This window comes from Pristiophorus japonicus, unplaced genomic scaffold (assembly GCF_044704955.1).
Source record: "Pristiophorus japonicus isolate sPriJap1 unplaced genomic scaffold, sPriJap1.hap1 HAP1_SCAFFOLD_575, whole genome shotgun sequence".
NCBI lineage: Eukaryota > Metazoa > Chordata > Chondrichthyes > Pristiophoridae > Pristiophorus > Pristiophorus japonicus.
In genome coordinates this window covers 1-252,500 of record NW_027254483.1, presented here as the reverse complement: position 1 = coordinate 252,500, position 252,500 = coordinate 1, and the positions used below count along the sequence as shown (strand labels likewise).

The following is a 252,500-nucleotide window of genomic DNA, read 5'->3' as shown; positions in this document are numbered from 1 at the left end:
TCGGCGAGGGCGAGAAAGGCAAGGTGGGGAAGCCGGACATCGTGCAGATTGACCTGACTAGTGAGGACGAGGCGGGCGAGCGGACCCCAGGCCAGGAGGAGGCGGTGGTTGGGCCTGGGCCCGTCCCTGCCCCCGAGATCAAGGTCCCTGAGGCCGGGGTCCCTGTGGTACTCACATCTTCCTCTTCCTCCTCCTCCTCGCTCAAGCAGCCAGGGCCACCCGCTGCACCCGGGGCACCCCGGGAGCTGGGCCCCGGCCTTGAGCAGGACACCGACGGGCCACTGGCCGAGGCCTTCAGCCGTTTCCCCTACCCAAGCCCGGCCGAGCTGGCCCACTGTGGCCTGTCGGCCGGGCTACCAGCCGAGCGGGTCAGGGTCTGGTTCATGGTGCAGAGGCTGCGGCACGGCATCAGCTGGACCCCCGAGGAGGTGCGGGAGGCCCGGGACAAGCTGTGGCGCAAGCCGGGCACGCTGAGGCTGCCCGTCCCACCGCCGCTGGCCCTGTTTGCCGACAATCCCCGCCGCCCGATCGTCCTCGTCCCCACGCCCGTCCGGGCTGAACCCCAGTCCTTATCCGGGGCCTACGGGGACCTGGCCAGCCGAGGAAGCGCCGGCGTCAATGGGGAGCAAGTCCCGGGGCCCGAAGGAGGGTGCCTGCTCCCTGGCAGTCCCAAGAAGGCCCGCACTTCGCCGGACGGCGCTGACTCTCCCGAGGCTTGGAGCTGCCTCCCCGGCGCCCCGCCGCTGCCCGGCGAGAGACGCTGGCGCAAGACCAAGGACCAGCTGGCTGCCCTGAAGAGCAGCTTTGCCCGCGACCGCTACCCGGACGAGGCGGAGACCAGGAGGCTGCAGGCCCGCACCGGCCTGGGCAAGTCGGAGATCAAGAGGTGGTTCAGCGACAGCCGCTACCAGCTGCGCAACTTGCCCGCCTCCTACTTCCAGCTGCGCCTGGGCGGGAGCCTGGCCTGGCAGCACAACAGCGGGCTGCAGCCCCAGCCAGAGGCCGAGCCTGCCCGGGAGGGAGGCCAGGAGACAGCCAGAGAAGCGCTTCCCCCCGAGGCCATGCCGGCGGCCCAGGGCGATTCGAACCAAAGAAAAGCCGAGGAGGAGGAGGAGGAGGAGGAGGAGGAGGAAGAGGCCGCAAGCCTGCCTCGGAGTTCGGTCGCCATGGAGACGGCGGCGGCTCACTGCTCCGTCGGCGTGGAGATGGCGGCCCACCGCACCCAGGCCCCCAGCCAAGCCCCGGCCCCCTCGCCGGGCCGCCCCAGGAAGACCAAAGAGCAGCTGGCCATCCTGAAGACTTTCTTCCTGCGCTCGCAGTGGCCAAGCGGCGACGACTACACCCGGCTGGTGGAGCGGACGGGGCTGGCCCGGGCCGACATCATCCAGTGGTTCGGCGACACGCGCTACGCCCTGAAGAACGGGCAGCTCAAGTGGGTGCATCGCAGCCCCACAGCCTTTGTGGCCGGTGCTGGGCCCCGGGCGGTGGCAGCAGACTGTGGGCCCCTGGAGGAGTACCTGAGCCAGCGGGGCCGCCTGAGGCAGGAAGACCTGTACCAGCTATGCGTGGAGACGCGGATGAGCGCCCAACAGGTGGCCGAGTGGTTCCGACGGAGAGCCCGGCCACTGGACCTGGAGCTGGAGGCCGTGGTGAGCGAGGAGGGCGGCTCGGAGGAGGATGGGCCGGAGGAGGAGAGCGGTGGGCCGAGTGAGGTGAAGCTGGAGCACGGGGGCCACATCGTCAGAGTGATGCTTTAACCTCTGCGGGGGGTGGGGGGGTGGGTCAACGCTACCTGGTCTAGGGGGTTCAACTCTACCTGGTCAGGGGGGGGTCAACTCTACCTGGTCTGGGGGGGGGTCAACTCTACCTGGTCTGGGGGGGGGGTCAACTCTACCTGGTCTGGGGGGGGGGTCAACTCTACCTGGTCTGGGGGGGGGGTCAACTCTACCTGGTCTGGGGGGGTCAACTCTACCTGGTCTAGGGGGTTCAACTCTACCTGGTCGGGGGGGGGGTCAACTCTACCTGGTCTGGGGGGGGGGTCAACTCGACCTGGTCTTGGGGGGTGTCAACTCTACCTGGTCTGGGGGGGGTCAACTCTACCTGGCCTGGGGGGGGTCAACTCTACCTGGTCTGGGAGGGGTCAACTCTACCTGGTCTGGGGGGGGGTCAACTCTACCTGGTCTGGGGGGGGTGTCAACTCTACCTGGTCTTGGGGGGTCAACTCTACCTGGTCTGGGGGGGGGTCAACTCTACCTGGTCTGGGGGGGGGTCAACTCTACCTGGTCTGGGGGGGGGGGTCAACTCTACCTGGTCTGGGGGGGGGGTCAACTCTACCTGGTCTGGGGGGGGGGGTCAACTCTACCTGGTCTGGGGGGGTCAACTCTACCTGGTCTAGGGGGTTCAACTCTACCTGGTCGGGGGGGGGGTCAACTCTACCTGGTCTGGGGGGGGGGTCAACTCGACCTGGTCTTGGGGGGTGTCAACTCTACCTGGTCTGGGGGGGGGTCAACTCTACCTGGCCTGGGGGGGGTCAACTCTACCTGGTCTGGGAGGGGTCAACTCTACCTGGTCTGGGGGGGGGTCAACTCTACCTGGTCTGGGGGGGGTGTCAACTCTACCTGGTCTTGGGGGGTCAACTCTACCTGGTCTGGGGGGGTGTCAACTCTACCTGGTCTGGGAGGGGTGTCAACTCTACCTTTCTTGGGGGGGTGTCAACTCTACCTGGTCTGGGGGGGGTCAACTCTACCTGGTCTTGGGGGGTCAACTCTACCTGGTCTGGGGAGGGTGTCAACTCTACCTGGTCTGGGGGGGGGTGTCAACTCTACCTGGTCTGGGGGGGTTGTCAACTCTACCTGGTCTTGGGGGGTCAACTCTACCTGGTCTGGGGGGGGTGTCAACTCTACCTGGTCTGGGGGGGGGTGTCAACTCTACCTGGTCTGGGGGGGGGTGTCAACTCTACCTGGTCTGGGGGGGTTGTCAACTCTACCTGGTCTTGGGGGGTCAACTCTACCTGGTCTGGGGCGGGTGTCAACTCTACCTGGTCTTGGGGGGTCAACTCTACCTGGTCTGGGAGGGGGTCAGCTCTACCTGGTCTGGGGGGGGTCAACTCTACCTGGTCTGGGAGGGGGTCAGCTCTACCTGGTCTGGGGAGGGGGTCAACTCTACCTGGTCTGGGAGGGGGTCAGCTCTACCTGGTCTGGGGGGGGGTCAACTCTACCTGGTCTGGGAGGGGGTCAACTCTACCTGGTCTGGGGGGGGTCAACTCTACCTGGTCTGGGAGGGGGTCAACTCTACCTGGTCTGGGGGGCGTCAACTCTACCTGGTCTGGGAGGGGGTCAACTCTACCTGGTCTGGGGGGGGGGTCAACTCTACCTGGTCTGGGAGGGGGTCAACTCTACCTGGTCTGGGGGGGGTCAACTCTACCTGGTCTGGGAGGAGGATCAACTCTACCTGGTCTGGGGGGGGTCAACTCTACCTGGTCTGGGGGGGACCAACTCTACCTGGTCTGGGGGGGACCAACTCTACCTGGTCTGGGGGGGGGTGTCAACTCTACCTGGTCTGGGGGGGTCAACTCTACCTGGTCTGGGGGGGGTGTCAACTCTACCTGGTCTGGGGGGGACCAACTCTACCTGGTCTGGGGTGGGTCAACTCTACCTGGTCTGGGGGGGACCAACTCTACCTGGTCTGGGGGGGACCAACTCTACCTGGTCTGGGGGGGGTGTCAACTCTACCTGGTCTGGGGGGGTCAACTCTACCTGGTCTGGGGGGGGTGTCAACTCTACCTGGTCTGGGGGGGGGTCAACTCTACCTGGTCTGGGGGGGTCAACTCTACCTGGTCTGGGGGGGGTGTCAACTCTACCTGGTCTGGGGGAGGGTCAACTCTACCTGGTCTGGGGGAGGGTCAACTCTACCTGGTCTGGGGGAGGGTCAACTCTACCTGGTCTGGGGGGGGTGTCAACTCTACCTGGTCTGGGGGAGGGTCAACTCTACCTGGTCTGGGGGGGGGTCAACTCTACCTGGTCTGGGGGAGGGTCAACTCTACCTGGTCTGGGGGGGGGTCAACTCTACCTGGTCAGGAAGCCTTCCATCCCCCTTCACCCCAACCTCCCCCGGGGTGTTGTCACCTCCCCCCTTCGCCTACCCCCCCCCCCCATTGCTCTCCATCACTGTTTTTGAGTGGTGTCCCCCTCACTGTGTGTGTGTTGCCCCCTCCCCTCCCTCGCCAGTGTGAGGCGCTGTTCTAGGGGGTAACCTCTTCCCGCCATGCGGAATGGGAATCTCTCCTCCAGTCCAGTGCCTTCGGGTGTGGGGGGCTGGGGGGGTGGCGATTCTGTGGCCAGAGCTTTGTAGCATTTCCCCCTCCCTCTCACCGCCTAGGTGTGGAATTGAGCCCCACATCGAGCCGGAAGAGTCCAGATTCCATCCTCCTCCTCCGCTCTTGTGCTGATTGAGCTGATCCTGTTGCGGGGGGCTGGGGGTGGGGGGTAGCTACAACTGGTACTGAGCCCCAACTAGAGCAGAAGGAGCCATCTTCCCCTCCCCCCACCCAGTCTCCTCCTGGCCGAGGGGGTGCAGACAGTGTGGGGGGGGAGGGGCGCGTATCAGTTGACCTCCGCAGCCCAGTGGAACCCACACCCCAGCAAAGAGTTCAGCATCTTCAGGAGGGGAGGGGGAGAGTGGCTAGCGCCAGTGGAATCCGTAGCCCATTGAGGGGGTCAGCACCTTCAAGGGGGTGGGGGATTGTTTAAGAAGGGGGGGAGGGAAATAAGCTACCCCAGGTCTATCTGCGTGGAAATGGGGACCGGTGTTGGTGGCCTGGTTTTATGGGCCACAAAGCTCACCCCCAACGACGACCTTACCTCGACCAGGCAAAGTAATCGCAGCCCCCCCCCCCCCCCCACCCCCCATCCACTCCTCGACTCGGCGACTGACTGAACACTGGGGAAACGAATCATCTGTATGGATTATGAAGCGGACCAATTGTCTCCTGACCACCGAGACGTCAACCAGCCTCCGACCACCGCTCAGTCGCCGAAGTGATTGGTCGTCGAACTGATCTGCTTTCTAACCCCCCCCCCACCCCCCCCTCCCTGGTCCACCTTGTTTTTGTTGGAAGTATTTGTTAAGTTAAATCGTTGAACCGGATGTGTCTCTGAGCCATTTAGCGTCGGGTTTATCGAAGTGATTATTTGGACTGATGAAAAGTGTTGTGATTTCCCAAAAAAAACTTTTATAAATCAACCCGCCTCGTGTTTTGCCTCCTTTTCTTTTTCTCGGAAAGTTCCTCGAACTCTGACCAGCTTGTCACCGGTTCCTTTTAAACAAAAAAAGCACGAGTACATCACCCGTGGCATTGGACATAGTGGACAAGATAGGCTAAGTGATTGGGCAAGATAGGCTAAGTGATTAGGCAAGATAGGCTAAGTGAGTGGGCAAGATAGGCTAAGTGATTGGGCAAGATAGGCTAAGTGAGTGGGCAAGATAGGCTAAGTGAGTGGGCAAGATAGGCTAAGTGATTGGGCAAGATAGGCTAAGTGAGTGGGCAAGATAGGCTAAGTGATTGGATAAGATAGGCTAACTGAGTGGGCAAGATAGGCGAAGTGATTGGGCAAGATAGGCTAAGTGATTGGGCAAGATAGGCTAAGTGATTGGATAAGATAGGCTAACTGAGTGGGCAAGATAGGCGAAGTGATTGGGCAAGATAGGCTAAGTGAGTGGGCAAGATAGGCTAAGTGATTGGGCAAGATAGGCTAAGTGATTGGATAAGATAGGCTAACTGAGTGGGCAAGATAGGCTAAGTGATTGGGAAAGATAGGCTAAGTGATTGGGCAAGATAGGCTAATTGAGTGGGCAAGATAGGCTAACCGATTGGGCAAGATAGGCTAAGTGACTGGGCAAGATAGGCTAACTGAGTGGACAAGATAGGCTAACTGAGTGGGCAAGATAGGCTAAGTGAGTGGGCAAGATAGGCTAAGTGAGTGGGCAAGATAGGCTAAGTTGATAGGCTAAGTGATTGGGCAAAAATTTGGCAGATGGAATATAATGTGGGAAAATGTGAGGTTATCCACTTTGGTAGGAAATTTTTTTTTTAATTATTATTTAAATGGAGAGAGTCTATAGAATGCTCTGGTACAGTGGGATTTGTGGGGTTCCCTGTACATGAAACACAAAAAGTTAGTATGCAGGTACAGCAAGTAATCTGGAAGGCAAATGGAATGTTGGCCCTTATTGCAAGGGTGATAGAGTTTAAAAGTAGGGAAGTCCTGCTACAACTGTACTTCTTAGGTGGTCCCTCGAATCAAAAATGACCCGCTTCACAGTTGATGAGTTCACAGGTGTTTCAACGAAGGACCTAATATTCCAGGTCCCGAACTACATGTTGAAGGGTGGAAGATGCCTGTGAGTGGATTGTTTTAACGTGGGGTGGCCGTTACACACCAGCCACCACACGGGCTTGACCGAGCTAGGTCTTGGTCCAGTGGCAAGGGTTAACCAGGACAACTGTGGGCTTGTGGGCTGGCCCGTGCTACTCCTGGGCCCGTGCTACTCCTGGGCCCCGAACTGACGTCTCTCCTGGGCCCCGATCATGTCACACCTTTGCCTCGACCTCGCCGCTCCTGCTGTACCTGCCCAGGCTCCAATCACCGACCTGGGTTATGGTGACATCCAATCCGGTCGCCCTCCTGCACCAGCTCGCACAGCTCCCTGGAGTGGTACGCACCTTTTATGGCCCCGACCTGCCGCTAGTGTTCTCTCGCAGGTCAGGTCGCCACACTGCTCCCAGGCCGCTGCACCTTTGAAGGCCCTGACCTGCCGCTGATGGTCAACTGTAGAGGGTGTTGGTGAGACGACGCCTGGAGTACTGCGTGAAGTTTTGGTCTCCTTATTTAAGGAGGATATACTTGCGTTGGAGGCAGTTCACAGAGAAGGTTCAGAAGATCCTGAGATGAAAGCGTTGTCTTATGAAGAAAGGTTGAGCAGATTGGGCCAAGGCTCATTGGAGTTTAGAAGAATGAGAGGTGGTCTTATTGAAATGTATAAGATTCCGAGAGGGAATCTAGAACTAGGAGCATAGTTTCAGAATAAGGGATCGCCCATTTAAGACAGAGATGAGGAGAAATTTCTTCTCAGAGGGTTGTAAATCTGTGGAATTCTCTGCCCCAGAGAGCTGTGGAGGCTGGGTCATTGAATATATTTAAGGCGGAGATAGACAGATTTTTGAGCGATAAGGGAGTAAAGGGTTATGGGGAACGGGCGGGGAAGTGGATCTGAGTCCATGATCGGATCAGCCGTGATCTTATTAAATGGTGGAGCAGGCTCGGGGAGGCCGAATGGCCGACTCCTGCTCCTATTTCTGATGTTTCTTCCTGTTGACGCACTTTTTTGGTGTAAAGGGGGCTTTACAACAATTTCCATTTATGCAATGCTCTGAACGTTGTAAAGGCACTTCACAGGAGCGTTATACAAAATTTAACACTGAGCCAAATAGTAATACTCAGACAGGTGACCAACAGCTTGGTCAAAGAGAGGGGTTTTCAGGAGCGATGTAATGGAGGAGGTTTAGGAAGGAAATTCCAGATAGGGCCCAGGCAGCGGAAAAGCACGGCCACCAATGTTGGAGCAATGAAAATCGAGGATGCGCAAAAGGCTAGAATTGGAGGACGCAAAGAGCTTTAACCCACACCGTCCCGTCAAACACTCCCAGGGCAGGTACAGCACACGTTAGATTCAGGGTAAAGCTCCCTCTACACTGTCCCATCAAACACTCCCAGGGCAGGTACAGGGGGTTAGATACAGAGTAAAGCTCCCTCTACACTGTCCCATCAAACACTCCCAGAGCAGGTACAGCACGGGGTTAGATACAGAGTAAAGCTCCCTCTACACTGTCCGATCAAACACTTCCAGGGCAGGTACAGGGGGTTAGATACAGAGTAAAGCTCCCTCGACACTGTCCCATCAAACACTCCCAGGGCAGGTACAGGGGGTTAGATACAGAGTAAAGCTCCCTCTACACTGTCCCATCAAACACTCCCAGGGCAGGTACAGCACGGGGTTAGATACAGAGTAAAGCTCCCTCTACACTGTCCCATCAAACACTCCCAGGGCAGGTACAGCACGGGGTTAGATACAGAGTAAAGCTCCCTCTACACTGTCCCATCAAACACTCCCAGGGCAGGTACAGCACGGGTTAGATACAGAGTAAAGCTCCCTCTACACTGTCCCGTCAAACACTCTCAGGGCAGGTACGGCACGGGTTAGATACAGAGTAAAGCTCCCTCTACACTGTCCCATCAAACAGTCCCAGGGCAGGTACAGCACGGGGTTAGATTCAGAGTAAAGCTCCCTCTACACTGTCCCATCAAACACTCCCAGAGCAGGTACAGCACGGGGTTAGATACAGAGTAAAGCTCCCTCTACACTGTCCCATCAAACACTCCCAGGACAGGTACAGCACGGGTTAGATACAGAGTAAAGCTCCCTCTACACTGTCCCATCAAACGCTCCCAGGGCAGGTACAGCACGGGGTTAGATACAGAGTAAAGCTCCCTCTACACTGTCCCATCAAACACTCCCAGGGCAGGTACAGCACACGTTAGATTCAGGGTAAAGCTCCCTCTACACTGTCCCGTCAAACACTCCCAGGGCAGGTACAGCACGGGGTTAGATACAGAGTAAAGCTCCCTCTACACTGTCCCGTCAAACAATCTCAGGGCAGGTACAGGGGGTTAGATACAGAGTAAAGCTCCCTCTACACTGTCCCATCAAACACTCCCAGGGCAGGTACAGCATGGGTTAGATACAGAGTAAAGCTCGCTCTACACTGTCCCGTCAAACACTCTCAGGGCAGGTACAGCACGGGTTAGATACAGAGTAAAGCTCCCTCTACACTGTCCCATCAAACACTCCCAGGGCAGGTACAGCACGGGGTTAGATACAGAGTAAAGCTCCCTCTACACTGTCCCATCAAACACTCCCAGGGCAGGTACAGCATGGGGTTAGATACAGAGTAAAGCTCCCTCGACACTGTCCCATCAAACACTCCCAGGGCAGGTACAGGGCGTTGGATACAGAGTAAAGCTCCCTCTACACTGTCCCATTAAACATTCCCAGGGCAGGTACAGCACATGTTAGATTCAGGGTAAAGCTCCCTCTACACTGTCCCGTCAAACACTCCCAGGGCAGGTACAGCACACGTTAGATTCAGGGTAAAGCTCCCTCTACACTGTCCCGTCAAACACTCCCAGGGCAGGTACAGCACGGGGTTAGATACAGAGTAAAGCTCCTTCTACACTGTCCCATCAAACACTCCCAGGGCAGGTACAGCACACGTTAGATTCAGGGTAAAGCTCCCTCTACACTGTCCCGTCAAACACTCCCAGGGCAGGTACAGCATGGGGTTAGATACAGAGTAAAGCTCCCTCGACACTGTCCCATCAAACACTCCCAGGGCAGGTACAGGGGGTTAGATACAGAGTAAAGCTCCCTCTACACTGTCCCATCAAACACTCCCAGGGCAGGTACAGCATGGGTTAGATACAGAGTAAAGCTCCCTCTACACTGTCCCGCCAAACACTGTCAGGGCAGGTACAGCACGGGTTAGATACAGAGTAAAGCTCCCTCTACAGTCCCATCAAACACTCCCAGGGCAGGTACAGCACGGGGTTAGATACAGAGTAAAGCTCCCTCTACACTGTCCCATCAAACACTCCCAGGGCAGGTACAGCACGGGGTTAGATACAGAGTAAAGCTCCCTCTACACTGTCCCATCAAACACTCCCAGGGCAGGTACAGCACGGGTTAGATACAGAGTAAAGCTCCCTCTACACTGTCCCATCAAACACTCCCAGGGCAGGTACAGCACGGGTTTAGATACAGAGTAAAGCTCCCTCTACACTGTCCCGTCAAACACTCCCAGGGCACGTACAGCATGGGTTAGATACAGAGTAAAGCTCCCTTTACACTGTCCCATCAAACACTCCCAGGGCAGGTACAGCACAGGGTTAGATAGAGTAAAGCTCCCTCTACACTGTCCCATCACACACTCCCAGGGCAGGTACAGCATGGGGTTAGATACAGAGTAAAGCTCCCTCGACACTGTCCCATCAAACACTCCCAGGGCAGGTACAGCACACGTTAGATTCAGGGTAAAGCTCCCTCTAAACTGTCCCATCAAACACTCCCAGGGCAGGTACAGCACGGGGTTAGATACAGAGTAAAGCTCCCTCTACACTGTCCTGTCAAACACTCTCAGGGCAGGTACAGCACGGGTTAGATACAGAGTAAAGCTCCCTCTACACTGTCCCATCAAACACTCCCAGGGCAGATACAGCATGTGTTAGATACAGAGTAAAGCTCCCTCTACACTGTCCCATCAAACACTCCCAGGGAAGGTACAGGGGGTTAGATACAGAGTAAAGCTCCCTCTACACTGTCCCATCACACACTCCCAGGGCAGGTAAAGGGGGTTAGATACAGAGTAAAGCTCCCTCTACACTGTCCCATCAAACATTCCCAGGGCAGGTACAGCACGGGGTTAGATTCAGAGTAAAGCTCCCTCTACACTGTCCCGTCAAACACTCTCAGGGCAGGTACAGCACGGGGTTAGATACAGAGTAAAGCTCCCTCTACACTGTCCCATCAAACACTCCCAGGGGAGGTACAGCATGTGTTAGATACAGAGTAAAGCTCCCTCTACACTGTCCCATCAAACACTCCCAGGGCAGGTACAGCATTTGTTAGATACAGAGTAAAGCTCCCTCTACACTGTCCCATCAAACACTCCCAGGAAAGTTGCTGCCTGGTTTAGATACAGAGTAAACAGGATTGGCAATTAACTATTGCAGGACATGTCATTTAGGGTGGAAAGGGAGGGGAGCTAGAGTCGCTGTACTAGTTAAAAATAACATAATGGCAGTCGAACAAGATGATATAACTAGCAGTAAGATAGATCCAGAACCTATAGGCATTGTGTTAAAAGATAAGGGGGGTCAAAATTAAGTTCCTCACGCCACCCGTTACCGCCGGAGAAGGCGACTAAGCGGCGGCAAAGGCCTACCGTTGACGGTAAGCAGCGTCCATACCTCCAGAGAAATTCAGTTGATTGTTTGATGGAGGCACCAAGCGAATCTCGGGCGGGATCACCCAGGAAGCAAAGTCAGTTTTTTTTCTTTCTTTATTTCTGCATTTTTTTCAGGAGTTGTCAGAGTGGGGAAGTGTGTGTGTGGGTCGGAGAAGTTCTCGTTTCTTTTCTTTCCAGTTTCTTCAGCCTCCCGTTGTGAAATTGAGTGGGCCTCCTGAGCTCCCGCCCCGCTGGCGCCCAAGGATGAGTGCTCAACACCGCTTGTTAGTGCTGCTCTCTCGTCTTTGGGCGGACAAACTGAATTTGGCAGTTTGAGCCTGCACCTAACGCCTGGCGGTAAAATCAGCACGCGGGCGATGGCACCGCCTCAAAAATGGCAGTGCCGAACTTCGACCCCAAGGGTCCCAGAATCCTAATAGGGAAGTATTATAGACCACCAAATAGTGAATGGGAATTGGAGGAAGAAATATGTGCGCAAATTTACGAGGTGAGTAGCAGTCATAGAATAATAACCAAGGGAGATTTCAACTGCCCCTAAATAAACTGACAGCAAGGAACACGAAAGGAGAAAAAGGAATCACGGTTTTACCGTGTATACACGACTCCTTTCGCATAAAATTTACAACAAGAAAGGGAGGTTATGCTTGAACGATGTAAAACACTGGTTAGGCCACAGCTGGAGAACTGCGTGCAGTTTTGGTCACCGCATTACATAAGAACATAAGAATTAGGAACAGGAGTAGGCCATCTAGCCCCTCGAGCCTGCTCCGCCATTCAACAAGATCATGGCTGATCTGGCCGTGGACTCAGCTCCACTTACCCGCCCGCTCCCCGTAACCCTTAATTCCCTTGTTGGTTAAAAATCTATCTATCTGTGACTTGAATACATTCAATGAGCCAGCCTCAACTGCTTCCTTGGGCAGAGAATTCCACAGTTTCACAACCCTCTGGGAGAAGAAATTCCTTCTCAACTCGGTTTTAAATTGGCTCCCCCGTATTTTGAGGCTGTGCCCCCTAGTTCTAGTCTCCCCGACCCGTGGAAACAACCTCTCTGCCTCTATCTTGTCTAACCCTTCCATTATTTTAAATGTTTCTATAATATCACCCCTCATCCTTCTGAACTCCAACAAGTAAAGACCCAGTCTACTCAATCTATCATCATAAGGTAACCCCTCATCTCCGGAATCAGCCCAGTGAATCATCTCTGTACCCCCTCCAAAGCTAGTATATCCTTCCTTAAGTAAGGTGACCAAAACTGCACGCAGTACTCCAGGTGCGGCCTCACCAATACCCTGTACAGTTGCAGCAGGACCTCCCTGCTTTTGTACTCCATCCCTCTCGCAATGAAGGCCAACATTCCATTCGCCTTCCCGATTACCTGCTGCACCTGCAAACTAACTTTTTGGGATTCATGCACAAGGACCCCCAGGTCCCTCTGCACTGCAGCATGTTGTAATTTCTCCCCATTCAAATAATATTCCCTTTTACTGTTTTTTTTCCCAAGGTGGATGACCTCACATTTTCCGACATTGTATTCCATCTGCCAAACCTTAGCCCATTCGTTTAACCGATCTAAATCTCTTTGCAGCCTCTCTATGTCCTCTACACAACCCGCTTTCCCACTAATCTTTGTGTCATCTGCAAATTTTGTTACACTACACTCCGTCCCCTCTTCCAAGTCATCTATGTATATTGTAAACAGTTGTGGTCCCAGCACCGATCCCTGTGGCACACCACTAACCACCGATTTCCAACCCGAAAAGGACCCATTTATCCCAACTCTCTGCTTTCTGTTAGCCAGCCAATTCTCGATCCATGCTAATACATTTCCTCTGACTCTGCGTACCTTTATCTTCTGCAGTAACCTTTTGTGTGGCACCTTATCGAATGCCTTTTGGAAATCTAAATACACCACATCCATCGGTACACCTCTATCTACCATGCTCGTTATATCCTCAAAGAATTCCAGTAAATTAGTTAAACATGATTTCCCCTTCATGAATCCATGTTGCGTCTGCTTGATTGCACTATTCCTATCTAGATGTCCTGCTATTTCTTCCTTAATGATAGCTTCAAGCATTTTCCCCACTACAGATGTTAAACTAACTGGCCTATAGTTACCTGCCTTTTGTCTGCCCCCTTTTTTAAACAGGCGTTACATTAGCTGCTTTCCAATCCGATGGTACCTCCCCAGAGTCCAGAGAATTTTGGTAGATTCTAACGAATGCATCTGCTATAACTTCCGCCATCTCTTTTAATACCCTGGGATGCATTTCATCAGGACTATGGGGACTTGTCTACCTTGAGTCCCATTAGCCTGTCCAGCACTACCCCCCTAGTGGTAGTGATTGTCTCAAGGTCCTCCCTTCCCACATTCCTGTGACCAGCAATTTTTGGCATGGCTTTTGTGTCTTCCACTGTGAAGACCGAAGCAAAATAATTGTTTACGGTCTCAGCCATTTCCACATTTCCCATTATTAAATCCTCCTTCTCATCTTCTAAGGGACCAACATTTACTTTAGTCACTCTTTTCCGTTTTATATATCTGTAAAAGCTTTCACTATCTGTTTTTATGTTTTGCGCAAGTTTGCTTTTGTAATCCATCTTTCCTTTCTTTATTGCTTTCTTAGTCATTCTTTGCTGTCGTTTAAAATTTTCCCATTCTTCTAGTTTCCCACTAACCTTGGCCACCTTATACGCATTGGTTTTTAATTTGATACTCTCCTTTATTTCCTTGGTTATCCACGGCTGGTTATCCCTTCTCTTACTGCCCTTCTTTTTCACTGGAATATATTTTTGTTGAGCACTATGAAAGAGCTCCTTAAAAGTCCTCCACTGTTCCTCAATTGTGCCACCGTTTAGACTGTGTTCCCAGTCTACTTTAGCTAACTCTGCCCTCATCCCACTGTAGTCCCCTTTGTTTAAGCATAGTACGTTCGTTTGAGACACTACTTCCTCATCCTCAATCTGTATTACAAATTCAACCATACTGTGATCACTTATTCCGAGAGGATCTTTTACTAGGAGATCATTTATTATTCCTGTCTCATTTCACAGGACCAGATCTAAGATAGCTTGCTCCCTTGTAGGTTCTGTAACATGCTGTTCTAAGAAACAATCCCGTATGCATTCTATGAATTCCTCCTCCAGGCTACCCCGTGCGATTTGATTTGACCAATCGATATGTAGGTTAAAATCCCCCATGATTACTGCCGTTCCTTTTTCACATGCCTCTATTATTCCCTTGATTATTGTCCGCCCCACCGTGAAGTTATTATTTGGGGGCCTATAAACTACGCCCACCAGTGACTTTTCCCCCTTACTATCTCTAATCTCCACCCACAATGATTCAACATTTTGTTCATTAGAGCCAATATCATCTCTCACAACTGCCCTGATATCATCCTTTATTAACAGAGCTACCCCACCTCCTTTCCCTTCTTATCTATCCTTCCGAATTGTCAGATACCCCTGTATGTTTAATTCCCAGTCTTGGCCACCCTGCAACCATGTTTCTGTAATGGCCACCAAATTATACCCATTTGTAATGATTTGTGCCATCAACTCATTTACTTTATTTCGAATGCTGCGTGCGTTTAGGTAGAGTGTTTTAATACTAGTTTTTAAACCATGATTTTTAGTTTTGACCTCTCCTGCAGCCCCTTTATATTTATACATATTGTCCCTTCCTATCACCTTGTGGTTTACACTTACCCCAGTGCTACTCTGCTCTGTTGCATCCTGCCTTTTGCATTCTTTCTTGGGGTCCTGTTCATCTGCACTCTCACCCACTCTAACTAGCTCAGAGCCCTCTCCTGGGTTCCGAATACTCCTCGCATTGAGGCACCGAGCTTTCAGGCTTGCCTTTTTATTACACTTTGACTCTTTAGAATTTTGCTGTACATTGGTCCTTTTTGTTTTTTGCCTTGGGTTTCTCTGCCCTCCACTTTTACTCATCTCCTTTCTGTCTTTTGCTTCTGTCTCTATTTTGTTTCCCTCTGACTCCCTGCATTGGTTCCCATCCCCCTGCCATATTAGTTTAACTCCTCCCCAACAGGAAAGATGTGATTGCACTAGAGAGGGTACAGAGGAGATTTATGAGGATGTTGCGGGGACGGGAGAATTTTAGCGATGAGGAAAGATTGGATCGGTTTAGGTTGTTTTCTTTGGAACAGAGGAGGCTGAGGGGAGACCTCATTGAGGTGTATAAAATTGTGAGGGGCCTGGATAGAGTGGATAGGAAGGACCTATTTCCCTTAGCAGAGGGGTCAACAACCAGGGGGCATAGATTTAAAGTAATTGGGGGGAGGTTCAGAGGGGATTTGAGGGGAAATTTCTTCACCCAGAGGGTGGTGGGGGTCTGGAACTCACCGCCTGAAAGGGTGGTAGAGGCAGAAACCCTCACCACATTTAAAAAGTACTTGGATGTGCACCTGAAATGCCGTAATCTACAAGGCTACGGACCCAGAGCAGGAAAGTGGGATTAGGCTGGGCAGCTTCTGAGTCGGCCTGCGAAGAATCACTGCTGGATCTTGTAATGGGCAATGAACCAGAACAGATAGGAGAAGCAAGAGTGGGAGAGCATCTTAGTGATTACAACATAGCAAGGATCAAGATTAGGACTGAGAGTGATGTAAGTAGGACAAAGACTAAGGTAATAGATTGGAAAAGAGAGGAAATGTGGGTGGAACTAAAGAAGGTAAACGGGGAGAAAAACAGTGGGAAATCTTTCAATGGGTAATCGATAGAGTTCAAGAGAAATGTATTCCACTAAAAGCCAAAAACAAGCAATTTAATTATCGGGCACCGTAGATGAGTAAAGAACTAACGGCGAAATTGAATCTAAAGAAAAAGTCATATAAGAACTACTTAGATAGTAAAGGAGAGGACAGAAGGGAATACAAACTTAGGAGAGAGGTTAAAAACCATAAAGGAACATAAGTACATAAGAATTAGGAGCAGGAGTCGGCCATTCGGCCCCTCGAGCCCGCTCCACAATTCAATAAGATCACGGCTGATCTTCGATCTCAACTCCACTTTCCTGCACTGTCCCCATATCCCTCGATTCCCTTAATATCCAAAAATCTATCGATCTTGGCCTTGAATATACTCAAAGACTGAGCCTCCACAGCCCTCTGGGGCAGAGAATTCCAAAGATTCACCACCCTCTGAGTGAAGAAGTTTCTCCTCATCTCAGTCCTAAATGGCCGACCCCTTATTCTGAGATTGTGACCCCTGGTTCTAGACTCCCCAGCCCCGGGGGGGAAACACCCTCCCTGCATCTACCCTGTCAAGCCCTGTCCGAATGTTGTATGTTTCAATGAGATCACCTCTCATTCTTCTAAACTCCAGAGAATATCGGCCCAGTCTACTCAATCTCTCCTCATAGGACAATCCCCCCCATCCCAGGAATCAGTCTGGTGAACCTTCACCGCACTCCCTCTATGGCAAGTATATCCTTCCTTAGGTAAGGAGACCCAAACTGTGCACAATACTCCAGGTGTGGTCTCACCAGGGCCCGATATAATCGCAGTAAGACGTCTTTACTCTTAGACTCAATCCTCCTGTAATAAAGGCCAAAATACCATTTGCTTTCTTAATCACTTGTTGTACCTGCATGTTAACGTTCAGTGATTGGTGTACAAGGACACCCAGGTCCCTCTGAACACCAACATTTCCCAATCTCTCACCGTTTAAAAATACTCTGTTTTTCTATTTTTCCTACCAAAGTGGATAACTTCACATCTCTCCACATTAAGGCAGAGAAATTATGAAATCAAATTATCAAGCAATTTATAAAGAAGTAATAGTATTCTATTGAAACAAATAATTAAGAAAAGGAAAATTAAAGTAGGATAGGGCCACTAAAGGATGAGCAAGATAAACTCACAGGTAATGACAGAGAAATGGCAGAAGTTTTGAATAACTTCTTTTCTTCAGTTTTTACTGAAGAAGATAACAAAATAGACACTTCACTGGAGGGTGAGCTTAAAAGGAATATTAATACAGTTGGGATCGAAAGGGAGAATATAATTGATAAACGAGCAAGACTAAAAGAGAATAAAACCCCAGGTCCGGATGGTATGTGTAGTGTATAGAAACATAGAAAATAGGTGCAGGAGCAGGCCATTCGGCCCTTCGAGCCTGCACCACCATTCAATGAGTTCATGGCTGAACATGCAACTTCAGTACCCCATTCCTGCTTTCTCGCCATACCCCTTGATCCCCCTAGTAGTAAGGACTTCATCTAACTCCTTTTTGAATATATTTAGTGAATTGGCCTCAATAACTTTCTGTGGTAGAGAATTCCACAGGTTCAGGAAGAAGTTTCTCCTCATCTCGGTCCTAAATGGCTTACCCCTTATCCTTAGACTGTGACCCCTGGTTCTGGACTTCCCCAACATTGGGAACATTCTTCCCGCATCTAACCTGTCTAAACCCGTCAGAATTTTAAACGTTTCTATGAGATCCCCTCTCATTCTTCTGAACTCCAGTGAATACAAGCCCAGTTGATCCAGTCTTTCTTGATATGTCAGTCCCGCCATCCCGGGAATCAGTCTGGTGAATCTTCGCTGCACTCCCTCAATCGCAAGAATGTCCTTCCTCAAGTTAGGAGACCAAAACTGTACACAATATTCCAGGTGTGGCCTCACCAAGGCCCTGTACAACTGTAGCAACACCTCCCTGCCCCTGTACTCAAATCCCCTCGCTATGAAGGCCAACATGCCATTTGCTTTCTTAACCGCCTGCTGTTCCTGCATGCCAACCTTCAATGACTGATGTACCATGACATGGAGAGTCAGACTGAACACTGTGAGCTCAAAGTAAAGTGTGACCTTCGTCTTTTATTGCAGGTCTCCAGAGTGCCTCTCCAACCTGTGAGGCCTCCCTAAATACCTGTGCTCCCAAGTGATTATGGGATCCCTTGGGACTCCAGGGGATGAGCCCTCTGGTGGCAGTAAGAGTAAATACAAGTCCACATATATAACACTCCCCCCCCCCCCCCCCCACCATGTCAATAGTGTAACTATTTACAGTGTGAGTCAATCTGGGACCCTTCTTGCCCTGGTTGATCGTCTCAGTGTGAAAGCTGGTGTGGTTGAATTATTTGTTGGGCACTCGCTGGGCTGCTGTGCAGCTGGCCTTCGCTGGGCTGCCTGGTGTGTTGGGCCCTGCAGAGCTGCTGTGGATGATGGGTTCTGTTTCATGGTCAACCGTGGTGCTGGTTGCCACTGGTGTGTATGTTGGGGGATCAAAGAAGGTAGGGTCCAAGGTGGGTTGCTCAGGGTAGTCCGTGAATCTGAGTTTGATTTGGTCCAAGTGTTTCCGGTGAATGAGTCCATTTGAACGTTTGACCCGAAACACCCTGCTCCCCTCTTTGGCCATGACAGTGCCGGGAAGCCACTTGGGACCTTGTCTGTAATTTAAAACAAATACAGGATCATTGATTTCAATCTCGCGTGACACATTTGCGCTATCATGGTATGTACTTTGTTGAAGCCGCCTGCTCTCTACTTGTTCATGTAAATAATGGTGAACTAACGAGAGCCTTGTCTTAAGTGCTCTTTTCATGAGCAGTTCAGCAGGTGGGATCCCAGTGAGTGAGTGGGGTCTCATGCGGTAGCTAAGCAGGACTCAGGATAGGTGAGTCTGCAGTGAGCCTTCAGTTACCCTCTTCAACCTTGCTTGATGGTTTGCACTGTTCTCTCTGCCTCACCATTGGACGCTGGTTTAAACGGGGCAGATGTGACATGTTTGATCCCGTTACAGTTCATGAATTCTTTGAACTCAGCACTGGTAAAACATGGCCCGTTGTCGCTCACCAGGACATCGGGTAAGCCATGAGTGGCAAACATGGCCCGCAGGCTTTCAGTAGTGGCAGCGGACGTGCTAGCCGACATTATCTCACATTCAATCCACTTGGAGTACGCATCTACAACCACAAGGAACATTTTACTCAAGAATGGGCCTGCATAGTCGACGTGTACCCTAGACCACAGTTTGGAGGGCCAAGACCATAAATTTAGTGGCACCTCCCTGGGTACATTGCTTAACTGCGAGCATGTATTACATCTGTGAACGCAGGACTCTAAGTCCGCATCGATACCGGGCCACCACACGTGGGATCTGGCTATCGCTTTCATCATTACGATGCCTGGGTGGGTACTGTGGAAGTCATTGATGAAGGTGTCTCTGCCCTTCTTGGGGACCACGACTCGATTGCCCTACAGAAGGCAGTCTGCCTGGATAGACATTTCATCTTTGCACCACTGGAACGGCTTTATCTCTTTCTGCATTTCCTCTGAGACACTGGACCAGCTCCCGTGAAGCACACAGCTTTTAACAAGAGATAATAAGGGGTCCTGGCTTGTCCAGGTTTTGATCTGCCGGGCAGTGATGGGTGATTGCTCACTCTCAAATGCTTCCATAACCATGGCTAGATCTGCGGGCTGTGACATTTCCACCCCCGTGGTGGGCAATGGCAGCCTACTGAGAGCATCGGCGCAGTTTTCTGTGCCTGGCCTGTGGCAGATGGCGTAGTTGTGAGCGCCCATCTCTGGATGTGGGCCGATGCGTTGGTATTTATCTATTTACTCTCAGAAAACAGGGATATAAGTGGCTTATGGTCAGTTTCCAATTCGAATTTTAGCCCAAACAGGTATTGATGCATTTTCTTTACCACAGACACACGCTAACGCTTCTTTCTCAATCATGCTGTAGGCTCTCTCGGCCTTAGACAGACTCCTGGATGCATAAGCAACCGGTTGCAGTTTCCCGAAATCATTAGCTTATTGCAATACGCACCCGACGCCATATGACGATGCATCACATGCTAGTATCAAACGCTTACATAGATCATACAACACAAGCAATTTGTTTGAGCATAACAATTTTCTCGCTTTTACAAAGGCATTTTCTTGGCTTTTGCCCCAAACCCATTCGCCTCCTTTTCGTAGTAAGACATGCAGTGGTTCTAACAGTGTGCTGAGACCCGGTAAGAAGTTACCAAAGTAGTTCAAGAGTCCCAGAAACGACCACAGCTCCATCACGTTCTGTGGCCTCAGTGCGTTCTCGATTGCCTCCGTCTTCGCGTTGGTGGCCTGATGCCGTCCGCCGCAATCCTCCTTCCCAAGAACTTCAGGCACCAGGAAAACGCACTTCAAGCATTTTAACCTGAGCCTCACGCGGTTGAGTCGACTTAGAACCTCCTCCAGGTTCTGCAGGTGCTCGACTGTGTTCCGACCTGTGACCAAGGTGTCGTCCTGGAAGACCACGGTGTGCGGGACCAACTTCAGTAAACTTTCCATGTTTCTCTGGAATATCGCCGGTGTTGATCGGATTCCAAACGGGCATCGGTTATAAACAAAAAGACCTTTGTGCGTGTTGATGCAGGTGAGGGCCTTCGATGATTCCTCCAGTTTCTGCATCATGTAGGCTGAAGTCAGATCCAGCTTCGTGAACGTCTTTCCTCCCGCCAGCATTGCAAAGAGGTCATCGGCCTTTGGTAGTGGGTATTGGTCCTACTTTGTAATCGCCACAGATTCTGACGGTGCCATCTCCCTTGAGGACTGGGACAATAGGACTGGCCCACTCGCTGAACTCGATCGGGGAAATGATGCCCTCTCTTTGCAGCGGTCTAGCTCGATCTCTACCCTTTCTCTCATCATGTACGGTACTCCTCTTGCCTTGTTATGGATGGGTCGTGCCCCCGGGATTAGGTGGATCTGCATTTTTGCTCCTTGGAATTTCCTGATGCCTGGTTCGAACAGCGAAGGAAATTTGTTTAAGACCTGGGCACACGAAGTGTCATCAGCGGGTGATAGCGCTCGGACGTCGTCCCAGTTCCAGCGTATCTTTCCCAGCCAGCTCCTGCCAAGCAGCGTGGGACTATCGCCCGGTACCACCCAGAGTGGTGGTTTGTGCACTGCTCCATCGTAGGAGACCTTTACGGTTGCACTGCCGATTACAGGAGTCAGTTCTTTTGTGTAAGTTCTTAGTTTTGTGCGAACTGGAGTTAAGACTGGCCTTGAGGCCTTGTTGCACCACAACCTTTCGAAAGTCTTTTTGCCCATGATGGACTGGCTCGCGCCCGTGTCCAGCTCCATTGACACCGGGAGTCCATTTAGTTCAACATTCAGCATTATCGGGGGACAATTCGTGGTGAATGTGTGCACCCCATGTACCTCTGCCTCCTCGATCTGAGGCTCTGGTTCATCTTGATCCTCTATGGATCTGTCCTCCTCTGCAACATGGTGGTTTTCAGGTTTAACAGGCTTTGCAGCTCGCCTGCACACTCGTTGGAGGTGTCCCATTGTTCCACAGCCCTTGCAAACGTACTCTTTGAATCGGCATGAATGGAAACGATGATCACCCCCGCAGCGCCAACAAGGTGTTAATGGCCTTGTATTCATCACCCTTGATGGTAGACTTTGAGGCATCTGCGGACATGCAGCTGCAGGCATGTGTTATCTGCCCTGTACGTTACAATTCGAAAACAACATCACTTTGTTCACAATACTTGTAGTAGCACTTGTGTGTTGAGAGATTTGCTTCGTATTGTCACTGATGGCAATGAGTGCCTGGGCTATTGCTATGGCCTTACTCAAGGTTGGGGTTTCTACAGTCAAAAGTTTGCGAAGTATGGTTTCGTGACCAATGCCAAGTATGAAAAAGTCTCTTAGCATGTGCTCCAAATGTCCTTCAAATTCGCAATGTCCTGCAAAGCGTCTTAGCTCGGCGACATAACTCACCACTTCCTGGCCTTCAGACCTTTTGTAGGTGTAGAACTGGTACCTCGCCATCAGAACGCTTTCCTTCGGGTTCAAATGCTCTCGGACCAGCGTGCACAAATCATCGTGCGATTTCTCCGTGGGTTTCGCTGGAGTGAGCAAATTCTTTATGAGGCCATACGTTGGTGCCCCACAGATGGTGAGGAGGATCACCCTTCGATTGGCAGCGCTCTCTTCCCCATCTAGCTCGTTGGCCACGAAGTATTGGTCGAGTCGCTCCACAAAGGTTTTCCAATCAGCTCCCTCCAGAATTTCTCCAGGATGCCCACTGTTCTCTGCATCTTTGGGTTCGCTATCTGTGTCTCATCGCCAGTTGTAGTGTATGAAGAAAGAGTCAGACTGAACACTGTGAGCTCAAAGTAAAGTATGATCTTAGTCTTTTATAGCAGGTCTCCAGAGTGCCTCTCCAACCTGTGAAGCCTTCTTAAATACCTGTGCTCCCAAGGGATTATGGGATCCCTTGGGACTCCAGGGAATGAGCCCTCTGGTGGCTGTACAGAGTAAATACAAGTCCACATATATAACAGTATGCGCATACTCAAGGAGACTAGCAGAGGCACTAGTTTAGCTTTAAAAAAAGTTCCACAGAAGATAAGAACATAAGAACATAAGAATTAGGAACAGGAGTAGGCCATCTAGCCCCTCGAGCCTGCTCCGCCATTCAACAAGATCATGGCTGATCTGGCCTTGGACTCAGCTCCACTTACCCGCCCTCTCCCCGTAACCCTTAATTCCCTTATTGGTTAAAAATCTATCTATCTGTGACTTGAATACATTCAATGAGCTAGCCTCAACTGCTTCCTTGGGCAGAGAATTCCACAGATTCACAACCCTCTGGGAGAAGAAATTATTTGTGCCAGGGGACTGGTGGACAGCCAATGTTGTTTCTGTATACAAAATGGGAGACAGAACAAAGCCTGGGAACCACAGCCCAGTCAGCTTTGTGTCAGTGATAGGAAAAATACTGGAATCCATAGTAAATCTGGAATCTATACTAAAAGTGATAGAAGAGCATCTCGGGACAGAAAGTATAATAAAATAGTCAGCAACAACTCTGAAATGCTAAGTTATGCTTAAATAATCTTGATGTGATATTTTGAAGCGCTAACAGTAGACACAAATAATGCAGTAGGTGTCATATACTTGCGTTTTCAAAAGGCCTTTGATAAAGTACCACACGGTAGAGTCAGGGGACCAATTGCTGAATGGATAACAAATTGGCTAAAAAAAATAGAGAGCAAAGTAGTGGTGAAGGGTAGTTATTCAGATTGGAGGTAGAAAGCGGTGGTCCACAAGGATCGGTGCTGCTATTCATAATTTGCATAAATCATTTGTACTTTTGAATATGTAACTCAGTCTCAAAATCTGCAGATAATGCCAAACTGAGGGTTTGGCTAACACTGAGGAAGTATGCAATATATTACAAGTAGACATTAAAAAAAACTTGAAGATTGGGCAGTTAAATGGCAAATAAACTTTAATATCTGTAAACATGAGGTAATGCACTTTGGTAGCAAATATAGAAACATCAGCTATACCTTAAAAATATGAAACTCATTGGTATAGAAGAACAAAGGAATCTAGGGATACAGGTGAACAAATCATTAAAAAGTATTGCAGGTCAGCAAACCAATGAAAAATGCTAACAAAGCACAGTGATTTATCTCTAGGGGTATATTGGGTGAGAGCGGGGCAGTGGGATTAGTTTGGGATTGATACAGGGCTATGGGGAGAGAGCGTTACAGTGGGATTGGTTTGGGATTGATACAGGGCTATGGGGAGAGAGCGTTACAGTGGGATTGGTTTGGGATTGATACAGGGCTATGGGGAGAGAGCGTTACAGTGGGATTGGTTTGGGATTGATACAGGGCTATGGGGAGAGAACGTTACAGTGGGATTAGTTTGGGATTGATACAGGGCTATGGGGAGAGAACGTTACAGTGGGATTGGTTTGGGATTGATACAGGGCTATGGGGAGAGAGCGTTACAGTGGGATTGGTTTGGGATTGATACAGGGCTATGGGGAGAGAGCGGGGCAGTGGGATTGGTTTGGGATTGATGCAGTGCTATGGAGCAAGCGGGGCAGTAGGATTGGTTTGGGATTGATGCAGTGCTATGGAGAGAGCGAGTAGTGAGGTTAGTATGTGGGTCTTTGATCGGACTGTGTTCTGTATCAATCCCAAACCAATCCCACTGCCCCGCTCTCTCCCCATAGCCCTGTATCAATCCTAAACTAATCCCACTGCCCCGCTCTCTCCCCATAGCCCTGTATCAATCCTAAACTAATCCCACTGCCCTGCTCTCTCCCTGTAGCCCTGTATCAATCCAAAACTAATCCCACTGCCCCACTCTTTCCCCATAGTCCTGTATCATTCCCCAAACTAATCTCACTGCCCCGCGCTCTCCCCATAGCCCTGTATCAAACCCCAAACTAATCCCACTGCCCCGCTTTCTCCCCATAGCCCTCTTTCAAACCCCAAACTAATCTCACTGCCCCGCCCTCTCTCCATAGCCCTGTAACAATCCCAAAACTAATCCCACTGCCCCGCTCTCTCCCCATAGTCCTGTATCAATCCCAAACTAATCCCACTTCCCCACTCTCTCTCCATAGCCCTGTATCAATCCCAAACTAATCCCACTGCCCCGCTCTCTCCCCATAGCACTGCATCAATCCCAAACTAATCCCACTGCCCCGCTCTCTCCCCATACCCTTGTATCAATCCCCAAACTAATCCCACTGCCCCGCTCTCTCCCCATACCCGTGTATCAATCCCCAAACTAATCCCACTGCCCCGCTCTCTCCCCATAGCCCAGTATCAATCCCAAACTAATCCCACTGCCCCGCTCTCTCCCCATAGCCCTGTATCAATCCCCAAACTAATCCCATTGCCCCGCTCTCTCCCCGTAGCCCTGTAATGTGGTAACACCCCTTGTACCTTTCCTGTTGTACTGTAATATGGTAATACGCCTGTACGCTCTTGGATTGTAATATCCTAACGCTCCTCTAATAATAACCCCTTCCACGGCCATGTATAACCGTGCTCAGTTTGTTGCCCCAGACTCGGTTTGAAATGTACAAATTCCCAGCGTGCTCTGCTGTGGCCACTCCCAAGCTATTTTGCAATGAAGCAGTCGTTTTTCCTCATCCCTCCCGCTACCATGATTTAAAACCACTGACCGCTGGGGTGGGGGGGGGGGCGGTGGGGAGGATGAAACAGGGTGCTGGCTGAGCCAGAACAGCAGCAACCTAGATGGCCACTCAGCCCATCCAACTAAGAACATGTAAACGACCGAACTTCAAACTAATCAAACTTCTTAATTAGGTTCTAACTTGTGCCCCAAGTACTAACGGAACAAAGAAAGAGAGAAAGAAAGAGAGAGAGAGAGCACAAGAAACGAGCTCACAGGGTTGCGGGTAATATTTTAGCATGGATAGAGGATTGGCTAACTAACAGAAAACAGAGAGTCGGGATAAATGGGTCATTTTCCGGTTAGCAAACAGTAACTAGTGGGGTGCCACAGGGATCGGTGCTGGGTCCCCAACTATTTACAATCTATATTAAGATGAAGGGACCGAGTGTAATGTAGCCAAGTTTGCTGATGATACAAAGATGGGTGGGAAAGCAAATTGTGAGGAGGACACAAAAATCTGCAAAGGGACATAGACAGGCTAAGTGAGTGGGCAAAGATTTGGCAGATGGAGTATAATGTGGGAAAATGTGAGGTTATCCACTTGGGCATAAAAAATAGAAAAGCAAATTATAATTTTAATGGAGAGAAATTGCAAAGTGCTGCAGTACAGAGAGACCTGGGGGTCCTTGTGCATGAAACACAAAAAGTTAGTCTGCAGGTACAGCAAATAATCAGGAAGGCTGATGGAATGTTGGCCTTTATTGCAAGGGGGAATAGAGTATAAAAGCAGAGAAGTCCTGCTACAACTGTACAGGGTATTGGTGAGGCCACACCTGGAGTACTGCGTACAGTTTTGGTCTCTGTATTTAAGGAAGGATATACTTGCATTGGAGGCCGTTCAGAGAAAGTTCACTCGGTTGAATCTGGAGATGAGGGGGTTGACTTATGAGGATAGGTTGAGTAGGTTGGGCCTATACTCATTGGAATTCAGAAGAATGAGAGGTGATCTTATTGAAACTTATAAGAAAATGAGGGGGCTCGACAAGGTGGCTGCAGAGAGGATATTTCCACTCATAGGGGAAACTAAAACTAGGGGACATAGTCTCAGAATAAGTGGTCGCCCATTTAAAACTGAGATGAGGAGAAATTTCTTCTCTCAGAGGGTTGTAAATCTGTGGAATTCTCTGCCCCAGAGAACTGTGGAGACTGGATCACTGAATATATTTAAGACGGAGATAGACAGATTTTTGAGCGATAAGGGAATGAAGGGTTATGGGGAGCGGGCGGGGAAGTGGAGCTGAGCCCAAGATCAGATCAGCCATGATCTTATTGAATGGCGGAGCAGGCTCGAGGGGCCGAATGGCCTACTCTTATTACTTATGTTATTGTGAGAGATAGAGGACCGCCTCTCCTGTCCGCTGTCATCTGCACCTGTGCCAGTTGTCGTTGTGCGGCGTTCGTTTTGTGGCTGAAGCCTCTCGGGTTCCCTTGGGTTGGGGGGGGTCATCCTTCCCAGTGGCGGCTGAGTCTCACTCCGGGCGTGCCACCACTCCCCCACCCCGCTCCTATTCCATCGCGTTTCTAGAGGCTGGGCTGCAACAGAAAATGGCATTTCCCGGTTATTTTCTCGCTGCTCCGAGTCTCCCCCCTCAGCTGCGTCTCTGAGTCAGGAGGTTGTGGGTTCAAGTCCCACTCCAGGGACTTGAGCACATAAATCCAGGCTGACACTCCCAGTGCAGTGCTGAGGGAGTGCTGCACTGTTGGAGGTGCTGTCTTTCGGATGAGACGTTAAACCGAGGCCCCGTCTGCTCTCTCAGGTGGAAGTAAAAGATCCCACGGCTACGATTTAGAAGAAGAGCAGGGGGAGTTATCCCCGGTGTCCTGGGGCCAATATTTATCCCTCAATCAACATAACAAAAAACAGATTATCTGGTCATTATCACATTGCTGTGTGTGGGAGCTTGCTGTGCGCAAATTGGCTGCCATGTATCCTACATTACAACAGTGACTGCACTCCAAAAGTACTTCATTGGTTGTAAAGCGCTTTGAGACATACAGTGATCGTGAAAGATGCTATATAAATGCAAGTCTTTCTTTCTGTTCAATTACTGGCACCAGCCGCCTACTGGAGTATGTATTCTATGCATAGGAAATAGGAGCAGTAGTCGGCCATTCTGCCCCTCCAGCCTGCTCATGGCTGATCTAATCTTGGCTTCAACTCCACTTCCCTGCCCGTTCCCCATAACCCTTCACTGCTGTATCTTGCAAAAATCTGTCTATCTCCGCCTTAAATATATTCACTGAAGAAGCCTCCACAGCTCTCTGGGGCATAGAATTCAAAAGATTTACGACCCTTAGGAAAGAAATTCCTCCTCATCTCAGTTCTAAATGCACAACCCCTTATTCTTAAACTAAGCCCCCTATTTCTAGGTTCCCCCACGAGGTGAAATATCCACTCTGCATCTATCCTGTCGAGCCCCCTCAGGGTCTTATATATTTCAATAAGATCCTTTCTCATTCTTCTGAACTCCAATGAGTAGAGGCCCAACCTACTCAACCTTTCTTCATAAGTCAACCCCCTCATCTTCGGAATCAACCGAGTGAACCTTCTCTGAACAGCCTCCAATGCAAGTATATCCTTCCTTAAATAAGGAGACCAAAACTGTTATGCTTATAATAAAGGATGAAACTGAGTGCTGTGTGTAATGAGCAAGTGTGACCTTAGCTCCTTTATTGCGACTCCAGAGTGCAGGTACCTCGTGGGTGGCCTGCTTATATACAGTGCTCCCAATGGATGCTGGGATCCCTTGGGACTCCGACAGGTCGGCCCTCTGGTGGTGGTGTGATACAGGTTGCCAAGGGGTGAAATGCATAACAAAAACTGTATGCAGTACACTAGGTGTGGTGTCTCGAAAGCCCAGGACTTCTCTGCTTTTATACTCCATCCCCCTTGCAATAAAGGCTAATATCCATTTACCTTCCTGATCACTTGCTGTACCTGCATACTATCCTTTTGTGTTACATGCACAAGGACCCCCAGGTCCCTCTGTACTGCAGCACTTTGCAATCTTTCTCCATTTAAATAATAATGTGCTTTTTCATTTTTCCTGACAAAGTGAATAACCTCACATTTTCCCACATTATACTCCATCAGCCAAATTTAGGCCCACTTACTTAGCCTGTCTGTATCCCTTTGCAGATTCTTTGTGTCTTCTTCAGAACTTGCTTTCCCACCTTTCTTTGTATAACCAGCAAACTTGGCTACATTACACTCGGTCCTTTCATCCAAGTCATTAATATAGTCTGTAAATAGTTGAGGACCAGCACCGATCCCTGTGGCACTCCACTAGTCACTGTTTGCCAACCGGAAAATTACCCATTTATCCCGACTCTCTGTTTTCTGTTAGTTAGCCAATCCTCTATCCATGCTAATATATTACCTCCAACCACATGAGCTTTTATCTTGTGCAGTAACCTTTTATGTGGAACCTTATCGAATGCCTTCTGGAAATCCAAATACACCACATCCACTGGTTCCTCATTCAAGTGACACATTCTTCTACTCACTATCCAAGCCAGTCCGTATCGGTGGGGCAGCGACATCACAGCCGGCCCTCATCCTGATCCACAATCACACATGTACACACACACACCTCCCAGCAGGATAGTGCTCGGGAGTGGGAACTCGGACTGTTTTCAACCTTGGTGTCATATTTCACCCTGAAATGAGCTTTTGGCCACATATCCACAGTATAACTAAGACCGCCTATTTCCACCTCCATAACATCGCCCGTCTCCACCCCTGCCTCAGCTCATCTGCTGCTGAAACCCTCATCCAATCCTTTGTTACCTCTAGACTTGTCTACTCCAACGCACTCCAGGCTGGCCTCCCACATTCTACCCGATGTAAACTAGAGGTGATCCAAAACTCGGCTGCCCCGTGTCCTAACACACACCAAGTCCCGCTCACCCATCACCCCCTGTGCTCACTGCCCCGTGTCCTAACTCGCACCCAGTCCCGCTCACCCATCACCCCCTGTGCTCGCTGCCCCGTGTCCTAACACACACCAAGTCCCGCTCACCCATCACCCCCTGTGCTCGCTGCCCCGTGTCCTAACTCACACCGAGTCCCGCTCACCCATCACCCCCTGTGCTCACTGCCCCGTGTCCTAACTCGCACCAAGTCCCACTCACCCATCACCCACTGTGCTCACTGCCCCGTGTCCTAACTGGCACCAAGTCCCATTCACCCGTCACCCCCTGTGCTCGCTGACCCATGTCCTAACTACACCAAGTCCCGCTCACCCATCACCCCCTGTGCTCACTGCCCCATGTCCTAACTCACACCAAGTCCCGCTCACCCATCACCCCCTGTGCTCACTGCCCCGTGTCCTAACTCGCACTGAGTCCCGCTCACCCATCACCCCCTGTGCTCGCTGCCCTGTGTCCTAACTCGCACCGAGTCCCGCTCACCCATCACCCCCTGTGCTCACTGCCCCGTGTCCTAACTCACACCCAGTCCCGCTCACCCATCACCCACTGTGCTCGTTGCCCCGTGTCCTAACTCGCACCGAGTCCCGCTCACCCATCACCCCCTGTGCACGCTGACCCATGTCCTAAATCGCACCAAGTCCCGCTCACTCATCACCCCCTGTGCACGCTGACCCATGTCCTAAATCGCACCAAGTCCCGCTCACCCATCACCCCCTGCGCTCGCTGCCCCGTGTCCTAACTCGCACCGAGTCCCACTCACCCATCAACCCCTATGCTCGCTGTCCTGTGTCCTAACTCGCACCGAGTCCCGCTCACCCATCACCTCCTGTGCTCGCTGCCCCGTGTCCTAGCTCGCACCGAGTCCCACTCACCCACCAACCCCTGTGCTCATTGCCCCGTGTCCTAACTCGCACCGAGTCCTGCTCACCCATCACCCCTGTGCTTGCTGACCCGTTCCTAACTCGCACCGAGTCCCGCTCACCCATCACCCCCTGTGCTCACTGACCCGTGTCCTAACTCGCACCGAGTCCCGCTCACCCATCACCCCTGTGCTCGCTGACCCGTTCCTAACTCGCACCGAGTCCCGCTCACCCATCACCCCCTGTGCTCGCTGCCCCGTGTCCTAACTTGCACCAAGTCCCGCTTACCCATCACCCCCTGTGCTCGCTGACCTACATTGCTCCCGGTTAAGCAACGCCTTGATTTCAAAATTCTCATCCTTGTTTTCAAATCCCTCGCCCCTCCCTATCTCTGTAATCTCCTCCAGCCCCACAACCCCCCGAGATGTCTGCGCTCCTCTAATTCTGCCCTCCTGAGCATCCCTGATTATAATCGCTCAACCATTGGTGGCCGTGCCTTCAGCTGCCTGGGCCCCAAGCTCTGGAATTCCCTCCCTAAACCTCTCCGCCTCTCTTTCTTCCTTCAAGACGCTCCTTAAAACTGACCTCTTTGACCAAGCTTTTGGTCATCTGCCCTAATTTCTTCTTATGCGGCTCGGGGTCAAATTTTTAGCACCCTGGGATGTTTCACTAAGTTAAAGGTGCTATATAAATACAAGTTATTGACTTTTACCTTCTGTCTAATCCAGGGAATGCTGAGTACCCAATTGTAGCCCCCCTTACCGGCTGGGATCGGTTAACTCTGCACAGATCCCGGGGGGTGGGGGGGTGAAACCTGTTGTGTGTGGGGCTCAGTGCTACACAAGGGTGGGGCATTATCACAACTGCTGATTTTCACAGGACTATATAGGAGACAGGTGAGGAGTGAAGTGGGACACTCTACCACCAGTAAGGAGTTCAACTGGCTCTGTGATTAAAAACCAACACGTTGAAGAAGCACTTACACGGTAGGCAGTCGGAAGATGCCCGTTCGAGGCGTGGCATTCAACTGCAGAGAGAAGAAAGGGTCGTCTGGTTAGTACACGAGTATCAAAATACGGGAGTTTAGAATCACAGAAATTTCAGCACGGAGGGAGGCCATCTCGGCCCATCGTGTCCGCGCCGGTCGACCAAGAGCTATCCAGCCTAATCCCACTTTCCCGCTCTGGGTCCGTAGCCCTGTAGGTTACAGCACTTCAGGTGCACATCCAGGTACTTTTTAAATGTGGTGAGGGTTTTTGCCTCTACCACCCTTTCAGGCCGTGAGTTCCGCCCCAGACCCCCACCGCCCTCTGGGTGAAGACATTTCCCATTAAATCCCCTCTAACCCCTATAAATCTATGCCCCCTGGTTGTTGACCCGTCTGCTAAGGGAAATATATACGTCCTATCTACTCTATCTCGGCCCCTCAGAATTTTATACACCTCAATAAGGTCTCTCCTCAGCCTCCTCTGTTCCAAAGAAAACAAACCCAGCCTATCCAATCTTTCCCCATCGCTAAAATTCTCCAGTCCAGGCAACATCCTCGTAAATCTCTGTACCCTCTCTCGTGCAATCACATCTTTCCTGTAATGTGACGACCAGAACTGCATGCAGTACTCCAGCTGTGGTCTAACTAGTGTTTTAACTAGTGTAGAGTTAACTAGTGTAGAGCTAACTAGTGTAGAGCTCTCCCATGTTCTGGGGTCAATATTTGTGTCTTAAGCAATACCATTAAAACAGATGAGCTAGTCATTACCACATTTCTGGGATCTTGCTGTGTGCAAATTGGCGGCCACGTTTCCTATATTACAGCAGTGGTGTCACCCGTGGCTCAGTGGGTCGTAGTCCTAGGGCCAATGTTTGCTGCCTAAACCAACATCCTTAACACAGATGATCTCATCATGTATCTCATTGCTGTTTGTGGGAGCTTGCTGCGTGTAAACTGGCAGTCTCACATTTACCACATTACAACAATGAGTACATTTCAAAAATACATTGGCTGTAAAGTGCTTTGGGACATCCTAGAGTGGCGCAGGGCGCAATATAAATGCAGCTTGTTACTACACTGGAACAAATCTTCTGGAATTTTTTGAGGATGTTTCCAGTAGAGTGGACAAGGGAGAACCAGTTGATGTGGTATATTTGGACTTTCAGAAGGCTTTCGACAAGGTCCCACACAAGAGAGTAATGTGCAAAGTTAAAGCACATGGGATTGGGGTTAGTGTGCTGACGTGGATTGAGAACTGGTTGTCAGACAGGAAGCAAAGAGTAGGAGTAAATGGGTACTTTTCAGAATGGCAGGCAGTGACTAGTGGGGTACCGCAAGGTTCTGTGCTGGGGCCCCAGCTGTTTACATTGTACATTAATGATTTAGACGAGGGGATTAAATGTAATATCTCCAAATTTGCGGATGACACTAAGTTGGGTGGCAGTGTGAGCTGCGAGGAGGATGCTATGAGGCTGCAGAGTGACTTGGATAGGTTAGGTGAGTGGGAAAATGCATGGCAGATGACGTATAATGTGGATAAATGTGAGGTTATCCACTTTGGTGATAAAAACAGAGAGACAGACTATTATCTGAATGGTGACAGATTAGGAAAAGGGGAGGTGCAACGAGACCTGGGTGTCATGGTACATCAGTCATTGAAGGTTGGCATGCAGGTACAGCAGGCGGTTAAGAAAGCAAATGGCATGTTGGCCTTCATAGTGAGGGGATTTGAGTACAGGGGCAGGGAGGTGTTGCTACAGTTGTACAGGGCCTTGGTGAGGCCACACCTGGAGTATTGTGTACAGTTTTGGTCTCCTAACTTGAGGAAGGACATTCTTGCTATTGAGGGAGTGCAGCGAAGGTTCACCAGACTGATTCCCGGGATGGTGGGACTGACATATCAAGAAAGACTGGATCAACTGGGCTTGTATTCACTGGAGTTCAGAAGAATGAGAGGGGATCTCATAGAAACGTTGAAAATTCTGACGGGGGTAGACAGGTTAGATGCAGGAAGAATGTTCCCAATGTTGGGGAAGTCCAGAACCAGGGGTCACAGTCTAAGGATAAGGGGTAAGCCATTTAGGACCGAGATGAGGAGAAACTTCTTTACCCAGAGAGTGGTGAACCTGTGGAATTCTCTACCAAAGGAAGTTGTTGAGGCCAATTCACTAAATATATTCAAAAAGGAGTTAGATGTAGTCCTTACTATAAGGGGGATCAAGGGGTATGGTGAGAAAGCAGAAATGGGGTACTGAAGTTGCATGTTCAGCCATGAACTCATTGAATGGCGGTGCAGGCTCGAAGGGCTGAATGGCCTACTCCTGCACCTATTTTCTATGTTTCTATGTCAGCCTTGACAACCCACTAAAAGCTGGAGGGGGCACTGAGGCCAGTTTTGTGTAAAAACATTACAACTGGCACAGAAACTCACAACACTGCACAAGAACATAGGAAACAGAAGCCTGCTCCACTATTCAATAAGATCATGGCTGATCTGATCTTGGCCTCAACTCCACTTCCCTGCCTGCTCCCCATAACCCTTTACTCCCCTGTACTTCACAAATCTGTCTATCTCCACCTTAAATATATTCAATGACCCAGCCTCCACAGCTCTCTGGGGCAGAGAATTCCACAGATTTACAACCCTCTGAGAGAAGAAATTCCTCCTCATCTCAGTTTTAAATGGGCCACCCCTTATTCTGAAACAGGGCCACCCCTTATTCTGAAATAATGCCCCTAGTTCTAGATTCCTTCACGAGGGGAAACATCCTCTCTGCATCTACCCTGTCCAGCCCCCTCAGAATCTTGTAAATTTCAATAAGATCACCTCTCATTCTTCTAAACTCCAATGAGTATAGGCCCAACCTGCTCATAAATCAACCCCTTCATCTCCGGAATCAACCTAGTGAACCTTCTCGGAACTGCCTCCAATGCAAGTATATCCTTCTTTAAATAAGGAAACCAAAACTGTATACAGTACTCCAGGTGTGGCCTCACCAATACCCTGTACAGTTGTAGCAGGACTTCTCTGCTTTTATACTCCATCCCCTTTGCAATAAAGGCAACATTCCATTTGCCAACACTCTGGGGATCGGCTGAACATGGGGGAATAAACCACCCAACTGCCACTGTTTAATCCCACTCTCCCCACGCCCCCAACCAATCCAACCTCACTCTCCCCCTCACTCCCCACCCAGTCTAATCCCACTCTCGCTCACACTCCCCACCCAGTCTAATCCCACTCTCCCCCTCACTCACTCCCCACCCAGTCTAATCCCACTCTCCCCCTCACTCACTCCCCATCCAGTCTAATCCCACTCTCCCCCTCACTCACTCCCCACCCAGTCTAATCCCACTCTCGCCCTCACTCACTCCCCACCCAGTCTAATCCCACTCTCCGCCTCATTCATTCCCCACCCAGTCTAATCCCACTCTCTCCCTCACTCACTTCCCACCCAGTCTAATCCCACTCTCCCCCTCACTCACTCCCCACCCAGTCTAATCCCACTCTCGCCCTCACTCACTCCCCACCCAGTCTAATCCCACTCTCCGCCTCATTCATTCCCCACCCAGTCTAATCCCACTCTCTCCCTCACTCACTTCCCACCCAGTCTAATCCCACTCTCCCCCTCACTCACTCCCCACCCAGTCTAATCCCACTCTCCCCCTCACTCCCCACCTAGTCTAATCCCACTCTCCCCCTCCCTCACTCCCCACCCAGTCTAATCCCACTCTCCCCCTCACTCACTCCCCACCCAGTCTAATCCCACTCTCCCCCTCACTCACTCCCCACCCAGTCTAATCCCACTCTCCCACTCACTCACTCCCCACCCAGTCGAATCCCACTCTCCCCCTCACTCACTCCCCACCCAGTCTAATCCCACTCTCCCCCTCACTCCCCACCTAGTCTAATCCCACTCTCCCCCTCACTCACTCCCCACCCAGTCTAATCCCACTCTCCCACTCACTCCCCACCCAGTCTAATCCCACTCTCCCCCTCACTCACTCCCCACCCAGTCTAATCCCACTCTCCCCCTCACTCACTCCCCACCCAGTCTAATCCCACTCTCCCCCTCACTCACTCCCCACCCAGTCTAATCCCACTCTCCCCCTCACTCACTCCCCACCCAGTCTAATTCCACTCTCCCCCTCACTCCCCATCCAGTCTAATCCCACTCTCTCACTCACTCACTCCCCACCCAGTCTAATCCCACTCTCCCCCTCACTCACTCCCCACCCAGTCTAATCCCACTCTCCCCCTCACTCACTCCCTCCCCCAGTCTAATCCCACTCTCTCACTCACTCCCCACCCAGTCTAATCCCACTCTCCCCCTCACTCACTCCCCACCCAGTCTAATCCCACTCTCTCACTCACTCCCCACCCAGTCTAATCCCACTCTCCCCCTCACTCACTCCCCACCCAGTCTAATCCCACTCTCCCCCTCCCTAACTCCCCACCCAGTCTAATCCCACTCACCCCCTCACTCACTCCCCACCCAGTCTAATCCCACTCTCCCCCTCACTCACTCCCCACCCAGTCTAATCCCACTCTCCCCCTCACTCACTCCCCACCCAGTCTAATCCCACTCTCCCCCTCACTCACTCCCCACCCAGTCTAATCCCACTCTCCCCCTCCCTCACTCCCCACCCAGTCTAATCCCACTCTCTACCTCACTCCCCACCCAGTCTAATCCCACTCTCCCCCTCACTCACTCCCCACCCAGTCTAATCCCACTCTCTACCTCACTCCCCACCCAGTCTAATCCCACTCTCTCACTCCCCACCCAGTCTAATCCCACTCTCCCCCTCACTCTCCTCCCAGTCTAATCCCACTCTCCCCCTCACTCACTCCCCATCCAGTCTAATCCCACTCTCCCCCTCACTCCCCACCCAGTCTAATCCCACTCTCCCCCTCACTCACTTCCCAACCAATCTAATCCCACTCTCCCCCTCACTCACTCCCCACACAGTCTATTCCCAATCTCCCACTCACTCACTCCCCTCCCAGTCTAATCCCACTCTCCCCCTCACTCATTTCCCACACAGTCTATTCCCAATCTCCCACTCACTCACTCCCCACCCAGTCTAATCCCACTCTCCCCCTCACTCACTCCCCATCCAGTCTAATCCCACTCTCCCCCTCACTCCCCAACCAGTCTAATGCCACTCTCCCCCTCACTCACTCCCCACCCAGTCTAATCCCACTCTCCCCCTCACTCACTTCCCAACCAATCTAATCCCACTCTCCCCCTCACTCACTCCCCACACAGTGTATTCCCAATCTCCCACTCACTCACTCCCCTCCCAGTCTAATCCCACTCTCCCCCTCACTCATTTCCCACACAGTCTATTCCCAATCTCCCCCTCACTCACTCCCCACCCAGTCTAATCCCACTCTCCCCCTCACTCACTCCCCACCCAGTCTAATCCCACTCTCCCCCTCACTCCCCACCCAGTCTAATCCCACTCTCCCTCACTCACTCCCCACTCAGTCTAATCCCACTCTCCCCTCACTCACTCCCCACCCAGTCTAATGCCACTCTCCCCCTCACTCACTCCCCACCCAGTCTAATCCCACTCTCCCCTTCACTCCCCACCCAGTCTAATCCCACTCTCCCCCTCACTCCCCATCCAGTCTAATCCCACTCTCCCCCTCACTCCCCAACCAGTCTAATCCCACTCTCCCCTTCACTCCCCACCCAGTCTAATCCCACTCTCCCTCACTCACTCCCCACCCAGTCTAATCCCACTCTCCCCCTCACTCACTCCCCACCCAGTCTAATCCCACTCTCCCCTTCACTCCCCACCCAGTCTAATCCCACCCTGCTCAATCCCCTGTACCATTTAAGATTCCTCTTTTCCAACAAGTTCCTAATTTGCTGTGCAAAGGATGTTTGGACTCTGCTTCAGCCAGTTTGTTCCAGATTCGAGCCCCCCTCTGTGTGTAGGAATGTCTTTGCTAACCTCCTCTCTGGCTCGTTGCGTGTTGGGTGTCGATTTCTGTGTCAGGCTCATTACCCTACTGATGGCGGTGGTGGAAACAATCTGTCAGCATTTACCACCCCCCTGTCGTTAAACCTTCGGAATCAGTTAAATCTATGTCAGGGTTGCCCCATAAACCTTCCAAACTCCAAAACAAAGGACGGCTGGGGAGGGAGGGGAGTGCAGAGAGAAGGAGGATGGAAGCCAGTCGGGTTTGATGTCTGTAAAACAATACAGGAGGAGGAGACTTCCCCCCAAGTTCCATAGAGCTGGATTTTTGGCTTTGATGATTTCGGGGCGGTAATGGTGGCGAGGCAGGAACAGTTTGTGCCTCAGTCAGTAACATTGGGCAGCTGGGCCCTGAGTGTGGGGCGGAGCGCTAACAGAGGCGTTGTACATCTCTCTTGGGCGCTAGCATGGGAAAATCCCGAGCTAAAGAGCCGGGTCAGGATCCTGGGGAGAATCCCATCCCCCCCAAAAAAACATTCCCAAAACATAGCCCATGCCACCACAACATAAATCGCAAAAAAACAATGTTTTAAATCACACTGACCTTTGAAGTCCATTACTTACCTCTCTGCAGTCGGAATAGTCGATATCGTTGGACCGCCTGATTTCCCAGGCGCTCACTGCGGGGCGCGCTGTGTGGCGCACGGGTTGGGCGGGACTCCACACTTACGCCGGTGTCGCAACCAGGGGCGTTGCAGATTGGGCGCAGCTCTTCCGGGCGGTGCAGCTCCGCGCCGCGGCTAAACCGGACCCCGAGGACGGCCGCGGGGCGCTGGAGGCTGACCGCCCGCCCAGAACACCTCACCCCCGCCATTGCCGCCCCCGCCCTGGGGCAAAAAATGGAGCGCGGAAGACACGAAAATCCGTAAATCTTTACTCGGAGAGTGGTGAGGATGTGGAACTTGCTACCACAGGGATTGGTTGAGGCAAATTGCATAGATGCATTTAAAGGGAAGCTAGTTAAACACATGAGGGAGAAAGGAATGGATGGTTATGCTGATAGGGTGAGATGAGGTACAGCCTGGGAGGAAGGCACGTATAAAGCAGAAACACTGAGACTGACCAGTTGGGTTGAATGGCCTGTTTCTGTGCTGTTGCTTCTATATCATTCTACGTAAGGTAATTTACCTGGAGAAAGTAGAGGGGAAAAGGACTACAAGCTGCCCAGCTGTGGCTCAGTGGGCAGCACTCTCGCCTCTGAGTCAGAAGGTTGTGGGTTCAAGTCCCACTCCAGGGACTTGAGCACATAAATCTCGGTTAACACTCCCAGTGCAGAGCTGAGCGAGTGCTGCACTGTCAGAGATGCCATCTTTTGGATGAGACGTTAAACCGAGGCCCCGTCTGCTCTCTCGGGTGGCCGTAAACGATCTCGTGGCAATATTTCGAAGAAGAGCAGGGGGAGTTATCCCCGGTGTCTTGACCAATATTTATCCCTCAATCAACGTAACAAAAACAGATTATCGGGTCATTATCACATTGCTGTGTGTGGGAGCTTGCTGTGCGCCAACCCCGTTCCCCACATTACAACAGTGACTACACTCCAAAATGTACTTCATTGGCTGTAAAGCGCTTTGAGACGTCCAGTGGTCGTGAAAGGCGCGATATAAATCCGAGTCTTTCTTTTTTTTTCTTTCCAAGATGACGCTCGGCAGATTTTGGAGGTGCTCCAAGGTGCTCAGAACTTGCTCAATAATGGATCCAGATGTCTTGGCTGAGCACCATGCAAGAATTCCTTCCTCTTGACGCAGCCATTCTGACTGGGAGCTTGGAAGCCAGTTGAGCATCTGGCACAGTGGGCAAAGGAATCTGTGCATGTGTGCCCCTCCCAGTTGTTGAGCGCAGTGTGCCGGCTGGGTCAAACTCAACTCCTCCTAGTACCTCCTAACCCCCACTCTGTGGCTCCTTTTTGAGACCGTTTTCAGCCATGGGTCTCTCACTCTCATCTCTGACTCACAAGTTTGTGGGTTCGAGTCCCCGCTCCAGACACTTGAGCCCCCATAATCCAGGGCCGACACTCCCCGGGTGCCAGTACCGAGGGAGTGCTGCCCTGTCAGAGATGTCGTCTTTCGGATGAGCTGTTGAACCGAGGGCCCCGACTGCCCACGGCCAATATTGGAAGAAGTGCAGGGGGAGTTCTCCGCTGTGTCCTGGGCCCAATATTTATCCTTCAAGCAACACCTAAAAACAGATGGTCCATGATCTCATTCCTGTTTGTGGGACTATGCTGTGCAGGAATTGGCTGCTGCATTTCCTACGTTACAACAGTGACTACAAAAAGTACTTTGTTGGCTGTGAAGCACTTTGGGGCATCCTGAGGTCATGTATGGCGCTGTGTATTTCTTTTTATCCTGCCTCGATGTCAGGGGGCTCAAATCCAGGCACATGACTTGCGCTTGTGGCCTAGGCTGATGCCCCCAGTGCAGCACCGAATGGGGGAGGGAGCGCAGGGAGGGGGGGCGTCCTTCAGAGGAGGCGTTAAACCAGGTAGCAGGCTAGGTCACTCTGCTGCTCGTCCAATAATAAAAACATAAGAAATAGGAGCAGGAGTAGGCCCCTCGAGCCTGCTCCGCCATTCACTAAGATCAGGGCTCATCATCGACCTCAACTCCACTTTCCCGCCCGATCCCTTGATTCCCCTAGGGTCCAAAACTCTCTCCATCTCGGCCTTGAATATACTCAATGACCCAGCATCCACAGCCTTCTGGGGCAGAGAATTCCAAAGATTCACCACCCTCTGAGTGAAGAAATTCCTCCTCATCTCTGTCTTAAATGGCCGACTTATCCTGAGACTGTGCCCCCTGGTTCTAGACACTCCCGGCAGTGGAAAACAACCTCTCAGCATTTACCCTGTCAATCCCCTTCAGAATCTTGTATGTTTCAATAAGATCACCTCTCATTCTTCTAAACTCCAGAGAGTATCGGCCCATTCTACACAATCTCTCCTCATAGGACAGTCCCTCTCGTCCCAGGAATCAGTCTGGTGAACCTCGTTCACCGCCTCCAAGGCAAGTATATCCTTCCTTAAATAAAGAGACTAAAACTGTGCGCAGTACTCCAGGTGTGGTCTCACCAATGCCGGGAGGGATCTTTAGCTTCTGATAGAACAGACTGAAGAAGAGTGCGGTTTTGGATTATCGTCGTGGCCAAAAGGTGGCAGCACCTTTAGCACTGGGGTGTCAGCCCGAATCAAAGGCTTGAGGTGGGATTGAACCCATAACCTTCTGACTCGGGGGGCGAGAGCGCTACCGACCGAGCAGAGCTGACTAGGGCGGAGTTAATAAAACCGTGGAAGTTTTAGGTAAGAGGGCAAAGCAGCGAGCGACTGGGCGGAGTGACCCCTGATCCTTCAGGAGATGGCTGCTATCCCCAGGGTGGCACGTGTGTGTGGGCTGTTATATACGTGGACTTGTATTTACTCTGTACAGCCACCAGAGGGCTCATCCCCTGGAGTCCCAAGGGATCCCATAATCCCTTGGGAGCACAGGTATTTAAGGAGGCCTCACAGGCTGGAGAGGCACTCTGGAGGTCTGCAGTACAAGACTAAGGTCAGACTTCACTTTGAGCTCACAGTGTTCAGTCTGACTCTTTCTCCATACGTAACATGGGCGAGGAATGATTGGGGGACAGAGAGAGGGATGGTCACACTGATGTCCATACCAGCTGGGGGCTTGGGCCAAGACTGACCAATCAATTCTGACCCAAGTAAGGAATCTGAAACCCGGAAAAGGGGTTAGAGAAGAGGCTCTCCCTGCTTGATAAACTGAAGAAAGAAAGATGTTGCATTTATACAGTGCCTTTCACCACCACAGAGCATGCCAAAGCGCTTGACAGCCAATTCGGTACTTTTCTTTTGAAGTCAGTCTTGTAATGTAGAAACGCGACAGCCAATATAAGTACAGCACGATCCCACAAATAGCAATGTGCTACATATCCAGATCAGCTGTTTTTGTTTAGTGATATTGGTTGAGACATTAATATTGGCCTCGGGACCCCACTGCTCTTCTGGATCTTTTACACCCACCCGAGGGGGGCCAGGAAGGGGCCTGGGTTTAACGTCTCAGCCGCAGGACGGCACCTCCGACAGTGCAGCACTCCCTCAGTGCTGACACCGGGAATGTCGCTCCTGGATTATGGGACGTGAGTCTCAACCTCCCGACTCAGGCGAGAGACACACTGAGGCTTGGCCGCCAACTAGGCGCTTCATCGGAGCAAGATCAGATAAAAATGGACACTGAGAGAAAGGTAGAGATATTAGAAAGAGGTGTGTTTTAAAGCAGAAAGAGCTGGAGAGCTGAGGCGTAGATGGCTGAAGTCTTGGCTGCTGATAGTGGTGGATGCGGGCACTCAGAGCAACGGCAAGTCCTGGGAGGCTGCAGGGCTGGAGGAGGTTATCTGTATGACATATTGGGGTAGAAATTGCCCTCGCTGGAAACGGGGCACAGCGACCGTTTTTGAAGTGTTCTAGCCGCTGCAATGCATGCGGCGGCCTATCCTGCAAAATTCAGCTCCTCGGGGGGGGGGGGGGGTTTTCTAGCGGGGCGGAAGTGGATCATCATGGGGGCAGAAGTGGGAGCGGAGCGCAGTGGCCGTCACTAGCGGGGCGAAAGCGGGGACGGGACGCAGTGCCCGCAGCTGTCCGCCGCCAGAGCCGCGCTGATGACGTCATCACGCCGGTGCATCACGTCTCTCCCCTTCAGTTAAAGGGGAGGGCCGCTGCGAACTCTCCATTCAGTTTAGTTAGGCCCATTGGGCAACCGGCGAGCGTTTCGGCCGAACCCGGGCGCATAATTGTCGGGCTGACCCTGCAGTCGGCTGACAAAAACAATGGAACATGGCAGCCGCGGCAGTGCGCCCTCCCCTTTAAGGGTGGCCATGCTGCATTTCATACAGAGCGCGTCCACAGCAAAAGCTGACGATGCCAGCGCTGCAAACACTGGGAAACCCGCTGTGCACTGGCGGTGCCTGCCTCATCTTCCTACCAAATCCCAGAAAGCCGCTCCATTCTCGCGTGTCCTCATCATCGGTTTAACTCTGTGATTCTGCTTTACCTGAATTGGGCGACGAGGTTCGCTGTTCACTGAGGGAGCCTGACCGCTGAAGTTCGGTTCTGGAAAAATCAAAACACGCTCATTTTATGGGCCATCTCTTCGCTGTGGAAAACCCCAAACTTTGACCAGTGGATACCAAAGCCTGGTCCCACACTCAAACTCTCTGATACTGAGGAATGGCGATCAGGAAAGTGCACGTTCCCCGTCCGAAGAGACAGGTTGCCAGGGGGTGGGAGAGGAGGGGGATGGAGAAGAGAAACAGCAGTGCGGGGGAGAGGTGCAGACTGTGTTGGGGGGAGGCAGCGGTAGTGGGTGACGTCTTGTATTCAACCAGCATTGTAACCCAGGTATAAACTGACCTAAGTTGTACACCGTGAGAACACTGACCACTAGATGGTGAACTTGTGGGAGACATTCCTCCCTTTGGTTCCGGTGTCCGGTCACCTGTGGTGGAGTGAACTCTATATCGTGTTCTTCCTCTGCTTCTTCTATGGGGTTGCTGAACCTCCTTTTTGTTTGATCCTCATGTTTGCGGCAGATTTGTCCATTGGTAAGTTTAACTACCAGAATCCTATTTCCCTCTTTGGCAGCCACAGTGTCTGCGAGCCATTTGGGCCCTGCAGCGTAGTTGAGGACAAAAACAGGATCATTTACATCAATACATCACGCCCTCACATTCCTGTCATGGTAGTCATATTGTGACTGGCGCCTGCTCTCGACAATTTCTTTCATGGTGGGGTGTATAAGGGATAACAGGGTTTTGAGCGTCCTTTTCATTAGCAGCTCTGCGGGTGGAACCCCATTACTGGCCGCATTGGGGGGAGAGAGATTGGGGGAAGGAGATTGGGGGGAGAGATTGGGGAGGAGATTGAGAGAGATTGGTGAGAGAGAGATTGGGGACTGAGAGATTGGGGGGAGAGAGATTGGGGGAAAGAGATTGGTGGTTAGAGAGATTGGGGGAGATGGATTGGGGTGACAGAGATTTGAGAGAGATATTGGGGGGAGAGAGATTGGGGGGGAGGGATTGGGGGGAGAGAGATTGGGTGAAAGAGACTGGGGGGGAGAGATTGGGGGGAGAGAGATTGGGGAGAGAGATTGGGGCAGAGAGATTGGGGGAGAGAGATTCGGGGAGAGAGATTGGGGGAGAGAGATTGGGGAGAGAGATTGGGGGAGAGAGATTCGGGGAGAGAGATTTGGGGGAGAGAGATTGGGAGGAGAGAGATTTGGGGAGAGAGATTGCGGGGGGGAGAAATTGGGGGAGAGAGAGATTGGGAGGGAGAGAGATTGGGGGAGAGAGAGATTGGGAGAGAGAGAGATTGGGGGTACAGAGATTGTGGGGAGAGAGATTGCTGGGAGAGAGATTGTGGGGGGGGAGAGATTGGGGGAGAGAGATTGGGGGGAGAGAGATTGGGGGGAGAGAGATTGGGAGAGAGAGATTGGGGGAAAGAGAGATTGGGGGAGAGAGCTTGGGGAGAGAGATTGGGGGGAGAGAGATTGGGGGAGAGAGCTTGGTTGAGAGAGATTGGGGGAGAGAGATTGGGGGAAGAGATTGGGCGGGAGAGATTGGGGAGAGAGATTGGGGAGAGAGATTGGGGGAGAGAGCTTGGGGAGAGAGAGATTGGGGGGAGAGAGATTGGGAGGAGGGATTGGGGGAGAGAGATTGGGGGAGAGAGATTGGGGGAGCGAGCTTGGGGGGATAGATTGGGGGGAGAGAGCTTGGGGAGAGAGATTGGGGGGAGAGATTGGTGGGAGAGATTGGGGGAGAGAGATTTGGGGGATAGAGCTTGTGGGGAGAGATTGGTGGGAGAGATTGGGGGAGAGAGATTGTGGGGAGAGTGCTTGAGGGGAGAGATTGGGGGGAGAGATTGGGGGGAGAGAGCTTGGGGAGAGAGATTGGGGAGAGAGAGATTGGGGGAAGAGAGCTTGGGGAGAGAGATTGGGGGGAGAGATTGGGAGGAGAGAGATTGGGGGAGAGAGATTGGGGGGAGAGATATTGGGGGGAAGAGATTGGGAGGAGGATTGTGGGGGGGAGAGAGATTGGGGGGAGAGAGATTGGGGGAGAGAGATTGAGGAGAGAGAGCTTGGGGAGAGAGATTGGGGGGAGAGAGATTGGCGGGAGAGAGATTGGGGGAGAGAGATTGGGGGGAGAGAGATTGGGGGGAGAGATTGGAGGGAGAGAGCTTGGGGAGAGAGATTGGGGGGGAGAGATTGGGCTGAGAGAGATTGGGGGGGAGAGATGAGGGGGAGAGAGATTGGGGGGAGAGATGAGGGGGAGAGAGATTGAGGGGAGAGAGATTGGGGGGAGAGAGCTTGGGGAGAGAGATTGGGGAGAGAGAGATTGGGGGAAGAGAGCTTGGGGAGAGAGATTGGGGGGAGAGATTGGGAGGAGAGAGATTGGGGGAGAGAGAGATTGGGGGGAGAGATATTGGGGGGAAGAGATTGGGAGGAGAGATTGTGGGGGGGAGAGAGATTGGGGGGAGAGAGATTGGGGGAGAGAGATTGAGGGGAGAGAGCTTGGGGAGAGAGATTGGGGGGAGAGAGATTGGCGGGAGAGAGATTGGGGGAGAGAGATTGGGGGGAGAGAGATTGGGGGGAGAGATTGGAGGGAGAGAGCTTGGGGAGAGAGATTGGGGGGGAGAGATTGGGCTGAGAGAGATTGGGGGGAGAGATGAGGGGGAGAGAGATTGGGGGGAGAGATGAGGGGGAGAGAGATTGAGGGGAGAGAGATTGGGTGGAGAGAGCTTGGGGAGAGAGATTGGGGGAGAGAGATTGGGGGGAGAGAGATTGGGGGGAGAGATTGGGGGGAGAGATTGGGGAGAAGAGAGATTGGGGGGAGAGATTGGGGGGGGAGAGAGATTGGGGGGAGAGAGATTGGGGGAGTGATTGGGGGGAGAGATTGGGGGGAGAGATTGGGGGAGTGATTGACGGGGGAGAGATTAGTGGGAGAGAGATTGGGGGAGAGATTGAGGGGAGAGATTGAGGTGGGAGAGATTGGGGGGAGAGAGATTGGGGGGGAGATTGGGGGGGAGAGATTGAGGGAGGAGAGATTGGGGGAGAGATTGGGGGGAGAGATTGTGGGGAGAGAGATTGGGGGGAGATTGGGGGGAGAGATTGAGGGGGGAGAGTTGGGGGGAGAGATTGAGGGGAGAGATTGAGGAGGAGAGATTGGGGGGAGAGAGATTGGGGGGAGTGATTGAGGGGGGAGAGATTGGGGGGAGAGATTGAGGGGGGAGAGATTGAGGGGAGAGATTGGGGGAGAGATTGGGGGGGAGAGATTGGGGGGAGAGTGATTGGGGGGAGAGATTGGGGGGAAGAGAGATTGGGGGGAGAGAGATTGGGGGAGAGAGATTGAGGGGAGAGAGCTTGGGGAGAGAGATTGGGGGGAGAGAGATTGGGGGGAGAGAGCTTGGGGAGAGAGAAATTGGGGGGAGAGAGATTGGGGGGATAGATGAGGGGGAGAGAGATTGAGTGGAGAGAGATTGGGGGGAGAGAGCTTGGGGAGAGAGATTGGGGGAGAGAGATTGGGGGCAGAGAGATTGGGGGGAGAGATTGGGGGGAGAGATTGGGGAGAAGAGAGATTGGGGGGAGAGATTGGGGGGAGAGAGATTGAGGGGAGAGAGATTGGGGGGAGAGATTTTGGGGAGAGATTGGGGAAGAGAGATTGAGGGGAGAGAGATGGTGGGGAAGAGAGATTGGGGAGGAGAGAGATTGGGGGGGAGAGAGATTGGGGGGGAGAGAGATTGGCGGGAGAGATTGGGGGAAGAGAGATTGGGGGGAGAGATTGGGGGAAGAGAGATTGGGGGAGAGATTGGGGGGGAAGAGAGATTGGGGAGGAGAGAGATTGTGGGGGAGAGAGATTGGGGGGAGAGAGATCGGGGGAGAGATTGCGGGGAGAGATTGAGGGGGGAGAGATTGGGGGGAGAGATTGTGGGGAGAGATTGGGGGGAGAGAGATTGGGGGGAGAGATTGGCGGGAGAGATTGGGGGAGAGAGATTGAGGGGAGAGAGATTGGGAGAGAGATTGGGGGGAGAGATTGGCGGGAGAGATTGGGGGAGAGAGATTGAGGGGAGAGAGATTGGGGGAGAGATTTTGGGGAGAGATTGGGGGAGAGAGATTGAGGGGAGAGAGATGGGGGGAATAGAGATTGGGGAGGAGAGATATTGTGGGGGAGAGAGATTGGGGGGGAGAGAGATTGGAGGGAGAGAGGTTGGGGAGGAGAGAGATTGGGGGGGAGAGAGATTGCGGGGAGAGAGATTGGGGGGAGAGAGATTGGGGGGAGTGATTGGGGGGAGAGATTGAGGGGGGAGAGATTGGGGGGAGAGATTGGGGGAGAGATTGAGGGGGGAGAAATTGGGGGGAGAGAGATTGGGGGAGAGATTGGGGGGAGAGATTGAGGGGGGAGAGATTGGGGGGAGAGAGATTGGGGGGAGAGATTAGGGGGAGAGATTGGGGAAGAGAGATTGGGGGGAGAGATTGGGGGGAGAGATTGAGGGGGGAGAGATTGGGCAGAGAGATTGGGAGGAGAGATTGGGGGGAGAGAGATTGGGGGAGAGATTGGGGGAGAGATTGAGGGGAGAGAGATTGGGGGGAGAGATTGAGGGGAGAGATTGAGGGGGAGAGATTGGGGGGAGAGCGATTGGGGGGAGAGATTGGGGGGAGAGATTGAGGGGGGAGAGATTGGGGGAGAGATTGGGGGGAGAGATTGAGGGGGGAGAGATTGAGGGGAGAGATTGAGGGGGGAGAGATTGGGGGGAGAGATTGGGGGGAGAGATTGAGGGGGGAGAGATTGAGGGGAGAGATTGGGGGAGAGATTGGGGGGAGAGATTGGGGGGAGAGAGATTGGGGGGAGAGATTGGTGGGGAGAGATTGGGGGGAGAGATTGGGGGAAGAGAGATTGGGGGAGAGATTGGGGGGAGAGATTGAGGGGGGAGAGAGACAGAGATTGGTGCGGCGGAGAAACAGAGATTGTGGGGAGAGAGAGAGAGATTGGGGGTGCGGGAAAGACAGAGATTGCGGCGGGGGAGTGCGGGGGGGGGGGGCAAAGAGACAGAGATTGGGAAGGAGGAGATGGAGCATGTGGTGTCCACTGGTACGCTCGTGGCCTTCTGCAAGAGATGGGCACCAGAGGGACTAGAGTGCATCATGGCCCCTGGCAACCAAATTTTAATTTGATTGGTTAAGTTCACTCAAGTTTTATTTGTTAATTTGTGTGTTCTAATGGCCCTTTAATATTCAAAATAGTTGTAGAGCTGTTGAGTTGGGAGTGGCTTAGCCAGTCACATGATGTTCACAAGACTCAATAAAACCCCAGCCAGTTGGGTTTGGGGGGGGATCCATGATGGGGCAGGTGGTTGTGAGCCTGGTAAATGAACTGGTAATGTGTAGTGTGATTGTTTAACCTTTTTCTAATAAACCAACTCGTTCTTGATAGCAACGTGTTGCTATGAATTCTTAAGCAAAGAACCCATGAAGCAAATACATTAAAAAGAGAGACAGAGATGGAGGAGAGGAAGAGAGACAGAGATTGGCGGGAAGAGCAACAAAGATTGGGGGTGCGTAAGGATGTGGTGTGATGGGGGTGATAGATGCGGTCAAAAACTTTCGAGGGTGCATGTAAAACCACTGACTGATGTGAGAGAAATCGGTGGCCAAGATGGCGGTGCGAGCACGGTCAGTGTTGGTGCTTGCATGCCGCCCTGCGAAAGTTCCATCCTTGTGACACAGGCGGTGGGGGTGTGGTGTGCTCTGATTGTTCAGATGCCATGGAGAGAGAGAGACAGACAGATAGACAGAGAGAGAGAGAGAGTGCGGGTGGCAGGGTCTGGAGCTGAGCTTGGTTGGGACCGGGCGATCTTTACACCCACCCCCAACTTGTTGTCCGAGAGGGGACAGGCGCCGGAGCTGAAGTTTGCCTTACCGCCGAGATTCAGGGGGCTGTTGTAAGCCACCAGTGGGACGTGACTGGTGCTCCGGGAGGGGAGCCCGGCATCTCCGAGGCTGTACCCTTGTGAGGAGTCCCGCCCTCCGCTCAGTGAGAGGCTGATTAGGGTCGGGGTTCTCGACATCGATCTAAGGAAAGAAAGAAAGACTTGCATTTATATAGCACCTTTCATGACCACCGGACGTCTCAAGGCGCTTTACAGCCAATGAAGTTCTTTTGGAGTGTAGTCACTATTGTAATGTGGGAAACGGCAATTTGCGCACAGCAAGCTCCCACAAACAGCAATGTGATAATGACCAGATAATCTGTTTTTTTGTTATGTTGATCGAGGGATAAATATTGGCCCCAGGACACCGGGGATAACTCCCCCTGCTCTTCTTCCAAATAGTCCACCTGAGAGAGCAGACGGGGCCTCGTTTTAACGTCTCATCCGAAAAACGGCCCCTCCGACAGTGCGACGCTCCCTCGGCACTGCACTGGAGTGTCAGCCGAGATTTATGTGCTCAAGTTCCTCAAGGATGACACAAACATTGTTAAGTTGAGAATAACTCCACGAGACTGTGTTGTAAGCTCAAACCATTGTGACCTTTGTCTCTTTAATATAACTCCAAAGTGAGGCAGCAGCATGGTGGACTGCCTTTTATACCTGCTTGTTCCAGGTTACACAGGTGACCCATAGGTCTCCCACAGGTGTGCCCCCTAGTGGCAAGTCTGACACATAGGTTAGGTTCACATACATCACATCACTCCCCCCCAAAGTCTTAAGTACAACTTATTTACAGGTTGAGGCGATCTGGCGCTCTGCGTTCCTGGGTTGATCGCCTGAGTTGAAGTCCTGGAATGGGTGAGTCGGTTGGATCAATGCTGCACTGCAGCGAGGCTGGTCTGATCGGACTGTCGGGATTGGTGGGTTCATCCTCGTGGTTGACAGCGAGGTCGATTGCTGGTTGGGTGTGTGTTGATGGATCACAGATGGTGAGGTCTTCTTCAAACTGTTCTTGGTTGTCCGTGAATCGCAGTTTGGTCTGATCCAAGTGCTTTCTGCACGTTTACCCATTCAACAATTTCACAACAAACACTCTATTCCCCGCCTTGTGCCAGCAATCCACTTGGGACCGTGACCGCAATTTAGAACAAACACAGGATTATTAACCTCAATGTCACGCGATACAGCCGCGCGATCGTGGTACATGTTATGCCGGTGCTGCCGGGTCTCTATGTGATCATTGAGATCGGAATGGACTAAGGAGAGTCTGTTTTGAGTGCTCTCTTCATTAACAATTCTGCCGGGGGAACCCCGGTGAGCGAGTGGGGGCGCGTCCGGTAGCTGAGCAGGATCCGAGATAACCGGGTCTGCAAGGAGCCGTCCATTACGCGTTTCAAGCTCTGCTTGATGGTTTGGACTGCCCATTCCGCTTGGCCGTTGGATGCGGGCTTAAATGGGGCTGACCTGACATGCTTGATGCCATTGCGGGTCATGAACTCATGGAATTCCGGGCTGGTGAAACACGGTCCATTGTCACCGACAAGGACATCAGGCAACCCATGGGTGGAAAACATGGCCCTGAGGCTTTAAATGGCGGCAATGGACGTACATGATGACATTATTATACATTCAATCCATTTAGAGTAAGCGTCCACTGCTACTAGAAACATCTTTCCTAGAAGAGGGCCAGCAAAATCTACGTGGACCCTGGACCACGGTTTGGAGGGCCATGACCACAGGCTCAGTGGGGCCTCCCTGGGTGCGTTGCTCAACTGTGAGCAAGTGTTGCATTGGTGTAGGCATGACTCCAATTCCGAGTCAATGCCGGGCCACCAAACATGCGACCTGGCGATAGCCTTCATCATGACTATGCCTGGGTGGGGACTGTATAGGTTGCGAATAAACGTTTCCCTGCCTTTTTTTTGGCAAAACCATGTGATTCCCCCATAGGAGACAATCCGAATGGATGGACAATTGATCCTTACATTGGTGGAACGGTTTAATTTCATCTTACATTTCCCCGGGAACCGCCAACCAGCTCCCATTGAGCATGCAGTTTTTTAGGGTCTTGGCTGGTCCAGGACCTGATCTGACGAGCCGTGACGGGTGACCCCTCGCTCTCAAAAACATCCATTACCAGTAGCAAGTCTGTGGGTTGCGCCATTTCCACCCCGGTGGTGGGCAATGGCAGCCGACTCAGGGTGTCAGCGCAGTTCTCAGTGCCTGGTCTGTGGTGGATTACATAGTCATATGGAGACAATGTTAGTGCCCATCTTTGGATGCGGGATGAAGCATTGGAGGTGATACCTTTGTTTTCTGAGAGCAGTGAAGTAAGCAGTTTGTGGTCAGTTTCGAGCTCGAACCGGAGACCAAATAGATATTGGTGCATTTTCTTAACCACATATACACATGCCAACGCTTCTTTCTCAACCATACTGTAGGTTGTTTCAGCCTTGGATAAACTTCTGGACACATATGCAACTGGTTGCAGTTTGCCTGACACATTGCTTGCTGTAACACACAACCGACAAAGCATCACAAGCTAGTACTAAATGTTTACATGGGTCATACAATACAAGTGACTTGTTAGAGCATAGCAGATTTCTGGCCTTATTAAAGGCTGTCTCTTGAGATTTACCCCAAACCCAGTCGTCACCCTTGCGTAGCAATAAATGCAAGGGTTCCAGCAGTGTGCTCAACCCCGGTAGAAAGTTACCAAAATAGTTGAGGAGTCCCAGGAATGAACGCAGCTCCGTCACGTTCTGTGGTCTGGGTGCATTCTTGATGGCCTCCGGCTTGGAGTCCGTGGGTCTGATACTGTCTGCCGCGATCTTCCTCCCCAGAAATTTGACCTCTGGCACCAGGAAAACACACTTGGAGCGTTTCAGTCTGAGTCCCACTCTGTCCAGCCGCTTTAGAACCTCTTCCAGGTTGTGCAAGTGTTCGGTGGTGTTGTGACCAGTGATCAAGATGTCGTCTTGGAACACCACGGTGCATGGAACCAATTTCAGCAACTTTCCATGTTCCTCTGGAAAATGGCCGCAGCCGAGCGAATCCCAAAGGGGCATCTGTGGTACACGAACAGTCCTTCATGCATGTAGATGCACGTCAATTTCTTTGACGGTTCCCCAGCTCCTGTGTCATGTAAGCAGAGGTTAGGTCTAGCTTGGTGAACAACTTTCCCCCTGCTAGCGTTGCGAGTAAGTCCTCCACTTTGGGTAGCGGGTACTGGTCCTATAGCGAGACTCGGTTGATCGTTACCTTGTAGTCCCCGCAGATTCTGACCGTCCCATCGCTCTTTAGCACCGGCACGACTGGACTGGCCCACTCGTTGAACTCGACTGGCGATATGATTCCCTCTCGTTGAAGTCTGTCCAGCTCAATCTCGACTTTCTCTCGCATCATATATGGGACTGCTCGGGCCTTGTGATGAACGGGCCGTGCCCCAGGATCTTGGCGCCAGTGAAGTTGCCGATGCCTGGCTCGAATAACGCCGGGAATTTGTTTAGCACATGGGCGCACGGGGCGTCATCCACCAAAGTCAGTGCTTTGATGTCGTCCCAGTTCCATCGGATCGTTCCGAGCCAGCTTCTGCCGAATAGCGTTGGGTCATCGCCTGGTACAATCCATAGTGGTAAATCATGCATCAGGCTAATGGATCTCAAGGTAGACAAGTCCCCTGGTCCTGATGAAATGCATCCCAGGGTATTAAAAGAGATGGCGGAAGTTATAGCAGATGCATTCGTTATAATCTACCAAAATTCTCTGGACTCTGGGGAGGTATCAGCGGATTGGAAAGCAACTAATGTAACGCCTCTGTTTAAAAAAGGGGGCAGACAAAAGGCAGGTAACTATAGGCCGGTTAGTTTAACATCTGTAGTGGGGAAAATGCTTGAAGCTATCATGAAGGAAGAAATAGCGGGACATCTAGATAGGAATAGTGCAATCAAGCAGACGCAGCATGGATTCATGAAGGGGAAATCATGTTTAACTAATTTACTGGAATTCTTTGAGGATATAACGAGCATGGTGGATAGAGGTGTACTGATGGATGTGGTGTATTTAGATTTCCAAAAGGCATTCGATAAGGTGCCACACAAAAGGTTACTGCAGAAGATAAGAGAAATTAGCATGGATAGAGAATTGGCTGGCAAACAGAAAGTAGAGAGTCGGGATAAATGGGTCCTTTTCGGGTTGGAAATCGGTGGTTAGTGGTGTGCCACAGGGATCGGTGCTGGGACCACAACTGTTTACAATATACATAGATGACCTGGAAGAGGGGACAGAATGTAGTGTAACAAAATTTGCAGATGACACAAGGATTAGTGAGAAAATGGGTTGTGTAGAGGACACAGAGAGGCTGCAAAGAGATTTAGATAGGTTAAGCGAATGGGCTAAGGTTTGGCAGATAGAATACAATGTCGGAAAATGTGAGGTCATCCACCTTGGGAAAAAAAACAGTAAAAGGGAATATTATTTGAATGGGGAGAAATTACAACATGCTGCGGTGCAGAGGGACCTGGGGGTCCTTGTGCATGAATCCCAAAAAGTTAGTTTGCAGGTGCAGCAGGTAATCAGGAAGGCGAATGGAATGTTGGCCTTCATTGCGAGAGGGATGGAGTACAAAAGCAGGGAGGTTCTGCTGCAACTGTACAGGATATTGGTGAGGCTGCACCTGGAGTACTGCGTGCAGTTTTGGTCACCTTACTTAAGGAAGGATATGCTAGTTTTGGAGGGGGTACAGAGACGATTCACTAGGCTGATTCCGGAGATGAGAGGGTTACCTTATGATGATAGATTGAGTAGACTGGGTCTTTACTCGTTGGAGTTCAGAAGGATGAGGGGTGATCTTATAGAAACATTTAAAATAATGAAAGGGATAGACAAGATAGAGGCAGAGAGGTTGTTTCCACGGGTCGGGGAGACTAGAACTAGGGGGCACAGCCTCAAAATATGAGGGAGCCAATTTAAAACCGAGTTGAGAAGGAATTTCTTCTCCCAGAGGATTGTGAATCTGTGGAATTCTCTGCCCAAGGAAGCAGTTGAGGCTGGCTCATTGAATGTATTCAAATCGCAGATAGATAGATTTTTAACCAATAAGGGAATTGAGGGTTATGGAGAGCGGGCGGGTAACTGGAGCTGAGTCCACGGCCAGATCAGCCATGATCTTGTTGAGTGGCGGAGCAGGCTTGAGGGGCTAGATGGCCTACTCCTGTTCCTAATTCTTATGTTCTTATGTATTCCGTCGTACGATACTTTCACTGCCACACTGCCGATAACAGGTATGAGTTCTTTGGTGTAAGTGTATAGCGTTGTGTGAATCGGGCTCAGTTTTGTCCTCTGTGCCTTGTTGCCCCACAGTTTCTCAAAAGCCTTCTTGCTCATGATTGATTGACTCGCCCCCACGTCCAATTCCATGGAGACTGGAATGCCGTTAAGTTTAACTTTTAACATTATCGGAGGGCTTTTGGTGGTGAAGGTGTGTACCCCATACACTTCCTCTTCAAGCTCAGGTTGAGTTGCCTCTCCTGGTCATTCAGTGTGATCCACGCTGGATCGGTCGTCCTCTGCTGACTCTGTCACGTGCTGAGTCAGAGGCCGTTTGCATATTTGCTGGAGGTGCCCCATTATTCCACAGCCCTTGCACACAGTGCTTGAATCGACATTGATGGGCTCTATGACTGCCCCCCACATGGTGTTAATGGATTCGCATTAGCACTCCACAGCGGCCTCTGAGTCACCCTAGGCCTGGCCTCTGCGGTCGTGTGGGCCCTACCATGTACAGTTCTGCCTGCTGAAGGCATTATTTTATGCACAGTACTTGCCAGTGAGCTACAATGCTGTGAAGATATCTGTTTCATGTTGTCGCTCGTGGATATGAAGGCCTGGGCTATCGTGATGGCCGTGCTCAGATCTAAGGATTCGGCAGACAGCAGTTTGCGAAGAATGGCCTCGTGGCCGATTCCAAGCACGAAAAAGTCCCGCAACATTTTGTTGTGTATCTGTAAAGCATGCACTCCCATGTTCTGCCACCAGGGAGCGCATCCCCTGAAGTCCCAAGGGATCCCAGCATCCCTTAGGAGCACTGTATATAAGCCGGACCCAAAGGCCTGTTCCTCACTCTGGAGTGTCTTATTAAAGACTGAGGTCACTGTTACTTTAACCTCTCTGTGTGCAGCCTCATCTGTGTTAGGAACACAATAACTGGCGACGAGTATACGAATCCAACGCAAACTGTGGGCATCCTGGAGGAGTTCTCGGAGGATGAGGACTGGGAAGCCTATGTCGAATGGCTAGACCAGTATTTTGTAGCCAATGAGCTGGACGGAGAAGGAAGTGCTGCAAAAAGGAGAGCGGTCCTCCTCACAGTCTGCGGGGCACCGACCTACAGCCTCATGAAGAATCTTCTGGCTCCGGTGAAACCCACAAATAAATCGTATGAGAAGCTGTGTACACTGGTTCGGGAGCATCTTAACCCAAGGGAGAGCGTGCTGATGGCGAGGTATCGGTTCTACACGTGCCAGCGATCTGAAGATCAGGAAGTGGCGAGCTATGTCGCCAAGCTAAGGCGACTTGCAGGACAATATGAGTTTGATGGCTACCTGGAGCAAATGCTCAGAGACCTTTTTGTACTGGGCATTGGCCACGAGACCATCCTATGAAAACGTTTGACTGTAGAGACACCGATCCTCAGTAAGGCCATTGCAATAGCACAAGCGTTTATGGCCACCAGTGATAACACCAAACAAATCTCTCAGCACACAAGTGCTAGCAATGTTCATAAATTAACTGGAATTGTGTTTGCGAGCAGAAATGTACAGGGCAGAAACCACGAGTCTGCAACTGCCAGCAGGCCTCAGGTGACCCAGATGACTCAGAGTCCCCAACAAAGGATGAATGCAAGGCAATTCACACCTTGTTGGCGTTGTGGAGGCTTCCATTCAGCCTATTCATGCCGCTTCAAAGGGTATGGCGGGAGATGATGAGGGGAAAGATGTTTTGGAGGGGAGCTCCTGAGGGAGCTGTCACCCCGGTGGCCATCTTTTCTGGCCCCGAGAATCAGGAACAGAGAATACCAAAACCTCTTAGTTATCCCATGCCTCAAAGTGTAAAAACAGTAAGCACACAATGATCAAAACTGCGATGAATGCAAGGCAATTCACACCTTGTTGGCGTTGTGGAGGGTTCCATTCTGCCTATTCATGCCGCTTCAAAGGGTATGTTTGCAAGAGCTGTGGAACAATGGGGCACCTCCAACGAGCTTGCAAACGAGCTGCAAGCTCTGCAAAACCTGCTAACCACCACATGGCAGAGGAAGAGCAGTCCATGGTGGATCAAAGCAATTTCTAGCCTCAGAGAGAGGAGGCAGATGCTGAAGTACATGGGGTGCACACATTTTCGACGAAATGTCCACCTATAATGCTAAACGTAAAATTGAATGGTTTACCCGTAGCCATGGAACTGGACACTGGCGCTAGCCAATCCATCATGAGCAAAAAGATGTTTGAGAGACTGTGGTGCAACAAGGCATTCAGACCAGCCCTGAGCCCCATCCACACGAAACTGAGAACGTACAACAAAGAGCTTATCACTGTCCTGGGCAGCGCCAGGGTCAAGGTCACCTACGAGGGCACGGTGTACGAACTGCCACTCTGGATTGTCCCGGGCGATGACCCCACACTGCTTGGAAGGAGCTGTCTGGGCAAAATCCGCTGGAACCGGGATGACATCCGAGCGCTATCACATGTCAATGAGGCCTCATGTACCCAGGTTCTTAACAAATTTCCTTCCCTTTTTGAGCCAGGCATTGGAAACTCTTCCGGGGCGAAGATGCGGATCCACTTGGTCCCAGAGGCACGACCCATTCACCACAAGGCACGAGCGGTACCTCACATGATGAGGGAGAGAGTGGAAATCGAGCTGGACAGGCTGCAATGCGAGGGCATCATCTCCCCAGTGGAATTCAGCGAGTGGGCCAGCCCATTGTTCCAGTACTCAAAAGTGATGGCACGGTTAGGATTTGCCGCGATTATAAAGTAACTATTAATCGTTTCTCGCTACAGGACCAATACCCGCTACCTCAGGCAGACGATCTATTTGCGACACTGGCAAGAGGCAAGACATTCACCAAGCTCAATCTGACTTCGGCCTACATGACGCAGGAGCTGGAGGAGTCTTCGAAGGGCCTCACCTGCATCAACACGCACAAGGGACTGTTCATCTACAACAGATGTCCGTTTGAAATTCGGTCAGCTGCAGCGATCTTCCAGAGAAACATGGAGAGCCTACTCAAGTCGGTACCACACACTTCAGGACGACATATTGGTTATGGGTCGGGACACCGCCGAGCACCTACAAAACCTGAAGGAGGTCCTCCAGCGACTGGATCGCGTAGGGCTGCGGCTGAAGAGGTCGAAATGTGTCTTCATGGCAACAGAAGTGGAGTTTTTGGGGAGAAAGATCGCGGCGGATGGCATTCGGCCCACAGACGCCAAGACAGAGTCTATCAGGAACGCGCCCAGGGCACAGAACGTCACGGAGCTGCGGCCGTTCCTGGGACTCCTCAACTATTTTGGTAACTTCCTACCGGGGTTAAGCACCCTCTTAGAGCCCCTACATGTGTTATTGCACAAAAGTGACAACTAGGTATGGGAAAAAAAACAAGTAATTGCTTTTGAGAAAGCCAGAAACATGTTATGCTCCAACAAGCTGCTTGTATTGTATAACCCGTGTAAAAGACTTGTGTTAGCATGTGACGCATCGTCGTACAGAGTCGGGTGTGTATTACAACAAGCTAACGTTGCGGGGAAGTTGCAACCTGTCGCCTATGGTTCCAGGAGCTTGTCTAAGGCCGAGAGGGCCTACAGCATGATTGAGACAGAGGCATTAGCGTGTGTGTTCGGGGTAAAGAAAAGCATCAGTACCTGTTTGGCCTCAAATTTGAGCTGGAAACCGATCACAAGCCCCTCACATCCCTGTTCGCTGAAAACAAGGGGATAAATACTAATGCCTCAGCCCGCATACAAAGGTGGGCACTCGCGTATAACTATGCCATCCGCCACAGACCAGGCACCGAGAACTGTGCAGATGCTCTCAGTCGGCTACCATTACCCACCACGGGGGTGGAAATGGCACAGCCTTCAAACTTGTTGATGGTGGCGCAGCCCGCAGACTTGTTGATGGTCATGGAAGCGTTTGGAAATGATAAATCACCTGTCACGGCCCGCCAGATTAGGACTTGGACCAGCCAAGATCCTCTGCTGTCCCTAGTAAAAAACTGTGTACTGCATGGGAGCTGAGTCAGCATCCCCGTTGAAATACAAGAGCCAATCAAGCCGTTCCAGCAGTGAAAGGACGAGCTGTCCATTCAGGCAGACTGCGTGTTGTGGGTAACCGCGTAGTGCTACCAAAAAAGGGCAAGGAGACATTCATCTTGGATCTCCACAGCACACACCTGGGTATAGTAATGATGAAAGCGATAGCCAGATCCCACGTGTGGTGGCCCGGTATCGACTCTGACTTAGAGTCCTGTGTACGGCAATGCAGCATATGTGCTCAGTTGAGCAACGCGCCCAGAGAGGCACAACGAAGTTTGTGGTCCTGGCCCTCCAGACCATGGTCGAGGATCCATGTCGACTATGTGGGCCCGTTTCTCGGTAAAATGTTCCTGGTGGTGGTGGATGCTTTTTCAAAATAGATTGAATGTGAAATAATATTGGGAAGCACCGCCATCGCCACCATTGAAAGCCTGAGAGCCATGTTTGCCACCCATGGCCTGCCTGACATACTGGTCAGTGACAACGGGCCATGTTTCACCAGTGACGAATTTAAAGAATTCATGACTCGCAATGGGATCAAACATGTCACCTCGGCCCAGTTTAAACCAGCCTCCAATGGGCAGGCAGAGCGAACAGTACAAACCATCAAACAGAGCCTTAAACGAGTCACAGAAGGCTCACTCCAAACCCGCCTGTCCCGAGTACTGCTCAGCTACCGCACGAGACCCCACTTGCTTACAGGGGTGCCCCCGGCTGAGCTACTCATGAAAAGGACACTTAAAACCAGACTCTCGCTGATCCACCCCAACCTGCATGATCAGGTAGAGAGCAGGCGGCAGCAACTTAAACGATGGTCGCGCCAATGTGTCACGGGAAATTGATCTGAATGACCCTGTGTATGTGCTTAACTATGGACATGGTCCCAAGTGGATCGCGGGCACAGTGATAGCTAAAGAAGGGAGTAGGGTGTTTGTAGTCAAACTAGACAATGGACAAATTTGCAGAATTTGCCTGGACCAAACGAGGCTGCAGTTCACAGACTGCCGCGAACAACCCATAGCAGACACGACCTTTTTCAAGCCCACAACACACACCCAAAGGATCAACGACACCACCCCGGACCAGGAAATCAAACCCACCATGCCCAACAGCCCAGCAAGGCCAGGCTCACCTAGCAGCCCTGCAGGGCCAACAACACGCCAGCCCAGCGAGGGCACAGCCAACACACCAGAACAGACATTTGTACCGAGGCGGTCCACCAGGGAAAGAAAGGCTCCCGACCGCCTCACCTTGTAAATAGTTTTCACTTTGACTTTGCGGGGGGAGCGATGTTGTGTATCTGTAAAGCATGCACTCCCATGTTCCGCCACCAGGGAGCTCATTCCCTGAAGTCCCAAGAGATCCCAGCATCCCTTGGGAGCACTGTATATAAGCCGGCCCCTCAGGCCTGTTCCTCACTCTGGAGTGTCTTGTTAAAGACTGAGGTCACTGTTACTTTAACCTCCCTGTGTGTAGTCTCATCTGTGTTAGGAACACAATACATTTCCCCTAAAGATCCTGCAAATTCGCACTGTCCCGCGAGGCGTCTTAGGTCGGCTACAAAGCTTGCCACGTTCTGGCCCTCGGCGCGATGGTGCGTGTAAAAGCGATACCTGGCCATTAAGATGTTCTCCTTCGGCTGGAGGTGTTCCCAGGCCAGCGCACACTGCTCTGTTTAAGTCTTGTCTGTTGGTTTGTCTGGTGCCAGCAGATTTTTGCGGAGGCCATATATCGAAGACCCACATACGGTGAGGAGAATCGCCCTGCACTTGATCGCCGTCTCAGCCGTGTCCAGCTTGTTTGCCACGAAGTACTGGTCAAGACGCTCAACGAAGGCTTCCCAATCATCACCCTTAACAAATCTCTCAAGAATACCAACAGCACCAATTTCCGCGTGAAAGTTCGTGATCTGTAACTCGTCGCCAGTTGTTATGTTCAGAATAACTCCACGAGACTGTGTTGTAAGCTCAAACCATTGTGACCTTGGTCTCTTTAATATAACTCCAAAGTGAGGCAGCAGCATGGTGGACTGCCCTTTATACCTGCTTGCTCCAGGGTACACAGGTGATCCATAGGTCTCCCACAGGTGTGCCCCCTAGTGGCAAGTCTTACACATAGGTGAGGTTCACATACATAACAAACATCATCATATTTTTCCATCACAGACCTTGAAAGCAGTTTCCCAGCCGCACCTTCTCTCCCTCTCACTGGGGCTGGTCCCCAGAGAGTTAAAGGTCAGTGTCTGAGCTACTCCCCCCCACCCCAGTCCCCCTTCGGAGAGGGGAGTCCTTCATCCCCCTGCTGTTTAGTGCCGGATTGGACCTCAAGTCCCAGGGGGTTAAGCTGAGGGCCCCATCTGCACTCTCGAGGGGACGCTGACAATCCCGCGGTCACTGTTGGGAGAAGAGCGGGCGAGTTCTCCCCGGTGTCCACCCGCAAACCAACACCAACAACAACAACACAACTTGTGTTTATATGGTACTTTTAATGCAGTGAAACGTTTCATGGCGCGTGACAGGAGTATTATGAGATAAAGATTTGACACCGAGCCACATAAGGAGTAATTAGCACATCAAGGAGGTATGTTTTAAGGATGAAAGAGAGGTAGAGAGGTGGAGAGGTTTAGGGAGGGAGTTCCAGAGCTTGGGGCCCAGGCAACAGAAGGCACGGCCACCGATGGTGGAGCGATTATAATCAGGGATGCTCAGGAGGGCAGAATTAGAGGAGCGCAGACATCTCGGGGGGTTGTGGGGCTGGAGGAGATTACAGAGATAGGGAGGGGTGAGGGCCATGGAGGGATTTTTAAACAAGGATGAGAATTTTGAAATCGCGACGTTGCTTAACCGGAAGTCAATGTAGGTCAGCGAGCACAGGGGCTGATGGGTGAGCGGGACTTGGTGCGAGTTAGGACATGGGCAGCCGAGTTTTGGATCACCTCTAGTTTCCCTAGGGTAGAATGTGGGAGGCCAGCCAGGAGTGCGTTGGAATAGTTAAGTCTAGCGGTAACAAAGACATGGATGAGGGCTTCAGCAGCGGATGAGCTGAGGCAGGGGGCGGAGACGGGCGATGTTACGGAGGTGGAAATAGGCGGTTTTAGTTATACTGCGGCTATGTGGTCAAAAGCTCATTTCAAGATCAAATATGATGCCAAGGTTGCGAACAGTCTGGTTCAGCCTCAGACAGGAGTTGTGGCGAGGGATGGAGTCAGTGGTTAGGGAACGGAATTTGTGGCGGGGACTGAAAACAATGGCTTCGGTCTTCCCAATATTCAATTGGAGGAAATTTCTGCTCATCCAGAGCTGGATGTCGGACAAGAAGTCTGACAATTTAGAGACCGTGGAGGGGTCGAGAGAAGTGGGGGGGGGAGTGAGGTAGAGCTGGGTGTCTCAGCGTACATGTGGAAACTGACGGCGTGTTTTCAGATGATGTCGCCAAGGGGTAACATGTAGATGAGAAATAAGAGGACAGACAGACAAAGAGAGCCAGACAGACAGAGAGAGCGACAGAGAGAAAGATCTGAGTCTGCGGTCCTTACCTGTATGAGAAGCTGTCTCCAGACCCTGCAGAAGGTGAGCCTAGAAATCAAACAGACAAATTAACTGTCACAAATATAAATACAGACACCACCACAGCTCCATGTGTATTCCACGTCCCCACCACACCCAGTCTGGTACTGAGCCCCAAACACAGCATAAAGGGCCCAGTTAGTACTGAGAACTGATCCCAGCTGGGGGATAAAATTGGTCTCAGTGCCCAAATAGTTAGAAAGGGAAAAACCAGCAGCAGTTCCCACTCCCGATCACTCATCATCATCATAGGCAGTCCCTCAGAATCGAGGAAGACTTGCTTCCACTCTTAACATGAGGTCTTAGGTGACTGAACAGTCCAATATGAGAACCACAGTCCCTGTCACAGGTGGGACAGACAGTGGTTGAGGGAAGGGGAGGGTGGGACTGGTTTGCCGCACGCTCCTTCCGCTGCCTGCGCTTGCTTTCTGCACGCTCTCGGCGACGAGACTCGAGGTGCTCAGCGCCCTCCCGGATGCACTTCCACCTCTTAGGGCGGTCTGGTCTTTGGTCAGGGATTCCCAGGTGTTGGTGGGGATGTTGCACTTTATCAAGGAGGGTTTGAGGGTGTCCTTGTAACGTTTCCTCTGCCCACCGTTGGCTCATTTGGCGTGTAGGAGATCCAAGTAGAGCGCTTGCTTTGGAAGTCTCGTGTCTGGCTTGCGAACAATGTGGCCTGCCCAGCAAAGCTGATCAAGTGATTCCCGATCACAATTCAGTGGCCCACTGCTAGAAAGCGTGTGCACACATGTTAGACAACGAGTGAAAGACAGAGTGGACTCGGTGTGATGGCCCCTGAGAACCAGTTACCCTGCTGACGCTATTCGGGCCTGAGTGTGGAGAACGTCAGTTGGTTACGATGCTGGGGGAGCACCCTGTGAATGTGGCACTTGGGCGTACTGATGACATGGTCCTCAGACAGAGGAGGAAGGGGAGGACAGACGGTGATGAGAGAGAGGGGGAGGGGGAGAGAGGGTGATCAGAGAGAGGGAGAGGGGGAGAGAGGGTGATCAGAGAGAGGGGGAGGGGGAGAGAGGGTGATCAGAGAGAGGGAGAGGGGGAGAGACGGTGATCAGAGAGAGGGGGGAGGGGAGAGAGGATGATCAGAGAGAGGGGGAGGGGGAGAGAGGATGATCAGAGAGAGGGGAGGGGGAGAGAGGGTGATCAGAGAGGGGGAGGGGGAGAGAGGGTGATCAGAGAGAGGGGGAGGGGGAGAGAGGGTGATCAGAGAGAGGGGGAGGGGGGAGAGACGGTGATCAGAGAGAGGGGGGAGGGGGAGAGAGGATGATCAGAGAGAGGGGAGGGGGAGAGAGGGTGATCAGAGAGGGGAGGGGGAGAGAGGGTGATCAGAGAGAGGGGGAGGGGGAGAGAGGGTGGATCAGAGAGAGGGGGAGGGGGAGAGACGGTGATCAGAGAGAGGAGAGGGGGAGAGAGGGTGATCAGAGAGAGAGGGGAGGGGGAGAGAGGGTGATCAGAGAGAGGGGGTAGGGGGAGAGAGGGTGAACAGAGAGAGGGGGGAGGAGAAACAGTGATCAGAGAGAGGGGGAGGAGGAGAGAAGGTAATCAGAGAGAGAGGGGAGGAGGAGAGAGGTGATCAGAGAGAGGGGGAGGGTGAGAGAGGGTGATCAGAGAGAGGGGGAGGGGGAGAGACGGTGATCAGAGAGAGGGGGTGGGGAGGAGAAACAGTGATCAGAGAGAGGGGGAGGAGGAGAGAAGGTGATCAGAGAGAGAGGGGGAGGAGGAGAGAGGGTGGGGAGAGAGGGTGATCAGAGAGAGGGGGAGGGGGAGAGAGGGTGATCAGAGAGAGGGGGAGCGGGGAGAGGGTGATCAGAGGAGGGGGGGAGGAGGAGAGACAGTGATCAGAGAGAGGGGGAGGGGAGAGAGGGGGAGGGGAGAGAAGGTGATCAGAGAGAGAGGGGGAGGGGGGGAGAGAGGGTGATCAGAGAGAGGGGGAGGGAGAGAAGGTGATCAGAGAGAGGGGAGGGGGAGAGAGGGTGATCAGAGAGAGGGGAGGGGAGAGAGGGTGATCAGAGAAGGGGGGAGGAGGAGAGAAGGTGATCAGAGAGAGAGGAGGGGAGGGGAGAGAGGGGATCAGAGTGGGGGGGAGGAGGAGAGACAGTGATCAGAGAGAGAGGGGGAGGGGAGAGAGGGTGATCAGAGAGAGGGGGAGGGGGAGAGACAGTGATCAGAGAGAGGGGAGGGGTAGAGACGGTGATCAGAGCGAGGGGGAGGGGGAGAGAGGGTGATCAGAGAGAGGGGGAGAGGAGAGAAGGTGATCAGAGAGAGGGGGAGGGGAGAGAGGGTGATCAGAGAGAGGGGGAGGGGGAGAGACAGTGATCAGAGAGAGGGGAGGGGTAGAGACGGTGATCAGAGCGAGGGGGAGGGGGAGAGAGGGTGATCAGAGAGAGGGGGAGGGGAGAGAGGGTGATCAGAGAGAGGGGGAGGGGGAGAGACGGTGATCAGAGAGAGGGGGAGGGGGAGACAGGTGATCAGAGAGAGGGGGAGGGGGAGAGAGGGTGAGCAGAGAGGGGGGAGGGGGAGAGACAGTGATCAGAGAGAGGGGAGGGGGAGAGACAGTGATCAGAGAGAGGGGAGGGGTAGAGACGGTGATCAGAGCGAGGGGGAGGGGGAGAGAGGGTGATCAGAGAGAGGGGGAGGGGGAGAGAGGGTGATCAGAGAGAGGGGGAGGGGGAGAGAAGGTGTTCAGAGAGAGGGGGAGGGGGAGAGAGGGTGATCAGAGAGAGGGGAGGGGGAGAGAGGGTGATCAGAGAGAGGGGGAGGGGGAGAGAGGGTGATCAGAGAGAGAGAGGGGGAGAGGGTGATCAGAGAGAGGGGGAGGGGAGAGAAGGTGTTCAGAGAGAGGGGAAGGGAGAGAGGGTGATCAGAGAGAGGGGGAGGGGAGAGAGCGTGATCAGAGAGAGGGGGAGGGGGAGAGAGGGTGATCAGAGAGAGGGGGAGGGGAGAGAGGGTGATCAGAGAGGGGGGGAGGAGAAACAGTGATTAGAGAGAGGGGAGGAGGAGAGAAGCTGATCAGAGAGAGGGGGAGGGGAGAGAGGGTGATCAGAGAGAGGGGAGGGGAGAGAGGGTGATCAGAGAGAGGGAAAGGGGGAGAGAGGGTGATCAGAGAGAGGGTGATCAGAGAGAGGGGGAGGGGAGAGAGGGTGATCGGAGAGAGGGGGAGGGGGCGAGAGGGTGATCAGAGAGAGGGGGAGGGGAGAGAGGGTGATCAGAGAGGGGGGGAGGAGAAACGGTGATTAAAAAAGAGGGGGAGGAGGAAGAGAGGGGGAGGGAGAGAGGGTGATCAGAGAGAGGGGGAGGGGGAGAGAGGGTGATCAGAGAGAGGGGGAGGGGGAAGAGAGGGTGATCAGAGAGAGGGGGAGGGGGAGAGAGGGGGAGGGGAGAGAGGGTGATCAGAGAGAGGGGGAGGGGGAGAGAGGGTGATCAGAGAGAGGGGGAGGGGGAGAGAGGGTGATCAGAGAGAGGGGGAGGGGGAGAGAGGGTGATCAGAGAGAGGGGGAGGGGGAGAGAGGGTGATCAGAGAGAGGGGGAGGGGGAGAGACCGTGATCGGAGAGAGTGGGAGGGGAGAGAGGGTGATCAGAGAGAGGGGGAGGGGGAGAGAGGGTGATCAGAGAGAGGGGGAGGGGAGAGACGGTGATCGGAGAGAAGGGGAGGAGGAGAGAGGTGATCAGAGAGAGGGGGAGGGGGGGAGAGGGTGATCAGAGAGAGGGGGAGGGGGAGAGAGGGTGATCAGAGAGAGGGGGAGGGGGAGAGAGGGTGATCAGAGAGAGGGGGAAGGGGAGAGAGGGTGATCAGAGAGAGGGGGAGGGGGAGAGAGGGTGATCAGAGAGAGGGGGAAGGGAGAGAGGGTGATCAGAGAGGGGGAGGGGGAGAGAGGGTGATCAGAGAGAGGGGGAGGGGAGAGAGGGTGATCAGAAGAGAGTGGGAGGGGGAGAGAGGGTGATCAGAGAGAGGGGGAGGGGGAGAGAGGGTGATCAGAGAGAGGGGGAGGGGGAGAGAGGTGATCAGAGAGAGGGGGAGGGGGAGAGACGGTGATCGGAGGAGAAGGGAGGAGGAGAGAGGGTGATCAGAGAGAGGGGGGAGGGGGGGAGAGGGTGATCAGAGAGAGGGGGAGGGGGAGAGAGGGTGATCAGAGAGAGGGGGAGGGGAGAGAGGGTGATCAGAGAGGGGGAGGAGAAACAGTGATTAGAGAGAGGGGGAGGAGGAGAGAAGGTGATCAGAGAGAGGGGGAGGGGGGAGAGAGGGTGTTCAAGAGAGGGGGAGGGGAGAGAGGGTGATCAGAGAGAGGGGGAGGGGGAGAGAGGGTGATCAGAGAGAGGGGGGAGTGGGAGAGAGGGTGATCAGAGAGAGGGGGAGGGGGAGAGAGGGTGATCAGAGAGAGGGGAGGGGGCGAGAGGGTGATTAGAGAGAGGGGGAGGAGAGAGAAGGTGATCAGAGAGAGGGGAGAGGGGGAGAGAGGGTGATCAGGGTGATCAGAGAGAGAGGGAGGGGGAGAGAGAGTGATCAGAGAGAGGGGAAGGGGAGAGAGAGTGATCAGAGAGAGGGAAGGGAGAGAGGGTGATCAGAGAGAGGGGAAGGGGAGAGAGGGTGATCAGAGAAGAGGGGGAGGGGGAGAGAGGGTGATCAGAGAGAGGGGGAGGGAGAGAGGGTGATCAGAGAGAGGGGGAGGGGGAGTGAGGGTGATCAGAGAGAGGGGGAGGGGGAGAGAGGGTGATCAGAGAGAGTGGGAGGGGGAGAGAGAGTGATCAGAGAGGGGAAGGGGAAGAGGGTGATCAGAGAGAGGGGGAGGGGGAGTGAGGGTGATCAGAGAGAGGGGAGGGGAGAGAGGGTGATCAGAGAGAGTGGGAGGGGGAGAGAGGGTGATCAGAGAGAGGGGAGGGGAGAGAGGGTGAAGAGAGAGGGGGAGGGGGAGAGAGGGGATCAGAGAGAGGGGGAGGGAGAGAGGGTGATCAGAGAGAGTGGGAGGGGGAGAGAGGGTGATCAGAGAGAGGGGGAGGGGGGGAGAGGGTGATCAGAGAGAGGGGGAGGGGGAGAGAGGGTGATCAGAGAGAGGGGAGGGGGAGAGAGGGTGATCAGAGAGAGGGGAGGGGAGAGAGGGTGATTAGAGAGAGGGGGAGGAGGAGAGAAGGTGATCAGAGAGAGGGGGAGGGGGAGAGAGGGTGATCAGAGAGAGGGGGGAAGGGGGAGAGAGGGTGAGCAGAGAGAGGGGGGAAGGGGAGAGAGGGTGATCAGAGAGAGGGGGGAAGGGAGAGAGGGTGATCAGGGGGAGGGGGAGGGGGAGAGAGGGTGATCAGAGAGAGGGGGGAAGGGGAGAGAGGGTGAACAGAGAGAGGGAGAGGGAGAGAGAGGGTGATCAGGGGGAGGGGGAGGGGGAGAGAGGGTGATCAGGAGAGAGGGGGGAAGGGGAGAGAGGGTGAACAGAGAGAGGGGGGGAAGGGGAGAGAGGGTGATCAGGGGGAGGGGAGGGGAGAGAGGGTGATCAGAGAGAGGGGGAGGGGGGGAGAGGGTGAACAGAGAGAGGGGGAGGGGGAGAGAGGGGATCAGAGAGAGGGGGTGGGGGAGAGACGGTGATCAGAGAGAGGGGGAGGGGGAGAGAGGGTGATCAGAGGAGGGGGGAAGGGGAGAGGGTGATCAGGGGGAGGGGGAGGGGGAGAGAGGGTGACAGAGAGAGAGGGGGAGGGGGAGGCACTGAAGACCACAGATGGGGGGGGGGGGAGGGGGGAGAGATGGTCCTCAGAGAGTGGGGGGGGAGGCTGAGCTGAGCTAAAACCCGAACCACTGCACCGTGTAGTTACTCAGGTGAATCACAATTCACCTCCACCCCGCTCGGTATAAAGAACATAAGAATTAGGAGCAGGAGTCGGCCATTCGGCCCCTCGAGCCCGCTCCACCATTCAGTGAGATCACGGCTGATCTTCTACCTCAACCCCACTTTCCTGCACTACCTCCATATTCCTTAATTCCCTTAATATCCAAAAATCTACCTGTAGGTTATGTTGGCACCTTTGGTAATGATTCCACGAGGCAGGGTATGGTACTTAAACTGTGTAGAGTGTAGTCCTTTATTTGCAGCTCCTCGAGTGAGCACCAAGCTGTGAGCTTCCTTTTATACTGGGTTAGCTGCAGTGTGCAGGTAACCCTTAGGTCTCCAGCAGCAGCGCCCTCTGGTGTACAGGTAAGGTGTTTACAGGGTGACGGTACAGTCAGTGTTACAGACACCATACAACAATACAAGCATGCATACATAACACTATCGATCTCTGTCTTGAATATACTCACGACTGAGCCTCCCCAGCCCTCTCGGGTAGAGAATTCCAAAGATTCACCTCCATCCCCCCGGAGGATGAGCTGCAGTCTGTCGCCGTGCCCCCTACCCCCGGGGACTGACCTCCCAGCACTCACCCATGGTGGCGTCTCTTGGCGTGCTCCTACCCGAGGTTACGGAGCTCCCTCTGGGTGTCTGTGAACGAGAGAGCAGTCACAGTACAGGCATGGATGTGCTATTCAGCCACTCCTCCGAGCAGCACTTCATCGACTTCTTGTGTTTAATAACTTTATTGAAAAAGAATCGCACCCTGTCCGGACTCGGCTGATCTGGCCCGACATTTGGGATTCCATGGACACTGGTTTCCCCACCCAAGGACATCGCCCGAGTGCTCGTCTGTATGTGTGAGCCCCAGGAAATGTGCACTGAGGCCATCAGGGTGTCAGCCGTGGCTCAGTGAGCAGCACTCTCGCCTCTGAGTCAGAAGGTTGTGGGTTTAAGTCCCACTCCAGGGACTCGAGCACATAAATCTAGGTTGACACCCCCAGTGCAGTGCTGAGGGAGTGATGGCTTTCGGATGAGACGTTAAACCGAGGCCCCGTCTGGTCTCTCAGGTGGACGTAAAAGATCCCACGGCCACTATTTCGAAGAAGAGCAGGGGAGTTATGTCCTGGGGCCAATATTTATCCCTCAATCAAAAAAACAGATTATCTGGTCATTATCACACTGCTGTTTGTGGGAGCTTGCTGTGCGCTCATTGGCCGCTACGTTTCCCACATTACAACAGTGACTACTTCCCAAAAGTACTTCATTGGCTGCAAAGCGCCTTGAGACGTCCGGTGGTCGTGAAAGGCGCTATATAAATGCAAGTCTTTCTTTTCTTTATCAGGGGAAGGCCGCATAGCCACTGAGAGGCAGTAAGGGGGCTTCAATTGGTACTAGGCCCCCAGAGCGGTGGAAGAGCCCAGGTTCCACCTATGGTCAGTGATGTGTTAGCTGATGGCAGCTGGTGAAGGGGGCCGGGTAGGGGCTTTAGTGCTCCCCATGGCCCTTGGGAAGAGCACCAGCCAGAATTGCTGCTCCTGATCACCAGCCTGTCCTCACCGCACAGCACTGCGCCCAGTCATCAAGATTCACGGCGCGGCCCTCGACAACGTGGACCATTTCCCATATCTCGGGAGCCTCTTATCAACAAAAGCAGACATTGATGCCTCCAGTGCGGCAGTGCAGCCTTCGGCCGCCTGAGAAAAAGAGTGTTTGAAGACCAGGCCCTCAAATCTACCACCAAGCTCATGGTCTACAGGGCTGTAGTAATACCCGCCCTCCTGTATGGGTCTGAGGCATAGACCATGTACAGAAGGCACCTCAAATCACTGGAGACATATCACCAACGATGTCTCTGCAAGATCCTGCAAATCCCCTGGGAGGATAGACGCACCAACATCAGTGTCCTCGACCAGGCCCAACATCCCCAGCATCGAAGCACTGACCACACTCGACCAGCTTCGCTGCGCAGGCCACATAGTCCGCATGGCAGATACGAGACTCCCAGAGCAATTGCTCTTTGCGGAGCTCCTTTATGGCAAACGAGCCAAAGGTGGGCAGCAGAAACGTTACAGGGAAGCCCTCAAAGCCTCCCTGATAAAGTGCAACATCCCCACTGACACCTGGGACTTCCTGGCCGAAGACCGCCCTAGGTGGAGAAAGTGCATCCGGAGGGCGTTGAGCTCTTCGAATCTGAACGCCGCGAGCGTGAAGAGGTCAAGCGCAGGCAGCGGAAGGAGCGTGCAGCAAAACCAGTTCCACCCACCTCTTCCTTCGACGAATGTCTGTCCCACCTGTGACAGGGTCTGTGGCTCTCATATTGGACTGTTCAGCTATCAAAGAACTCACTTCAGGAGTGGAAGCAAGTCTTCCTCGATTCTGAGGCACCGCCTATGATGAGTGACTCTTACTGGAAAGTGAGTGTGTGTGTGTGTGTAAGAAGGGACAACAGACTTGGCTGTAAAACCCTGCTCACACTCACTGGGCTGGATTTTGGGCTTTGATGATTTCAGGGCGGCAATGGTGGCGGGGCGGTAAAGTTTGCGCCCGGGAGCAGTTTGTGCCTCAGTGAGTAACATCGGGCAGCTGGGCCCTGAGTCAGGGGGCGCAGCGCTAAGGGAGGCGTTGTACACCCCTCTCGGGCCGTTAGGATGGGAAACTCCCGAGCTAAACAGCCGGGCCGGGAGCGCTCCGAGAGACGCCTGGGGAGAAAAAAAAATCCGAAATAACCCCACACAAAAACATTCTCAAAACATTGCCCATGCCACCACAACATAAACCACAAAAAAAATAATAGAGAAAACAATCACACTGACCTTAGGAGTCCATTACCTACCTCTCTGCAGTCGGTATCGTTGGACTGCCTGATTTCCCAGGTGGTCACTGCAGAGTACACGGGTCAAAACTCGCACCGGTGTTGCAACCAGGACGTTGCACACCGGCGCAGCTCTTCTGGGTGGTGCTGTTCCGCGCTGTTGCAAAGCGGGCCCCGAAAACCCCCGTGGTGCGCTGGAGGCTGACCAACTGCCCGCCCGGAAGACCCCAATGTGGCCATTGCCGCCGCTTTGTGGCGAAAAACAGAACGCAGATGTGCCGAAAACCGCCCCAGTGTCTCAGCTCACACACGGACAGAAGGACACCGAGGCAAGGTATGGGAGGGTGGCCAGTGCCAACGTAATTGTACACCTCTCTTGGGCACTAGCATGGGAAAATCCCGAGCTAAAGAGCCGACCCGGGAACGCTCTGAGAGACGCCTGGGGAGAAAAAAACCCCACACAAAAACATTCCCAAAACATTGCCCACGCCACCACAACACAAATTGGTGACATCCTCAGGACCCAGGTCACTGTTTGGAGCATGGGCAGGAGCATCGCCGGGGCCCTGGTAAAGCAGAGGAACGGGAAGGTCGTGGCGGAGGTGCAGTGAATGATCGAAGCGGCAGAGGGTTGCGGGACCGTGGCTGAGATTTGGTGGGTGATCGTGGCAGAGGTTCAGTGAATGTTTGGTGCGGAGGGAAATTGTGGCGGAGGTTCGGCGAGTGTTTTGTGACGGAGGAGCGGTGAGAGATTGTGGCGGAGGTGCGGCGAATATTTGTGGCGGAGGAGCGCGAGAGTTCGTGGCGGGGGTGCGGCAAATGCGGGTTCGGGGGCCCAGAAGAGCCGAGGGCCCAGGGACAGCACGGGCCCAGCCCACACTGCGATATGTGGGCGCACACTTGGTCCGTGCAGCAGAGCAGGTCTCCAGTTGTCCTGGTTAACCCTTGCCACTGGATAAAGGCCTAGCTCTGTCGAGCCCCGTGTGGTGGCTGGTGTGCAACGGTCACCCCATGTTAAACAAATCCACCCACAGGCATCGTCCACCCTTTTAACTGGAGTTCTGGACTGGAATATCCTTCATTGAAACATCTGTGAACTCATGTGGAAGCAAGTCATCCTGGTTCAAGGGGCCGCCTATGAATTGTACCCCTGTGAGGAGATAACATACTTCAAGAGAGAGAAGGGCGGGGGAAGAATTATTCCAGGTCGTTCAAATCCACTCCCGCCCCGGAGCCTCGATTAAACAGCCTCTGTCTGAACAACATGGGCTGACTTTCAAATTTCTGCCATTTCCTTATTCCCCGTAATAATTTCTCCTGCCTCAGCTTCGAAGGGACCAACATTTACTTTTGCTACTCTGTGCTCTTACAATCGTTTTTTATATTTCTTGCCAGTTTTCTCTCAGTCTATTTTTTCCTTTTTTTGTCAATGTTTTGGTCATCCTTCACTGGTTTCTGAAACTCCCAATCCTCAGGTCTACTACTATTCTTCGCAATATTATAAGCTTCCTCTTTCAATCTAATGGAACTGAGGTGAGAGCAGTCACACTATACGGAGACACCGGAGGTGAGAGCAACAACATATATTTATATAGTACCTTTAATGTGTTGAAACGTCCCAAAGCGCTCCACAGGAGTATTATGAGATAAAAAATTTGACACCGAGCCGCATAAGTGGAAATTAGTGCAGGTGAGCAAAAGCTTGGTCAGAGAGGTCGGTTTTAAGGAGCATCTTAAAGGAGGAGTGAGAGGTAGAGAGGCGGAGAGGTTTAGGGAGGGAGTTCCAGAGCTTGGGGCCCAGGCAACAGAAGGCACGGCCACCGATGGTGGAGCGATTATAATCAGGGATGGTCAGGAGGGCAGAATTAGAGGAGCCCAGACATCTCGGGGGGTTGTGGGGCTAGAGGAGATTACAGAGATAGGGAGGGGCGAGGGCCATGGAGGGATTTGTAAACAAGGATGGGAATTTTCAAAATGAGGCGTTGCTTAACCGGAAGCCATTTTAGGGCAGTGAGCACAGGGGGTGATGGGTGAGCGGGACTCGGTGTGAGTTAGGACACGGGGCAGCGAGCACAGGGGGTGATGGGTGAGTGGGACTTGGTGTGAGTTCGGACACGGGGCAGCGAGCACAGGGGGTGATGGGTGAGTGGGACTTGGTGCGAGTTCAGACACGGGGCAGCGAGCACAGGGGGTGATGGGTGAACGGGACTTGGTGCGAGTTAGGACACGGGCAGCCGAGTTTTGGATCACCTCTAGTTTATGTGGGATAGAATGTGGGAGGCCAGCCAGGAGCCAGCAGTCACACTATACTGAGACAGTAGAATGAAGATCCTTACCAGAAAACCACCTGATCGTGAAACACTGCTCCCAGTAATGTGTCCCACTGACTCAGGCCTGTTGTTTGAAGGAAAGTGGAGGGAGGAAAACAGCAATCAGCTCATGACCTGTCAGAAACACCTAAAACGTCCGAACCCCTTCAACATCCCATTGGCTAATCACCCGAAACCTCTTCAACATCCCATTGGATAATCACCCGAAACCCCCTTAAACATCCCATTGGATAATCACCCGAAACCCCCTCAAACATCCCATTGGATAATCATCCGAAACCCTTTCAACATCCCATTGGATAATCACCCGAAACCCTTTCAACATCCCATTGGATAATCACCCGAAACCCCTTCAACATCCCATTGGATAATCACCCGAAACCCCTTCAACATCCCATTGGATAATCACCCGAAACCCCTTCAAACATCCCATTGGATAATCACCCGAAACCCCCTCAACATCCCATTGGATAATCACCCGAAACCGCTTCAACATCCCATTGGATAATCGTCCGAAACCCTTTCAACATCCCATTGGATAATCGGCCCAAACCCCCTCAAACATCCCATTGGATAATCACCATAAACCCCTTCAACATCCCATTGGATAATCGGCCCAAACCCCCTCAAACATCCCATTGGATAATCACCCGAAACCGCTTCAACATCCCATTGGATAATCGGCCCAAACCCCCTCAAACATCCCATTGGATAATCACCATAAACCCCTTCAACATCCCATTGGATAATTGGCCGAAACCCCCTCAAACATCCCATTGGATAATCACCCGAAACCCCTCAAACATCCCATTGGATAATCGCCCGAAACCCCTCAAACATCCTTTTGGATAATCGTCCGAAACCCTTTCAACATCCCATTGGATAATCGTCCGAAACCCTTTCAACATCCCATTGGATAATCGGCCGAAACACCCTCAAACATCCCATTGGATAATCACCCGAAACCCTTTCAACATCCCATTGGATAATCACCCGAAACCCCTTCAACATCCCATTGGATAATCGGCCGAAACCCCCTCAACATCCCATTGGATAATCACCCGATACCCCTTAAACATCCCATTGGATAATCACCCGAGACCTCTTAAACATCCCATTGGATAATCGGCCGAAACCTCTTCAACATCCCATTGGATAATCCCCGATACCCCTTAAACATCCCATTGGATAATCACCCGAAACCCTCTCAACATCCCATTGGATAATCACCCGAAACCCCTTCAACATCCCATTGGATAATCACCCGAAACCCCCTCAACATCCCATTGGATAATCACCCGATACCCCCTCAACATCCCATTGGATAATCGCCGAAACCCTTTCAACATCCCATTGGATAATCACCCGAAACCCCCTCAACATCCCATTGGAGAATCACCCGAAACCCCCTCAACATCCCATTGGATAATCGTCCGAAACCCTTTCAACATCCCATTGGATAATCGGCCCAAACCCCCTCAAATATCCCATTGGATAATCGCCCGAAATCCCTCAAACATCCCATTGGATAATCGTCCGAAACCCTTTCAACATCCAATTGGATAATAGTCCGAAACCCTTTCAACATCCCATTGGATAATCGGCCGAAAGCCCCTCAAACATCCCATTGGATAATCACCCGAAACCCTTTCAACATCCCATTGGATAATCACCCGAAACCCCTTCAAAATCCCATTGGATAATCGGCCGAAACCCCCTCAACATCCCATTGGATAATCACCCGATACCCCTTAAACATCCCATTGGATAATCACCCGATACCCCTTCAACCTCCCATTGGATAATCCCCGATACCCCTTCAACATCCCATTGGATAATCGTCCGAAAACCCCTCAAACATCCCATTGGATAATCGCCCGAAACCCCTTCAAACATCCCATTGGATATCGTCCGAAAACCCCTCAAACATCCCATTGGATAATCACCCGAAACCCCTTAAACATGCCATTGGATAATCACCCGAAACCCCCACACACATCCCATTGGATAATCACCCGAAACCCTTTCAACATCCCATTGGATAATCACCCGATACCCCTTCAACATCCCATTGGATAATCGTCCGAAAACCCCTCAAACATCCCATTGGATAATCACCCGAAACCCCCTCAAACATCCCATTGGATAATCATCCGAAACCCTTTCAACATCCCATTGGATAATCACCCAAAACCCTTTCAACATCCCATTGGATAATCACCCGAAACACCCTCAACATCCCATTGGATAATCACCCGAAACCCCTTCAACATCCCATTGGATAATCACCCGAAACCCCTTCAAACATCCCATTGGATAATCGTCCGATACCTCTTCAACATCCCATTGGATAATCACCCGATACCCCTTCAACATCCCATTGGATAATCACCCGAAACCCTTTCAACATCCCATTGGATAATCACCCGAAACCCCCTCAACATCCCATTGGATAATCGTCCGATACCCCTTCAACATCCCATTGGATAATCACCCGAAACCCTTTCAACATCCCATTGGATAATCACCCGAAACCCCCTCAACATCCCATTGGATAATCACCCGAAACCCCTCAAACATCCCATTGGATAATCGCCGGAAACCCCTCAAACATCCCATTGGATAATCGCCCGAAACCCCCTTAACATCCCATTGGATATCGCCCGAAACCCCCTCAACATCCCATTGGATATCGCCCGAACCCCCTCAGCATCCCATTGGATAATCGTCCGAAACCCCCTTAACATCCCATTGGATAATCGTCCGAAACCCCCTTAACATCCCATTGGATATCGCCCGAAACCCCCTCAACATCCCATTGGATATCGCCCGAAACCTCTTAAACATCCCATTGGATAATCATCCGAAACCCTTTCAACATCCCATTGGATAATCACCCGAAACCCTTTCAACATCCCATTGGATAATCACCCGAAACCCCCTCAACATCCCATTGGATAATCACCCGAAACCCCTCAAACATCCCATTGGATAATCGCCGGAAACCCCTCAAACATCCCATTGGATAATCGCCCGAAACCCCCTTAACATCCCATTGGATATCGCCCGAAACCCCCTCAACATCCCATTGGATATCGCCCGAACCCCCTCAGCATCCCATTGGATAATCGTCCGAAACCCCCTTAACATCCCATTGGATAATCGTCCGAAACCCCCTTAACATCCCATTGGATATCGCCCAAAACCCCCTCAACATCCCATTGGATATCGCCCGAAACCTCTTAAACATCCCATTGGATAATCGCTCGAAACCCCTTCAAACATCCCATTGGATATCGTCCGAAAACCCCTCAAACATCCCATTGGATAATCACCCGAAACTCCTTAAACATGCCATTGGATAATCACCCGAAACCCCCACAAACATCCCATTGGATAATCGCCCGAAACCCTTTCAACATCCCATTGGATAATCACCCGATACCCCTTCAACATCCCATTGGATAATCGTCCGAAAACCCCTCAAACATCCCATTTGAAAATCACCCGAAACCCCCTCAAACAACCCATTGGATAATCATCCGAAACCCTTTCAACATCCCATTGGATAATCACCCGAAACCCTTTCAACATCCCATTGGATAATCACCCGATACCCCTTCAACATCCCATTGGATAATCACCCGAAACCCCTTCAACATCCCATTGGATAATCGGCCGAAACCCTTTCAACATCCCATTGGATAATCGTCCGAAACCCCCTCAACATCCCATTGGATAATCGCCCGAAACCCCCTCAACATCCCATTGGATAATCACCCGATACCCCTTAAACATCCCATTGGATAATCACCCGAAACCCCCTCAAACATTCCATTGGATAATCACCCGAAACCCCTTCAACATCCCATTGGATAATCATCCGAAACCCCTCAAACATCCCATTGGATAATCACCGGAAACCCCTTCAACATCCCATTGGATAATCACCCGAACCCCCTCAAACATCCCATTGGATAATCGGCCCAAACCCCCTCAAACATCTCATTGGATAATCACCCGATACCCCTTAAACATCCCATTGGATAATCGCCCGAAACCCCTTCAACATCCCATTGGATAATCACCCGATACCCCTCAAACATCCCATTGGATAATCACCCGAACCCCCTCAAACATCCCATTGGATAATTGGCCCAAACCCCCTCAAACATCCCATTGGATAATCACCCGAACCCCCTCAAACATCCCATTGGAAATCGGCCCAAACCCCCTTAAACATCCCATTGGATAATCGCCCGAACCCCCCTTAAACATCCCATTGGATAATCGCCCGAAACCCCCTTAAACATCCCATTGGATAATCGCCCGAAACCCCCTTAAACATCCCATTGGATAATCGCCCGAAACTCCCTCAAACATCCCATTGGATAATCACCCGAAACCCCCTTCAAACATCCTATTGGATAATCACCCGAAACCCCCTCAAACATCCCATTGGATAATCACCCGAACCCCCTCAAACATCCCATTGGATAATCGGCCCAAACCCCCTTAAACATCCCATTGGATAATCGCCCGAAACCCCCTTAAACATCCCATTGGATAATCACCCGAAACCCCTTCAACATCCCATTGGATAATCGGCCGAAACCCCCTTTAACATCCCATTGGATAATCGCCCGAAATCCCCTCAACATCCCATTGGATAATCACCCGATACCCCTTCAACATACCATTGGATAATCGCCTGAAGCCCCCTTAAACATCCCATTGGATAATCACCCGAAACCCCTTCAACATCCCATTGGATAATCACCCGAAACCCCCTCAAACAGCCCATTGGATAATCGTCCGAAACCCCCTTAACATCCCATTGGATATCGCCCGAAACCCCCTCAACATCCCATTGGATATCGCCCGAACCCCCTCAGCATCCCATTGGATAATCGTCCGAAACCCCCTTAACATCCCATTGGATAATCGTCCGAAACCCCCTTAACATCCCATTGGATATCGCCCGAAACCCCCTCAACATCCCATTGGATATCGCCCGAAACCTCTTAAACATCCCATTGGATAATCGCCCGAAACCCCTTCAAACATCCCATTGGATATCGTCCGAAAACCCCTCAAACATCCCATTGGATAATCACCCGAAACTCCTTAAACATGCCATTGGATAATCACCCGAAACCCCCACAAACATCCCATTGGATAATCGCCCGAAACCCTTTCAACATCCCATTGGATAATCACCCGATACCCCTTCAACATCCCATTGGATAATCGTTCGAAAACCCCTCAAACATCCCATTTGAAAATCACCCGAAACCCCCTCAAACAACCCATTGGATAATCATCCGAAACCCTTTCAACATCCCATTGGATAATCACCCGAAACCCTTTCAACATCCCATTGGATAATCACCCGAAACACCCTCAACATCCCATTGGATAATCACCCGAAACCCCTTCAACATCCCATTGGATAATCACCCGAAACCCCTTCAAACATCCCATTGGATAATCGTCCGATACCCCTTCAACATCCCATTGGATAATCACCCGATACCCCTTCAACATCCCATTGGATAATCGTCCGAAACCCTTTCAACATCCCATTGGATAATCACCCGATACCCCTTAAGCATCCCATTGGATAATCACCCGATACCCCTTAAACATCCCATTGGATAATCACCCGAAACCCCTTCAACATCCCATTGGATAATCGGCCGAAACCCTTTCAACATCCCATTGGATAATCGTCCGAAACCCCCTCAACATCCCATTGGATAATCGCCCGAAACCCCCTCAACATCCCATTGGATAATCACCCGATACCCCTTAAACATCCCATTGGATAATCACCCGAAACCCGCTCAAACATTCCATTGGATAATCACCCGAAACCCCTTCAACATCCCATTGGATAATCATCCGAAACCCCTCAAACATCCCATTGGATAATCACCGGAAACCCCTTCAACATCCCATTGGATAATCACCCGAACCCCCTCAAACATCCCATTGGATAATCATCCGAAACCCCTTCAACATCCCATTGGATAATCACCCGAACCCCCTCAAACATCCCATTGGATAATCGGCCCAAACCCCCTCAAACATCCCATTGGATAATCGGCCCAAACCCCCTCAAACATCTCATTGGATAATCACCCGATACCCCTTAAACATCCCATTGGATAATCGCCCGAAACCCCTTCAACATCCCATTGGATAATCACCCGATACCCCTCAAACATCCCATTGGATAATCACCCGAACCCCCTCAAACATCCCATTGGATAATTGGCCCAAACCCCCTCAAACATCCCATTGGATAATCACCCGAACCCCCTCAAACATCCCATTGGAAATCGGCCCAAACCCCCTTAAACATCCCATTGGATAATCGCCCGAACCCCCCTTAAACATCCCATTGGATAATCGCCCGAAACCCCCTTAAACATCCCATTGGATAATCGCCCGAAACCCCCTTAAACATCCCATTGGATAATCGCCCGAAACTCCCTCAAACATCCCATTGGATAATCACCCGAAACCCCCTTCAAACATCCTATTGGATAATCACCCGAAACCCCCTCAAACATCCCATTGGATAATCACCCGAACTCCCTCAAACATCCCATTGGATAATCGGCCCAAACCCCCTTAAACATCCCATTGGATAATCGCCCGAAACCCCCTTAAACATCCCATTGGATAATCACCCGAAACCCCTTCAACATCCCATTGGATAATCGGCCGAAACCCCCTTTAACATCCCATTGGATAATCGCGCGAAATCCCCTCAACATCCCATTGGATAATCACCCGATACCCCTTCAACATACCATTGGATAATCGCCTGAAGCCCCCTTAAACATCCCATTGGATAATCACCCGAAACCCCTTCAACATCCCATTGGATAATCACCCGAAACCCCCTCAAACAGCCCATTGGATAATCGTCCGAAACCCCCTTAACATCCCATTGGATATTGCCCGAAACCCCCTCAACATCCCATTGGATATCGCCCGAAACCCCCTCAAACATCCCATTGGATAATCGGCCCAAACCCCTTCAACATCCCATTGGATAATCGGCCCAAACCCCCTCAAAAATCCCATTGGATAATCGCCCGAAACCCCCTTAACATCCCATTGGATATCGCCCGAAACCCCCTCAACATCCCATTGGATATCGCCCGAACCCCCTCAGCATCCCATTGGATAATCGTCCGAAACCCCCTTAACATCCCATTGGATAATCACCCGAAACCCCCTCAGCATCCCATTGGATAATCGTCCGAAACCCCCTTAACATCCCATTGGATGTCGCCCGAAACCCCCTCAACATCCCATTGGATATCGCCCGAAACCTCTTAAACATCCCATTGGATAATCGCCCGAAACCCCTTCAAACATCCCATTGGATATCGTCCGAAAACCCCTCAAACATCCCATTGGATAATCACCCGAAACCCCTTAAACATGCCATTGGATAATCACCCGAAACCCCCACACACATCCCATTGGATAATCACCCGAAACCCTTTCAACATCCCATTGGATAATCACTCGATACCCCTTCAACATCCCATTGGATAATCGTCCGAAAACCCCTCAAACATCCCATTGGATAATCACCCGAAACCCCCTCAAACATCCCATTGGATAATCATCCGAAACCCTTTCAACATCCCATTGGATAATCACCCGAAACCCTTTCAACATCCCATTGGATAATCACCCGAAACACCCTCAACATCCCATTGGATAATCACCCGAAACCCCTTCAACATCCCATTGGATAATCACCCGAAACCCCTTCAAACATCCCATTGGATAATCGTCCGATACCCCTTCAACATCCCATTGGATAATCACCCGATACCCCTTCAACATTCCATTGGATAATCACCCGAAACCCTTTCAACATCCCATTGGATAATCACCCGAAACCCCCTCAACATCCCATTGGATAATCGTCCGATACCCCTTCAACATCCCATTGGATAATCACCCGAAACCCTTTCAACATCCCATTGGATAATCACCCGAAACCCCCTCAACATCCCATTGGATAATCACCCGAAACCCCTTCAACATCCCATTGGATAATCACCCGAAACACCTTCAACATCCCATTGGATAATCGTCCGAAACCCTTTCAACATCCCATTGGATAATCGGCCCAAACTCCCTCAAACATCCCATTGGATAATCACCCGAAACCCCTTCAACATCCCATTGGATAATCGGCCCAAACCCCCTCAAACATCCCATTGGATAATCACCCGAAACCCCTTCAACATCGCATTGGATAATCGGCCGAAATCCCTCAAACATCCCATTGGATAATCACCCGAAACCCCTCAAACATCCCATTGGATAATCGCCCGAAACCCCTCAAATATCCCATTGGATAATCGTCCAAAACCCTTTCAACATCCTATTGGATAATCGTCCGAAACCCTTTCAACATCCCATTGGATAATCGGCCGAAACCCCCTCAAACATCCCATTGGATAATCACCCGAAACCCTTTCAACATCCCATTGGATAATCACCCGAAACCCCTTCAACATCCCATTGGATAATCGGCCGAAACCCCCTCAACATCCCATTGGATAATCACCCGATACCCCTTAAACATCCCATTGGATAATCACCCGATACTCCTTCAACATCCCATTGGATAATCACCCGAAACCCCCTCAACATCCCATTGGATAATCACCCGATACCCCTTAAACATCCCATTGGATAATCACCCGATACCCCTTAAACATGCCATTGTATAATCGTCCGAAACCCCTTCAACATCCCATTGGATAATCGGCCGAAATCTCTTCAACATCCCATTGGATAATCACCCGATACCCCTTAAACATCCCATTGGATAATCACCCGAAACCCCCTCAACATCCCATTGGATAATCACCCGAAACCCCTTCAACATCCCATTGGATAATCACCCGATACCCCCTCAACATCCCATTGGATAATCGTCCGAAACCCTTTCAACATCCCATTGGATAATCACCCGAAACCCCCTCAACATCCCATTGGATAATCACCCGAAACCCCCTCAACATCCCATTGGATAATCACCCGAAACCCCTTTAACATCCCATTGGATAATCGTCCGAAACCCTTTCAACATCCCATTGGATAATCAGCCCAAACCCCCTCAAACATCCCATTGGATAATCACCCGAAACCCCTTCAACATCCCATTGGATAATCGGCCCAAACCCCCTCAAACATCCCATTGGATAATCACCCGAAACCCCTTCAACATCCCATTGGATAATCGGCCGAAACCCCCTCAAACATCCCATTGGATAATCACCCGAAACCCCTCAAACATCCCATTGGATAATCGCCCGAAACCCCTCAAACATCCCATTGGATAATCGTCCGAAACCCTTTCAACATCCCATTGGATAATCGTCCGAAACCCTTTCAACATCCCATTGGATAATCGGCCGAAACCCCCTTAACATCCCATTGGATAATCACCCGATACCCCTTAAACATCCCATTGGACAATCACCCGATACCCCTTCAACATCCCATTGGATAATCGCCGATACCCCTTAAACATCCCATTGGATAGTCACCCGATACCCCTTAAATATCCCATTGGATAATCACCCGAAACCCTTTCAACATCCCATTGGATAATCACCCGAAACCCCCTCAACATCCCATTGGATAATCACCCGAAACCCCTTCAACATCCCATTGGATAATCACCCGATACCCCTCAAAAATCCCATTGGATAATCGCCCGAAACCCCCTTAACATCCCATTGGATATCGCCCGAAACCCCCTCAACATCCCATTGGATATCGCCCGAACCCCCTCAGCATCCCATTGGATAATCGTCCGAAACCCCCTTAACATCCCATTGGATAATCACCCGAAACCCCCTCAGCATCCCATTGGATAATCGTCCGAAACCCCCTTAACATCCCATTGGATGTCGCCCGAAACCCCCTCAACATCCCATTGGATATCGCCCGAAACCTCTTAAACATCCCATTGGATAATCGCCCGAAACCCCTTCAAACATCCCATTGGATATCGTCCGAAAACCCCTCAAACATCCCATTGGATAATCACCCGAAACCCTTTAAACATGCCATTGGATAATCACCCGAAACCCCCACACACATCCCATTGGATAATCACCCGAAACCCTTTCAACATCCCATTGGATAATCACCCGATACCCCTTCAACATCCCATTGGATAATCGTCCGAAAACCCCTCAAACATCCCATTGGATAATCACCCGAAACCCCCTCAAACATCCCATTGGATAATCATCTGAAACCCTTTCAACATCCCATTGGATAATCACCCGAAACCCTTTCAACATCCCATTGGATAATCACCCGAAACACCCTCAACATCCCATTGGATAATCACCCGAAACCCCTTCAACATCCCATTGGATAATCACCCGAAACCCCTTCAAACATCCCATTGGATAATCGTCCGATACCCCTTCAACATCCCATTGGATAATCACCCGATACCCCTTCAACATCCCATTGGATAATCACCCGAAACCCTTTCAACATCCCATTGGATAATCACCCGAAACCCCCTCAACATCCCATTGGATAATCGTCCGATACCCCTTCAACATCCCATTGGATAATCACCCGAAACCCTTTCAACATCCCATTGGATAATCACCCGAAACCCCCTCAACATCCCATTGGATAATCACCCGAAACACCTTCAACATCCCATTGGATAATCGTCCGAAACCCTTTCAACATCCCATTGGATAATCGGCCCAAACTCCCTCAAACATCCCATTGGATAATCACCCGAAACCCCTTCAACATCCCATTGGATAATCGGCCTAAACCCCCTCAAACATCCCATTGGATGATCACCCGAAACCCCTTCAACATCGCATTGGATAATCGGCCGAAATCCCTCAAACATCCCATTGGATAATCACCCGAAACCCCTCAAACATCCCATTGGATAGTCGCCCGAAACCCCTCAAACATCCCATTGGATAATCGTCCAAAACCCTTTCAACATCCTATTGGATAATCGTCCGAAACCCTTTCAACATCCCATTGGATAATCGGCCGAAACCACCTCAAACATCCCATTGGATAATCACCCGAAACCCTTTCAACATCCCATTGGATAATCACCCGAAACCCCTTCAACATCCCATTGGATAATCGGCCGAAACCCCCTCAACATCCCATTGGATAATCACCCGATACCCCTTAAACATCCCATTGGATAATCACCCGATACCCCTTCAACATCCCATTGGATAATCGCCCGATACCCCTTAAACATCCCATTGGATAATCACCCGATACCCCTTAAACATCCCATTGGATAATCACCCGATACCCCTTAAACATGCCATTGTATAATCGTCCGAAACCCCTTCAACATCCCATTGGATAATCACCCGAAACCGCTTAAACATCCCATTGGATAATCGCCTGAAACCCCCTCAAGCATCCCATTGGATAATCGCCTGAAACCGCCTCAACATCCCATTGGATAATCGCCTGAAACCCCTTCAACATCCCATTTGATAATCGCCCGAAACCCCCTCAACATCCCATTGGATATCGCCCGAAACCTCCTCAAACATCCCATTGGATATCGCCCGAAACCCCTTCAAACATCCCATTGGATAATCGCCCGAAACCTCTTCAAACATCCCAATGGATATCGCCCGAAACCTCCTCAAACATCCCATTGGATATTGCCCAAAACCCCTTCAAACATCCCATTGGATAATCGCCCGAAACTTCCTCAAACATCCCATTGGATATCGCCCGAAACCCGTTCAAACATCCCATTGGATATCGCCCGAAACCTCCTCAAACATCCCATTGGATATCACCCGAAACCTCCTCAAACATCCCATTGTATATCGCCCGAAACCCCTTCAAACATCCCATTGGATAATCGCCCAAAACCCCTTCAACATCCCATTGGATATCGCCCAAAACACCCTCAACATTCCATTGGATAATCGCCTGAACACCCTCAACATCCCATTGGATAATCGCCCGAAACCCCTCAAACATCCCATTGGATAATCGTCCGAAACCCCTTAAACATCCCATTGGATAATCACCCGATACCCCTTAAACATCCCATTGGATAATCGTCCGAAACCCCTCAAACATCCCATTGGATAATCGTCCGAAACCCTTTCAACATCCCATTGGCTAATCACCCGATACCCCTTAAACATCCCATTGGATAATCACCCGATACCCCTTAAACATCCCATTGGATAATCACCCGAAACCCCTTCAACATCCCATTGGATAATCACCCGAACCCCCTCAAACATCCCATTGGATAATCACCCGAAACCCCTTCAACATCCCATTGGATAATCGGCCGAAACCCCCTCAACATCCCATTGGATAATCACCCGATACCCCTAAAACATCCCATTGGATAATCACCCGATACCCCTTCAACATCCCATTGGATAATCGCCCGATACCCCTTAAACATCCCATTGGATAATCACCCGATACCCCTTAAACATCCCATTGGATAATCACCAGAAACCCCTTCAACATCCCATTTGATAATCACCCGAAACCCCTTCAACATCCCATTGGATAATCACCCGAAACCCCTTCAACATCCCATTGGATAATCGTCCGAAACCCTTTCAACATCCCATTGGATAATCGCCCGAAACCCTCTCAACATCCCATTGGATAATCACCCGATACCCCCTCAACATCCCATTGGATAATCGTCCGAAACCCTTTCAACATCCCATTGGATAATCACCCGAAACCCCCTCAACATCCCATTGGATAATCACCCGAAACCACCTCAACATCCCATTGGATAATCACCCGAAACCCCTTCAACATCCCATTGGATAATCGTCCGAAACCCTTTCAACATCCCATTGGATAATCGGCCCAAACCCCCTCAAACATCCCATTGGATAATCACCCGAAACCCCTTCAACATCCCATTGTATAATCGGCCCAAACCCCCTCAAACATCCCATTGGATAATCACCCGAAACCCCTTCAACATCCCATTGGATAATCGGCCGAAACCCCCTCAAACATCCCATTGGATAATCACCCGAAACCCCTCAAACATCCCATTGGATAATCGCCCGCAACCCCTCAAACATCCCATTGGATAATCGTCCGAAACCCTTTCAACATCCCATTGGATAATCGTCCGAAACCCCTTCAACATCCCATTGGATAATCGGCCGAAACTCCTTAAACATCCCATTGGATAATCACCCGAACCCCCTCAAACATCCCATTGGATAATCGGCCCAAACCCCCTCAAACATCCCATTGGATAATCACCCGAACCCCCTCAAACATCCCATTGGATAATCGGCCCAAACCCCCTTAAACATCCCATTGGATAATCGCCCGAAACCCCCTTAAACATCCCATTGGATAATCGCCCGAAACCCCCTTAAACATCCCATTGGATAATCGCCCGAAACCCCCTTAAACATCCCATTGGATAATCACCCAAAACCCATTCAACATCCCATTGGATAATCACCTGAAACCCCTCAAACATCCCATTGGATAATCACCCGATACCCCTTCAACATCCCATTGAATAATCACCCGAAACCCCCTTCAACATCCCATTGGATAATCGCCCGAAACCCCCTTAAACATCCCATTGGATAATCACCCGAAACCCCTTCAACATCCCATTGGATAATCGGCCCAAACCCCCTCAAACATCCCATTGGATAATCGCCCGATACCCCTTCAACATCCCATTGGATAATCGCCCGAAACCTCCTTAAACATCCCATTGGATAATCGCCCGAATCCCCCTCAACATCCCATTGGATAATCGCCCGATACCCCTTAAACATCCCATTGGATAATCGCCCGATACCCCTTAAATATCCCATTGGATAATCGCCCGAAACCCTTTCAACATCCCATTGGATAATCGCCCGAAACCCCCTCAAACATCCCATTGGATAATCACCTGAAACCCCTTAAACATCCCATTGGATAATCGTCCGAAACCCCCTCAACATCCCATTGGATAATCACCCGAAACCCCTTAAACATCCCATTGGATAATCACCTGAAACCCCTCAAACATCCCATTGGATAATCACCCGAAACCCCTTAAACATCCCATTGGATAATCGGCCGAAACCCCCTCAAACATTCCATTGGATAATCGGCCCAAACCCCCTCAAACATCCCATTGGATAATCATCCGAAAACCCCTTAAACATCCCATTGGATAATCGTCCGAAACCCCTTCAACATCCCATTGGATAATCGGCCGAAACCTCTTCAACATCCCATTGGAGAATCACCCGATACCCCTTAAACATCCCATTGGATAATCGTCCGAAACCCCTTAAACATCCCATTGGATAATCACCCGATACCCCTTAAACATCCCATTGGATAATCGTCCGAAACCCCTTCAACATCCCATTGGATAATCGTCCGAAACCCTTTCAACATCCCATTGGATAATCACCCGATACCCCTTAAACATCCCATTGGATAATCACCCGATACCCCTTAAACATCCCATTGGATAATCACCCGAAACCCCTTCAACATCCCATTGGATAATCGGCCGAAACCCCCTTAAACATCCCATTGGATAATCACCCGATACCCCTTAAACATCCCATTGGATAATCGCCCGAAACCCCTTCAACATCCCATTGGATAATCACCCGATACCCCTCAAACATCCCATTGGATAATCACCCGAACCCCCTCAAACATCCCATTGGATAATCGGCCCAAACCCCCTCAAACATCCCATTGGATAATCACCCGAACCCCCTCAAACATCCCATTGGATAATCGGCCCAAACCCCCTTAAACATCCCATTGGATAATCGCCCGAAACCCCCTTAAACATCCCATTGGATAATCGCCCGAAACCCCCTTAAACATCCCATTGGATAATCGCCCGAAACCCCCTTAAACATCCCATTGGATAATCACCCGAAACCCCCTCAAACATCCTATTGGATATCGCCCAAAACCCTCTTAAACATCCCATTGGATAATCGCCCGAAACCCCCTCAAACATCCTATTGGATAATTGCCCGAAACCCCCTTAAACATCCCATTGGATAATCGCCCCAAACCCCCTCAAACATCCCATTGGATAATCGCCCGAAACCCCCTTAAACATCCCATTGGATAATCACCCGAAACCCATTCAACATCCCATTGGATAATCACCTGAAACCCCTCAAACATCCCATTGGATAATCACCCGATACCCCTTCAACATCCCATTGGATAATCACCCGAAACCCCCTTCAACATCCCATTGGATAATCGCCCGAAACCCCCTTAAACATCCCATTGGATAATCACCCGAAACCCCTTCAACATCCCATTGGATAATCGGCCAATACCACTTCAACATCCCATTGGATAATCGCCCGAAACCCCTTCAACATCCCATTGGATAATCGGCCCAAACCCCCTCAAACATCCCATTGGATAATCGTCCGATACCCCTTCAACATCCCATTGGATAATCGTCCGAAACCTCCTTAAACGTCCCATTGGATAATCGCCCGAATCCCCCTCAACATCCCATTGGATAATCGCCCGATACCCCTTAAACATCCCATTGGATAATCGCCCGATACCCCTTAAACATCCCATTGGATAATCGCCCGAAACCCTTTCAACATCCCATTGGATAATCGCCCGAAACCCCCTCAAACATCCCATTGGATAATCACCTGAAACCCCTTAAACATCCCATTGGATAATCACCCGAAACCCCTCAAACATCCCATTGGATAATCACCCGAAACCCCTTAAACATCCCATTGGATAATCGGCCCAAACCCCCTCAACATCCCATTGGATAATCATCCGAAAACCCCTCAAACATCCCATTGGATAATCGTCCGAAAACCCCTCAAACATCCCATTGGATAATCACCCGAAACCCCTTAAACATCCCATTGGATAATCGCCCGAAACCCCCTCAAACATCCCATTGGATAATCGTCCGAAACCCCCTTAACATCCCATTGGATATCGCCCGAAACCCCCTCAACATCCCATTGTATATCGCCCGAAACCCCCTCAAACATCCCATTGGATAATCGGCCCAAACCCCTTCAACATCCCATTGGATAATGGGCCCAAACCCCCTCAAACATCCCATTGGATAATCGCCCGAAACCCCCTTAACATCCCATTGGATAATCATCCGAAAACCCCTTAAACATCCCATTGGATAATCGTCCGAAACCCCTTCAACATCCCATTGGATAATCGGCCGAAACCTCTTCAACATCCCATTGGAGAATCACCCGATACCCCTTAAACATCCCATTGGATAATCGTCCGAAACCCCCTTAACATCCCATTGGATATCGCCCGAAACCCCCTCAACATCCCATTGGATATCGCCCGAAACCCCCTCAAACATCCCATTGGATAATCACCCGAAACCCCTTAAACATCCCATTGGATAATCGGCCGAAACCCCCTCAAACATTCCATTGGATAATCGGCCCAAACCCCCTCAAACATCCCATTGGATAATCATCCGAAAACCCCTTAAACATCCCATTGGATAATCGTCCGAAACCCCTTTAACATCCCATTGGTTAATCGGCCGAAACCTCTTCAACATCCCATTGGAGAATCACCCGATACCCCTTAAACATCCTATTGGATAATCGTCCGAAACCCCTTAAACATCCCATTGGATAATCACCCGATACCCCTTAAACATCCCATTGGATAATCGTCCGAAACCCCTTCAACATCCCATTGGATAATCGTCCGAAACCCTTTCAACATCCCATTGGATAATCACCCGATACCCCTTAAACATCCCATTGGATAATCACCCGATACCCCTTAAACATCCCATTGGATAATCACCCGAAACCCCTTCAACATCCCATTGGATAATCGCCTGAAACCCTCTCAACATCCCATTGGATAATCACCCGATACCCCTTAAACATCCCATTGGATAATCACCCGAAACCCCCTCAAACATCCCATTGGATAATCACCCGAAACCCCTCCAACATCCCATTGGATAATCACCCGAACCCCCTCAAACATCCCATTGGATAATCGGCCCAAACCCCCTCAAACATCCCATTGGATAATCGGCCCAAACCCCCTCAAACATCCCATTGGATAATCACCCGATACCCCTTAAACATCCCATTGGATAATCGCCCGAAACCCCTTCAACATCCCATTGGATAATCACCCGATACCCCTCAAACATCCCATTGGATAATCACCCGAACCCCCTCAAACATCCCATTGGATAATCGGCCCAAACCCCCTCAAACATCCCATTGGATAATCACCCGAACCCCCTCAAACATCCCATTGGATAATCGGCCCAAACCCCCTTAAACATCCCATTGGATAATCGCCCGAAACCCCCTTAAACATCCCATTGGATAATCGCCCGAAACCCCCTTAAACATCCCATTGGATAATCGCCCGAAACCCCCTTAAACATCCCATTGGATAATCGCCCGAAACCCCCTTAAACATCCCATTGGATAATCACCCGAAACCCCCTCAAACATCCTATTGGATATCGCCCAAAACCCTCTTAAACATCCCATTGGATAATCGCCCGAAACCCCCTCAAACATCCTATTGGATAATTGCCCGAAACCCCCTTAAATATCCCATTGGATAATCGCCCCAAACCCCCTCAAACATCCCATTGGATAATCGCCCGAAACCCCCTTAAACATCCCATTGGATAATCACCCGAAACCCATTCAACATCCCATTGGATAATCACCTGAAACCCCTCAAACATCCCATTGGATAATCACCCGATACCCCCTCAAACATCCCATTGGATAATCACCCGAAACCCCCTTCAACATCCCATTGGATAATCGCCCGAAACCCCCTTAAACATCCCATTGGATAATCGGCCAATACCACTTCAACATCCCATTGGATAATCGCCCGAAACCCCTTCAACATCCCATTGGATAATCACCCGAAACCCATTCAACATCCCATTGGATAATCACCTGAAACCCCTCAAACATCCCATTGGATAATCACCCGATACCCCTTCAACATCCCATTGGATAATCACCCGAAACCCCCTTCAACATCCCATTGGATAATCACCCGAAACCCCTTCAACATCCCATTGGATAATCGGCCAATACCACTTCAACATCCCATTGGATAATCGCCCGAAACCCCTTCAACATCCCATTGGATAATCGGCCCAAACCCCCTCAAACATCCCATTGGATAATCGTCCGATACCCCTTCAACATCCCATTGGATAATCGTCCGAAACCTCCTTAAACATCCCATTGGATAATCGCCCGAATCCCCTTAAACATCCCATTGGATAATCACCCGAAACCCCCTTCAACATCCCATTGGATAATCGCCTGAAACCCCTTCAACATCCCATTTGATAATCGCCCGAAACCTCCTCAACATCCCATTGGATAATCACCCGAAACCCCTTCAAACATCCCATTGGATAATCGCCCGAAACCTCCTCAAACATCCCAATGGATATCGCCCGAAACCTCCTCAAACATCCCATTGGATATTGCCCAAAACCCCTTCAAACATCCCATTGGATAATCGCCCGAAACCTCCTCAAACATCCCATTGGATATCGCCCGAAACCCCTTCAAACATCCCATTGGATATCGCCCGAAATCTCCTCAAACATCCCATTGGATATCACCCGAAACCTCCTCAAACATCCCATTGTATATCGCCCGAAACCCCTTCAAACATCCCATTGGATAATCGCCCAAAACCCCTTCAACATCCCATTGGATATCGCCCGAAACCCCCTCAACATTCCATTGGATAATCGCCCGAACACCCTCAACATCCCATTGGATAATCGCACGAAACCTCTTAAACATCCCATTGCATAATCGCCCAATACCCCTTCAACATCCCATTGGATAATCACCCAATACCCCTTCAACATCCCATTGGATAATCACCCAATACCCCTTCAACATCCCATTGGATAATCACCAAATACGCCTTCAACATCCCATTGGATAATCGCACGAAACCCGTTCAACATCCCATTGGATATCACCCGAAACCCCTTCAACATCCCATTGGATATCACCCGAAACCCCTTCAACATCCCATTGGATAATCACCCGAAACCGCTTAAACATCCCATTGGATAATCGCCGAAACCCCTTCAACATCCCATTGGATAATCACCCGAAACCGCTTAAACATCCCATTGGATAATCGCCTGAAACCCCCTCAAACATCCCATTGGATAATCGCCTGAAACCCCTTCAACATCCCATTTGATAATCGCCCGAAACCCCCTCAACATCCCATTGGATATCGCCCGAAACCCCTTCAAACATCCCATTGGATAATCGCCCGAAACCTCCTCAAACATCCCAATGGATATCGCCCGAAACCTCCTCAAACATCCCATTGGATATTGCCCAAAACCCCTTCAAACATCCCATTGGATAATCGCCCGAAACCTCCTCAAACATCCCATTGGATATCGCCCGAAACCCCTTCAAACATCCCATTGGATATCGCCCGAAATCTCCTCAAACATCCCATTGGATATCACCCGAAACCTCCTCAAACATCCCATTGTATATCGCCCGAAACCCCTTCAAACATCCCATTGGATAATCGCCCAAAACCCCTTCAACATCCCATTGGATATCGCCCGAAACCCCCTCAACATTCCATTGGATAATCGCCCGAACACCCTCAACATCCCATTGGATATCACCCGAAACCCCTTCAACATCCCATTGGATATCGCCCGAAACCCCCTCAACATCCCATTGGATAATCGCCCGAACATCCTCAACATCCCATTGGATAATCGCCCGAAACCCCCTCAACATCCCATTGGATAATTGCCCGAACACCCTCAACATCCCATTGGATATCACCCGAAACCCCTTCAACATGCCATTGGATATCGCTCGAACCCTCTTCAAACTTGGGAGTGGGGTTGGGAGTGTGGGCTAATGGAGCCTGGGGCCTTCCTGCTTTGCATGGGGTTCAATGGCTTACTGGATAAACATCTCTGCCCTGGGGTGAGCCTCCCCACCCCCACACGTTTCAGTGCGATTCTGAGGGAGCGATGCATTGTTGGAACTACCGTCCTACAGTTGAGACATTCGACCTAGACTAACATTAAACGTCTGCTCTCTCGGGTGGATGCAAAAGATCCCATGGCCACTATTACAAAGAAGAGCAGTGAGGTTCTCTCCGGTGTCCTGGGGCCAAGATTTATCCCTGAATCAACATCACTAGAGAAACAGATTATCTGGTCATGATCACATTGCTGTTTCTGGGTAATTTGTTGAATGTACTACAATGTATCCCGTATTGGACCGAATTGTACTTGAACTGAAAAACAAGGAAATGTATCGAACGGAACTGCCGTCAGCACCCAAATGTAGTGTATGGGATTGCTGACCGCAGCTAAATGTACTGAACTGCTTTTGAATGTACTGTACAAATTTTTATATGAATAAAGTATATTTTGAAATTAAAAAATAACATTGCTGTTTCTGGGAGTTTGCTGTGCACAAATTTGCTGCTGCGTTTCCTATATTACATCAGTGACTGCACTGCAAAAGTATTTAATTAGCTGTAAAGCACTTTGAGACATCCTGAGTTCATGAAACGCAAGTCTTTCCTTCTTTCAGCTTTGCATTACTGTCAGGGGAGGGAAGTTGCGTTCACTGTCCCTGCGCATTTTAATAGCTCGGGTGGTGAGACACTAGATGATGTGGCACAGTGTGACATCCTTTCACATTCTCTATATGGGTGAGAAGACGGGATTCCATTCACACACTAACTGGCTCGTTAGGTTGCTGGGTGTGGGGGAGAACAATAACCATCAGGTCAGCCCACGATCACATTCCTGAGATTCTCACTCCCACACTCTCCCTCGGTCACACGTCACAGCTGACCCTCACATCTGCCTTCAATCCTGCCTGCAGCACATCGATCCCTGGATCAACCAATGTAACTGAAACAGGTGACCTGGTCATTTATCACATTACTGTTTGTGGGATCGTTTGTTGCCTAAAAGACTTGGATTTATAATAGCGCTTTTCACGACCATCGGACAACTCGCTTTACAGCCACTTTTTCAGTGTAGTCACTGTTGTAATGTAGGAAACGCGGCAGCCAATTTATGCACAAGCAAGCTCCCACAAACAGCAATGTGATAATGACCAAATAATCTGTATTTTTGTGATGTTGATTGAGGGATAAATGTTGGCCTTAGGACACCGGGATAACTCCCCTGCTCTTCTTCGAAATAGTGCCATGGGATCTTTTATGTCCATTTGTGAGAGCAGACGGGGGTCTTGGCTTAACGTCTCATCCGACAGTGCGGCACCACCAAGAATCTAGCACTCTCTCAGCACTGCACTGCAGTGTTTACTACATCATCATCATCATAGGCAGTCCCTCGGAGTCGAGGAAGACTTGCTCCCACTCTAAAAGTGAGTTCTCAGGTGACTGAACAGTCCAATACGGGAATTACAGTCTCTGTCACAGGTGGGACAGACAGTGGTTGAGGGAAAGGGTGGGTGGGACTGGTTTGCCGCACGCTCCTTCCTTGGTTTCTCCATGCTCTCGGCGACGGGACTCGAGGTGCTCAATGTCCTCCCGGATGTTCTTCCTCCACTTAGGGCGGTCTTGGGCCAGGTGCCGGTGGGGATGTTGCACTTTATCAGGGAGGCTTTGAGGGTGTCCTTGAAGCATTTCCTCTGCCCACATGGGGCTCGCGTGCCGTGTAGGAGTTCCGATTAGAGCGCTTGCTTTGGGAGTCTCGTGTCGGGCCATGCGGACAATGTGGCCCGCCCAACGGAGCTGGTCGAGTGTGGTCAGTGCTTCGATGCTGGGGATGTTGGCCTGATCGAGGACGCTAACGTTGGTGCATCTGTCCTCCCGGGGGATTTGCAGGATCTTGCGGAGACATCGTTGGTGGTACTTCTCCAGCTCTTTGAAGTGTCTACTGTACATGGTCCACATCTCTGAGCCATACAGGAGGGCGGGTATCACTACAGCCCTGTAGACCATGAGCTTGGTGCCAGATTCGAGAGCCTGGTCTTCAAACCTTCAGGCAACCGAAGGCTGTGCTGGCACACTGGAGGCGGTGTTGGACCTCGTCGTTTAGAACTATAGAACCAATGGAAACCTATTCAACCTTTGTCACCTCCAGGCTAGATCCAAGGTCGTCCCATCCTCTGTCATCGAACTGCAGTATGCGGACAAAGCTTGTGTCTGCACATATTCAAAGGCCGACCTCCAAGCCATCATTAACATCTTCACCAAGGCGTACGAAAGCATGAGCCTTACACTAAACATCCGTAAGACAAAGGTCCTCCATCAACCTGATCCCACCACACAGCACTGCCCCTCGGTCATCAAAATCCATGGCGCAGCCTTGGACAACGTGGACCATTTTCCATACCTCGGGAGCCTACTATCATCAGTGTTTACTACATTACAACAGTGACTACACTGTCTGCAGGGCAGTAGTCATACCCGCCCTCCTACATGGCTCAGAAATGTGGACTATATACAGAAGACACCTCAAAGCACTGGAGAAGTACCACCAGCGACGCCTCCGCAAGATCCTGCAAATCCACTGGGAGGACAGACGCACCAACATCAGTGTTCTCGCTCAGGCCAACATCCCCAGCATCGAAGCATTGACCACGCTCGATCAGCTCCGTTGGGCAGGCCACATTGTCCGCATGCCCGACACAAGACTCCCAAAGCAAGCGCTCTTCTCGGAGCTTCGTCACGGCAAGTGAGCCCCAGGTGGGCAGAGGAAGCGCTTCAAGGACACCTTCAAAGCCTCCCTGATAAAATGCAACATCCCCACCGACACCTGGGAGTCCCTGGCCAAAGACCGCCCTAAGTGGAGGAAGTGCATCCGGGAGGGCGCTGAGCACCTCGAGTCTTGTTGCCGAGAGCGTGCAGAAAGCAAGCGCAGGCAGCAGAAGGAGCGTGCGGCAAACCAGTCCCACCCTCCCCTTCCCTCAACCACTATCTGTCCCACTTATGACAGGGACTGTAATTCCCACATTGGACTCTTCAGCTACCAGACAACTCACTTTTAGAGTGGAAGCAAGTCATCCTCGACTATGAGGGACTGCCTATGACGATGATGGCACTTCAGAAACGTTCTTCATTGGCTGATGTACTCAGGCTGTTCGAGCACATACCTGCTTGACCCGATGCTTTGAGGAGTCTGTTTCGGTGTGACTGTTGGGCAAAAAGACAAGACAAGATTTGCCGTTATCGACAGACTGTTTAGACTGACAAACCGAGCAAACCATTCCCCTCCCAATTACAACTTGTATTTATATTTATATAGCACCTTTAACGTAGTGTAACGTCCCAAGGTGCTTCACAGCAGTGTTATAAGACAAAACAAATAAATTTGACACCAAGCCACAGAAGAAGAAATTAGAGCAGGTGACCAAAAGCTTGGTCAAAGAGGTCGGTTTTAAGGAGCGGCTTGAAGGAGGAGAGAGAGGTAGAGAGGCGGAGAGGTTTAGGGAGGGAGTTCCAGAGCTTGGGGCCCAGGCAACAGAAGGCACGGCCACCGATGGTGGGGCGATTATAATCAGGGATGGTCAAGAGGGCAGAATTAGAGGAGTGCAGACATCTCGGGGGGTTGTGGTGCTGGAGGAGATTACAGAGATAGGGAGGGGGCGGGGGCCATGGAGGGATCTGTAAATTCCCAACACAAAACAAAAGGGCAGCAAGTGTGTTCGGCCACTTCCGGCAGCCATAGAACAAACCTAGGCCACGATCCCACCCCACCTCTCGGCACTGGACTCGATGAAAGGACTTGATCAACCCGGGGTCCATCCTGTTTGAATTAATCCAAGAGCGACGTGTCTGCCTGCGGGACGTCAGAACCGATCCACCGCTCTGTGGCTAGACTCGGCCGGGCGACACCTGAACCGAGCAGCTCTGCACTTGTCCCCAGGGCCCTGCTAATGACTGACGAGCAGCCTGTCTCCCTAAGGGGACCCAGAGGGGCCAGACCAAGCCAGGGGTGGGGGACTATACACTCAGCTCCCGTGGATCCTACAAGCCATCGCCCCAGGGTGGCCCGGCTGGACAAGTCTGTTACACAGGAACAGGAGGCCATTCAACTCCTTAACGCAGGACTCTGTGCTCTACGGGCTGTTCCCAGGGACACACCCCGAGACAGACATCACCTGCTGCTGGAGGGCCATCGACTCGGTGAAAGACGCTCTTTGGTCTTGCCGAAACTTGCTGGTCTTCCAGAGCAAGGAGATGTCCACGTCTGCGTGTTGCAGACTGCCGCAATCCAAGATCCAGGAGTACGTGCTGAGGGACGCAGTCGCCGCAAAGGCACGGTGGGGAAGGGCCACAGTTTAAAGCCCTTCTGCCCCGGTAAACCCAGGGGCTGGAATCAGTACAAACCCCCCTCGGGCCGTACTTGTAACTTCTTTTTTGTGTACATGGAGCACCATGATCTGTAAACACCTATGTCGTGCCATGTACAATGCAAGGTCTGTTTCGTAATGCACGTTGAAAAGAAAAATGTAAATGTACCGCGACTCATTCCGTGTACTGTATAGTGACACATGTAATGTCATTTGTTGAATGTACCACAATGTATCCCGTATTGGACCGAATTGTACTGAACTGAAAAGCAAGGAATTGTATCGAACGGAACTGCCGTCAGCACCCAAATGTAGTGTATGGGATTGCTGACCGCAGCTAAATGTACTGAACTGCTTTTGAATGTACTGTACAAATTTTTATATGAATAAAGTATATTTTGAAATTTAAAAAAACAGGAGGCCATTCAGCCCCTCGGGCCTGTTACACAGGAACAGGAGGAGGCCATTCAGCCCCTCGAGCATGTTACATAGGAGTAAATGAGTTGACGGCACAAATCATTACAAATGGGTATGATTTGGTGGCCATTACAGAAACGTGGTTGCAGGGTGGCCAAGACTGGGAATTAAACATACAGGGGTATCTGACAATTCGGAAGGATAGACAAGAAGGGAAAGGAGGTGGGGTAGCTCTGTTAATAAAGGATGATATCAGGGCAGTTGTGAGAGACGATATTGGCTCGAATGAACAAAATGTTGAATCATTGTGGGTGGAGATTAGAGATAGTAAGGGGAAAAAGTCACTGGTGGGCGTAGTTTATAGGCTCCCAAATAATAACTTCACGGTGGGGCGGACAATAATCAAGGGAATAATGGAGGCATGTGAAAAAGGAACGGCAGTAATCATGGGGGATTTTAACCTACATATCGATTGGTCAAATCAAATCGCACGGAGTAGCCTTGAGGAGGAATTCATAGAATGCATACGGGATTGTTTCTTAGAACAGTATGTTACAGAACCTACAAGGGAGCAAGCTATCTTAGATCTGGTCCTGTGTAATGAGACAGGAATAATAAACGATCTCCGAGTAAAAGATCCTCTCGGAATGAGTGATCACAGTATGGTTGAATTTGTAATACAGATTGAGGGTGAGGAAGTAGTGTCTCAAACGAGCATACTATGCTTAAACAAAGGGGACTACAGTGGGATGAGAGCAGAGTTGGCTAAAGTAGACTGGGAACACAGACTAAATGGTGGCACAATTGAGGAACAGTGGAGGACTTTTAAGGAGCTCTTTCATAGTGCTCAACAAAAATATATTCCAGTGAAAAAGAAGGGCGGTAAGAGAAGGGATAACCAGCCGTGGATAACCAAGGAAATAGAGGAGAGTATCAAATTAAAAACCAATGCGTATAAGGTGGCCAAGGTTAGTGGGAAACTAGAAGATTGGGAAAATTTTAAACGACAGCAAAGAATAACTAAGAAAGCAATAAAGAAAGGAAAGATAGATTACGAAAGTAAACTTGCGCAAAACATAAAAACAGATAGTAAAAGCTTTGACCGATATATAAAACGGAAAAGAGTGACTAAAGTAAATGTTGGTCCCTTAGAAGATGAGAAGGGGGATTTAATAATGGGAAATGTGGAAATGGCTGAGATCTTAAACAATTATTTTGCTTCGGTCTTCACAGTGGAAGACACAAAAACCATGCCAAAAATTGCTGGTCACGGGAATGTGGGAAGGGAGGACCTTGAGACAATCACTATCACTAGGGGGGTAGTGCTGGACAGACTAATGGATCTCAAGGTAGACAAGTCCCCATAGTTCTGATGAAATGCATCCCAGGGTATTAAAAGAGATGGCGGAAGTTATAGCAGATGCATTCGTTATAATCTACCAAAATTCTCTGGACTCTGGGGAGGTACCAGCGGATTGGAAAGCAGCTAATGTAACGCCTGTTTAAAAACTATAGGCCAGTTAGTTTAACATCTGTAGTGGGGAAAATGCTTGAAACTATCATTAAAGAAGAAATAGCGGGACATCTAGATAGGAATAATGCAATCAAGCAGACGCAACATGGATTCATGAAGGAGAAATCATGTTTAACTAATTTACTGGAATTCTTTTGAGGATATAACGAGCATGGTGGATAGAGGTGTACCGATGGATGTGGTGTATTTAGATTTCCAAAAGGCATTCGATGCCACACAAAAGGTTACTGCAGAAGATAAAGGTACGCGGAGTCAGAGGAAATGTATGAGCATGGATAGAGAATTGGCTAACGAACAGAAAGCAGAGTCGGGATAAATGGGTCCTTTTCGGGTTGGAAATCGGTGGTTAGTGGTGTGCCACAGGGATCGGTGCTGGGACCACAACTGTTTACAATATACATAGATGACCTGGAAGAGGGGACAGAGTGTAGTGTAACAAAATTTGCAGATGACACAAAGATTAGTGGGAAAGCGGGTTGTGTAGACGACACAGAGAGGCTACAAAGAGATTTAGATAGGTTAAGCGAATGGGCTAAGGTTTGGTAGATGGAATACAATGTTGGAAAATGTGAGGTCATCCACCTTGGAAAAAAAACAGTAAAAGGGAATATTATTTGAATGGGGAGAAATTACAACATGCTGCGGTGCAGAGGGACCTGGGGGTCCTTGTGCATGAATCCCAAAAAGTTAGTTTGCAGGTGCAGCAGGTAATCAGGAAGGCGACTGGAATGTTGGCCTTCATTGCGAGAGGGATGGAGTACAAAAGCAGGGAGGTCCTGCTGCAACTGTACAGGGTATTGGTGAGGCCGCACCTGGAGTACTGCGTGCAGTTTTGGTCACCTTACTTAAGGAAGGATATACTAGCTTTGGAGGGGGTACAGAGACAATTCACTCGGCTGATTCCGGAGATGAGGGGTTTACCTTATGATGATAGATTGAGTAGACTGGGTCTTTACTCGTTGGAGTTCAGAAGGATGAGGGGTGACCTTATAGAAACATTTAAAATAATGAAAGGGATAGACAAGATAGAGGCAGAGAGGTTGTTTCCACTGGTCGGGGAGACTAGAACTAGAGGGCACAGCCTCAAAATACGGGGGAGCCAATTTAAAACCGAGTTGAGAAGGAATTTCTTCTCCCAGAGGGTTGTGAATCTGTGGAATTCTCTGCCCAAGGAAGCAGTTGAGGCTAGCTCATTGAATGTATTCAAATCACAGATAGATAGATTTTTAACCAATAAAGGAATTAAGGGTTACGGGGAGCGGGCGGGCAAGTGGAGCTGAGTTCACGGCCAGATCAGCCATGATCTAGTTGAGTGGAAGTAGGCTCGAGGGGCTAGATGGCCTACTCCTGTTCCTAATTCTTATGTTCTTATGAACAGGAGGAGGCCATTCAGCCCCTCGAGCCTGTTACATAGGAACAGGAGGAGGCCATTCAGCCCCTCGGGCCTGTTACATAGGAACAGGAGGAGGCCATTCAGCCCCTCGAGCCTGTTACACAGGAACAGGAGGAGGCCATTCAGCCCCTTGGGCCTGTTGCACAGGAACAGGAGGAGGCCCATTCAGCCCCTCGGGTCTGTTACACAGGAACAGGAGGAGGCCATTCAGCCCCTCGGACCTGTTACATAGGAACAGGAGGAGGCCATTCAGCCTCTCGAGCCTGTTACACAGGAACAGGAGGAGGCCATTCAGCCCCTCGGGCCTGTTACATATGAACAGGAGGAGGCCATTCAGCCCCTCGAGCCTGTTACATAGGAACCGGAGGAGGCCATTCAGCCCCTCGGGCCTGTTGCACAGGAACAGGAGGAGGCCCATTCAGCCCCTCGGGTCTGTTACACAGGAACAGGAGGAGGCCATTCAGCCCCTCGGGCCTGTTACATAGGAACAGGAGGAGGCCATTCAGCCCCTCGAGCCTGTTACACAGGAACAGGAGGAAGCCATTCAGCCCCTCGGGCCTGTTACACAGGAACAGGAGGAGGCCGTTCAGCCCCTCGGGCCTGTTACACTGGAACAGGAGGAGGCCATTCAGTACCGATCGGGCCTGTTACACAGGAACCGGAGGCCAGTCAGCTCCTCGGGCCTGTTACATAAGAACAGGAGGAGGCCGTTCAGCCCCTCGAGCCTGTTACATCGGAACAGCGCTCTGTGCTGGGGAAAGATAGATGGTTTTCGGCAGGTTAAATGCGCACTCGGTGGGTCCAGTGGCTCTCCCAGTCTATATCTACACTCTCTCTGCATCGAAGGCAAGCGGGATGAGTCTCCACCAGAATTTGTGGGCATCAGGCAAGCAGGAACCACATCTGCGTGGGTTTTCGCGGTGGGTTTGGAGATTCACCATCACGGACCTGCATCTCTGTCTCACACGTCCGGGCGACCAGCATCTGGAAATGGACCACAGCACGATGACTCCGACCAGAGATAGGTTGCAGGCCCAGTTCACTTACCTCTGCTCGAAGGAGAAGTAATGGCAATCGGTCGAGGGGTACTGGCCCTGCGGAGGGAAAAGAAATTGAAAACAGTGATGTGCAACGTATGCTGGGCTAACGCACAAACTGAGGATCGGGCGTGCACAAGTACACTGTCTGGCCTGTTACATAGGAACAGGAGGAGGCCATTCAGCCCCTCGGGCCTGTTACACAGGAACAGCAGGAGGCCATTCAGCCCCTCGAGCCTGTTACACAGGAACAGGAGGAGGCCATTCAGCCCCTCGAGCCTGTTACACAGGAACAGGAGGAGGACATTCAGCCCCTCGAGCCTGTTACACAGGAACAGGAGGAGGACATTCAGCCCCTCGAACCTGTTACATAGGAACAGGAGGAGGCCATTCAGCCCCTCGAGCCTGTTACATAGGAACAGGAGGAGGCCATTCAGCCCCTCGAGCCTGTTACATAGGAACAGGAGGAGGCCATTCAGCCCCTTGGGCCTGCTACACAGGAACAGGAGGAGGCCATTCAGACCCTCGAGCCTGTTACATAGGAACAGGAGGAGGCCATTCAGCCCCTTGGGCCTGCTACACAGGAACAGGAGGAGGCCATTCAGCCCCTCGGGCCTGTTACACAGGAACAGGAGGAGGCCATTCAGCCCCTCGAGCCTGTTACATAGGAACAGGAGGAGGCCATTCAGCCCCTCGAGCCTGTTCGTCCATTCAATCAGATCAAGGCTGATTTTCCATGTCCCTTGATACTTTTACCAAACAAAAATCTATCTCAGCCTTGAAACCTTCAACTGACCCCCAGCCTCAACAGCTTTATTTGGCGGGGGGGGGGGGGTGCGGGGGGAAGAGTTCCAGATTTCCACGATCCTTTGTGTGAAGAAGTGCTTCCTGACATCACCCCTGAACGGCCTAGCTCTGATTTTAAGATTAAGCCCCCTTGTTCTGGACTCCACCTCCAGAAGTTTCTCTCTATCTAACCTATTGAATCCTTTAATAATCATAAACATCTCAATTAGATCACCCCTGTATCATCCATATTCGGCAGAATACAAGCTTCGTCTGTGCAATCGCAAGGGGAGGAGGGAGGGCGGGTTAGGATGATAAGATAAAAAAATGAAACAGCGATTTGATACTGTGGTTCAGTGGATCTCCCTCAATTCTCTGAGTCAGAAGGTGATGTGTTCGAGCCCCACTCCAGAGACTTGAGCCCATAACCCAGGGCCGACACACCCGTTGCCAGTACTGAGCGAATGCTGCACTGTTGGAGGTGCTGTCTGTCAGATGAGATGTTAAACAGAGGCCCATCGGGCGAAAGTTAAAGGTCCCATGACCACTATTGGAAGAATAGCAGGGGAGTTCTCCCCTGGTGTCCTGGGCCAATATTTATCCCTCAACGAGATTATCTGGTCATTATCACGTTGCTGCATTTGGGACCTTGCTGTGTGCAAATTGACTGCCGCGCTTCCTACATTACAACAGTGACTACATTTCAGAAGTAAAGTGCTTTGGGATATCCTGAGTAGTGAAATGTGCTGTATAAATACAAGTCTTTCTTCATGAATCTGCCAGTTTACCTGTGAGCATGGGACTAAATTGGAGGGCGTTTTCAAAGAGCCAGCATTGGCACAACAGGCCAAATGGCCTCCTTATTTGCTGTATGATCCTTCCCTACAATGAGTGGTTATGGGGCAGCCGCATAAAAGTTTCAGAAGTGAAGTCTTCGAGCTGCATTTTTAGGCTTTTCTGTTTCCGGGGCAAAAACGGAGGCGGGGCGGGAAAGTTACCGGCCGGGAATAGTTTGTGCTTTCTTCTTAGACAGCCCCTCGGAGTGCGCTTTGGTAAGGAAGTTTTGGCACCTGGGCCCTGCGCCAGGGACTGTAGCGCTAAGGCAGGCGTTGTACACTTCGCGCGGTGCAAGGATGGGAAAGTTGCGAACTTAACTGCTGGGCTGTGTGCGCTCCGAGAGAGGCCTGGAGGGTGGGGGAAACTTTAGAAAAAACCCACAGAAACATTCCCAAACATAGCCCACGTCACCACAAGATAGCCTGATCCCTGGTTGGTTCCACTACGTACTGTTCAAGGAAACTATCCCAGATATACTCTATGAACCCTTCCTCAAGGCTACCCTGGCCAATTTGCTTTATCCAATCAATATGAAGGTTAAAATCGCCCAGGATTATTACCGTTCCTTTTTTACAAGACGCCATTATTTCTCGATTTATGCTCCGTGTAGCTAGTTAGAGGGGCGGGCCTATAGACTGCGCCCACTAGTGACTTTTTCCCCTTATTATTCCTTATCTGCACCCAAACTGATTCAACATCTTGATCTTCTGAGCCAATATCTTTTCTCACTAACGCACTGGCCTCATCCTTTATTAGCAGAGTTACCCCACCTCCTTTTCCTTTCTCTCTGTCCTCTCGAACGATCAAATACCCCTGAATATTTAGTTCCCAGCCTTGGCCAGCTTGCAACCACATCTCTGCAATGGCTATCAGATCATACCCATTTGTATCTATTTGTGCCGTTATTTTGTTGCGAATGCTGCGTGCATTCAGGTAAAGAGCTTTTAAATTTGTTTTTATACCATCTTTTCTGCTTTGACCCCACTTTCTGATACACTTTAGTGTTTATATATTCTGTCCCTTCCTGTCACGCTCTGGTTTTCATAACCCCAGTGCTACCCTGTTCTATTGCCTCTCCTCATTTTTTGACTTTTTAAATTGCAGCTCGCCTGAACCCTCCTCCCCCACTAATTAGTTTAAATTTGGGGGGGCGGGCCGAGTGTCCGCCGTGGTCAGTCATCACGTCTCTCCCCTTCACATGGCAGTCGGCCAATGGCAGCGGCAGTAGGTCTTGTCCTTTAATTGGAGCCGCACCTCCATTTTATAAGGACAGTGGCCTCACTGCACCAGCAGAAAAAAGCAGCTTTTGACACCGCGTGGCGGTGGGGGGAGATTCTTTCGGCAGAATTTCGCCTTCGGGTGGGAACATTGGCGGTGCGCGCTCCGATGGCGCACTTAGGACAGATTGGCAGCAGCGGGTAGGGGGCCACCACAGGAGCTGAATTTTCAAAATGACGGCTATTACACGAAATGTCGGCGGCCATTGCACTCTGCAGCATGGTCGCCAGCAGGTAACAGGCCTTAAGGGAAGGGGCAATTTAGGCCCCCTTGTTCTGGACTCCCCCGCCAGAGGAAATCGTTTCTCTCTAGCCACCCTTATCGAATTTCTTATTCATTTTAAACACCTCAATTAATTCACCCCTTAATCTTCTTAACTCAAAAAAGGAATACAAGCCTAGTCTATGCAACTTGTTCTCATAATTTAACTCATTTAACCTCGGTATCACCCCCTGCATCCCCCCTCCCCCCCCACCCCCAGGCCAATATATCCTCCCTGAGGTGCGGTGCCCAGCTAGCTGATCCCAGTCAGGGGTGGACAGAGGATGGGAGAGGTAACATTTGGCCTCAGTGTACCCCTGGATTAGGGCAAGGCGACTAATCAGCCAGGGATGTACAGTTTGGGTCTCCTTACCTAAGGAAGGATATACTTGCCATAGAGGGAGTGCAGCGAAGGTTCACCAGACTGATTCCTGGGATGGGGGGATTGTCCTATGAGGAGAGATTGAGTAGACTGGGCCGATATTTTCTAGAGTTTAGAAGAATGAGGAGTGATCTCATTGAAACATACAACGTTCTTACAGGGCTTGACAGGGTAGATGCAGGGAGGGTGTTTCCCCCGGGCTGGGGAGTCTAGAACCAGGGGTCACACAGTCTCAGGATAAGGGGTCGGCCATTTAGGACTGAGATGAGGAGAAACGTCTTCACTCAGAGGGTGCCCCAGAGGGCTGTGGAGGCTCAGTGAGTATATTCAAAGCCGAGATCAATAGATTTTTGGATATTAAGGGAATCAAGGGATATGGGGACAGTGCAGGAAAGTGGAGTTGAGGTCGAAGATCAGCCGTGATCTTATTGAATGGTGGAGCAGGCTCGAGGGGCCGAATGGCCGACTCCTGCTCCTATTTCTTATGTTCTTATTATCACTGTCTGGTGACTCTTGCTGGAAACTGCGGTGGGTGCTGACCGGGATCAGGCAAGGAGGGTGTCACCACCCAAATGTCAGGTTGGCTCAGTAGGCTGCTCTCTCCGCTTTGGGTCAGAGGGTCGTGGGCTCAGGCCCACTCCAGTACGTGAGCAACCACCGTCCAAAAAAAAAAGAATCAGTGGTCGTTCCGCTCATTTCTTGCCTGTGGGATCTCGCTGTGTGCGGAATGGCATAACAACGGTGACAGCGCTGCAAAGTGATGAATTGGCTGTGAAGTGAGCTTGGGTGATGATCAGGAGCAGCGACACGGTCTGATATGTCAGTGTCTAACCCACTCCCCCATCGCATAGAGAAGGTGAAAGGTCAGTGCCTGATCCACCCAACCCCCCCATCAAAAAAAGGGGAGAGGGTGAAAGGTCAGTGTCTGTCCCACTAGGGTTGCCAACTCTGGTTTATGTATTGCTGGAGATTTGGTCATGTGACATTTAACCACAAGGCATTCAATCACATGACACCGCTTGGCATTTGATCACGTGATAGTTGCCTACTGATTGCAAACGTTGTTGCAGTTACCTTACTTGAGCGACTTAGTGTCACCATGCCCCAAATAAAAGATTTGACTTTTTGTTTTGTAGTGAGCTGAATAACATAACTTATAAATCAAAGAAGGAACACAAAAGAATCGACAGATTTAAGAATAAGTAATGTTTGTACTGTACTGGAATGTCCGCTGTGGCACAGTGGGCAGCACTCTCGACTCGGAGTCAGAAGGTTGTGGGTTCAAGTTCCACTCCAGAAAATTGAGCACAAAAATCTAGTCTGACACTCCAGTGCAGTGCTGAGGGAGTGCTGCACTGTCGGAGGTGCCGTTTTTCCGCTGAGATGTTAAACTGAGGTCCCGTCTGTTCCGTCAGGTGGATATAAAAGATCCCGTGGCACTATTTCGAAGAAGAGCAGGAGAGTTATCCCCGGTGCCCTGAAGCCAATGTTTATCCCTCAATCGACATAACAAAAAAACAGATTATCTGGGGCATTATCACATTGCTGTTTCTGGGAGCTTGCTTCAGCTGCCGCGTTTCCCATATTACAACAGTGACCACACTCCAAAAGTACTTCATTGGCTGTAAAGCGCTTTGAGACGTCCGATGGTCGTGAAAGGTGCTATATAAATGCGAGTCTTTCTTTTTCTCTTTAAGAAAAAATGATTTGATGTTTCTACAGTATTGACCGCAATGAGAAACACCAAGTAAACACCACTGATTCAACAAAAACTCCACTGATATAAGCAACTTCGAACAAAAGATTTTGTACAATTTTCTGACTTTTTATAACGCACAGCACTCTATAAAAATAACAAAACCAAAACCAAACCGAAGTGAATTTGCCGACTCCCACACCCTACCACCCGACAGCTAGAGGGAGGTGAGGCTCCACCCTTGGGGAGAAGCACCAAAGCTGCCCAACTCGCGAATAAAATACATTGGGGGAGAAATTCACTCGTGCCTCTGTTGCGGCGTTGATATCACAGGCAGAGCGGTTCTTTGAGTGCCTTGAAAAGGTTTGCGGCTCCCGCCCAGAAATTCGTCAGAAGCGGTCAAGGAGCTGACAGAGGTGATAAATCGTCCGTTGCACACCAGAGCTGGGGGGGACCATAACATCAGTTTGGTCGGTACATTTTGTGGGCCCATTGCAAATGAGCGGAACTCCGAATCAGATCCTGCTCCGTCCTCAGTGTAACCGTTGCACTGACTGTGGCCTCCGAGGGAAGTGCTTCCTCATCCCTTTAAGTAGCCGCCAGTTAACGACGCCTGCACCCACTATTTATCCAGACGTTGTTATTGGTGGGCGCTCAATGAGGCGCACACACCGAATTTACCGGCCGGAGTGATCGCCAGCAGCCAGGTGCCAGTGGGTTGCGCCCCCGGCGAGCCTCGAATGAATTTTCCGTCGGGGCGCTAAAAGCTTGCGCCCGGTCGCTAAGCTCTAACTCTTGCATTAACGGCCCTCTGCTTCATTTGGCAGATAGAGTACAAAGTGGGAAAGTGTGAGGTTATCCACTTTGGCAGAAAAAAGTAAAAAAGCAAATTATTATTTAAATGGGGAAAAATTACAAAATGCCGCAGTACAGCGGGACCTGGGGGAATGAAACACAAAAAGTTAGTATGCAGGTACAGCAAGTGATCAGGAAGGCCAATGGAATGTTGGCCTTTATTGCCAGGGGGGATGGAGTATAAAAGCAGAGAAGTCCTGCTACAACTGTACAGGGTATTGGTGAGGCCCCACCTGGAGTACTGCGTACAGATTTGGTCTCCGTATTTACGAAAGGATAGACTTGCATTGGAAGCTGTTCAGAGAAGGTTCACTCGGTTGATTCCGGAGATGATGGAGTTGACTTATCAAGATAGGTTGAGTAGGTTGGGCCTCTACTCATTGGAGTGCAGAAGAATGAGAGGTGATCTTAGAGACATCTAAGATAATTGTAGTGCATGTAGCACACGAAACACTGACTCCACACGGTCTGTTGTTGATCTAACTGCTGTGACCTTGGTCCTTTATTCACTAGCTTCAGAGTGCCCACAGGTGTGCTGGGGGGACTTTATATACTGCCTCGAACAGGTACTTTCAGGTCTCCCAACGCAGCGCCCTCTGTGGTGCACCATTGTACTTGTCATACATTTGAGGTACTGGCACAACACACAACAATAATGAAGCGGCTCGACAGGGTAGGTGCAGAGAGGATGTTTCCCCTCGTGGGGGATTCTAGAATTAGGGGCCATAGTTTAAGAATAAGGGGCCGCCCATTTAAAACGGAGATGAGGAGGAATTTCTTCTCTCAGAGGGTTGTAAATCTGTGGAATTCTCTGCCCCAGAGAGCTGTGGGGGCTGGGTCATTGAATATATTTAAGGTGGAGATAGACAGATGTTTGAGCAATAAGGGAGTGAAGGGTTATGGGGAGCGGGCGGGGAAGTGGAGCTGAGCCCATGATCGGATCAGCCATGGTCTTATAAATGGTGGAGCAGGATCGAGGGGCCGTATGGCCCACTCCTGCTCCTATTTCTTACGTTCAGTCATGTATCTTACATTATTATATACAACTGTATCCTAACATGCTACACATGACTGTAATAAGATATGACCTGTAACTACCAGCATACCTTACCACTAGGGGTGCACTTGCAGGAGACAGGTATATAAGGACAGGTCTCAGACAAGTGCAGCATTTCAGAGCTGCGAAATAAAGGTGCAGGTCCAGAGTGACCTTGACTTCCATACATGCCTCGTGTGAATCTGTACTGAGGGGACAGGACTTTGCAAGTTCTTATGCCGCTGAGGCTGCAGACAAATGAAAATCCAACGCATTATACAACTGCACACATCAGAGGCCGATTTGAACTCTCCCTGCCTCCCCCAGTGTGCTTTTCTCTCTGCCTCCCTCCCCCAGTTTGTGTTTCACCACCCCCCTTCCCTCCCCCAGTGTGCGTTTCTCTCTCCCTCCCTCCCCCAGTTTGTGTTTCACCACCCCCCCGTCCCTCCCCCAGTGTGCGTTCCTCTCTCCCTCACTCCCCCAGTTTGTGTTTCTCTCCCTATCCCCCCCCCACGAGTTTGTGTTTCTCTCTCTATCCCTCCCCCAGTTTGTGTTTCTCTCTCTCTCTCTATCCCTCCCCCAGTTTGTGTTTCTTTCTCGATCCCTCCCCCAGTTTGTGTTTCTCCCTCTATCCCTCCCCCACTTTGTGTTTCTCTCTCTCTCTATCCCTCCCCCAGTTTGTGTTTTTCTCTCTATCCCTCCCCCAGTTTGTGTTTCTCTATCTCTCTATCCCTCCCCCAGTTTGTGTTTCTCTCTCTATCCCTCCCCCAGTTTGTGTTTCTCTCTCTATCCCTCCCCCAGTTTGTGTTTCTCTCTCTATCCCTCCCCAGTTTGTGTTTCTCTCTCTATCCCTCCCCCAGTTTGTGTTTCTCTCTCTATTCCTGACCCCCAGTTTGTGTTTCTCTCTCTATCCCTTCCCCAGTTTGAGTTTCTCTCTCTCTATCCCTCCCCCAGTTTGTGTTTCTCTCTATCCCTCCCCCAGTTTGTGTTTCTCTCTCTCTATCCCTCCCCCAGTTTGTGTTTCACTCTCTATCCCTGACCCCCAGTTTGTGTTTCTCTCTATCCCTCCCCCAGTTTGTGTTTCTCTCTCTCTATCCCTCCCCGAGTTTGTGTTTCTCTCTCTATCCCTCCCCCAGTTTGTGTTTCTCTCTCTATCCCTCCCCCAGTTTGTGTTTCTCTCTCTCTATCCCTGACCCCCAGTTTGTGTTTCTCTCTCTATCCCTCCCCCAGTTTGTGTTTCTCTCTCTATCCCTCCCCAAGTTTGTGTTTCTCTCTCTATCCCTTCCCCAGTTTGTGTTTCTCTCTCTCTATCACTCCCCCAGTTTGTGTTTCACTCTCTCTCTATCCCTCCCCAAGTTTGTGTTTCTCTCTCTATCCCTTCCCCAGTTTGTGTTTCTCTCTCTCTATCACTCCCCCAGTTTGTGTTTCACTCTCTCTCTATCCCTGACCCCCAGTTTGTGTTTCCCTCTCTATCCCTCCCCCCAGTTTGTGTTTCTCTCTCTATCCCTGACCCCCAGTTTGTGTTTATCTCTCTATCCCTCCCCCAGTCTGTGTTTCTCTCTCTCTATCCCTCCCCCAGTTTGTGTTTCTCTCTGTGTCTATCCCTGACCCCCAGTTTGTGTTTCTCTCTCTCTATCCCTCCCCCAGTTTGTGTTTCTCTCTCTCTATCCCTCCCCCCAGTGTGTTTCTCACTCTCTCTATCCCTCCCCCAGTTTGTGTTTCTCTCTGTGTCTATCCCTGACCCCCAGTTTGTGTTTCTCTCTCTCTATCCCTCCCCCAGTTTGTGTTTCTGTCTCTCTCTATCCCTGACCCCCAGTTTGTGTTTCTCTCTCTATCCCTCCCCCAGTTTGTGTTTCTCTCTCTCTCTATGCCCCCCCCCAGTTTGTATCTCTCTCTCTCTATCCCTCCCCCAGTCTGTGTTTCTCTCTATCCCTCCCCCAGTTTGTGTTTCTCTCTCTATCCCTCCCCCAGTTTGTGTTTCTCACTCTCTCTATCCCTCCCCACAGATTGAGTTTCTCTCTCTATCCCTCCCCCCAGTTTGTGTTTCACTCTCTCTATCCCTCCTCCAGTTTATGTATCTCTCTCTCTCTATCCCTCCCCAGTTTGTGTTTCTCTATCTCTCTATCCCTCCCCCAGTTTGTGTTTTTCTCTCTATCCCTCCCCCAGTTTGTGTTTCTCTCTCTATCCCTGACCCCCAGTTTGTGTTTCTCTCTCTATCCCTCCCCCAGTTTGTGTTTCTCTCTCTCTATCCCTCCCCCAGTTTGTCTCTCTCTCTCTCTCTATCCCTCCACAGTTTGTGTTTCTCTATCTCTCTATCCCTCCCCCAGTTTGTGTATCTCTCTCTATCCCTCCCCCAGTTTGTGTTTCTCTCTCTATCCCTCCCCCAGTTTGTGGTTCTCTCTCTATCCCTCCCCCAGTTTGTGTTTCTCTCTCTATCCCTCCCGCAGTTTGTGTTTCTCTCTCTATATCCCTCCCCCAGTTTGTTTCTCTCTCTGTCCCTTCCCAGTTTGTGTTTCTCTCTCTCTATCCGTCTCCCAGTTTGTGTTTCTCTCTCTATCCCTCCCCCAGTTTGTGTTTCTCTCTCTATCCCTGACCCCCAGTTTGTGTTTCTCTCTCTATCCCTCCCCCAGTTTGTGTTTCTCTCTCTCTATCCCTCCCCCAGTTTGTGTTTCTCTCTATCCCTCCCCCAGTTTGTGTTTCTCTCTCTCTATCCCTCCCACAGTTTGTGTTTCTCTCTCTATCCCTGACCCCCAGTTTGTGTTTCTCTCTATCCCTCACCCAGTTTGTGTTTCTCTCTCTCTATCCCTCCCCGAGTTTGTGTTTCTCTCTCTATCCCTGACCCCCAGTTTGTGTTTCTCTCTCTATCGCTCCCCCAGTTTGAGTTTCTCTCTCTCTATCCATCCCCCAGATTGTGTTTCTCTCTATCCCTCCCCCAGTTTGTGTTTCTCTCTCTCTGTCCCACCCCCAGTTTATGTTCCTCTCTCTATCCCTGACCCCCAGTTTGTGTTTCTCCCTATCCCTCCCCCAGTTTGTGTTTCTCTCTCTCTATCCCTCCCCGAGTTTGTGTTTCTCTCTCTATCCCTCCCCCAGTTTGTGTTTCTCTCTCTATCCCTCCACCAGTTTGTGTTTCTCTCTCTCTATCCCTCCCCCAGTTTGTGTTTCACTCTCTCTCTATCCCTCCCCCAGTTTGTGTTTCTCTCTCTATCCCTGACCCCCAGTTTGTGTTTCTCTCTCTATCCCTCCCCCCAGTTTGTGTTTCTCTCTCCATCCCTGACCCCCAGTATGTGTTTATCTCTCTATCCCTCCCCCAGTCTGTGTTTCTCTCTCTCTATCCCACCCCCAGTTTGTGTTTCTCTCTGTCTCTATCCCTGACCCCCAGTTTGTGTTTCTCTCTCTCTATCCCTCCCCCAGTTTCTGTTTCTCTCTCTCTATCCCTCCCCACAGTGTGTTTCTCACTCTCGATATCCCTCCCCCAGTTTGTGTTTCTCTCTCTCTCTATCCCTGACCCCCAGTTTGTGTTTCTCTCTCTATCCCTCCCCCAGTTTGTGTTTCACTCTCTCTCTATCCCTCCCCCAGTTTGTGTTTCTCTCTCAATCCCTGACCCCCAGTTTGCGTTTCTCTCTCTATCCCTCCCCCCAGTTTGTGTTTCTCTTTCTCTCTATCCCTCCCCCAGTCTGTGTTTCTCTCTCTCTATCCCTCCCCCAGTTTGTGTTTCTCTCTCTCTCTATCCCTCCCCCAGTTTGTTTCTCTCTCTCTCTCTCCCCAAGTGTGTGTTTCTCTCTCTATCCCTCCCCCCAGTTTGTGTTTCTCTCTCTATCTCTGACCCCCAATTTGTGTTTCTCTCTCTATCCTTCCACCCAGTTTGTGTCTCTCTCTATCCCTGACCCCCAGTTTCTGTTTCTCTCTCTATCCCTCCCCCAGTGTGTTTCTCTCTCTATCCCTGACCTCCAGTTTGTGTTTCTTTCTCTATCCCTCCCCCAGTGTGTTTCTCTCTCTATCCCTGACCTCCAGTTTGTGTTTCTCTCTCTATCCCTCCCCCAGTGTGTGTTTCCCTCTCTAACTCTCCCCCAGTTTGTTTCTCTCTCTATCTCTCCCCAAGTGTGTGTTTCTCTCTCTATCCCTCCCCCCAGTTTGTGTTTCTCTCTCTATCTCTGACCCCCAATTTGTGTTTCTCTCTCTATCCCTCCCCCTAGTTTGTGTTTCTCTCTCTATCCCTGACCCCGTTTGTTTTTCTCTCTCTATCCCTGACCCCGTTTGTGTTTCTCTCTCTCTATCCCTCCCGCAGTTTGTGTTTCTCTCTCTATCCCTCCCCTAGTTTGTGTTTCTCTCTCTCTTTCCCTGACCCCGAGTTTGTGTTTATCTCTCTCTATCCATCCCCCAGTTTGTGTTTCTCTCTCTCTATCCCTCCCCCAGTTTGTGTTTCTCTCTCTATCCCTCCCCCAGTTTGTGTTTCTCTCTCTATCCCTCCCCACAGTTTGTTTCTCTCTCTCTATCCCTCCCCCAGTTTGTGTTTCTCTCCCTCCTCCAGTTTGTGTTTCTCTCTCTATCCCTCCCCAGTTTGTGTTTCTCTCTCTATTCCTCCCCCAGTTTGTGTTTCTCTCTCTCTATCCCTCTCCCAGTTTATGTTTCTCTCTCTCTCTATCCCTCCCCGGTTTGTGTTTCTCTCTATCCCTCCCCCAGTTTGTGTTTCTCTCTCTCTAACCCTGACCCCCCGTTTGTGTTTCTCTCTATCCCTCCCCCACTTTGTTTCTCTCTATCCATCCCCCAGTTTGTGTTTTTCTCTCTATCCCTCCGTAGTTTATGTTTCTCTCTCTCTCTATCCCTCCCCCCAGTTTGTTTCTCTCTCTATCCCTCCCCCAGTTTGTGTTTCTCTCTATCCCTCCCCCAGTTTGAGTTTCTCTCTCTCTATCCCTCCCCCAGTTTGTGTTTCTCTCTCTATCCCTCCCCCAGTTTGTGTTTCTCTCTCTATCCCTCCCCCAGTGTGTGTTTCACTCTCTATCCCTCCCCCAGTTTGTGTTTCTCTCTCTATCACTCCGCAGTTTGTGTTTCTCTCTCTATCCCTCCCCCGTTTGTGTTTCTCTCTCTATCTCTGACCCCCAGTTTCTGTTTCTCTCTCAATCCCTCCCCCTAGTTTGTTTCTCTCTCTATCCCTGACCCCCAGTTTGTGTTTCTCTCTCTCTATCCCTCCCCCAGTGTGTGTTTCTCCCTCTATCCCTCCCCAGTTTGTGTTTCTCTCTCTATCCCTGACCCCCAGTTTGTGTTTCTCTCTCTCTATCCCTCCCGCAGTTTTTGTTTCTCTCTCTATCCCTCCCCTAGTTTATGTTTTTCTCTCTTTCCCTGACCCCCAGTTTGTGTTTATCTCTCTCTATCCATCCCCCAGTTTGTTTCTCTCTCTCTATCCCTCCCCCAGTTTGTGTTTCTCTCTCTATCCCTCCCCCAGTTTGTGTTTCTCTCTCTATCCCTGACCCCCAGTTTGTGTTTCTCTCTCTCTATCCCTCCCCCAGTTTATGTTTGTCTCTATCCCTCCCCCAGTTTGTGTTTCTCTCTCTCTATCCCTCCCCCAGTTTGTGTTTCTCTCTCTATCCCTCCCCCAGTTTGTGTTTCTCTCTATCCCTCCCCCAGTTTGTGTTTCTCTCTCTCTATCCCTCCCCCAGTTTGTGTTTCTCTCTCTATCCCTCCCCCAGTTTGTGTTTCTCTCTCTCTATCCCTGATCCCGTTTGTGTTTCTCTCTCTGTCCCTCCCCCCAGTTTGTTTCTTTCTCTCTATCCCTCCCCCAGTTTGTGTTTCTCTCCCTCCCCCAGTGTGTGTTTCTCTCTATTCCTCCCCCCAGTTTGTGTTTCACTCTCTCTATCCCTCCCCCAGTTTGTGTTTCTCTCTCTATCCCTCCCACCAGTTTGTTTCTCTCCCTCCCCCAGTTTGTGTTTCTCTCTCTGTCCCTCCCCCCAGTTTGTGTTTCACTCTCTATCCCTCCCCCAGTTTGTGTTTCTCTCTCTATCCCTCCCCGTTTGTGTTTCTCTCTCTATCCCTCCCCCAGTTTGTGTTTCTCTCTCTATCCCTCCCCAGTTTGTGTTTCTCTCTCTCTATCCCTGACCCCGTTTGTGTTTCTTTCTCTATCCCTCCCCCAGTTTGTGTTTCTCCCTCTATCCATCCCAGTTTGTGTTTTTCTCTCTATCTCTCCGTAGTTTATGTTTCTCTCTCTTTCTATCCCTCCCCCGTTTGTTTCTCTCTCTATCCCTCCCCCAGTTTGTGTTTCTCTCTCTATCCCTCCCCCAGTTTGTGTTTCTCTCTCTATCCCACCCCCAGTTTGTGTTTCTCTCTCTATATCCCTCCCCCAGTTTGTTTCTCTCTCTGTCCCTTCCCAGTTTGTGTTTCTCTCTCTCTATCCGTCTCCCAGTTTGTGTTTCTCTCTCTATCCCTCCCCCAGTTTGTGTTTCTCTCTCTATCCCTGACCCCCAGTTTGTGTTTCTCTCTCTATCCCTCCCCCAGTTTGTGTTTCTTTCTCTCTATCCCTCCCCCAGTTTGTGTTTCTCTCTATCCCTCCCCCAGTTTGTGTTTCTCTCTCTCTATCCCTCCCACAGTTTGTGTTTCTCTCTCTATCCCTGACCCCCAGTGTGTGTTTCTCTCTATCCCTCACCCAGTTTGTGTTTCTCTCTCTCTATCCCTCCCCGTGTTTGTGTTTCTCTCTCTATCCCTGACCCCCAGTTTGTGTTTCTCTCTCTATCGCTCCCCCAGTTTGAGTTTCTCTCTCTCTATCCCTCCCCCAGATTGTGTTTCTCTCTATCCCTCCCCCAGTTTGTGTTTCTCTCTCTCTGTCCCACCCCCAGTTTATGTTTCTCTCTCTATCCCTGACCCCCAGTTTGTGTTTCTCCCGATCCCTCCCCCAGTTTGTGTCTCTCTCTCCATCCCTCCCCGAGTTTGTGTTTCTCTCTCTATCCCTCCCCAGTTTGTGTTTCTCTCTCTATCCCTCCCCCAGTTTGTGTTTCTCTCTCTCTATCCCTGACCCCCAGTTTGTGTTTCTCTCTCTATCCCTCCCCCAGTTTGTGTTTCTCTCTCTATCCCTCCACCAGTTTGTGTTTCTCTCTCTCTATCCCTCCCCCAGTTTGTGTTTCACTCTCTCTCTATCCCTCCCCCAGTTTGTATTTCTCTCTCTATCCCTGACCCCCAGTTTGTGTTTCTCTCTCTATCCCTCCCCCCAGTTTGTGTTTCTCTCTCCATCCCTGACCCCCAGTATGTGTTTATCTCTCTATCCCTCCCCCAGTCTGTGTTTCTCTCTCTCTATCCCACCCCCAGTTTGTGTTTCTCTCTGTCTCTATCCCTGACCCCCAGTTTCTGTTTCTCTCTCTCTATCCCTCCCCACAGTGTGTTTCTCACTCTCGATATCCCTCCCCCAGTTTGTGTTTCTCTCTCTCTCTTTCCCTGACCCCCAGTTTGTGTTTCTCTCTCTATCCCTCCCCCAGTTTGTGTTTCACTCTCTCTCTATCCCTCCCCCAGTTTGTGTTTCTCTCTCTATCCCTGACCCCCAGTTTGCGTTTCTCTCTCTATCCCTCCCCCCAGTTTGTGTTTCTCTTTCTCTCTATCCCTCCCCCAGTCTGTTTTTCTCTCTCTCTATCCCTCCCCCAGTTTGTGTTTCTCTCTCTCTCTATCCCTCCCCCAGTTTGTTTCTCTCTCTATCTCTCCCCAAGTGTGTGTTTCTCTCTCTATCCCTCCCCCCAGTTTGTGTTTCTCTCTCTATCTCTGACCCCCAATTTGTGTTTCTCTCTCTATCCATCCCCCCAGTTTGTGTTTCTCTCTCTATCCCTGACCCCCAGTTTCTGTTTCTCTCTCTATCCCTCCCCCAGTGTGTTTCTCTCTCTATCCCTGACCTCCAGTTTGTGTTTCTCTCTCCATCCCTCCCCCAGTGTGTGTTTCCCTCTCTATCTCTCCCCCAGTTTGTTTCTCTCTCCATCTCTCCCCAAGTGTGCGTTTCTCTCTCTATCCCTCCCCCCAGTTTGTGTTTCTCTCTCTATCTCTGACCCCCAATTTGTGTTTCTCTCTCTATCCCTCCCCCCAGTTTGTGTTTCTCTCTCTATCCCTGACCCCCAGTTTCTGTTTCTCTCTCTATCCCTCCCCCAGTGTGTTTCTCTCTCTATCCCTGACCTCCAGTTTGTGTTTCTCTCTCTATCCCTCCCCTAGTGTGTGTTTCCCTCTCTATCTCTCCCCCAGTTTGTTTCTCTCTCTATCTCTCCCCAAGTGTGTGTTTCTCTCTCTATCCCTCCCCCCAGTTTGTGTTTCTCTCTCTATCTCTGACCCCCAATTTGTGTTTCTCTCTCTATCCCTCCCCCTAGTTTGTGTTTCTCTCTCTATCCCTGACCCCGTTTGTTTTTCTCTCTCTATCCCTGACCCCGTTTGTGTTTCTCTCTCTCTATCCCTCCCGCAGTTTGTGTTTCTCTCTCCATCCCTCCCCTAGTTTGTGTTTCTCTCTCTCTTTCCCTGACCCCCAGTTTGTGTTTATCTCTCTCTATCCATCCCCCAGTTTGTGTTTCTCTCTCTCTATCCCTCCCCCAGTTTGTGTTTCTCTCTCTATCCCTCCCCCAGTTTGTGTTTCTCTCTCTATCCCTCCCCACAGTTTGTTTCTCTCTCTCTATCCCTCCCCCAGTTTGTGTTTCTCTTCCTCCTCCAGTTTGTGTTTCTCTCTCTATCCCTCCCCAGTTTGTGTTTCTCTCTCTATCCCTCCCCCAGTTTGTGTTTCTCTCTCTCTATCCCTCTCCCAGTTTGTGTTTCTCTCTCTCTCTATCCCTCCCCGGTTTGTGTTTCTCTCTATCCCTCCCCCAGTTTGTGTTTCTCTCTCTCTAACCCTGACCCCCCCCCCGTTTGTGTTTCTCTCTATCCCTCCCCCACTTTGTTTCTCTCTATCCATCCCCCAGTTTGTGTTTTTCTCTCTATCCCTCCGTAGTTTATGTTTCTCTCTCTCTCTATCCCTCCCCCCAGTTTGTTTCTCTCTCTATCCCTCCCCCAGTTTGTGTTTCTCTCTATCCCTCCCCCAGTTTGAGTTTCTCTCTCTCTATCCCTCCCCCAGTTTGTGTTTCTCTCTCTATCCCTCCCCCAGTTTGTGTTTCTCTCTCTATCCCTCCCCCAGTTTGTTTCTCTCTCTCTATCCCTCCCCCAGTGTGTGTTTCTCTCTCTATCCCTCCCCCAGTTTGTGTCTCTCTCTCTATCCCTGACCCCGTTGGTGTTTCTCTCTCTATCCCTCCCCCAGTGTGTTTCTCTCTCTATCCCTGACCCCCAGTTTGTGTTTCTCTCTCTCTATCCCTCCCCCAGTGTGTGTTTCCCTCTCTATCTCTCCCCCAGTTTGTGTTTCTCTCTCTATCTCTCCCCCAGTTTGTGTTTCTCTCTCTATCTCTCCCCCAGTGTGTTTCGCTCTCTATCCCTCCCCCAGTTTGTGTTTCTCTCTCTATCCCTCCCCCAGTGTGTGTTTCACTCTCTATCCCTCCCCCAGTTTGTGTTTCTCTCTCTATCACTCCGCAGTTTGTGTTTCTCTCTCTATCCCTCCCCCGTTTGTGTTTCTCTCTCTATCTCTGACCCCCAGTTTCTGTTTCTCTCTCAATCCCTCCCCCTAGTTTGTTTCTCTCTCTATCCCTGACCCCCAGTTTGTGTTTCTCTCTCTCTATCCCTCCCCCAGTGTGTGTTTCTCTCTCTATCCCTCCCCCAGTTTGTGTTTCTCTCTCTATCCCTGACCCCCAGTTTGTGTTTCTCTCTCTCTATCCCTCCCGCAGTTTTTGTTTCTCTCTCTATCCCTCCCCTAGTTTATGTTTTTCTCTCTTTCCCTGACCCCCAGTTTGTGTTTATCTCTCTCTATCCATCCCCCAGTTTGTTTCTCTCTCTCTATCCCTCCCCCAGTTTGTGTTTCTCTCTCTATCCCTCCCCCAGTTTGTGTTTCTCTCTCTATCCCTGACCCCCAGTTTGTGTTTCTCTCTCTCTATCCCTCCCCCAGTTTATGTTTGTCTCTCTCTATCCCTGACCCCCAGTTTGTGTTTCCTTCTCTATCCCTCCCCCAGTTTGTGTTTCTCTTTCTCTATCCATCCCCCAGTTTGTGTTTCTCTCTATCCCTCCCCCAGTTTGTGTTTCTCTCTCTCTATCCCTCCCCCAGTTTGTGTTTCTCTCTCTATCCCTCCCCCAGTTTGTGTTTCTCTCTCTCTATCCCTGATCCCGTTTGTGTTTCTCTCTCTGTCCCTCCCCCCAGTTTGTTTCTTTCTCTCTATCCCTCCCCCAGTTTGTGTTTCTCTCCCTCCCCCAGTGTGTGTTTCTCTCTATTCCTCCCCCCAGTTTGTGTTTCACTCTCTCTATCCCTCCCCCAGTTTGTGTTTCTCTCTCTATCCCTCCCACCAGTTTGTTTCTCTCCCTCCTCCAGTTTGTGTTTCTCTCTCTGTCCCTCCCCCCAGTTTGTGTTTCACTCTCTATCCCTCCCCCAGTTTGTGTTTCTCTCTCTATCCCTCCCCGTTTGTGTTTCTCTCTCTATCCCTCCCCAGTTTGTGTTTCTCTCTCTATCCCTGACCCCGTTTGTGTTTCTTTCTCTATCCCTCCCCCAGTTTGTGTTTCTCCCTCTATCCATCCCAGTTTGTGTTTTTCTCTCTATCCCTCCGTAGTTTATGTTTCTCTCTCTTTCTATCCCTCCCCCGTTTGTTTCTCTCTCTATCCCTCCCCCAGTTTGTGTTTCTCTCTATCCCTCCCCCAGTGTGTGTTTCCCTCTCTATCTCTCCCCCAGTATGTGTTTCTCTCTCTATCCCTCCCCCCAGTTTGTGTTTCTCTCTCTATCCCTCCCCCAGTTTGTGTTTCTCTCTCTCTATCCCTCCCCCAGTGTGTTTCTCTCTCTATCCCTCCCCCAGTTTGTGTCTCTCTCTCTATCCCTGACCCCCAGTTTCTGTTTCTCTCTCTATCCCTCCCCCAGTGTGTTTCTCTCTCTATCCCTGACCCCCAGTTTGTGTTTCTCTCTCTATCCCTCCCCCAGTGTGTGTTTCCCTCTCTATCTCTCCCCCAGTTTGTTTCTCTCTCTATCTCTCCCCCAGTGTGTGTTTCTCTCTCTATCCCTGCCCTCAGTTTGTGTTTCTCTCTCTATCTCTGACCCCCAATTTGTGTTTCTCTCTCTATCCCTCCCCCTAGTTTGTGTTTCTCTCTATCCCTGACCCCGTTTGTTTTTCTCTCTCTATCCCTGACCCCGTTTGTGTTTCTCTCTCTCTATCCCTCCCGCAGTTTGTGTTTCTCTCTCTATCCCTGACCCCGTTTGTTTTTCTCTCTCTATCCCTGACCCCGTTTGTGTTTCTCTCTCTCTATCCCTCCCGCAGTTTGTTTTTCTCTCTCTATCCCTGACCCCGTTTGTGTTTCTCTCTCTCTATCCCTCCCGCAGTTTGTGTTTCTCTCTCTATCCCTCCCCTAGTTTGTTTCTCTCTCTCTTTCCCTGACCCCGTTTGTGTTTATCTCTCTCTATCCATCCCCCAGTTTGTGTTTCTCTCTCTCTATCCCTCCCCGTTTGTTTCTCTCTCTATCCCTCGCCACAGTTTGTTTATCTCTCTCTATCCATCCCCCAGTTTGTGTTTCTCTCTCTCTATCCCTCCCCCAGTTTGTGTTTCTCTCCCTCCTCCAGTTTGTGTTTCTCTCTCTATCCCTCCCCAGTTTGTGTTTCTCTCTCTATCCCTCCCCCAGTTTGTGTTTCTCTCTCTCTATCCCTCTCCCAGTTTGTGTTTCTCTCTCTCTCTATCCCTACCCAGTTTGTGTTTCTCTCTCTCTAACCCTGACCCCCAGTTTGTGTTTCTCTCTCTCTATCCCTCCCGCAGTTTGTGTTTCTCTCTCTATCCCTCCCCCAGTGTGTGTTTCACTCTCTATCCCTCCCCCAGTTTGTGTTTCTCTCTCTATCCCTCCCCCGTTTGTGTTTCTCTCTCTATCTCTGACCCCCAGTTTCTGTTTCTCTCTCAATCCCTCCCCCTAGTTTGTTTCTCTCTCTATCCCTCCCCCAGTTTGTTTCTCTCTCTCTAACCCTGACCCCCAGTTTGTGTTTCTCTCTCTATCCCTCCCCCAGTTTGTGTTTTTCTCTCTCTATCCCTCCCGCAGTTTTTGTTTCTCTCTCTATCCCTCCCCTAGTTTATGTTTTTCTCTCTTTCCCTGACCCCCAGTTTGTGTTTATCTCTCTCTATCCATCCCCCAGTTTGTGTTTATCTCTCTCTATCCATCCCCCAGTTTGTTTCTCTCTCTCTATCCCTCCCCCAGTTTGTGTTTCTCTCTCGATCCCTCCCCCAGTTTGTGTTTCTCTCTCTATCCCTGACCCCCAGTTTGTGTTTCTCTCTCTCTATCCCTCCCCCAGTTTGTGTTTCTCTCTCTATCCCTCCCCCAGTTTGTGTTTCTCTCTCTCTATCCCTGATCCCGTTTGTGTTTCTCTCTCTGTCCCTCCCCCCAGTTTGTTTCTTTCTCTCTATCCCTCCCCCAGTTTGTGTTTCTCTCCCTCCCCCAGTGTGTGTTTCTCTCTATTCCTCCCCCCAGTTTGTGTTTCACTCTCTCTATCCCTCCCCCAGTTTGTGTTTCTCTCTCTATCCCTCCCACCAGTTTGTTTCTCTCCCTCCTCCAGTTTGTGTTTCTCTCTCTGTCCCTCCCCCCAGTTTGTGTTTCACTCTCTATCCCTCCCCCAGTTTGTGTTTCTCTCTCTATCCCTCCCCGTTTGTGTTTCTCTCTCTATCCCTCCCCAGTTTGTGTTTCTCTCTCTATCCCTCCCCAGTTTGTGTTTCTCTCTCTCTATCCCTGACCCCGTTTGTGTTTCTTTCTCTATCCCTCCCCCAGTTTGTGTTTCTCCCTCTATCCATCCCAGTTTGTGTTTTTCTCTCTATCCCTCCGTAGTTTATGTTTCTCTCTCTTTCTATCCCTCCCCCGTTTGTTTCTCTCTCTCTATCCCTCCCCCCAGTGTGTTTCTCTCTCTATCCCTCCCCCCAGTTTGTGTTTCTCTCTCTATCCCTCCCCCAGTTTGTGTTTCTCTCTCTCTATCCCTCCCCCAGTGTGTTTCTCTCTCTATCCCTCCCCCAGTTTGTGTCTCTCTCTCTATTCCTGACCCCCAGTTTCTGTTTCTCTCTCTATCCCTCCCCCCAGTTTATGTTTCTCTCTCTCTATCCCTGACCCCCAGTTTCTGTTTCTCTCTCTATCCCTCCCCCAGTGTGTTTCTCTCTCTATCCCTGACCCCCAGTTTGTGTTTCTCTCTCTATCCCTCCCCCAGTGTGTGTTTCCCTCTCTATCTCTCCCCCAGTTTGTTTCTCTCTCTATCTCTCCCCCAGTGTGTGTTTCTCTCTCTATCCCTGCCCTCAGTTTGTGTTTCTCTCTCTATCTCTGACCCCCAATTTGTGTTTCTCTCTCTATCCCTCCCCCTAGTTTGTGTTTCTCTCTATCCCTGACCCCGTTTGTTTTTCTCTCTCTATCCCTGACCCCGTTTGTGTTTCTCTCTCTCTATCCCTCCCGCAGTTTGTGTTTCTCTCTCTATCCCTCCCCTAGTTTGTTTCTCTCTCTCTTTCCCTGACCCCGTTTGTGTTTATCTCTCTCTATCCCTCCCCCAGTGTGTGTTTCCCTCTCTATCTCTCCCCCAGTTTGTTTCTCTCTCTATCTCTCCCCCAGTTTGTTTCTCTCTCTCTATCCCTCCCCCAGTTTGTGTTTCTCTCCCTCCTCCAGTTTGTGTTTCTCTCTCTATCCCTCCCCAGTTTGTGTTTCTCTCTCTATCCCTCCCCCAGTTTGTGTTTCTCTCTCTCTATCCCTCTCCCAGTTTGTGTTTCTCTCTCTCTCTATCCCTACCCAGTTTGTGTTTCTCTCTCTCTAACCCTGACCCCCAGTTTGTGTTTCTCTCTCTCTATCCCTCCCGCAGATTGTGTTTCTCTCTCTATCCCTCCCCCAGTGTGTGTTTCACTCTCTATCCCTCCCCCAGTTTGTGTTTCTCTCTCTATCACTCCGCAGTTTGTGTTTCTTTCTCTATCCCTCCCCCGTTTGTGTTTCTCTCTCTATCCCTGACCCCCAGTTTGTGTTTTTCTCTCTCTATCCCTCCCGCAGTTTTTGTTTCTCTCTCCATCCCTCCCCTAGTTTATGTTTTTCTCTCTTTCCCTGACCCCCAGTTTGTGTTTCTCTCTCTCTATCCCTCCCCCAGTTTGTGTTTCTCTCTCTATCCCTGACCCCCAGTTTGTGTTTCTCTCTCTATCCCTCCCCCAGTGTGTGTTTCCCTCTCTATCTCTCCCCCAGTTTGTTTCTCACTCTATCTCTCCCCCAGTGTGTGTTTCTCTCTCTATCCCTGCCCCCAGTTTGTGTTTCTCTCTCTATCTCTGACCCCCAATTTGTGTTTCTCTCTCTATCCCTGCCCCCAGTTTGTGTTTCTCTCTCTATCTCTGACCCCCAATTTGTGTTTCTCTCTCTATCCCTCCCCCTAGTTTGTGTTTCTCTCTATCCCTGACCCCGTTTGTTTTTCTCTCTCTATCCCTGACCCCGTTTGTGTTTCTCTCTCTCTATCCCTCCCGCAGTTTGTGTTTCTCTCTCTATCCCTCCCCTAGTTTGTTTATCTCTCTCTTTCCCTGACCCCGTTTGTGTTTATCTCTCTCTATCCATCCCCCAGTTTGTTTCTCTCTCTATCCCTCGCCACAGTTTGTGTTTCCCTCTCTATCCCTCCCCCAGTTTGTGTTTCTCTCTCTATCCCTCCTCCAGTTTGTGTTTCTCTCTCTATCCCTCCCCAGTTTGTGTTTCTCTCTCTATCCCTCCCCCAGTTTGTGTTTCTCTCTCTCTATCCCTCTCCCAGTTTGTGTTTCTCTCTCTCTCTATCCCTACCCAGTTTGTGTTTCTCTCTCTCTATCCCTGACCCCCAGTTTGTGTTTCTCTCTCTATCCCTCCTCCAGTTTGTGTTTCTCTCTCTATCCCTCCCCAGTTTGTGTTTCTCTCTCTATCCCTCCCCCAGTTTGTGTTTCTCTCTCTCTATCCCTCTCCCAGTTTGTGTTTCTCTCTCTCTATCCCTACCCAGTTTGTGTTTCTCTCTCTCTAACCCTGACCCCCAGTTTGTGTTTCTCTCTCTCTATCCCTCCCGCAGTTTGTGTTTCTCTCTCTATCCCTCCCCCAGTGTGTGTTTCACTCTCTATCCCTCCCCCAGTTTGTGTTTCTCTCTCTATCACTCCGCAGTTTGTGTTTCTCTCTCTATCCCTCCCCCGTTTGTGTTTCTCTCTCTATCTCTGACCCCCAGTTTCTGTTTCTCTCTCAATCCCTCCCCCTAGTTTGTTTCTCTCTCTATCCCTGACCCCCAGTTTGTGTTTCTCTCTCTCTATCCCTCCCCCAGTGTGTGTTTCTCTCTCTATCCCTCCCCCAGTTTGTGTTTCTCTCTCTATCCCTGACCCCCAGTTTGTGTTTCTCTCTCTATCCCTGACCCCCAGTTTGTGTTTCTCTCTCTCTATCCCTCCCGCAGTTTTTGTTTCTCTCTCTATCCCTCCCCTAGTTTATGTTTTTCTCTCTTTCCCTGACCCCCAGTTTGTGTTTATCTCTCTCTATCCATCCCCCAGTTTGTTTCTCTCTCTCTATCCCTCCCCCAGTTTGTGTTTCTCTCTCTATCCCTGACCCCCAGTTTGTGTTTCTCTCTCTCTATCCCTCCCCCAGTTTATGTTTGTCTCTCTCTATCCCTGACCCCCAGTTTGTGTTTCCTTCTCTATCCCTCCCCCAGTTTGTGTTTCTCTTTCTCTATCCATTCCCCAGTTTGTGTTTCTCTCTATCCCTCCCCCAGTTTGTGTTTCTCTCTCTCTATCCCTCCCCCAGTTTGTGTTTCTCTCTCTATCCCTCCCCCAGTTTGTGTTTCTCTCTCTCTATCCCTGATCCCGTTTGTGTTTCTCTCTCTGTCCCTCCCCCCAGTTTGTTTCTTTCTCTCTATCCCTCCCCCAGTTTGTGTTTCTCTCCCTCCCCCAGTGTGTGTTTCTCTCTATTCCTCCCCCCAGTTTGTGTTTCACTCTCTCTATCCCTCCCCCAGTTTGTGTTTCTCTCTCTATCCCTCCCACCAGTTTGTTTCTCTCCCTCCCCCAGTTTGTGTTTCTCTCTCTGTCCCTCCCCCCAGTTTGTGTTTCACTCTCTATCCCTCCCCCAGTTTGTGTTTCTCTCTCTATCCCTCCCCGTTTGTGTTTCTCTCTCTCTATCCCTGACCCCGTTTGTGTTTCTTTCTCTATCCCTCCCCCAGTTTGTGTTTCTCCCTCTATCCATCCCAGTTTGTGTTTTTCTCTCTATCCCTCCGTAGTTTATGTTTCTCTCTCTTTCTATCCCTCCCCCGTTTGTTTCTCTCTCTATCCCTCCCCCAGTTTGTGTTTCTCTCTATCCCTCCCCGTTTGTTTCTCTCTCTCTATCCCTCCTCCAGTATGTGTTTCTCTCTCTATCCCTCCCCCCAGTTTGTGTTTCTCTCTCTATCCCTCCCCCAGTTTGTGTTTCTCTCTCTCTCTATCCCTCCCCCAGTTTGTGTTTCTCTCTCTCTATCCCTCCCCCAGTTTGTGTTTCTCTCTCTCTATCCCTCCCCCAGTTTGTTTCTCTCTCTATCTCTCCCCAAGTGTGTGTTTCTCTCTCTATCCCTCCCCCCAGTTTGTGTTTCTCTCTCTATCTCTGACCCCCAATTTGTGTTTCTCTCTCTATCCCTCCCCCCAGTTTGTGTTTCTCTCTCTATCCCTGACCCCCAGTTTCTGTTTCTCTCTCTATCCCTCCCCCAGTGTGTTTCTCTCTCTATCCCTGACCTCCAGTTTGTGTTTCTCTCTCTATCCCTCCCCCAGTGTGTGTTTTCCTCTCTATCTCTCCCCCAGTTTGTTTCTCTCTCTATCTCTCCCCAAGTGTGTGTTTCTCTCTCTATCCCTCCCCCCAGTTCGTGTTTCTCTCTCTATCTCTGACCCCCAATTTGTGTTTCTCTCTCTATCCCTCCCCCCAGTTTGTGTTTCTCTCTCTATCCCTGACCCCCAGTTTCTGTTTCTCTCTCTATCCCTCCCCCAGTGTGTTTCTCTCTCTATCCCTGACCTCCAGTTTGTGTTTCTCTCTCTATCCCTCCCCCAGTGTGTGTTTCCCGCTCTATCTCTCCCCCAGTTTGTTTCTCTCTCTATCTCTCCCCAAGTGTGTGTTTCTCTCTCTATCCCTCCCCCCAGTTTGTGTTTCTCTCTCTATCTCTGACCCCCAATTTGTGTTTCTCTCTCTATCCCTCCCCCTAGTTTGTGTTTCTCTCTCTATCCCTGACCCCGTTTGTTTTTCTCTCTCTATCCCTGACCCCGTTTGTGTTTCTCTCTCTCTATCCCTCCCGCAGTTTGTGTTTCTCTCTCTATCCCTCCCCTAGTTTGTGTTTCTCTCTCTTTCCCTGACCCCCAGTTTGTGTTTATCTCTCTCTATCCATCCCCCAGTTTGTGTTTCTCTCTCTCTATCCCTCCCCCAGTTTGTGTTTCTCTCTCTATCCCTCCCCCAGTTTGTGTTTCTCTCTCTATCCCTCCCCACAGTTTGTTTCTCTCTCTCTATCCCTCCCCCAGTTTGTGTTTCTCTCCCTCCTCCAGTTTGTGTTTCTCTCTCTATCCCTCCCCAGTTTGTGTTTCTCTCTCTATCCCTCCCCCAGTTTGTGTTTCTCTCTCTCTATCCCTCTCCCAGTTTGTGTTTCTCTCTCTCTCTATCCCTCCCCGGTTTGTGTTTCTCTCTATCCCTCCCCCAGTTTGTGTTTCTCTCTCTCTAACCCTGACCCCCCGTTTGTGTTTCTCTCTATCCCTCCCCCACTTTGTTTCTCTCTATCCATCCCCCAGTTTGTGTTTTTCTCTCTATCCCTCCGTAGTTTATGTTTCTCTCTCTCTCTATCCCTCCCCCCAGTTTGTTTCTCTCTCTATCCCTCCCCCAGTTTGTGTTTCTCTCTATCCCTCCCCCAGTTTGAGTTTCTCTCTCTCTATCCCTCCCCCAGTTTGTTTCTCTCTCTCTATCCCTCCCCCAGTGTGTGTTTCTCTCTATTCCTCCCCCCAGTTTGTGTTTCACTCTCTCTATCCCTCCCCCAGTTTGTGTTTCTCTCTCTATCCCTCCCCGTTTGTGTTTCTCTCTCTATCCCTCCCCAGTTTGTGTTTCTCTCTCTATCCCTCCCCAGTTTGTGTTTCTCTCTCTCTATCCCTGACCCCGTTTGTGTTTCTTTCTCTATCCCTCCCCCAGTTTGTGTTTCTCCCTCTATCCATTCCAGTTTGTGTTTTTCTCTCTATCCCTCCGTAGTTTATGTTTCTCTCTCTTCTATCCCTCCCCCGTTTGTTTCTCTCTCTATCCCTCCCCCAGTTTGTGTTTCTCTCTATCCCTCCCCGTTTGTTTCTCTCTCTCTATCCCTCCTCCAGTATGTGTTTCTCTCTCTATCCCTCCCCCCAGTTTGTGTTTCTCTCTCTATCCCTCCCCCAGTTTGTGTTTCTCTCTCTCTATCCCTCCCCCAGTGTGTTTCTCTCTCTATCCCTCCCCCAGTTTGTGTCTCTCTCTCTATCCCTGACCCCCAGTTTCTGTTTCTCTCTCTATCCCTCCCCCAGTGTGTTTCTCTCTCTATCCCTGACCCCCAGTTTGTGTTTCTCTCTCTATCCCTCCCCCAGTGTGTGTTTCCCTCTCTATCTCTCCCCCAGTGTGTTTCTCTCTCTATCCCTGCCCCCAGTTTGTGTTTCTCCCTCTATCTCTGACCCCCAATTTGTGTTTCTCTCTCTATCTCTGACCCCCAATTTGTGTTTCTCTCTCTATCCCTCCCCCTAGTTTGTGTTTCTCTCTATCCCTGACCCCGTTTGTTTTTCTCTCTCTATCCCTGACCCCGTTTGTGTTTCTCTCTCTCTATCCCTCCCGCAGTTTGTGTTTCTCTCTCTATCCCTCCCCTAGTTTGTTTCTCTCTCTCTTTCCCTGACCCCGTTTGTGTTTCTCTCTCTCTATCCCTCCCCCAGTTTGTGTTCCTCTCTCTATCCCTCCCCCAGTTTGTGTTTCTCTCTCTATCCCTCCCCACAGTTTGTTTCTCTCTCTCTATCCCTCCCCCAGTTTGTGTTTCTCTCCCTCCTCCAGTTTGTGTTTCTCTCTCTATCCCTCCCCAGTTTGTGTTTCTCTCTCTATCCCTCCCCCAGATTGTGTTTCTCTCTCTCTATCCCTCTCCCAGTTTGTGTTTCTCTCTCTCTCTATCCCTACCCAGTTTGTGTTTCTCTCTCTCTAACCCTGACCCCCAGTTTGTGTTTCTCTCTCTCTATCCCTCCCGCAGTTTGTGTTTCTCTCTCTATCCCTCCCCCAGTGTGTGTTTCACTCTCTATCCCTCCCCCAGTTTGTGTTTCTCTCTCTATCACTCCGCAGTTTGTGTTTCTCTCTCTATCCCTCCCCCGTTTGTGTTTCTCTCTCTATCTCTGACCCCCAGTTTCTGTTTCTCTCTCAATCCCTCCCCCTAGTTTGTTTCTCTCTCTATCCCTGACCCCCAGTTTGTGTTTCTCTCTCTCTATCCCTCCCCCAGTGTGTGTTTCTCTCTCTATCCCTCCCCCAGTTTGTGTTTCTCTCTCTATCCCTGACCCCCAGTTTGTGTTTCTCTCTCTCTATCCCTCCCGCAGTTTTTGTTTCTCTCTCTATCCCTCCCCTAGTTTATGTTTTTCTCTCTTTCCCTGACCCCCAGTTTGTGTTTATCTCTCTCTATCCATCCCCCAGTTTGTTTCTCTCTCTCTATCCCTCCCCCAGTTTGTGTTTCTCTCTCTATCCCTCCCCCAGTTTGTGTTTCTCTCTCTATCCCTCTCCCAGTTTGTGTTTCTCTCTCTATCCCTACCCAGTTTGTGTATCTCTCTATCCCTCCCCCAGTTTGTGTTTCTCTCTCTCTAACCCTGACCCCCCCCCCGTTTGTGTTTCTCTCTATCCCTCCCCCACTTTGTTTCTCTCTATCCATCCCCCAGTTTGTGTTTTTCTCTCTATCCCTCCGTAGTTTATGTTTCTCTCTCTCTCTATCCCTCCCCCCAGTTTGTTTCTCTCTCTATCCCTCCCCCAGTTTGTGTTTCTCTCTATCCCTCCCCCAGTTTGAGTTTCTCTCTCTCTATCCCTCCCCCAGTTTGTGTTTCTCTCTCTATCCCTCCCCCAGTTTGTGTTTCTCTCTCTATCCCTCCCCCAGTTTGTTTCTCTCTCTCTATCCCTCCCCCAGTGTGTGTTTCTCTCTCTATCCCTCCCCCAGTTTGTGTCTCTCTCTCTATCCCTGACCCCGTTGGTGTTTCTCTCTCTATCCCTCCCCCAGTGTGTTTCTCTCTCTATCCCTGACCCCCAGTTTGTGTTTCTCTCTCTCTATCCCTCCCCCAGTGTGTGTTTCCCTCTCTATCTCTCCCCCAGTTTGTGTTTCTCTCTCTATCTCTCCCCCAGTTTGTGTTTCTCTCTCTATCTCTCCCCCAGTGTGTTTCGCTCTCTATCCCTCCCCCAGTTTGTGTTTCTCTCTCTATCCCTCCCCCAGTGTGTGTTTCACTCTCTATCCCTCCCCCAGTTTGTGTTTCTCTCTCTATCACTCCGCAGTTTGTGTTTCTCTCTCTATCCCTCCCCCGTTTGTGTTTCTCTCTCTATCTCTGACCCCCAGTTTCTGTTTCTCTCTCAATCCCTCCCCCTAGTTTGTTTCTCTCTCTATCCCTGACCCCCAGTTTGTGTTTCTCTCTCTCTATCCCTCCCCCAGTGTGTGTTTCTCTCTCTATCCCTCCCCCAGTTTGTGTTTTTCTCTCTTTCCCTGACCCCCAGTTTGTGTTTATCTCTCTCTATCCATCCCCCAGTTTGTTTCTCTCTCTCTATCCCTCCCCCAGTTTGTGTTTCTCTCTCTATCCCTCCCCCAGTTTGTGTTTCTCTCTCTATCCCTGACCCCCAGTTTGTGTTTCTCTCTCTCTATCCCTCCCCCAGTTTATGTTTGTCTCTCTCTATCCCTGACCCCCAGTTTGTGTTTCCTTCTCTATCCCTCCCCCAGTTTGTGTTTCTCTTTCTCTATCCATCCCCCAGTTTGTGTTTCTCTCTATCCCTCCCCCAGTTTGTGTTTCTCTCTCTCTATCCCTCCCCTAGTTTGTGTTTCTCTCTCTATCCCTCCCCCAGTTTGTGTTTCTCTCTCTCTATCCCTGATCCCGTTTGTGTTTCTCTCTCTGTCCCTCCCCCCAGTTTGTTTCTTTCTCTCTATCCCTCCCCCAGTTTGTGTTTCTCTCCCTCCCCCAGTGTGTGTTTCTCTCTATTCCTCCCCCCAGTTTGTGTTTCACTCTCTCTATCCCTCCCCCAGTTTGTGTTTCTCTCTCTATCCCTCCCACCAGTTTGTTTCTCTCCCTCCTCCAGTTTGTGTTTCTCTCTCTGTCCCTCCCCCCAGTTTGTGTTTCACTCTCTATCCCTCCCCCAGTTTGTGTTTCTCTCTCTATCCCTCCCCGTTTGTGTTTCTCTCTCTATCCCTCCCCAGTTTGTGTTTCTCTCTCTATCCCTGACCCCGTTTGTGTTTCTTTCTCTATCCCTCCCCCAGTTTGTGTTTCTCCCTCTATCCATCCCAGTTTGTGTTTTTCTCTCTATCCCTCCGTAGTTTATGTTTCTCTCTCTTTCTATCCCTCCCCCGTTTGTTTCTCTCTCTATCCCTCCCCCAGTTTGTGTTTCTCTCTATCCCTCCCCCAGTGTGTGTTTCCCTCTCTATCTCTCCCCCAGTATGTGTTTCTCTCTCTATCCCTCCCCCCAGTTTGTGTTTCTCTCTCTATCCCTCCCCCAGTTTGTGTTTCTCTCTCTCTATCCCTCCCCCAGTGTGTTTCTCTCTCTATCCCTCCCCCAGTTTGTGTCTCTCTCTCTATCCCTGACCCCCAGTTTCTGTTTCTCTCTCTATCCCTCCCCCAGTGTGTTTCTCTCTCTATCCCTCCCCCAGTTTGTGTCTCTCTCTCTATCCCTGACCCCCAGTTTCTGTTTCTCTCTCTATCCCTCCCCCAGTGTGTTTCTCTCTCTATCCCTGACCCCCAGTTTGTGTTTCCTTCTCTATCCCTCCCCCAGTTTGTGTTTCTCTTTCTCTATCCATCCCCCAGTTTGTGTTTCTCTCTATCCCTCCCCCAGTTTGTGTTTCTCTCTCTCTATCCCTCCCCTAGTTTGTGTTTCTCTCTCTATCCCTCCCCCAGTTTGTGTTTCTCTCTCTCTATCCCTGATCCCGTTTGTGTTTCTCTCTCTGTCCCTCCCCCCAGTTTGTTTCTTTCTCTCTATCCCTCCCCCAGTTTGTGTTTCTCTCCCTCCCCCAGTGTGTGTTTCTCTCTATTCCTCCCCCCAGTTTGTGTTTCACTCTCTCTATCCCTCCCCCAGTTTGTGTTTCTCTCTCTATCCCTCCCACCAGTTTGTTTCTCTCCCTCCTCCAGTTTGTGTTTCTCTCTCTGTCCCTCCCCCCAGTTTGTGTTTCACTCTCTATCCCTCCCCCAGTTTGTGTTTCTCTCTCTATCCCTCCCCGTTTGTGTTTCTCTCTCTATCCCTCCCCAGTTTGTGTTTCTCTCTCTATCCCTGACCCCGTTTGTGTTTCTTTCTCTATCCCTCCCCCAGTTTGTGTTTCTCCCTCTATCCATCCCAGTTTGTGTTTTTCTCTCTATCCCTCCGTAGTTTATGTTTCTCTCTCTTTCTATCCCTCCCCCGTTTGTTTCTCTCTCTATCCCTCCCCCAGTTTGTGTTTCTCTCTATCCCTCCCCCAGTGTGTGTTTCCCTCTCTATCTCTCCCCCAGTATGTGTTTCTCTCTCTATCCCTCCCCCCAGTTTGTGTTTCTCTCTCTATCCCTCCCCCAGTTTGTGTTTCTCTCTCTCTATCCCTCCCCCAGTGTGTTTCTCTCTCTATCCCTCCCCCAGTTTGTGTCTCTCTCTCTATCCCTGACCCCCAGTTTCTGTTTCTCTCTCTATCCCTCCCCCAGTGTGTTTCTCTCTCTATCCCTCCCCCAGTTTGTGTCTCTCTCTCTATCCCTGACCCCCAGTTTCTGTTTCTCTCTCTATCCCTCCCCCAGTGTGTTTCTCTCTCTATCCCTGACCCCCAGTTTGTGTTTCCTTCTCTATCCCTCCCCCAGTTTGTGTTTCTCTTTCTCTATCCATCCCCCAGTTTGTGTTTCTCTCTATCCCTCCCCCAGTTTGTGTTTCTCTCTCTCTATCCCTCCCCTAGTTTGTGTTTCTCTCTCTATCCCTCCCCCAGTTTGTGTTTCTCTCTCTCTATCCCTGATCCCGTTTGTGTTTCTCTCTCTGTCCCTCCCCCCAGTTTGTTTCTTTCTCTCTATCCCTCCCCCAGTTTGTGTTTCTCTCCCTCCCCCAGTGTGTGTTTCTCTCTATTCCTCCCCCCAGTTTGTGTTTCACTCTCTCTATCCCTCCCCCAGTTTGTGTTTCTCTCTCTATCCCTCCCACCAGTTTGTTTCTCTCCCTCCTCCAGTTTGTGTTTCTCTCTCTGTCCCTCCCCCCAGTTTGTGTTTCACTCTCTATCCCTCCCCCAGTTTGTGTTTCTCTCTCTATCCCTCCCCGTTTGTGTTTCTCTCTCTATCCCTCCCCAGTTTGTGTTTCTCTCTCTATCCCTGACCCCGTTTGTGTTTCTTTCTCTATCCCTCCCCCAGTTTGTGTTTCTCCCTCTATCCATCCCAGTTTGTGTTTTTCTCTCTATCCCTCCGTAGTTTATGTTTCTCTCTCTTTCTATCCCTCCCCCGTTTGTTTCTCTCTCTATCCCTCCCCCAGTTTGTGTTTCTCTCTATCCCTCCCCCAGTGTGTGTTTCCCTCTCTATCTCTCCCCCAGTATGTGTTTCTCTCTCTATCCCTCCCCCCAGTTTGTGTTTCTCTCTCTATCCCTCCCCCAGTTTGTGTTTCTCTCTCTCTATCCCTCCCCCAGTGTGTTTCTCTCTCTATCCCTCCCCCAGTTTGTGTCTCTCTCTCTATCCCTGACCCCCAGTTTCTGTTTCTCTCTCTATCCCTCCCCCAGTGTGTTTCTCTCTCTATCCCTCCCCCAGTTTGTGTCTCTCTCTCTATCCCTGACCCCCAGTTTCTGTTTCTCTCTCTATCCCTCCCCCAGTGTGTTTCTCTCTCTATCCCTGACCCCCAGTTTGTGTTTCTCTCTCTATCCCTCCCCCAGTGTGTGTTTCCCTCTCTATCTCTCCCCCAGTTTGTTTCTCTCTCTATCCCTGCCCTCAGTTTGTGTTTCTCTCTCTATCTCTGACCCCCAATTTGTGTTTCTCTCTCTATCCCTCCCCCTAGTTTGTGTTTCTCTCTATCCCTGACCCCGTTTGTTTTTCTCTCTCTATCCCTGACCCCGTTTGTGTTTATCTCTCTCTATCCCTCGCCACAGTTTGTGTTTCTCTCTCTATCCCTCCCCAGTTTGTTTCTCTCTCTCTATCCCTCCCCCAGTTTGTGTTTCTCTCCCTCCTCCAGTTTGTGTTTCTCTCTCTATCCCTCCCCAGTTTGTGTTTCTCTCTCTATCCCTCCCCCAGTTTGTGTTTCTCTCTCTCTATCCCTCTCCCAGTTTGTGTTTCTCTCTCTCTAACCCTGACCCCCAGTTTGTGTTTCTCTCTCTCTATCCCTCCCGCAGTTTGTGTTTCTCTCTCTATCCCTCCCCCAGTGTGTGTTTCACTCTCTATCCCTCCCCCAGTTTGTGTTTCTCTCTCTATCACTCCGCAGTTTGTGTTTCTCTCTCTATCCCTCCCCCGTTTGTGTTTCTCTCTCTATCCCTGACCCCCAGTTTGTGTTTCTCTCTCTCTATCCCTCCCCCAGTGTGTGTTTCTCTCTCTATCCCTCCCCCAGTTTGTGTTTCTCTCTCTATCCCTGACCCCCAGTTTGTGTTTTTCTCTCTCTATCCCTCCCGCAGTTTTTGTTTCTCTCTCTATCCCTCCCCTAGTTTATGTTTTTCTCTCTTTCCCTGACCCCCAGTTTGTGTTTATCTCTCTCTATCCATCCCCCAGTTTGTTTCTCTCTCTCTATCCCTCCCCCAGTTTGTGTTTCTCTCTCGATCCCTCCCCCAGTTTGTGTTTCTCTCTCTATCCCTGACCCCCAGTTTGTGTTTCTCTCTCTCTATCCCTCCCCCAGTTTGTGTTTCTCTCTCTATCCCTCCCCCAGTTTGTGTTTCTCTCTCTCTATCCCTGATCCCGTTTGTGTTTCTCTCTCTGTCCCTCCCCCCAGTTTGTTTCTTTCTCTCTATCCCTCCCCCAGTTTGTGTTTCTCTCCCTCCCCCAGTGTGTGTTTCTCTCTCTATCCCTCCCCCAGTTTGTGTTTCTCTTTCTCTATCCATCCCCCAGTTTGTGTTTCTCTCTCTCTATCCCTCCCCCAGTTTGTGTTTCTCTCCCTCCTCCAGTTTGTGTTTCTCTCTCTATCCCTCCCCAGTTTGTGTTTCTCTCTCTATCCCTCCCCCAGTTTGTGTCTCTCTCTCTATCCCTGACCCCCAGTTTCTGTTTCTCTCTCTATCCCTCCCCCAGTTTGTGTTTCTCTTTCTCTATCCATCCCCCAGTTTGTGTTTCTCTCTCTCTATCCCTCCCCCAGTTTGTGTTTCTCTCTCTCTATCCCTCCCCTAGTTTGTGTTTCTCTCTCTATCCCTCCCCCAGTTTGTGTTTCTCTCTCTCTATCCCTGATCCCGTTTGTGTTTCTCTCTCTGTCCCTCCCCCCAGTTTGTTTCTTTCTCTCTATCCCTCCCCCAGTTTGTGTTTCACTCTCTCTATCCCTCCCCCAGTTTGTGTTTCTCTCCCTCCCCCAGTGTGTGTTTCTCTCTATTCCTCCCCCCAGTTTGTGTTTCACTCTCTCTATCCCTCCCCCAGTTTGTGTTTCTCTCTCTATCCCTCCCACCAGTTTGTTTCTCTCCCTCCTCCAGTTTGTGTTTCTCTCTCTGTCCCTCCCCCCAGTTTGTGTTTCACTCTCTATCCCTCCCCCAGTTTGTGTTTCTCTCTCTATCCCTCCCCGTTTGTGTTTCTCTCTCTATCCCTCCCCAGTTTGTGTTTCTCTCTCTATCCCTCCCCAGTTTGTGTTTCTCTCTCTCTATCCCTGACCCCGTTTGTGTTTCTTTCTCTATCCCTCCCCCAGTTTGTGTTTCTCCCTCTATCCATCCCAGTTTGTGTTTTTCTCTCTATCCCTCCGTAGTTTATGTTTCTCTCTCTTTCTATCCCTCCCCCGTTTGTTATCTCTCTATCCCTCCCCCAGTTTGTGTTTCTCTCTATCTCTCCCCCAGTATGTGTTTCTCTCTCTATCCCTCCCCCCAGTTTGTGTTTCTCTCTCTATCCCTCCCCCAGTTTCTGTTTCTCTCTCTATCCCTCCCCCAGTGTGTTTCTCTCTCTATCCCTGACCCCCAGTTTGTGTTTCTCTCTCTATCCCTCCCCCAGTGTGTGTTTCCCTCTCTATCTCTCCCCCAGTTTGTTTCTCTCTCTATCTCTCCCCCAGTGTGTGTTTTTCTCTCTATCCCTGCCCTCAGTTTGTGTTTCTCTCTCTATCTCTGACCCCCAATTTGTGTTTCTCTCTCTATCCCTCCCCCTAGTTTGTGTTTCTCTCTATCCCTGACCCCGTTTGTTTTTCTCTCTCTATCCCTGACCCCGTTTGTGTTTCTCTCTCTCTATCCCTCCCGCAGTTTGTGTTTCTCTCTCTATCCCTCCCCTAGTTTATTTCTCTCTCTCTTTCCCTGACCCCGTTTGTGTTTATCTCTCTCTATCCCTCCCCCAGTTTGTTTCTCTCTCTCTATCCCTCCCCCAGTTTGTGTTTCTCTCCCTCCTCCAGTTTGTGTTTCTCTCTCTATCCCTCCCCAGTTTGTGTTTCTCTCTCTATCCCTCCCCCAGTTTGTGTTTCTCTCTCTCTATCCCTCTCCCAGTTTGTGTTTCTCTCTCTCTCTATCCCTACCCAGTTTGTGTTTCTCTCTCTCTATCCCTCCCCCAGTTTGTGTTTCTCTCCCTCCTCCAGTTTGTGTTTCTCTCTCTATCCCTACCCAGTTTGTGTTTCTCTCTCTCTAACCCTGACCCCCAGTTTGTGTTTCTCTCTCTCTATCCCTCCCGCAGTTTGTGTTTCTCTCTCTATCCCTCCCCCAGGGTGTGTTTCACTCTCTATCCCTCCCCCAGTTTGTGTTTCTCTCTCTATCACTCCGCAGTTTGTGTTTCTCTCTCTATCCCTCCCCCAGTTTGTGTTTCTCTCTCTATCACTCCGCAGTTTGTGTTTCACTCTCTATCCCTCCCCCAGTTTGTGTTTCTCTCTCTATCACTCCGCAGTTTGTGTTTCTCTCTCTATCCCTCCCCCGTTTGTGTTTCTCTCTCTATCTCTGACCCCCAGTTTCTGTTTCTCTCTCTATCCCTCCCCCCAGTTTGTGTTTCTCTCTCTCTATCTCTGACCCCCAGTTTCTGTTTCTCTCTCAATCCCTCCCCCTAGTTTGTTTCTCTCTCTATCCCTGACCCCCAGTTTGTGTTTCTCTCTCTCTATCCCTCCCCCAGTGTGTGTTTCTCTCTCTATCCCTCCCCCAGTTTGTGTTTCTCTCTCTATCCCTGACCCCCAGTTTGTGTTTCTCTCTCTCTATCCCTCCCGCAGTTTTTGTTTCTCTCTCTATCCCTCCCCTAGTTTATGTTTTTCTCTCTTTCCCTGACCCCCAGTTTGTGTTTATCTCTCTCTATCCATCCCCCAGTTTGTTTCTCTCTCTCTATCCCTCCCCCAGTTTGTGTTTCCTTCTCTATCCCTCCCCCAGTTTGTGTTTCTCTTTCTCTATCCATTCCCCAGTTTGTGTTTCTCTCTATCCCTCCCCCAGTTTGTGTTTCTCTCTCTCTATCCCTCCCCCAGTTTGTGTTTCTCTCTCTATCCCTCCCCAGTTTGTGTTTCTCTCTCTCTATCCCTGATCCCGTTTGTGTTTCTCTCTCTGTCCCTCCCCCCAGTTTGTTTCTTTCTCTCTATCCCTCCCCCAGTTTGTGTTTCTCTCCCTCCCCCAGTGTGTGTTTCTCTCTATTCCTCCCCCCAGTTTGTGTTTCACTCTCTCTATCCCTCCCCCAGTTTGTGTTTCTCTCTCTATCCCTCCCACCAGTTTGTTTCTCTCCCTCCCCCAGTTTGTGTTTCTCTCTCTGTCCCTCCCCCCAGTTTGTGTTTCACTCTCTATCCCTCCCCCAGTTTGTGTTTCTCTCTCTATCCCTCCCCGTTTGTGTTTCTCTCTCTCTATCCCTGACCCCGTTTGTGTTTCTTTCTCTATCCCTCCCCCAGTTTGTGTTTCTCCCTCTATCCATCCCAGTTTGTGTTTTTCTCTCTATCCCTCCGTAGTTTATGTTTCTCTCTCTTTCTATCCCTCCCCCGTTTGTTTCTCTCTCTATCCCTCCCCCAGTTTGTGTTTCTCTCTATCCCTCCCCGTTTGTTTCTCTCTCTCTATCCCTCCTCCAGTATGTGTTTCTCTCTCTATCCCTCCCCCCAGTTTGTGTTTCTCTCTCTATCCCTCCCCCAGTTTGTGTTTCTCTCTCTCTCTATCCCTCCCCCAGTTTGTGTTTCTCTCTCTCTATCCCTCCCCCAGTTTGTGTTTCTCTCTCTCTATCCCTCCCCCAGTTTGTTTCTCTCTCTATCTCTCCCCAAGTGTGTGTTTCTCTCTCTATCCCTCCCCCCAGTTTGTGTTTCTCTCTCTATCTCTGACCCCCAATTTGTGTTTCTCTCTCTATCCCTCCCCCCAGTTTGTGTTTCTCTCTCTATCCCTCCCCCAGTTTGTGTTTCTCTCTCTCTATCCCTCCCCCAGTGTGTTTCTCTCTCTATCCCTCCCCCAGTTTGTGTCTCTCTCTCTATCCCTGACCCCCAGTTTCTGTTTCTCTCTCTATCCCTCCCCCAGTGTGTTTCTCTCTCTATCCCTGACCCCCAGTTTGTGTTTCTCTCTCTATCCCTCCCCCAGTGTGTGTTTCCCTCTCTATCTCTCCCCCAGTTTGTTTCTCTCTCTATCTCTCCCCCAGTGTGTTTCTCTCTCTATCCCTGCCCCCAGTTTGTGTTTCTCTCTCTATCTCTGACCCCCAATTTGTGTTTCTCTCTCTATCCCTCCCCCTAGTTTGTGTTTCTCTCTATCCCTGACCCCGTTTGTTTTTCTCTCTCTATCCCTGACCCCGTTTGTGTTTCTCTCTCTCTATCCCTCCCGCAGTTTGTGTTTCTCTCTCTATCCCTCCCCTAGTTTGTTTCTCTCTCTCTTTCCCTGACCCCGTTTGTGTTTATCTCTCTCTATCCATCCCCCAGTTTGTGTTTCTCTCTCTATCCCTCCCCTAGTTTGTTTCTCTCTCTCTTTCCCTGACCCCGTTTGTGTTTATCTCTCTCTATCCCTCCCCCAGTTTGTGTTTCTCTCTCTCTATCCCTCCCCCAGTTTGTGTTTCTCTCTCTATCCCTCCCCAGTTTGTGTTTCTCTCTCTATCCCTCCCCCAGTTTGTGTTTCTCTCTCTCTATCCCTCTCCCAGTTTGTGTTTCTCTCTCTCTCTATCCCTACCCAGTTTGTGTTTCTCTCTCTCTAACCCTGACCCCCAGTTTGTGTTTCTCTCTCTCTATCCCTCCCGCAGTTTGTGTTTCTCTCTCTATCCCTCCCCCAGTGTGTGTTTCACTCTCTATCCCTCCCCCAGTTTGTGTTTCTCTCTCTATCACTCCGCAGTTTGTGTTTCTCTCTCTATCCCTCCCCCGTTTGTGTTTCTCTCTCTATCTCTGACCCCCAGTTTCTCTCTCAATCCCTCCCCCTAGTTTGTTTCTCTCTCTATCCCTGACCCCCAGTTTGTGTTTCTCTCTCTCTATCCCTCCCCCAGTGTGTGTTTCTCTCTCTATCCCTCCCCCAGTTTGTGTTTCTCTCTCTATCCCTGACCCCCAGTTTGTGTTTCTCTCTCTCTATCCCTCCCGCAGTTTTTGTTTCTCTCTCTATCCCTCCCCTAGTTTATGTTTTTCTCTCTTTCCCTGACCCCCAGTTTGTGTTTATCTCTCTCTATCCATCCCCCAGTTTGTTTCTCTCTCTCTATCCCTCCCCCAGTTTGTGTTTCTCTCTCTATCCCTCCCCCAGTTTGTGTTTCTCTCTCTATCCCTGACCCCCAGTTTGTGTTTCTCTCTCTCTATCCCTCCCCCAGTTTATGTTTGTCTCTCTCTATCCCTGACCCCCAGTTTGTGTTTCCTTCTCTATCCCTCCCCCAGTTTGTGTTTCTCTTTCTCTATCCATCCCCCAGTTTGTGTTTCTCTCTATCCCTCCCCCAGTTTGTGTTTCTCTCTCTCTATCCCTCCCCCAGTTTGTGTTTCTCTCTCTATCCCTCCCCCAGTTTGTGTTTCTCTCTCTCTATCCATGATCCCGTTTGTGTTTCTCTCTCTGTCCCTCCCCCCAGTTTGTTTCTTTCTCTCTCTCCCTCCCCCAGTGTGTGTTTCTCTCTATTCCTCCCCCCAGTTTGTGTTTCACTCTCTCTATCCCTCCCCCAGTTTGTGTTTCTCTCTCTATCCCTCCCACCAGTTTGTTTCTCTCCCTCCCCCAGTTTGTGTTTCTCTCTCTGTCCCTCCCCCCAGTTTGTGTTTCACTCTCTATCCCTCCCCCAGTTTGTGTTTCTCTCTCTATCCCTCCCACCAGTTTGTTTCTCTCCCTCCTCCAGTTTGTGTTTCTCTCTCTGTCCCTCCCCCCAGTTTGTGTTTCACTCTCTATCCCTCCCCCAGTTTGTGTTTCTCTCTCTATCCCTCCCCGTTTGTGTTTCTCTCTCTATCCCTCCCCAGTTTGTGTTTCTCTCTCTATCCCTGACCCCGTTTGTGTTTCTTTCTCTATCCCTCCCCCAGTTTGTGTTTCTCCCTCTATCCATCCCAGTTTGTGTTTTTCTCTCTATCCCTCCGTAGTTTATGTTTCTCTCTCTTTCTATCCCTCCCCCGTTTGTTTCTCTCTCTATCCCTCCCCCAGTTTGTGTTTCTCTCTATCCCTCCCCCAGTGTGTGTTTCCCTCTCTATCTCTCCCCCAGTATGTGTTTCTCTCTCTATCCCTCCCCCCAGTTTGTGTTTCTCTCTCTATCCCTCCCCCAGTTTGTGTTTCTCTCTCTCTATCCCTCCCCCAGTGTGTTTCTCTCTCTATCCCTCCCCCAGTTTGTGTCTCTCTCTCTATCCCTGACCCCCAGTTTCTGTTTCTCTCTCTATCCCTCCCCCAGTGTGTTTCTCTCTCTATCCCTGACCCCCAGTTTGTGTTTCTCTCTCTATCCCTCCCCCAGTGTGTGTTTCCCTCTCTATCTCTCCCCCAGTTTGTTTCTCTCTCTATCTCTCCCCCAGTGTGTGTTTCTCTCTCTATCCCTGCCCTCAGTTTGTGTTTCTCTCTCTATCTCTGACCCCCAATTTGTGTTTCTCTCTCTATCCCTCCCCCTAGTTTGTGTTTCTCTCTATCCCTGACCCCGTTTGTTTTTCTCTCTCTATCCCTGACCCCGTTTGTGTTTCTCTCTCTCTATCCCTCCCGCAGTTTGTGTTTCTCTCTCTATCCCTCCCCTAGTTTGTTTCTCTCTCTCTTTCCCTGACCCCGTTTGTGTTTATCTCTCTCTATCCATCCCCCAGTTTGTGTTTCTCTCTCTCTATCCCTCCCCGTTTGTTTCTCTCTCTATCCCTCGCCACAGTTTGTTTATCTCTCTCTATCCATCCCCCAGTTTGTGTTTCTCTCTCTCTATCCCTCTCCCAGTTTGTGTTTCTCTCTCTCTCTATCCCTCCCCAGTTTGTGTTTCTCTCTCTCTATCCCTCCCGCAGTTTGTGTTTCTCTCTCTATCCCTCCCCCAGTGTGTGTTTCACTCTCTATCCCTCCCCCAGTTTGTGTTTCTCTCTCTATCACTCCGCAGTTTGTGTTTCTCTCTCTATCCCTCCCCCGTTTGTGTTTCTCTCTCTATCTCTGACCCCCAGTTTCTGTTTCTCTCTCAATCCCTCCCCCTAGTTTGTTTCTCTCTCTATCCCTGACCCCCAGTTTGTGTTTCTCTCTCTATCACTCCCCCAGTGTGTGTTTCTCTCTCTATCACTCCCCCAGTGTGTGTTTCTCTCTCTATCCCTCCCCCAGTTTGTTTCTCTCTCTCTAACCCTGACCCCCAGTTTGTGTTTCTCTCTCTATCCCTCCCCCAGTTTGTGTTTTTCTCTCTCTATCCCTCCCGCAGTTTTTGTTTCTCTCTCTATCCCTCCCCTAGTTTATGTTTTTCTCTCTTTCCCTGACCCCCAGTTTGTGTTTATCTCTCTCTATCCATCCCCCAGTTTGTTTCTCTCTCTCTATCCCTCCCCCAGTTTGTGTTTCTCTCTCGATCCCTCCCCCAGTTTGTGTTTCTCTCTCTATCCCTGACCCCCAGTTTGTGTTTCTCTCTCTCTATCCCTCCCCCAGTTTGTGTTTCTCTCTCTATCCCTCCCCCAGTTTGTGTTTCTCTCTCTCTATCCCTGATCCCGTTTGTGTTTCTCTCTCTGTCCCTCCCCCCAGTTTGTTTCTTTCTCTCTATCCCTCCCCCAGTTTGTGTTTCTCTCCCTCCCCCAGTGTGTGTTTCTCTCTATTCCTCCCCCCAGTTTGTGTTTCACTCTCTCTATCCCTCCCCCAGTTTGTGTTTCTCTCTCTATCCCTCCCACCAGTTTGTTTCTCTCCCTCCTCCAGTTTGTGTTTCTCTCTCTGTCCCTCCCCCCAGTTTGTGTTTCACTCTCTATCCCTCCCCCAGTTTGTGTTTCTCTCTCTATCCCTCCCCGTTTGTGTTTCTCTCTCTATCCCTCCCCAGTTTGTGTTTCTCTCTCTATCCCTCCCCAGTTTGTGTTTCTCTCTCTCTATCCCTGACCCCGTTTGTGTTTCTTTCTCTATCCCTCCCCCAGTTTGTGTTTCTCCCTCTATCCATCCCAGTTTGTGTTTTTCTCTCTATCCCTCCGTAGTTTATGTTTCTCTCTCTTTCTATCCCTCCCCCGTTTGTTTCTCTCTCTCTATCCCTCCCCCCAGTGTGTTTCTCTCTCTATCCCTCCCCCCAGTTTGTGTTTCTCTCTCTATCCCTCCCCCAGTTTGTGTTTCTCTCTCTCTATCCCTCCCCCAGTGTGTTTCTCTCTCTATCCCTCCCCCAGTTTGTGTCTCTCTCTCTATTCCTGACCCCCAGTTTCTGTTTCTCTCTCTATCCCTCCCCCCAGTTTATGTTTCTCTCTCTCTATCCCTGACCCCCAGTTTCTGTTTCTCTCTCTATCCCTCCCCCAGTGTGTTTCTCTCTCTATCCCTGACCCCCAGTTTGTGTTTCTCTCTCTATCCCTCCCCCAGTGTGTGTTTCCCTCTCTATCTCTCCCCCAGTTTGTTTCTCTCTCTATCTCTCCCCCAGTGTGTGTTTCTCTCTCTATCCCTGCCCTCAGTTTGTGTTTCTCTCTCTATCTCTGACCCCCAATTTGTGTTTCTCTCTCTATCCCTCCCCCTAGTTTGTGTTTCTCTCTATCCCTGACCCCGTTTGTTTTTCTCTCTCTATCCCTGACCCCGTTTGTGTTTCTCTCTCTCTATCCCTCCCGCAGTTTGTGTTTCTCTCTCTATCCCTCCCCTAGTTTGTTTCTCTCTCTCTTTCCCTGACCCCGTTTGTGTTTATCTCTCTCTATCCATCCCCCAGTTTGTGTTTCTCTCTCTATCCCTCCCCCAGTTTGTTTCTCTCTCTATCCCTCGCCACAGTTTGTTTATCTCTCTCTATCCCTCCCCCAGTTTGTGTTTCTCTCTCTATCCCTCCCCCAGTTTGTTTCTCTCTCTATCCCTCGCCAGTTTGTTTCTCTCTCTCTATCCATCCCCCAGTTTGTGTTTCTCTCCCTCCTCCAGTTTGTGTTTCTCTCTCTATCCCTCCCCAGTTTGTGTTTCTCTCTCTATCCCTCCCCCAGTTTGTGTTTCTCTCTCTCTATCCCTCTCCCAGTTTGTGTTTCTCTCTCTCTCTATCCCTACCCAGTTTGTGTTTCTCTCTCTCTAACCCTGACCCCCAGTTTGTGTTTCTCTCTCTCTATCCCTCCCGCAGATTGTGTTTCTCTCTCTATCCCTCCCCCAGTGTGTGTTTCACTCTCTATCCCTCCCCCAGTTTGTGTTTCTCTCTCTATCACTCCGCAGTTTGTGTTTCTTTCTCTATCCCTCCCCCGTTTGTGTTTCTCTCTCTATCCCTGACCCCCAGTTTGTGTTTTTCTCTCTCTATCCCTCCCGCAGTTTTTGTTTCTCTCTCCATCCCTCCCCTAGTTTATGTTTTTCTCTCTTTCCCTGACCCCCAGTTTGTGTTTCTCTCTCTCTATCCCTCCCCCAGTTTGTGTTTCTCTCTCTATCCCTGACCCCCAGTTTGTGTTTCTCTCTCTATCCCTCCCCCAGTGTGTGTTTCCCTCTCTATCTCTCCCCCAGTTTGTTTCTCACTCTATCTCTCCCCCAGTGTGTGTTTCTCTCTCTATCCCTGCCCCCAGTTTGTGTTTCTCTCTCTATCTCTCCCCCAGTGTGTGTTTCTCTCTCTATCCCTGCCCCCAGTTTGTGTTTCTCTCTCTATCTCTGACCCCCAATTTGTGTTTCTCTCTCTATCCCTGCCCCCAGTTTGTGTTTCTCTCTCTATCTCTGACCCCCAATTTGTGTTTCTCTCTCTATCTCTGACCCCCAGTTTCTGTTTCTCTCTCTATCCCTCCCCCTAGTTTGTGTTTCTCTCTATCCCTGACCCCGTTTGTTTTTCTCTCTCTATCCCTGACCCCGTTTGTGTTTCTCTCTCTCTATCCCTCCCGCAGTTTGTGTTTCTCTCTCTATCCCTCCCCTAGTTTGTTTCTCTCTCTCTTTCCCTGACCCCGTTTGTGTTTATCTCTCTCTATCCCTCCCCCAGTTTGTTTCTCTCTCTCTATCCCTCCCCCAGTTTGTGTTTCTCTCTCTATCCCTCCCCCAGTTTGTGTTTCTCTCTCTATCCCTCCTCCAGTTTGTGTTTCTCTCTCTATCCCTCCCCAGTTTGTGTTTCTCTCTCTCTATCCCTCCTCCAGTTTGTGTTTCTCTCTCTCTATCCCTCTCCCAGTTTGTGTTTCTCTCTCTCTCTATCCCTACCCAGTTTGTGTTTCTCTCTCTCTATCCCTCCTCCAGTTTGTGTTTCTCTCTCTATCCCTCCCCCAGTTTGTGTTTCCCTCTCTATCCCTCCCCCAGTTTGTGTTTCTCTCTCTATCCCTCCTCCAGTTTGTGTTTCTCTCTCTATCCCTCCCCCAGTTTGTGTTTCTCTCTCTATCCCTCCCCCAGTTTGTGTTTCTCTCTCTCTATCCCTCTCCCAGTTTGTGTTTCTCTCTCTCTCTATCCCTACCCAGTTTGTGTTTCTCTCTCTCTATCCCTGACCCCCAGTTTGTGTTTCTCTCTCTATCCCTCCTCCAGTTTGTGTTTCTCTCTCTATCCCTCCCCAGTTTGTGTTTCTCTCTCTATCCCTCCCCCAGTTTGTGTTTCTCTCTCTCTATCCCTCTCCCAGTTTGTGTTTCTCTCTCTCTATCCCTACCCAGTTTGTGTTTCTCTCTCTCTAACCCTGACCCCCAGTTTGTGTTTCTCTCTCTCTATCCCTCCCGCAGTTTGTGTTTCTCTCTCTATCCCTCCCCCAGTGTGTGTTTCACTCTCTATCCCTCCCCCAGTTTGTGTTTCTCTCTCTATCACTCCGCAGTTTGTGTTTCTCTCTCTATCCCTCCCCCGTTTGTGTTTCTCTCTCTATCTCTGACCCCCAGTTTCTGTTTCTCTCTCAATCCCTCCCCCTAGTTTGTTTCTCTCTCTATCCCTGACCCCCAGTTTGTGTTTCTCTCTCTCTATCCCTCCCCCAGTGTGTGTTTCTCTCTCTATCCCTCCCCCAGTTTGTGTTTCTCTCTCTATCCCTGACCCCCAGTTTGTGTTTCTCTCTCTATCCCTGACCCCCAGTTTGTGTTTCTCTCTCTCTATCCCTCCCGCAGTTTTTGTTTCTCTCTCTATCCCTCCCCTAGTTTATGTTTTTCTCTCTTTCCCTGACCCCCAGTTTGTGTTTATCTCTCTCTATCCATCCCCCAGTTTGTTTCTCTCTCTCTATCCCTCCCCCAGTTTGTGTTTCTCTCTCTATCCCTGACCCCCAGTTTGTGTTTCTCTCTCTCTATCCCTCCCCCAGTTTATGTTTGTCTCTCTCTATCCCTGACCCCCAGTTTGTGTTTCCTTCTCTATCCCTCCCCCAGTTTGTGTTTCTCTTTCTCTATCCATTCCCCAGTTTGTGTTTCTCTCTATCCCTCCCCCAGTTTGTGTTTCTCTCTCTCTATCCCTCCCCCAGTTTGTGTTTCTCTCTCTATCCCTCCCCCAGTTTGTGTTTCTCTCTCTCTATCCCTGATCCCGTTTGTGTTTCTCTCTCTGTCCCTCCCCCCAGTTTGTTTCTTTCTCTCTATCCCTCCCCCAGTTTGTGTTTCTCTCCCTCCCCCAGTGTGTGTTTCTCTCTATTCCTCCCCCCAGTTTGTGTTTCACTCTCTCTATCCCTCCCCCAGTTTGTGTTTCTCTCTCTATCCCTCCCACCAGTTTGTTTCTCTCCCTCCCCCAGTTTGTGTTTCTCTCTCTGTCCCTCCCCCCAGTTTGTGTTTCACTCTCTATCCCTCCTCCAGTTTGTGTTTCTCTCTCTATCCCTCCCCGTTTGTGTTTCTCTCTCTCTATCCCTGACCCCGTTTGTGTTTCTTTCTCTATCCCTCCCCCAGTTTGTGTTTCTCCCTCTATCCATCCCAGTTTGTGTTTTTCTCTCTATCCCTCCGTAGTTTATGTTTCTCTCTCTTTCTATCCCTCCCCCGTTTGTTTCTCTCTCTATCCCTCCCCCAGTTTGTGTTTCTCTCTATCCCTCCCCGTTTGTTTCTCTCTCTCTATCCCTCCTCCAGTATGTGTTTCTCTCTCTATCCCTCCCCCCAGTTTGTGTTTCTCTCTCTATCCCTCCCCCAGTTTGTGTTTCTCTCTCTCTCTATCCCTCCCCCAGTTTGTGTTTCTCTCTCTCTATCCCTCCCCCAGTTTGTGTTTCTCTCTCTCTATCCCTCCCCCAGTTTGTTTCTCTCTCTATCTCTCCCCAAGTGTGTGTTTCTCTCTCTATCCCTCCCCCCAGTTTGTGTTTCTCTCTCTATCTCTGACCCCCAATTTGTGTTTCTCTCTCTATCCCTCCCCCCAGTTTGTGTTTCTCTCTCTATCCCTGACCCCCAGTTTCTGTTTCTCTCTCTATCCCTCCCCCAGTGTGTTTCTCTCTCTATCCCTGACCTCCAGTTTGTGTTTCTCTCTCTATCCCTCCCCCAGTGTGTGTTTTCCTCTCTATCTCTCCCCCAGTTTGTTTCTCTCTCTATCTCTCCCCAAGTGTGTGTTTCTCTCTCTATCCCTCCCCCCAGTTCGTGTTTCTCTCTCTATCTCTGACCCCCAATTTGTGTTTCTCTCTCTATCCCTCCCCCCAGTTTGTGTTTCTCTCTCTATCCCTGACCCCCAGTTTCTGTTTCTCTCTCTATCCCTCCCCCAGTGTGTTTCTCTCTCTATCCCTGACCTCCAGTTTGTGTTTCTCTCTCTATCCCTCCCCCAGTGTGTGTTTCCCGCTCTATCTCTCCCCCAGTTTGTTTCTCTCTCTATCTCTCCCCAAGTGTGTGTTTCTCTCTCTATCCCTCCCCCCAGTTTGTGTTTCTCTCTCTATCTCTGACCCCCAATTTGTGTTTCTCTCTCTATCCCTCCCCCTAGTTTGTGTTTCTCTCTCTATCCCTGACCCCGTTTGTTTTTCTCTCTCTATCCCTGACCCCGTTTGTGTTTCTCTCTCTCTATCCCTCCCGCAGTTTGTGTTTCTCTCTCTATCCCTCCCCTAGTTTGTGTTTCTCTCTCTTTCCCTGACCCCCAGTTTGTGTTTATCTCTCTCTATCCATCCCCCAGTTTGTGTTTCTCTCTCTCTATCCCTCCCCCAGTTTGTGTTTCTCTCTCTATCCCTCCCCCAGTTTGTGTTTCTCTCTCTATCCCTCCCCACAGTTTGTTTCTCTCTCTCTATCCCTCCCCCAGTTTGTGTTTCTCTCCCTCCTCCAGTTTGTGTTTCTCTCTCTATCCCTCCCCAGTTTGTGTTTCTCTCTCTATCCCTCCCCCAGTTTGTGTTTCTCTCTCTCTATCCCTCTCCCAGTTTGTGTTTCTCTCTCTCTCTATCCCTCCCCGGTTTGTGTTTCTCTCTATCCCTCCCCCAGTTTGTGTTTCTCTCTCTCTAACCCTGACCCCCCGTTTGTGTTTCTCTCTATCCCTCCCCCACTTTGTTTCTCTCTATCCATCCCCCAGTTTGTGTTTTTCTCTCTATCCCTCCGTAGTTTATGTTTCTCTCTCTCTCTATCCCTCCCCCCAGTTTGTTTCTCTCTCTATCCCTCCCCCAGTTTGTGTTTCTCTCTATCCCTCCCCCAGTTTGAGTTTCTCTCTCTCTATCCCTCCCCCAGTTTGTTTCTCTCTCTCTATCCCTCCCCCAGTGTGTGTTTCTCTCTATTCCTCCCCCCAGTTTGTGTTTCACTCTCTCTATCCCTCCCCCAGTTTGTGTTTCTCTCTCTATCCCTCCCCGTTTGTGTTTCTCTCTCTATCCCTCCCCAGTTTGTGTTTCTCTCTCTATCCCTCCCCAGTTTGTGTTTCTCTCTCTCTATCCCTGACCCCGTTTGTGTTTCTTTCTCTATCCCTCCCCCAGTTTGTGTTTCTCCCTCTATCCATTCCAGTTTGTGTTTTTCTCTCTATCCCTCCGTAGTTTATGTTTCTCTCTCTTCTATCCCTCCCCCGTTTGTTTCTCTCTCTATCCCTCCCCCAGTTTGTGTTTCTCTCTATCCCTCCCCGTTTGTTTCTCTCTCTCTATCCCTCCTCCAGTATGTGTTTCTCTCTCTATCCCTCCCCCCAGTTTGTGTTTCTCTCTCTATCCCTCCCCCAGTTTGTGTTTCTCTCTCTCTATCCCTCCCCCAGTGTGTTTCTCTCTCTATCCCTCCCCCAGTTTGTGTCTCTCTCTCTATCCCTGACCCCCAGTTTCTGTTTCTCTCTCTATCCCTCCCCCAGTGTGTTTCTCTCTCTATCCCTGACCCCCAGTTTGTGTTTCTCTCTCTATCCCTCCCCCAGTGTGTGTTTCCCTCTCTATCTCTCCCCCAGTGTGTTTCTCTCTCTATCCCTGCCCCCAGTTTGTGTTTCTCCCTCTATCTCTGACCCCCAATTTGTGTTTCTCTCTCTATCTCTGACCCCCAATTTGTGTTTCTCTCTCTATCCCTCCCCCTAGTTTGTGTTTCTCTCTATCCCTGACCCCGTTTGTTTTTCTCTCTCTATCCCTGACCCCGTTTGTGTTTCTCTCTCTCTATCCCTCCCGCAGTTTGTGTTTCTCTCTCTATCCCTCCCCTAGTTTGTTTCTCTCTCTCTTTCCCTGACCCCGTTTGTGTTTATCTCTCTCTATCCATCCCCCAGTGTGTGTTTCTCTCTCTATCCCTCCCCCAGTTTGTTTCTCTCTCTCTATCCCTCCCCCAGTTTGTGTTTCTCTCCCTCCTCCAGTTTGTGTTTCTCTCTCTATCCCTCCCCAGTTTGTGTTTCTCTCTCTATCCCTCCCCCAGTTTGTGTTTATCTCTCTCTATCCCTCTCCCAGTTTGTGTTTCTCTCTCTATCCCTCCCCAGTTTGTGTTTCTCTCTCTATCCCTCCCCAGTGTGTGTTTCTCTCTCTATCCATCCCCCAGTTTGTGTTTCTCTCTCTATCCCTCCCCAGTTTGTGTTTCTCTCTCTATCCCTCCCCAGTGTGTGTTTCTCTCTCTATCCATCCCCCAGTTTGTGTTTCTCTCCCTCCCCAGTTTGTGTTTCTCTCTCTATCCCTCCCCCAGTTTGTGTTTCTCTCTCTATCCCTCCCCACAGTTTGTTTCTCTCTCTCTATCCCTCCCCCAGTTTGTGTTTCTCTCCCTCCTCCAGTTTGTGTTTCTCTCTCTATCCCTCCCCAGTTTGTGTTTCTCTCTCTATCCCTCCCCCAGATTGTGTTTCTCTCTCTCTATCCCTCTCCCAGTTTGTGTTTCTCTCTCTCTCTATCCCTACCCAGTTTGTGTTTCTCTCTCTCTAACCCTGACCCCCAGTTTGTGTTTCTCTCTCTCTATCCCTCCCGCAGTTTGTGTTTCTCTCTCTATCCCTCCCCCAGTGTGTGTTTCACTCTCTATCCCTCCCCCAGTTTGTGTTTCTCTCTCTATCACTCCGCAGTTTGTGTTTCTCTCTCTATCCCTCCCCCGTTTGTGTTTCTCTCTCTATCTCTGACCCCCAGTTTCTGTTTCTCTCTCAATCCCTCCCCCTAGTTTGTTTCTCTCTCTATCCCTGACCCCCAGTTTGTGTTTCTCTCTCTCTATCCCTCCCCCAGTGTGTGTTTCTCTCTCTATCCCTCCCCCAGTTTGTGTTTCTCTCTCTATCCCTGACCCCCAGTTTGTGTTTCTCTCTCTCTATCCCTCCCGCAGTTTTTGTTTCTCTCTCTATCCCTCCCCTAGTTTATGTTTTTCTCTCTTTCCCTGACCCCCAGTTTGTGTTTATCTCTCTCTATCCATCCCCCAGTTTGTTTCTCTCTCTCTATCCCTCCCCCAGTTTGTGTTTCTCTCTCTATCCCTCCCCCAGTTTGTGTTTCTCTCTCTATCCCTCTCCCAGTTTGTGTTTCTCTCTCTATCCCTACCCAGTTTGTGTATCTCTCTATCCCTCCCCCAGTTTGTGTTTCTCTCTCTCTAACCCTGACCCCCCCCCCGTTTGTGTTTCTCTCTATCCCTCCCCCACTTTGTTTCTCTCTATCCATCCCCCAGTTTGTGTTTTTCTCTCTATCCCTCCGTAGTTTATGTTTCTCTCTCTCTCTATCCCTCCCCCCAGTTTGTTTCTCTCTCTATCCCTCCCCCAGTTTGTGTTTCTCTCTATCCCTCCCCCAGTTTGAGTTTCTCTCTCTCTATCCCTCCCCCAGTTTGTGTTTCTCTCTCTATCCCTCCCCCAGTTTGTGTTTCTCTCTCTATCCCTCCCCCAGTTTGTTTCTCTCTCTCTATCCCTCCCCCAGTGTGTGTTTCTCTCTCTATCCCTCCCCCAGTTTGTGTCTCTCTCTCTATCCCTGACCCCGTTGGTGTTTCTCTCTCTATCCCTCCCCCAGTGTGTTTCTCTCTCTATCCCTGACCCCCAGTTTGTGTTTCTCTCTCTCTATCCCTCCCCCAGTGTGTGTTTCCCTCTCTATCTCTCCCCCAGTTTGTGTTTCTCTCTCTATCTCTCCCCCAGTTTGTGTTTCTCTCTCTATCTCTCCCCCAGTGTGTTTCGCTCTCTATCCCTCCCCCAGTTTGTGTTTCTCTCTCTATCCCTCCCCCAGTGTGTGTTTCACTCTCTATCCCTCCCCCAGTTTGTGTTTCTCTCTCTATCACTCCGCAGTTTGTGTTTCTCTCTCTATCCCTCCCCCGTTTGTGTTTCTCTCTCTATCTCTGACCCCCAGTTTCTGTTTCTCTCTCAATCCCTCCCCCTAGTTTGTTTCTCTCTCTATCCCTGACCCCCAGTTTGTGTTTCTCTCTCTCTATCCCTCCCCCAGTGTGTGTTTCTCTCTCTATCCCTCCCCCAGTTTGTGTTTTTCTCTCTTTCCCTGACCCCCAGTTTGTGTTTATCTCTCTCTATCCATCCCCCAGTTTGTTTCTCTCTCTCTATCCCTCCCCCAGTTTGTGTTTCTCTCTCTATCCCTCCCCCAGTTTGTGTTTCTCTCTCTATCCCTGACCCCCAGTTTGTGTTTCTCTCTCTCTATCCCTCCCCCAGTTTATGTTTGTCTCTCTCTATCCCTGACCCCCAGTTTGTGTTTCCTTCTCTATCCCTCCCCCAGTTTGTGTTTCTCTTTCTCTATCCATCCCCCAGTTTGTGTTTCTCTCTATCCCTCCCCCAGTTTGTGTTTCTCTCTCTCTATCCCTCCCCTAGTTTGTGTTTCTCTCTCTATCCCTCCCCCAGTTTGTGTTTCTCTCTCTCTATCCCTGATCCCGTTTGTGTTTCTCTCTCTGTCCCTCCCCCCAGTTTGTTTCTTTCTCTCTATCCCTCCCCCAGTTTGTGTTTCTCTCCCTCCCCCAGTGTGTGTTTCTCTCTATTCCTCCCCCCAGTTTGTGTTTCACTCTCTCTATCCCTCCCCCAGTTTGTGTTTCTCTCTCTATCCCTCCCACCAGTTTGTTTCTCTCCCTCCTCCAGTTTGTGTTTCTCTCTCTGTCCCTCCCCCCAGTTTGTGTTTCACTCTCTATCCCTCCCCCAGTTTGTGTTTCTCTCTCTATCCCTCCCCGTTTGTGTTTCTCTCTCTATCCCTCCCCAGTTTGTGTTTCTCTCTCTATCCCTGACCCCGTTTGTGTTTCTTTCTCTATCCCTCCCCCAGTTTGTGTTTCTCCCTCTATCCATCCCAGTTTGTGTTTTTCTCTCTATCCCTCCGTAGTTTATGTTTCTCTCTCTTTCTATCCCTCCCCCGTTTGTTTCTCTCTCTATCCCTCCCCCAGTTTGTGTTTCTCTCTATCCCTCCCCCAGTGTGTGTTTCCCTCTCTATCTCTCCCCCAGTATGTGTTTCTCTCTCTATCCCTCCCCCCAGTTTGTGTTTCTCTCTCTATCCCTCCCCCAGTTTGTGTTTCTCTCTCTCTATCCCTCCCCCAGTGTGTTTCTCTCTCTATCCCTCCCCCAGTTTGTGTCTCTCTCTCTATCCCTGACCCCCAGTTTCTGTTTCTCTCTCTATCCCTCCCCCAGTGTGTTTCTCTCTCTATCCCTCCCCCAGTTTGTGTCTCTCTCTCTATCCCTGACCCCCAGTTTCTGTTTCTCTCTCTATCCCTCCCCCAGTGTGTTTCTCTCTCTATCCCTGACCCCCAGTTTGTGTTTCCTTCTCTATCCCTCCCCCAGTTTGTGTTTCTCTTTCTCTATCCATCCCCCAGTTTGTGTTTCTCTCTATCCCTCCCCCAGTTTGTGTTTCTCTCTCTCTATCCCTCCCCTAGTTTGTGTTTCTCTCTCTATCCCTCCCCCAGTTTGTGTTTCTCTCTCTCTATCCCTGATCCCGTTTGTGTTTCTCTCTCTGTCCCTCCCCCCAGTTTGTTTCTTTCTCTCTATCCCTCCCCCAGTTTGTGTTTCTCTCCCTCCCCCAGTGTGTGTTTCTCTCTATTCCTCCCCCCAGTTTGTGTTTCACTCTCTCTATCCCTCCCCCAGTTTGTGTTTCTCTCTCTATCCCTCCCACCAGTTTGTTTCTCTCCCTCCTCCAGTTTGTGTTTCTCTCTCTGTCCCTCCCCCCAGTTTGTGTTTCACTCTCTATCCCTCCCCCAGTTTGTGTTTCTCTCTCTATCCCTCCCCGTTTGTGTTTCTCTCTCTATCCCTCCCCAGTTTGTGTTTCTCTCTCTATCCCTGACCCCGTTTGTGTTTCTTTCTCTATCCCTCCCCCAGTTTGTGTTTCTCCCTCTATCCATCCCAGTTTGTGTTTTTCTCTCTATCCCTCCGTAGTTTATGTTTCTCTCTCTTTCTATCCCTCCCCCGTTTGTTTCTCTCTCTATCCCTCCCCCAGTTTGTGTTTCTCTCTATCCCTCCCCCAGTGTGTGTTTCCCTCTCTATCTCTCCCCCAGTATGTGTTTCTCTCTCTATCCCTCCCCCCAGTTTGTGTTTCTCTCTCTATCCCTCCCCCAGTTTGTGTTTCTCTCTCTCTATCCCTCCCCCAGTGTGTTTCTCTCTCTATCCCTCCCCCAGTTTGTGTCTCTCTCTCTATCCCTGACCCCCAGTTTCTGTTTCTCTCTCTATCCCTCCCCCAGTGTGTTTCTCTCTCTATCCCTCCCCCAGTTTGTGTCTCTCTCTCTATCCCTGACCCCCAGTTTCTGTTTCTCTCTCTATCCCTCCCCCAGTGTGTTTCTCTCTCTATCCCTGACCCCCAGTTTGTGTTTCCTTCTCTATCCCTCCCCCAGTTTGTGTTTCTCTTTCTCTATCCATCCCCCAGTTTGTGTTTCTCTCTATCCCTCCCCCAGTTTGTGTTTCTCTCTCTCTATCCCTCCCCTAGTTTGTGTTTCTCTCTCTATCCCTCCCCCAGTTTGTGTTTCTCTCTCTCTATCCCTGATCCCGTTTGTGTTTCTCTCTCTGTCCCTCCCCCCAGTTTGTTTCTTTCTCTCTATCCCTCCCCCAGTTTGTGTTTCTCTCCCTCCCCCAGTGTGTGTTTCTCTCTATTCCTCCCCCCAGTTTGTGTTTCACTCTCTCTATCCCTCCCCCAGTTTGTGTTTCTCTCTCTATCCCTCCCACCAGTTTGTTTCTCTCCCTCCTCCAGTTTGTGTTTCTCTCTCTGTCCCTCCCCCCAGTTTGTGTTTCACTCTCTATCCCTCCCCCAGTTTGTGTTTCTCTCTCTATCCCTCCCCGTTTGTGTTTCTCTCTCTATCCCTCCCCAGTTTGTGTTTCTCTCTCTATCCCTGACCCCGTTTGTGTTTCTTTCTCTATCCCTCCCCCAGTTTGTGTTTCTCCCTCTATCCATCCCAGTTTGTGTTTTTCTCTCTATCCCTCCGTAGTTTATGTTTCTCTCTCTTTCTATCCCTCCCCCGTTTGTTTCTCTCTCTATCCCTCCCCCAGTTTGTGTTTCTCTCTATCCCTCCCCCAGTGTGTGTTTCCCTCTCTATCTCTCCCCCAGTATGTGTTTCTCTCTCTATCCCTCCCCCCAGTTTGTGTTTCTCTCTCTATCCCTCCCCCAGTTTGTGTTTCTCTCTCTCTATCCCTCCCCCAGTGTGTTTCTCTCTCTATCCCTCCCCCAGTTTGTGTCTCTCTCTCTATCCCTGACCCCCAGTTTCTGTTTCTCTCTCTATCCCTCCCCCAGTGTGTTTCTCTCTCTATCCCTCCCCCAGTTTGTGTCTCTCTCTCTATCCCTGACCCCCAGTTTCTGTTTCTCTCTCTATCCCTCCCCCAGTGTGTTTCTCTCTCTATCCCTGACCCCCAGTTTGTGTTTCTCTCTCTATCCCTCCCCCAGTGTGTGTTTCCCTCTCTATCTCTCCCCCAGTTTGTTTCTCTCTCTATCCCTGCCCTCAGTTTGTGTTTCTCTCTCTATCTCTGACCCCCAATTTGTGTTTCTCTCTCTATCCCTCCCCCTAGTTTGTGTTTCTCTCTATCCCTGACCCCGTTTGTTTTTCTCTCTCTATCCCTGACCCCGTTTGTGTTTCTCTCTCTCTATCCCTCCCGCAGTTTGTGTTTCTCTCTCTATCCCTCCCCTAGTTTGTTTCTCTCTCTCTTTCCCTGACCCCGTTTGTGTTTATCTCTCTCTATCCCTCCCCAGTTTGTGTTTCTCTCTCTATCCCTCCCGCAGTTTGTGTTTCTCTCTCTATCCCTACCCAGTTTGTGTTTCTCTCTCTCTATCCCTCCCCCAGTTTGTGTTTCTCTCCCTCCTCCAGTTTGTGTTTCTCTCTCTATCCCTCCCCAGTTTGTGTTTCTCTCTCTATCCCTCCCCCAGTTTGTGTTTCTCTCTCTCTATCCCTCTCCCAGTTTGTGTTTCTCTCTCTCTCTATCCCTACCCAGTTTGTGTTTCTCTCTCTCTAACCCTGACCCCCAGTTTGTGTTTCTCTCTCTCTATCCCTCCCGCAGTTTGTGTTTCTCTCTCTATCCCTCCCCCAGTGTGTGTTTCACTCTCTATCCCTCCCCCAGTTTGTGTTTCTCTCTCTATCACTCCGCAGTTTGTGTTTCTCTCTCTATCCCTCCCCCGTTTGTGTTTCTCTCTCTATCCCTGACCCCCAGTTTGTGTTTCTCTCTCTCTATCCCTCCCCCAGTGTGTGTTTCTCTCTCTATCCCTCCCCAGTTTGTGTTTCTCTCTCTCTATCCCTGACCCCCAGTTTGTGTTTCTCTCTCTCTATCCCTCCCGCAGTTTTTGTTTCTCTCTCTATCCCTCCCCTAGTTTATGTTTTTCTCTCTTTCCCTGACCCCCAGTTTGTGTTTATCTCTCTCTATCCATCCCCCAGTTTGTTTCTCTCTCTCTATCCCTCCCCCAGTTTGTGTTTCTCTCTCGATCCCTCCCCCAGTTTGTGTTTCTCTCTCTATCCCTGACCCCCAGTTTGTGTTTCTCTCTCTCTATCCCTCCCCCAGTTTATGTTTCTCTCTCGATCCCTCCCCCAGTTTGTGTTTCTCTCTCTATCCCTCCCTCAGTTTGTGTTTCTCTCTCTATCCCTCCCCAGTTTGTTTCTCTCTCTCTATCCCTCCCCCAGTTTGTGTTTCTCTCCCTCCTCCAGTTTGTGTTTCTCTCTCTATCCCTCCCCAGTTTGTGTTTCTCTCTCTATCCCTCCCCCAGTTTGTGTCTCTCTCTCTATCCCTGACCCCCAGTTTCTGTTTCTCTCTCTATCCCTCCCCCAGTTTGTGTTTCTCTTTCTCTATCCATCCCCCAGTTTGTGTTTCTCTCTATCCCTCCCCCAGTTTGTGTTTCTCTCTCTCTATCCCTCCCCTAGTTTGTGTTTCTCTCTCTATCCCTCCCCCAGTTTGTGTTTCTCTCTCTCTATCCCTGATCCCGTTTGTGTTTCTCTCTCTGTCCCTCCCCCCAGTTTGTTTCTTTCTCTCTATCCCTCCCCCAGTTTGTGTTTCTCTCCCTCCCCCAGTGTGTGTTTCTCTCTATTCCTCCCCCCAGTTTGTGTTTCACTCTCTCTATCCCTCCCCCAGTTTGTGTTTCTCTCTCTATCCCTCCCACCAGTTTGTTTCTCTCCCTCCTCCAGTTTGTGTTTCTCTCTCTGTCCCTCCCCCCAGTTTGTGTTTCACTCTCTATCCCTCCCCCAGTTTGTGTTTCTCTCTCTATCCCTCCCCGTTTGTGTTTCTCTCTCTATCCCTCCCCAGTTTGTGTTTCTCTCTCTATCCCTCCCCAGTTTGTGTTTCTCTCTCTCTATCCCTGACCCCGTTTGTGTTTCTTTCTCTATCCCTCCCCCAGTTTGTGTTTCTCCCTCTATCCATCCCAGTTTGTGTTTTTCTCTCTATCCCTCCGTAGTTTATGTTTCTCTCTCTTTCTATCCCTCCCCCGTTTGTTATCTCTCTATCCCTCCCCCAGTTTGTGTTTCTCTCTATCTCTCCCCCAGTATGTGTTTCTCTCTCTATCCCTCCCCCCAGTTTGTGTTTCTCTCTCTATCCCTCCCCCAGTTTCTGTTTCTCTCTCTATCCCTCCCCCAGTGTGTTTCTCTCTCTATCCCTGACCTCCAGTTTGTGTTTCTCTCTCTATCCCTCCCCCAGTGTGTGTTTCCCTCTCTATCTCTCCCCCAGTTTGTTTCTCTCTCTATCTCTCCCCCAGTGTGTGTTTTTCTCTCTATCCCTGCCCTCAGTTTGTGTTTCTCTCTCTATCTCTGACCCCCAATTTGTGTTTCTCTCTCTATCCCTCCCCCTAGTTTGTGTTTCTCTCTATCCCTGACCCCGTTTGTTTTTCTCTCTCTATCCCTGACCCCGTTTGTGTTTCTCTCTCTCTATCCCTCCCGCAGTTTGTGTTTCTCTCTCTATCCCTCCCCTAGTTTATTTCTCTCTCTCTTTCCCTGACCCCGTTTGTGTTTATCTCTCTCTATCCCTCCCCCAGTTTGTTTCTCTCTCTCTATCCCTCCCCCAGTTTGTGTTTCTCTCCCTCCTCCAGTTTGTGTTTCTCTCTCTATCCCTCCCCAGTTTGTGTTTCTCTCTCTATCCCTCCCCCAGTTTGTGTTTCTCTCTCTCTATCCCTCTCCCAGTTTGTGTTTCTCTCTCTCTCTATCCCTACCCAGTTTGTGTTTCTCTCTCTCTATCCCTCCCCCAGTTTGTGTTTCTCTCCCTCCTCCAGTTTGTGTTTCTCTCTCTATCCCTACCCAGTTTGTGTTTCTCTCTCTCTAACCCTGACCCCCAGTTTGTGTTTCTCTCTCTCTATCCCTCCCGCAGTTTGTGTTTCTCTCTCTATCCCTCCCCCAGGGTGTGTTTCACTCTCTATCCCTCCCCCAGTTTGTGTTTCTCTCTCTATCACTCCGCAGTTTGTGTTTCTCTCTCTATCCCTCCCCCAGTTTGTGTTTCTCTCTCTATCACTCCGCAGTTTGTGTTTCACTCTCTATCCCTCCCCCAGTTTGTGTTTCTCTCTCTATCACTCCGCAGTTTGTGTTTCTCTCTCTATCCCTCCCCCGTTTGTGTTTCTCTCTCTATCTCTGACCCCCAGTTTCTGTTTCTCTCTCTATCCCTCCCCCCAGTTTGTGTTTCTCTCTCTCTATCTCTGACCCCCAGTTTCTGTTTCTCTCTCAATCCCTCCCCCTAGTTTGTTTCTCTCTCTATCCCTGACCCCCAGTTTGTGTTTCTCTCTCTCTATCCCTCCCCCAGTGTGTGTTTCTCTCTCTATCCCTCCCCCAGTTTGTGTTTCTCTCTCTATCCCTGACCCCCAGTTTGTGTTTCTCTCTCTCTATCCCTCCCGCAGTTTTTGTTTCTCTCTCTATCCCTCCCCTAGTTTATGTTTTTCTCTCTTTCCCTGACCCCCAGTTTGTGTTTATCTCTCTCTATCCATCCCCCAGTTTGTTTCTCTCTCTCTATCCCTCCCCCAGTTTGTGTTTCCTTCTCTATCCCTCCCCCAGTTTGTGTTTCTCTTTCTCTATCCATTCCCCAGTTTGTGTTTCTCTCTATCCCTCCCCCAGTTTGTGTTTCTCTCTCTCTATCCCTCCCCCAGTTTGTGTTTCTCTCTCTATCCCTCCCCAGTTTGTGTTTCTCTCTCTCTATCCCTGATCCCGTTTGTGTTTCTCTCTCTGTCCCTCCCCCCAGTTTGTTTCTTTCTCTCTATCCCTCCCCCAGTTTGTGTTTCTCTCCCTCCCCCAGTGTGTGTTTCTCTCTATTCCTCCCCCCAGTTTGTGTTTCACTCTCTCTATCCCTCCCCCAGTTTGTGTTTCTCTCTCTATCCCTCCCACCAGTTTGTTTCTCTCCCTCCCCCAGTTTGTGTTTCTCTCTCTGTCCCTCCCCCCAGTTTGTGTTTCACTCTCTATCCCTCCCCCAGTTTGTGTTTCTCTCTCTATCCCTCCCCGTTTGTGTTTCTCTCTCTCTATCCCTGACCCCGTTTGTGTTTCTTTCTCTATCCCTCCCCCAGTTTGTGTTTCTCCCTCTATCCATCCCAGTTTGTGTTTTTCTCTCTATCCCTCCGTAGTTTATGTTTCTCTCTCTTTCTATCCCTCCCCCGTTTGTTTCTCTCTCTATCCCTCCCCCAGTTTGTGTTTCTCTCTATCCCTCCCCGTTTGTTTCTCTCTCTCTATCCCTCCTCCAGTATGTGTTTCTCTCTCTATCCCTCCCCCCAGTTTGTGTTTCTCTCTCTATCCCTCCCCCAGTTTGTGTTTCTCTCTCTCTCTATCCCTCCCCCAGTTTGTGTTTCTCTCTCTCTATCCCTCCCCCAGTTTGTGTTTCTCTCTCTCTATCCCTCCCCCAGTTTGTTTCTCTCTCTATCTCTCCCCAAGTGTGTGTTTCTCTCTCTATCCCTCCCCCCAGTTTGTGTTTCTCTCTCTATCTCTGACCCCCAATTTGTGTTTCTCTCTCTATCCCTCCCCCCAGTTTGTGTTTCTCTCTCTATCCCTGACCCCCAGTTTCTGTTTCTCTCTCTATCCCTCCCCCAGTGTGTTTCTCTCTCTATCCCTGACCTCCAGTTTGTGTTTCTCTCTCTATCCCTCCCCCAGTGTGTGTTTCCCGCTCTATCTCTCCCCCAGTTTGTTTCTCTCTCTATCTCTCCCCAAGTGTGTGTTTCTCTCTCTATCCCTCCCCCCAGTTTGTGTTTCTCTCTCTATCTCTGACCCCCAATTTGTGTTTCTCTCTCTATCCCTCCCCCTAGTTTGTGTTTCTCTCTCTATCCCTGACCCCGTTTGTTTTTCTCTCTCTATCCCTGACCCCGTTTGTGTTTCTCTCTCTCTATCCCTCCCGCAGTTTGTGTTTCTCTCTCTATCCCTCCCCTAGTTTGTGTTTCTCTCTCTTTCCCTGACCCCCAGTTTGTGTTTATCTCTCTCTATCCATCCCCCAGTTTGTGTTTCTCTCTCTCTATCCCTCCCCCAGTTTGTGTTTCTCTCTCTATCCCTCCCCCAGTTTGTGTTTCTCTCTCTATCCCTCCCCACAGTTTGTTTCTCTCTCTCTATCCCTCCCCCAGTTTGTGTTTCTCTCCCTCCTCCAGTTTGTGTTTCTCTCTCTATCCCTCCCCAGTTTGTGTTTCTCTCTCTATCCCTCCCCCAGTTTGTGTTTCTCTCTCTCTATCCCTCTCCCAGTTTGTGTTTCTCTCTCTCTCTATCCCTCCCCGGTTTGTGTTTCTCTCTATCCCTCCCCCAGTTTGTGTTTCTCTCTCTCTAACCCTGACCCCCCGTTTGTGTTTCTCTCTATCCCTCCCCCACTTTGTTTCTCTCTATCCATCCCCCAGTTTGTGTTTTTCTCTCTATCCCTCCGTAGTTTATGTTTCTCTCTCTCTCTATCCCTCCCCCCAGTTTGTTTCTCTCTCTATCCCTCCCCCAGTTTGTGTTTCTCTCTATCCCTCCCCCAGTTTGAGTTTCTCTCTCTCTATCCCTCCCCCAGTTTGTTTCTCTCTCTCTATCCCTCCCCCAGTGTGTGTTTCTCTCTATTCCTCCCCCCAGTTTGTGTTTCACTCTCTCTATCCCTCCCCCAGTTTGTGTTTCTCTCTCTATCCCTCCCACCAGTTTGTTTCTCTCCCTCCCCCAGTTTGTGTTTCTCTCTCTGTCCCTCCCCCAGTTTGTGTTTCACTCTCTATCCCTCCCCCAGTTTGTGTTTCTCTCTCTATCCCTCCCCGTTTGTGTTTCTCTCTCTATCCCTCCCCAGTTTGTGTTTCTCTCTCTATCCCTCCCCAGTTTGTGTTTCTCTCTCTCTATCCCTGACCCCGTTTGTGTTTCTTTCTCTATCCCTCCCCCAGTTTGTGTTTCTCCCTCTATCCATTCCAGTTTGTGTTTTTCTCTCTATCCCTCCGTAGTTTATGTTTCTCTCTCTTCTATCCCTCCCCCGTTTGTTTCTCTCTCTATCCCTCCCCCAGTTTGTGTTTCTCTCTATCCCTCCCCGTTTGTTTCTCTCTCTCTATCCCTCCTCCAGTATGTGTTTCTCTCTCTATCCCTCCCCCCAGTTTGTGTTTCTCTCTCTATCCCTCCCCCAGTTTGTGTTTCTCTCTCTCTATCCCTCCCCCAGTGTGTTTCTCTCTCTATCCCTCCCCCAGTTTGTGTCTCTCTCTCTATCCCTGACCCCCAGTTTCTGTTTCTCTCTCTATCCCTCCCCCAGTGTGTTTCTCTCTCTATCCCTGACCCCCAGTTTGTGTTTCTCTCTCTATCCCTCCCCCAGTGTGTGTTTCCCTCTCTATCTCTCCCCCAGTTTGTTTCTCTCTCTATCTCTCCCCCAGTGTGTTTCTCTCTCTATCCCTGCCCCCAGTTTGTGTTTCTCTCTCTATCTCTGACCCCCAATTTGTGTTTCTCTCTCTATCCCTCCCCCTAGTTTGTGTTTCTCTCTATCCCTGACCCCGTTTGTTTTTCTCTCTCTATCCCTGACCCCGTTTGTGTTTCTCTCTCTCTATCCCTCCCGCAGTTTGTGTTTCTCTCTCTATCCCTCCCCTAGTTTGTTTCTCTCTCTCTTTCCCTGACCCCGTTTGTGTTTATCTCTCTCTATCCATCCCCCAGTTTGTGTTTCTCTCTCTATCCCTCCCCTAGTTTGTTTCTCTCTCTCTTTCCCTGACCCCGTTTGTGTTTATCTCTCTCTATCCCTCCCCCAGTTTGTGTTTCTCTCTCTCTATCCCTCCCCCAGTTTGTGTTTCTCTCTCTATCCCTCCCCAGTTTGTGTTTCTCTCTCTATCCCTCCCCCAGTTTGTGTTTCTCTCTCTCTATCCCTCTCCCAGTTTGTGTTTCTCTCTCTCTCTATCCCTACCCAGTTTGTGTTTCTCTCTCTCTAACCCTGACCCCCAGTTTGTGTTTCTCTCTCTCTATCCCTCCCGCAGTTTGTGTTTCTCTCTCTATCCCTCCCCCAGTGTGTGTTTCACTCTCTATCCCTCCCCCAGTTTGTGTTTCTCTCTCTATCACTCCGCAGTTTGTGTTTCTCTCTCTATCCCTCCCCCGTTTGTGTTTCTCTCTCTATCTCTGACCCCCAGTTTCTCTCTCAATCCCTCCCCCTAGTTTGTTTCTCTCTCTATCCCTGACCCCCAGTTTGTGTTTCTCTCTCTCTATCCCTCCCCCAGTGTGTGTTTCTCTCTCTATCCCTCCCCCAGTTTGTGTTTCTCTCTCTATCCCTGACCCCCAGTTTGTGTTTCTCTCTCTCTATCCCTCCCGCAGTTTTTGTTTCTCTCTCTATCCCTCCCCTAGTTTATGTTTTTCTCTCTTTCCCTGACCCCCAGTTTGTGTTTATCTCTCTCTATCCATCCCCCAGTTTGTTTCTCTCTCTCTATCCCTCCCCCAGTTTGTGTTTCTCTCTCTATCCCTCCCCCAGTTTGTGTTTCTCTCTCTATCCCTGACCCCCAGTTTGTGTTTCTCTCTCTCTATCCCTCCCCCAGTTTATGTTTGTCTCTCTCTATCCCTGACCCCCAGTTTGTGTTTCCTTCTCTATCCCTCCCCCAGTTTGTGTTTCTCTTTCTCTATCCATCCCCCAGTTTGTGTTTCTCTCTATCCCTCCCCCAGTTTGTGTTTCTCTCTCTCTATCCCTCCCCCAGTTTGTGTTTCTCTCTCTATCCCTCCCCCAGTTTGTGTTTCTCTCTCTCTATCCATGATCCCGTTTGTGTTTCTCTCTCTGTCCCTCCCCCCAGTTTGTTTCTTTCTCTCTCTCCCTCCCCCAGTGTGTGTTTCTCTCTATTCCTCCCCCCAGTTTGTGTTTCACTCTCTCTATCCCTCCCCCAGTTTGTGTTTCTCTCTCTATCCCTCCCACCAGTTTGTTTCTCTCCCTCCCCCAGTTTGTGTTTCTCTCTCTGTCCCTCCCCCCAGTTTGTGTTTCACTCTCTATCCCTCCCCCAGTTTGTGTTTCTCTCTCTATCCCTCCCCGTTTGTGTTTCTCTCTCTATCCCTCCCCAGTTTGTGTTTCTCTCTCTATCCCTCCCCAGTTTGTGTTTCTCTCTCTCTATCCCTGACCCCGTTTGTGTTTCTTTCTCTATCCCTCCCCCAGTTTGTGTTTCTCCCTCTATCCATCCCAGTTTGTGTTTTTCTCTCTATCCCTCCGAAGTTTATGTTTCTCTCTCTTTCTATCCCACCCCCGTTTGTTTCTCTCTCTATCCCTCCCCCAGTTTGTGTTTCTCTCTATCCCTCCCCGTTTGTTTCTCTCTCTCTATCCCTCCCCCAGTGTGTTTCTCTCTCTATCCCTCCCCCCAGTTTGTGTTTCTCTCTCTATCCCTCCCCCAGTTCGTGTTTCTCTCTCTCTATCCCTCCCCCAGTGTGTTTCTCTCTCTATCCCTCCCCCAGTTTGTGTCTCTCTCTCTATCCCTGACCCCCAGTTTCTGTTTCTCTCTCTATCCCTCCCCCAGTGTGTTTCTCTCTCTATCCCTGACCCCCAGTTTGTGTTTCTCTCTCTATCCCTCCCCCAGTGTGTGTTTCCCTCTCTATCTCTCCCCCAGTTTGTTTCTCTCTATCTCTCCCCCAGTGTGTGTTTCCCTCTCTATCTCTCCCCCAGTTTGTTTCTCACTCTATCTCTCCCCCAGTGTGTGTTTCTCTCTCTATCCCTGCCCCCAGTTTGTGTTTCTCTCTCTATCTCTGACCCCCAATTTGTGTTTCTCTCTCTATCCCTCCCCCTAGTTTGTGTTTCTCTCTATCCCTGACCCCGTTTGTTTTTCTCTCTCTATCCCTGACCCCGTTTGTGTTTCTCTCTCTCTATCCCTCCCGCAGTTTGTGTTTCTCTCTCTATCCCTCCCCTAGTTTGTTTCTCTCTCTCTTTCCCTGACCCCGTTTGTGTTTATCTCTCTCTATCCATCCCCCAGTTTGTGTTTCTCTCTCTCTATCCCTCCCCGTTTGTTTCTCTCTCTATCCCTCGCCACAGTTTGTGTTTCTCTCTCTATCCCTCCCCCAGTTTGTGTTTCTCTCTCTCTATCCCTCCCCCAGTTTGTGTTTCTCTCCCTCCTCCAGTTTGTGTTTCTCTCTCTATCCCTCCCCAGTTTGTGTTTCTCTCTCTATCCCTCCCCCAGTTTGTGTTTCTCTCTCTCTATCCCTCTCCCAGTTTGTGTTTCTCTCTCTCTCTATCCCTACCCAGTTTGTGTTTCTCTATCTCTAACCCTGACCCCCAGTTTGTGTTTCTCTCTCTCTATCCCTCCCCCAGTTTGTGTTTCTCTCTCTCTATCCCTCTCCCAGTTTGTGTTTCTCTCTCTCTCTATCCCTACCCAGTTTGTGTTTCTCTCTCTCTAACCCTGACCCCCAGTTTGTGTTTCTCTCTCTCTATCCCTCCCGCAGTTTGTGTTTCTCTCTCTATCCCTCCCCCAGTGTGTGTTTCACTCTCTATCCCTCCCCCAGTTTGTGTTTCTCTCTCTATCACTCCGCAGTTTGTGTTTCTCTCTCTATCCCTCCCCCGTTTGTGTTTCTCTCTCTATCTCTGACCCCCAGTTTCTGTTTCTCTCTCAATCCCTCCCCCTAGTTTGTTTCTCTCTCTATCCCTGACCCCCAGTTTGTGTTTCTCTCTCTCTATCCCTCCCGCAGTTTTTGTTTCTCTCTCTATCCCTCCCCTAGTTTATGTTTCTCTCTCTTTCCCTGACCCCCAGTTTGTGTTTATCTCTCTCTATCCATCCCCCAGTTTGTTTCTCTCTCTCCATCCCTCCCCCAGTGTGTGTTTCTCTCTCTATCCCTCCCCCAGTTTGTGTTTCTCTCTCTATCCCTGACCCCCAGTTTGTGTTTCTCTCTCTCTATCCCTCCCCCAGTTTATGTTTCTCTCTCTCTATCCCTGACCCCCAGTTTGTGTTTCCTTCTCTATCCCTCCCCCAGTTTGTGTTTCTCTTTCTCTATCCATCCCCCAGTTTGTGTTTCTCTCTATCCCTCCCCCAGTTTGTGTTTCTCTCTCTCTATCCCTCCCCCAGTTTGTGTTTCTCTCTCTATCCCTCCCCCAGTTTGTGTTTCTCTCTCTATCCCTCCCCCAGTTTGCGTTTCTCTCTCTATCCCTCCTCCAGTTTGTGTTTCTCTCTCTATCCCTCCCCCAGTTTGTGTTTCTCTCTCTCTATCCCTGATCCCGTTTGTGTTTCTCTCTCTGTCCCTCCCCCCAGTTTGTTTCTTTCTCTCTATCCCTCCCCCAGTTTGTGTTTCTCTCCCTCCCCCAGTTTGTGTTTCTCTCTATTCCTCCCCCCAGTTTGTGTTTCACTCTCTCTATCCCTCCCCCAGTTTGTGTTTCTCTCTCTATCCCTCCCACCAGTTTGTGTTTCTCTCTCTGTCCCTCCCCCCAGTTTGTGTTTCACTCTCTCTATCCCTCCCCCAGTTTGTGTTTCTCTCTCTATCCCTCCCCGTTTGTGTTTCTCTCTCTATCCCTCCCCGGTTTGTGTTTCTCTCTCTATCCCTCCCCAGTTTGTGTTTCTCTCTCTCTATCCCTGACCCCGTTTGTGTTTCTTTCTCTATCCCTCCCCCAGTTTGTGTTTCTCCCTCTATCCATCCCAGTTTGTGTTTTTCTCTCTATCCCTCCGTAGTTTATGTTTCTCTCTCTCTCTATCCCTCACCCATTTGTTTCTCTCTCTATCCCTCCCCCAGTTTGTGTTTCTCGCTATCCCTCCCCGTTTGTTTCTCTCTCTCTATCCCTCCCCCAGTATGTTTCTCTCTCTATCCCTCCCCCCAGTTTGTGTTTCTCTCTCTATCCCTCCCCCAGTTTGTGTCTCTCTCTATCCCTGACCCCCAGTTTCTGTTTCTCTCTCTATCCCTCCCCCAGTGTGTTTCTCTCTCTATCCCTGACCCCCAGTTTGTGTTTCTCTCTCTATCCCTCCCCCAGTGTGTGTTTCCCTCTCTATCTCTCCCCCAGTTTGTTTCTCTCTATCTCTCCCCCAGTGTGTGTTTCTCTCTATCCCTGCCCCCAGTTTGTGTTTCTCTCTCTATCTCTGACCCCCAATTTGTGTTTCTCTCTCTATCCCTCCCCCTAGTTTGTGTTTCTCTCTATCCCTGACCCCGTTTGTTTTTCTCTCTATCCCTGACCCCGTTTGTTTCTCTCTCTCTATCCCTCCCGCAGTTTGTGTTTCTCTCTCTATCCCTCCCCTAGTTTGTTTCTCTCTCTCTTTCCCTGACCCCGTTTGTGTTTATCTCTCTCTATCCATCCCCGTTTGTGTTTCTCTCTCTCTATCCCTCCCCCAGTTTGTGTTTCTCTCTCTATCCCTCCCCCAGTTTGTGTTTCTCTCTCTATCCCTCCCCAGTTTGTTTCTCTCTATCCCTCCCCCAGTTTGTGTTTCTCTCCCTCCTCCAGTTTGTGTTTCTCTCTCTATCCCTCCCCAGTTTGTGTTTCTCTCTATCCCTCCCCCAGTTTGTGTTTCTCTCTCTCTATCCCTCTCCCAGTTTGTGTTTCTCTCTCTATCCCTACCCAGTTTGTGTATCTCTCTATCCCTCCCCCAGTTTGTGTTTCTCTCTCTCTAACCCTGACCCCCCGTTTGTGTTTCTCTCTATCCCTCCCCCACTTTGTTTCTCTCTATCCATCCCCCAGTTTGTGTTTTTCTCTCTATCCCTCCGTAGTTTATGTTTCTCTCTCTCTCTATCCCTCCCCCCAGTTTGTTTCTCTCTCTATCCCTCCCCCAGTTTGAGTTTCTCTCTCTCTATCCCTCCCCCAGTTTCTGTTTCTCTCTCTATCCCTCCCCCAGTTTGTGTTTCTCTCTCTATCCCTCCCCCAGTTTGTTTCTCTCTCTCTATCCCTCCCCCAGTGTGTGTTTCTCTCTCTATCCCTCCCCCAGTTTGTGTCTCTCTCTCTATCCCTGACCCCGTTGGTGTTTCTCTCTCTATCCCTCCCCCAGTGTGTTTCTCTCTCTATCCCTGACCCCCAGTTTGTGTTTCTCTCTCTCTATCCCTCCCCCAGTGTGTGTTTCCCTCTCTATCTCTCCCCCAGTTTGTGTTTCTCTCTCTATCTCTCCCCCAGTTTGTGTTTCTCTCTCTATCTCTCCCCCAGTTTGTGTTTCTCTCTCTATCTCTCCCCCAGTGTGTTTCGCTCTCTATCCCTCCCCCAGTTTGTGTTTCTCTCTCTATCCCTCCCCCAGTTTGTGTTTCACTCTCTATCCCTCCCCCAGTTTGTGTTTCTCTCTCTATCACTCCGCATTTTGTGTTTCTCTCTCTATCCCTCCCCCGTTTGTGTTTCTCTCTCTATCTCTGACCCCCAGTTTCTGTTTCTCTCTCTATCCCTCCCCCTAGTTTGTTTCTCTCTCTATCCCTGACCCCCAGTTTGTGTTTCCCTCTCTCTATCCCTCCCCCAGTGTGTGTTTCTCTCTCTATCCCTCCCCCAGTTTGTGTTTCTCTCTCTATCCCTCCCCCAGTTTGTGTTTCTCTCTCTATCCCTCCCCTAGTTTGTGTTTCTCTCTCTTTCCCTGACCCCCAGTTTGTGTTTATCTCTCTCTATCCATCCCCCAGTTTGTTTCTCTCTCTCTATCCCTCCCCCAGTTTGTGTTTCTCTCTCTATCCCTCCCCCAATTTGTTTCTCTCTCTATCCCTGACCCCCAGTTTGTGTTTCTCTCTCTCTATCCCTCCCCCAGTTTATGTTTCTCTCTCTCTATCCCTGACCCCCAGTTTGTTTCCTTCTCTATCCCTACCCCAGTTTGTGTTTCTCTTTCTCTATCCATCCCCCAGTTTGTGTTTCTCTCTCTCTATCCCTCCCGCAGTTTGTGTTTCTCTCTCTATCCCTCCTCTAGTTTGTTTCTCTCTCTCTTTCCCTGACCCCGTTTGTGTTTATCTCTCTCTATCCATCCCCGTTTGTGTTTCTCTCTCTCTATCCCTCCCCCAGTTTGTGTTTCTCTCTCTATCCCTCCCCCAGTTTGTGTTTCTCTCTCTATCCCTCCCCAGTTTGTTTCTATCTCTCTATCCCTCCCCCAGTTTGTGTTTCTCTCCCTCCTCCAGTTTGTGTTTCTCTCTCTATCCCTCCCCAGTTTGTGTTTCTCTCTCTATCCCTCCCCCAGTTTGTGTTTCTCTCTCTATCCCTCTCCCAGTTTGTGTTTCTCTCTCTATCCCTACCCAGTTTGTGTATCTCTCTATCCCTCCCCCAGTTTGTGTTTCTCTCTCTCTAACCCTGACCCCCCGTTTGTGTTTCTCTCTATCCCTCCCCCACTTTGTTTCTCTCTATCCATCCCCCAGTTTGTGTTTTTCTCTCTATCCCTCCGTAGTTTATGTTTCTCTCTCTCTCTATCCCTCCCCCCAGTTTGTTTCTCTCTCTCTATCCCTCCCCCAGTTTGTGTTTCTCTCTATCCCTCCCCGTTTGAGTTTCTCTCTCTCTATCCCTCCCCCAGTTTGTGTTTCTCTCTCTATCTCTCCCCCAGTTTGTGTTTCTCTCTCTATCCCTCCCCCAGTTTGTTTCTCTCTCTCTATCCCTCCCCCAGTGTGTGTTTCTCTCTCTATCCCTGACCCCCAGTTTGTTTCTCTCTCTCTATCCCTCCCCCAGTGTGTGTTTCCCTCTCTATCTCTCCCCCAGTTTGTGTTTCTCTCTCTATCTCTCCCCCAGTTTGTGTTTCTCTCTCTATCTCTCCCCCAGTGTGTTTCGCTCTCTATCCCTCCCCCAGTTTGTGTTTCTCTCTCTATCCCTCCCCCAGTTTGTGTTTCACTCTCTATCCCTCCCCCAGTTTGTGTTTCTCTCTATCACTCCGCAGTTTGTGTTTCTCTCTCTATCCCTCCCCCGTTTGTGTTTCTCTCTCTATCTCTGACCCCCAGTTTCTGTTTCTCTCTCTATCCCTCCCCCTAGTTTGTTTCTCTCTCTATCCCTGACCCCCAGTTTGTGTTTCCCTCTCTCTATCCCTCCCCCAGTGTGTGTTTCTCTCTCTATCCCTCCCCCAGTTTGTGTTTCTCTCTCTATCCCTCCCCCAGTTTGTGTTTCTCTCTCTATCCCTCCCCTAGTTTGTGTTTCTCTCTCTTTCCCTGACCCCCAGTTTGTGTTTATCTCTCTCTATCCATCCCCCAGTTTGTTTCTCTCTCTCTATCCCTCCCCCAGTTTGTGTTTCTCTCTCTATCCCTCCCCCAATTTGTTTCTCTCTCTATCCCTGACCCCCAGTTTGTGTTTCTCTCTCTCTATCCCTCCCCCAGTTTATGTTTCTCTCTCTCTATCCCTGACCCCCAGTTTGTTTCCTTCTCTATCCCTCCCCCAGTTTGTGTTTCTCTCTCTATCCCTCCCCCAGTTTGTGTTTCTCTCTCTATCCCTGCCCCCAGTTTGTGTTTCTCTATCTCTGACCCCCAATTTGTGTTTCTCTCTCTATCCCTCCCCCTAGTTTGTGTTTCTCTCTATCCCTGACCCCGTTTGTTTTTCTCTCTCTCTATCCCTCCCGCAGTTTGTGTTTCTCTCTCTATCCCTCCCCTAGTTTGTTTCTCTCTCTTTCCCTGACCCCGTTTGTGTTTATCTCTCTCTATCCATCCCCGTTTGTGTTTCTCTCTCTCTATCCCTCCCCCAGTTTGTGTTTCTCTCTCTATCCCTCCCCCAGTTTGTGTTTCTCTCTCTATCCCTCCCCAGTTTGTTTCTATCTCTCTATCCCTCCCCCAGTTTGTGTTTCTCTCCCTCCTCCAGTTTGTGTTTCTCTCTCTATCCCTCCCCAGTTTGTTTCTCTCTCTATCCCTCCCCCAGTTTGTGTTTCTCTCTCTCTATCCCTCTCCCAGTTTGTGTTTCTCTCTCTATCCCTCTCCCAGTTTGTGTTTCTCTCTCTATCCCTACCCAGTTTGTGTATCTCTCTATCCCTCCCCCAGTTTGTGTTTCTCTCTCTCTAACCCTGACCCCCCGTTTGTGTTTCTCTCTATCCCTCCCCCACTTTGTTTCTCTCTATCCATCCCCCAGTTTGTGTTTTTCTCTCTATCCCTCCGTAGTTTATGTTTCTCTCTCTCTCTATCCCTCCCCCCAGTTTGATTCTCTCTCTCTATCCCTCCCCCAGTTTGTGTTTCTCTCTATCCCTCCCCCAGTTTGAGTTTCTCTCTCTCTATCCCTCCCCCAGTTTGTTTCTCTCTCTATCCCTCCCCCAGTTTGTGTTTCTCTCTCTATCCCTCCCCCAGTTTGTTTCTCTCTCTCTATCCCTCCCCCAGTGTGTGTTTCTCTCTCTATCCCTCCCCCAGTTTGTGTCTCTCTCTATCCCTGACCCCGTTGGTGTTTCTCTCTCTATCCCTCCCCCAGTGTGTTTCTCTCTCTATCCCTGACCCCCAGTTTGTGTTTCTCTCTCTCTATCCCTCCCCCAGTGTGTGTTTCCCTCTCTATCTCTCCCCCAGTTTGTGTTTCTCTCTCTATCTCTCCCCCAGTTTGTGTTTCTCTCTCTATCTCTCCCCCAGTGTGTTTCGCTCTCTATCCCTCCCCCAGTTTGTGTTTCTCTCTCTATCCCTCCCCCAGTTTGTGTTTCACTCTCTATCCCTCCCCCAGTTTGTGTTTCTCTCTCTATCACTCCGCAGTTTGTGTTTCTCTCTCTATCCCTCCCCCGTTTGTGTTTCTCTCTCTATCTCTGACCCCCAGTTTCTGTTTCTCTCTCTATCCCTCCCCCTAGTTTGTTTCTCTCTCTATCCCTGACCCCCAGTTTGTGTTTCCCTCTCTCTATCCCTCCCCCAGTGTGTGTTTCTCTCTCTATCCCTCCCCCAGTTTGTGTTTCTCTCTCTCTCCCTCCTCCAGTTTGTGTTTCTCTCTCTATCCCTCCCCAGTTTGTGTTTCTCTCTCTATCCCTCCCCCAGTTTGTGTTTCTCTCTCTATCCCTCTCCCAGTTTGTGTTTCTCTCTCTATCCCTCCCCCAGTTTGTGTTTCTCTCTCTATCCCTCTCCCAGTTTGTGTTTCTCTCTCTATCCCTCCCCCAGTTTGTGTTTCTCTCTCTATCCCTACCCAGTTTGTGTATCTCTCTATCCCTCCCCCAGTTTGTGTTTCTCTCTCTCTAACCCTGACCCCCCGTTTGTGTTTCTCTCTATCCCTCCCCCACTTTGTTTCTCTCTATCCATCCCCCAGTTTGTGTTTTTCTCTCTATCCCTCCGTAGTTTATGTTTCTCTCTCTCTCTATCCCTCCCCCCAGTTTGTTTCTCTCTCTCTATCCCTCCCCCAGTTTGTGTTTCTCTCTATCCCTCCCCGTTTGAGTTTCTCTCTCTCTATCCCTCCCCCTAGTTTGTGTTTCTCTCTCTATCTCTCCCCCAGTTTGTGTTTCTCTCTCTATCCCTCCCCCAGTTTGTTTCTCTCTCTCTATCCCTCCCCCAGTGTGTGTTTCTCTCTCTATCCCTCCCCTAGTTTGTGTCTCTCTCTATCCCTGACCCCGTTGGTGTTTCTCTCTCTATCCCTCCCCCAGTGTGTTTCTCTCTCTATCCCTGACCCCCAGTTTGTTTCTCTCTCTCTATCCCTCCCCCAGTGTGTGTTTCCCTCTCTATCTCTCCCCCAGTTTGTGTTTCTCTCTCTATCTCTCCCCCAGTTTGTGTTTCTCTCTCTATCTCTCCCCCAGTGTGTTTCGCTCTCTATCCCTCCCCCAGTTTGTGTTTCTCTCTCTATCCCTCCCCCAGTTTGTGTTTCACTCTCTATCCCTCCCCCAGTTTGTGTTTCTCTCTCTATCACTCCGCAGTTTGTGTTTCTCTCTCTATCCCTCCCCCGTTTGTGTTTCTCTCTCTATCTCTGACCCCCAGTTTCTGTTTCTCTCTCTATCCCTCCCCCTAGTTTGTTTCTCTCTCTATCCCTGACCCCCAGTTTGTGTTTCCCTCTCTCTATCCCTCCCCCAGTGTGTGTTTCTCTCTCTATCCCTCCCCCAGTTTGTGTTTCTCTCTCTATCCCTCCCCCAGTTTGTGTTTCTCTCTCTATCCCTCCCCTAGTTTGTGTTTCTCTCTCTTTCCCTGACCCCCAGTTTGTGTTTATCTCTCTCTATCCATCCCCCAGTTTGTTTCTCTCTCTCTATCCCTCCCCCAGTTTGTGTTTCTCTCTCTATCCCTCCCCCAATTTGTTTCTCTCTCTATCCCTGACCCCCAGTTTGTGTTTCTCTCTCTCTATCCCTCCCCCAGTTTATGTTTCTCTCTCTCTATCCCTGACCCCCAGTTTGTGTTTCTCTCTCTATCCCTGACCCCCAGTTTGTGTATCTCTCTATCCCTCCCCCAGTTTGTGTTTCTCTCTCTCTAACCCTGACCCCCCGTTTGTGTTTCTCTCTATCCCTCCCCCACTTTGTTTCTCTCTATCCATCCCCCAGTTTGTGTTTTTCTCTCTATCCCTCCGTAGTTTATGTTTCTCTCTCTCTCTATCCCTCCCCCCAGTTTGATTCTCTCTCTCTATCCCTCCCCCAGTTTGTGTTTCTCTCTATCCCTCCCCCAGTTTGAGTTTCTCTCTCTCTATCCCTCCCCCAGTTTGTTTCTCTCTCTATCCCTCCCCCAGTTTGTGTTTCTCTCTCTATCCCTCCCCCAGTTTGTTTCTCTCTCTCTATCCCTCCCCCAGTGTGTGTTTCTCTCTCTATCCCTCCCCCAGTTTGTGTCTCTCTCTATCCCTGACCCCGTTGGTGTTTCTCTCTCTATCCCTCCCCCAGTGTGTTTCTCTCTCTATCCCTGACCCCCAGTTTGTGTTTCTCTCTCTCTATCCCTCCCCCAGTGTGTGTTTCCCTCTCTATCTCTCCCCCAGTTTGTGTTTCTCTCTCTATCTCTCCCCCAGTTTGTGTTTCTCTCTCTATCTCTCCCCCAGTGTGTTTCGCTCTCTATCCCTCCCCCAGTTTGTGTTTCTCTCTCTATCCCTCCCCCAGTTTGTGTTTCACTCTCTATCCCTCCCCCAGTTTGTGTTTCTCTCTCTATCACTCCGCAGTTTGTGTTTCTCTCTCTATCCCTCCCCCGTTTGTGTTTCTCTCTCTATCTCTGACCCCCAGTTTCTGTTTCTCTCTCTATCCCTCCCCCTAGTTTGTTTCTCTCTCTATCCCTGACCCCCAGTTTGTGTTTCCCTCTCTCTATCCCTCCCCCAGTGTGTGTTTCTCTCTCTATCCCTCCCCCAGTTTGTGTTTCTCTCTCTATCCCTCCCCCAGTTTGTGTTTCTCTCTCTATCCCTCCCCAGTTTGTTTCTACCTCTCTATCCCTCCCCCAGTTTGTGTTTCTCTCCCTCCTCCAGTTTGTGTTTCTCTCTCTATCCCTCCCCAGTTTGTGTTTCTCTCTCTATCCCTCCCCCAGTTTGTGTTTCTCTCTCTATCCCTCTCCCAGTTTGTGTTTCTCTCTCTATCCCTACCCAGTTTGTGTATCTCTCTATCCCTCCCCCAGTTTGTGTTTCTCTCTCTCTAACCCTGACCCCCCGTTTGTGTTTCTCTCTATCCCTCCCCCACTTTGTTTCTCTCTATCCATCCCCCAGTTTGTGTTTTTCTCTCTATCCCTCCGTAGTTTATGTTTCTCTCTCTCTCTATCCCTCCCCCCAGTTTGTTTCTCTCTCTCTATCCCTCCCCCAGTTTGTGTTTCTCTCTATCCCTCCCCGTTTGAGTTTCTCTCTCTCTATCCCTCCCCCTAGTTTGTGTTTCTCTCTCTATCTCTCCCCCAGTTTGTGTTTCTCTCTCTATCCCTCCCCCAGTTTGTTTCTCTCTCTCTATCCCTCCCCCAGTGTGTGTTTCTCTCTCTATCCCTCCCCCAGTTTGTGTCTCTCTCTATCCCTGACCCCGTTGGTGTTTCTCTCTCTATCCCTCCCCCAGTGTGTTTCTCTCTCTATCCCTGACCCCCAGTTTGTTTCTCTCTCTCTATCCCTCCCCCAGTGTGTGTTTCCCTCTCTATCTCTCCCCCAGTTTGTGTTTCTCTCTCTATCTCTCCCCCAGTTTGTGTTTCTCTCTCTATCTCTCCCCCAGTGTGTTTCGCTCTCTATCCCTCCCCCAGTTTGTGTTTCTCTCTCTATCCCTCCCCCAGTTTGTGTTTCACTCTCTATCCCTCCCCCAGTTTGTGTTTCTCTCTCTATCACTCCGCAGTTTGTGTTTCTCTCTCTATCCCTCCCCCGTTTGTGTTTCTCTCTCTATCTCTGACCCCCAGTTTCTGTTTCTCTCTCTATCCCTCCCCCTAGTTTGTTTCTCTCTCTATCCCTGACCCCCAGTTTGTGTTTCCCTCTCTCTATCCCTCCCCCAGTGTGTGTTTCTCTCTCTATCCCTCCCCCAGTTTGTGTTTCTCTCTCTATCCCTCCCCCAGTTTGTGTTTCTCTCTCTATCCCTCCCCTAGTTTGTGTTTCTCTCTCTTTCCCTGACCCCCAGTTTGTGTTTATCTCTCTCTATCCATCCCCCAGTTTGTTTCTCTCTCTCTATCCCTCCCCCAGTTTGTGTTTCTCTCTCTATCCCTCCCCCAATTTGTTTCTCTCTCTATCCCTGACCCCCAGTTTGTGTTTCTCTCTCTCTATCCCTCCCCCAGTTTATGTTTCTCTCTCTCTATCCCTGACCCCCAGTTTGTGTTTCTCTCTCTATCCCTGACCCCCAGTTTGTGTTTCTCTCTATCCCTACCCCAGTTTGTGTTTCTCTTTCTCTATCCATCCCCCAGTTTGTGTTTCTCTCTCTATCCCTCCCCCAGTTTGTGTTTCTCTCTCTATCCCTCCCCCAGTTTGTGTTTCTCTCTCTATCCCTCGCCCAGTTTGTGTTTCTCTCTCTATCTCTCCCCCAGTGTGTGTTTCTCTCTCTATCCCTGCCCCCAGTTTGTGTTTCTCTCTCTATCTCTGACCCCCAATTTGTGTTTCTCTCTCTATCCCTCCCCCTAGTTTGTGTTTCTCTCTATCCCTGACCCCGTTTGTTTTTCTCTCTCTATCCCTGACCCCGTTTGTGTTTCTCTCTCTCTATCCCTCCCGCAGTTTGTGTTTCTCTCTCTATCCCTCCCCTAGTTTGTTTCTCTCTCTTTCCCTGACCCCGTTTGTGTTTATCTCTCTCTATCCATCCCCGTTTGTGTTTCTCTCTCTCTATCCCTCCCCCAGTTTGTGTTTCTCTCTCTATCCCTCCCCCAGTTTGTGTTTCTCTCTCTATCCCTCCCCAGTTTGTTTCTATCTCTCTATCCCTCCCCCAGTTTGTGTTTCTCTCCCTCCTCCAGTTTGTGTTTCTCTCTCTATCCCTCCCCAGTTTGTTTCTCTCTCTATCCCTCCCCAGTTTGTGTTTCTCTCTCTCTAACCCTGACCCCCCGTTTGTTTCTCTCTATCCCTCCCCCACTTTGTTTCTCTCTATCCATCCCCCAGTTTGTGTTTTTCTCTCTATCCCTCCGTAGTTTATGTTTCTCTCTCTCTCTTTCCCTGACCCCGTTTGTGTTTATCTCTCTCTATCCATCCCCGTTTGTGTTTCTCTCTCTCTATCCCTCCCCCAGTGTGTGTTTCTCTCTCTATCTCTCCCCCAGTGTGTGTTTCTCTCTCTATCCCTCCCCCCAGTTTGTTTCTCTCTCTCTATCCCTCCCCCAGTTTGTGTTTCTCTCTATCCCTCCCCCAGTTTGAGTTTCTCTCTCTCTATCCCTCCCCCAGTTTGTTTCTCTCTCTATCCCTCCCCCAGTTTGTGTTTCTCTCTCTATCCCTCCCCCAGTTTGTTTCTCTCTCTCTATCCCTCCCCCAGTGTGTGTTTCTCTCTCTATCCCTCCCCCAGTTTGTGTCTCTCTCTATCCCTGACCCCGTTGGTGTTTCTCTCTCTATCCCTCCCCCAGTGTGTTTCTCTCTCTATCCCTGACCCCCAGTTTGTGTTTCTCTCTCTCTATCCCTCCCCCAGTGTGTTTCCCTCTCTATCTCTCCCCCAGTTTGTGTTTCTCTCTCTATCTCTCCCCCAGTTTGTGTTTCTCTCTCTATCTCTCCCCCAGTGTGTTTCGCTCTCTATCCCTCCCCCAGTTTGTGTTTCTCTCTCTATCCCTCCCCCAGTTTGTGTTTCACTCTCTATCCCTCCCCCAGTTTGTGTTTCTCTCTCTATCACTCCGCAGTTTGTGTTTCTCTCTCTATCCCTCCCCCGTTTGTGTTTCTCTCTCTATCTCTGACCCCCAGTTTCTGTTTCTCTCTCTATCCCTCCCCCTAGTTTGTTTCTCTCTCTATCCCTGACCCCCAGTTTGTGTTTCCCTCTCTCTATCCCTCCCCCAGTGTGTGTTTCTCTCTCTATCCCTCCCCCAGTTTGTGTTTCTCTCTCTATCCCTCCCCCAGTTTGTGTTTCTCTCTCTATCCCTCCCCTAGTTTGTGTTTCTCTCTTTCCCTGACCCCCAGTTTGTGTTTATCTCTCTCTATCCATCCCCCAGTTTGTTTCTCTCTCTCTATCCCTCCCCCAGTTTGTGTTTCTCTCTCTATCCCTCCCCCAGTTTGTGTTTCTCTCTATCCCTGACCCCCAGTTTGTGTTTCTCTCTCTCTATCCCTCCCCCAGTTTATGTTTCTCTCTCTCTATCCCTGACCCCCAGTTTGTTTCCTTCTCTATCCCTACCCCAGTTTGTGTTTCTCTTTCTCTATCCATCCCCCAGTTTGTGTTTCTCTCTCTATCCCTCCCCCAGTTTGTGTTTCTCTCTCTATCCCTCCCCCAGTTTGTGTTTCTCTCTCTATCCCTCCCCCAGTTTGTGTTTCTCTCTCTATCTCTCCCCCAGTGTGTGTTTCTCTCTCTATCCCTCCCCCCAGTTTGTTTCTCTCTCTCTATCCCTCCCCCAGTTTGTGTTTCTCTCTATCCCTCCCCGTTTGAGTTTCTCTCTCTCTATCCCTCCCCCAGTTTGTGTTTCTCTCTCTATCTCTCCCCCAGTTTGTGTTTCTCTCTCTATCCCTCCCCCAGTTTGTTTCTCTCTCTCTATCCCTCCCCCAGTGTGTGTTTCTCTCTCTATCCCTCCCCCAGTTTGTGTCTCTCTCTATCCCTGACCCCGTTGGTGTTTCTCTCTCTATCCCTGACCCCCAGTTTGTGTTTCTCTCTCTCTATCCCTCCCCCAGTGTGTTTCTCTCTCTATCCCTGACCCCCAGTTTGTGTTTCTCTCTCTCTATCCCTCCCCCAGTGTGTGTTTCCCTCTCTATCTCTCCCCCAGTTTGTGTTTCTCTCTCTATCTCTCCCCCAGTTTGTGTTTCTCTCTCTATCTCTCCCCCAGTGTGTTTCGCTCTCTATCCCTCCCCCAGTTTGTGTTTCTCTCTCTATCCCTCCCCCAGTTTGTGTTTCACTCTCTATCCCTCCCCCAGTTTGTGTTTCTCTCTCTATCACTCCGCAGTTTGTGTTTCTCTCTCTATCCCTCCCCCGTTTGTGTTTCTCTCTCTATCTCTGACCCCCAGTTTCTGTTTCTCTCTCTATCCCTCCCCCTAGTTTGTTTCTCTCTCTATCCCTGACCCCCAGTTTGTGTTTCCCTCTCTCTATCACTCCCCCAGTGTGTGTTTCTCTCTCTATCCCTCCCCCAGTTTGTGTTTCTCTCTCTATCCCTCCCCCAGTTTGTGTTTCTCTCTCTATCCCTCCCCTAGTTTGTGTTTCTCTCTTTCCCTGACCCCCAGTTTGTGTTTATCTCTCTCTATCCATCCCCCAGTTTGTTTCTCTCTCTCTATCCCTCCCCAGTTTGTGTTTCTCTCTCTATCCCTCCCCCAGTTTGTGTTTCTCTCTCTATCCCTCCCCCAGTTTGTGTTTCACTCTCTATCCCTCCCCCAGTTTGTGTTTCTCTCTCTATCACTCCGCAGTTTGTGTTTCTCTCTCTATCCCTCCCCCGTTTGTGTTTCTCTCTCTATCTCTGACCCCCAGTTTCTGTTTCTCTCTCTATCCCTCCCCCTAGTTTGTTTCTCTCTCTATCCCTGACCCCCAGTTTGTGTTTCCCTCTCTCTATCCCTCCCCCAGTGTGTGTTTCTCTCTCTATCCCTCCCCCAGTTTGTGTTTCTCTCTCTATCCCTCCCCCAGTTTGTGTTTCTCTCTCTATCCCTCCCCAGTTTGTTTCTACCTCTCTATCCCTCCCCCAGTTTGTGTTTCTCTCCCTCCTCCAGTTTGTGTTTCTCTCTCTATCCCTCCCCAGTTTGTTTCTCTCTCTATCCCTCCCCCAGTTTGTGTTTCTCTCTCTATCCCTCTCCCAGTTTGTGTTTCTCTCTCTATCCCTACCCAGTTTGTGTATCTCTCTATCCCTCCCCCAGTTTGTGTTTCTCTCTCTCTAACCCTGACCCCCCGTTTGTTTCTCTCTATCCCTCCCCCACTTTGTTTCTCTCTATCCATCCCCCAGTTTGTGTTTTTCTCTCTATCCCTCCGTAGTTTATGTTTCTCTCTCTCTCTATCCCTCCCCCAGTTTGTTTCTCTCTCTCTATCCCTCCCCCAGTTTGTGTTTCTCTCTATCCCTCCCCGTTTGAGTTTCTCTCTCTCTATCCCTCCCCCTAGTTTGTGTTTCTCGCTCTATCTCTCCCCCAGTTTGTGTTTCTCTCTCTATCCCTCCCCGTTTGTTTCTCTCTCTCTATCCCTCCCCCAGTGTGTGTTTCTCTCTCTATCCCTCCCCCAGTTTGTGTCTCTCTCTATCCCTGACCCCGTTGGTGTTTCTCTCTCTATCCCTCCCCCAGTGTGTTTCTCTCTCTATCCCTGACCCCCAGTTTGTTTCTCTCTCTCTATCCCTCCCCCAGTGTGTGTTTCCCTCTCTATCTCTCCCCCAGTTTGTGTTTCTCTCTCTATCTCTCCCCCAGTTTGTGTTTCTCTCTCTATCTCTCCCCCAGTGTGTTTCGCTCTCTATCCCTCCCCCAGTTTGTGTTTCTCTCTCTATCCCTCCCCCAGTTTGTGTTTCACTCTCTATCCCTCCCCCAGTTTGTGTTTCTCTCTCTATCACTCCGCAGTTTGTGTTTCTCTCTCTATCCCTCCCCCGTTTGTGTTTCTCTCTCTATCTCTGACCCCCAGTTTCTGTTTCTCTCTCTATCCCTCCCCCTAGTTTGTTTCTCTCTCTATCCCTGACCCCCAGTTTGTGTTTCCCTCTCTCTATCCCTCCCCCAGTGTGTGTTTCTCTCTCTATCCCTCCCCCAGTTTGTGTTTCTCTCTCTATCCCTCCCCCAGTTTGTGTTTCTCTCTCTATCCCTCCCCTAGTTTGTGTTTCTCTCTCTTTCCCTGACCCCCAGTTTGTGTTTATCTCTCTCTATCCATCCCCCAGTTTGTTTCTCTCACTCTATCCCTCCCCCAGTTTGTGTTTCTCTCTCTATCCCTCCCCCAATTTGTTTCTCTCTCTATCCCTGACCCCCAGTTTGTGTTTCTCTCTCTCTATCCCTCCCCCAGTTTATGTTTCTCTCTCTCTATCCCTGACCCCCAGTTTGTTTCCTTCTCTATCCCTACCCCAGTTTGTGTTTCTCTTTCTCTATCCATCCCCCAGTTTGTGTTTCTCTCTCTATCCCTCCCCCAGTTTGTGTTTCTCTCTCTATCCCTCCCCCAGTTTGTGTTTCTCTCTCTATCCCTCGCCCAGTTTGTGTTTCTCTCTCTATCTCTCCCCCAGTGTGTGTTTCTCTCTCTATCCCTCCCCCTAGTTTGTGTTTCTCTCTATCCCTGACCCCGTTTGTTTTTCTCTCTCTATCCCTGACCCCGTTTGTGTTTCTCTCTCTCTATCCCTCCCGCAGTTTGTGTTTCTCTCTCTATCCCTCCCCTAGTTTGTTTCTCTCTCTTTCCCTGACCCCGTTTGTGTTTATCTCTCTCTATCCATCCCCGTTTGTGTTTCTCTCTCTCTATCCCTCCCCCAGTTTGTGTTTCTCTCTCTATCCCTCCCCCAGTTTGTGTTTCTCTCTCTATCCCTCCCCAGTTTGTTTCTATCTCTCTATCCCTCCTCCAGTTTGTGTTTCTCTCTCTATCCCTCCCCAGTTTGTTTCTCTCTCTATCCCTCCCCAGTTTGTGTTTCTCTCTCTCTAACCCTGACCCCCCGTTTGTTTCTCTCTATCCCTCCCCCACTTTGTTTCTCTCTATCCATCCCCCAGTTTGTGTTTTTCTCTCTATCCCTCCGTAGTTTATGTTTCTCTCTCTCTCTATCCCTCCCCCCAGTTTGTTTCTCTCTCTCTATCCCTCCCCCAGTTTGTGTTTCTCTCTATCCCTCCCCCAGTTTGAGTTTCTCTCTCTCTATCCCTCCCCCAGTTTGTTTCTCTCTCTATCCCTCCCCCAGTTTGTGTTTCTCTCTCTATCCCTCCCCCAGTTTGTTTCTCTCTCTCTATCCCTCCCCCAGTGTGTGTTTCTCTCTCTATCCCTCCCCCAGTTTGTGTCTCTCTCTATCCCTGACCCCGTTGGTGTTTCTCTCTCTATCCCTCCCCCAGTGTGTTTCTCTCTCTATCCCTGACCCCCAGTTTGTGTTTCTCTCTCTCTATCCCTCCCCCAGTGTGTTTCCCTCTCTATCTCTCCCCCAGTTTGTGTTTCTCTCTCTATCTCTCCCCCAGTTTGTGTTTCTCTCTCTATCTCTCCCCCAGTGTGTTTCGCTCTCTATCCCTCCCCCAGTTTGTGTTTCTCTCTCTATCCCTCCCCCAGTTTGTGTTTCACTCTCTATCCCTCCCCCAGTTTGTGTTTCTCTCTCTATCACTCCGCAGTTTGTGTTTCTCTCTCTATCCCTCCCCCGTTTGTGTTTCTCTCTCTATCTCTGACCCCCAGTTTCTGTTTCTCTCTCTATCCCTCCCCCTAGTTTGTTTCTCTCTCTATCCCTGACCCCCAGTTTGTGTTTCCCTCTCTCTATCCCTCCCCCAGTGTGTGTTTCTCTCTCTATCCCTCCCCCAGTTTGTGTTTCTCTCTCTATCCCTCCCCCAGTTTGTGTTTCTCTCTCTATCCCTCCCCTAGTTTGTGTTTCTCTCTTTCCCTGACCCCCAGTTTGTGTTTATCTCTCTCTATCCATCCCCCAGTTTGTTTCTCTCTCTCTATCCCTCCCCCAGTTTGTGTTTCTCTCTCTATCCCTCCCCCAGTTTGTGTTTCTCTCTATCCCTGACCCCCAGTTTGTGTTTCTCTCTCTCTATCCCTCCCCCAGTTTATGTTTCTCTCTCTCTATCCCTGACCCCCAGTTTGTTTCCTTCTCTATCCCTACCCCAGTTTGTGTTTCTCTTTCTCTATCCATCCCCCAGTTTGTGTTTCTCTCTCTATCCCTCCCCCAGTTTGTGTTTCTCTCTCTATCCCTCCCCCAGTTTGTGTTTCTCTCTCTATCCCTCCCCCAGTTTGTGTTTCTCTCTCTATCTCTCCCCCAGTGTGTGTTTCTCTCTCTATCCCTCCCCCCAGTTTGTTTCTCTCTCTCTATCCCTCCCCCAGTTTGTGTTTCTCTCTATCCCTCCCCGTTTGAGTTTCTCTCTCTCTATCCCTCCCCCAGTTTGTGTTTCTCTCTCTATCTCTCCCCCAGTTTGTGTTTCTCTCTCTATCCCTCCCCCAGTTTGTTTCTCTCTCTCTATCCCTCCCCCAGTGTGTGTTTCTCTCTCTATCCCTCCCCCAGTTTGTGTCTCTCTCTATCCCTGACCCCGTTGGTGTTTCTCTCTCTATCCCTCCCCCAGTGTGTTTCTCTCTCTATCCCTGACCCCCAGTTTGTGTTTCTCTCTCTCTATCCCTCCCCCAGTGTGTGTTTCCCTCTCTATCTCTCCCCCAGTTTGTGTTTCTCTCTCTATCTCTCCCCCAGTTTGTGTTTCTCTCTCTATCTCTCCCCCAGTGTGTTTCGCTCTCTATCCCTCCCCCAGTTTGTGTTTCTCTCTCTATCCCTCCCCCAGTTTGTGTTTCACTCTCTATCCCTCCCCCAGTTTGTGTTTCTCTCTCTATCACTCCGCAGTTTGTGTTTCTCTCTCTATCCCTCCCCCGTTTGTGTTTCTCTCTCTATCTCTGACCCCCAGTTTCTGTTTCTCTCTCTATCCCTCCCCCTAGTTTGTTTCTCTCTCTATCCCTGACCCCCAGTTTGTGTTTCCCTCTCTCTATCACTCCCCCAGTGTGTGTTTCTCTCTCTATCCCTCCCCCAGTTTGTGTTTCTCTCTCTATCCCTCCCCCAGTTTGTGTTTCTCTCTCTATCCCTCCCCTAGTTTGTGTTTCTCTCTTTCCCTGACCCCCAGTTTGTGTTTATCTCTCTCTATCCATCCCCCAGTTTGTTTCTCTCTCTCTATCCCTCCCCAGTTTGTGTTTCTCTCTCTATCCCTCCCCCAGTTTGTGTTTCTCTCTCTATCCCTGACCCCCAGTTTGTGTTTCTCTCTCTATCCCTCCCCCAGTTTATGTTTCTCTCTCTCTATCCCTGACCCCCAGTTTGTGTTTCTCTCTCTCTATCCATCCCCCAGTTTGTTTCCTTCTCTATCCCTACCCCAGTTTGTGTTTCTCTTTCTCTATCCATCCCCCAGTTTGTGTTTCTCTCTCTATCCCTCCCCCAGTTTGTGTTTCTCTCTCTTTCCCTGACCCCCAGTTTGTGTTTCTCTCTCTCTATCCATCCCCCAGTTTGTTTCTCTCTCTCTATCCCTCCCCCAGTTTGTGTTTCTCTCTCTATCCCTCCCCCAGTTTGTGTTTCTCTCTCTATCCCTGACCCCCAGTTTGTGTTTCTCTCTCTCTATCCCTCCCCCAGTTTATGTTTCTCTCTCTCTATCCCTGACCCCGTTTGTTTCCTTCTCTATCCCTACCCCAGTTTGTGTTTCTCTTTCTCTATCCATCCCCCAGTTTGTGTTTCTCTCTCTATCCCTCCCCCAGTTTGTGTTTCTCTCTCTATCCCTCCCCCAGTTTGTGTTTCTCTCTCTATCCCTCCCCCAGTTTGTGTTTCTCTCTCTATCCCTCCCCCAGTTTGTGTTTCTCTCTCTATCCCTCCTCCAGTTTGTGTTTCTCTCTCTATCCCTCCCCCAGTTTGTGTTTCTCTCTCTGTATCCCTCTCCCAGTTTGTGTTTCTCTCTCTGTCCCTGACTCCCAGCTTGTGTTTCTCTCTCTATCCCTCCACCGTTTGTGTTTCTCTCTCTATCCCTGACCCCCAAGTTTGTGTTTCTCTCTCTATCCCTCCCCCCAGTTTGTGTTTCTCTATCTCTGACCCCCAGTTTGTGTTTCTCTCTCTATCCCTCCACCCAGTTTGTGTTTCTCTCTCTATCCCTCCCCCCAGTTTGTGTTTCTCTCTCTATCCCTGACCCCCAGTTTGTGTTTCTCTCTCTATACCTCCCCCCAGTTTGTGTTTCTCTCTCTATGACCCCCAGTTTGTGTTTCTCTCTCTATCACTGACTGCCAGTTTGTGTTTCTCTGTCCCTCCCCCCAGTTTGTGTTTCTCTCTCTATCCCTCCCCCCAGTTTTTGTTTCTCTCTCTATCCCCCCCCCCCCCCCCCGCCCCCCAGTTTGTGTTTCTCGCTCAATCCCCCCCCCCCAGTTTGTGTTTCTCTCTCCCTCTAGTTTAAAAATATATATTATTTCATGGGATTTAGGCATCGCTGGCAAGGGCCAGCATTTATTGCCCATCCCTAATTGCCCCTGGAGAAGGTGGAGGTGAGCCGCCTTCTTGAACCGCTGCAGTCCGTGTGGTGAAGGTTCTCTCACAGTGCTGTTTGCGAGGGAGTTCCAGGATTTTGACCCAGCGACGATGAAGGAAGCAATGTTCCCTTTAAGCTTTGCAGCAGCACAGCACTCTGGAGCTCCCGTGCAGCTGGCTCACTGGCTTTTAAGGGGAAAATCATTCAGTGGAATTTTGAATGCACCGTGCAGCCCAAAACAAAATTAGAGGGAACATTGGAAGAAATGACAATATATTTCCAAGTCAGGATGGTGTGTGACTTGGAGGGGAACGTGGAGGTGGTGGTGTTCCCATGCGCCTGCTGCCCTTGTCCTTCTAGGTGGTAGAGGTCGCGGGTTTGGGATGTGCTGCCGAAGAAGCATTGGCGAGTTGCTGCAGTGCATCTTGTAGACGGTGCACACTGCAGCCACGGTGCGCCGGTGGTGGAGGGAGTGAGTGTTGAAGGTGGTGGGGAGCGTGCCGATCGAGCGGGGCTGCTTTGTCCTGGATGGTGTCGAGCTTCTCGAGTGTTGTTGGAGCTGCACTCATCCAGGCAAGTGGAGAGTATTCCATCACACTCCTGACTTGTGTCTTGTAGATGGTGGAAAGGCTTTGGGGAGTCAGGAGATGAGACACTTGCTGCAGAATACCCAGCCTCTGACCTGCTCTTGTGGCCACAGTATTTATGTGGCTGGTCCAGTTAAGTTTCTGGTCAATGGTGACCCCCAGGATGTTGATGGTGGGGGATTCGGCGATGGTAATGTCATTGAATGTCAAGGGGCAGTGGTTAGACTCTCGCTTGTTGGAGATGGTCATTGCCTGGTACTTGTGTGGTGCAAATGTTGTTTGCCACTTATCAGCCCAAGCCTGAATGTCGTCCAGGTCTTGCTGCATGCGGGCACGGACCGCTCCATTATCTGAGGCGTTGCGAAAGGAACTGAACACTGTGCAATCATCAGCGAACCTCCCCACTTCTGACCTTATGATGGAGGGAAGATTATTGATGAAGTAGCTGAAGATGGTTGGGCCTAGGACACTGCCCTGAGGAACTCCTGCAGCGATGTCCTGGGGCTGTGACGATTGACCTCCAACAACCACATCCATTCTTCTTTGTGCTCGGTATGTCTCCAGCCAGTGGTGATCCCCACTGACTTATATTTTACAGGGGCTCCTTGGCGTCACACTCGGTTAAATGCTGCCTTGATGTCAAGGGCAGTCACTCACCTCAACGATGGAATTCAGCTCTTTTTTCCATGTTTGAATCAAGAATGTGGTGAGATTCAGAGTCAAATAGTTCTGGCGGAACCCAAATTGAGCATCGGTGAACAAGTTATTGGTGAATAAGTGCCGCTTGATAGCACTGTCGACTACACCTTCCATCACTTTGCTGGTGATTGAGAATTGACTGATGGGGCGGTAATTGGCCGGATTGGATTTGTCTTGCTTTTTGGGGTCTGGATATACCTGGGCAATTGTCCACTTTGTTGGGTAAATGCCAGTGTTGAAGCTATACTGGATCACCTTGGCTGGAGGCGCAGTTAGTCCTGGAGCACGAGTTTTCAGCACTATAGCTAGGACGTTGTCAGGGCCCATAGCCATTAGGCTCAACCGTTTCTTAATATCACTTGAAATGAATTGAATTGGCTGAAGACTGGCATCTGTGATGGTGGATCATCCACTCAGCACTTCTAGCCTTGACTTTTGCACTCACCTGCTAGACTCTGCCATTATTGAGGATGGAGATGTTCATGGCGTCGTCTCCTCCCAGTCATTGTTTAACTGTCCACCGCCATTCATGACTCGATGTGGCAGATGAGTCATGATCTTATTGAATGGCGGAGCGGGCTTGAGGGGATGTGGCAGATTTGCAGAGTTTGTGTTGCTCTCTCCCTCCCTCCAGTTTATGTTCCTCCCTCCCTGCCCCAGTTGGTGTTTCTCCCTCCCTCCCCAGTTTGCATAGTTCTGTCTCTCTCCCTTCCCAGTTTGTGTTAATCTCTCTCTCTCCCTTCAGTTTGTGTTGTTCTGTCTCTCTCTCTCTCTCTTTCTTCCCACCCATGCCCTACCCAGTTTGTTTTGTTCTGTCTCTCTCCCTGCCAGCCCCCAATTTGTGTTTCTCTCTCACGATGCACTGAGTTTCTAGGCATTTTGCGTTGGCCCCAATCATCATCATCATCACAGGCAGTCCCTCGGAGTCGAGGATGACTTGCTTCCACTCTAAAAGTGAGTTCTCAGGTGACTGAGGAGTCCAATGCTGGACCGATAGTCTCTGTCACGGGTGGGGCAGATGGTGGTTGAAGGAAAGGGTGGCTGAGAAGTCTGGGTTGACGCACGCTCCTACCGCTGTCTCCACTTGGTTTCTGCTTGTTCTCGGCAATGGGATTTGAGGTGCTCAGCGCTCTCCCGCATGCTCTTCCTCCACTTTAGGTGGTCGTGGGCCCGGGACTCCCAGGTGTCAGAGGGGATGTTACACTTTATCAAGGAGGCTTTGAGGATGTCCTTGAAGTGTTTCCTCTGCCCACCTGGGGCTCGCTTGCCTGTCAAAGCTCCGCATACAGCACTTGCTTTGGGAGTCTTGTGTCAGGCATGTGAACAATGTGGCCCGCCCGACAGAGCTGATCGAGCGTGGTCAGTGCTTCGATGCTGGGGATGTTGATCTGAGCGAGAGCACTGACATTGGTGCGTCTGTCCTGCCAATGGATTTACAGGATCTTGCAGAAGCTGCACTGGTGGTACTTCTCCAGCGTTTTGAGGTGTCTGCTGAGCCATATGGGAGGGCGGGTATCACTACAGCCTTGAAGACCATGAGCTTGGTTCCGGATTTGAGGTCCTGGTCTTCGAACTCTCTCTTCCTCAGGCAACCCAAGGCTGCGCTGGCACACAGAAGGCGGTGTTGGACCTCGTCGTCAATATCTGCTCTTGCTAACAGTCAGCTCCCGAGGTATGGAAAATGGTCCACGTTGTTCAAGGCCTCATCATGGATTTTGATAATCAGGGGGCAGTGCTTAATGGTGGGATCAGGTTGGTAGAGGACCTTTGTCGCATGGATGTTTAGCGTAAGGCCCATGCTCTTGTATGCCTCGGTGAAGGTGTTGACGATGACTTGGAGTAAAGTCTCTGAGTGTGCACAGACACAAGCGACGTCTGCGTACTGTAGTTCAATGACAGAGGATGGGACGACCTTGGTTCTGGCCTGGAGGCGGTGGAGGTTGAACTGATTCCCATCTGTTCTATAAGTTAGCCACACTCCGGCGGGGAGCTTGCTAAGGGTGAGATGTAGCATTGCAGTAAGGAGGATCGAAAAGAGCGTTGCTGCGATGACACAGCCTTGCTTGACCCCGGTCCGGACGTGGATGCTACCATGCTCACAACCAGTGGTCAGTTGACCAAGGAAATGGTCAGTTCCAAATAAGGCGGGGGTGGTGGGGGGGGGGGCATCAGCAGGGCTCAGACAACGCGGTTTGGCTGCAATCTGTGATAGCTGGAGTGTTGTGCATGGAGAAACCATACATTCAAGGGCCGTTTCTCCAGAGTGACCAGCAGAAGCGCTTGCAAGTCCAAACGCCCATTCAGGTCAGCTCCCACCGAAAGCGGGAGGGTTGGAAACCCTATTCACCACGCACATACCCCGCCACCTCCCCCCGCCCCCCCCCGCCCCCAATCACAACACCAACAGCGTGCATTTATATAGCACCTTTAACGTAGTAAAACTGCTTGTCAGACTGCTTGTCCAACATCCAGTACTGGATGAGTAGAAATTTTCTCCAATTAAATATTGGGAAGACTGAAGCCATTGTTTTTGGTCCCCGCCATAAACTGCGTTCCCTAGACACTGACTCCATCCCTCTCCCAAGCATCTGTCTGAGGCTGAACCAGACTGTTCGCAACCTTGGTGTCATACTTGACCGTGAAATGAGCTTCCGGCCTAAATAAGACCGCCTATTTCCACCTCCGTAACATCACCCATCTCTGCCCTTGCCTCAGCTCTTCTGCAGCTGAAGCCCTCATCCATGCCTTTGTTACCTCCAGACTTACTATTCCAATGCACTCCTGGCTGGCCTCCCACATTCTACCCTACGTAAACTTGAGCTGTTCCAAAACTTGGCAGCCCGTGTCCTAACTCGCACCAAGTCCCACTCACCCATCACCCCTGGCTCCCGGTTAAGCTAGGCCTCGATTTCAAAATTCTCATCCTTGTTTACAAATCCCTCCCTATATCTGTAATCTCCTTCGGCCTCACAAACCTCCCCCCCACCGCCCCCAACCGCCGAGATGTCTGTGCTCCTCAAATTCAACCATTGGTAGCTGTGACTGCAGCTGCCTGGGCCCCAAGCTCTGGAACTCCCTCCCTAAACCTCTCAGCCTCTCCACCTCTCTTTCCTCCTTTAAAACACTCCTTAAAACCTACCTCTTTTTTGGTCATCTATCGTAATTTCTTCTTATGTAGCTTGGTGTCAAATTTATTTGTTTTGTCTTAACACTCCTGGGAACCGCCTTGGGATGTTTTACTACGTTTACAGGCTATATAAATACAAGTTGTCGCTATAGTAAAACATCCCAAGGAGCTTCACAGGACTGATTATCAAACAAAATTTGACACCGAGCCACACAAGGAGTCATTAGGACATATAACCAAAAGCTTTGTCTAAGAGGTAGGTTTTAAGGACGGTCTTAAAGGAGGATAGAGGTAGAGAGGATTAGGGAGTGCGTTGAAGGTTCGGTCGCCAATGGTGCAGCGATTAAAATCGGGGATGCGCAAGAGGCCAGAATTGGAGGAGCGCAGAGACCTCGGAGGGTTGTAGAGCTGGAGGAGGGTACAGAGATAGGGAGGGGTGAGGCCATGGAGTGATATGAACACAAGGACCAGAATTTTAAAATTGAGGCATTGCCAGACCAGGAGCCCATGTAGGTCAACTAGCACAGAGGGGTGAACGGGACTTGGTGCGAGTTAGGAAATGGGCAGCAGAGATTTGGAAGAGCTCAAGTTGATGGAGGGTGGAAGGTTGGCCAGGAGAGAAGAGGGTGAAAAGCCAGTATCTGAAAAAACTTCCCCACACATCCCCTGTCATCAGAGAGAGGAGAGGGGGAAAGGTCAGTGTCGGATCCACTGGGCTTCTACAGGTAACCAAAGGACGGGAGAGAGCGCACTGACTATTCTATTAAGTTCAAAGATAAATGTATGTCTAACTGAGTTCTGGCTGTACACACTTTGTTAATGAGCTGCAGTTCAAAATTCTGACCTTCGAAGCGACATTGAATTAGGCGAGGCCTGTGGGAAACAGAAAAAGACAGACATTGAAACACATTAATCCGAACAGAGTACCGACAAAGAAGACGTGTTGCGAACACAGTTGTCCAAATATGGACAATATTTAATTACAGTTGTCCGCTGTGGCTCAGTGGGTAGCACTCTTGCCTCTGAGTCAGAAGGTTGTGGGTTCAAGTCCCACTCCAAAGACTTGAGCACATAAATCTAGGCTGACACTCCCAGTGCAGTGCTGAGGGAGCGCTGTATTATCTGAGGTGCCGTGGTTCGAATGAGATGTTAAACTGAGGCCCCTGTACATTCTCTCAGGTGATCATAAAGATCCCATGGCACTATTTTGAAGAAGAGCGGGGGAGTTACCCCCGGTGTTTTGGAGCCAATATTTATTCCTCAATCAAAGAAACAGATTGTCTGGTCATTATCACATTGCTGTTTGTGGGAGTTTGCTTGTGTGCAAGTTGGTTGCGTTGTTTCCCACATTACAACAGTGACTACACCCCAAAAGTACTTCATTGGCTGTAAAGCGCTTTGAGACGTCTGGTAGTCGTGAAAGGCGCTATATAAACGCATGTCTTTATTTATTTTTAATAGAGAAATTATGAAAGGGACTGAAGACTGCTGTTCAACAGGGGTCAGAGGGTCACTGACACACTGACCATTAAAGGGACCGCAGGCTGGGGTTCAATAGGATCAGAGGGTCGCTGATCACTAAAGGGTTCAGTACTGACCATTAAAGTCCATGCTTTCAGGACATAGAGAGGAGGAAAGTTAACAGCTGAACCAGAGATTTGATCTGCTGTTCAGTGGACCAGATAGGGGCGTGTCTGTGCTGTGAGGAAGGGCAGGTTGGGGGGGGGGAGGGAAGCGGAAGGGCGGAAGGGGATTTTTGTGGGGGGGGGGGGGGCTGTTCTGCAACCTCGCAAACTGTGAACTCGGTCGAAGGAGGAGGGGACTCACCCTGGCGAGAGTGAGCATTTTCTTCATGTCGTTCACTTGGTTCTTCAATGCTGCCGACTCCCTGGTTGGTGGAGGAGGAATCAAAAACAAGTTACAAGGTGCTGTGGTGCCGCCAGATCGCAGTGGGGGACAGACGGACTGACCAACGCCCCTCCCCACACCCTCGCTTGGAGAAAGAAGCTGTCCCCCGCTGTCGAGGGACGACAGGTGTCTGCTCCCTCCTCGCGTGCACCAAGCGGGTCGAGTTACTTTAACCCGTCACTGTCCTTGGGTCATTGTATTAAATCACAAATACGATCAAAGCAAGAGAGTATTACATCACAGTAATCCTAACACAAGCAAGAGTATTAATAAGAACATCAGAAACAGGAGCAGGAGTCGGCCATTCGGCCCCTCGAGCCTGCTCCACCATTCAATACGATCATGGTTGATCTGATCATGGACTCAGCTCCACTTCCCCGCCCGCTCCCCATAACCCTTCACTCCCTTATCGCTCAAAAATCTGTCTATCTCCACCTTAAATATATTCAATGACCCAGCCTCCACAGCTCTCTGGGGCAGAGAATTTCACAGATTTACAACCCTCTGAGAGAAGAAATTCCTCCTCATCTCAGTTTTAAATGGGCGGCCCCTTATTCTGAGACTGTGCCCCCAAGTTCTAGATTCCCCCACGAGGGGAAACATCCTCTCTGCATCCACCCTGTCCAGCCCCCTCAGTAACTTATACGTTTCGATAAGATCACCTCTCATTCTTCTAAACTCCAATGAGTAGAGGCCCAACCTGCTCAACCTTTCCTCATAAGTCAACCCCCTCATCTCAGGAATCAAACTCGTGAACCTTCTCTGAACTGCCTACAAAGCAGGTATATCCTTTCGTAAATATGGAAACCAAAACTGCACAGTTTTCCAGGTGTGGCCTCACCAATGCCCTGTATAACTGTAGCAAGACTTCCCTGCTTTTTACTCCATCCCTTTTGCAATAAAGGCCAAGATTCCATTGGCCTTCCTGATCACTTGCTGTACCTGCATACTATCCTTTTGTGTTTCATGCACAAGTAATGGCTATGGTCACACTTACTTCTCCTGCGATCTGATTTTGCATTGTGCTTCTTGCAGGGCAGCCTCCATTTTGGATATCTTGTGCTTGTAGAAGGAAATCAGCAGTTCAGTCTGCTTCCTCTGGAATTGACTCACCTGGGAAGGAGCAGGGAGACTCAGCGGGGAGCACACACCTTAATCCCATGGCTGTACATACAGCGATTCACTTCTACTTTGTTCAATTTACTGTACTGTATTCGCTTGCTCACGATGCGGTCTGCTGTACATTGAGGAGACCAAACGCAGATTGGGTGGCCGCTTTGCTGAACATCTCCGTTCAGTCCGCAAGTGTGCCCCGAGCTTCCGGCCACCTGTCACTTTATGTGTCAGCTGTGGCTCAATGGGTAGCACACTCGCCACACAGAGTCAGAACAGTTGTGGGTTCAAGTCCCACACCAGACTTGAGCACAAAAATCTAGGCTGACACTCCAGTGCAGTGCTGAGGGAGTGCTGCGTTGTCGGGAGGTGCCGTCTTTCGGATGAAACGTTAAACCAAGGCCCCGTCTGCTCTCTCAGATGGACGTAAAAGATCCCATGGCACTATTTTCGAAGAAGAGCAGGGGGAGTTATCCCCAGTGCCTTGGCCAATATTTATGGACGTGCTTATTTGTACTGCAAAAATGGCCACCAGGTTCCACCCTTTGTTTCTGATTGGTCCCCTTGGAGGATAAACCACACCATGAGGTTTCACAGGAATGTGTAACTGGACCCGCCCATCCCAAGGTCTCACTGACTTTGCAAATCGTAACTGAAGTGACAGAGGACAGAGCTCCCCAGCAGACAGCAAGGGCCAACCAACGTGCCTAACCCCAGTCCAAGTGCATCCCTCCCCCAGCCAAAGTGCCTAACCTCAGCGTAAGTGTATCTTTCCCGCCCCCACCCCACCATAGATGGGGCAGGCACTGTGTACGGATTGTTAACTGTTTTATTGGGTATGAAGTGAATAGTGACAGTTTTGTGACTTCTGGTATCATCCATTCCAATGATAGGGGGTTGGAAGAACATTATCCATCTTCCCCCCATCCATGTCTTGCCCCCCCCTCACTCCCCCCACCCATTTATGTTTCTCTCTCCCCCCCACCCGCCCAGTCTCTCACTCCCTCGCCAGTCTCTCTCACTCTCCCCCAAGCCTCTCTCTCACTCTCAGCCCCAGGACCCTCCACTCTCGGCCTCTGGACCCTCCACTCTCGGCCTCAGGACCCTCCGCTCTCGGCTCCAGGACCCTCCACTCTCAGCCTCAGGACCCTCCGTTCTCGGCCCCAGGACCCTCCACTCTCGGCCTCAGGACCCTCCGCTCTCGGCCCCAGGACCCTCCACTCTCAGCCTCAGAACCCTCCACTCTCGGCCTCAGGACCCTCCGTTCTCGGCCCCAGGACCCTCCACTCTCAGCCTCAGGACCCTCCGTTCTCGGCCCCAGGACCCTCCATCTCAGCCTCAGGACCCTCCGTTCTCGGGCCCAGGACCTCTGCTCTCGGCCCCAGGACCCTCCGCTCTCGGCCCCAGGACCCTCCGCTCTCGGCCCCAGGACCCTCCGCTCTCGGCCCCAGGACCTCCGCTCTCGGCCCCAGAAACCTCCGCTCTCGGCCCCAGGACCCTCCGCTCTTGGCCCCAGGACCCTCCGTTCTCGGCCCCAGGACCTCCGCTCTCGGCCCCAGGACCCTCCGCTCTCGGCCCCAGGACCCTCCGCTCTCAGCCCCAGGACCTCCGCTCTCGGCCCCAGGACCCTCCGCTCTCGGCCCCAGGACCTCCGCTCTTGGCCCCAGGACCCTCCGCTCTTGACCCCAGGAACTCTGCTCTCGGGCCCAGGACCCTCTGCACTCAGTCCCAGGACCCTCCGCTCTCGGCCCCAGGACCCTCCGCTCTCGGCCCCAGGACCCTCCGCTCTCGGCCCCAGGACCCTCCGCTCTCGGCCCCAGGACCTCCGCTCTTGGCCCCAGGACCCTCCGCTCTTGACCCCAGGAACTCTGCTCTCGGGCCCAGGACCCTCTGCACTCAGTCCCAGGACCCTCCGCTCTCGGCCCCAGGACCCTCTGCACTCAGTCCCAGGACCCTCCGCTCTCGGCCCCAGGACCCTCCGCTCTCGGCCCCAGGACCCTCCGCTCTCGGCCCCAGGACCCTCCGCTCTCGGCCCCAGGACCTCCGCTCTCAGCCTCAGGACCCTCCGCTCTCGGTCCCAGGACCCTCCGCTCTCGGCCCCAGGACCCTCCGTTCTCGGCCCCAGGACCTCCGCTCTCGGTCCCAGGACCCTCCGCTCTCGGCCCCAGGACCTCCGCTCTCGGCCCCAGAAACCTCCGCTCTCGGCCCCAGGACCCTCCGCTCTCGGCCCCAGGACCCTCCGCTCTCGGCCCCAGGACCCTCCGCTCTCGGCCCCAGGACCCTCCGCTCTCGGCCCCAGGACCTCCGCTCTCGGCCCCAGAAACCTCCGCTCTCGGCCCCAGGACCCTCCGCTCTCGGCCCCAGGACCCTCCGCTCTCGGCCCCAGGACCCTCCGCTCTCGGCCCCAGGACCTCCGCTCTTGGCCCCAGGACCCTCCGCTCTTGACCCCAGGAACTCTGCTCTCGGGCCCAGGACCCTCTGCACTCAGTCCCAGGACCCTCCGCTCTCGGCCCCAGGACCCTCCGCTCTCGGCCCCAGGACCCTCCGCTCTCGGCCCCAGGACCTCCGCTCTCGGCCCCAGAAACCTCCGCTCTCGGCCCCAGGACCCTCCGCTCTCGGCCCCAGGACCCTCCGCTCTCGGCCCCAGGACCTCTGCTCTTGGCCCCAGGACCCTCCGCTCTTGACCCCAGGAATTCTGCTCTCGGGCCCAGGACCCTCTGCACTCAGTCCCAGGACCCTCCGCTCTCGGCCCCAGGACCCTCCGCTCTCGGCCCCAGGACCCTCCGCTCTCGGCCCCAGGACCTCCGCTCTCGGCCCCAGGACCCTCCGCTCTCGGCCCCAGGACCTCCGCTCTTGGCCCCAGGACCCTCCGCTCTTGACCCCAGGAACTCTGCTCTCGGGCCCAGGACCCTCTGCACTCAGTCCCAGGACCCTCCGCTCTCTGCCCCAGGACCCTCCGCTCTCGGCCCCAGGACCTCTGCCCTCGGGCCCAGGACCCTCCGCTCTCGGCCCCAGGCTGGCCGGGGGGGGAAGGGAAGTCGGAGCCTCAGGTCCTGCCTCTTGGCACCACGTGGTGGGAATGATTCGGGGCCGGGAGGGGGATGGAGCTTGACAGGAGGCGGGGCTTGTTGCATGTCTGTCAAAAAAGTGCAATACCGGCATGGCGGGGAGCGGGGGGGGGGGGTCGGGGGGGCTTGACAGACGCCTGTTTGTCACAAAAAATGCAGTACAAATAGTGACATCGAATATTTATCAACATAACAAAAAACAGATTATCTGGTCATTACCACATTGCTGTTTGTGGGAGCTTGCTTGTGCGCAAATTGGCTGCTGCATTTCCAACAGTGACCACACTTCAATAGTACTTTATTGGCTGTAAAGCGCTTTGAGATGTCCGGTGGTCGTGAAGAATATAAGAAATAGGAGCAGGAGTCGGCCATTTGGCCCCTCGAGCCTGCTCCGCCACTCAATAAGATTATGGCTGATCTGAGCTTGGCCTCAACACCATTTCCCTGCCCGCTCCCCATAACCCTTGCACGATATAAATCCAAGTCTTTCTTTCTTTAATTCTCCACCCCACTCCCACTCTGACCTGTGTCCTCAACCTCCTACACTGTTCCAAAGAAGCTAAACATAAGCTCGAGGAACAGCACCTCATTTTTCGTCTTGGCAATTTACAACATTGAGTTCAACAATTTCAGATCAATGGCCTCAATTTTCCCCAATGCCCTTTTTTTGCGTATTGCAAGAGTTACGCCCATTTTTTTTGGCCCCGACTACTCCAAAAAAAAACTTGCAAGTTTCCCTGTTCTAATTTTTTCAATTTTCGCTGCGCAGCCTGTCCTTTAGCTTCGGAGTGCAGCCTAATGTCTGCGCCAAACAAACAATGCCCCCGCCCCCCGCCCCCCCCACTTCTGTGCATGCGCAAAAAAAAAATTAACATTCTTGACATGACTGCTATGGGCGCGCATGCCCAGTGCAGCTCCCGGTCTGCATTCGGCCATTTTTAAAGAGCCAGTTGTGTGTGAGAACTTTAATTGTCAGTGGAAAAATCGGAGCTGCAATACAAGGTGCAACGCGGCTCAAGGACCAAGAATTTCTCTCAAGGTGAAGTGGAGGCACTAGTTACTGTAATTGAGGCCAGATGGCACCAGCAGAGGTCACATAAAAGTTTCACCAAAAGAAACGAAGAAACACTGGAACCAACTTGCAGATGATTATTATGCAATGGTGACCACCCCGAGGTCTGGAGGCCAGTGCAAAAAGAAGTGGCAGGACTTTGGTCAAGTAGTTAGTGTAAGTAATATTTTCATTTATTCACTGGAATTGCAATTGAAAATGTGACCGTCTGTATATGTCCCACCCAGCAGAAAGACAGACTCTCTAAAAAGTTATATTTTCATCTTTGCAGAGGAAGGTGGCACACAACAAAAGAGAAAGAACTCGAACAGGAGGGGGTGCCCGACAAATCTGCAGCCACTGACACCCTTGGATGACAGGGTCGCTGCTTTGATGGGTCTTGCCTGGAGAAAAGCAACCACCACTGCACAAGCTGGGCCCACACTCGAGGAGAGAGGGTAAGTCCTGCAAATTCCACAGTCTGCCTTTGCTAAAAGTCAAGTACTGCGCGGGCTAGCCATGCTTCAGTTCATGGGGATGTCTCCGTCAGTTACGCTTCAGTTGATGCAATGTGCTATCATTCATCGTGGTCCTCCAAATGAGCCTGCTGCGTGCGCTGCGTGAGCCTGCTCATGCCACCCTTCCCCCTCCTATGCTGCTAACCATTTGTCCCAGTGGGATGCAGCGAGCCACACCCAGGGCCCCACAGTCCGAGGCTGCGGGTCCCAGTGGGGTGCAGCCAGGGCCCCACCGTCCGAGGCTGCGGGTCCCAGTGGGATGCAGCCAGGGCCCCACAGTCCGAGGCTGCGGGTCCCAGTGGGGTGCAGCGAGCCACACCCAGGGCCCCACCGTCCGAGGCTGCGGGTCCCAGTGGGATGCAGCGAGCCACACCCAGGGTCCCACCGTCCGAGGCTGCGGGTCCCAGTGGGGTGCAGCGAGCCACACCCAGGGCCCCACAGTCCGAGGCTGCGGGTCCCAGTGGGGTGCAGCGAGCCACACCCAGGGTCCCACCGTCCGAGGCTGCGGGTCCCAGTGGGGTGCAGCGAGCCACACCCAGGGCCCCACAGTCCGAGGCTGCGGGTCCCAGTGGGGTGCAGCGAGCCACACCCAGGGCCCCACAGTCCGAGGCTGCGGGTCCCAGTGGGATGCAGCGAGCCACACCCAGGGTCCCACCGTCCGAGGCTGCGGGTCCCAGTGGGATGCAGCCAGGGCCCCACAGTCCGAGGCTGCGGGTCCCAGTGGGATGCAGCCAGGGCCCCACAGTCCGAGGCTGCGGGTCCCAGTGGGATGCAGCCAGGGCCCCACAGTCCGAGGCTGCGGGTCCCAGTGGGATGCAGCGAGCCACACCCAGGGTCCCACCGTCCGAGGCTGCGGGTCCCAGTGGGATGCAGCGAGCCACACCCAGGGTCCCACCGTCCGAGGCTGCGGGTCCCAGTGGGATGCAGCCAGGGCCCCACAGTCCGAGGCTGCGGGTCCCAGTGGGATGCAGCCAGGGCCCCACAGTCCGAGGCTGCGGGTCCCAGTGGGATGCAGCCAGGGCCCCACCGTCCGAGGCTGCGGGTCCCAGTGGGATGCAGCCAGGGCCCCACAGTCCGAGGCTGCGGGTCCCAGTGGGGATGCAGCCAGGGCCCCACCGTCCGAGGCTGCGGGTCCCAGTGGGATGCAGCCAGGGCCCCACAGTCCGAGGCTGCGGGTCCCAGTGGGATGAGCGAGGCATACCCAGGGCCCCACCGTCCGAGGCTGCGGGTCCCAGTGGGATGCAGCCAGGGCCCCACAGTCCGAGGCTGCGGGTCCCAGTGGGATGCAGCAAGCCATGCCCAAGGTGAGGAGGGGAAGGAGAGCTCTCCTGAGGCACAGGATGTAACAGATGTGGTTCAGATGATGGCAATGAGTGCGGAGAGCATTGACCTTATGCGATCAGTCCTGGACACCATCAGTGGGGTGGGTGATGAGGTATCGGGACTGTCAGGAGAAGTAAAACCACTCTCATGAGAAACGGGAACACTGTCCGGGCACATGAGGGAGGAAATGTTCCAGGCGGTTGAGACACTGTCAGGACACATGAGGGAGGGAATGTCAGAGTTAGCTGCTGCAATAAGGGAACAGGCCCAGACCCCATGGCTATTGACAGAACCAATTGCCACTCCCACTCCAATCCCCAGACCAGCCTCTGAAGAGGCACATTACCGCCTCCCACGCCCCCTATCAAGAAGTGCGCATTACCCGAGATGCTTGAAAGAATATTGGTACCAACCCGAGAAATGCTGCGCCATGCCTGTGGGCAGGGGTGAAGTCACCAAGACCAAGCGCAGAGGGTGGTCTTAGAATAAGGTGGGGAGACGGGTGCAGCCTTTCTTTGCTGTTGTTGTTGTTGTTGATATTATTGTTGTTAATGTTGTTCTCACAGTAAAAGTTTTTTGTAAGTGATGTAAATTTACAAGTTTAAAAGTTTGTAACTGATCTTAAAGTTTGTAAGTGATCTTAAAGTTTGTAAGTGATCTTATCTGAAAACTTTAACGTTTGATACAAGAATATTTTTATTAAAGTTAAATTAAGTACAAACAAGTGTTAAACTTTTGAATACAATATATTTTAAATTATAACTGAATCATTTCCATTATTTGTTCCATTATCAACACAACTTTTCGAACTAAAGAAGAACAATTTCCATTATTGGTTCCATTAACACAACACAACATTACAGAACAGGTCCAAACAGTAAACATGGTCCATGTGGAATAGTTGCCGCTGAACCTTCAGGCAGCAAAGCGTTCACGGATGAGCTGCTGGCACAAGGCTCGAGCAATCGTTAAAGGGGCTCCGGGTTCAGGTAGTTACATGGCTTCCTCCTCCTCCTCATCATCTGCATGTCCCTCCTCATCATCAGCCACTCTCACCGCAGGTGGGTCTTCTACTACCAGCTGCTGCTGCCTCATGATGGCTAAGTTATGCAGCATGCAGCACACAACAGTGAACTGACCGACAATCTCATGGGAGTATTGCAAGTAGCCTCCGGAATGTTCCAGGCATCGGAAACACTGCTTCAAGATGCCAATTGTCCTCTCTATTATGCTGCACATTGCAATGTGCGACATGTTGTATTCCCGGTCAGCTTCTGTCCGGGTTACACGTAGGGGTGTCAAGAGCCAGGTGGCGAGGCCGTACCCTTTGTCTCCCAGCAGCCAGCTCAGTCCTTCTGGCTGCTGCTGAAACATGGCAGATATAGTGGCTCTCACATAGGATGAACGCATCATGGGTGCTCCCGGGGTATCTTGCATCAACGGACATGATGCAATGATGTTGTCACAGACGAGCTGCACATTCACGGATTGGAAGCCTTTTCTGTTCCTGTGCATCTCGGAATCCTCCAAAGGTGCTCGCAAGGCGATGTGGGTACAATCAATGAAGCCGTGTACCTTTGATAAGCCAGCAATCCTGGAGAAGCCCACAGCCCTGTCACGCATTGCCTAGGTGGTCATGCCCAGAGTCAACAGACTCTAACAAGCACGGAGTCAACAGACAGTCACCTTGTATAAATTTCAATGACGTGAAGGGGGAGCATCTCACTTCTCAGCCCGAGAGAGGATCTCCAACAAGCTGTTCAAATTGCACCTTATACAGGTTTTAGCACGAGTGTCCTCGTGCACAGGCCTTAACAGTGATGTGATTGGTTGTACCAACGCATGATCAAATACCCAATTGTTCCCTTCTACCAGGTGTCACTTGCCTTATATTGTTATATAGTTATATTAGTTCCTCTTTGGATGTTCTTTACTGCTCCCTTGAGCCCGAGGTCAATGAGCTGTCATCTTGTGTATGTGTGGTTCGAAGCATACCTTTTGTTTAGCCAGCTCAGGGCTGCCATAATAGCCAGATAACATCTTTGATATTCAATCTTGCTCTTGCAATCCCTCCTTTTGGCCCTTGGCTATATACACCAAGATAGAAACATAGAAAATAGGTGCAGGAGTAGGCCATTCGGCCCTTCGAGCCTGCACCACTATTCAATAAGATCATGGCTGATCATTCCCTCAGTACCCCTTTCCTGCTTTCTCTCCATACCCCTTGATCCCTTTAGCTGTAAGAGCCATATCTAACTCCCTCTTGAATATATCCAATGAACTGGCATCAACAACTCTCTGTGGTAGGGAATTCCACAGGTTAACAACTCTCTGAGTGAAGAAGTTTCTCCTTATCTCAGTCCTAAATGGCTTACCCCTTATCCTTAGACTGTGACCCCTGGTTCTGGACTTCCCCAACATTGGGAACATTCTTCCTGTATCTAACCTGTCCAGTCCCTTCAGGATTTTTCTATGTTTCTATGAGATCCCCTCTCATCCTTCTAAACTCCAGTGAATACAGGCCCAGACGATCCAGTCTCTCCTCATATGTCAGTCCTGCCAATGTGTCAGATAGGTCAATGCGCCGTCCCCTCATTATTTCATCCAAAGGGGAAGTGATATTGTCAGCTTAATCCGTCCGTCTGGGTGGCCAAGCCCTTACTTTCAGATGGCTTCTCGTATCTCTTTCCCTTTACACACCATTTACCTGTTTCACAGATTTTCCTTGGATACTAAAGTTTTAGTTTCTTCTAAGGCTTTTATGGGGGCCTGAGCTGTGGCTTTCCTCGCCCATCGTTCACATCTCCAACATAATTCAATCAATTAAAACCACACATTGCACAATCACCAATACATGGGATATTATTCTTATCCAGGGATGCACCTGCACATTTAGTCCAAAGTACCAAAGCCTCATATACCAGGGTTGGTTTGCCAACATTTCTTTAGTGTCCTTTTGTAGTTTGTCGATCTTCTTCATCAGGATGATGTACTTCTGCTGTTGTTCATGGATGTCCTGTTCCAACTTAGTTTGTTCTTTACTAAGTCTGGGTATATGTCGTCCTTGTGGTTCCTCGAAACCTTTATACCCTGCTTTGATAGTCTCCACCGCCGTCCCATTGACGGACTCTCCTTTCAATTCCGGATATATATATCCCTGAAAATTGACGACTTCTTTTGGTGCAAAACAGAAGTCGGTGCTCGTGATAGGGCAGTGGATAACACTCCCAATCGTCATGTTGACCGCCGTGGTGCTCACACACCATCCTCCCTTTCCTTGTGAGACTGCAGTCGTTTCGGAATCCACTGTCGGCGATGTGACACTCAACACACATCCTTCTGTTCGGCCATATCCACAGTCATTGTTATCAATGGGTACTCTCGGCATAAAACAACTTGATTATTCTCATGACAATCTTTAATTATAGACACCTTTGGTATTGTTTCCCTTTTTAATTACGTACTGGTGCAATTTGTGATACCCCACATGGGTCTGATTCCTTATTTCTCCTATATTGCTTACTTGGTACAATGTGTTTCCCTTTGTCACGTCGTATTGTGGTAATGATAACACAAACTGTTGTATATGCAGACTATGGATGTACTCTCTGTGTAGTCACCATGTGATTGCATAAGATGGAGACTTGTTTACCTGATGTACAATGAATAAGGTTTACACTGTGTACATACACGCTGGCACCACTAGAGGGTGCAACTGGTGGAGACCGGGGTTTCCTGCCCTGGTGGCAGGGCCCAGTATAAAAGGCTGCCCACCATGCTTGTGCCTCACTCTGGAGTTTTGAATAAAGGACCAAGGTCACTACAGTTTGAGTACAACACATTGCCTCGTGGAGTCATTCATAAGTACATTACAGACATAATAACTGGCGACGAGAATAAGGACTTTCACGCGATATTATGGCTACCTTTGGCACACTAAAAGACTTCGCAGAGGGTGATGATTGGGACGCTTTCACGGAAAGGCTTGAGCAATATTCTGTGGCAAACGACCTGGCAGGGGAGACGGACACATTGGCGGAGAAGTGCAAGGCTATACTGCTGACCAGTTGTGGGCCCAAGGTCTACCACCTCGTCAGGGACTTGCTGGCACCCACAAAGGCCAAGGGTATGACATACGACGAGCTGACTGAACTAATTCGCGACCAACTTAAACCAAAAGAGAGCATGCTCACAGCCAGACACAGATTCTACACTCACCGCAGACCTGAGGGCCAGGAGATTGCAATGAAGCATTGCGAGACATCTTCATTATAGGAATTGGCCACAAGGGCCTCCTTCACAAGCTATTATCTGCCGACACCACAGTCAACCTGCAGAAGGCAATCAGCATCAGTCAGGCATTCATGACCTCAACCTGCAGCACCAAGCAAATTATTCATCCTGTGGACTCAAACCCGGCAAGTACTGTACACAGAATGGTGCCTTTCACCGGCAAGACTGTAGAACGTGGCTCTGCCCAGGGCAAATAGCACAGAGTTCAGGGTTCCAGAACTCAGAGTCCGCCAAGGGGTGCGAATCGAATAGCACCATGCTGGCTTTGCGGAGGAAACCATAGGGCTCACCAGTGTCGGTTTGCTGAGTACGTATGCAAAGCCTGTAAAACGAAGAGCCACCTCCAGCGTATGTGTAAAAGAAATACGACTCACTGTCTAGCAGAGAAGTCAGTAGATGACTTTGAATCCAGCAGGGAGTATGATGATTTGGCCAGGGAGGCAGCTCAGCCCCAAGAAGAAGTGTATGGAGTGTACACCTGCACCACCGATTGTCCTCCAGTGAAGATGGAAGTCGAGATAAACGGCGTTCCAGTCTTCATGGAAGTGGATACGGGAGCGAGCCAGTCAGTGGTGAGCCAGGATGCCTTTGAGAGGCTATGGAATGAAAAACGACCCGAGCTGGTTCCAGTCCAGGAAAAGTTGCGTACCTACACCAAGGAGCTGATCCCAGTCCTTGGTAGTGCGGATGTAAGTGTAATCCATAATGGCGTGGTGTACAAGTTACCTCTGTGGATTGTTGCAGGCGATGGTCCAATGCTACTCGGAAGAAGGTGGATGGGGAAGATCCAGTGGAAATGGGAAGACCTCTTCACTCCAGCAATCGATGTCCCCCGTGCTCAGAGGTAGAGCAAAACCTCACCTTCGCTTGGGCCAGGCACCAGAGAACAGGCCAGCGCAGCACCTGAGGTACAGACCGTTCATCACGACTGCGTGGCAATGATCCGATCGGAACGACCTAAAAGTAACTTCCCGACTCCAGTGGCAGGACTCCAGTGGCAGGACTCCACAGGCACTCTTCCAGCTTTTGTGGCAGAATCACGGAAGAGAAGGATCAAGGCAGTTGACCTCGAGGACAGAGGCAAGATGGTGTCCCTGCTGCAGCGAGGGGCAGCGTGGCTGAAAAAAAAATGGCCACGACAATATCATGAGGTGCAACGCTGAGGGACCAACACGTGGTGTCTAACAAAGGATTTAACTGGGGTAAAGCCAGCAGGGTTAATTTAAAGGAGATCTGCAACCAACTGAACTTAAAGAGACATTGTATACATGGCAATCAATGTAATGAACCAATTAAGATTATGAACAAAATGTTGTTGCGAATTGTCGGTACTATTCCTAATGTAAAGAACAAAATGTTGTTGCCAGATATCGGGACTAGGGTGTCCCCAAAAGTAGCAAGCGAGCGGCCTCAGGAGGGTGAAGGCACTGATCCTGATACCCTGCCCCAGGTCTATCCCACGCTGCAGGCATCCGATGGCACTATTCGCCACGGACCCGGAAACGAAAATGGCGCCAATATGCGCAGTCGGCCGCCGTTGCCCACCACCTGGGTGGAGACGGCGCAGCCCCCAGACCCAGTCACTGCCTCGGCCATGTCCGGGAGCGAAAGGTCAGAATCAACGAGTTCCCCAAATGGGACCTGGAACCCAACACTGTTAGAGAGCAGGCAGAAGACTCTGCAGCCCTCAAAAGAGGACAGGGAGGCCACACTCATCTGTGGCTCTGCCCACCACTAGGCAATGGCAAAGGCCCCGAATCCTGGCTAGGTGAGCGAACCACGCCCACCCCGCTAGCAGGGGGCGCAGCGCCGCCATCAGACAACTCGGATCCCGTTTAGTTGCTCTGGAACTAGCGTCCTCGCATACCTGTACTGCTACCTCAGTACTGACCATGATTGAACCATGAATGCAATCTACCCAATCCTGGCGCACAACCGCAAAACATAACGAATGTAAGTCACTGAACCAAGGTGTCATGATACAAACTATAACAATTTTTTTTCTTCCTTTCTTTGTACTTGCATTGTGTCTGATCCTGTATGTTAATGTAACGGGCCAGCTGTATGATCTCGCTGTGGGGAGGGGGGAATGGATGCATGTAGCCATGGACAGAGAGAGAGCCAAGCCAAAGCACAGCCAAGGTGCAAGGGCTATTGGCACTTAAGTCTGGGGAGAGCTAAGCCAGAGCACATAGTGCAAAGGTAATTGGCACAAAGGACTTGGGGTAGAGTGATGTTGTATATGCAGACTATGGATGTACTCTCTGTGTAGTCACTGTGTGGTTGCATAAGATGGAGACATGTTTACTTGATGTACTGTCAATAAGGTTTACACTGTGTATATATACTATGCTGGCACCACTAGAGGGTGCAACTGGTGGAGACCGGGGTTTCCTGCCCTGGTGGCAGGGCCCAGTATAAAAGGCTTCACACCGTGCTTGTGCTCACTCTGGAGTTACCAATAAAGGACCAAGGTCACTACAGTTTGTACAACACATTGCCTCGTGGAGTCATTCATAAGTACATTACAGATATAATACAAACCCTATTATAGTCTGATGTCCGGTTACACACCTGTTCTAAGGGACCCAGGCATGGCTATTCCACCGGACCTCACAGGCTTGGGTGTCATTCTGGCCCAATGTCCATTCAGCAAATACATCATTGGTTATCCAATCGCACCTCCCCATTCTGGAGTTGTTCTAGGTTATGTTCTACCGTATTGAGCATCCAAGCCCTATATCCCGCACAAACTATCTCGGTCGCCATTCTTTTACTCATAGTTTGTCCAGCCTGGTTTACCAAATTTATCGTTTTGGCATGGTCCCGCAATGTATGGGTAACCTGTAGCAGTTCCCATTCCACCCCGTCCCCTAGCTGGGCCTGCATTTTCTCATTATCATCTCCCCTTTCCAGTCGTCCTTTTAAGATCTGTGTGAGGGTGATGACCTGCTCTTCTATTGTTTGAAGATCTATTGTATTGTTGCAACGCCCACCGCGTATCCCACGCCCACCATTTCTAATATTCCCCTCTTTCTCCTCCCGCCTTTCCCATTTTTGTTCGGCTTTTTTACATTGAACTTCATAGTCTTGGATTCAGGCCCCTCAAGGGCTCTTAGGGTTAGGTTTTTATATAAGCTTATAGTTTTCTTACCACAAAACAGTGGGATCGCTATATCCGTTAGGTTTAACAATACCTTAATTACCCTTTGGCATACCCCGAAGTGGATTTTGTCTTTAGTTATTTTTATTAATAATCCTCCGCTTGCCCCATGTGTCATGTTTGGGCATCCTGGGGGTTCTTGGGTCGTTGTGGTTGGGGCTATTGTCGTGGTTGGGATCTCTATCTTATACACGAACATTCCCTATAAGGAACCATTACCGCATTGTGATTCCCTGATGGGTATGGGGCTAGTCCCCTCTGCCTCTCTGGCGAGGTTACATCTTACCCACACATACTTGTGTGGATTTCCTTGGTCCGAGCTATTCATGCATGTCCATGATTGGTTCTGCCAGGAGTGTCCCTTATCCGGCTTGTCCATTCCACTTCAAGTCGCCCCCTTTGACATTTTCCACAAAAGATTGAGTTTGTAGTGGAAATATTTCCTTGATAGCTGTCTGGGCAACTTACCGCTGGGTCGTGGTATAAGATGGGATTACCCATTATTCCTCCTACTAGGGCTAAGGTTCTGTAAAACACATGTTTTCCTGGTCGTCACTGGTCAGTTAGGGTCTCATGTTACACATAACATTTTAACTGTGTCCAACGTTTCCACTGTCCAGTTCCGCCTATCGCCAAGCACACGCTTACCATTATTACCTGGTGAGTGCCTGTCCTGGCTTTTCCGGGTTTATTTTTACCATGACTTTACTCCCAACCTGTGGTATCTGAGCCTTTTGTTCCTTGGTGCCAGTTTCCAAGTCCTTGATCACTTGCTGATCCCTGGCGTGTGCCTTCAGATCGTGTAATTGTTTACATAATTCCATCACAAATCTCCTTACTCGGTCCCAGTAGGGTCCGACGTCATCACTACCTGTCACTAGAACCTCAGGTAATCTCATTGCTCTTCCTGTCATTAATTCGAAAGGTGTGAGAGTCCGGTGTTCCGGTTTGGGGTCGCCCTTAATTTCATTAAAATACGGACCAGCATATCTACCCATCCCTTTCCTGTCTCGTCGATCACCTTGGTCAATGCGTTCTTCAGGGTCCTATTCATTCGTTCTACTAATCCGGATGATTCCGGATGATAAGGGATATGGAATTTCTGCCTGATTCCCAGTAGGCCCAGGTGGTTAAATTTACACTGAATTTGGTGCTTGTCTCCCCAGACTACTCGGTTACGCTGGGGGTCTATTAGTACCCCTATTTTCCTTAATGTTTCTATTCCTAATATGGTGCCTTCGGGATTGGGGCAGCACCAAAACTGGGTGGGTAGTATTATCCCCTGTACTTCCAATAGTATAATTTCACTTAAAGTTGCTTTTCTGTTACCTCCTATCACTCCTTGTATGCTGATCATTTCCTTGGTAAGGGGTAAGTCTAGATTTGTTATAGATATTGACGTCGCGTGTCTATCAGCATCTTACACTGCCCCTAACACTGCGCTAACAAACATTCTTGGGATCTGTTAAGTTGAGAATAACTCCACGAGACTGTGTTGTAAGCTCAAACCATTGTGACCTTTGTCTTTTTAATATAACTCCAAAGTAAGGCAGCAACATGGTGGACTGCCTTTTATACCTGCTTGTTCCAGGGTACACAGGTGACCCATAGGTCTCCCACAGGTGTGCCCCCTAGTGGCAAGTCTGACACATAGGTTAGGTTCACATACATAACATCACTCCCCCCCCAAAGTCTTAAGTACAAGTTATTTACAGGTTGAGGCGATCCGGGGCTCTACGTTCCTGGGTTGATCGCCTGAGTTGAAGTCCTGGCATGGGTGAGTGGGTCGGATCATTGCTGCACTGCAGCGCGGCTGGTCTGATTGGACTGTCGGGCATGGTGGGTTCATCCTCGTGGTTGACAGCGAGGTCGATTGCTGGTTGGGTGTGTGTGGGTGGATCACAGATGGTGAGGTCTTCTTCAAACTGTTCTTGGTTGTCAGTGATTCGCAGTTTGATCTGATCCAAGTGCTTTCTGCACATTTGCCCATTCAACAATTTCACAACAAACTCTATTCCTCTCCTTGGCTAAGACAGTGCCAGCAATCCACTTGGGACCGTGACCATAATTTAAAACAAACACCAGATCATTAACCTCAATGTCACGCGATACCGTCGCGCGATCGTGGTACATGTTATGCCGGTGATGCCGGGTTTCTACATGGGACTAAGGAGAGCCTGGTTTTGAGTGCTCTCTTCTTTAACAATTCTGCCGGGGGAACCCCGGTGAGCGAGTGGGGGCGCGTCCGGTAGCTGAGCAGGATCCGAGATAACCGGGTCTGCAAGGAGCCGTCCATTACACGTTTGATAGTTTGGACTGCCCGCTTGGCCGTTGGATGCGGGCTTAAATGGGGCAGATCTGACATGCTTGATGCCATTGCGGGTCATGAACTCGTTGAATTCCGAGCTGGTGAAACATGGTCCATTGTCACTGACAAGGACGTTGGGCAAACCATGGGAGACGAATATGGCCCGAAGGCTTTCAATGGTGGCAGTGGACATACATGATGGCATTATTATACATTCAATCCATTTTGAGTAAGCGTCCACTGCTACTAGAAACATCTTCCCTAGAAAGGGGCCAGCGGAATCTATGTGGACCCTGGACCACGGTTTGGAGGGCCATGACCACAGGCTCAGTGGGGCCTCCCTGGGGGCGTTGCTCAACTGTGAGCAAGTGTTACATTGGTGTACACATGACTCCAATTCCGAGTCAATTCCGGGCCACCAAACGTGTGACCTGGCAATAGCTTTCACCTTGACTATGCCTGGGTGGGTACTGAGTAGGTCACGTATAAACGTTTCCCTGCCTTTTTTGGGCAAGATCACATGATTTCCCCATAGAAGGCAATCCGATTGGATGGACAATTCATCCTAGCGTCGGTGAAATGGCTTGATTTCATCTTGCATTTCCCCGGGAACCGCCGACCAGCTCCCATTGAGGACACAACTTTTTACAAGTGATAGCACGGGGTCTAGGCTAGTCCAGGACCTGATCTGGCGAGCCGGGACGGGTGACCCCTCGCTCTCAAAAACATCCATTACCAGAAGCAAGTCTGCGGGTTGCGCCATTTCCACCCCGGTGGCGGGCAATGACAGCAGACTGAAGGCATCAGCGTAGTTCTCAGTGCCTGGTCTGTGGCAGATTACATAGTCATAAGCAGATAATGTTGGTGTCCATCTCTGGATGTGGGACGAAGCAGTGGTGTTAATACCTTTGCTCTCTGAGAGCAGTGAGGTAAGCAGTTTGTGGTCAGTTTCGAGCTCGAACCGGAGGCCAAATAGATATTGGTGCATTCTCTTAACCCCGTATACACATGCCAACACTTCTTTCTCAACCATACTGTAGGTTGTTTCAGCCTTGGATAAGCTTCTGAACGCATATGCAACCGGTTGCAGTTTGCCTGACACATTGGCTTGCTGTAACACACAACCGACCCCGTACAACGATGCATCACAAGCTAGTACTAGATGTTTACATGGGTCATACAATACAAGTGACTTGTTAGAGCATAGCAGGTTTCTGGCCTTATTAAAGGCTGTCTCTTGAGATTTACCCCAAACCCAGTCATCACCCTTGCATAGCAATAAATGCAAGGGTTCCAGCAGTGTGCTCAACCCTGGTAGAAAGTTACCAAAATAGTTGAGGAGTCCCAGGAATGAACGCAGCTCCGTCACATTCTGTGGTCTGGGTGCATTCTTGATGGCCTCCGTCTTGGAGTCCGTGGGTCTGATGCTGTCTGCCGCGATCTTCCTCCCCAGAAATTTGACCTCTGGCGCCAGGAAAACACACTTGGAGCGTTTCAGCCTGAGTCCCACTCTGTCCAGCCGCTTTAGAACCTCTTCCAGGTTGTGCAAATGTTCGGTGGTGTCACGATCGGTGATCAAGATGTCGTCTTGGAACACCACGGTGCATGGAACCAATTTCAGCAACTCTGCATGTTCCTCTGGAAAATGGCCGCAGCCGAGCGAATCCCAAAGGGGCATCTGTGGTACACGAACAGTCCTCTGTGCGTGTTGATGCAAGTCAACTTCTTTGACGGTTCAGCCAGCTCCTGTGTCGTGTAAGTAGAGGTTAGGTCTAGCTTGGTGAACAACTTTCCCTCTGCTAGCGTTGCGAATAAGTCCTCTGCTTTGGGTAGTGGGTACTGGTCCTGTAACGAGACTCGGTTGATCGTCACCTTGTAGTCCCTGCAGATTCTGACCGTCCCATCGCTCTTTAACTGGCCCACTCGTTGAACTCGACTGGCGATATGCTTCCCTCTCATTGAAATCTGTCCAGCTCGATTTCAACTTTCTCTCGCATCATATATGGGACTGCTCGGGCCTTACGATGAACAGGCCATGCCCTGTGAAGTTGCCGATGCCTGGCTCAAATAATGCTGGGAATTTGTTTAGCACATGAAGACATTGCTTTGATGTCGTCCCAGTTCCACTGGATCTTGCCTAGTCAGCTCCTGCCGAATAGCATTGGGCCATCGCCTAGTACAATCCATAGTGGTAAATCATGCACCATTCTGTCATATGATATTTTCACTGCCGCACTGCCAATTACAGGGATAAGTTCTTTGGTGTAAGTGCGCAGCGTAGTGTGAATTGGGCTCAGCTTTGGCCTCTGTGTCTTGTTACCGGACAGTTTCTCAAAAGCCTTCTGGCTCATAATCAATTGACTCCATGGAGACTGGAAGGCTGTTAAGTTTAACTTTTAACATTATTGGAGGGCTTTTAGTGGTGAAGGTGTGTACCCCATACACTTCCTCCTCATCCCCCGGTTGAGTTGCCTCTCCTGTTCGTTCAGTGTGATCTGCACTGGATTGTCATCCTCTACTGACTCTGCCACGTGATGAGTCCGAGGTCGCTTGCACATTCGCTGGAGGTGCCCTATTGTTCCACAGCCCTTGCACGCATAGTGCTTGAATCGACATTGATGGGCTCTATGACAGCCCCCGCAGATCCAGCATGATGTTAATGGATTCGCATTAGCACTCCACAGCGGCCTCTGAGTCACCCTAGGCCTGGCCTCTGCGGTCGTGTGGGCCCTACCATGTACAGTTCTGCCTGCTGAAGGCATTATTTTATGCACAGTACTTGCCGGTGAGCTTCAATTCTATGAAGATATCTGTTTCGTGTTGTTGCTCGTGGATATGAAGGCCTGGCCTATCGAGATGGCCGTGCTCAGATCTAAGGATTCGGTAGACAGTCGTTTGCGGAGGATGGCCTCGTGGCCGATTCCAAGCACGAAAAAGTCCCGCAACATTTCCCCCAAAGATCCTGCAAATTCGCACCGTCCTGCAAGACGTCTTAGGTCGGCGATAAAACTCGCCATGTTCTGGCCCTCGGAGCGCTGATGAATGTAAAAGCGATACCTGGTAATTAAGATGTTCTCCTTCGGCTGGTGTTTCCAGGCCAGCGCACACAGCTCTGTGTGTTTGTTTGTCTGGGACCAGTAAATTTTTGAGGAGGTCATATACCGATGACCCACATACGGTGAGGAGAATCGCCCTACCCTTGGTCTCCGTCTCAGCCGGGTCCAGCTTCTTTGCCACAAAGTACTGGTCGAGACGCTCAACGAAGGCTTCCCAATCATCACCCTCAACAAATCTCTCAAGAATACCAATGGTGGCCATTTCCGCGTGAAAGTTCATGATCTGTAACTCGTTGCCAGTTGTTAAGTTCAGAATAACTCCACGAGACTGTGTTGTAAGCTCAAACCATTGTGACCTTGGTCTCTTTAATATAACTCCAAAGTGAGGCAGCAGCATGGTGGACTGCCTTTTATACCTGCTTGATCCAGGGTACACAAGTGACCCATAGGTCTCCCACAGGTGTGCCCCCTAGTGGCAAGTCTTACACATAGGTTAGGTTCACATACATAACAGGTCCTCTCTTTGTGGTCCCACATCTTCACCGGGGGCTGGTAACTGCTATTGAGTGGCTGCCAACCGTAGCATACTTATGATGTCCTCGTTAGAAAGCATCTCTTGCAGGGGGGATGGTCGTGGAGTCCGCTGAGCTTCTCTAAGGAGCGCTCCCACTTCTCCCCTGGTCAGGGGTGGTTCTCTAATCTGTCCGGGTCCCTGTCCTTCCGCCCCTCCCCCCTTAGCCCAGCATTTCCTCACTGTATGGCCTAGTTTGTCACAGTTCTGGCACTTCGGCCTTGATTGTCCATCCCTCCCTTGAGCCCTGTTTTTCTGCTGGCACTCTCTACTAAAGTGGCCTTCTTTTCCACAATTAAAACAAGTCAAGGGGGCTGTTCGTAGTTTTCCTTCCTCACTCGCTCCTTCCACAGCTGCTGCCACTGCGGCCGTGTGCGCTTCTACCGTGGCTACTTTCCTTTTCTGAGTAGCATCCAGCTCAGACGCCCATCTGGACAAGTCGTCATAGTTTTGCGTTGTGACTAGCCTTGTTTTTAATACGTCTTGGTGTGCAGTACTCAACCCGTCTTTGCATATTTTTAGGAATACTTGATTATCCCTGGTGGGGTTCAGTATTCCCAAATATGCTTGGAAGCTCAACCATTTCTGCTCTGCATAGTCATGTGCGGATTCCCGCTGGTTTTGAGAGACCCCCATGATTATTCCCCAATTTATGGGTATTGCTCCTGCTACCCGAGTTACATCTGCTTTATATTCTGCCTCTGACTGCGCAACGGTGGGGACTATCATTGCACACAAAGTGCCGTCCCTGTATCGTTGTCCCAACTGTTGCCACATTTCTTCAGTCATTTTTGCTCTTACTAACGCTCCCACATCTTGGTTGTGAAGGCTGTGGCATATTCTTAGTTCCTGTATTTTCTGCCAAAACTTTTCAATACATCTCCTCTCTAACTTGGATAACATTTGTAATAACTTCAATGTGCCCCCGGGTGTCAGTGGTTTTTATCCGAGGCGCCACGGCGGGTATTGTGGGCACAGCCGGATTGCCTCCAGCAGCTGGTACCGCTGGGACAGCTGGGGTGCCGGGCAGATTCTACCTTGATCGGGGCTGCCCGTACTTTCTGGTATGGGGGAGGCCCACCTTCTCTTTGTGGGCCTCATCAGCCAACTCATCCCACTCTGGTCTCCCACTATTCTTGATTTCTTCAGTTAAAAGTTCCAGTGGGGGATATATTTGTAGCGGTGTAGGCAGTGGGGTAGGTGGCACTGTCGGTCGCCCAGTTACTGCTGCACATGTTGTACCATTCCTACTGCTTACTTCTGCCTCTTCCATCTTTTTTATTTTAGCTTTTAGTTCCTGTATTATCTTATCTTTTCTTTCCATCTCTTTATTTCGCTCCCGATAGCAGGCTAATACTACCATATGAGCCCGGTCCCCTTGATTTCTTGGCTGGCACTCCCACCACTTTGCCTGCCTCTCCGGTGGGTCATCTGGTTGTCAGCCCTTTTTCTTCATTCTCTCAATTAGTTTCATGTTTTTACCTGCTAGCATTTTCCCTATAGATTCCCTCGGTCCCCAGTCATATTCGCCGGCCATTTCTAAGATCGCTAAGGGGCTACCTTTCCCTTAGTGGGCTACTCTTGTACCTCCATCGCGTCGCCTGACCGATACTTGTTCGTTAGTACCGCGCCCTGGTTGACTGCGTTAGAGCCTACTCATACCCCAAATCGTCCTTATTCCTTGGTCTCCGTCCTCTCCGTGGCTCATTTATTTGTTCTTTCTACAGATTTCCTCCTTTCCCATAAACGGCATAACAGCTCTAACTTGTAGGCGGTATTTAAAAAGTACTCACCCCAACAGCTGCCACATCGTTTCGGGTTAGCGAGTCTGTATCCTGCAAAACTACATCAATTGATGGGGAGAATCGCCCTTCTCCTCTCTTAACAAGCCCGGATACAACAGACGGTCACCTTGGATAAGTTTCAATGACGTGAAGGGGGAGCATCTCACTTCTCAGCCCCTGAGAGAGGATCTCCAACAAGCTGTTCAAATTGCACCTTAATTATACAGGGTTTAGCACATGGGTGCCCTCATGGACAGACCTTAACAGTGACGTGATTGGCTGTACCAACGCATGATCAAATACCCATTTGTTCCCTTCTTCCAGGTGTGACTAGCCATATATTGTTATAAGGTTATATTAGTTCCTCTTTGGATGTTCTTTATTGCTCCCTTGAGCCCGAGGTCAACAAGTGGTCATCTTGTGTACGTGTGGTTCTAAGCATACCTTTTGCTTAGCCAGCTCAGGGCCGCCATAATAGCCAGATAATGATATTCAATCTTGCTCTTGCATGGGGAACTTTATAATAGGAACATAAGAAATAGGAGCAGGAGTAGACCATATGGCCCCTGGAGCCTGCTCCGCCATTTAATACGATCATGGCTGATCCGATCATAGACTCAGGTCCACTTCCCTGCCCGCTCTCATAAATCCTTATTCCCTTATTGTTTAAGAAACTCTATTTCTGTCTTAAATTTATTCAATGATGCAGTCTCCACAGCTCTCTGAGGCAGTGAATTCCACAGATCGACAACACTGAGAGAAGAAATTTCTCATCTCAGTTTTAAATGGGCAGTCCCTTATTCTAAGATTATGCCCTCTAGTTCTAGTTTCCCCCATCAGTGGAAACATCCTCTCTGCATCCACCTTGTCCAGCCCTCTCATAATCTTATACGTTTCGATAAGATCACCTCTCATTCTTCTGAACTCCAATGAGTAGAGGCCCAACCTACTCAACCTTTCCTCATAAGTATTGTGTTCCTAACACAGATGAGACTGCACACAGGGAGGTTACAGTAACAGTGACCTCAGTCTTTATTAAGACACTCCAGAGTGAGGAACAGGCCTGAGGGGCCGGCTTATATACAGTGCTCCCAAGGGATGCTGGGATCCCTTGGGACTTCAGGGGATGCGCTCCCTGGTGGCGGAACATGGGAGTGCATGCTTTACAGATACATAACATCACTCCCCCCGCCAAAGTCAAAGTGAAAACTATTTACAAGGTGAGGCGGTCAGGAGCCTTTCTTTCCCTGGTGGACCGCCTCGGTACAAATGTCTGTTCTGGTGTGTTGGCTGTGTCCTCGCTGGGCTGGCGTGTTGTTGGCACTGCAGGGCCTGCTGGGTGAGCCTGGCCTTGCTGGGCTGTTGGGTGTGATGGGTTTGATTTCCTGGTCCGGCATGGTGTCATTGATCCTTTGGGTGTGTGTTGTGGGCTCGAAAAAGGTGGTGTCTGCTGTGGGTTGTTCAGGGCAGTCTGTGAATCGCAGCCTCGTTTGGTCCAGGTGCTTTCTGCAAATTTGTCCATTGTCTAGTTTGACTACAAACACCCTACTCCCTTCTTTAGCTATCACCGTGCCCGCGATCCACTTGGGACCATGTCCATAGTTTAGCACATACACAGGGTCATTCAGATCAATTTCCCGTGACACAGTGGTGCGACCATCGTTTATATTTTGTTGCTGCCGCCTGCTCTCTACCTGATCATGCAGGTTGGGGTGAACCAGCGAGAGTCTGGTTTTAAGTATCCTTTTCATGAGTAGCTCAGCCGGGGGCACACCTGTGAGCGAGTGGGGTCTCGTGCGGTAGCTGAGCGGTACTCGGGACAGGCGGATTTGGAGTGAGCCTTCTGTGACTCGTTTAAGGCTCTGTTTGATTGTTTGTACTGTTCGCTCTGCCTGCCCATTGGAGGCTGGTTTAAACGGGGCCGAGATGACATGTTTGATCCCATTGCGGGTCATGAATTCTTTAAATTAGTCACTGGTGAAACATGGCCCGTTGTCACTGATCAGTATGTCAGGCAGGCCATGGGTGGCAAACATGGCCCTCAGGCTTTCAATGGTGGTGGTGGCGGTGCTTCCCGACATTATTTCACATTCAATCCATTTTGAAAAAGCATCCACCACCACTAGGAACATTTTACCGAGAAACGGGCCTGCATAGTCGACATGCATCCTCGACCATGGTCTGGAGGGCCAGGACCACAAACTTAGTGGTGCCTCTCTGGGCACGTTGCTCAACTGAGCATACAAGCTGCATTGCTGTACACAGGACTCTAAGTCAGAGTCGATACCGGGCCACCACACGTGGGATCTGACTATCGCTTTCATCATTACTATATCCGGGTGTGCGCTGGAGATCCGAGATGAGCGTCTCCCTGACTTTTTGGGTAGCACTACGCGGTTACCCCACAACACGCAGTCTGCCTGAATGGCCAGCTCGTCCTTTCACCGCTGGAACGGCTTGATTGGCTCTTGCATTTCAACGGGGATGCTGACTCAGCTCCCATGCAGTACACAGTTTTTTACTTGGGACAACAGAGGATCTTGGCTGGTCCAAGTCCTAATCTGGCGGGCCGTGACAGGTGATTTATCATTTCCAAACGCTTCCATGACCATCAACAAGTCTGCGGGCTGCGCCATTTCCACCCCCTTGGTGGGCAATGGTAGCCGACTGAGAGCATCCGCACAGTTCTCGGTGCCTGGTCTGTGGCGGATGGTATAGTTATATGCTGATAGCGCGAGTGCCCACCTTTGTATGCAGGCTGAGGCATTAGTATTTATCCCCTTGTTTTCAGTGAACAGGGATATGAGGGGCTTGTGATCGGTTTCCAGCTCAAATTTGAGGCCAAACAGGTACTGATGCATTTTCTTTCCCCCGAACACACACGCTAATGCCTCTTTCTCAATCATGCTGTAGGCCCTCTTGGCCTTAGACAAGCTCCTGGAGGCATAGGCGACAGGTTGCAACATCCCCGCAACGTTAGCTTGTTGTAATACACACCCAACTCCGTACGACGACGCATCACACACTAGCACAAGTCTTTTACGCGGGTTATACAATACAAGCAGCTTGTTGCAGCATAAAATGTTTCTGGCTTTCTCAAAAGTAATTACTTGTTTTTTTTCCCATACCCAGTTCTCACCTTTGCGCAATAACACATGTAGGGGCTCTAAGAGGGTGCTTAACACCAGTAGGAAGTTACCAAAATAGTTGAGGAGTCCCAGGAACGATCGCAGCTCCGTGATGTTCTGTGGCCTGGGCGCATTCCTGATAGCCTCTGTCTTGGTGTCTGTGGGCCGAATGCCATCCGCCGCGATCTTTCTCCCCAAAAACTCCACTTCTGTTGCCATGAAGACACATTTCGACCTCTTCAGCCGCAGCCCTACGCGATCCAATCGCTGGAGGACCTCCTCCAGGTTTTGTAGGTGCTCGATGGTGTCCCGACCCAATATGTCGTCCTGAAAAACCACCGTGCGTGGTACCGACTTGAGTACGCTCTTCAGCCGACTGAATTCCAAACGGGCATCTGTTGTAGATGAATAGTCCCTTGTGTGTGTTGATGCAGGTGAGGCCCTTCGAAGACTCCTCCAGCTCCTGCGCCATGTAGGCCGAAGTCCGGTTGAGCATGGTGAATGTCTTGCCTCCTGCCAGCGTCGCAAATAGGTCGTCTGCCTGAGGTAGCGGGCATTGGTCCTGTAGCGAGAAACGATTAATAGTTACTTTATAATCGCCGCAAATCCTGACCGTGCCATCACTTTTGAGTACTGGAACAATCGGGCTGGCCCACTCGCTGAATTCCACTGGGGAGATGATGCCCTCGCATTGCAGCCTGTCCAGCTCGATTTCCACTCTCTCCCTCATCATGTGAGGTACCGCTCGCGCCTTGTGGTGAATGGGACGTGCCTCTGGGACCAAGTGGATCGGCATCTTTGCCCCGGAAAAGTTTCCAATGCCTGGCTCAAAAAGGGAAGGAAATTTGTTAAGAACCTGGGTACATGAGGTCTCATCGACATGTGATAGTGCTCGGATGTCATCCCAGTTCCAGCGGATTTTGCCCAACCAGCTCCTTCCAAGCAGTGTGGGGCCAACGCCCGGGACAATCCAGAGTGACAGTTTGTGCACCGTGCCCTCGTAGGTGACCTTGACCATGGCGCTGCCCAGGACAGTGATAAGCTCTTTGGTGTATGTTCTCAGTTTCGTGTGGATGGGGCTCAGGGCTGGTCTGAATGCCTTGTTGCACCACAGTCTCTCAAACATCTTTTTACTCATGATGGATTGGCTAGTGCCAGTGTCCAGTTCCATGGCTACGGGTAAGCCATTCAATTTTACATTTAGCATTATAGGTGGACATTTCGTCGAAAATGTGTGCACCCTGTGTACTTCAGCATCTGCCTCCTCTCTCTGAGGCTCGAAATTGCTTTGATCCACCATGGACCGATCTTCCTCTGCCATGTGGCGGTTAGCAGGTTTTGCAGAGCTTGCAGCTCGTCTGCAAGCTCGTTGGAGGTGCCCCAATGTTCCAAAGCTCTTGCAAACATACCCTTTGAAGCGACATGAATAGGCTGAATGGAAGCCTCCACAAAGCCAACAAGGTGTGAATTGCCTTGCATTCATCCTTTACTGCGGACTCTGAGTCATCTGGGTCACTGAGGTCTGCTGGCAGTTGCAGACTCGTGGTTTCTGCCCTGTACATTTCTGCTCGCAAACACAGTTCCAGTTAATTTATGAACATTGCTAGCACTTGTGTGCTGAGAGATTTGTTTGGTGCTATCACTGGTGGACATAAACGCCTGTGCTATCGCAATGGCATTACTGAGGGTTGGTGTCTCTACAGTCAAAAGTTTTCGTAGGATGGTCTCGTGGCCAATGCCCAGTACAAAAAAGTCTCTGGGCATTTGCTCCAGGTAGCCATCAAACTCACATTGTCCTGCAAGTCGCCTTAGCTCGGCGATGGAGCTCGCCACTTCCTGACCTTCAGATCGCTGGTACGTGTAGAACCAATACCTCGCGATTAGCACGCTCTCCCTTGGGTTAAGATGCTCCCGAACCAGTGTACACAGCTCCTCATACGACTTATCTGTGGGTTTCACTGGAGCCAGAAGATTCTTCATGAGGCTGTAGGTTGGTGCCCCGCAGACTGTGAGGAGGACCGCTCTCCTTTTTGCAGCGCTTCCTTCTCCGTCCAACTCATTGGCTACAAAGTACTGGTCTAGCCGTTCGACATAGGCTTCCCAGTCCTCACCCTCCGAGAACTTCTCCAGGATGCCCACAGTCTGCTGCATCTTTGCGTTGGATTCGTATACTCGTCGCCAGTTGTTGTGTTCCTAACACAGATGAGACTGCACACAGGGAGGTTAGAGTAACAGTGACCTCAGTCTTCATTAAGACACTCCAGAGTGAGAAACAGGCCTTCAGGGCTGGCTTATATACAGTGCTCCCAAGGGATGTTGGGATCCCTTGGGCCTTCAGGGGAGTTCATGCTTTACAGATACACAACAATAAGTCAACCCCCTCATCTCTGGAATCAACCTTGTGAACCGTCTCTGAACTGCCTCCAAAGCAAGTATATCCTTTCGTAAATATGGAAACCAAAACTACACGCAGTATTCCAGGTGTGGCCTCACCAATACCCTGTACAACTGTAGCAAGATTTCCCTGCTTTTATACTCCATCCCCTTTGCAATAAAGGCCAAGATTCCATTGGTCTTCCTGATCATTTGCTGTATCTGCATACTAACCTTTTGTGTTTCATGCACAAGTACCCCCAGGTCCCGCTATACTGCAGCACTTTGCAATCTTTCTCCATTTAAATAGTAACTTGCTCTTTGAGTTTTCCTACCGTCTCTGAACTGCCTCCAAAGCAAGTACATCCTTTCGTAAATATGGAGCCAAAACTGCACGCAGTACTCCAGGTGTGGCCTCACCAATACCCTGTACAACTGTAGCAAGACTTCCCTGCCTTTATACTCCATCCCGTTTGCAATAAAGGCCAAGTTTCCAAAAGGACAAAGTGCATGACCTCACACTTTCCAACATTATACTCCATCTGCCAAATTTTTGCCCACTCACTTAGCCTGTCTATGTTCTTTTTGCAGATTTTTTGTGTTCTTCTCACACATTGCTTTTCCTCCCATCTTTGTACCATCAGCAAACTTGGCTATGTTACACTCAATCCCATCCTCCAAGTCGTTAATATAGATTGTAAATAGTTGGGGACCCAGCACTGATCCCTGCGGCAGCCCACGGTTTACTGATTGCCAACCCGAGAATGAACCATTTATCCCGACTCTGTTTTCTGTTCGATAGCCAATCCTCTATCTCATGAACTTTTACCTTGTGCAACCTAGAAGCGTCAGCTGATGTAAAGGTTACAGCTGCACTTTCATTTTATGCATCTGGATCATTCCAGGCCACAACTGGGCATGTATGCGCAATTTCTCAACATGCAATACATATCTGCATTGGGCAGGTGACTGCTGCATTATATGCCCGGAGGAATTACTACATATTTAAAAAAGGAGACAGACAAAAAGCAGGAAACTATAGACCAGTTAGCCTATCATCTGTGGTTGGGGAGATGTTGGAGTCCATTATTAAAGAAGCAGTAGCAGGACATTTGGAAAAGCAAAATTCGGTCATGAACTTTTACCTTGTGCAGTTTATGTGGCACCTTGTCGAATGCCTTCTGGAAGTCCAAATACACCACATCCACTGGTTCCCCTTTATCCACCCTGTTCCTTACATCCTCAAAGAATTCCAGCAAATTTGTCAAACATAAATTCATACTGACTCTGCCTGACCGAATTTTGCTTTTCCAAATGTTCGGACGTAATTCCTCATCGGCGCCAAGTCCCGAAGCCTCCCTCGGGAGCCGGCGCCTCACAACTTGAGCCGCTTTGGGGAAATCCCCTCCGTGCCTTTCAGTTCTGCGCGGAGGGGTTTCCTGTACGGGCTGCTCCTGCACACTCCCCACCTTGCCATCCTCGTCTGCCGTCCGGACACACCATGGCGTACCATCTTGCCGTCCGGAGGAGGCGGAGGTCCCCGATGGAGGGCACTCTACGCGGGAGTCCTCCCACTGTTTATCGGGGACTTGGCCTGGAGGGTGGTGCACGGAGCAGTCCCGTGCAACAAGTTTTTATGTCGGTTTACGGGCTCCCAGGCCGCCTGCAATTTCTGCGGTCTGGAAGAGTCCGTGTTCCATGTTTTTACGGAATGTACGAGGTTGCAGCCCCTATTGCATTATTTGAAGGGGCTGCTCCTCAAATTCTGGCTGCACTTCAGTCCCACACTCCTGATCTTTGGGCACCCTGTGCGGAGGGGAGCGGGTAGGTCCGAGGGCCTCCTCGTAGGACTGCTCCTGGGTACTGCCAAGGGGGCCATCAGCTGGTCCAGGCAACAGGGGGTCGAGGCGGTCGTTCAGCCCCACTGCCTGCCTCTCTTCCGCGGTTACATCCGAGCCAGGGTGTCCCTGGAGATGGAGTATGCTCCATCGGTAGGCTCGCGGCCTTCCGCCGGAGGGACTGGAGTGCATCATCACCCCCGGCAACCAAATTTTAATTTGATTTTATATGTTTTAAGTTTAATTGGTTTACTGTGCCGGGTTTTAGTGTCCCCCTCCCCTTTTAGCCAGGGGGCACTTGTATAATTTGTGCACTTTTACTGCGCTAAAAAAAAACAAAAAAACAAAAAAAAGGGCCTTTGAAATGTGTTCGGAGTGTCCCCCCCTTTTAGCCAGGGGGCACTTGATTTAATTGTTTATTTTGTTTTGCAACGAAACGAGTTGTAGAGCTAGTTGCTCGGACGCATCCTGTGCCAGGATCAACTGAGAAAAATGTTCCGGACTCCTGGTGGGTCAGTGGCGAGTGGATTCCCTGCCGGAGGAGTTCAGGCCTTTTGCCTGGAGCACGACCCATCTCCTCTATCTGGGAGTCTACCTTAGCCCTGACGAGGGAGCCTGGCCGGTGAACTGGCAGGAGCTGGAGGCCAAGGTCGCCGCTCGCCTAGGGCGCTGGACAGGACTGCTCCGAGTGCTGTCCTACAGGGGTCGAGCGCTAGTCATCAACCAGCTGGTGGCCGCTATGCTGTGGTACCGGCTGGTCACTTTGACCCCTCCCCCTGCGTTTGTCACCAAGATACAGAAGAAGCTATGGTCTTCTTCTGGAACAACAGGAAGCACTGGGTCTCTGCCGCGGTCTTGAGTCTCCCGCTTAGGGAGGACGGTCAGGTGTTGGTGTGCGTTGGCACCCAGCTTGCGGCTTTACGTTTTCAGACCCTGCAGAGATACCTGTACGTCGAGCACCCTCCTAGATGGTGTGCGCTGATGATGTATTTCTTCCGCCAGCAGTACAGCCTCAATTACGACATGCAGCTCCTGTTTGTGAAGTTGGGGGGGCGTCAGGTGCGCCATGCGGGGGCTGCCTGTCTTTTACCAGGAACTCATCAGGGTCTGGAACAGAGTCGCCACCAAGCGCAGCTCTCCCCCATCTGGAGTGGCAGCTGTCCTGCAGGAGCCGCTGCTCAGGAATCCATACCTCCACCACCGCGGTTTTAGGTGGCAGGCAGACAAGAGGGCTGTGGCTGATGAGGTGACCAGGGTCATGGACCTGCTCGATTGCGGAGGAGCGGGCTGGATGGCGCTAGACGTGCTGGCACGGCGCCTAAACGGCTGATGTCCGGCGCGCGGCCGATGCTATTGAGTCGCTAAAAACAGCCCTGGGCCCTGACTCCTTTAGGTGTGTCGTGGAGGCTCAAGCACGTGAGGAGATCCCGTCCAAGCTGACCCCCATCCAGACAGAATTCCTCATCGGCGCCAAGCCCCGAAACTTCCCTCGGGAGCCGGCGCTTCACAACTTGAGCCTCCTCGGGGAAATCCCCTCCGTGCCTTTCAGTTCTGCGCGGAGAGGATTCCTGTACGGGCTGTAAATCTGCAATTACCATGTATAACCACCAGAGGGCTTATACCCGGAGTCCCATGGCGACTCCAGGGGATAATCCCTTGGGAGCACCTGTATATAAGGAGGCCTCACAGGCTGGATCTGAGATCTGCAATAAAGGACTACGGTCACACTTACTTTGAGTTTGCAGCATCTAGTCTGATTCTTTAACCAAAACATGACAACTGGCGACGAGATACAGATAATGAACCCCAACTCAACAATGTAGAGAACAGGGGGCATCCTGGAGAAATTTTCGGAGAGAGATGATTGGGAAACCTTCGTGGAGCGACTTGACCAATACTTCATAGCCAACGAGCTGGAAGGAGAAGTGAACGCTGCCAAACGAAGGGCGATCCTCCTCACCGTTTGCGGGGCACCAACGTATGGCTCCATGAAAAACCTGCTCGCTCCAGCAAAACCCACAGTCAAGTCATACGATGAGTTGTGCACACTGGTCCGGGAGCATCTAAACCCAAAGGAAAGCGTTCTGATGGCGAAGTATCAGTTCTACACGTATAAGAAGTCTGAAGGCCAGGAAGTGGCAAGCTATGTCGCCGAGCTAAGGCGCCTTTCAGGACATTGCGAATTTGAAGGACACTTGGAGCATATGCTCGGGGACTTCTTTGTACTTGGCATTGGCCATGAAGTAATATTTCACAAACTTTTGACTGTAGAGACTCCAACCTTGAGTATAGCCATAGCGATAGTCCAGGCGTTTATCTCCACCAGTGACAATACCAAACAAATTTCCCAGCACACTAGTGCTGCTGCAAGTACTGTGAACAAAGTAACATTGTTTTCAAATCGAAATGTACATGGCAGGACTTACACATCTGTAGCTGCATGTCCGCAGATGACTCAGAGAGCGGCATCAAGGGTGGTGAATACAAGACAATTAACACCTTGTTGGCGCAGCGGGGGTGATCATCGATTCCATTCATGCCGCTTCAAAGGATACGTTTGCAAGGGCTGTGGAACAATGGGGCACCTCCAATGTATGTGCAGGCGAGCTGCAAATCCTGCTAATCCTGCAAACCACCATGTTTCGGAGGAGGACAGATCCACGGCAGATCACGACGAACCAGAGCCTCAGACCGAGGAGGCAGAGGTATACGGGGTGCACACATTTACCACAAAGTGTCCCCCAATAATGCTGAAGGTTGAATTAAATGGACTCCCGATGTCCATGGAGCTGGACACGGGCACAAGCCAGTCTATAATGAGTAAAAAGACTTTCGATAAGTTGTGGTGCAACAAGGCTTCAAGGCCAGTCCTGACTCCCATTCGTACCAAACTCAGAACGTACACAAAGGAACTGATTCCCGTAATTGGCAGTACTACCGTAAAGGTCTCCTACGAAGGAGCGGTGCACAAGTTACCACTCTGGGTGGTACCGGGCGATGGCCCCACACTGTTCGGCAGGAGCTGGCTGGGAAAGATACGCTGGAACTGGGACTACGTCTGAGCGCTTTCATCCGTCGATGATACCTCATGTGCCCAGGTCCTAAGCAAGTTCACCTCGCTGTTCGAACCAGGCATCGGGAAGTTCCAAGGAGCAAAAGTGCACATCCATTTGATTCCGGGGGCGCAACCCATCCATCACAAGGCGAGAGCGGTACCTTGTGAGAGGGTGGAGATCGAGCTGGACAGGCTGCAATGAGAGGGCATCATTTCGCCGATCGAATTCAATGAGTGGGCCAGTCCAATTGTTCCAGTCCTCAAGGGAGACGGCAACATCAGAATCTGTGGTGATTACAAAGTAACAATCAATCGTTTCTCGCTGCAGGATCAATACCCGCTACCAAAGGCAGATGACCTACTTGCGACACTGGTGAGAGGGAAAGCGTTCACAAAGCTGGACTTGACCTCGGCCTACATGACGCAGGAGCTGGAGGAATCTTCGAAAGGCCTCACCTGCATCAACACGCACAAAGGTCTTTTCGTTTACAACAGGTCCCTGTTTGGGATTCGATCGGCTACGGCGATATTCCAGGGGAACATGGAAAGCTTGCTGAAGTCGGTCCTGCGCATCGTGGTCTTCCAGGACAACATCTTGGTTACAGGTCGGGACACCGTCGAGCACCTGCAGAACCTGGAGGAGGTTCTTAGTCGGTTTAATCGTGTGGGGCTCAGGCTAAAACTTAGGAAGTGCGTTTTCCTGGCGCCTGAAATGGAGTTCCTGGGGAGAAGAATCGCGGCGGACGGCATCAGGCCCACCGATTCGAAGACGGAGGCAATCAAGAACGCACCGAGACCACAGAACGTGACGGAGCTGCAGTCGTTTCTAGGACTCCTGAACTATTTTGGTAACTTTTTACCGGGTCTTAGCACATTATTAGAACCCCTGCACCCTTTACTGCGTAAGGGAGATGAATGGGAATGGGGTAAAAGCCAAGAAAATGCCTTTGAGAAAGCTAGGAAACTGTTACGTTCAAACAAATTGCTTGGTGGTGTACGATCCATGTAAACGTTTGGTACTAGCATGTGATGCGTCGTTGTACGGGGTCGGGTGTGTATTGCAACAAGCTAATGAATTTGGGAAATTGCATCCGGTTGCTTATGCATCCAGAAATCTGTCTAAGGCCGAGAGGGCCGAGATCGAAAAAGAAGCGTTGGCGTGTGTTTACGGGGTAAAGAAAATGCATCAATATCTGTTCGGGCTCAAATTTGATTTGGAAACCAACCATAAGCTGTTTATATCCCTCTTTTCTGAAAGTATGGGGATAAATACGAATGCATCGGCCCGCACCCAGAGATGGGCACTCACATTGTCCGCATACAACTATGCCAGCCGCCACAGGCCAGGCACAGAAAACTGTGCCGATGCTCTCAGTAGGCTGCCATTGCCCACCACGGGGGTGGAGATGGCACAGCCTGCAGATTTAGCCATGGGAATGGAAGCATTCGAGAGTGAGCAATCACCCGTTACCACCTGATAAATTAGAACCTGGACGAGTCAGGACCCTTTACTGTCCTTAGTAAAAAACTATGTTCCACGGGAGTTGGTCTAGTGTCCCGTTAGAGATGCAGGAAGAAATAAAGCCGTACCAGCGGCGCAAAGATGAAATGTCTATCCAGGCAGACCGCCTCCTATGGGGCAATCGGGTAGTGGTGCCAAAAAAGGGCAGGGACACTTTCATTAGTGATCTCCACAGTACCCACCCAGGCATCGTAATGATGAAAGCGATAGCCAGATCCCACGTGTGGTGGCCCGGTATCGATGCAGACTTAAGAGTCCTGTGTGCACAAATGTAATACATGTTCCCAGTTAAGCAAAGCACCCAGGGAGGCGCCACTAAGTTTATGGTCTTGGCCCTCCAAACCATGGACTATGCAAGCCCATTCTTGGGAAAACTGTTCTTAGTGCGTACTCCAAATGGATTGAATGTGTCAAGCCAAGCACGTCCGCCGCCACCATTGAAAGCCTACGGGCCATGTTTGCCACGCACGGCCTGCCTGATGTCCTTGTAAGTGACAATGGGCTGTGCTTTACCAGTGCCAAGTTCAAGGAGTTCATGACCCGCAATGCGATCAAACATGTCACATCTGCCCCAGCGTCCAACAGTAAGGCAGAACGAGCAGTTCAAACAATCAAGCAGAGCTTGAAAAGGGTAACTGAAGGCTCACTGCAGACTCGCTTATCCCGAGTCCTGCTTAGTTACCGCACAAGACCCCACTTGCTCACCGGGGTCCCTCCCGCTGAACTGCTCATGAAAAGGGCACTTAAGACAAGGCTCTCGCTAGTCCACCCTGATCTACACGAACAAGTAGAGAGCAGGCGGCTTCAACAGAATACATATCACGATCGTGCAAATGTGTCACGCGAAATTGAGATAAATGATCCTGTATTTGTGTTGAACTATGGACAAGGTCGCAGGTGGATTGCTGGCATTGTTTTGGCCAAAGAGGGGAGTAGGGTGTTTGTGGTCACACTCGCAAATGGACTCACCTGCAGAAAACACTTGCACCAAACCAAACGCAGGCTTACGGACTATCCAGAACACCCCACAATAGACTCTACCTTTTTTGACCCCCCAACACACACACACACACACGTGGCAACTGACCCAGCGGTTGACCACGAAGTAGAACCCATCACCCGCAGCAGCCCAGCAAAGCTCACCACCCCCAGGAATCCAGCAAGGCCAGCTGCGCAGCAGCTCAGCGAGGGCCCAACAAACAACTCACCAACACCAGCATTTGCACCAAGACGATCAACCAGGGAAAGGAAGGCCCCAGATCGACTCACATTGTAAATAGTTACACTATTGACTTTGGGGGGGTGGGGGGGCGGGGGAGGGGCTGCGGAGTGTTGTCACGTTTGTAAACCTGTAATTACCATGTCTAACCACCAGAGGGTTTATCCCCTGGAATCCCATTCCACAATCCCTTGGGAGCCCTGTGTATAACGAGGCCTCACAGGCTGGAGAGGCACTCTGAGATCTGTAATAAAGGACTGCGGTCACACTTACTTTGAACTTTCAGCATCTAGTCTGACTCTTTATCCAAGACATAACAGGCTGCTCCTGCACACTCTCCACGTTGCCATCCTCGTCTGCAGTCCGGACACCATGGCGCACCATCTTGCCGTCCGGAGGAGGCGGGGGTCCCCAGTGGAGTGCACTCTACGCAGGAGTCCTCCCCTTATTTATTGGGGACTTGGCCTGGAGGGTGTTGCACGGAGCAGTCCCGTGCAATAAGTTTTTAAGTCGGTTTATGGGCTCGCAGGCCGCCTGCAATTTCTGCGGTCTGGAAGAGTCTGTGTTCCATGTTTTTACTGAGTGTGTGAGGTTGCAGCCCCTCTTCCAATATTTGAAGGGGCTGCTCCTCAAATTCTGGTTGCACTTCAGTCCCACGCTCCTGATCCCAAGGGGGCAGGTCGGAGGGCCTCCTCGTAGCACTGCTCCTGGGCCTGGCCAAGGGGGCCATTAACCAATCCAGGCAGCGGGCGGTCGAGGGGGTCGTTCAGCCCCGACTGCCTGCCTCTCTTCCGCGGTTACAGCCGAGCCAGGGTGTCCCTGGAGATGGAGCACGCGGTGTCCACCGGTATGCTCGCGGCCTTCCGCGAGAGGTGGGCGCCAGAGGGACTGGAGTGCATCATCACCCCCGGCAACCAAATTTTTATTTGATGTTTTTTGTCTAAAGTTTAATTTGTTTATTGTGCCGGTTTTAGTGCTCCCACCCCTGGCTTTTAGCCAGGAGGGCACTTGTACAATTTGTGTGTTGGTGCCATCAAAAAAAAACACAAAAAAACAAAAAAAACAAGGGGGCACCTGAAAAGTTTTTGGCGTGTGCCCCCCTCCCCCCTTTAAACAGGGGGCACTTTGTTTATTGTCTTACAACAAAATAGTTGTAGAGCTAGTTGCTCGGACGCATCCTGTGCCAGGATCAACTGGGAGAAATGTTCCGCACTCCTGGTGGGTCAGTGGCGGGTGGACTCCCTGCAGGAGGAGCTCAGGCCTTTTGCCTGGAGCACGACCCATCTCCTCTATCTGGGAGTCTACCTTAGCCCCGACGAGGAAGCCTGGCCGGCGAACTGGCAGGAGCTGGAGGCCAAGGTCGCCGCTCGCCTAGGGCGCTGGACAGGACTGCTCCGAGTGCTGTCCTACAGGGGTCGAGCGCTAGTCATAAACCAGCTGGTGGCCGCTATGCTGTGGTACCGGCTGGTCACTTTGACCCCTCCCCCTGCGTTTGTCACCAAGATACAGAAGAAGCTATGGTCTTCTTCTGGAACAACAGGAAGCACTGGGTCTCTGCCGCGGTCTTGAGTCTCCCGCTTAGGGAGGACGGTCAGTCGTTGGTGTGTGTTGGCACCCAGCTTGAGGCTTTCCGTCTTCAGACCCTGCAGAGATACCTGTATGTCGAGCACCCTCCTGATGGTGTGCGCTGATGACGTATTTCATCCGCCAGCAGGACAGCCTCAATTACGACATGCAGCTCCTGTTTGTGAGCCTGAGGGGCGTCAGGAGCTTCATGCAGGGGCAGCCTGTCTTTTGCCAGGAACTCATCAGGGTTTGGAACAGACCCCAAGCACCACCAAGCGCAGCTCTCCCCCGTCTGGAGTGGCGGCTGTCCTGCAGGAGCCGCTGCTCAGGAATCCGTACCTCCACAACCGCAGTTTTACGTGGCAGGCGGATGAGAGGGCTGTGTTTGGCAAGGTGACCAGGGTCAGGGACCTGCTCGATGGCGGAGGAGCGTGCTGGATGGCACCAGAGGAGCTGGCACAGTGCCCTTCCTGGGCCGATGTCCGCGCACGGCCAATGCCATCAAGTTGTTAAAAACAGCACTGGGCCCTGACTCCGTTAGGTGTGTCGAGGAGGCTCAAGCATGTGGGGCGATCCCGTCCGAACTGACCCCTGTCCGGACGGAATTCCTCATCGGCGCCAAGCCCCGAAACCTCCCCCGGGAGACGGCGCCTCACAACTTGAGCCTCCTCCGGGAAATCTCCTCCATGCCTTTTAGTTCTGTGTGGAGGGGACTCCTGTACTGGCTGCTCTTACACACTCTCCACATTGACATCCTCGTCTGCCGGAGGAGGCGGAGGTCCCCAATGGAGTGCTCTCTGCGCAGAAGTATTCCCTCTATTTATTGGGGACTTGACCTGGAGGGTGTTTCCTGGGGGGGCTGTCTGTCTTTTACCAGGAACTCCTCCCTCAAACAACACCAGGCAGGGAAACTGGTCAACTTTCATCTCTTTTGCTGCTTGCTGAATGCAAAACTACTTCATTAGCTGTAAAGCACTTGGAGACGTCCGGTAGTCGTGAAAGGCGCTATATAAATGCAAGTCTTTCTTTCTGTAACCCTATCTCCTTTGTGGAGAGAAGGGGGTTAATATCGAGGCCCTGGAATATCCCCAGCTGCTTTTGGTGGTGAACAACACCGCGATTCCATTAGCCACCGTGCAAGCCCTCCACCCTCAAACGCACGCTCTTTCAGGTCACCACTGCTTGTGAGAATCTTGGCTTCCCCTTTCCATACAGTCAGTGGCCTTTCCACCCTCACCCACCCGCGCCCCCCGCACCTACCCGAGCACAACAACAACAACTTGTATTTATATGGCGCCTTTAATGTAGTAAATGTTCCCAAGGCGCTTCACAGGAGTGTTATAAGACCAAACAAATAAATTTGACACCGAGCCACATTAGAAGAAATTACGGCAGATACCTTGGTCAAAGAGGTCGGTTTTAAGGAGCGTCTTAAAGGAGGAAAGAGAGGTAGAGAGGCGGAGAGGTTTAGGGAGGGAGCTCCAGAGCTTGGGGCCCAGGCAACAGAAGGCACGGCCACCGATGGTGGAGCGATTATAATCAGGGATGCTCAGGGGGGCAGAATTAGAGGAGTGCAGACATCTCGGGGGGTTGTGGGGCTGGAGGAGATTACAGAGATAGGGAGGGGGCGAGGGCCATGGAGGGATTTGAAAATAAGGATGAGAATTTTGAAATCGAGGCGTTGCTTAACCGGGAGTCAATGTAGGTCAGTGAGTACAGGGGGTGATGGGTGAGCGGGACTCGGTGCGAGTTAGGACACGGGGCAGCGAGCACAGGGGGTGATGGGTGAGCGGGACTTGGTGCGAGTTAGGACACGGGGCAGCGAGCACAGGGGGTGATGGGTGAGCGGGACTGGGTGCGAGTTAGGACACGGGGCAGCAAGCACAGGGGCTGATGGGTGAGCGGGACTGGGTGCGAGTTAGGACACGGGGCAGCCGAGTTTCGGATCACCTTTAGTTTATGTCGGGTAGAATGTGGGAGGCCAGCCAGGGGTGCGTTGGGATAGTCAAGTCTAGAAGTAACAAAGGCATGGATGAGGGCTTCAGCAGCGGATGAGCTGAGGCAAGGATGGAGATGGGCGATGTTACGGAGGTGGCAATAGGCGGTTTTAGTTAGCCGTGGATATGCAGCCGGAAGCTCATTTCAGGGTCAAATATGACGCCTAGGTTGGGAGTTCAGCCATTCGCAGCAGAGCGTCCTCACCTAGCCGGTTGCTGGGTGGGTTTTAATCCCAGTGAGTACCACTCACCTGTGCGATGTGCTCCAGGTATTTCCTGCAGATCTCCACTGGCTTTTTGAAGTACATCCGTTCGTAGGCCGGCATCTAAAAGACAGAGTGGCGAAATTTGCGTCAGCTTCACCCTCTACATTGTCGACTAAATGTGCTGACAGTTTGCTGCCACAGTGCACCACGCCATACCTCACCCAAACAGGCATCGAACACACAAACAACTAGCAATGTGTGATCTGCAATCTGCGATCGCACTGGAGAGGGTACAGAGGAGATTTACCAGGATGTTGCCAGGACTGGAGAACTTTAGCGATGAGGAAAGATTGGATAGGCTGGGGTTGTTTTCTTTGGAACAGAGGAGGCTGAGGGGAGACCTGATTGAGGTGTATAAAGTTATGTGGGGACCTAGATAGAGTGGATAGGAAGGACCTATTTCCCTTGGCAGAGGGGTCAACAACCAGGGGGCAGAGATTTAAAGTAATTGGTAGGAGGTTTAGAGGGGATTTGAGGGGAAATGTCTTCACCCAGAGGGCGGTGGGGGTTTGGAACTCACGACCTGAAAAGGTGGTAGAGGCAGAAACCCTCACATTTAAAAAGTACTTGGATATGCACTTGAAGTGCCGTAACCTGCAGGGCTGCGGACCGAGAGCTGGAAAGCGGGATTAGACTGGATAGCTCTTTGTCGGCCGGCACGGACACGATGGGCCGAAATGGCCTCCTTCCGTACTGGAAATGTCTGTGGTTCAATGATTCAATGCTCAATCTAATACACTCCCAAGTCTGACGCAATCCCAATCTATTACATACACTGCTCTATTACAAGCCCCTCTCTGAAACACTAAATCATTTCAAAGCTATTCATGTTATTATGTAACGTAGCCAAGTTTGCTGACGACACGAAGATGGGAGGAAAAGCAATATGTGAGGAGGACACAAAAAACCTGCAAAAGGACATAGACAGGCTCAGTGAGTGGGCAAACATTTGGCAGATGGAGTATAATGTTGGAAAGTGTGAGGTTATGCTCTTTGGCAGAAAAAAAATCAAAGAGCAAGTTATTATTTAAATGGAGAAAAATTGCAAAGTGCTGCAGTACAGCGGGACCTGGGGGTCCTTGTGCATGAAACACAAAAGGTTAGTATGCAGGTACAGCAAGTGATCAGGAAGGCCAATGGAATATTGACCTTTATTGCAAAGGGGATGGAGTATAAAAGCAGGAAAGTCTTGCTACAGTTATACAGGGTATTGGTGAGGCCACACCTGGAATACTGCTTTAGTTTCCAAATTTAAGAAAGGATATACTTGCTTTGGAGGCAGTTCAGAGAAGGTTCACTTGGTTGATTCCGGAGATAAGGGGTTGACTTATGAGGAATGATTGAGAGGGTTGGGACTCTACTCATTGGAATTCAGAAGAATGAGAGGTGATCTTATCGAAACCTATATTATGAGGGGGCTTGACAAGATCGATGCAGAGAGGATGTTTCCACTGATGGGGGAGACTAGAACTAGGGGGCATGATCTTAGAATAAGGGGTTGCCCATTTAAAACTGAGATGAGGAGGAATTTCTTCTCTCAGAGGGTTGTAAATCTGTGGAATTCGCTGCACCAGAGAGCTGTGGAGGCTGGGTCATTGAATAAATTTAAGACAGAGATAGACAGTTTCTTAACCGATAAGGGAATAAGGGGTTATGGGGAGTGGGCAGGGAAGTGGACCTGAGTCCATTATCGAATCAGCCATGATCTTATTGAATGGCGGAGCAGGCTCGAGGGGCCGTATGGTCTACTCCTGCTCCTATTTCGTATGTTCTTATTTCCTTTAAATTACATGAGACACTATTTTCTTCATGTGAAAGAAAGTGAGAGGCAGTAAGTAGCTTCTTACGTTGTCTGTCAGCGCCAAGTGCTTGCAGGCTGATCCGCAGATGCTGCATTTATCTGTAACACAGAGAGAGAAAGCCACAATGTAACACTCAGCACACCTTCGTTGTGATCGCTCGCGCTCCCGAGTTGGACTGAGGCAGGTCAGGTCATCATGACACCCAGCTCTACCTCACCACCACTTCTCTTGACCCCTCCACGGCCTCTAAAATGTCAGACTGCTTGTCCCACATCCGGCTCTGGATGAGCAGAAATTTCCTCCAATTGAATATTGGGAAGTATTATGTCTGCAATTACCATCAAATAACTCCACGAGGCCTTGTACTGTGAGTGAGAGCTGTGTGACTTCAGTCCATTTAATACGACTACAAAGTGAGGGGCAGCATTGTTGGCTGCCTTTTATATGCCCCTGCACATCAGGGCAGGAAACCCCTGGGGCCTCCAACAGCAGCGCCCTCAGGTGGCACATCGTACATAGTGAATCCTAAGAGTTTGCATACATGACATCATTCCCCCCCAAAGTCTTCGATGCGAGTTGATTGCAGGTTAAGGCGAACCGGAGCCCTGCGCTCCCTGGTTGGCTGTCTGAGTGTCACTTCTGGCCTGGGTGAGTTGGTTGGGCCACTGCTGTCTTGCAGCGCGACTGGTTGGGCTGGATTGTTGGGGAATAGAGTGGGATCATCCTCGTGGTTGGCAGCGAGGTCTGCTGTCAATTGGGTGTGTGTCGGTGGGTCGCTGAAGATGTGGTCCTCTTCCAGTCGTTCCTGATTATCTGTGAATCGTAATTTGGTTTGGTCCAAATGTTTTCTGCACATTTGACCGTTAAGCAGCTTGACAACAAACACTCTATTCCCCTTCTTGGTTAATACAGTGCCGGCGACCCACTTGGGGCCCTGACCGTAATTCAGCACAAACACAGGGTCATTTACAGCGATGTCGCGTGATACCAGCCGCGCGATCATGGTACGTGGTTTGCTGATAACGCCTGGTTTCCACCTGATCAATGAGGTACTAAGGAGAGCCTGGTTTTGAGTGCTCGTTTCATTAGTAATTCTGCAGGGGGAACCCCGGTAAGTGAGTGGGGTCGTGTTCTGTAGCTGAGCCGGGACAGGCGGGTTTGTAAGGAGCCTTCTGTGTCACGTTTCAAGCTCTGCTTTATGGTTTGGACTGCCCGCTCCGCTTGGCCATTGGATGCGGGCTTGAACGGGACAGATCTGACAAATTTTATGCCATTACGGGTCATGAATTCATTGAATTCCGAGCTGGTGAAGCACGGACCATTGTCGCTGACAAGAATGTCGAGTAAGCCATGGGTGGCAAACATGGCCGTGAGGCTTTCGATGGTGGCTACAGATGTGCTGGATGCCATTATTACACATTCAATCCATTTGGAGCAGGCGTCCACAACAACCAGGAACATCTTTCCCAGAAAGGGGCCCGCAAAATCCACATGGATCCTGGACCATGGTTTTGAGGGCCAGGACCACAAACTAATGCAGCCTCCCTGGGAGCATTGCTCAGTTGTGAGCATGTGTTACACTGGTGCACGCACGACTCCAGGTCCGAGTCAATGCCGGGCCACCAGACGTGGGACCTGGCGATAGCCTTCATCATGACTATGCCTCCTGGATGGGTCACGTATGAAGGTTTCCCTGCCTTTCTTTGGCAAGATAATGCGGTTGCCCCAAAGAGGCAATCTGAATGGATCGACATTTCGTCTTTACGACGGTGAAACGGCTTGATCTCGTTTTGCATATCTCTATAGAGACCGCTGACCAGCTCCCATGGAGGACACAACTTCTTACAAGGGATAGCAGAGGATCCTGGCTGGTCCAGGTCTTAATTTGGCGGGCCGTTACGGGTGACCCTTCGCTATCGAAGGTATCCATGGCCAGTAGCAGGTCTGCGGGCTGCGCCGTTTCCACCCCGGTGGTGGGCAACGGTAGTCGGCTGAGAGCATCGGCGCAGTTTTCAGTGCCTGGCCTGAGGCGGATCACATAGTCGTAGGCAGTGTTAGTGCCCATCTTTGGATTCGAGACGAAGCACTGGTGTTTATGCCTTTGCTTTCCGAAAACAGTGAGATTAGGGGCTTTAACTCAAACCTGAGTCCAAACAAATATTGGTGCATCTTTTTTACACCGTAAACACAGGCTAAAGCCTCCTTTTCAAATATGCTGTAGCCTCTTTCGGCCTTTGATAGGCTTATGGACACATATGTAACCAGTTGGAGCTTGCCCACTGCATTGGCTTGCTGCAAAACACACCCGACACTGTACGTCGATGCATCACATTCTAAAACTAGACGTTGACATGGGTCATATAATACCAGCAACTTATTCAAACACAGCAGGTTTTTGGCCTTCTCAAAGGCGACCTCTTGATATTTACCCCAAGCCCAATCGTCTCCCTTACGTAACAGCTTCTGCAACGGTTCCAGCAGGGTACTCAACCCTGGAAGAAAGTTACTGAAATAGTTGTGGAGTCCCAGGAACGAGCGCAGCTCCATTACATTTTGTGGTGTGGGTGCATTCTTGATGGCCTCTGTCTTCGAGTCTGTGGGTCTTATGCCGTCTGCCACAATCTTCCTCCCCAGGAATTCTATCTCTGGCGCCAAGAAGTCACATTTGGATCATTTCAACCGGAGTCCAACTCTGTTTAGTCAACTTAAAACTTCTTCCAGGTTGTGCAGGTGTTCGGAGGTGTCGCGGCCAGTGATGAGGATGTCGTCCTGATATACGACGGTGCGTGGAACCGATTTAAACAGGCTTTCCATATTTCTTTGGAATATGGCTGCAGCCGAGCGAATCCCGAACTGGCACCTGTGGTACACAAACAGTCCTTTGTGTGTGTTAATGCATGTTAATTTTTTCAATGACTCAACCAGCTCCTGGATCATGTAAGCAGATCCAGCTTGGTGAACGCCTTTCCCCCTGCTAATGTTGCGAAAAGGCTTTGGGTAGTGGTACTGGTCCTGTAACGAGTCGGTTGATCGTTACTTTGTAGTCGCCGCAGATTCTGACCGTGCCATCGCTCTTTAGTAGTGTGTTCCTAACACAGATGAGACTGCACACAGGGAGGTTACAGTAACAGTGACCTCAGTCTTTATTAAGACACTCCAGAGTGAGGAACAGGCCTTAGGGGGCCAGCTTATATACAGTGCTCCCAAGGGATGCTGGGAACCCTTGGGACTTCAGGGGATGCGCTCCCTGGTGGCAGAACATGAGAGTGCATGCTTTACAGATACACAACATCACTCCCCCCCACAAAGTCAAAGTGAAAACTATTTACAAGGTGAGGCGGTCGGGAGCCTTTCTTTCCCTGGTGAACCGCCTCGGTACAAATGTCTGTTCTGGTGTGTTGGCTGTGCCCTCGCTGGGCTGGCGTGTTGTTGGCCCTGCAGGGCTGCTAGGTGAGCCTGGCCTTGCTGGGCTGTTGGTTATGATGGGTTCGATTTCCTGGTCCGGGGTGGTATCGTTGATCCTTTGGGTGTGTGCTGTGGGCTCGAAAAAGGTGGTGTGTGCTGTGGGTTGTTCAGGGCAGTCTGTGAACTGCAGCCTCGTTTGGTCCAGGTGCTTTCTGAAAATTTGTCCATTGTCTAGTTTGACTACAAACATCCTACTCCCTTCTTTAGCTAACACGTGCCCGCGATCCACTTCGGACCATGTCCATAGTTTAGCACATACACAGGGTCATTCAGATCAATTTCCCGTGACACAGTGGCGCGACCATCATTTACATTTTGGTGCTACTGCCTGCTCTCTACCTGATCATGCAGGTTGGGGTGAACCAGCGAGAGTCTGGTTTTAAGTGTCCTTTTCATGAGTAGCTCAGCCGGGGGCACCCCTGTGAGCGAGTGGGGTCTCGTGCGGTAGCTGAGCAGTACTCGGGACAGGCGGGTTTGGAGGGAGCTTTCTGTGGCTCGTTTAAGGCTCTGTTTGATTGTTTGTACTGCCCGCTCTGCCTGCCCATTGGAGGCTGGTTTAAATGGGGCCGAGGTGACATGTTTGATCCCATTGCGGGTCATGAATTCTTTAAATTCGGCACTGGTGAAACACGGCCCGTTGTCACTGACCAGTATGTCAGACAGGCTGTGGGTGGCAAACATGGCCCTCAGGCTTTCGATGGTGGTGGTGGCGGTGCTTCCCGACATTATTTCATATTCAATCCATTTTGAAAAAGCATCCATCACCACCAGGAACATTTTACCGAGAAACGGGCCCACATAGTCGACATGGATCCTCGACCATGGTCTGGAGGGCCAGGACCACAAACTTAGTGGTGCCTCTCTGGGCGCGTTGCTCAACTGAGCACATACGCTGCATTGCCGTACACAGAACTCTAAGTCAGAGTCGATACCTGGCCACCACATGTGGGATCTGACTATCGCTTTCATCATTACTGTCATGTATTCAACCAGCATTGTAACCCATGTATAATCTGACCTAAGTTGTACACTGTGAGAACAATGGCCACTAGGTGGGAGACACTCCTAACCTGGACCTTCAGGTATAAAAGGGGAAGCTCCACCCACCTTCATCACTTGAGTGCTAAGGAATAAAGGATAGGTCACAGATTGACCTTCTCTCAAGCATGGGCCTCGTGTGCATTTATACTGTATAGTTAGAACGTATCAATTACTATACCCGAGTGTGTGCTATGGAGATCCGAGATGAACGTCTCCCTGCCCTTTTTGGGTAGCACTACGCGGTCACCCCACAACACACAGTCTGCCTGAATGGACAGCTCGCCCTTTCACCGCTGGAACGGCTTGATTAGCTCTTGCATTTCAACGGGGATGCTGGCCCAGCTTACATGCAGTACACAGTTTTTTTTACTAGGGACAGCAGAGGATCGTTGCTGGTCCAAGTCCTAATCTGGCAAGCCGTGACAGGTGATTTATCATTTTCAAATGCTTCCATGACCATCAACAAGTTTGCAGGCTGCGCCATTTCCACCCCCGTGGTGGGAATGGTAGCCGACTGAGAGCATCCGCACAGTTCTCGGTGCCTGGTCTGTGGCGGATGATATAGTTATGCGCTGATAGCGCAAGTGCCCATCTTTGTATGCGGGCTGAAGCATTTGTATTTATCCTCTTGTTTTCAGCGAACAGGGATATGAGGGGCTTGTGATCAGTTTCCAGCTCAAATTTGAGGCCAAACAGGTACTGATGCATTTTCTTTACCGCGAACACACACGCTAATGCCTCTTTCTCAATCATGCTGTAGGCCCTCTCGGCCTTAGACAAGCTCCTGGAGGTATAGGCGACAGGTTGCAACTTCCCCACAGCTTGTTGTAATACACACCCAACTCCGTACGACAATGCATCACATGCTAGCACAAGTCTTTTACACGGGTTATACAATACAAGCAGCTTGTTGGAGCATAAAATGTTTCTGGCTTTCTCAAAAGCAATTACTTGTTTTTTTCCCCATACCCAGTTCTCACCTTTGCGCAATAACACATGTAGGGGCTCTAAGAGGGTGCTTAACACCAGTAGGAAGTTACCAAAATAGTTCAGGAGTCCCTGGAACGATCGCAGCTCCGTGATGTTCTGTGGCCTGGGCGCATTCCTGATAGCCTCTGTCTTGGTGTCTGTGGGCCGAATGCCATCCGCCGCGATCTTTCTCCCCAAAAACTCCACTTCTGTTGCCATGAAGACGCATTTCGACCTCTTCAGCCGCAGCCCTACCCGATCCAGTCGCTGGAGGACCTCCTCCAGGTTTTGTAGGTGCTCAGTGGTGTCCCGACCCGTGACCAATATGTTGTCCTGAAAAACCACTGTGCGTGGTACCGACTTGAGTACGCTCTCCATGTTTCTCTGGATGATCGCTGCAGCCGACCGAATTCCAAACGGGCATCTGTTGTAAATGAACAGTCTCTTGTGCATGTTGATGCAGGTGAAGCCCTTTGAAGACTCCTCCAGCTCCTGCGTCATGTAGGCCAGTCAGATCGGGTTTGGTGAATGTTTTGTCTCCTGCCAGCGTCGCAAATAGGTCGTCTGCCTTAGGTAGCAGGTATTGGTCCTGTAGCGAGAAACAATTAATAGTTACTTTATAATCGCCGCAAATCCTGACCGTGCCATCACTTTTGAGTACTGGAACAATCGGGCTGGCCCACTCGCTGAATTCCACTGGGGAGATGATGCCCTCGCGTTGCAACCTGTCCAGCTCGATTTCCACTCTCTCCCTCATCATGTGAGGTACCGCTCGCGCCTTGTGGTGAATGGGTCGTGCATCTGGGACCAAGTGGATCCGCACCTTCGTCCAGAAAAGTTTCCAATGCCAGGTTCAAAACGGGGTGGAAATTTGTTAAGAACCTGGGTACATGAGGCCTCATCGACATGTGATAGCGCTCGGATGTCATCCCAGTTCCAGCGGATTTTGCCTAGTCAGCTCCTTCCAAGCAGTGTGGGACCATCACCCGGGACAATCCAGAGTGGCAGTTCGTGCACCGTGCCCTCGTAGGTGACCTTGCCCAAGACAGTGATAAGCTCTTTGGTGTACGTTCTCAGTTTCGCGTGGATGGGGCTCAGGGCTGGTCTGAATGCCTTATTGCACCAGTCTCTCAAACATCTTTTTACTCATGATGGATTGCTAGCGCCAGTGTCCAGTTCCATGGCTACGGGTAAGCCATTCAATTTTGCATTTAGCATTATAGGTGGACATTTCGTTAAATTTTTTTTTATTATTTCAAAATATACTTTATTCATATAAAAATTTGTACAGTACATTCAAAAGCTGTTCAGTACATTTAGCTGCGGTCAGCAATCCCATACACTACATTTGTATGCTGACGGCAGTTCCGTTCGATACATTTCCTTGTTTTTCAGTTCCAGTACAATTCGGTACAATACGGGATACATTGTGGTACATTCAACAAATTACATTACACGTGTCACTATACAGTACACGGAATGGGTGACGGTACATTTACATTTTTCTTTTCAACGTGCATTACGAAACAGACCTTGCATTGTACATGGCACTACATAGGTGTTTACAGATCATAGTGCTCCATGTACACAAAGAAGTTACAAGTACGGCCCGAGGGGGTTTTGTACTGATTCCTGCCCCTGGGTTTACCGGGACAGAAGGGCTTTAAACTGTGGCCCTTCCCCACCGTGCCTTTGCGGCGACTGCACCAATTTTAAGTGCGTCCCTCAGCACGTAATCCTGGATCTTGGATTGCGCCAGTCTGCAACACGCAGACGTGGACATCTCCTTGCTCTGGAAGACCAGCAAGTTTCGGCAAGACCAAAGAGCGTCTTTGACCGAGTTGATGGCCCTCCAGCAGCAGGTGATGTCTGTCTCGGTGTGTGTCCCTGGGAACAGTCCGTAGAGCACAGAGTCCTGTGTTACGGAGCTGCTCGGGATGAACCTCGATAGCAACCACTGCATCTCTTTCCAAACCTGCCTCGCGAAGGCGCAATCCTGAAGGAGGTGGGTGACAGTCTCGTCCGCCCCACAGCCGACTCAGGGGCACCGTGCCGTGTTGATGAGATGTCGGCTGTGCATGAACGCTCTGACGGGTAAGGCCCTCCTCACCGCCAACCAAGCTACGTCTTGGTGCTTGTGTGACAGCTCTGGCGATGAGACGTTCTGCCAGACGAGTTCGACAGTCTGCTCAGGGAACCACCCGACAGGGTCCACCCTCTCCTTTCGTAGGGCGTCCTGGACCTTACGTGCTGACCACTGTTTTATGGCCTTGTGGTCAAAGGGGGTTTTTGTGAAAAACTTTTCCACGAAGGACAGGTGGACAGGCATGGTCCAGCTGGTGGGGGTGTTTCACGGCAGCGTGGCCAGGCCCATCCTTCGCAACACCGGGGACAGGTAGAACCTCAGCACGTAGTGACACTTGGTGTTTGCGTACCGGGGGGTCTGTGCACAACTTGATGCAGCCGCACACAAAGGTGGCCATCAGGATGAGGGCCACGTTCGGAACATCCTTTCCTCCACTGTCCAGAGATTTGTACATCGTGTCTCTGCGGACGCGGTCCATTTTGGATCTCCAGACAAAGTGGAAGACGGCCCGGGTGACTGCCGCGGCACAGGAGCGAGGGATGGGCCAGACCTGTGCCACGTGCAGCAACCCCGAGAGCACCTCACTCCTGATGACCAGGTTCTTTCCTGCCATGGAGAGGAAGCGCAGCTTCCACCATCCCAGTTTTTGCTTCACTTTGGCGATACGCTCTTCCCAGTTTTTGGCGCATGCCCCGTCCGCTCCGAACCATGTTCCCAACACCTTTCAGGTAATCTGGCTTAACGGTGAAGGGAATAAAGGATCGGTCGGCCCAGTTGCCAAAGAGCATGGCCTCGCTCTTGCTGCGATTGACCTTTGCTCCCGAGGCCAGTTCAAACTGGTCGCAGATTGTGAGCAATCTGCGGACCGACTGCGGATCCGAGCAAAAGACGGCAACGTCGTCCACGTACAGGGAGGTCTTGACCTGAGTGCCTCTGCTGCCTGGGATCGTCGCCCCTCTAATGCCCGCATCCTTCCTGATGGACCCGGCAAAGGGCTCGATACAACACACAAACAAGAGAGACGAGAGAGGACAGCCTTGCCTGACTCCAGATCTGATCGGAAAGCTTTCAGTTTCCCACCCGTTGATTAGAACTGCACGACTGATGTCTCTGTAGAGTAGTTGGATCCAATTGCGGATACCCTCCTCAAACCCCATTTTGGAGAGCACGTCCATCAGGTACGTGTGCGATATCCTGTCAAAGGCCTTCTCCTGGTCTAAGCTGATTAAGCAGGTGTCCACCCCCCTGTCCCGCTCGTAGGCGATCGTATCCCTGAGTAGCGCCAGGCTATCAGAGAGCTTCCTGCCGGGGACAGCGCAGGTCTGGTCCGGGTGAATCACCAGTTCAAGAGCAGACTTGACCCTGTTGGCGATGATCTTTGACAGGATCTTGTAGTCCACATTGAGCAGCGAAATGGGCCGCCAGTTTTTGATTTCCTCCCTCTCCCCCTTCTGCTTGTAGATGAGGGTGATGATGCCTTTCCTCATTGATTCTGACATACTGCCAGCCAGAAGCATACTCTCGTACACTTCCAGCAGGTCTGGGCACATCCAGTCCCACAGAGCCGAATACAAGCCGTCGCTTCCGGGAGTTTTACTCGTCGCAAGGGACTGGACGGCCTTTGTCATCTCATCCAGAGTTAACGGGTGGTCCAGACTCTCCCGCTCACTGTCGTTTAGGATCTCCGTGATAGACGACAGGAACGACTGGGAGGCCGTGCGGTCTGTGGGTTTGACGTTATACAGCCTGGCATAGAAGGATTTGCTGATCCTCAGCATGTCAGGCTGCGAAAACGTCACAGAACCGTCTTCTTCCTTTAGGCTGGTGATCACAGAGCTCCCCCCATGTACCTTTTGGAAGAAGAAACGCGAACACGTCTCATCCTGCTCGACGGAGCGGACTCTGGAGCAGAAAATGATTTTGGAGGACTCTGAGGCAAAGAGCGAGGCTTGCTGGCCCTTCACCTCTTCGAGTTCCTCCGCGACATCGCCCCCCATCGACTGCAGCAGGAGCAGGTTTTGTATACTCTTCTGGAGTTGGGACAATTCCCTCTGTCTCCCTCTCGCCTCCTGAACACCTTTGAGGATGAAGAACCTCTTGATGTTTGTCTTGATTGTTTCCCACCAGTGCATGGGGGAATCGCAGAGGGGTTTTACGGTTCTCCAACCTTTGTAATCCCTCTTGTGTTCCTCCACATTTTCCGGAGTCAACAGTTTCACGTTCAGCTTCCATATCCCTCTGCCAACTTTCTGGTTTTCCTGTGGGCAACAGTTGGCCAGTAGGAGGCAGAGGCTAGCGCCAGTGTCCAGTTCCATGGCTACGGGTAAGCCATTCAATTTTACATTTAGCATTATAGGTGGACATTTCGTCGAAAATGTGTGCACCCCGTGTACTTCAGCATCTGCCTCCTCTCTCTGAGGATCGAAATTGCTTTGATCCACCATGGACCGATCTTCCTCTGCCACGTGGTGGTTAGCAGGTTTTGCAGAGCTTCCAACTCGTCTGCAAGCTCGTTGGAGGTGCCCCATTGTTCCACAGCTCTTGCAAACATACCCTTTGAAGCGGCATGAATAGGCTGAATGGAAGCCTCCGCAACGCCAACAAGGTGTGAATTGCCTTGGATTCAACCTTTGTTGTGGGCTCTGAGTCATCTGGGTCACCTGAGGCCTGCTGGCAGTTGCAGACTCGTGGTTTCTGCCCTGTACATTTCTGCTCGCAAACACAGTTCCAGTTAATTTATGAACATTGCTAGCACTTGTGTGCTGAGATTTGTTTGGTGTTATCACTGGTGGACATAAACGCCTGTGCTATCGCAATGGCCTTACTGAGGGTCGGTGTCTCTACAGTCAAAAGTTTTCATAGGATGGTCTCGTGGCCAATGCCCAGTACAAAAAAATCTGAGCATTTGCTCCAGGTAGCCATCAAACTCACATTGTCCTGCAAGTCGCTTTAGCTCGGCGATGGAGCTCGCCACTTCCTGACCTTCAGATCGCTGGCATGTGTAGAACCAATACCTCGCCATCAGCACGCTCTCCCTCAGGTTAAGATGCTCCCGAACCAGTGTACACAGCTCCTCATACGACTTATCTGTGGGTTTCACCGGAGCCAGAAGATTCTTCATGAGGCTGTAGGTCGGTGCCCCACAGATCATGAGGACCGTTCTCTTTTTTGCAGCACTTCCTTCTCCGTCCAGCTCGTTGGCTATAAAGTACTGGTCTAGTCGTTCGATATAGGCTTCCCAGTTCTCACCTTACGAAAACTTCTCCAGGATGCCCACAGTTTTCTGCATCTTTGCGTTGGATTCACATACTCGTCGCCAGTTATTGTGTTCCTAATACAGATGAGACTGCACACAGAGAGGTTACAGTAACAGTGACCTCAGTCTTTATTAAGACACTCCAGAGTGAGGAACAGGCCTTATATACAGTGTTCCCAAGGGATGCTGGGATCCCTTGGGACTTCAGGGGATGCACTTTCTGGTGGCGGAACATGGGAGTGCATGCTTTACAGATACACAACATCTAGTACCGGAGCAATCAGGCTGGCCCACTCGTTGAACTCGACTGGCGATATGATTCCCTTGCTTGAAGTCTGTCCAATTCGATCTCCACTTTCTCTCTCATCATGTAGGGGACCGCTCGAGCCTTGTGATGAACGCGCTGTGCCTCGGGGACCAAGTGGATCTGTATTTTGGCACTTGTGAAGTTGCTGATGCCTGGTTCAAATAAAGATGGGAACTTGCTCAGCACTTGAGCACAGAAAGCATTGTCCACTGACGATAATACTTTGACGTCTTCCCAGTTCCACCGAATCTTCCCCATCCAGCTTCTGCCAAGCAGCGTTGGCCCATCGCCTGGTACAATTCAGTGGCAGCTGATGTGCCTCTCCACCATCGGATACTTTTACGTTCGCACTGCCAATAATTGGTATTAGTTCCTTGGTGTAAGTGCGCAGCTTTATCTGAATTGGGCTCAGCTTGGGTCTTTGTGCTTTGAAACATAGAAACATAGAAAATAGGTTCAGGAGTAGGCCATTCAGCCTTTCGAGCCTGCACCGCCATTCAATGAGTTCATGGCTGAACATGCAACCTCAGTACCCCATTCCTGCTTTCTCGCCATACACCTTGATCCCCCGAGTAGTAAGGACTACATCTAACTCCTTTTTGAATATATTTAGTGAATTGGTCTCAACAACTTTCTGTGGCAGAGAATTCCACAGGTTCACCACTCTCTGGGTGAAGAAGTTCCTCCGCATCTCGGTCCTAAATGGCTTACCCCTTATCCTTAGACTGTGACCCCTGGTTCTGGACTTTCCCAACATTGGGAACATTCTTCCTGCATCTAACCTGTCTAACCCCGTCAGAATTTTAAACGTTTCTATGAGATCCCCTCTCACTCTTCTGAACTCCAGTGAATACAAGCTTAAGAACATAAGAACACAAGAACTAGGAACAGGAGTAGGCCATCCAGCCCCCCGAGCCCGCCCCGCCACCCAACAAGACCATGGCCGATCCGGCCGCGGACCCAGCCCCACCCACCTTGTTATTGTTATTGCCCCACAGCCTTTCAAATGCCTTCTGGCTCATAATTGACTAACTCGCCCCCGTGTCCAGCTCCATGGATACAGGAGCGCCATTTAATTTGACTTTTATCATCATGGGAGAACTTTTTGTGGGGAAAGTGTGCACCCCACACTCTGCTCCCTCGGGCTGAGTTGCCTCTCTAGCTTGTCCTTTGTGATCCACGCTGGATCGGGATTCTACTGCCGACTCCATTGCCACGTGGGGAGTTGCAGTACGTTTGCATGTTCGCTGGAGGTGGCCCCTTGGTCTGCAGCTTTTGCACGCATAGTTTTTAAATCGACATTGATGGGCCCCATGATTACCCCCCGCAACGCCAGCATTGTGTTACAGATTCCGCATTTACACCCCTTGGCGGCCTAGCAGCAGCAGGCATGTAGGCTCTGCTCTGTACAGTTCTTATTAGTTCAACAGTTCTGCCTGCAATCGCCGTTATTTTATGTACAGTACTTGCCAGTGAGCTCCGATTCTGGGAGGAAGTCATCTGTATGGTATCGCGAATTAGTTCAGTCAGCTCATCATAGGTCTTATCCTTGGCCTTTGTGGGTGCCAGCAAGTCCCTGACGAGGCAGTGGACCTCGGGCCCACAACTAGTCAGCAGTGTAACCGTGTGCTTCTCCGCCAATGTGTCCGTCTCCCCTGCCAGGTCGTTTGCCACGAAATATTGCTTGAGCCTTTCCGTGTATGCATCCCAATCATCACCCTCTGTGAAGTCTTTTAGTGTGCCAAAGGTAGCCGTAATCGCGTGTAAGTCCGTATTCTCGTCGCCAGTTATTATATCTGCAATTACCATCGAATAACTCCACGAGGCCTTGTACTGTGAGTAAGGGCTGTGTGACTTCAGTCCATTTAATACGACTGCAAAGTGAGAGGCAGCATGGCTGGCTGCCTCTTATATGCCACTCTACACCAGGGCAGGAAACCCCTGGGCCTCCAACAGCAGTGCCCTCAGGTGGTACATCGCACATAGTTACATAGCAAATCCTAAGAGTTTGCTTACATGACTGGAAGACCGAAGCCATTGTTTTCGGTCCTCGCCACAAACTCCGTTCCCTAGCCATTGACTCCATCCTTTGCCCCAACTCCTGTCTGAGGCTGAACCGGACTGTTCGCAACCTTGGTGTCATATTTGACCCTCTCGGCCACATATCCGCAGCATAACTAAGACCGCCTATTTCCACCTCCGTAACATCGCCCGTCTCCACCTCGCCTCAGCTCATCCGCTGCTGAAGCCCTCATCCGTGCCTTTGTTACCTCAAGACTTGACTATCCCAACACACTCCTGGCTGGCCTTCCACAGTCTACCTACGTAAACTAGAGGTGATCCAAAACTCGGCTGCCCCGTGTCCTAACTCGCACCCAGTCCCGCTCACCCATCACCCTCTGTGCTCGCTGCCCCGTGTCCTAACTCGCACCGAGTCCCGCTCACCCATCACCCCCTGTGCTCACTGCCCCGTGTCCTAACTCGCACCCAGTCCCGCTCACCCATCACCCCCTGTGCTCACTGCCCCGTGTCCTAACTCGCACCAAGTCCCGCTCACCCATCACCCCCTGTGCTCACTGCCCCCGTGTCCTAACTCGCACCGAGTCCCGCTCATCCATCACCCCCTGTGCTCACTGCCCCGTGTCCTAACTCGCACCGAGTCCCGCTCACCCATCACCCCCTGTGCTCGCTGCCCCGTGTCCTAACTCACACCAAGTCCCGCTCACCCATCACCCCCTGTGCTCACTGCCCCGTGTCCTAACTCGCACCCAGTCCCACTCACCCATCACCCCCTGTGCTCACTGCCCCATGTCCTAACTCGCACCGAGTCCCGCTCACCCATCACCCCCTGTGCTCACTGCCCCGTGTCCTAACTCACACCAAGTCCCGCTCACCCATCACCCCTTGTGCTCGCTGCCCTGTGTCCTAACTCGCACCAAGTCCCGCTCACCCATCACCCCCTGTGCTCACTGACCTACACTGGCTCGCGGTTAAGCAACGCCTCGATTTCAAAATTCTCATCCGTGTTTACAAATCTCTCCATGGCCCTCGCCCCCTCCCTATCTCTGTAATCTCCTCCAGCCCCACAACCCCCCGAGATGTCTGCTCTCCTCTAATTCTGCCCTCTTGAGCACTTCTGATTATAACCGCTCAACCACTGGTGGCCGTGCCTTCTGTTGCCTGGGCTCCAAGCTCTGGAACTCCCTCCCTAAACCTCTCCGCCTCTCTTTCCTCCTTCAAGACACTCCTTAAAACCTACCTCTTTGACCGAGCTTTTGGTCATCTGCCCTGATTTCTACTTATGCGGCTCGATGTCAAATTGTTTTTATCTCATAATACTTCTGTTAAGCGTCTTGGAACGTTTCACTATGTTAAAGGCGCTATATAAATACAAGTTGTTGTTGTTGTACAGTATTTTACAAACTAACTTACTCTACTTATCAAAGCCTCAGCAATCAGCCCACAGTTGTGAACACCCATCAGTGCACACTGCAATAGGGCCCAACGTTCCCACTAAGCTGTGCGGCCATGTGGTGTTCTGGACGTCAGGCCAGGCCACCCAATGGCTTTTTACATGGAAGGAACTGTGCATGGGCAAAAATTTGAATGGCAGCTCAGATAGTTAGAGGGACCGTGCATCTAGAGTAAAAATTAGAGGGAACTTTGACAGGGTCTATAGACTGCACTGCAAATACCCATCAGTATACACGGTAATAAAAACAGAAAACGCTGGAAATCTCAGCGGGTCAGGCAGCATCTGTGGAGAGAAATGGACTTAGCATTTCGGGTCTGTGACCCTTGGTCAGCAATGGCAAAAGGTCCAGCTGTAACTGATTCTTGAGGAAGTGCAGGAGCAGGGAAAGGGGGAGGGGAGGAAAGAACAAAAGGGAAGGCCTGTGATGGAGTGGAAGGAAGGAGAGATTTAAGAGACAAAAGGGATGACGGACAAAAATGAGATGGTAATGGCACAAGTTAGGAAACAAAAGATGAGTCTAGGTGGGTGTGAATGGTGGCATCATCACCAGCTGCCATGGGAAAGAGAAAAAAGGGGCATGTTGTTAAAAAAAAAAGGAAGGGAAAAAAGATAGCCAGAGGTTATGGTCTGAAATTGTTGAACTCGATGTTGAATCCAGAAGGCTGTAAAGTGCCAAAACGAAAGATGAGGTGCTGTTCCTCGAGCTGGATGTTTGTGATCTGTGTTTGTGTCGAGTTACAGGTACCGAAGTGTTGGGCAGCAGCCAAGCTGCTTGAGTTTAAAAAATCATTTCAGTGTGTCATTGCATTTTATTGCAAAGATAGTGTTACTGATCTGCAGGGAAAGCCAAGTACTTTAACATGCTACCATTAGGTCATCAACTTAAATTTAATTACATTTTACAGCACAGTAGGAGGCCATTCAGCCCGTCATGTGCCGGCTCTTTGAAAGAGCTGTCCAAATTAGTCCCACGACCCTGCCCTTTCCCCCCATAGCCTTGCAATTTTTTCCATTTCAAGTATATATCCAATTCCCTTTTGAAAATTACTACTGAATCTGCACCAGACTGATTCCCGGGGTGGCAGGACTGACATATGAGGAGAGACTGGATCGACTGGGCCTTTATTCACTGGAGTTTAGAAGGATGAGAGGGGATCTCATAGAAACATATAAAATTCTGACGGGATTGGACAGGTTAGATGCAGGAAGAATGTTCCCGATGTTGGGGAAGTCCAGAACCAGGGGACACAGTGTAAGGATAAGGGGTAGGCCATTTAGGACTGAGATGAGGAGAAACTTCTTCACTCAAAGAGTTGTTAACCTGTGGAATTCCCTGCCGCAGAGAGTTGTTGATGCCAGTTCATTGGATATATTCAAGCGGGAGTTAGATATGGCACTTACGGCTAAAGGGATCAAGGGGTATGGAGAGAAAGCAGGAAAGGGGTACTGAGGGAATGATCAGCCATGATCTTATAGAATGGTGGTGCAGGCTCGAAGGGCCGAATGGCCTACTCCTGCACCTATTTTCTATGTTTCTATGTTCTTGCGTTGAGCTTCGCTGGAATAATATCGGAGACCGAGGACAGAGAGGTCAGAGTGGGAGTGGAGAATTAAAGTGACAGGCGACCGGAAGCTCAGGGTCACACTAGCGGACTGGATGGAGGTGTTCCGCAAAGCGGTCACCAACTCTGCATTTGGTCTCCCCAGTGTAGAAGAGACCGCATCGTGAGCAGCGAATACAGTATACTAAATTGAAAGTACAAGTAAATCGCTGTTTCACCGTGTCATATGGTCTGCAAACACCCACCAGTACACACTGTAATAGGGTCTACAGGCTGCAGGGTCTGCCCATGAGTAGATGGAGTTAACCCTCTGACTGGCAGACACACTACAGATGGCTGCCAGACCGAGTGTGAGGGACACTCAAGATGGCCACCAGACCGCGTGTGAGGGACACTCAAGATGGCTGCCAGACCATGTGAGGGAAACTCAAGATGGCTGCCAGACTGAGTGTGAGGGACATTCGAGATGGCTGCCAGACCGAGTGTGAGGGACACTCAAGATGGCAGCCAGACCTAGTGTGAGGGACACTCAAGATGGCTGCCAGACCGCATATGAGAGACACTCAAGATGGCAGCCAGACCGAGTGTGAGGGACACTCAAGATGGCAGCCAGTCTCTGTTCCAAGCAAAGGAAGTCGTCACCAGCTGTCACTCACATTTTCCTGCCGAGCCACCTCACCGGCTGCAGATCCCCATCCACCCTTACCTCGCTCGATGCACTTCTGGCAGAATATGTGCTTGCAGCTGGTGATGCTGAAGCGGACGTTGCCGGCTGGCTTCTGATAACATTTGTTGCAGTGGAGCCAGTCCATCCTTCCCGTTATCTGTCGGGCTGAAGGAAGAGTGGCACCAGGTTTCAATGTCACTTTCATTCACTCCCCTCCTTCTCAGAGGTGCCCGACACCTGCTCGGACCCTCCCTCATTCCTTCCTCCCCTCCCTTCATCCTCCACCCTCACTCTTAACTCCCCCACCGCTCATACCCAACCCTCTTCCCTCACGCCCAATTCCCACGCTCCTTCCTCAAGCTTACGCCCCTCCCTCACCCCCACCCAAAGTACTCCCTCCAACCCCCTCCCCACCAACACCCCCAACCCCCTCACACCCCCAACCCCCATCCCTCACACCAAACTCCCTCCCACCCCCAACCCCCATTCCTCACACCCCCAACCCCCATCCCTCACACCCCCAACCCCCATCCCTCACACCCCCAACCCTCATCCCTCACACCCCCAACCCCCATTCCTCACACCCCCAACCCCCATCCCTCACACCAAACTCCCTCCCTCACACCCCCAACCCCCATCCCTCACACCCCCAACCCCCATCCCTCACACCCCCAACCCCCATCCCTCACACCCCCAACCCCCATCCCTCACACCCCCAACCCTCATCCCTCACACCCCCATCCCTCATCCCTCACACCCCCAACCCCCATCCCTCACACCCCCAACCCCCATCCCTCACACCCCCAACCCCCATTCCTCACACCCAACCCCCTCACACCCCCAACCCCCATCCCTCACACCCCCAACCCCCATCACTCACCCCCAACCCCCATCCCTCACACCCCAACCCCCATCCCTCACACCCCTAACCCCCATCCCTCACACCCCCATCCCTCATCCCTCACACCCCCAACCCCCATCCCTCACACCCCCAACCCCCATCCCTCACACCCCCAACCCCCATCACTCACCCCCAACCCCCATCCCTCACACCAAACTCCCTCCCTCATACCCCCAACCCTCATCCCTCACACCCCCAACCCCCATCCCTCACACCCCTAACCCCCATCCCTCACACCCCCATCCCTCATCCCTCACACCCCCAACCCCCATCCCTCACACCCCCAACCCCCATCCCTCACACCCCCAACCCCCATCCCTCACACCCCCAACCCCCATCCCTCACACCAAACACCCTCCCTCACACCCCCAACCCTCATCCCTCACACCCCTAACCCCCATCCCTCACACCCCCAACCCCCATCCCTCACACCCCTAACCCCCATCCCTCACACCCCCAACCCTCAACCCTCACACCCCCAACCCTCATCCCTCACACCCCCAACCCTCATCCCTCACATCAAACTCCCTCCCTCACACCCCCAACCCCCATCCCTCACACCCCCAACCCCCATCCCTCACACCCCCAACCCTCACACCCCCAACCCTCATCCCTCACACCCCTAACCCCCATCCCTCACACCCCCAACCCCCATCCCTCCCACCCCCAACCCCCATTCCTCACACTCCCAATCCCCATCCCTCACACCAAACTCCCTCCCTCACACCCCCAACCCCCATTCCTCACACCCCCAACCCCCATCCCTCACACCAAACTCCCTCCCTCACACCCCCAACCCCCATCCCTCACACCCCCAACCCCCATCCCTCACACCCCCAACCCCCATTCCTCACACCCCCAACCCCCATCCCTCACACCCCCAACCCCCATCCCTCACACCAAACTCCCTCCCTCACACCCCCAACCCCCATTCCTCACATCCCCAACCCCCATCCCTCACACCAAACTCCCTCCCTCACACCCCCAACCCCCATCCCTCACACCCCCAACTCCCTCCCTCACACCCCCAACCCCCATCCCTCACACCCCCAACTCCCTCCCTCACACCCCCAACCCCCATCCCTCACACCAAACTCCCTCCCTCACACCCCCAACCCCCATCCCTCACACCCCCAACCCCCATTCCTCACACCCCCAACCCCCATCCCTCACACCCCCAACCCCCATCCCTCACACCCCCAACCCCCATCCCTCACACCCCCAACCCCCATCCCACACACCAAACTCCCTCCCTCACACCCCCAACCCCCATCCCTCACACCAAACTCCCTCCCTCACACCCCCAACCCCCATTCCTCACACCCCCAACCCCCATCCCTCACACCCCCAACCCCCATCCCTCACACCCCCAACCCCCATTCCTCACACCCCCAACCCCCATCCCTCACACCCCCAACCCCCATCCCTCACCCCCCAACCCCCATCCCACACACCAAACTCCCTCCCTCACACCCCCCAACCCCATCCCTCACACCCCACCCCATCCCTCACACCCCCAACCCCCATCCCTCACACCCCCAACCCCCATCCCTCACCCCCACCCCCTCAACCCCCAACCCCCATCCCTCACACCCCACCCCCATCCCTCACACCCCCACCCCACCCACACCCCAAACTCCCTCCCTCACACCCCCAACCCCCATCCCCCCCCCAACCCCCATTCCTCACACCCCCAACCCCATCCCTCACCAACCCCTCCACTCACACCCCCAACCCCCATCCCACACCCCCAACCCTCCATCCCTCCACCCCCACCCCCTTCCTCACACCCCAACCCCCATCCCTCACACCAAACTCCCTCCCTCACACCCCCAACCCCCATCCCTCACACCCCCAACCCCCATCCCTCACACCCCCATCCCTCATCCCTCACACCCCCAACCCCCATCCCTCACACCCCCAACCCGCCTCCCTCACACCCCCAACCCCCATTCCTCACACCCAACCCCCATCCCTCACACCCCCAACCCCCATCACTCACCCCCAACCCCCATCCCTCACACCCAACCCCCTCACACCCCCAACCCCCATCCCTCACACCCCCAACCCCCATTCCTCACACCCAACCCCCATCACTCACCCCCAACCCCCATCCCTCACACCCCCAACACCCATCCCTCACACCCCAACCCCCATCCCTCACACCAAACTCCCTCCCTCACACCCCCAACCCTCAGCCCTCACACCCCCAACCCCCATCACTCACCCCCAACCCCCATCCCTCACACCCAACCCCCTCACACCCCCAACCCCCATCCCTCACACCCCCAACCCCCATTCCTCACACCCAACCCCCATCACTCACCCCCAACCCCCATCCCTCACACCCCCAACACCCATCCCTCACACCCCCAACACCCATCCCTCACACCAAACTCCCTCCCTCACACCCCCAACCCTCATCCCTCACACCCCCAACCCCCATCCCTCACACCCCTAACCCCCATCCCTCACACCCCCAACCCCCATCCCTCACACCCCCAACCCCCATCCCTCACACCCCCAACCCCCATCCCTCACACCAAACACCCTCCCTCACACCCCCAACCCTCATCCCTCACACCCCTAACCCCCATCCCTCACACCCCCAACCCCCATCCCTCACACCCCCAACCCCCATCCCTCACACCCCCAACCCCCATCCCTCACACCCCCAACCCCCATCCCTCACACCCCTAACCCCCATCCCTCACACCCCCAACCCTCACACCCCCAACCCTCATCCCTCACACCCCCAACCCTCATCCCTCACACCAAACTCCCTCCCTCACACCCCCAACCCCCATCCCTCACACCCCCAACCCTCATCCCTCACACCCCTAACCCCCATCCCTCACACCCCCAACCCCCATCCCTCACACCCCCAACCCTCATCCCTCACACCCCCAACCCTCATCCCTCACACCACCAACCCCCATCCCTCACACCAAAATCCCTCCCTCACACCCCCAACCCCATCCCTCACACCCCAACCCCCATCCCTCACACCCCCTCACACCCCCAACCCCCATCCCTCACACCCCCAACCCCCATCCCTCACACCCCCAACCCCCATCCCTCACACCCCCAACCCCCATCCCTCACACCCCCAACCCACCAATCCCTCACACCCCCAACCCTCATCCCTCACACCCCCAACTGCCCATCCCTCACACCAACTCCCTCCCTCACACCCCCAACCCCCATCCCTCACACCCCAACCCCCATCCCTCACACCCCCAACCCCCATCCCTCACACCCCCACCCCTCACACCCCCACCCCCTCACACCCCCAACCCCCATCCTCACACCCCCAACCCCCATCCCTCACACCAAACTCCCTCCCTCAAACCCCCACCCCCATCCCTCACACCCCCAACCCAATCCCTCACTCCCCACCCCCATCCCTCCCCCACCCCCATCCCTCACACCCCCAACCCAATCCCTCACACCCCCAACCCCCATCCCTCACACCCCCAACCCTCTTCCTCACACCCCCAACCCTCTCCCTCACACCCCCTCCCTCACACCCCCAACCCCCATCCCTCACACCCCCAACCCTCTCCCTCACACCCCCCAACCCCCATCCCTCACACCAAACTCCCTCCCTCACACCCCCAACCCCCTCTCCCTCACACTTCCTCCCTCACACCCCCTCCCTCACGCCTCCAACCTGCCTCCCCTCACACCCTCAACCCCCTCTCTCACACCCCCAACCCGCCTCACTCACACTCCCAACTCCCTCCCTCACACCCCAACCCCTCCCCCCTCACACCCCCAACCCGCCTCCCTCACACCCCCAACCCTCTCCCTCACACCCCCTCCCTCACACCCCCAACCCCCTCTCCCTCACACTCCCTCCCTCACGCCTCCAACCCGCCTCCCTCACACCCTCAACTCCCTCCATCACACCCCCAACCCCCTCCCTCACACCCCAACTCCTTCCCTCACAATCCCAACCCCCTCTCACTCAAACCCCCAAACCCCTCCCTCACATCCCCAACACTCACAACCCCCTCCCTCACTCCCCTTCCCCTCAAACCCCCTCTCACATTCCCCAACACCCTCGCTCCCCCTCCCTTACTCACTCCCCCGGCCCCCTCAATCCCTCCCTATCCCCCCTCCTTCACTCCCCCTATGCCCCATCCCTCACTCCCTTCCTATTCCCCCTTCTTCACTCCCCCTATGCCCCCTCACTCCCCCATCCCCCTCCCACACACCCCCCCATCTCACTCCCCCTCCCCTCAATCCCCCCCGATCTCACTCCCCACTCCCCCTATCCCCTCTATCTCAATCCCCCCTATCCCCCCTCCGTCACTCCCCCCTATCCCCCCTCCCTCACTCTCCCCTATCCCCCTACCTCACTCCCCCATCCCCCTCCCTCACTCCCCACCTATCCCCCTCCCTCACTCACCTCTATCACCCCTCCCCTATCCCCTCACTCCTCCCTCCCTCACTGCCCCTATTCCCCCTCCCTCACTCCCCCATCCCCTTATGCCCTCACTCCCCCTATCACCCCTCCCTCACGCCCCCCACCCCACTCTCGCTATCCCCCCATCCTCACTCCCCCTCCCTCACTTCCTCCTATCCTCACTCCCCCCTCCCTCACTCCCCTATCCGGCCTCCCTCACTCCCGCCGCCCCCTATGCCCCCTCACTCCCCCTATCCCCCTCCCCCCTATCCCCCTATTCCTCTCCCTCACTCCGGCCCTATCCCCCTCCCTCACTCCCCCCGATCCCTCTCACTCACTCCCTCACTCTCCCTATCCCCCTCCCTCACTCCCCGCTATCCCCCAACCTCACTCCCCCCTATCCCCCTCACTCACTCCCTCATCCCCCTCACCCCCTCCCTCACTCACCCTATCTCTCACTCCCCCTATCCCCCTCACTCACTCCCCCTCCCTGTCTCCCCTATCCCCCCCTCCCTCCCTCCCCCCTATCCCCCTCACTCCACGCCCCCCTATCCCCCTCCCTCACTCCCCCCTATCCCCCTCACTCACTCCCCCTCCCTGCCTCCCCTATCCCCCCTCCCTCACTCCCCCCTATCCCCCTCACTCACTCCCCCCCTATCCCCTCCCTCACTCACCCTATCTCTCACTCCCCCTATCCCCCTCACTCACTCCCCCATCGCCCTCCCTCACTCCCCCCTCACCCCCTCCCTCACTCCCCCTATCCCCCCTCACTCACGCCCCCCTATTCCCCTCCCTCACTCACCCTATCTCTCACTCCACCTATCCCTCACTCACTCCCCCTCCGTCTCCCATATCCCCCCTCCCTCACTCTCCCCTATCCCCCTCCCCCACTCCCCCCTATCCCACTCCCTCACTCCCCCTATCCCCCTCACTCACTGCCCCCATCTCCCTCCCTCACTCCCCCCTATCCCCCTCACTCACTCCCCTCACTCCCCCCTATCCCCCTCACTCACTCCCTCACTCCCCCTATCCCCCTCCCTCACACCCCCTATCCCCCTCCCTCACTCCCCCATCCCCCTCACTCACGCCCCCCTATCCCACGCCCTCACTCCCCCTATCTCACTCCCTCTGTCACCCCTCCCTCCCCCTATCCCTCACTCGCCCCTACCCCCCTCACTCCCCCTATCCCCCTCACTCCCTCCTATCCCCCTCCCTCACTCCCCCCTATCCCCCTCCCTCATTCCCCCTATCCCCCTCACTCAGTCCCTCACTCCCCCTATCCCCCCTCACTCCTCCCCCACTTACTCCCTCACTCCCCCCTATCCCCCTCACTCACTCTCCCAGATCCCCCCATCCCTCACTCCCATCCCCCTCACTCACGCCCCCCTATCCCCCTCCCTCACTCCCCCTCTCTCACTCCCCCATCCCCCTCACTCACTCTCCCCGATCCCCCCTCCCTCACTCCCCCTAACCCCTCACTCACTCCCCCATCCCACAACCCTCCCTCTCCCCTATCCCCCCTCCCTCACTCCCCCTATCCCCCTCACTCCCTCCCTCACTCCCCCTATCCCTCCCTCCCCCTATCCCTCACTCCCCCTATCCCCTCACCCACTCCCTCACTCACTCCCCCTCCCTGTCTCCCCTATCCCCCTCACTCACACCCCCCTATCCCCCTCCCTCACTCCCCCTATCCCCCTCACTCACTCTCTCACTCCCCCTATCCCCCTTCCTCACTCCCCCTATCCCCCTCACTCACTCCACCCTATCCCCCTCACTCACTCCCTCACTACCCCCAATCCCTCTCCCTCACTCCCCCTATCCCTCACTCCCCATATCCCCCTCACTCACTCCCCCCTATCCCCCTCCCTCACTCTCACCTACCCCCCTCCCTCACTCCCCCTATCCCACTCCCTCTATCCCCCTCACTCACTCCCCCATCCCCCTCCCTCAGTCCCCCCCATCCCCCTCACTCATTCCCTCAATCCCCCTCCCTCACTCCCCTCATCTCCCTCCCTCACTCCCCCATCCCCCTCACCCCCTCCCTCACTCCCCTATCCCCCTCACTCCCTCCCTCACCCCCCTATCCCCCCTCCCTCACTCCCCCATCCTCCTCACTCACTCCCTCACTCCCCCCGATCCCGCACACCCTCTGTCCCCCCTCCCTCACTCCCCCTATCACCCCTCCCTCACTCCCCCTATCCCTCACTCCCCCCTTTCTCCCTCACCCCCTATCCCCCCTCACTCACTCCCTCACACCCCCTATCCAGCTAACTCACTCCCCCCATCCACCTCCCTCACTCCCCCCTATCCCCCTCACTCACTCCCTCACTCCCCCCCTACCCCCTCACTCACGCCCCTCACGTCCCCCTATCCCCCTCCCT

The 252,500-nt window shown here is 51.1% G+C and overlaps 2 protein-coding genes across 4 annotated transcripts in view; one reads left to right on the top strand and one right to left on the bottom strand.

Annotated features, from left to right (window-relative positions):
* The window catches only part of LOC139254780 (zinc fingers and homeoboxes protein 1-like), a 24,116-nt gene extending 22,359 nt beyond the window's left edge, over nt 1-1,757 (top strand). The window contains exon 2 of the mRNA XM_070873801.1: nt 1-1,757. This exon is cut by the window's left edge and continues 981 nt beyond it. Within this exon, the coding sequence (XP_070729902.1) occupies nt 1-1,757 (1,757 nt within the window).
* A 22,988-nt stretch (nt 1,758-24,745) lies between these two features.
* On the bottom strand, nt 24,746-244,969 carry LOC139254781 (E3 ubiquitin-protein ligase RNF212B-like). 3 transcript variants are annotated; one of them, XM_070873802.1, is made up of 15 exons: nt 244,847-244,969; nt 228,025-228,077; nt 226,163-226,237; nt 187,963-188,078; nt 186,885-186,945; nt 185,902-185,930; nt 100,518-100,564; nt 94,927-94,966; nt 71,672-71,729; nt 67,114-67,171; nt 60,662-60,701; nt 47,800-47,951; nt 41,814-41,941; nt 30,839-30,882; nt 24,746-26,595 (listed from the first exon to the last, which is right to left on the bottom strand). In XM_070873802.1, exons 1-15 carry the CDS (start codon nt 244,950-244,952, stop codon nt 26,568-26,570), a joined length of 1,035 nt encoding a protein of 344 aa, XP_070729903.1. In that variant the 5' UTR covers nt 244,953-244,969; the 3' UTR covers nt 24,746-26,567. The 3 variants fall into 3 exon arrangements, with proteins under 3 accessions (XP_070729903.1, XP_070729904.1, XP_070729905.1); XM_070873803.1 differs by having other exon boundaries at nt 41,883-41,941; XM_070873804.1 differs by lacking the exon at nt 228,025-228,077 and having other exon boundaries at nt 244,847-244,918.
* Nucleotides 244,970-252,500: the final 7,531 nt, after the last annotated feature.

What these genes read in the sequence shown, in the direction of transcription:
- LOC139254781 (XM_070873802.1), bottom strand. Translation starts at nt 244,952, where the DNA reads ATGGACTGGCTCCACTGCAACAAATGTTATCAGAAGCCAGCCGGCAAC. An exon ending in CAGCCCCCTGAATCTCGGCG is followed by an intron (nt 41,942 to 47,799) that starts GTAAGGCAAACT and finishes TGATTTTTCCAG; the next exon opens with AACCGAACTTCAGCGGTCAG. An exon ending in GAGCGGCTTTCTGGGATTTG is followed by an intron (nt 30,883 to 41,813) that starts GTAGGAAGATGA and finishes TTCTCTCTGCAG; the next exon opens with TTGAATGCCACGCCTCGAAC.